General features: G+C 36.8%; 19 protein-coding genes and 1 non-coding gene across 44 annotated transcripts; 11 read left to right on the forward strand and 9 right to left on the reverse strand.

Annotated features, from left to right (window-relative positions):
* Positions 1–233: 233 nt before the first annotated feature.
* On the forward strand, positions 234–1,826 carry LOC140788435 (noroxomaritidine synthase-like). The gene has a single exon (XM_073137681.1). The coding sequence runs from the start codon at positions 234–236 to the stop codon at positions 1,824–1,826; it is 1,593 nt and encodes a 530-aa protein (XP_072993782.1).
* Positions 1,827–2,874: 1,048 nt separating this feature from the next.
* On the forward strand, positions 2,875–8,362 carry LOC140788020 (uncharacterized). Its single transcript, XM_073137101.1, has 5 exons — positions 2,875–3,224; positions 4,728–4,862; positions 7,068–7,205; positions 7,355–7,441; positions 7,682–8,362. Coding segments are annotated over exons 1-5 (597 nt in total). The 5' UTR covers positions 2,875–3,223; the 3' UTR covers positions 7,918–8,362.
* Positions 8,363–9,194: 832 nt separating this feature from the next.
* On the reverse strand, positions 9,195–11,327 carry LOC140788267 (large ribosomal subunit protein eL37x). Its single transcript, XM_073137450.1, has 4 exons — positions 11,058–11,327; positions 10,830–10,965; positions 9,837–9,938; positions 9,195–9,479 (listed from the first exon to the last, which is right to left on the reverse strand). The coding sequence occupies exons 1-4, from the start codon at positions 11,058–11,060 to the stop codon at positions 9,433–9,435; spliced, it is 288 nt and encodes a 95-aa protein (XP_072993551.1). The 5' UTR covers positions 11,061–11,327; the 3' UTR covers positions 9,195–9,432.
* A 6-nt stretch (positions 11,328–11,333) lies between these two features.
* LOC140788266 (nicotinamide/nicotinic acid mononucleotide adenylyltransferase) lies at positions 11,334–18,399 on the forward strand. The gene is made up of 9 exons (XM_073137449.1): positions 11,334–11,467; positions 11,923–11,996; positions 12,928–13,013; positions 13,937–14,020; positions 16,303–16,387; positions 16,732–16,811; positions 16,956–17,057; positions 17,170–17,228; positions 18,139–18,399. The coding sequence occupies exons 1-9, from the start codon at positions 11,379–11,381 to the stop codon at positions 18,242–18,244; spliced, it is 765 nt and encodes a 254-aa protein (XP_072993550.1). The 5' UTR covers positions 11,334–11,378; the 3' UTR covers positions 18,245–18,399.
* A 636-nt stretch (positions 18,400–19,035) lies between these two features.
* Positions 19,036–21,238, reverse strand: LOC140788264 (uncharacterized). The gene is given in 4 exon segments (XM_073137447.1): positions 19,036–19,209; positions 19,283–19,760; positions 20,362–20,795; positions 20,798–21,238. Coding segments are annotated over 3 exon segments (1,215 nt in total). The 5' UTR covers positions 21,137–21,238; the 3' UTR covers positions 19,036–19,209; positions 19,283–19,318.
* Positions 21,239–21,524: 286 nt separating this feature from the next.
* On the reverse strand, positions 21,525–24,256 carry LOC140788265 (large ribosomal subunit protein uL14). The gene is made up of 4 exons (XM_073137448.1): positions 24,112–24,256; positions 23,165–23,449; positions 22,525–22,566; positions 21,525–21,757 (listed from the first exon to the last, which is right to left on the reverse strand). The coding sequence occupies exons 1-4, from the start codon at positions 24,122–24,124 to the stop codon at positions 21,675–21,677; spliced, it is 423 nt and encodes a 140-aa protein (XP_072993549.1). The 5' UTR covers positions 24,125–24,256; the 3' UTR covers positions 21,525–21,674.
* A 7,722-nt stretch (positions 24,257–31,978) lies between these two features.
* Positions 31,979–38,135, forward strand: LOC140788165 (protein PHOSPHATE STARVATION RESPONSE 2-like). The gene is made up of 8 exons (XM_073137308.1): positions 31,979–32,158; positions 33,568–34,288; positions 34,664–34,874; positions 34,984–35,060; positions 35,139–35,178; positions 35,763–35,820; positions 36,185–36,254; positions 37,386–38,135. The coding sequence occupies exons 2-8, from the start codon at positions 33,662–33,664 to the stop codon at positions 37,716–37,718; spliced, it is 1,416 nt and encodes a 471-aa protein (XP_072993409.1). The 5' UTR covers positions 31,979–32,158; positions 33,568–33,661; the 3' UTR covers positions 37,719–38,135.
* A 979-nt stretch (positions 38,136–39,114) lies between these two features.
* On the reverse strand, positions 39,115–40,147 carry LOC140788054 (protein PROTON GRADIENT REGULATION 5, chloroplastic). The gene is made up of 2 exons (XM_073137160.1): positions 39,629–40,147; positions 39,115–39,417 (listed from the first exon to the last, which is right to left on the reverse strand). The coding sequence occupies exons 1-2, from the start codon at positions 39,890–39,892 to the stop codon at positions 39,313–39,315; spliced, it is 369 nt and encodes a 122-aa protein (XP_072993261.1). The 5' UTR covers positions 39,893–40,147; the 3' UTR covers positions 39,115–39,312.
* Positions 40,148–40,912: 765 nt separating this feature from the next.
* Positions 40,913–82,103, reverse strand: LOC140788051 (uncharacterized). 10 transcript variants are annotated; one of them, XR_012108952.1, is made up of 25 exons: positions 81,863–82,085; positions 80,455–80,672; positions 75,369–75,474; positions 75,156–75,257; positions 74,373–74,432; positions 74,167–74,245; positions 69,436–69,583; positions 68,082–68,205; positions 67,761–67,941; positions 66,581–66,609; positions 65,925–66,073; positions 49,806–49,908; positions 49,555–49,650; positions 49,414–49,472; positions 49,159–49,282; positions 46,429–46,491; positions 46,283–46,342; positions 46,008–46,169; positions 45,694–45,767; positions 45,521–45,614; positions 44,276–44,412; positions 44,078–44,158; positions 43,373–43,478; positions 41,837–42,168; positions 40,913–41,323 (listed from the first exon to the last, which is right to left on the reverse strand). XR_012108952.1 is itself a non-coding variant. In XM_073137148.1 (24 exons), the coding sequence occupies exons 1-24, from the start codon at positions 82,040–82,042 to the stop codon at positions 41,255–41,257; spliced, it is 2,604 nt and encodes an 867-aa protein (XP_072993249.1). In that variant the 5' UTR covers positions 82,043–82,083; the 3' UTR covers positions 40,913–41,254. The 10 variants fall into 10 exon arrangements, 8 of the variants coding, with proteins under 8 accessions (XP_072993249.1, XP_072993254.1, XP_072993250.1 ...); XM_073137148.1 differs by lacking the exon at positions 41,837–42,168 and having other exon boundaries at positions 81,863–82,083; XM_073137153.1 differs by lacking the exon at positions 41,837–42,168 and having other exon boundaries at positions 68,082–68,165; positions 81,863–82,069.
* A 2,903-nt stretch (positions 82,104–85,006) lies between these two features.
* On the reverse strand, positions 85,007–110,314 carry LOC140788053 (uncharacterized). 3 transcript variants are annotated; one of them, XM_073137157.1, is made up of 24 exons: positions 109,959–110,314; positions 107,311–107,528; positions 105,931–106,036; positions 105,710–105,811; positions 105,070–105,129; positions 104,865–104,943; positions 100,047–100,194; positions 98,522–98,645; positions 98,200–98,380; positions 97,319–97,347; positions 96,993–97,141; positions 96,688–96,790; positions 96,440–96,535; positions 96,304–96,359; positions 96,049–96,172; positions 94,585–94,647; positions 94,432–94,491; positions 94,171–94,332; positions 93,946–94,019; positions 93,775–93,868; positions 91,826–91,962; positions 91,622–91,702; positions 90,938–91,043; positions 85,007–85,713 (listed from the first exon to the last, which is right to left on the reverse strand). In XM_073137157.1, exons 1-24 carry the CDS (start codon positions 110,130–110,132, stop codon positions 85,645–85,647), a joined length of 2,595 nt encoding a protein of 864 aa, XP_072993258.1. In that variant the 5' UTR covers positions 110,133–110,314; the 3' UTR covers positions 85,007–85,644. The 3 variants fall into 3 exon arrangements, with proteins under 3 accessions (XP_072993258.1, XP_072993259.1, XP_072993260.1); XM_073137158.1 differs by lacking the exons at positions 107,311–107,528; positions 109,959–110,314 and adding an exon at positions 106,536–106,699; XM_073137159.1 differs by lacking the exons at positions 105,931–106,036; positions 107,311–107,528; positions 109,959–110,314 and adding an exon at positions 106,536–106,700.
* Positions 110,315–116,126: 5,812 nt separating this feature from the next.
* Positions 116,127–120,356, forward strand: LOC140789730 (uncharacterized). The gene is made up of 3 exons (XM_073139534.1): positions 116,127–116,834; positions 119,786–119,809; positions 119,893–120,356. The coding sequence occupies exons 1-3, from the start codon at positions 116,602–116,604 to the stop codon at positions 119,966–119,968; spliced, it is 333 nt and encodes a 110-aa protein (XP_072995635.1). The 5' UTR covers positions 116,127–116,601; the 3' UTR covers positions 119,969–120,356.
* Positions 120,357–121,097: 741 nt separating this feature from the next.
* LOC140789728 (protein unc-13 homolog) lies at positions 121,098–125,916 on the forward strand. 2 transcript variants are annotated; one of them, XM_073139531.1, is made up of 5 exons: positions 121,098–121,627; positions 122,608–123,498; positions 123,825–124,283; positions 124,389–124,575; positions 124,688–125,916. In XM_073139531.1, exons 1-5 carry the CDS (start codon positions 121,193–121,195, stop codon positions 125,713–125,715), a joined length of 3,000 nt encoding a protein of 999 aa, XP_072995632.1. In that variant the 5' UTR covers positions 121,098–121,192; the 3' UTR covers positions 125,716–125,916. The 2 variants fall into 2 exon arrangements, with proteins under 2 accessions (XP_072995632.1, XP_072995634.1); XM_073139533.1 differs by lacking the exon at positions 121,098–121,627 and adding an exon at positions 122,261–122,344.
* Positions 125,917–126,278: 362 nt separating this feature from the next.
* LOC140788707 (phospholipid--sterol O-acyltransferase) lies at positions 126,279–138,303 on the forward strand. 4 transcript variants are annotated; one of them, XR_012109078.1, is made up of 17 exons: positions 126,279–126,609; positions 126,871–127,006; positions 127,721–127,865; positions 131,080–131,249; positions 131,345–131,421; positions 132,481–132,694; positions 132,776–132,950; positions 133,045–133,144; positions 134,062–134,156; positions 135,309–135,360; positions 135,484–135,555; positions 136,031–136,199; positions 137,240–137,344; positions 137,431–137,515; positions 137,596–137,678; positions 137,835–137,883; positions 137,991–138,303. XR_012109078.1 is itself a non-coding variant. In XM_073138104.1 (16 exons), the coding sequence occupies exons 1-15, from the start codon at positions 126,337–126,339 to the stop codon at positions 137,675–137,677; spliced, it is 1,950 nt and encodes a 649-aa protein (XP_072994205.1). In that variant the 5' UTR covers positions 126,279–126,336; the 3' UTR covers position 137,678; positions 137,835–138,303. The 4 variants fall into 4 exon arrangements, 2 of the variants coding, with proteins under 2 accessions (XP_072994205.1, XP_072994204.1); XR_012109077.1 differs by having other exon boundaries at positions 126,280–126,609; positions 137,787–137,883; positions 137,991–138,231; XM_073138104.1 differs by having other exon boundaries at positions 137,835–138,303.
* Positions 138,304–139,781: 1,478 nt separating this feature from the next.
* LOC140788708 (cyclin-dependent kinase inhibitor 5-like) lies at positions 139,782–143,361 on the reverse strand. The gene is made up of 3 exons (XM_073138105.1): positions 142,729–143,361; positions 140,531–140,734; positions 139,782–140,265 (listed from the first exon to the last, which is right to left on the reverse strand). Exons 1-3 carry the CDS (start codon positions 143,190–143,192, stop codon positions 140,196–140,198), a joined length of 738 nt encoding a protein of 245 aa, XP_072994206.1. The 5' UTR covers positions 143,193–143,361; the 3' UTR covers positions 139,782–140,195.
* A 7,545-nt stretch (positions 143,362–150,906) lies between these two features.
* Positions 150,907–166,714, forward strand: LOC140789055 (transcriptional corepressor LEUNIG_HOMOLOG-like). Of its 4 annotated transcripts, none has more exons than XM_073138653.1 (18): positions 150,907–151,058; positions 151,252–151,349; positions 151,451–151,548; positions 152,754–152,863; positions 152,962–153,260; positions 153,351–153,426; positions 153,545–153,656; positions 154,459–154,508; positions 154,595–154,867; positions 155,954–156,034; positions 156,187–156,414; positions 156,516–156,654; positions 156,724–156,833; positions 157,350–157,499; positions 159,350–159,505; positions 159,590–159,706; positions 159,848–160,045; positions 166,253–166,714. In XM_073138653.1, the coding sequence occupies exons 2-18, from the start codon at positions 151,318–151,320 to the stop codon at positions 166,394–166,396; spliced, it is 2,373 nt and encodes a 790-aa protein (XP_072994754.1). In that variant the 5' UTR covers positions 150,907–151,058; positions 151,252–151,317; the 3' UTR covers positions 166,397–166,714. The 4 variants fall into 4 exon arrangements, with proteins under 4 accessions (XP_072994754.1, XP_072994753.1, XP_072994755.1 ...); XM_073138652.1 differs by having other exon boundaries at positions 150,909–151,042; XM_073138654.1 differs by having other exon boundaries at positions 150,918–151,042; positions 151,257–151,349.
* Positions 166,715–176,464: 9,750 nt separating this feature from the next.
* LOC140788189 (3-ketoacyl-CoA synthase 12-like) lies at positions 176,465–178,230 on the reverse strand. The gene has a single exon (XM_073137353.1). The coding sequence runs from the start codon at positions 178,037–178,039 to the stop codon at positions 176,645–176,647; it is 1,395 nt and encodes a 464-aa protein (XP_072993454.1). The 5' UTR covers positions 178,040–178,230; the 3' UTR covers positions 176,465–176,644.
* Positions 178,231–186,528: 8,298 nt separating this feature from the next.
* Positions 186,529–192,707, forward strand: LOC140788036 (phosphopantetheine adenylyltransferase 1-like). Its single transcript, XM_073137127.1, is given in 7 exon segments — positions 186,529–186,746; positions 186,810–186,881; positions 186,956–187,015; positions 191,657–191,751; positions 192,055–192,075; positions 192,077–192,119; positions 192,303–192,707. Coding segments are annotated over 7 exon segments (546 nt in total). The 5' UTR covers positions 186,529–186,626; the 3' UTR covers positions 192,438–192,707.
* Positions 192,708–192,826: 119 nt separating this feature from the next.
* TRNAM-CAU (transfer RNA methionine (anticodon CAU)) lies at positions 192,827–192,913 on the forward strand. The gene is given in 2 exon segments: positions 192,827–192,864; positions 192,878–192,913. It is a non-coding gene; the product is annotated as a tRNA-Met (tRNA).
* A 2,405-nt stretch (positions 192,914–195,318) lies between these two features.
* LOC140789742 (uncharacterized) lies at positions 195,319–197,076 on the reverse strand. Its single transcript, XM_073139548.1, has one exon. The coding sequence runs from the start codon at positions 196,943–196,945 to the stop codon at positions 195,566–195,568; it is 1,380 nt and encodes a 459-aa protein (XP_072995649.1). The 5' UTR covers positions 196,946–197,076; the 3' UTR covers positions 195,319–195,565.
* A 10,861-nt stretch (positions 197,077–207,937) lies between these two features.
* On the forward strand, positions 207,938–212,332 carry LOC140789963 (uncharacterized). Of its 7 annotated transcripts, none has more exons than XM_073139893.1 (10): positions 207,938–208,159; positions 208,246–208,362; positions 208,430–208,690; positions 209,485–209,864; positions 210,273–210,522; positions 210,640–210,805; positions 210,891–210,993; positions 211,248–211,376; positions 211,441–211,656; positions 211,739–212,332. In XM_073139893.1, the coding sequence occupies exons 3-10, from the start codon at positions 208,465–208,467 to the stop codon at positions 212,015–212,017; spliced, it is 1,749 nt and encodes a 582-aa protein (XP_072995994.1). In that variant the 5' UTR covers positions 207,938–208,159; positions 208,246–208,362; positions 208,430–208,464; the 3' UTR covers positions 212,018–212,332. The 7 variants fall into 7 exon arrangements, with proteins under 7 accessions (XP_072995994.1, XP_072995993.1, XP_072995992.1 ...); XM_073139892.1 differs by having other exon boundaries at positions 208,258–208,362; XM_073139891.1 differs by having other exon boundaries at positions 208,246–208,690.
* Positions 212,333–218,783: the final 6,451 nt, after the last annotated feature.

Genomic DNA, 218,783 nt, shown 5'->3' on the forward strand with positions numbered 1-218,783 from the left:
ATTTGATGATAGGATGCTTTACTGAATATATCTTCAATCTAATTAGCTCGTACTGCTGTCATTAATACATGTACAATAGGAACTTCTAGAGGGAGGGTGTACACGTGTCAAATCGGAGCATCTCATGCAATATGCATGCATGCCCCGCCACCTAACTACAAGTATAAATGGCAAGCTAGCGCATATAATATTTCACTCTAAACAATATTACTCCCCTCCCAAGACACCTTACAATGCCTTCACTTAATGGTTTACTTCCCCTACCAATTTCCACTCTACCAAACACCTACCTTGCAATGTTCATCTCACTCATGGCTCCATTGCTTCTCATTTTGGTCCTCTTCCACCGTGTGACCAAGCGAAGCGTAAATCCGGTGAACTGGCCCTTTCTCGGCATGCTCCCCGGCTTAGTCGCGAACACGCCACACCTCCACCACTGGACCACCAACCTCGCTGCCAACAACGACGGCAACTGCGAATTCAAGGGTCCCTGGCTCTCCGGCATGAACATCTTCTTCACTGCCGATCCGGTGAACACGAACCACATCTTTAGCCTGAACAGGCAAAACTATGTCAAGGGCTCAAAGATCACCGACATATTTGATATCCTCGGCAACGGCCTTATCACCGCCAACGACGATTCCTGGCTGCATCAGCGGCGGCGTGCCCACACGCTCATTAGCTCTAATAATTTCCGGGTCTTTCTGGCCGCCTCCGCCCGCAAGAAAGTCGAGGAGGGGCTCCTACCCTTGTTGAACCACGCGGCGTCGACGGGGAAGGCCGTTGACCTGCAAGACGTATTCCTGAGGTATACCTTCGACGTGTCTTGCGTTTCCCTCTTTGGCGTCGACACGAATTGCCTCTCGCTGGGGTTACCGACGATAGCATTTGCTGCGGCGACGGATGACGTCACCGAGGGGCTACTCTACCGTCACTTTCTTCCCATGAAATGGTGGAAGCTGCTGAGGTGGCTGAGAGTGGGGAAGGAGAAGAAGTTTGCTGCCGCTTGGCAAGTCCTTGACGAATTCATTTACCAACAGATATCAAAGAAGAAAGAAGAGATAAAAAGAAAAGAGTATAATAAAGAACCCTCCCCCACCTTTGATTTGTTATCGTCATATATTGAGGATCCCATGGAGGCGAAGATGACGTCGGACTACGACACGTTCCTCCGCGACACAGTAATAAATAATATCGTCGCAGGCAGGGACACATCCGCCAGCAGCCTCACATGGTTCATCTATATGCTAACGAAGCATCGAGACGTGGAAGCAAAGATCCTAGATGAGCTCCGAGCAATCGCTCCATCGACTGATGCTTTAAATGATGATCAGCTTGTTAGCTTCGACGTGAAGGACCTCAACAAGCTTGTCTACTTATCGGCTGCCATCTACGAGAGCCTTCGGTTATTTCCGCCGGTCCCATTCAACCATAGGACTGCAAAGTATTCCGACGAGCTGCCGAGTGGGCACAGAGTGCAGCCTGGGGCGCTGATAATTGCTTCCGTATATGCGATGGGAAGGATGGAGAAGGTGTGGGGGAAGGACTGCAATGAGTTTAAACCGGAGCGGTGGATAACGGAGGGCGGCACGGTGCGGCACGAGGCAACCTATAAGTTTTCGGTGTTCAGCACCGGGCCAAGGATGTGCGTAGGGAAAGACACCGCATTGACGATGGTAAAGATCGCGGCGGCCGCCTTGGTCTACAACTTTGAGGTGGAGATGGTGGAGGGGCACGTCGTGGAGCCGAAGTTGTCGGTTCTTCTAGCGATGAAGAACGGGTTGAAGGTTAAGGTGAAAACGAGGAAAGTACATGGCCGCTGTTGATTGAAGCTAGTTATCCAAGTTATGAATAATGGTTGCAGAATATTAATATAGCTTGCTAGCTACTTAAGCGTTTGTATCACTTAGTGATCATATATGTTTTATTTGTGGATATACTGCATTTAGATATATGCAGCTTGAAAACCATATATATATATATATTTATTCGTCTGCAGATCACAATGACAGTGTTAAATTCTAAAATATAAAAATCAAAGGTTTTTTTATTAGTCGGTAATTTTCGCATAGTTTAGTAGGGCAACGATAGTGATCATGATAACAATATATCGACAATAATTAGTAACAATGGGCATGATAACAACTTTGGAATGAGAAATAATGATTGCCAGCTAGCTATTCGTCAGGTGGGTTTTGGAGGGTAAAAGTCGTCGTCGGTCAATGTGATGTGTTGACATGGCGAATAAGAATAAGAACTATTCGTGGGGGCATGAGTGGATGATATAATAACACTTAGTTTAATTTACTCCCCCTTGAGTGAAAGCCATACATATGTGAAGGTGCCAATGGAAACGGGCTTCAGAGAGCCATTTCATTGAGGGCGAGATAGAATGGGCGGGGTGCGGGCACAAGAGGTCTGGTGTCCGAGCTACTTGGTCAGATAAGGACTACGGAATGACTGAGATGGAATAGAGAAAGAACGAGAAAGCGCTGTAGGGATACAGTGTGAAAACTTTTAAATAATTTATTTTGGAGCATTTGAATCAAATTTTTTTTTAAAATAGTAAAAATTAAGTTATTGTGCATATTTGTATGTTGTATTAATTATATATATTTTAGTATAAAAAGATGTGTATTTAGAATAAAAGATAAATATATTTAATTTCAAGAGCTTAAATTTACTATTATTTAAAATCTAAGCTTTTTTTTTTCCCTGCAAATAACCTCTGATTTTTATAATAATTTCCCATATTATGGGATGCAAACCGTCTTATGTCTCACTCCACCAATTAGTTTCTGCTTTAAATTTTATTATTATCAAATTATATACCAAATACCGTCAATGCCTTGCCATCGCCATTGGTTATCATTTGCTTTAAAATTTTGAAAACTATCCGTTTGTTCCTCTTTTCCCTTGCTAGAAGCATTAAGCTTCATCTAAAGGAAGGAAGAAAGAAAAAAGAAAAGAAAAAGAGAAGGCGGAGGGAAGACCATTTCCCTTCGTGTTGAGGCGAAAGGAAGGGGAGAAAACAAAACCTCAATGATTCGATTCTTCCCCACTTTGGTGGGCCTCTCGCTTTGGTTGGACTCTTCATGCCATCACCAGCTTCCTTCCGCTGCTTTGCCTCTTCTTCTCCTCCATACAATTTGACTTTGAACGAGGACATGCGCACAGTCCGTGAAATAGAGGAGGTTCTAAGAGCTCCGAAATCGATCCGAACAGTAAGTCTGAATCATCTTCTTCTTTTTTGTTCCTTTTTTCGTTTGTCCGCAAATTCGGTTGTGGGTCTGTTTTGTTATGTGGGTATTTGTTATTTTTGAGGATGGAAAAGCATGATAGTTAGATGTGGATTGAGTATGGGAGGATCCATGGAAGTACGATTTGGAGACAAGTTAGTAATAGTTGGCTCTATCTTTCTGGCGATCGGTTCTTTTCTGGTAGTTTGAAGTATGAGAAGTTTAAGAGCATGTCATGTAACATCCCCTCTTCGAGTTTTGGAGATATTTTACCTCATATTTGGTGAAAAAGTAAAAAAGACTTTTGGTTTATAAGAGTTTTGGAGGTATTTAACTCGTATTTGATGAGGAAACAAGCTCTATTAGCTGTATGAAAAAAAAGGGCATTTCTTTGGATAGAATTTTAATGGATGAATTTTTTGTCATTTACACTCGTCGCGAATTTTGCATGATAAGTTGCTATCTTTCTCTCTCTTTCTCTCAAAAGAAAAAAATAAATAAAAACAAAATTTGCTTTGCTGAAATCTTGATTTGTTTCCTGAAGCCCAGGGCCGTAATATAAGAAGAACAAATTTTTAACTCCACCATGTATGTCTAAGATTAGATTATGCAAGAAAGTGACTTTACAAAGTAAAGCTTGATATCCCTTAATTCGACATGTATTTGCCATTTACGGCAGCATATAAAGGCACGGTATTGTAGCTTTTCTGGAGATTATTCTCTACGGAGAGTATGAACAAAATTTATTTACACAATTTGTTAAAACATAGTTGTCATAAAAGGTCGTTATATAAGAAAACTGTTGATAGAGAAGTCATGCACTATGCTTGCTGGCTCATAAACATATCAGGTCCTGTGACATTCATACAATCATTTGTGCTTTTGAGAAGATGGATTCTTGCCCTTTGTTTGTTTGAAAGAGTCAAGGTTTGGAGCTTCTAAGTTTCCAATTTGCTGGGCTCTTTCATTAAATATATCTGCATTTTCAACCGCATAATCATTGCATAACATGAGATGATATAACTTAAGATGTGCTATCAGAAAGTCTTTCATCTGAATGTTGGAGCAACTTTCTCCCAATCCAAAAAGTTAACCAGGAGTTGTACTCCATGAATTTACTATTACACTGTTCTTATTTTGTTTATGACAGCTATTCCTTTATCAGTATTTCTTCTTCTTTTTAAAAAAGAATTTGATCTTAGATATGAAAAGTGTTTTCTCAACATTTCAATTGGTTCTAGTTTATGAATTAGGTACTTAGTTAATCAAGTTGTTTGGTATGTTTCATGCGCAACCATCCAACACATTGGGTAGACATATTTGAGTTGCTTCTGCCTGGTGTAAAAGAACAATATTATTTGATTCTTTGTGGCTTCAGTTTATAATCTTCACCTATCAAAAGGCAACATAGCTTTATTTTGTAATTCAACGCTCCTATGCTGATATACTGAAACTGATATTTCAAGTTACTTATTTGATTCTTGATAGTGTATCCTCAAGTAAAGGTGAGAGAACATGAAGACACAGTTACATTACATGAAGAGGAAACATCGTTTCTAATAAGAGTCACTGAATCTCTTTCTTTAGAAGGCCATTCATCCACAAGAACTCCAACTAACAGTGGTAAATAAATTTCTTTGACTTGAAGTGCAGCAATCTTTAGCATGATTTTGAATTTTATTTATAGCCTTTCAGATTTTTATGAGATGTCCCTTATTTTAGTGACTTTTCTTCAGTGTTACCTTTTTATTGCAATAAATCAAGTCTTGATGTTTGTGTTTCTATGCCATGGAGAGGATTGGACCAACACACCTTTTACAAGTTCTATATATTCACCTAGAGCATGATATAATGACATTGAGGAAATATTTCTGTTGACCACTTTTATGAATTTCACTTTGTTCACATAAAAGAATACTTAGAGGAGCCTCTTAAGTCAATTCAGTTTTATGAATTTTCACTTCGTTGATCTAAAACAAGATAATGATAATTCCAGCTATTTCCAGGATTTTTTTTTTGGTTGATTCAACTTTATAAGTTCCAATGTATTAAAAAGCGGTTGCGGATTGCGGGTGGTCACCCCCACCTTCTAGCACCTAGGTGGAAGATAGGCGCTAAGGTGGTGTAGTATTTTAATAAAAAATAAAAAATAATTATATATGAACATGTAATAATTTTTAATATAGATAAAAATTGATACTAAGATTGCAAGTAGTTAAAAATTTAGAATTATAACTAATATTTTTTTTCTCCTTTAACGATTACTGAGATTCTAGAAAACTAGAAAATTAAAAAATCCCCATACTACCCTTCAGTACTACTCTCAAATGCCAATTTGTATCTGTTTGTAGTAGGGGTAAACTTAGAAACATAGGAAAAAAAAAGCTTGAAAAAGAGAGAAGTTGAAAGAGCGAGAGATCTGCATCTCGATGCTCAATGTCATTGGAGAGGGAGAGAAGGCCTTCTGCTGCTGCTGTTCATGTCGCTGCCGCTGCTGCTCGTGTTGCCATTGCCGCTAGTGCTGCCGTTGCCCCTGCGGCAAGGGCTTACAGATGTTGTCGTTGCCGCTCGTGTTGCCATTGCCGCTAGTGCTGCCGTTGCCCCTGCGGCAAGGGCTTACAGATGTTGTTGTTGCCGCTCGTGCTGCCATTGCGGCAAGGGCTTGCCGACGCTGTCGCTCGTCTTGCCGCTGCGGTAAGGGCTTGCCGTCGCTTGCTAGCGTTGCCGCTCGAGAGAGGAGGATCGAGGGAGATGGATTTAGGGCAGAATAGGAGGATTGAGTGAGAGAGGAGACTGATCATAATATTTTTTTCTTAAGTTAGCCAGAACTCGACCCGACCCATGTCTATCGACCCGACCTGTGTCTACCAACAAGGCGGGCCACTAGGTGCCAAAGTGGCCCTTCCCGAGCTCCAATGCGGGCTGCCTGCTTTTGGCAGGCTTCATTGCTACTTTGCGAGGCGGCTGGTGCGCCGCCCTGCCATGGCGGCCGCCATTACTGCTTTTCAAAACAGTGATAAATTCTCTTGCCGAATTAAAATTTATATCAAAAAAATATGCTTGCAAGAGAGTTACATAATACATTTCTATGGTATATAAAGTTGAACACAAAATAGTATAATACTGGATTAGAGAATGAAAAACCTTTCATTGCTGAAGCTGAAACTTTGAGATGGACCCTACTCAGCATACGAGCACAAGTTATCAAACTTCGTCATCAAGTCAGATTAGCAACTCTTAATCAATGTGTTGTTACAAAAGTCTAATTACCCTTGACACTGGAGACATCTGTTTGTGGACATTTTGCCTTGTAAGAATTCTACAAATTTCTTCTCTCTCCCATTGTTATAGGCAGGTTAATCAAATTGCTAATAGATTAGCCAACCTAAGGAGAGTTTTGCTTTTCTCTACTTTTTGTGTTGGCTCAATGCATGGGAATCTGGATGTTCTACCGTATAGCGAGGTTTTATGAATCCATGTGGATACCTAAGGCTCCTTGTGTCTGGTTTTGAGGTAATGAATGTTGTAGAATTGTAAAGTTGGAGTCAGAGATTTAAATTCTTTCTTCTATGAAAAAATTAAGGTTGCTTCTTCTTTATTTCAAATGATTCTGCTTAAGCTCCATCTAGATCTTGTTTTTCGTTAAAGAACTACATGCTTAAATTTGAGAAGTAGAAGTAGTAGGCATTTTTTTTTTCATTGCAAGACAACTTGATCGTTCATATTTCCATAAGAACACAGTGCTAATTCATGGATCTTTAATCAAGTATCACTAAATGATCTTATAAGCGTTCGATCTAACCTCGCCGCTACCTTTTTATCTTTCAGGAAGGAGTTCTAAAAGTTGTCCTGTTTCAAAATTTGCGAAAGATAGAAATTCTGAGAATCATCCGCCTTTGACATACGCAAAAGATTCCAAGTCCTTTACTAAGAGTTCGCCATTATGTCTTACATCTCCATCTAAAGGTTTGATAGTGTACCAAATGAAAATGCTAAAGTGTCTGTTACACTTCAAGAGGGATGGTTAAATAGTATGCCAAATAAACAATGCTACAGTAGCTTTTACACTTCGAAAGGGATGTCAGCCACATAATCCTCAAAATTTTCTATTGCAGGAAGCACTTCCAGGGTCGGTGAAGACAACAGAACCAACAACAGATCTAGCTTGGTTTCACGGCCTCGAGCTGTGTTGTCAAGTCCAGGTGCTCTTTCATCTCATAAAATGTTAAAACTTTCAAATATAGAATTAAGTTCTATAGATGCATTGATGGAAAACCTACCTAGTCATGTTAAATTGATCATAATGTTAAATGTATTAATATTGCCAGTATTGTTGCTTTTCCTTGACTGAAAGCTGCCAACCGCGAGCCTTAGTTTTGTTATGTTTTTCTCCCTGCACTTTCATTTTCATATGGCTGGAGCTGACAGATTGAATGCTACAGACAATGATGATCTAATTGGAAACCAGAATCTACAACTTGAGGAGAAAAATGTGCAACAAATGAAACAGAGCGCAAATCAACAATCACAAAAGAAGAGCACTAATCGAAATTCCCAATACCTAAGAAAGACCTCTCACAAGCATGCTAGAGCTGAAAGTCCTCTCAGAAGATCAAAACCTCCAGCAGAAAATCATAGCAGCAGTAATAAAAAGCTTCCTCCAGTCTGCACTAAGTGAGGAATCATGAAGAGGTTAAGCTAGCATTCCGGGGAAATGCAGTATGGATTCCATAGATTTTATGCATCCACCTGCCATTTTTGGACCCTTATACTTAGCTTGCCTTCATCCACACGGAGCTGCAGTTTGCACCTGTGGATTTGCTCCAAGAATACTTCTGGAGAAGTCCTTGTCTTCTAAACCACATTTTTCTTGGCATTGATGCTTTGGCCTATCTATAGCTTGATTCATGTACAGTACCCAATTGAGATATTTGTGTCAAATTATATCTGAATAAGCTAGTGTATGGGGATTACAGCAGAAAGATGTATATTCCAGCAGCCCAGATATCATGCTGCATGCTGTTTTCATCTATGATGTGCAAAATTCTGAAGATGTTGCCATTATATTCCATTTTACAGAAATTTTTAAATAAAATCCCTCCTCGTGGTGTTCACTCTCTACACATACCAGATACAATTCTTGTGTAGTTTTTGGGCTCTGATGCAGAGATTAAAAAAAAAAAAATGCGACCGACAACATTGGTGAGCTATGTAACATTCAATCATGTACATTGAAAAGGTAAATTCTATAACGAGACCTTCAAAATGTTAAAGCCACTCAGTTAAAGCCACTCGATCAAGCTCGGCTTGAAAATAAGCTAACCCAAGCTTAATCTTCAAATAAGCTCGAAAATAATTTTGAGCCAAGATTGATCATGAGACTCGTGATAATATAATGTATTTAATGCTTTCTATATTATACTATACTTTTATTATTTCTAAATTTATTTAAATTGATTGTTTTGTATTCTGACCTTGTAGTGTTAAATTCTGAATTCTAATTTTATCATCTATTTTCTAAATACATAGATATATCTATTTTTATAATATTTATAATTTTAAAATATGTTTTATTTTAAATTTGATTCAACTCTAAATTAAACTCAATTTAATTTAAACTTGGTCGGACTTAAAATTTAACTTGAGTTGATTAAAACTTAAAATTACTTATTGATCAACTCATTTAACTCGTTTAAATTTAAGCTTACCTCAAGCTTAGATTGATTACAAATCTAAGCTTGAGCTTAGCTTGACTACAAATCTAGGCTCGAAATTATTTTCTCAAGCTCGGCTAGATTACACCCCAAGGTGCAGGCGTACTGATCTGGGATAAAACCAATGTCAGCATCAGATAGCCAATAGCACGCTTTAAGGCTCGGACAGACATAAACCGGAGAAGATAGTATGGTCATGTTAAATGCAAGGGAGGCCCCCTCATATACTAACCCGCACGACTCAACCAAGCAAATGAAACATTTTTGCCCAGCACACTTGAGAATACAATGCATTGTCAAATAACAGGGAGGGTTATAGTTCTGCATTGGAATCTTTCATAATCTGTTGGATAAATAATACTCAAAAGTTGCATTGAACTTGACCAATAACAAAACAAAATTTGCGCTTCTTCCACCTAACTTAGCAAGACAAAACCTAGACAATAAACCAAAGCATATTCTTGATTCATGAAACAAGCTCAACTTGAAGCAGCAGCAGCTCTTTTCCTCGGAGCAGCCTCAGTTCCTGAAAGAGAGCAAAATTGAGGAAGGTGATCAGAAGTCAATATCACACTTTCTCAATTCCAGGATTTTCCTACGCATGAATAGAATGAGAAAAATCAACACTAATAACTGATAGTTGATTCTGATAAACATTGGCATGGCATTTCTCTGGTCCAAATAAAAAAAAAGAAGCTGGCTAACAAAATCTAATAGCTGGAAAATTCCTTGGCAAATAAAATAGCAATAAATCAACACAGAAATGCTAATAACAATTAATGTTGAGCACTGTTGATATAACAATAAAACATGAACTTGTCATGAAGGACTAAACATGTTTTAATCCTTAGACACACTTACTGGACAAAGAAATAAACAATACCTTCTCTGAAGTTGCTCTTGAATCTTCGAGGCACATGACGAAGATACCTCATCCTTCCAGTGCCAGTAGTCTTCCTCCTAATGGCCTTCACACTCCAGTTATCTGTTTCATAATTTAAATACGGTAAGAGGATGCCCATAAAGTTATACATATAAACCACTGTAGGAAGCTAAGATAACAAATATCAACCAGAAGAACTGACAGCAGATGATATTGTGTCATAAAATGCATTCGGCTCAATGTTACACATTCCTGTACAATTTACAATATATAGTAGAACAAGCATATAGAACATGAACAAGTTGAACTAGATCAACTAGATGCAGAAAGGAAAGAAGATGGAACAACACAGACACTGTGCTTGCCCTATGGAGAAGTCAATTAGTTTACAGAACTTTAACTGATGCAAATTCATGGAATAGTTTCATACTCAAAAGGAAGGAATAATCATGGAGTTGCCATTTCATAAATTTCATGGAGTAGCAAACAATCATTCTTATCATTATACATGTATGGGCTTGCTAAAATCAATCTCTGAACGCATGCATTGGTATGACACCTTGACTAACTTCATGCATTAGAAGATGATGATTTCAAGGTTTCTGAATTTTTCATTTTCATGTGCAAACAAAAGATCTCTCCTTCCTTTTTTATTTTAGTAAACTATACCCAACAACCAGAGTCTTCTAACGAAATCAATCCAAAACACTGCAACTTAATTGCCCTAGCAAAATAACACAGGATCTAAATCCACGAGACGATATCATTGCCAAATACACAAGAAAAGTAAATCTACCCACCAAAATGATACATAATCAAATGTTCAGGTATTCAATTCCATCATACTTGACTGTTAGACCACAAAGTTAATAGCTTTATCCAAAAGTAGCAAAAGAACCAAATCAAACAACTTTTACTTGACCAAAAGATTGAAGCTTGAAAAGATGTAAACAACGAGGAAGGAGATCGAGAGGACGGATAAATCCAACTTACACTTGCGGATACGAGCAGCAGGGTAGCCGCAGGAAGAGCAGGTACTCTTCTGGAGATGAAAGCTCCTCCGCCCGCACCTCACGCAAAGGGTGTGGGTCTTGTTCCTCCGCTTCCCAAAGCTTCCTGTGCCCTTTCCCTGCCACGAGTCAACGAGATCGCAATTAGGGTTACGGTTTTCGAAGCGAGATAAGAATCCATCCGAGAACACAAGATTAGGGCTTCGTTTACCATCTCTGTCAGGCGCTCTCTTCTCGCTCGTAAGAAACCCTAGAACGAGAGTTATTATAGCGGACTCCTCGCAGACTTCTTTTAATTAATAAACTGCCCGCTCTGATTGGCACATGCAAAGCACGTGCATTTACTTCTTCGGAGATAGTCGATCGCCTACATGCTCAGGTGCTGGAATTTGCTGCGGCTAAATCAAATCTTTGTTCGCTTTCCCTCTCTCCGACTTTCGTCGATCTCCTTTGCAATCAAATCTCTAATCTCATCGCGTCTTGTCTTTTTCTCTTCCTCTCTCCTTACGAATTATCTCTCTACGATCTAGGCATGGATGCGGAGGCGGATGTCGCTCTTCCAATGGATAAGCTTTCCCTTGAGTTGCTTCAAGAATCCAGCTCCTTCGAATCCCTAAGCAGGTGCGATTAATTTTGTTGCACAAGTCGCAATTCTCATCTCCTATGGGTCTCGGAGTATACATCGCTGGTGGTTCGCTACTATCCTATCCTTAAAATTTGCTAGAAAAAGAAATTATATTGGCGATGATGATGCCACATAGAGAAATAGCTAATGATTGGTAAATGATGCGGTTGCTAGACAGAGAGGCCTTGCTTCATAGTGTCAGTAGAGTTCTATATAATATATTGATTTGTGGCGAGTTTTAGTAGTTTTAAGGAAAAAAGTTCAAGAACATGTATTACTCTTTGTACTCGTGCATAGTTCTTGGATTTTCTAATTAGACCCTGCAATTTATATAGTGCATATGAAAATGTATAATTGTTTATCATCGTGGGGAAAAAAAATTATGTTTGCTGCTCCTTTTGTTTTGCTAACTAGCAGTCTTAATTTGTCCGTTTTTGTTTCCTGATTCCAGGGATCGTGACTTTGTTGTGTTGGTATCAACGGGAAGTTTTAATCCTCCAACATATATGCACTTGCGCATGTTTGGTATGTTCTTTTACCACATTATGTTTTTAAAGAATATGTAGAATGACTTGACACCGTCATTATTTAGACTTTAGTCGTACAGAATCTTCTATCTACTGGATAGTAAGAATGGGTACTTCTTTCTAAGAAGGAAAGATATATTGCGATTACAAAATGCTCAACTAACATCAGAGGCAAAAAACTACGCATCACCGGGAAAGAGCCTTCCCAAGCACATTCAAAACCTGATAAGCAACCCATATTGGCATGCCAATCTACAACTTAATTGGCTTCCCGGTATACATGAGCAATTTTACATTTAGAAAAGTGTCATATAAGGTAAAGAAACTGGATACCTCTGGGGAATCTAGACTAGACATATGTTCACATCTTAGTTAAGATAAATGATTGTGTTTTCTATTCTTCCAATATGATAATCCCATAAGGAATCCATGCGTGTCTGTACATTGATTCTATAGCTATAGTAATCACAGTAATAGCTACAATTGTAGCACATCTTTCTGGACTATCATAGTCTTTAGATGATCTTATGTCTGTATGTTGATTCCTAGAGTAATAGGTTACTCATAGGTCTCATGCAATGTGTACATGTAGTCTGTTTCCATTGAAATTATCCTTCACTTTGAATTCCTGTGAATAAGGTTTTATCACATAATCTCATTTTTCTTCCCTATTTTATACAAAATTGTGCTTCTTAATTATAACATTAAGTTTCAGTTTATTGATTGACAATGTGATACTGATATTAACATCTGTTAGCATCTCCCAACAGCTTTTGCTGTCTATGGCATTACGGCGCCCTTTTTATTGGATACCAAATTCTTGAAGTTATATATTGGATATTGCTCAAAGCAAATATATGTCTCTTTATGCATTTTTTTTCCTATTATGGAACCATATGGTAAATTTTCATTAAATTTCTTCTTATTAGAGTTGGCAAAAGATGCATTAAAAGCACAAGGTTATTTTGTCCTAGGAGGCTATATGTCGCCTGTGAATGATGCATATAAGAAAAAGGTATGTAACCTTCTATAGAACTCTATTAAGAGTATTTGGATAACAAGATGCATTTTCTTAAATTTCAAGTCATCTTTTTTTAGCCAATGGCATGTTATGTAATAATACAAGCTTTATTAGTGATGACATCATCTTCTGGTTGCATAGATTCTTCATGTAACCTGAAATTAACCATGGAAATATGTGTTTATGCATATCTTGTGAGCCAGGTAGCCAACTACCCAACCAGAAGAAAAGGCATTTTCTCTTTTGGTCATAATGAGACTAAAAGGATTACATGTTTATCTTTTGCAGAATCTTGGTTAGGTAAAACATGAAATCTCAAATAAGAGGAGCCCTGTGGGATCCACATATAGGATTTTTTGTTCTCTAACTTTAGTTATCATCTCAGCCGAATCTTTATCCTGCTAAAATATGCCCCTTACTTCTTATGACCTGTGCTCTCTGAATTCTTGTTATAGTCAGACATCAGTACAATAGATTACATTCTGTCCTGAAAACTATGTATTTGTTTTACTACGAACTTGGCATCTCTTTATTAACATGCTAATAGAGAGGAGGCTTTGATGGTTAATTAGCTTATGCTGTTCTCTTGCCATGATGAAATGGTGTTGCCACATGATGCGTCACCCTCATCAAGCAGTTCCCACTTCACAGGCCAGCACATGTAATGAGCACTGCTTGCTTATATTTGAATCAAACCAAAAGGATGATCAGTTTGATATATTCCTATTATGTCGAATGAACATATATTCTTTGGGCATAATGTACTATCTGGTCACTAGAATGTAGTTACAAAAGAATATACTATGGTGAATATAGAGTTTTGTAACATTTGTGACGCCTTTATGTTGAATGAAATGGCATATTATAAACTTGCATCGTTGCAGATCTAATCTCAATCTAGCATATAATCTTTTTAGGACCTTTTACCAGCCATTCATCGAGTTCAATTATGTGAACTAGCTTGCAGAAGCTCTTCGTTTGTGATGGTAGATCCTTGGGAGGTAATTAAAAAGTCTTTTCTCTTCAAATTTTGTATTCTTCAGTTTATTGGTACAAAGTTTTCTCATTTGATTTCATTTGGATGTCCTCCTTGGCTATTTTATTCTCTTTACATTTTGAAAGCCTCCTTTTGTAGTTTCTATGTTGCCCTGGTATGTTGTGCCAAATCAAACATTTCAAGATAGTTATAATAGTCTCACAGTTTTTGATAGCTTTATAGAAGAAATATATTGGAATACCTACGAAGGATCCATGAAAGACATGCTTTTGAATAATTCTCTTCCAATTGAAAGTTTGTTTGTTTTTTTTTCTAATTGGTAATAGAACTATTATGTTATGGCAGTATGGCTAATGTTATAAAATGGGTGTGGCACGTGCATAGTGTCAAGGGTTTCATAGCACTTGGCTGATGGCAGATGCCATGGCAAGTGACATGAGCTCAAGGCAGATCTTTTAATTTATCGAGGTGCTTCACATACTGTTACTAAAAGAGAAACTGATAGATAAACAAGAAATATTTATCAAAGAAATTGTGTCAATTGCGGTGATAGGTTATGGAGAGTCTGGATACAGGTTTTTGGGTCATGATATATGTAGGAGAGGGATGAAAGCATGGGTGATGGGAGGGGCAGCAAAAGAAGGGGAAGGAGAGAGGGAGGGAGATATGTTAGATGGATGTCTACATGTGTGACATTAATCTGTTGAAAGCATCCTAGTGAACTTGTGTAGAATTCTTCAGAATTTAGATCTGTTAAGTATCTTCTTAGACTTGAGAAATTCAAGTTTTAGTTAATTTGTAACCACATTTTCCAAGTCGAGCAATGTTTTCAGCACTTATTTCTGCTACATTGGCTTGCAAGATGACTCTACTTGCCAAACCAACCTCAAAGATTCTGCAGCAGTCTTTTTGTCATCAATTTCTTTTTCTTCTTTAAAGGATTTTGACAATATTTTCTGGAGAATTGATATCAGTGAGATCCGATGGTAAAAATATTACCAATTAAATTAAGAGCTTTATAATTTTATTTCTCTCAAGCTATTTCTATATATTTGCAATATTTTGTGGAGAATTGATATCAGTGAGAGCTGATAGTGAAAATATTATCTAATAGCTTTATAATTTTATCTCTCTCAAGCTAGTTCTGTATTTTTTACAAGAAAATAGTTTGATGATTATGTTGGAACATCCTAATGATGGACATTCCTATTTCAGATGTGTTTGACCTTATTTTCTTGTTAGATCTTGTTATTGATGTAGAGGTGTAATCTAGCCGAGCTTGAGCGAGCTGGCTTACCTCAGCTCAGCTCAAAACTAATAGAACTTCATCTCAAGCTTGAGACGAGCTCAATAATTCTAGCCTTAACCAATTGTGAACAGCCTTAACTAGTTGTGCTACTAGAAAGTTATACAACTGTTTTTGTCTCTCTCTCTCTCTATATATATATAATATCATGTCACGCATTAAATGTCGAGCATATCCAAGCCAAGCTTGAGCTAGCTGTCTCTAGCTTTGCTCAGTCGATTAAATTTTTAAGCTAAAAAATCCAGTTCAACTCAGCTCATTTAGAGCTTGAGCCAAGCTCACAGGTTTCATAAGCCAATAAGCTTTTTTGAAAGCCCTAATCTTAACACATTCAACCTTACCTAGATGTTGGATTGTTCTTTTCATCAGTAATTCTTCGTCACTAGGAAGCGTGGCAGAATGAGAGAATCCTTAGCCATCATTTCAAATAAGTAGCTTGTTTGGTTATTTTTCCTTAAAGAGTTTAATAAGAAGAAAACTTCTGTCCTACTGTTCACTATGTGATTGGATACCTTACTGTTGGTCATTTGTCTTCCCTACGCACATAGCAGAAGATGCCTTACTGTTGGTTATTTAAGCTTTCATTGCTGAAAATGCTAGAGGTCTTGTGCTTGGACCAAAGATGACTTACAGATGGTCATACTTTCAACTCATCTGGTTATTACTTTAGGTCCAACTTCCTTATGATTGAGACATTATGCTATTTAATGCCAGAGTAGGAAAAAACCTGTATTATCCTGGAAATAGATGAACAAATTATGTCAGACATTCTTAGGGCATACTTCAAAAGTGCCACTTAATGAAAGAGAAACTACCAAGTTTTGGTCGAAAGTTAGATTTGTTCCTGTTGCTTTTAAATCTAGTTGATGCCTCTTATTCTAGATTTCCAGTACGTTCTACATATATGATAAGAGTTGCTAGTTTCATACCTTTATTGCATTTGACTATTAATCAGTTTTTTTATTATTTTTCTATTGTAGGCAAGGCAAAGCAGCTTTCAACGCAGCTTGATTGTTTTAACTAGAATTCAGAATTATTTGTGTAAGAATGGCTTGATTAGCAAAGGTAGGTGAACAAATCTGGTATGCTTGTACTGATTTCTTCGAAAATTGTTATTTTCATTTTATCCTTCATGGTGGATTCACTCTGCTCATCCTCAGCTAAATAAAAGTTTATCCAGAAAAAGAAAAATTGACATGGTTCAAGTTGTGAGGTGATAAACATAATGCTGACTTATCAATTGATAATTTGATACTGTTGGTAGTTATGCACCAAGCTTGGTGATTAAGTTTATTGGTGAGTCTATCAGTACATTGGTTTGCTTATACTATGAATCTTTGTATGTTAGTTCCATATTCCTGTTATTTATTCAGTTGAGAGAACTGCAACATTGTCTCTGTTTATTGTAGAGTCACTCAGAGTAATGCTGTTATGTGGTTCTGATCTGCTTGAATCTTTCAGCATCCCTGGAGTCTGGATCCCCGATCAGGTATCTATTTATTGCCACTTCGTGATGTAGATCTATAGAAACAAAAAAAGATATAAAAGTCTGTTGTGAATACTGTCCAATCAGTTAGATATTAACTTGTTGGTACATGAAAAGAAAATACTAAAGATCCAAATTGCCTTCCAGGTTAGAACTATATGCAAGGACTTTGGTGTTGTCTGTATACACAGAGAAGGGAAGGATATTGAGAAACTAGTATCCAGTAATCAAATATTGCATGAAAATAAGGTACACAATTTTAGGTGACAAGTTCTGATTGTTGTGATTGGTTCTTCATTCCAATAGTTAATTATAAGTTCCAAAATGTGTCCTTTGACATTTTGTTTGCCACTTATTTCAGAGTAACATTATATCGGTAGATGAGATAGTGCCCAATGAAATCAGTTCAACAAAAGTGAGGTACTGGTTCTATTTTGTATGGAAATTTCTACTTAACACAATTCTGGTACTGGAAATTCCTACTCTCGGACTACAGTCATTGTTCCTAGACTTAGCAACAAATTGTGATATGGTTTATCTCATATGTAGAACCCTTGCTGAAAAGCAAGGAACATCAAGTTATGTATGATTTTTTTTAAAACTTCTGCCATTGAGTGGAGATGCTTCAGGTTCAAATTTTGAAAGAATCATCAGCTGATTCTGTTACCTCTAGGTACTTACTGCACTACTCTCGAAGGGTTGAAAAAAATTACAGGAAATGGTGTGAATGAAGTTGAATGTTCTATATAAATAGTTTACAAACATCTCTATTAAATGGATGTATCACCTTGAACAATTATTTTGTCGGTTTTATACGAACGTAGTAGCAATTAACTTCGATATGTCTGGCCTAAAATGAAACTCTTGCTTTTGGCATGTACCTTGGCCAATAAGATAGTCTCATTTACAAAATTTGGTACTTGCACTGGAGAAGATTATAGAGTTGTCACTGATCAAACTTGAACCTTATAGGTTGCTTCATTAGGCTATGCAGGAGGATGTTAGCTATGCTCTCCATTAGCCTAATTTAATTGTATTTTGTTTTTGTTTTAGTGGAGAAATCCAATTTACCTGCATTTACAGCATCCTAACTTGTTTACCAGACCACATATGAATGGAAATTGAGAAGTTGATGTAGTTATTATAGCCGAAGTTTGAACCTTGATTGGTTGCTTTATTAAGCTATGTAAAACGATGGTATGCAAATCAAACCATGCTGCGCTCTTTCTATGTAAGATGTGGATGTTTCTGTCGGACATTTATATTTGGAGTTCCTCTGATCCTTGTAATCTTGCACGTGAAGCTCACATCCCTTGTCTTCAAATTTCAGGGAATGCGTTAGGAAAGGTCTCTCTATAAAATATCTGACCACAGATGAAGTCATTGACTACATCAAAGATCAACAATTATACTTGGAAGCTGGAGAAAATAAGTGATTCTAAATCAAACCTAAATTAATGAAATCGCCTCAAAAGTGCAGTCACAAATGTTAATCTCTATAATTTTAATATTCATGTTTGTACAATTGCTGATTGCAATACATGTAATAATATTCTGTTTAATTCCATAGGTGATTGCTATAAATTCTCAAGCCCGCATTGCATCAGCTCGATGGTGGCTTAGTATGGTCCCATTTAGAACAGAATAACCATTCTAAGTTGTGCCACGAGTATGCTTATATAAGGCATGAGTAACGGGAACTTTGGGCTCTTTCTAGGGTTTCTGAAGAAGTTTTAAGCAACATGGGCAAATGACAAGCAAGTAGACGAAATTAGCCAGCTGAGATCTTCTGACTGGTCTGCAATAATGGATGGAAGAAGAATGCCCAATGTTTCTATTAATAAGACAAAAGCTCTCATTGCAGATTGCTACCTCAAGGACTCTAGATCTGATCAAATCTCCAACAAAGGCCTAGATGAACAATTCCTCAGGAAAACTTTCACCATACGGATTCACCGGAAACGCGAGAACAAGCCTTGAGTTTTGAGAAGAGGTCACTGCTTGCTACTGGTTCTAGAATCAAAATCCTGATTCACACCTCCAGGATGGGAAGCTGAAATGGACTCTCTGTTACGAATTCTCATTGCTTATGAATATGTGGCTATAGAACTACTAAAATCCAACCTGCAACTGTAATATTATCATCAAATTTTCACATTGTAGCTCTATACCTTCAATTTACATCCATCTGCACATACTAACAAGCAAGTAAATTGGGCATAAGTAATTGTACTTAGGAGTAAGTAAGTTGATATAACTACATAGATTGAATCAACTACACAGGTAATTAATTACCTTACGCTCCCAAAAAGTTGCACCAACTATTTACACCAACTCCTAGGGCTTATCTTACCGTCAATAGTTTTCATGTGCCAAATAAGCTACTGCCACAGGTTTATAACTGCAAGAAGAAAAATATAGACTTCATCTTCAAGTGCTTGGAGCAAAAATAGCTAGAGATATGGCGTACCTACCAGTAAGTATCCATGTCCTCCAAAATATTTTAGCATTTATGAAGCTTGTAACTGGAGACACTTAGTATCAGAGGACATTGATTCTCTGTTATGTGGTTTTGAAAGGAATTCATGCTCACAGTCAGAAGGCATCACAGGTCGAATACCACTGGGATTTAGAGGGAATAATATCTGATAATACCCATCCATTATGGCTTCAAAATTGCATGTCTCTGCTACCTTTGGAATCTGATATATGTCACACGTATATGCAAAAAGATTGCGATACTCAAGCAGCTTCTTCTTAGAGCATTTGAAGAGGACATTGTATACAAGATCAAAGCGAATCAATGTTGTAAACAAGCACACATCAGCCAGGGTCAGTGTGTCCCCACATAGGTACCGAGAAGTAGATAGATGAATCTCCAGCTGATCTAATGTAGCGAATAATTCATTAACAGCAGCATCATATGCCCCTTGGCTCTGTGCAAATCCACATCTGCGACATGGAGGCTTAGTAATCTTAATACGGAAAACACATTCGAATGAACCACAGTTAGCTATATATAGGCAAAGAGAAGAGCAGTAGTAAATGACGTCTCAATATGATTAGACAAATATGATTCTCATGAAAGTAACTTCTAAAATTAACAATTCAGTAGCTATTTTTCTTCTCAATTTTCTTCCAAGCAAGTTGCCCTAAAGATAGGTGAAATAGTTGTGCTAGTGCAAAAACCATATTTAAAGTATACTACTTCATAAGCAGCCCTTTTAAGTAGGGATTTGTTTGGGTAATCTCTGCTCCTTACCTACAGCTAGTTGTGTATCCTTCATTACACAATATTAGCTTACACAAGCAAAAGGCCTACTCATGACATGTTATCCTACTTTCTCTACTTAAATGAAATACCAGACTTTAAAAGGGACACCTTTTCTATGATATTGTAAGAGAAGACAAGGTAAAATCACAATGGAGACATCAGAGTTAATGAACTAAGAAGAACCAAAGATTTAAGCAATTCCCAAATTTCTTTTAAGATTGTTCTTTCTCAAGAATATCATGAAGTAAGTAGCCAGATTGAGAAGATAGCATCACTTACCTATACACCCCATTATTGATAGCTGGATAGATGAGTCGATTCCATTCCTCGATCTCTCCCTTCAACTCCGGCGGCGAGAGATCCGGCCCGGATCCGTCGCCAAACGAGTTGAAGAACGCGATAATCCCGTAGCTCTCGTTGCACGCCACCTCTTTCCGCTCCTCATCCCAAAGCATCGGCACCGTCGACCTCCCATCGTAACCCCCTCTTCTTAACCCATACACCTCCCTCAGCGTCCGCCGCCCGTTTGCCCTATCCGGCCCAGGTGCCAGATCTCCGCCGTCGGATCCTCGCCGGAACTCCCAGGAGCCGTGGGGTCCGGGCGCGGCTATCGAGACGGGAATGAGGGATTCGAGGTTCTTAAGGGCGCGGACGATGAGGGCGCGGTGGGCCCAGGGGCAAGGGAGGGCGGCGTAGAGGTGAAGGGTGTTAGAGTTCCGGGGGCGGAGGTAGAGGTCGGGGACGGAGGGAAAGGGGCTCGGGGGCGGGAGTAGGAACCGGAGGTAGGGTCGGAGGGGGCCAGCTGGCGCATCATGAGGTGCCACGTGGCGGACCAGGTGGATCGGACGGCGGAGACGAGGGGCTGGGGAGGGAGGGCACGGCCCCAGAGGAGGCGGCCGATGGCGGTAAGAGGGTCGGCGGAGGACATCGTGGGGATGAGTTGGCGGCGACGGAGGCGGCGGCGGTGGTGGCGGTGGAGGACGATGGTGGACGGAGAGAGGGTGGGAGGGGATATGGATCGAACGGACGACGACGTCCAGACGTTAGTAGCCATGGAGAAATCTCTTCACTCGATAACACTCTCTCTCGATGATAACAAGACTCTTCTCTGGGCTAAAATGAGACTATACGAAGATTCAAAATTAACAAAGATTCTGGACCAAAATGAATAGGAAAACAAAATTGCTCGACGATATATTGAATGAAAGCAATTGCGAGATGACCAGTTTTAAGTGAAACAGACGTCAAGTGACGAGCTTATTTGATACCCTAAATTACCAGCATAATTACAACTCGCATGTTTAAGTCCCTGATTACAAGTTGACCAAAATAATTACAGCAACAAAGCCATGAAATAGAAGGAAATTAAATTATTAGTCATCAAAGTACCATATTTTAATGAAATTCATCAAACTTGGAACAAGCCAATGACAAGTCTAAGGTGTCTAACATTCAACAAAACTTTCACATTAATATATGTTTAATGAATTAAAACACAATCACAGCTTCACAGCATCCTGATGCTACAATCAAAGCAGAGTACAAAATTCACTTTCGACTCAGTTCCTGTAGAGATGCAGTAATCTGGGTCATTACACGATTGCATTTGCTGCACTAGCAATTCTAGGCCATAGATCAGCACATTCCTTTCCGATAGGTCCAGTGATTGCAGAGCCTGGAGTTAACAACATACTTCAGTGAGAATTACATCTTTAGCTACTTGTAGTGTAAAATGTCTGTTTAACTAAGGAGATACAACATTACTGATAGATAATTAAATTATCATTCCTCTACTAGTTATGAGAAGGGGCCTTTACAGGTAATTGTTGGTTGAAATGAATAAGAGATGAGGAATGCACTTAATTTTTCTTACGGACCTTTAGTCATGCATGTCATGTCTAAGAAAATTGTCACATGCATATAGAAGGCAGTAAGACATGCAACAGTTTCTCTTGATTTTAACACTACCAGAAACTGCCGCTTGTAGCTATTAATGGTTACTCTCTAACCCCACCTCCCCAACTACAATTACCATCTGAAATAGGCGAGTATGAAGCGTTATCACTGATGCATTTTCTTATCTTGTTCTACCAGAGAAAAAGAAAGAAGAGTATATATAAGAATCTGTAAGATCAGAGAGGCTCACTATAGAAGAAACAGAAGCTGATGATGACCTTTAATATTGAGAAATACATGATAAGAGTGGTTGCTATAGAAGAAAAAAAGGTGGATGGCCGTTAAGATTCTGAAATACATGATAAGAGGAGATGCGAGTAGTTTTATGACCATGAAAGAGAAAGTATTTTCAGATGAATGAGAGAATTCTACTGCAAACCAATCTTCAAAATGACCAACATTATCCACAGAATTTTGTAATGCCAAAGCTACAGGAAACTGTGTTTATTACAGTGTATAATAAGAAAGGTAGCTCAATTTATGTACCTTTCATTTCTCCCTTCGGATTTACAATAACTCCAGCATTGTCTGCAAAATAGGCATGCAAACAGCTTACTAGAAGAAACATATTGCTAAAAGTAATAGATGCTTGTAGAGATGCAACTAGAAAACAAATAAATAATTTCTGGTTTAGATCCTTCACTTCTGGAACAAAGTGGTCCCTGCAAAGACTAAATTAGCAGGAAGAACCACTAATGCCAAAGACAACCTGGCCAGGGCAGACATTTCCTCACATGAATAACCTCCTCCACAGGCAAATAACTGGTTGGGATTGACATGAGTTGAAAAAGTCCAACGAATACAAGTTTTCAATAAATTAATCTATTTGATTTATTAAGGCATAAACAAGTCCGCTATTAATTCGCTGTAGCAAGTTTAGCAAATTCTAAGAAAAATTCCCACTCAGAACTGGATAATACTATAAACAATAATCTGAACAATCATTCAAAGAAGTCCTTTTGGAGTTAAAAAAAATGAAAGCTTTCAAATATGAATCATCATATTATAAAGGCATTGCAATCAACTCGCTGCACTGAAACACTGAAACACAAGTTCACCGGAAAAGGAAATATGCTGCTTGCTAATCATCATTGAAATGGAACTCAGAGAGAGTTGAGAGCAATACCTTCAAAGTACATGTAGACACCATCCTTTCGGCGCCATGGTTTCCTCTGCCTCACAATGACGGCAGGCATGACCTTTTTCCTTAGATCAGGCTTTCCTTTCTTCACTGTGGCCATCACCATGTCACCAACACAAGCAGAGGGAAGCCGATTAAGACGACCTTTGATTCCCTTCACGGAGATTATGTACAGGTTCTTAGCACCAGTGTTGTCCGCACAGTTCACAGTCGCTGCCACTGGCAAACCGAGTGACATCCGGAACTTATTTCCAGCAGAACCTCCACGTCCTATAAACCAGAAAATTCAAATAAATGAACCAATTATACACTTCCTAATCAAAAGAGATATGACCAAATTATACACAAAGACATCAAAACGCAATAAACAGGAATAACCCATGATTCTAGCCTGATCCAATCTCAAGAAAACAAAATTAATAACATACAAGGAAAGAAATTTAAGGCAAGATCGCCACATAACTACCCAAACCAAAGAAGGAAAAGTTTAGTTGCATTTTTACCGCATATAACGTGAAAATTACAAATCAAAGAAAAGTTTAGGCAAATGAACATGGAATAGGAAAGATCAATGCTAGATAATTTCTTAGAAAACGATATGATATTTCAACTATTAGAATCAATTTCCACTAGACTGTAGGCAAAATTTCTGCCAGTTCTCACAATCATAAATATTTCAACCTCTACATATGGTTTTTACCACGGTGCAATATGGTCTCTTTCAAGTTGCAGAAATCTAAAACATAGCACTCATGAGATCAAGAGTAACAATGATTTATCAACAAAAATTGGTCTAACGAGATCGATCTCATCGCGTTTCATTAGTTCGAACATCCGTAAGTAAACCGCAAAAAATACCGCATTAAAACCCTACGAATCCGACATTGAAACCGACATAAGCCATTCACATGATTGGGAGAGAGATCCATTACCTCGCTTCGACATTTTGCAACAGAAAGCTTTGCGACGTCGCCCAAGCTCGGGGTTTGGAAGGCGGCCGAAATGTTATATACTACACTATCTAGGGCTTCTGGAGCTGCCGCATAGGAAATTACAACTAAATCCTCGAAACATTCTACCTATCTTAATTAAAGTATAATTGAAATAACTTTGCTAACAATGAACAGCTCTGACGTGGCAATAATCACAACAGTTTTTCTTTCAAAAAAAAAAAGAGGGAATATATTATAGAATCACAAGAAGGATTACTAGAAAAATAACCCATAACTTAAAGATTCTATCCTATTAAGTGATCTAATTAACAACCCGATTATTTTTTTTTCTATATATGAGTAATTTTATAATTATAAAAATTATGAGTTAGAGTACTTATTGTTGTCTATAACAGAATCCACTGCCCAAGAGGCCTTATTAGTTTCATTAACTATGTTGATAAGCAAAAGAGAGTATGACTCAATCCAGATATTGGTGATGTTTTTGTCTTTGAGGCTAAAAAATACTTTCCTCGTTGCCAAAACTTCAACAGTCAAAGTTGAATTATAAGGTTCCATGAAAAAGGCCTCATTAGCATGTGGTGGTGATTTCTAGCGAATGAGCTGATCAAAAGAGTTAGTTTTATATAATCGACATAAGGATCGGTTACTCATTTAATTCTCTTGAGAGATGTTTACATTAGTGCCAATATTTTGATAGCTGCTCAAACAAGGAGTTATTCTATGATCCTCAACTAGTTTGGACTGGATAGGATTCTACTACTATTCCCGCAGAATTAGATAACATATTGGTTTTTAATACTACAGGTTACTTGGGTGCTCTTAAAAAGGAGGCTACATAGGTGCTCTTAAAACAGAGGCTACTTGGTTTTTAATACTTCAGGCTACCGTTGCAGAGATATGAATAGAGAATATCATATTGATCTCCTTATCTTACTAGAGGCTGGTACTGACTGGGAAGCGGTCAAGCGAGTGGCTAGAGCCTTGAGTCGTTGTTGGAGCTAGTTTGTAGTTCCGGCGATAGGTGAGTACAGAGGTATTATTGTACTATAAAAGTCAAAGTTTGGCTGGGTGGAAGTGCTAGCTATATCTCATTATGCAGCCCAGTTAGAGGTTACTATCCAAGTTGGTCACATAAGTTTATTGTTAGCTATGTACTTAAGCAATGACCTGAATGCCCTATGTGATACGACTCGGTCGGATTGAATCTACTCATAGTATTAGATTTATTAGGATGAGCCTGTTTATCTAGTTTATGTTTGCTTGAAAGAATAAGGTCTTTTGCCAAGGGGGCGTTCGAACACGATCGTTCGAACGCTTGCACGTGTTCGTAATGACAAAGAACAATATTTTGCGCGTTCGAACACACTGTGGCAAAAATTGTTAATTTGTTAGGGTTTTAACTTAGTTGTTTGAATCCCTAGGATGAGCCTCTATAAATATATGAAGGAAACTTTAATTGAAGGAGGATCTTGGATAATTGAAGTTGGATTTTGCCTTTATCTCATTCTCAACTCTCTCTAGCCATTGCCGCCCTCTCCCACCTCCTTTCTTCCACCGCCCAAGTCTTTAGTCGGCTTTCTCTAACTCTTAGTCCCCATATTTTATAACAACTTCTACCCCTTCACACCAAGGAGTTAACCTAGCACTTATATTGAAGGGCTAACAAGCTATGGTTTACTTGACCTTTGACCACTATTCGATCGATATGTTGAGATCTAACCATCCAAATTCTACAATCTTAGATTTGTTAGAAAGTTCTTTCCAAGAATGACAACATATTCAAAATTCAAAAAGATTCATCGGTTAGATTGTTTGGAGATCCTTTCTAAAGTTACGAGCATAATCGAGTCCATAACTGTTTCAGATCGGATTAAGCTAGTTCGTAACACTATGAGACCTATGGGAGGAGCTTTCTGCCTTGGCTAGTTCGTAACACTATGAGACCCATACTATCAACATCGTATGGGTCATAGGAGGTGACTTCAATACTTTTATTTTTGTTCAAGATAAGAAAAGTTGTGGAATAGTGGAGCTGGGGCTTGAATATAGGGCTTTCAAGGACTTTGTTGAGGGTGATAGTTTATGTGATCTCGGTTACAAGGGTCTTTCCTTCACTTAGTGCAACAACCAAGTGGGAGCTAACCGAATATGGGTTCATTTTGGTCAGGTGTTGGCAAATTCTTTTAAGTTAAACCATTATCCTCACTACAAGGTTATCCACCTAGACAGACCGACATGTGATCACCTACAAGTTCTCTTCGTGGTGCAGAAGGTGCCTAGGGTGGTTCAGCTATTCAGCTTTGAGCTGCTCTAGCTCGAGTACAAGGAAAGTGAACGTGTGATGAAAGAGGTTTGGCATTGCAACCTGCATGGTAACCCCATGCAAGTTTTCATGCAGAAAGTCCACATCGTTCAAAGAGCCTTAAGACGGTGGCGCAAGAAAGATATTGGCTATCTAGAGGAGAACTTGGGAAGAAATAAGAAGAAAATTGTGGAGCTTAAGAGGATTGATACTTATGAGTTTTTGGACACTGGTGGCCTGCTAGTCTTGCGAAGTCTCTATAATCGAAAATTAGCCCTCAGTCGACAAATCAATATCAAATGGCTCCAAAGATCTTAGTTAAGCTGGGTGCAAAATGGAGATAAAAACTCCTAGTTCTTTCATTTGACAGCAACTATTCGTCAGCATTAAAATTCTAGTTCGGGATGTAGTGTCAAGACGACTAGGTGCAATCCCCAACAGAGGTGGAAGGGATGTTCATGGCCTTCTACGAACTACTTTGGGTATAGATAAGGAGATGATCACTGATTCATCAAAGTGGCTGTCATTACTGACTATCTCAGAGGAAAAGGGTCATGTGTTAATGGCTTCGGTGCTCCATGGTGAAACTATAGATGCTTTGCGAAGCCTTCCACGAGGCAAGGAGTCGGGTCTAGGCAATCCATTGGTGGAGGTTTACTTCTACTATTGGGATATCATGGGTGAGGCTTTTTCATGACATTCAGACTAGAACCGGTGGGATAATACTTTCATCACTCTCGTGCCTAAGAAAAATCATCCCACTAAGGTTCAAGATTACTGATCGATCATGCTTTGTAATGTGGCCTACAAGATCATTGCAAAGGTTCTAGTCAGTAGATTAAAAAAGTTACTTCTAAAGTTTGTCGGGCCAAAGTAAGCGACATTTATGTCGGGGGGAACCATTGTGGACGACATATTAACGGCACAAGAAATAACCCTTTTGATAGTTTTGGACAAACGAGGATTGTCAGTGTTGATGGTCAAGCTAGATATCAAGGTGTATGATCATATTAGCTGGGAAGCGGTGTTGGGAACACTCTATTGCATGGGCTTCCCTACTAGCCGGTACAATTGGATCCGAGCTTGCATTTCTTCTCATCATTTTGCCATCATCATCAATGGCAAACCTAGCCTCATGAGAAACTCAGACAAGATAATCCACTTTCACATTATATGTTTAACTTAGTACCTTAGTTGTTGCCGAGCATCCTCAATTAGAAGGTGAGAGGTGGAGAGCTTTAGGGCTTTTGAGTTGGTGGTACTCAGCACACACATTTACTATATGTTGATGAACTATTGGTCATAGCTCAAGCCACAAAGGACAATGCAAATTATGTGCTTGCATGTCTTAACCACTACTTAAAGCTGTCCAACCAGAAGGTGAATTTTTTGAAGTCCGCACTTTACTTACTGAGCTTAAGTTCTTTCGGCTCTCAACCCAGCTAAGTGCGTCCCTTGGACTACAAGTTTTTAGTCTATCAATTGTATACTTGAGAGTGCCCATCTCGTAATAAAGAATAAAAGTTAAGGAGTATAAGACAATAGTTGAAAGAGTGGAGAAAAAGCTTGCGGAGTGGAAAAGGAGTCTCTTGTCAAGGGTCAGAAGACATAGGCTTATCAATTCGACTCTTATGGTGAACCCAACATATTGGTTGGAGAGTACGTGGCTGCCAGACTCAATCTTGGATAATATTACCAAAATAGCGAGGGCTTTTCTTTGGGATAAGGGGAGAGGTCGAGATCTTCACCTTGTTAGTCAAGAGAGAAAGGGAGCCTAGAGATCAGGAATCTCCAACTTTGCTAGGACTGCATATCTTAGTAAGTTAGTCTTCAAAGTGCTCAACATGGCTAACATCTAACATGTTAATTGCAAAATATGGTCATTTAGATCCATGGGAACTAGGTGCACGTATGTCGAGATCATGGGTTTGGTGGGCTCTTAACTGCATAGCTGCCATGATACAGATTGAATATTGAAAGCTTATTGAAAATAGGTGCACCACGAGGGAGGCGTCGAAACCATAGATAGCACTGGTACCATGGAGTAGGCAACCTCACGTTATGCATATTGGAATGATGGATGAGAAACTAATGATATCTAATCTTTTGGCAAACCCTGGCATGGAGTGTGTGAGGTTAACTATGGTAGAGCTCTTTTAAGGAGGTTCATATAAATCATGTGATTAGGAAAGTAAATCGGGTTGCAGATTGGGCAACAAATCATGGGAAAGAGGTCTCTTCCTAGGTTGTACTAGAGCCATTGGATCCCCTGGGACCTGTGTAAACTCATTATTCAAGATTCTTCTACTCTATGATTGGGTAGAAGGTCCTTAAGCTGAATATAGCTTCTCTATTGAAAAAGAATAACAATACTTCAAGTTACCTAAGGTCTTGTAATTATATAACTAGCTATTCTCAGCTTTTAGTAATCGACGGAAAAAGGAAGAAAAAATACTGCTACTCTCTTCTTCAAAATATTATAAATTCATTGAACTCTTTCTTAACTACAACTTTATTAGTTAAATCTAATTAATTATAATTAAAAAAACTATTTGTTCATCCAGTAAATTGCTTAAAAATCTTTAATGCAAGAATGTTGTTTTAAAAATAAAATGCTACATGCCAATGCCTCTTCAGTCCCTTTAAATGTCGTTTGTCCTCATAAAATTTATAGGGTCCCAAACAAAATGGAATATGTGAATGAAAGCACTTGGGCCACATAATATATTTTAAGCACCAAGACTACCACCATTCCACCAAATGCAATGTTTTGGGTCTGCTTCTCAGGAGTTCAGAATATGATCCCTTTGGAAGATGCTCACTAACATGGCTAAGATACCATCTTTATATCTCACCCAATCCTTTTTCCACATAACTGGAGTTTTTGAATATTCTGAGTGTGCATACCAAATAATGTACCCGATTAGGTGATTTTCAAATTTATTCAACCCCCAGTAGGTTTTTGTCCACATAAATGTCACGTAATATTAAAATTGCAGCCTAAGTTAGTGATAATGCTTGATATAATTCATTTGCTCCCCATGTAAACTACTCAATTAGTTGAGATACTTCTACGACAATACTTTAATTTGCTATGGGTACTAATAATCGTTCAGAGTTAGCAATATTTCTTAAATAAAACCGTTGTTTCATAAGCGATTCTTCTTTGACTTACTTAGATAGTGCCCTTGTGGACTAAAAGTTTATCTAGTAACGTAAATAAATTTATAACTCATACAATATTTTGTGTGCTGATCTAAAATAGTCAAAAAATTTACATACAAAGTGATAAAATTGATGACCTAACCTGGTGGGTTGTTTTTCTTTTTATAAAAATGAGGAATCTGGTTGCTAGTCTAACTAGGAAATGAATGAGGTAGAGGTGAGTCACCATTGACAATTGACAGTCCTTTGCTATTCTCCTCTAGCTAATGGAAGGTTGACACACATGATATGCCAAATACTTCACAATGTCTTTTTGGTGCCCTTTGCTGCTTTAAGTTACTATAAACAGGCAAGTTTGTTCCCATTCTTAACAAGCTTAGGGGGGAGTAGAATGACAACTTTGAGTCTTGGGGGCAAAAGGAAGGTCCATGTAATGAATTGGTTAAAGAGATTTTACAAGGTAAAGAATGAAGCCATTCTTGCAAAGGTTAGACAAAGATCTCTGATGGTTTGGTGGAAGAGATCCATGACCATGAGAGGAATGGTGTGGAAGTTGAGGTCACAACTGAGACATGCAATGAGATCTCCAAGGAAGGGGCAGACAACAAGGTTTGGGTATGATCCTGAAAGCTACTTCCAGAACTTTGATGATGGCTGCCTCCATGATCATCTTGCTCGGTGTTCTTTTGCTTGATAACTCCCATTTGGAATTTAGGACACCCAACTTAGTTCTTAAAGATAATTGCACTGCTGGTCAATTTCATGTTGTGATTTTGGCTACAAGTTTGTGATATGGTATAGTAATTATCCTCTTCCTCTATTTGCGCCGAAAGAGTGTTTATACTTTAGTAATATTAATATTAGGCTTTTGAAAACTGAATACATCCATTTTCTACATTAAATGCATGCCTTCCTACAACGTAGTGGGCACAATTTTATGTAGTGGGTGTTGAAGTTTGACTCAAATTCAAATTTCAGCATTTTTCAGGTTTGCTACGCTAGTGCGTTCGAACAGGCTCTAGGGGCATTCGAACGCACTTACCTGAAAGCAATTATTTCCGCAGGCATTCAGACGGCCCATAGGCATTCAAACAAAAATTTGAACTCAGAGAGCAAACTTGATGTAGGTGTTCGTATGGGGCTCTGACGTTCGAACGCTAGTTTGCATTCTACATTAGAATTCCTAGGCGCGTTCGAATGCCCCGCGGAAATCCCCAACTTAGAACCAGCCCTATAAATTAAAATGTTTGGATTTTAGGGTTTAGTGTGGGCATTTTGCATAAGAGAAAAATTATAGGGGAGAGCCACCATTGTTTAGAGTGAGATTAGAGTTGTAAACATTTTCTATTTGGTAATTTGTATAGTGGATTGAAGATTGCTCTACCCGTGGACGTAGGTACATTGCCGAACCACGTAAATCTTGTCTCTCCCTATTTTCTCTTTGTGATTTGCATTTATTCGAAGTTCTTATATGTGATTAACTTAAGTATTAGAAGATCTCTACAACTAGCATCTTGAAATTAGAGTTCTCGTATTGGTATTAATATTAGCTTTGCTAATATTTGATTTGCCCAGTTTATTACTATTCCATTTGGATTTGTTAGAGGATGAAAGATTTTGCTTCCGCTTCCTTCACCCATTTGGTATTTAGCACAATAGTAGTTGCTTATAAGAGTACAATCTTATCACTACTTTTAAAAGAGCTTTTTAATGCAAATGTCTTGATTTTTCGTGTTCGTATTGAGTCTTAATTATAAACTATTTATATTTAAAAAGATTAACTAAGTTAGATTTATTCAATATATAAAAATATTTATGTTAGATAGTATAAACAATTATTCGAATTATAATCTGATTAATCCATTTAAATTCAACTCATTTATGGCCAGAATTATATTGTACTAATAAACAAAATTATTTAAAACCTTCCAGTTTGTGTCGAATATTGAGTCTTGTAAAATATTGCCGCATTTGCCTGATAATGATTTGCTTGAATTATAATTCTGCTTCGCTTTCATTTTGACCTCCACTAGGATTATAAAAGTAGTAATCTTTTAGATACTAAAATGTCGTAATACATACTCTTTGCCAACCGATAGTTTAGGATAACTTAAACATACTTGACTTGATTAATTATGTGATTAATGTTCATCATTTCTAGATTGCAACTTGGATCAAGGTAAGGGAACTTATCAAATATTAAGACTTATGAATTTAAATATGGAAACTGTCACTTGGAGTTCGAACAAGCCAATTATATATATATAATGCTACTTTTAAGTTTATCGAGTAGTCCAAGACTCCAAAAAGCTCACGGTTTGCAAATTGCTAGTTCTAATTTATATATATATAGACATAAGAAATAATGAAAGCTGTAAGCCTGTAAACCATTATAATAGTCTAGATACGTAGTCTTATTGGAGAATGAGATGGAATTCGAAGCCCGTCTCCTTCTTCTCATTTCGATCCTCGAAGAGCACGCCCTCGCCAAGCTCCCCCCTTTCTATCTCGCCGCCGTAGAAAAGAGTCTGAGCTCTCTGCGTGGATCGCTGGGAGGTAAGGGTAGGAATTGCGCAAGTTGATTTTGGCGCCATATTTGACTTCTCTTTGTTGTTTTTTTCGGTTTGGTGGGCGTTGAAGAGTCTCTGTTGGGTTTTTTTCGAGCGTTTTGGATGAGAATATGGAAGACCCTATTCGATTCTACCTCTTACTTTTCCTAAAAGGGAGGGTACTGTTTAATTGTCTGCGGCTTATAAGGTCAGGAATATAGGAGACTTGGCAACCGATTCCAGGAAAACTTTATTGGGTTTCTTTTGGTTGAATTGATGGAAGTCGTTAGTTCGGTTCGTGTCTTCTGTATTCTGGTGTTTCTTGGTGTCTCTAATCAACTTCGTTGTGATTCTATACACAATCCAACTTAAAATGATACTGATTCGTGGACTATGCTATCATCTTTGTCTCTCATGTGAAGCTACTCCACAGATCGAGAATGGGTATTTTTCCTTGGTTCAAGGATTTGGCAAAAAAATAATTCAAAATGATGAAAAATCGGTAGAAAGATGGGATTGGTGTCAAACTACAGTCATTTGCATCATATGTGCTGGGCCCTTTAGTTGTATCAATAAAGATCCTTATACAACAGCAGAAAACTGTACAATCTCTGATCTTCTGGTTTCTCAATGTTTATTTCAATAAAAATAATCAAATAACCTATAGTTTTTTTTTTTTTTTTTTGGTGAAGTTTAATATGCATGATCGTCAAAAGAATCCCTAGATGAAAAGGCATGGTGTCTGCATCTCTTTTGAATCAATGGAATTGGGAATCTGGGATATAAACAGAATATAATGAAATAGAGCCACTTTCACGTTTCCTATGAAATAGTGAAACAGAGCTGTTTTTCTAGGTTCTCAAATAAGTGCATCAGAACAAAAGGATGAATCAATGGTTTAGTGTATGTTATTTTCTTTCACATTTTCTATGCCATATGTCCACTTCTTTTTTGTTGAGTATAAATGTGGTTCTGCAATCATTAACTCATAATTGCCAAATTTTTTTTTTTACAGTCCATTGCAAATACGAGGTCTTTTATCTTAGTCGATTTAAGATAGTATTTTGATGAGTTCAGCTCATGTACTATTATTGCATGTTTCCTTTTTTTTTTTTTTAATTTGGCTGCTTTTCTCTGTTTAATTTGGTTACTGTTGTGTACCATGGACAAGGTTCTCTACATTTTTCCTTCCTTTTGTGCCAAAGTATTTTTATATTCTAGTTTCACACTTTCACTGTTGTAATTGGTGCTATATGTAAACCTGCATCCAATAAATATATGTCCTGATTATCTGAAGTGTATTAATGTCTCTAGACATATGACAGTCAATATAGGAAGCTGATGCTTTGTTTCATCTTTTCTGATCTTATATTCACTGAGAAATCTATTTTCTGATGTTTTTTTAATTATAAATAGGGGCGACCATGACGACTTGGAAGATGGGCAGAGACCACAGACATCTATTGGAAAGTGCCTATTTATGTGACAGATAATGGAGAAAGAGCTGTAGATGAAAGGATTGAGTTGCATTGTTTATCTACTCTTGTCAGTGCAGACAGCAATTATGAGACAATTCCATAATACCAGAATTTGCAGACTTATTTCCTCACCATTACCTGATCTACCTGTCCCTACTGAACAGAATTATCCCAAATTACAAAATTCTGAGCCAATCTTTGTGGAAAGAGAGCTGAGAAGTGATCTTGCAACACCATTTCACACTCCCTTCTTGTCCAATGATGTGGTCTATGAGCCTTCACTACAACCAGATTCAATGCTTGCTTCAGATCATCCCACTACTATATCACCTCATGATAAACTTCTTCTAGAGAATTCACATATTACAGAATCATCAAATTGTAATGCATCATTGCCATTTACACACTCGTTATACTCAGGAATACTCCAACCTCCAGTGAGTAAATATCTGATAGAATCTACTCAACTTACCTGGTGTCCAGAATCAATACATGGAATAGTTGATTATCCTATTGATGTGAATGCTGCCAATGAGCAAGGCCAAGGCAATCCTATTGTGAACTCTGATGACATCAATAAGCAAAAGGAATCAGATATGGCAGATATAATGAATCCAAATTGGGTTGAGGTTCTTAATAATACAAATATTGAATCTCAGGTATCCAATTTGCATATTAATGTTGAAATTTAATCTTGCTTTCATGCTATGTAAATTATTTGATAAATACAAAATGCCCCTTGTACATCTGCAACCTGTGATATGTTAACATAACTAAGAAAAAGAAATGTAATTGCTAATGAGAGATTATTCGTTGGTTTACAACTAAATATATCTTCGGATATAGTTAGGAGATCTTTTTGCTGACAAGAGATGCAATAGTCCATGATTGATCATGTAAATGATAACTAAGTTGCACTTCTAATGACAACAAATTATGACGGGAGAAGAAATTTCTTGCTAGTTTTAGTTAAGTACATGCTATTTAGTCTAAATTATGTGTTGTACTTGAATTTATATCTCCTTGTTTTGTAGGTGGTATATTCATCAAATCAAACATCTACAAACTATTCAATTCATCATCCAGAATCCCATCCATCACTTCCTTACCCATCTGGTGAACCTGATATCGTCAATAATCCCTCTTCTTCTGCAAATGCTGCTCCAGCCAAGCCAAGGATGCGCTGGACCCAGGAACTCCATGAATGCTTTATAGAAGCTATCAACCAGCTTGGTGGTAGTGAAAGTAGGTAAACAATTTATTCCTTTCTGATCCTTTATATTGGTTTACCATTTAGCTTTTTGCCAACTGGTGACATTTTGTGTCTTTAACTGATTCTTTCTTCTTTCTGAAGAAGCAACACCTAAAGGTATACTGAAGCTCATGAAAGTTGAGGGGTTGACCATATACCAAGTGAAAAGCCACCTGCAGGTCTATATCTTTTCCCTTTTAGGAAATTACATATGTTTGATATGTTTTTTTTACATAATCATCTTTTTCCTATTGTAGAAATATCGAACAACTCGACACAAGCCAGAATCATCTGAAGGTTCGTCATTCACATACCAGATTTTGAAAATTGTTTATTGATACATTATGGTGCCACTTTTACTTGTTGATATGCCTTGATAAATTATTGTTTTTTATCATTTCCTATTCAGAGTGCACATCTATCTAAAAGAGTGCAAATCATCAAAGTAAAGTAAATCTGTCTCCATGGAGTTTTCCTATACCTGATGTCAAGACCATGAGTCATATATGTCTCAAACTTACCCTGAATATGTTGGGTTTATGCATGCATTTTGAAAATTTTAGATGACCCTTTTGGACGCAAATAAACCTGCAAAAGGTCGAACAAAAATAGTTTAAAGTTAACGTTTAGACCTTTGAGCTTGGAGACTTGACCAACCCATACCAAGAAATTAGGTCTTGATAAGTCTTTATCTTGGACAATTGTACATGTGTCTGGATTGAGTCAAACCAGAGCACGACCCAACATGACCCACTTGCAGCCTGATCTATATGCTGAAAGCTAGTTCGTTTATAATTGTCTAACTATGTATTTTCCTCGAATTTGAAGGCTTCTTAGTGAAAAACTGTAATCTGATTCAATCTTTTGCTCTTCTCTGACAGGAACATCAGAAAAGATGATCAGTCAAAAGGAAGAAATGTCATATCTAGACATGAAAACGTGAGCTAATTTTACCTACTACCCTCTTAAGTATGCTAATAATCTATACATATCACTTGACTGCCTCCCACCAAATTTTGCCTGTAAAAGTGAGATCTTGGCTGTAGGTTAGCCTCCTGCACTTGGAAGGCACTTTTTAAGGAAAGGATAGTTTTGCAATTGGTTAAAGCGTCACATCCTGAGAAGGTGCAGATGTGCATGACCTGATGATAGGAGTAGATCAAATATATTCAACAAAAGCATTCTTCTGATGCTATTTTCTGCCTTGTTCTGTAACTCATGATCCAAAATAAATGGTTAATGAATAGCACACAGTGCTCCTGTAGAATTTCAATATTGAAATCTATCTCTCTTCCATTGGCAGAGGCATGGGGATCACCGAAGCATTAAGACTTCAGATGGAAGTCCAGAAGCAACTTCATGAACAGCTTGAGGTAATTTTAAATTTTAATTGTTCTTTCATGCAAAACGGAAATGCACATGCGAGCAGCAGCATATTTATTAGCACATGTTTATTCATCAAAACGAGATGCCTGTATGTTGACCTACAAATGAATACTTCTGCACAAGCCTTCACCAATTTACAATCTACAACACATTCAAGAGAGGGTGTTTGCTGATGCAAAAACCAACTGGATTTTACCTGCAGTCTCGTAAATGTAGCATGGTCAATATGTTCACTTTCATTACACTGATTTCTGAGGATCCTCCATTTTCGATACCCTAACTGTATCTGGCTTCTTCACCAACTGGTTTTGAGGTTGCAGTAACCAATTTTTATTCGTAAGAACTTGCCTCAGTATCTGCTTTCTAGGCACAGAGTACCAGTTCTTACTTCTGATCATTTCTGGACATGACTGATATGATGAATCATGGAACCAGCTACATTAGGATGAAATATATGATGAAATAAGCTAATTATGATGCTAAGAATAACAATTTTTTTGAGAATATAATTAACATCTATTGTGTATGGTACTTCCAGCAGTACCATACATGAGTATAATTAACATTCTTAGCATCATAATTAGATGATGATGTATATGACAATTTAAGAATAACAAATTTTCATCATATATTATATCCTAAGTATAATTAACATTCTTAGCATCAAAAATGATATAACAATTGTATTATATCAAAAATTGTATGCTAAGAATAACAATTTTTTTGAGAATATAATTAAAACTTTCCCATAGATATGGTACTGCTGGAAGTACCATACACAATAGATGTTAATTAGCTTCTATAAAGCATTCTTAGGAAGCATCATATATTCTCAAAAAAATTGTTATTCTTAGCATCATAATTAGATGAGTATGGTACTGCTAATTAACAATTTTTCCCATACAATTTTTTTATGGAAACATGAGTATGGTACTGCTGGAAGTAATTATGTTTACATCTATTGCTTCATGGTTTCATATTGTATTCTTTTTAATTTTCTCCTCATAGCCTTTATCACATATTGAGCAAGTATACTTCAGTGCCAATTGATTAGATCAAAGACCACATCTAAATATCTAAATAGTTTCTAATTAAAAATCTATGCTTACTCCTCACAGATTCAAAGAAAACTGCAGTTGCAAATAGACGAACATGGAAGGTTCATTCAGATGATCATTGAGAAGCAATGCAAGGACATCAACCCCTTGAAGGCTTCAGCCAATATTGAGGATTCCACCACCCAATTCTCAGACGTAATATATTCTATGGACAGTGAGGAAAGATTTCAACATAGCCATTCAGAAACAGGAAATAGCCCTCATAGTCCAGATTTAGCAGAAGACAACTCTCAACAACAAATTGGTGACAAGCAGAATATGCTCAAACCAAATAATGAATTCAAATGTTGTGTTGCCGGTGATTCTTATTCCTCGCCTCACTCATCCGTGTGAGTGATTGCACATACGCTTTTCACATAAACAGGATCTCAATATCAAGGTGAGAACTAATAAAGTCCTGTTACAACAGCAGAAGTTGCTATTGCATACTGGTGGTTGATGGGCTTTATTTTATTACTTTGGTCAAGAAAAGGTACTGGGATCAGAGGTCAATTTAGTTTCGCCATGATTTCTTGATTCCCAGCGTTAATTTATTGCTTCTGGAAACATAAAACTGGAAGATAGCCAGATAGGGGAGTTGTCAAGCAGAGTGAAGTATATTTATCTGAAGAAATTGCGACCTGCATCATATTGGGTTTAGATTTTTGCGTTCAACCACAGGAATGCCACAGAAAATAATTGAATATTTTAATTAAAGATGCCTGATGTCTTTTGACATGGTATTTAGTCAAGAACTTGTGCCCATTTTTATGTTGTGCTCTTTGTTCTGGTTGCCTTGTTTTAATCTCTTTCTGCAATCAGATCATCAGTTTCAGCGAAAAATCCATGTAGTTCTAATAGAAGATTGCTACTTTTTTGTTGTTTTGCTTGTAGCTCTAGATTTAGGTTCATAGTCAATTGGTTAATGATTAAAGATTATCTGCTTGAAGACAACCCAGCTGTAAAATTATCTCACCATACTTTGTCAACTCGATTAGCTGTAACAACTTTTAATACTCCAGTGTGCCGAAATTTTTCTGACCAAGATCCCAACAAAAAATGGGAACAAAATAAATAAATAAATAATAATATTTTTTTTATAATTTGCCCTCATTGTGGCTCATTTTTTTTTTTTTGAAAGGGTTAGCACAATTATTCAACTATATATTAAGAAGGACTAACCCTTTTGTCCGATTTATATAGAGTATGAGTTTGTGATAGATAAAAAGCAAGAGAAATGGGTTAGTTATTATCTTTTCAACTTCCTTATTTTAGATTTCACCTTATATGCACTTACGTAAATTTCCCTGAAATCAACATTTTTTGGGGCCAAAATAGGCCTTTTAGAAACTTATTTACCGATCGAAATTATTCAAGCCTCAAACTTGGTACCTAAATAGGCTTATATTTCATACAGATAAAAATATTAGGTTGTTTAGCATCTTCCTTTATTTTAAACCAAACTGCTAAACAGATTATCGCTTAATATGTGCTTAAGCGCTTAATAATCTACTAAAACTTCTAAACATAATTTTTTTTTTCTGCTGAAGCGCTTAATGAGGATGATGATTAAATAATTTTTGTTATTGGATTAGACCTCCTTTCGATCGAGGAAACTAATTCATCTAAAGTTTTGGGTATCCTAAATTAATTAGGACATGACCATCTTTTCATATGGCAAATAGAAGCTCATAGAGAGCGAACAAAAGTCCCAATAGATGATGCACAAGGGATGTTATGATCAACAGAATTAAAAGCAAATCTGCCACTCCCCAGGAGATTATTAAGGATGATATTAAGAAATGGCCAATTCCTACATTCATAGGATTGCTTGTTTACATCAATCCTCATAAGCCCAAGAAATGCACATATACACATCCTCCTGTTCTCAAGCAGGACTTAACAGTAAGACAAGACTCATGGAGCAATAGATCAGCTGTTGAAATGTTCATGCAAGGAATCCCAGCTTTTCGCCGTTCTTCTTCGCCAAGCGGATCAATCCTTGTCTTTGCTTTGAGTCAGCTCCTATAGTTTTGCAGAACTCCGTGATCACCTGCATGCAATGCGCCAGATAACACCCATCTATGTTTTCTTAACGTGACATTAGATCAAATCACAGGTTTCATCTCGTCAAAATTCAATTATTCTCTACTGCTGCTCAAACTTTATCGTTTTTTTTTTTAAACTCATAGAATGGAATTTGATTAAAGGAATACTCCAGTAAGATTCTAATATAATTTTTGTATTTCTTTTCTTTTTTATACCTGGGAGTGAAGAGCTATTGCCTTCCCACGTAGCTGATTGAATCGCTTCCGGCCAATCAAATTCCGCGCTACGACGACGATGGGGGCAAAGAGCCCTTTGCCCTCGTTCACGTTGCCCATCCTCGGCCGCGACCGGATCGGCCGCGCGTGGGCGGCGCGTGCGGGGACCGACACGACCAGCACGCTGCGGTCTTCGCCGGCGAGCGAAGTGGTGCAGCTCGCGTGGAGGGAGGAGGGGAGCGCTGCAGAGAGAGAGGTGGCCATATATGAAAGAGAGAAAAGAAGCCACTCAAGATGTTTTGGCGAGGTGGAATTTTAGCAAGGGGGGAGAAGCGAAGGGTTGTTAATTTCTTAAAACCATGAAGGTTTTGGAGAGATGGAGAGGTGTATGTTTGAGAGCCTTAAAAGTTGGGAGGGAGAAGGGAAGCCACACATTGGAAATCTGGATGGGTTGATGTGGTGAGTTTTAGAGGCGTCTACCGATTGGCCCAGATTGTCTTTGTCAGCAGCAGCTCTGAGGGGGATGCACTTAGACCTCCGCATTCTTCTGCACATAAGACTAAGCGTGAGTTTGATCACTTAAAAGTAGAGTTCAATAAAATAAAATTATGTTTTATATGTAAGATAATCACTTCTTTTATATAGATGCATTTAGTTTTCAGAATAGGGATGATAAATACTTTGGTCTATTATTTGAGATAGATGTCTGAATCATGAGGTTTTGTTAAAAAAAAAAAAAAGCTTTAACCAGATGTGATAGCGCCACAGTAAAGTCGAAGGAATGAAAAGTATATCCTAAGAAAAGATTGTGGTCAATTAGTTATCTAACATAGTAGGAGAGTGATTCTTTCTTTGAGGTCATAAGGAAAAGGTTGCACATCTAACCATGTATTTATTATCTGCCCACTTGCTGTATATTACTACGTGAGAGGTGTTAATGCATGATTTACATTGCTCTTCTTCCTTTTTTTAATTTTTGGTGTGAAAAGTATGCATGATTTACATTGTTGATCAATTATCTTACAGCTCAAACTTTTGGAACCTGTTTACCTCATTGCATCAAATGTAGGGCACTTCCTTCCACACAATGACAGAGCATTTCCTTGCATCAAATGCTTGTCTTTACTAAACATGTCCACCTCATTCTCCAGAGGTCCATCTTTTCTAATTTTACTTTAGCAGGAAGTATTATACTTGAAGCTTCAAGCCACTACTCTGACTACGTTCAGAAAATTAAGCATGATGATGTTATATATACAACTCATTCAATTCAATAAACTCAAATAGAATGTAAATGACTGGTGACTTCCATAAAATGCTTCCAACAAGACCTTTGTTTAAAAAGTAAATAAAAATTGCAAAGATTCATTTACTCTACTGTTTTTCCAAGCTCAAACTGCCAATTGAATGTCACTGCTGGGCATCTTCCATGGAAGAATCTCCTGAAAAGGAAAAACATATGTACGTGCATTGAAAATATTACACTTCTATCTCTTGAAATATTTTTTGTCAAAGGGGAAAAATGTCATCAACACCAACAGATTCCTAAAAGTCGTAGAGAATGGATGTGGAGACACCACTAATGGTGAGAAGCCTTCCCATATGAAAGATACACAAAAGCAGCAATTAGGCCGATGGAAAACCCTCGTATGGATCACCGAAGGCCTTTAGGTTACCAGGACGGGAAAGTACCATCTGCATTAGTCAGCAAAAACATTAGTCCTAGTGCAATCAGAAGACTGTTGACTGAAACTCCAAAATGTTTTGATTATCATAATTAAGAATTATTGAAGTATTGTGTATATTAAAACAAAGTTACACACCATAAAATTTACATCAAATTGAGCTCAGGGTATATCAAATGGATCATGATCAAACAAGTGGACAGAAAAGATCATAGCAAATTGATATTGAATGTCTCCAACCACATGTAAAGCAAACACTACTGCTGAATGTGGTACCTCGATTAATTACGACAAAGGAAGTACAGGATTTCTTCATTTAGAATGGAAAATGTGCTGAATGTAAAGAAGGACGACAAACCAAAATTAATTTTATCAGTTCAATTCAACTATCTACTGGATGTTTTATTGGTAGCGTCAAATTGGATTTTATACAAGATTATACCAATGAAAAATAAAGCCAATTTAGATGATTCTTCTGTTCTAGAATACCCATATTATGATGTGTCTGGAAAGCTTGACATACTCATACTAATGGTGTCGCTGTGTCCTGAATCTCCTGATGAAACACCCAGATATGAATGCCACCTCAAGACTCAGACGATTGCATAACTTGTAGCCTTTTCTTCATAGCAATCTAATTGCAACAATAATAATCGGATGATAAGTTAACTCCTGAATTGTGGAGTTTTGGAGTATATTCAAAGGGGGAATGAGACTTGGGTGGCAAAGCTTGGCAAATACAACACTAGTATGATATTCTTTTCACTCATATACTTAACATATTAACATCATACAACTGCCGCATCAGTGCAAACCCATTCCCAGTGAAATATCATACATCCTATTTGCAGATTCCTGAAAGGAAAAATACAAATAGTTAACTATGATAGTCTTCTTAGACAAATTGTACTGCCAAAAATGAATCGTTTGACATAGCATCGATGCAAAAGCAAGATGACAAGGTAGAGAGTCGTCAATTGGTTTTGTTGTCTTATTTGTCATGTCTAGGTGGATTTAATTTCTTCAAGGATTTCTTTTTTCTAATTTGTCAATTATCTATAATACTTCTATGTATTCTCGTCTTTTGTAGTAGGATCTTATTTATGTGGGTAAGGTCTCTTCTTAGCTTAATCAATATAGGAGTTTGAGTCTGTTAAAGTTTCTCACACCCCTTAGTTGGGAAACAGGATGGAGGTCTCCGGACCGGTAAAGATGAATATGGCTTTGTTTTCATGAAAAGAAAAAATGATTGTCTTCTTTTCCTGCTTCCTTTAAACCTATTCATCTAAGTGAAGATATAGATTGTTGTGAGGTTGAATCTCCAATCTGATTACGGCAAGCTAGAATGAGTTTCATAGCAATCTACTTTCCCTAAGCTATTCATCTAATTTTCTTTCTATTTTCTTCTCTCCTATTCTTTTCCATTCTGTTTTCACAGCAGTCCTTATTTCCTGCAAAAGAGCCCTTACATGATATTTATGCTCTCTAAACCTATATTCCAAAAGCCCAAGAACCCTAATTCCTAAAACCTGGTCTTTGATTGCTACATCTAAAACCTAAACCTAAATCAAACCCTAGTTGAAATGTAAATCTTCTCAAATCTATATGCAATTAGATCTAAAATCTGTTGTTGCCTGTTGGGCATCCTTTGGTACCAGATTGCTAGCTTTCTTTTTCCCTTTCCATTTTGTTTTCTAGTGTGGGAAATTTAGGCCAGATCAAATTTCTTTGTTCAGGTTCAACAGTCACCACAGAAATAGTTTGTCCAGGTCACCTCTTGATGTCTGTCTCTTTGCATGCTTAAAACCCTCTGAATCGTCTTTGTTCGGCTTCTATTTATGCTATGCCATTCTAAATATCTTTGCTGATCTAAGTCTTCCTTACACCTATCCTACATCAAATGGTACCACTGCATATCATCCTACATCAGGTATCCAATAAGAAACCTGACGAAAAATAATGAGAAGATGGCTCCACAAAGAACTTACAAGTTGCAATCCCTTGGTGCTAAAGAACATTGAAGAGTAAATGGAGCATGATGTTAGTCTTCTAATTATACCTGATAATCACCAAGCGTTCGCGACTTGAAGCCAGCTGCACAATATTGGAAATAATACTCCCATGTGCGGATGAACTTCTCATCAAAACCCAAGGACAGAATGTCACTGAAAACCAAAGTGTCATTTTGCATTATAACTAGATATGTGCGATTTAAACTCATTTTGCCAGGAATAAAAAGAATAGATATACTAATGAATAGCATCATGGTAAAAATAAAAAATACAATCACTATTTGAGGAGAATTAAAAAAAAAATTGAAAGAAACGAATTCTATACGAATCCATGTTTTGCTCAAACTTACAAAATGCAAAACCACATAATTGTGCTTTATCAAAACAAATCCTCTTTATACCCATAACTTCACCTTCCCTTTCTACTAAAATCTCATACACAAACTGTTGTTTTACCACAAGAAGAGCCTCTCAAAGAACTACTGTGCAACTTTTTTATAATTGAAACAGAAACTTTAACCAGAAAGGGGACATAGTTAATATAACGACAATTCAAAGTTCTTGTTGCAAATGAAATTATTTAATTTAGAAAGAAAAGGGAGAGATTAGGTTATAGGTGAACCATAACGACATCTAAAATTCAAGGGTCCCTGACATCATTTGACATGGTATTCTTATATCAGAAAAATCAGGTGCCCCCATCCAGCCCAGAAAGTTAATTATTTCATATGCAAAAGGAGGCCAATACATACTGTTTCCTTGCCATAAAGTTGCTCCTCCAACATCTCAATGTTTGATAATAATGGATGCCAATATTTTCTAGGTGCTCTACACTGCAATGAAGAGAATATATCAATGATTACATGAAAGTTTAGGACATAAATTGAAGTATAGACATGTGATGCCATCAAGATAGTGTAGTGTGTTACAATCTTGAGATTAATGGTTACCAGAATCTAGAAGCCTTGGACATGGCTGATGTTGAACGGCTTAAAGAAGGAAGACATCCTCCTGGGAATATGAATTCCCTTATGAAGTCAGAGCTCCTTCTATATTCATCATATCTTTCATCCGGAATTGAGATGAACTGCATTCATGTCAACCAGAAGTTAGATGATTGAATACTTTAAAAGGTCTAATATCATGGGATGACAGTTTATGAATACAAGCAAATAAATTTATACGCAAGCAAGCCATCAGAAATGCACAGAAGACAACTTCAAGATAAGTCTTTTCTTCTTTCATTTTGTAATTTCTGGCTACTTTCCCATGTTGAGAATATCAAATCATATCCTTATAGCTCTTTTCACACTTTCTGATCTTGAAACTAGCTTGTTAGAACAGCAGCCTTCAGTCTCACATATGTCTTTTCAGTTGTCATATTACACAATCTAGACTTGTAATAGAAGGAAACTGCACGAGGTTGCACATATGTGAAAAAGCTAACAACCATAAGAGATAGACTGCTGAGCAGGTTATTGTTGACAAGTCAATGAAATTTGATTCTCGGGGCTCAGGACATGTTGCATTGACAGAAGCGGTTAACCAATTAACTGATAAAAGGAAAACGATGCACCCTTATTGCTGGGCTATGAGATGCATTCTGTTGATAAAATTTACGCGTGCAGATGTTTTAAGGCATGAGATGCTTATGATGCATCCATAAATTAATACTGTTTGCCTTCAAATGAAAAGAAAACATGGCTTTGCAGAATACTAAAATCTTAAAAAAATAATAAAATGAATATTTACTGAGAGGAGTTTCTATAGTTAATGATTTATTATCCAACTTGTGGCCATAAAACTTCAAGGCTTGTCAGATCTAACTTACTATAGCACGTGAGTATTACACTCCCAAATCAATTGCCTTGTAGATGGCTGACCTATTGCTTGTAAAATAAAGATTAAGCTCCCACTGAAATTTAAGTGATCTCACAAGGACACTTCTGCAACCATATTAGGAATTTAGGATTTGCAATAATTTCACAGAAGGAAATGGATCAAGAAAAGTTTATGTGTATACATCCCACGCACACTAAGAATTTAGATAACTAGTCAACTCCCATAATTTCTATATATAAAGATGAAATGATCATTGACTTACATAACATTTATCTCAAAGGAGAAACATAGCTAAAATCCAGACAACTAATGATGTCAAATCTGAATTAGGAAAACACAGAATTAACAATTACCTGGAGAACAAATAAACCATCCTCAGACATAAGAGACTCACAACAGCCAAAGAATTCTTCCATGTATTCATGACCAACTCCTTCAAGCATCTCACTGAAAGAAAAGCAATGTCAGGAAAGAAATTCCACCTTTCTGCTGGTAGGGATCTTTTGAAGATAAAAATAACCAGTACCAAGATATAATCCTGTCGTATTTGTGGGAACTTGGCAGTTCACGGTAGTCACATAGCAGGAGTGTTATGTGGTTCTGACAAGAAAACTCATAAGATAAATGTTCAAACAGATTTTACTCTACCATTGAGACTGAAATTTAAAAATAAATAAAAACCATAAATTAACCAGTGGAATGAGGAGTCACAGCTTTAATCTTATGGTACTTACTATGATTATGATCTCATATTGAAACAAGAGAAAAAGAGACTAATTGTTGAAAGAATGATTTTGGTCAATTCATAACTGAAATTCCAAAAAATGTTGAAGATATAACTTCTAAACCAGCTTCTTTCACTTTTCTTTTAGTAAACTTGAGTTGTTCTTCTGATAAGGAAACTCCCGTGTATTTGCATCCAGTTTGCTTCACAACCTCTATTGCTAGACTTCCCCAGCCACAACCAATCTCAAGAACTTCATGTTTGCCTTCAATTCTGGCCTTGATGATTTAAAGGAGAATAATATTATAAGACCAAAGTAGTCAAAGATGAGCCTAGGGAAAACTAAAAATATAACAATAAAGAAACCAGATATTATGGTTAAGAGCTTTACCTTCTCAATTAGAAGAGAAATTTTCCGTATCTGCGCAACTTTTAAGTCTTCATTCTCCATCTGTCAGTTGATATGTGAATGGTAATCAGATCCTTCTGCAGAAAACCTCAAAATAGTTGTGATGACAGTGAAACTTGAGTACCAACCTTAAAAATTGCACATGAGTATGTCATTGTCTCATCCAAAAATAAAGAGAAGAAATCATTGCTCTACAGAAAATAGAACTTGTCAGCTCTTGTAATAAATAAATAAGAACGATAAGAGAGCACAAGTAGAATTAAGAAAATGTCAAAAGTGTTACTAATTTCATAATTCAAGTCAATATGAAATAAATTATTAAAGGAATTTAGAACTCAAATGCAACAAGACTTCTAATAGTTCTGTAAGGAACATAATGGCTAATTTATAATAATAATGGGCTGAATTTAAGGGCTTACAAGTTTTTACAGAAATTCAAAAACCTCTAAAACACCTATATTTTCCTTTGCCTATGGAAAAATATAACAACATTAAACCATTTACTACTTATCTTTCTTAGGTTTCTTTTTTCTTCTCTCTTCCTCTATATTTTATTTTAATTGGATTATAGTAGTGCGATTCTTACAGAGAAATATTGAAGAACTGGTTGACTGGCAACGCAAGAATAACATTCTGAGTTGTACATTGAAAAAAAATAAGCGAGTAAACCGTACATAAAGGGTGTCATTTTCCTTTAGACAGGCCAGAGTTCCTAACATTTTTTTTTATTTTATTTATACAAAAACTAAATTTACTTTGTCGCATAAATATTATTTGCTAAATTCAGAATTAAGCTAACTGCTCTAAAAGAAAGTAATGCCCCTGTGCAAGGTTTGAAAAAAAAATCAGTACGACAAGAATAAGTGCAAGATGCAAAATTAGTACATCAACAGGGGTAATTAAATCTTCTTATTTGAACATATTATCAAATATTATGTTGCTAGTTTAAAAGGGTAGGATACAAATTTATTTGCATCCGACAAGATTTAATACTCTTGTATTTATTGGATTGGTTCTCAACTCAAATCCCAGTTTGACTCGTTAACCAAATCCAGTCATAAAAAAGAAAATTCTGAGAGAGATACTTCTTATTTAACCAATTCATTTACTTCTAGCCATTTTCTTAACCAAATACCGCTTAGACTAGAAGTAAGGTTTTTTTTTTTGGCTCAGAAGACTCACATAATGGCAAGAATAAGTATAAGATTATAAATTTAGTACATCTATAAGGGTAATTAAATCTTTCATTGGAACATATTAACAAATATTTATTTTTATTATGATGTTGGTTTAAACGGGTTGGATACAAATTTATTTGTATCTGACAAAATTTAATACTCTTGTATTTAAGGATTGGTTCTCATTCCTCAATTCAAATCCCACTTGACCCGTTAAATAGAGGAATAGAGAGAATAGAAAACTAAGGGAGAGAAGTACTTCTTTCTTAATCAATTCATTTACCATGTGTTTCTTCTTTCTCATGTCAAAAAGAAAGATTGAAAATATAAGGTGAGCGAATCTTATTATGGACAAACTGTATCTTCTTATCTATATTTGCTGATAAAGCAATTCTATCAAGAGAAACTAAGAATATACCAAGTGCTTCCCAATTACAAAGTGATAGCTGGATAATCATTTCATACTTCAAAGAAATCTCTAGAAAGCAATACAAGATACACAATGGTAACTTCCTCACTTCAATATATTTCCTCAGGTAATAGATCAAAGGAAGCAGATAGCTATATAAAGTTATAAACTGACCTAATTCTTCACTACTTCCTACTATAATGCTCGACAAAGGGAACTAATAAAAACTTTTCAAGTTTTACGAGAAATGTTTGGTTAAAGCAATTTAATTTACAAATATTTTACATTGCTTTCATGGTTTAAATTTGTAGCTGAAATGATCTCCACCTGTCATAATATGGCATTTGCATGTAAGACATTCATGTAAAAGAAATTGCTACGAAGATCAAGCAATCATCAACTATGCTGCTAGCAATATATCTTAACCAGAACTAATTGATGCAAAATTAAAGAGAATTCAAGAGAAAATGGTTCGAAGCCTAGGACCAGAAAATTACTACAGACTAAGCATTACAGAGTGATGTGTTTCCCATTTCCTGATTCTGGAAGTCCTAGATTAGGCCATAATTCCACATCATCTCACAGTCTAAACTAGCCCAATATTTTGGGTAAGGTGTTTGTTATGCTCTTCTCAGTTTACCGTATATTAGAAGTTAGCAAGGATTTCTCCAAGCTACATATTGTGAACATGAGCGGCACATATCTTGGAGATTCAGATACAATACCATAAGAGTATTCATCTAGCAAAACCAAGCCCTTATGGGTACATCCTTAACTGCTATGATCCCATGGGAGTTTACAAGGAACACAACAGGAAAGAATAATATGCGAGATAGTAAACACAAGCATAACTATCTCCAGAGGTCCAGATATTTCCCCTGCCCTGCATTAGATCATAAGAATGACCAGAAGGTGAGTATGTGTCTCTATTGGTATTTCCCAGCTCCTGCATGTATTAAAAAAAAACAAAAGAATACATGAAAAATCGCAGCAAAGATTAAGCATAGTTTACATACTTGTCCAGTTTCTGCATTAAAGCATCTAAATAATGTCACAATTAGTGAGATGAAATCTTCTCCAATAATAGAAAGTGTGCTGAATAAATTAATGATTTAACAATATAGTAACTCAGTGCCCTAGGTTGTGAACTGGCAATTAGATAAACTTAGAGCTTAGACAATTAATCACAGCAGTGAAAAAGGAGACTAAAGAATGACCAGGTTGAAATATATAACATGCCATTGCACATTTGTGATATTTCCTAGACTGACCAGATCATAATGTTGAGAGATATTTCGACGAGCTTGTGTCAAAGTATTTTGCCTTGACATGTGGCGGTAAAAATACTTAGCAGATGCAATTCCAGCTGTTAAAAGAAATGGTGTCCACCAACCCCTGACCATTCCAAAAGGAAAAGGTCAATTATTAATTGTTAGAATTTCCCCCTCCAACATGCAAATGCTTTCATATATACATGCACGCCCTCACTCATATATACAGCAGCAAAAAGTAAGAGAAGGAGAAACCTTTTATTTAAAAAAGTGCTCCTCGAAGCCTTCTTCAGATCCCTATTAGCAATAAGAATCTGCAGGAACAAGTGGTACTTAGACTAAAAATAATCACCATTGCAATTCACTTCAGTTACAAACTTGTTAATTTTCTTTTACCAGAAGAAGATCAACAAGACCTTCCTGCTCATCGACAAAGGAAAAGTACCCGTTTATATATGCATCTGCTAGGCCTAGATCAGCTTCTGCAGCAATCTGCAGAAGAAGAAAAAGTAAGATAAAGTTATTAGTATTTGTAATAGTATAGAGAGAACATGCCAACAGTTAACTGAAAATTGCTGTCTATTTGTGTTTAGTCAACACCTAAAGGAGAATAATTGAGAAAATAAGGTTTGGGTAGTTAGCAGAACCTTCCAGTAGAATAAGGGACTGTGCACTCTCAAAACAGACTTTATGCAGCATTTCTTACTGGTTCGTCCAAAATTGAAAATAGTACCCCCATCTTCTAGCAACCTGAACATAAGTTTATGTCAGCAGGAAATATTAGCATCATGTATCATAGCATCTCTATGATTATGATCCCTTTTGGTGTGTCTTGACTCGAGAGAGAACCATGCAAAAACCAACAGATATAATTGCAATAAGACGCAGAGGACTGGGGACAAAACTTTTTAGGTCTTTCAAAGATTTTAGTGGATTTGGCTAGAGATGAGAAGGGAAAAGGGAAGTTTCTTTTTAACAAGATGTAAGTGCAATGCAATCAAAGAAGGTCGTTCGAATGGCCTTGCAAAACATTTCGTCATTCAGGAGTGTGGAAGATGTTCAAATGGCCTCAGGTGAATCGTTGATTTGCTACAGGAGTTTGAACAACCCTAGGGGTTTTCGACCTCCCCAACGAACTTGCTGTGACCTGAAGGCTTATCTAGTAAGGTAATTATACCTTTCAACTCTTCTAGGTTAAAGATCATCATACCATAAAGAAAATGCAGAGGTAAAAGTCTGTCGCACAGATCCAAAGATGGGCTTTTGGTAGGTATCTTGCCCATGACCAAAGAGGTCATGGGTTCAACTCCAACCCCAAACAATATTGTGAAAAAATTGTTTGGTGGTTGATAGTTTGATAGCTTAGCTTGATTCAGTTGATGGCTCGGTAATACGGTAGCTTGGAGGACAGTTTGGCAACACAATGGCTTAGAGCAGGTCTCGGCGGCGTTTGGTTCAAAGCAATTGTTTGACGACGCATATGGCTTGAAGTCTAAATAAGGTAGCTAAAAGCTCGGTGAAACCTTAGTGCCTCTGTTTCTAAGGAGAGTTGCCATTTGTCTAGCCTATATCTAGCCTTCGGGTTCATGAATGATCAAAAAAAAATATTTTGAATTCATCTCTCCCTTTGGTATCTTCTCTATCAAACTTTATTCCCTTTTGTCCTAAATTTTATGAGGGGATTATCTTGCTCTAGGATAATTTATTTTTCACTTCTTGTTGGATGCTAAATTTTGTTTCAGAGTGAAATTATTATTGACTCCATCTGTACTCTGTTATATTATTATGGATCCTTTAGGCGTCTCTGCCCATGGATATAGGCAACAAGCTGAACCACAAAAATTGTTCTTGTTTCTGTTGCTTGTGTTTAGTTTGTTTAAGCCCAGGTTATTCTTGTCGAGATCTCACGATCATCGATTCGGATCACTATGCTTCTAGAATATGACAAACCTCCCTCAATGTCCAAACCAACCCGTCATGCAACTTGATAGGATGGTACTAATGCTGATCAAGGAGCAAGATAGCCCATTTCTTCAAATACTCTGTTATATTATAGTGGATCTTCTAGTCGTATCTGCCCACAGATGTAGGCTATAAGCCGAACTGCAAAAATTGTTATTGTCTCTATTGTTGGTATTTGGTTTGCTTGAAGCCTAGGTTATTCTTGTTGAGATCTCCATCTTATGATCGTCAATTTGGACTCTGCATGCATAATGTTCATCACAACAAACTGGTATCAGATTGATGAGTACGACGAAGTTTGACGTGGAGAAGTTCAATGGACATAATAATTTTGGCATGTGGCATCTGAAGATACGAGCACTTTTGAGGCAACAAGGATTGGCAAAGGTTTTGGACAACATAGTACTGAGGACTATGCCAGATGAAGAGGCTTAGAATTGTACAGGTAAGCTCACAACGTGATTTTGTTATCTTTCTCAGACAAGGTGTAACAGGAGGTAGTGAATGAGGAGACAGCCTTCGAATTATTGAGAAAACTTGAAGCTCTCTACGTTATGACCCAAATTCAGAATCATGACTGACCCTTCTATCTCTTTCCCGCTAAAGGAAGAACTTTTAATCTCAACCCATTAAGAGCTTTTAAACCGTACTTCGTCTCCAACCTCGGTTAGGAAACGCAAGAGAGAAAGAGAGGTCATTGGCGGCGAGTTGATCACCGATGGTGGAAGCTCCTCTTTTTCTCCTTCTCTTTTCCTCTCCCTCACTTTCTCCTGATGAAACTCTATTTAGATGGAATGGTTGGCAAGTATTGCGGCATATGCTGTACCACAGGCACAACAATCCTTGAGCAAGGCACCAGACAGTTAGGCACACTCTGCAACTTGCTAAACAGATAAACCAGACTCTCATGGAAAGAGCTCGCTATATGCTCTCAACTGTCGAGTTGTCAAAGGACCTCTGGGCTGAAGCAATCAACACACTGCTTCCCTAATACAACAATTGAGAACAAGACTCTTCTTGAGATATACTACGGTGCTCCCACTGTTTATTCAAATCTTAAGAGTATTTGGTTGTCATGTTTACTATCATGTTATATCGACAGCAAAGGAGAAGGGTGCTGACAAACTAGTGGAGTTGAATTGGGGCTACTCAAATGGTGTGATCCAGCGTTCCAAATCAGCCAGCTTTAGAAGAACACAACTCTAGTTTCCAATCGGGTAATCATGAGCAGAATGAGTGTGGCAGTTGGCAGGCTAATAAGGCAGATTATGGCACTGTATCTATATGGATATGCAAACTAGGTACCGTTCACTCTAACATTGGTAGAAGAGATTGAAGTGCAGGAATCGTCCACCTATAGAGAGGACATTATAGGATCAGAGTATACAAAGTGGATTCTTGTGATGAACAAGGCGATCAAGTTGCTAAAAGGCTCGAATATAGGTTATAAATGGGTCTTCAAAAGGAACGAAGGGGATCCTAGGATTGAAAATGCACGATACAAGGTACAATAAGTCGCTAAAGGCTATAACAAAAGAAATCGACTTCAATGAAATCTTCTCTCCTATTGTGAAACATAGCTTTATACATGCCTATTACGGTCGCCCTCGAGGAAGTTGATTGTCTATCCGATTTGTTAATCTGGACAGAACTCACACGGAACTTGCGAAAGTAATAGGGATCGATCCAATTGTTAGAATAATCTGAGATTTGGATTTATTGTTCCTCTTGAAGTTAGGAATCCAACACAACAGGAATCTTATCGATTGGGCTAGTAGATCAAAAATTATGAACGAAACAATGACGAAAGATCAGGAGGTAGCGGGATGGACGTGGATTATATGGTTAGAGTTATGGGAGATAATAATGGCTATGGTGGATGGGTTAGTACCTTGAACAAGATGAAGTGAGAGAAAAGAGCTTCATAGTATGGCTGGTTGCTGGAGTGAGGAGGGAGAAGTGACAAAGAATTAACCTCAGCTGTAGACGAGCTCAGGCTGGATACCAAGGGGGAGGAAGGAGGAGAGAGAAGTTGGCTCAAGCCTAGATGCAAAACAAGTTCCAATAATTAATAATTCTAAGTTGGCTACTTTTTCACATATTTGGAGGCTAGCCAATAATCCAAAAACCTTAAATAAATCCTATTATGGTATAACTTATCCATCGCGCTTTTGAATGCCTCTCGATCGCGTTCGAACTCCCAAAAAATAGAGCTCTAGATGTTGAACACAATCAGGCGTTCAAGCGACCAAAAACTATGCTCTATATGTGCGAACACAAATTAGGTGTTCGAATGCCGCATTCAAACACTTTCCACTTGCGTTCGAACGCACCTGCCAAAAGTCATCTTATTTTCCTAAATAATGAGCCAAACTAATATTTGCAGTGTATAAAAGTGATAGCTTTATGATTAGGCATAACTACTCTAGGAGTAGCTATGAAAGCTATGTGTACTATAGGTGACTGCTAGATGACTCCTACATCTATTTGCTTCTTTAAGTTGATGACATGCTCATAGTAGCAAAGGACAAGTCAGAGATTGAGAAATTAAATACCAAGTTGAGTGCTGCGTTTGAGATAAAAGACTTGGGCACAATGAAGAAAATCTTAGGTATGGAGATTCAGAGGGATCGCAAGGTGGAAAGCTATATTTGTCATAGAAGAAGCATATTGATCACATGTTTGACTGTTATGAGATGACAAATGAGAAGCCCATGAGTATTCCTGTCACGACCCGAAATCGGAATCATAACCAGCCATATACCTCAATACACTTGAAATACATTAAGCCTTACTAATATTTTCTAAGTACACAATGATAAGAATTAATAAAAAAAATTGATTTATATAATTTAACCCAATAATAATGAAAATAACTAATGTCATCAATGTTGAGATGACGCTCGAGTCTTTTCCTCATGGCTGATCCAATTATGATCATTAGGAGATATCACTATGTGATACATGCACCTTGTCTCTTCTACTAACCATTGAGAGAGATTAGAGTCACCTCATAAAGTTTTTCAATCTAACTTGGGACAATTCTCTAATCTCGCCAGAGTCACCTTAGAGAGTCACCCCAATAATCTAAAATAAGACTTTCCCATGGACTTTCAGTTAGACTTAAATCATAACGGAAAGTCACAATTGATCTATACTGCGATTGTTCTCTAAGTCATACCAAATACTAGTTATGCTTTTCCCCACTAAAATTTACAATTTGCATGAAGTACGGCAATATACTGAATTATATATTTTGCACATAGAATTATAATAATTAAATTGTACAAAAAAAATATAATAAACAAATTTGTACACAGAGAATTACGTGGTCCGATAAAAGGCACAGAATATAATATGAATAAATATGTGAGTAAACCCACTCATCTATAACTAAAAATCACCACATTTAATAATAAATAATAATAATAATTTAAATTAAATAATATCATATTTTCTAAAAATTTAAAGCGAAATAAATAGCTAAAATGAGTTGATTTAAACCCATTGGATTGGGGTGCCGCAGCCCACATCAATCTATTAATTGGGCTAGGCCAAGGCTCAACCAAATCACAATGGACGCCTAGCCCAGCCCTCCATGAAACTAGTTCGGGTCGAGTTTTTGAATCTGAAATCCAAACCCAAAACCGAAGCCACAAAATGAATAAAAGGATTCTCCCTCGTGGTGATCGTCGCGAGGAAGAGAAGGAGAGAGTCCACCTGCGACCACCGTTGTTGACAGTCCATCGACCACATCCCAAGCTCCCTGACACTCTCGCGACCACACAGACTACACGAGGTGGAGAAGAAGCCGTCGTTGACAACTAGTAGCTCGACTCCATGGCCGACAGCCATGGAATTGTCTTCTACCACATACCGAGCCACGAGGCTCTAAGGAAACACGCCTACGACATGAGACCAACGACACAAAGCTCCGGCACACAAGCAGCAGCGACCCGAAGTCGACTGGCTCAACAACAACGCTTCACCCCAAAAAATAGGTAGTTCTATTCTAACTTATTAAACTTTAATTAATTATGAGAGATGGGAGAGGACTGACTAGCGAGTCGTTGAGTGGTCTTCGATCACTCCGGCAATGCTCCGGCGCTTCGATTCGACGGTGGGTGCTCCGACAAGGAGAGAGAGAGGAGAGAGAACGGCATAGAATTAGCTTTTTGATTTATAGGGTGGGTTTTCGAATCTTTATTTGGGATTGGACTCAGATTCGGAATGGCCTAAATCTCGCGGCCACTCCTCTCTTTGCATAAAACTGCAAAGGAGAAGGAAGGGGAGGGGGTGCATGTGTGACCCTCTTTTTTCTGTTCTTACAATTCCTCTTGCAGCTCAGCTTAGGCTTTCAGTGGAACAATCACAACAAACTAAAGCAGAGAAAGAGTATATGACGTGGATCCCTTATTCAAACATTGTTAGCAACGTAATATATGCCATGGTCTATACCTATCCAGATATATCATAGGCGGTTAGTGTTGGTAGTCGTTACATGACAAATTCAGGCAAGGTGCATTAGTAAGCAGTGAAATGTATTCTTAGGTACCTGCTGGGGGCATTAGATGGTAATTTGGTGTTTGATAAGGACAGTGATTTGAGACTTACACATGTTGGTTATGTTGACTCAGTCTTTGCAAGTGATTTGGACAGGTAGAGGTTTGGCAACTTATTGTTTTAGCTGAAAACAATGCTATAAGCTACAATTTATTTAACTATTACTGAGGCATAATATATGGGAACAATGGAGGCAGTCAAAGATGCAACTTGATTGAAGAGTTAGGTTGTATCAAGATGTCATGACAACATTTTGTAATAATCAAAGTGCAATCAATTTGACGAAAAACATTATATATCATGACAAGACGAAGCACATTGATATTTGGTATAATTTCATCCAAGAGGTTACGACAGAGGGTCATGGATTCTCGTTTCGCCAATAGGTCGTCACATGGCATAGAGAATGCCAGCAGCATTCTCAGAAAAGTTAGAGCCTTCCGACAAGGAATATCTTTTGCCATAGAGATGCCGAAGAAGATGAAACCTTGTTGAAGCCTTCCATAGTTACAAGGAGATGTTGGAGGAATGTCCATTAATAGGTTTTCAATCCCATGCTGGCATGGAGAAGATGAGTTTAGCAAATCGTAGAGCATAAAAATATGTTACATAAGTCATAATCCATTAACAACTAAGTAAAATGACGAAACTTAAGTTGGATTTGCTAACCCCTGTTTCTTTTGAGTTCAAGGGGGTCCCTGAACTTGGTTAGGGACTCCTAACCAAGTTCAGTAACCAAACACCTTTTTAACATTTTTCTCTTAATCAAGTTCAGCTCCTAATAAATAAAATAAGAATAAAATAAAATTTCTAGTATAAAATCAAATTGATTCCAATTTTACCCTTGACCTGATTTAAATCTATCACTTTCATGTCTTACTAATGTTCTTTCTTCTCTCTCCCTCCCTTCTCTCCTCTCTTCCAAAAAATATATAATATTTTATTATAAATGAGCTCTTGTTTTACCATGACTCAAAGAAAATAACCCTAGAAAAAATATTCGTATACATAGGTGAAAAAACATTACTATTTAATATAATTTACTTATAGATTTAATATGGGTTTAAAATGGCCAACTTCCATTTATATTTTATAAATTTAAAAATATTATTTTAGTACTATTTGCATGACACATACTAAATTAAAAAGTAATATTTTCACTTTTTCATGCCACATCAAAGTAATAATTATACCCTTATTTCAAATCTTCCCTCGTCTATCTATAGTTTCCCTTCAAAATATATACATTTCCCTCCACTTCATCTTTTTTTAATTTACTAAGTCCACAATAATTTATAGAGTAGTTGCAAGCTTGTGAACTTTTAAGCCCACAATAACTCACTTTGTTTTTAATAAAAGTTTGTAGTACGAACAACTTTTAAAAAAATAATATAGCCTTACACGTGGGTCAGATGAGAAGGTTAGATCCAAGGTTCATCGGATCGGCCGATAACGATGCAGGCCCCATCCTAGTCAAATGACTGGGATTGGCCAGGATCGGCAAGTTTTAATTAAACTGGGCAAGATCCATCATGGATCTAACTCGGATCAGACCCGGGACATCAATTATTGATGTCCCCATGCTCTTTTTTTTCTCTCTTTACTCTTTTCTTCTCACTCTTCCTTTTTCTCTCTTTCACTCATTTCTCATTTTCTTCTCTCTCACTTTCTAATGGAGAGATCTAGCTCCAACAAACTCCGACGAACTCTAACGAACTACAGTTCATCAAGTATTCATTGCTTTGAACCATCACATAATCCGTATGCTAATTATTATCCTCTTCAGTGTCCGACACAAAATTCATATATTGATTATTATCCTCCTCAGAGACAACAAGATTCATTTGATATGAATTGTATAATGCAATCACTCTTTGGAGCACTAAACCCTAGATATTATTATTTATAAACTTATGGTAATTATGATAATGACGACCACAAGGATTTACGAGAGCCAGCTCGGTATTCATCGAAGTTTTGATTTTTAGGCAAGTTAGTACTTTTGTTTATATTTTAGGGTTCATATGTGAATAATTATTATTTTCTTTTTTTTCTCATGTTTTGTAAATTTTTAGAAATTTTCTACCATTTTAGATAATATTTAGAATTTTAAGTAATGAAAAAAATTTGATCCAATCTGACCAATACATATCGTTTTTCGAAAGACCAATTCCAATCTAGATTTTTCGAACCTTGGTTAGAACCCATTAGCTGTGTTAGATGAGAAGGTTAGAACCCATTAATTGGGTTATAACCCATTAGCTGGGTTAGATAAGAAGGTTAGAACTTATTAGCTGGGTTAGAACCTATAAGCTAGGTTAGGTGAGTAGGTTAGAACCCATTAGCGAGGTTATAACCTATAAGAACTAAAATAAATAAATAAAATGAAGAGGGCGCACATGCACTGCATGTGCAACCCCCCTCGTTCTCCCTCAATGATACGCGCGGGGTGGTCGCGAGTTTTACAGCTGAATCCAAATTGAAATCAAAATTCGATCTCTCTATAAATAAAAACTCTAATTTCACCTTCTTCCCTATCTGCCGCATCTCTCTCTCTTCCCTTCTCTCATCTTCTTCTTTTATTTACCGTCGGAAGGCTCGGAACCACTTGTGGGAGCAGACCACTAGAGTAATCAGGGTCCACCACTCTTCTCTCTGGTTAGTCATCTCCCACCCCTCAAATTTAATTAAAGTCTAATAGGTTAGATTATAAATAGCTAAGATGGTGTTCGGGGGTTCGTCGACGAAATACGCCAGTCGGCAATTTCAGGTTGTTGTCGCTCTGTCACCGAAAGCTTCGTATCATTGACCTCGAGCTGTAGGTGCCTTCTTTTGGAGTCATTATGGCTCGGATTGCCGTCGACTATGTTTGGAGTCATTCACACCGCCAGTCACCATGGTCTATCCATCATCTCCTCTTCCAAGTCATTGAGGCGGCGAGGGAGACATTGGTATAGTTACGAACTACTGGTGATCTTCCTCCACCATCGACAATGGATTCATCGAGGATGGTGAGCTCGAGTTAAACCGAGCTCGCTCCTTTCTTTTATTTGTGGATTCAGGTTTAGATTTGGGATCCAACCTGACCCGAATGATTAGTTCAAGGGCTGCAGGCAATCCATGAAGAATTGTGGGTTGGGTCTTAAGCCCAAATCACTCTTCGGGGTTTTGGTGGGCTGCGGGCTAATCACAGCCCAACCCATGAAATTTGAGTTTTGGGCCATGGACCCATTCCATGAATTGGCTTGAATGGACTACAAGCCAATTGTAGTCTTTTCATCTACACTCAGGTGAGTAGGTTCGCTCACATATTTATTCATCTTGTACTTCATGCTTTTTATCAAATCACATATTTCTCTGTGTGCAAATTAAATATCATAATTCTGTATGCAATTTAGTTATTATATTTTTGTGTGCAAATAAATGACTTAGTGCATTGTTATACCTCATGAAAAATAACAATTTTAATAACCAAGAATATTAGTGGAGAAACATAATTGATATTTGGTATGACTTAGAGAACAAGCCTAGCATAGATCGCTTGTGATTTTTTGTGGTGACTCAAGTTTAGAAGAAAGTCTTATTTTAGATTACTACGATTACTTTCTTAAGTGACTCTGGTGGAGTTAAGAAACAGTCCCAGATTAAATCAAAAGACCTCCTGCGGTGATTCTAATTTCTCTTATGTAACACCCGTGTATAAAAAAAAAAATTAGCGCACGCGCCAAGAGCGTGCACTCTACTGCTAGCGCACGCGCCAACTGTTTCTCCTTCTCCCCCACCTCTCGCAATTAGTTGCAAGAGGTGGGAGAGAAGTGCACCGGAATGGAGCTAACTCCACTCCGCTCCCCTCCCCTCCTCATCCCAATTTAAATCTCTTTCCCCTCGAGTTTTTCTACTTTTTGCAACATCTCTCTCTCGCTCTTCCACCCCTTTCCCTCTTCTCCTCCGAGCCGCCGAAGCCTTCGTCGCGGACAGCGAGTCACCGGAGCGCCGTCAGCCAACCAAAACCCCCTCATCTCAATCTTCGGGTTAGCCTCCATCTCCTCTTTAGTTTAATTTAAATATTGCCTAGTTAATCATGATTAATTATGAGTTTATTTATTACTACCTTCACCGGAGAAATTCGCCGGCCGGCGACCTTGGGTAGACTACCCACCGGTCCGAGGAGTTTCCCGCTTTCAGCCCCTTGCCGTGGATACCCACGGGGTGCGAGGGAGACGATGCCATGTCGCCTCCCGCCGCCAGGTTATTGGGTCACAAGCGGCCACCACCAGCGGTGGTGGCCTCGCTCCTCAGCCTCGATTAACTCATCTCTTCACTTGGAAGAGATGGGTACTCGGGATGAGGGCTTCGAGCCCACCTTTCACTGAACTGGGAAGCACCACGGCCGCTGGCCATGGAGTTCCTCAATTCTCACCCACCGGCCACACTGGCCGGTGGTTCAAAACTCTCCCGCACCTCGCCGACTTAGGGAGGAGTTGTTGGAGCTGGGCTGCCGGCGACGGGAATCACCGGCAGCAGCCCCGCTCTAAGAAGATTGAACTGTGTGGGGGTTGATCAAACCCCCACCAGTTGTGTTGGCTACGGGCGTGGGCCGCTTCGAGCCCACCTTTCACTGAACTGGGAAGCACCACGGCCACCGGCCATGGAGTTCCTCAATTCTCACCCACCGGCCACACTGGTCGGTGGTTCAAAACTCTCCCGCACCTCGCCGACTTAGGGAGGAGTTGTTGGAGCTGGGCTGCCGGCGACGGGAATCACCGGCAGCAGCCCCGCTCTAAGAAGATTGAACTGTGTGGGGGTTGATCAAACCCCCACCAGTTGTGTTGGCTACGGGGTGGGCCGCAGCCCACGCCCGTAGCCAACAGTGGACTGGGCCCGTGAGCCCGGTCCACCCAACTTATGTAGACTACGGGGTGGGCCGCGGCCCACGCCCATAGCTAGCGGTGGGCTGGGCTTGTGAGCCCAGTCCACTCGACCCCTTTGGGTTACAGTGTGGGTCGCAGCCCACACTCGTAACTAGGGGTGGATTGGGCTCAGCCCAGTCCACCCCAAAATTCTATGTGGCTATTTTGGTGGGCTCAAGCCTAGCCCACCCGATATCTGGGCAACTACAGTGTGGGCCGAGGCCCACACCTGTAGCTAGCCACCTTTTGGCCTAGTGGACTGTGGGTAGGCCCACAGCCCACTTCCTCAGCATAATGCTGATTGGGCCTTGAGCCCCGCCTAGCCTGTGAACTCTTGAGCCCAGTCCACCACCTCTAGTCTAGTGGGCTGCAGGTAGGTTAGTAGCCCACTTTCTCACCTAAGCAATGCTGGGCCTTGAGCCCAGCCCAAAATTTGGACCATAGACTAATTATTATTAGTCTTTTATTTTCCTAATTTTTGTTAGCTACATTTATTGTATTTATTTTATTTTCTCAACCATGTTATTAATAAAATTAGGATCAATACATAATTAAAATAGGTATTTGAATTTATTAGTCTTTTCAATTATCTTCGACACTTGCAAATGTGAGCGGCTCTAATTTTACCATAAATGACCATTTTTAAATTAATACAAAATAATATATTCAGACCTAGAGAATCAAACTTAATATACAACAAGGTAGTTAGTCATATAAGTTCATCTCTCTTATGTTTATTTTATCTATAAATTATTAGACTCATTACTGTGCGGGGAGGATCTCGAAATTTAGGAGGAGTCGACTGATTAGGAGAGTGAGACGGATTCCAGAGATATCCCAGGCAAGTAGAATCCTATATTAGTCTACGAATAATGTATACTTATGTCATTTCGTACCTACATTAATTACATGCCATTTCCTACTTGCAATAATTACATGTTATTTCTTATTTGTATTAATTACATGTCAACTCTTACCTGCATTATTTACTACTTATTGTACATGTATGATAGGATCCATGTATTGTTTATAGTACATTGTACCTTGATGATCATGATATAATAAATAATAGAAGTCATGGCACCACGTGCACGTATCATTGTTAGACAAGTCCCAACTAGGCAGTGCCCCCTCTCTCACTCAACATGGGGTTAAGGGTAGAGTGTATTATATAGTATTATATTAGCGGTCTACACCTGAGATCGTTAGCTGGTGGAGCATTCAGGTGATTACATTGCCCTAGTTAGAGACTAGTCTAGTATGATATTAATAAGGATGATTAAGAGATAGGGTTATAGTTCTAGTATGATATTATATAGTATTATATTAGCGGTCTACACCTGAGGTCGTTAGCTGGTGGAGCATTCAGGTGATTACACTGCCCTAGTTGGAGACTAGTCTAGTATGATATTAATAAGGATGATTGAGAGGTAGGATTATAGTTCTAGCGGTACCCGAGGACGCAGGGTCAGGGTGTCTATCGAGCTGTGCGCTCTTAACCGCCGTATGCAATGATTCTGCTCTGTGCGATGATTCAGCTATAAGTAATGAATCTGCTGTGTGCGATGATTTACTAGAACGGTGTTGATGGGCCTACGACTGGAGTTCTTAGTCTGATGGCCACAGACAACCAGTCATATGCAGCGTCGCCAGGCATGTATGGGCGATAATACCGCTAGATGACTAGTCCCCTTCGATGCTATGTTGCTTTGTGAGACATGTCATTGTACTGTACACATTTCCTAAATATGTTTATGGATTTGCATTTCTACTTACCATCCAATACAATATTCATAGATTACTATTGGGTTATACTTGCTGAGCCCCGTGCTCACCACCATTTTGGTGAAAATATTTCAGAGTTAATTATGGAGGACACGAACATCGAGGAGTAGCAGATTCATTTCCCTATTTAGCATTATTTATTCTATTATTTATAATTGGACTTAGCCCCTGCGAGGGTTTTTATGTTTAAAATTTGTGTATAGACTTATATTCCTAGAGGCTTGTTGAGGCCTGTGATAATGGTAACTTTGAATTATTGTTGGATTATTGTGGTATTTCTAGACTTTTTCAGATACTTTGTGAGAATATTACACTGATAGGTCACATGAGAATCACGTGAAACTTTACATGTGAGAAACACGTGACTTTTGGAAGTGGGTGTTTCATCTTAATAGTTAGTGAAAGAGACAGGGTGAGTTTATCACTACCTTCTAATGACCCTTAGGGAAAGAGACGGGATATGTTTATCACATAGTGACACATTCTAGTGACCCTAATCGGATCAGATATGAGGAAAAGACTCGAATGCCATCTCGATGCAACTTCTAGTTGATATAGATCCATATGGCATAGAGCCGATTGAGACATATGACATTAATATTGAAATAAATTCAGCATATTGGCACGAAGTATATTATGAGTTATGATTTACTTTATTATTACCTATGTTGTTATTATTAATGTTGTTATAAACATGCTTAGTGAAATTGTCATTTCACATCCCTGAACATAGATTTATTTAAAGTTATCAATTTTAGATTTATTCAATTTTTGAGTATATTTTATTCACTAAGCTATAATTGGCTCATGAGATCCCTCTTCTAATACTTTAGGTACTGGTCAACGTGGCGACTAAGTGGGATGCACCTGGACCCCACCTCTATTTAGAATTTCCCATTGTTATATTTCAATTCTATTCATCTTTATATTCTAAACTATCTGCTAATTTACTTTAATTGAAGATATATTAGTGGTAACATTAGTCTTTTTTACTTATATATTTATTGGAGTTAGGTATTCATATTAAATTCTTATCATTATGGACTTAGAATAATTTTTTTTAAAAGCTTTGTATATCTCAAGTGTATTGAGATACATGGTCAATCATAATTCCTATTTCGGGACATGATATGATCCATTAACTGAGTTAGATAAGGAGGCTAGAACCTATTAGCCGGATTATAACCCATTAGCTGGGCTATAACCCATTAGCTAAGGTTAGATAAAAGAATTAAAACCCATTAGCTGGGTTAGGCTGTCTCTTGTCTTCCATTTGCGGGCTTACTCATCAAGCACATTATTATTATGTTCCATTTGAGGGCTTACAACAAGGCACCAATGGCAATTGCGGGATTAAAGTTGCATGCCCACACTCTTTAGTACATAACGAGAGGGTAAGGTAGGTTGCTGGCTTATAGATGCAAGCCCGCAAACCATTTGAGATATGCACTTAGAACCGCAAATGGCCATTACGCCTTCATGAAAGTAAAAGGATATTTTCGTCCATAAAATTTACATATCATTTATTTCTCTCTAAAATCCAACACTTGTTTCATTTATTTTACATCACATCACAAATAATAAATACACTCTTAGTCTAGTTCAGAACCAAACACCACATTAAATCTAGTTTAAGGTACCTAAATCAAGACTAAGAAATTGGGTCAGCTAATCTAATTCAGAGCTTAGCTTCAAACCAAACAAGATCCTCAAAAATAAGTAAGATCCACTATAAATAAACATCCACATCTTCTCCACTTCTCTTCTCAAGCCATTTTTCCTATGCCCAAACACCACATTAAATCTAGTTTAAGGTACCTAAATCAAGACTAAGAAATTGGGTCAGCTAAACTAATTCAGAGCTTAGCTTCAAACCAAACAAGATCCTCAAAAATAAGTAAGATCCACTATAAATAAACATCCACATCTTCTCCACTTCTCTTCTCAAGCCATTTTTCCTATGCAAACCCTAGCATCTACCAACGGCTACGGCGGATCTGAGATGGAGCAGTGGTGCTGCAGAGCTCCTAGAAAAACTTCCTGCTTTGTTTCTTCTTCTCCATTTCGCTCTCCCTCTCTTTCATCTTCTCTCATTTTCTTTTTCCTATCTCTTTCTTCTTACAGTCGTGCTGACCATGTCATATGTCGGCACAGCATGGGTTGTGCCAATGGCACGACAGTCCTTTGTAGAGGATAACATCATAATCAGCAAAATTCACACATCAAAAAACACAGCAGACATGTTAACCAAATTGGTCACTACTCACAAGTTCAAGCATTGTTTAGACTTAATAGATATTTGCAAGACATGGTAGCTCTACAGGGTTTCGCGGATATGGCAATTGTATAGTGCAACCAGAGTATTAGTGGCATGTTGACTTGAGTGCAAGTCAAGGAGGAGATTTGTAAGTGGCATGCACTCAAATCAACAAAACATTCCGTAGTTCCGGCATACGAAAGACATTCAAACTACCCAAGAGGTCGGGTGATTTGCCATGAGTGTTCAAATGGCCCTAAGGGCATTCAAACATCTCAACTGTCCTGCTATGACTTGAAGGCCTATTTTGAAGGAGTATTTATGTCTTTCAATCTTTTCTAGGATTAAAGATCATCATGTCATCACAAAAGAGGACACAGAGGTAAAAAGTTGTTGCATGGATCTGAGGAGAGGCTTTAAGATTGGATTCATCTCTGCATTTGATATCTTTTCTACCAAAATCTTATTCCTTCTTATTCTAAATATTGTGAGAGGATTATTTTGCTCTAAGATAGCGTGTTCTTTTGTTGGATGCTATCTTTTGTATTAGAATGAGATTATTGTTGATTTGAGATTGAGTTTGAGTAATTTTCTTCTTTTGTACTCTATTATGTGGATCATCTAGTCATCTCTGCCCGTGGATGTAGGCTATAAGTCATACCACGTAAATTGTTCTTGTTTCTACTGCTTGTATTTGATTTGCTTTGCAGCCTGAGTCATTCTTGTTGAGATTTCTATATCAAAATTGTCGATTTGGATCGCTCCGCTTACGCATACAGGTAGTGTTTGTCACAACAAAAGATATATAAGATTTTCCTGCCATATTTAAGTTATAACTAAATGCACACTTAGATCATATGAGGGGATTCATGCATCAAATAGTTTACATCATTTAACTATGTGAGATTCAATGATCTCAAACTATTAGAGTATCAATTAGAATTGTTAAAGAATATATAGAACACCTGAAAGGGTCTGACCTAGATTGTGACTATTATCATGACATATAATATGGGATACATGACATTGTTAGTTTTTACTAGTAAAGATATGTTTAACAAGTTCTCGTTCTTCTAATTCCAATAGGCAGGAGGTAATTACAACTGCAGTATCAGATCATTTGAAGATAGTGATGCATCAGATAATTTGATTAGTGTCACTACATAAGGTAAAAGGATCCAGACCTATCAGCTTGCTCATATATACAAGAGAACACATAAATGACAGACTTATACTGTTGTGATTTGCATGCACAGAATAACAGAGATATCTTGTAACAACCAACTTACGTTAGAGTACCATCTATGATATACTGTTGAAGAAATCTAGTTACTAGAAGTCGTGCTCCTGTTTCCATCAATGAAGGTACCATATGTTTTCGGTTCTCAAGAAGAATAGGGTCCTTTCCAAGAACAGCACCTGCCGCAGCTTTTCCAGCCTGCATAATATCTTAGAGTTCATTTTATGTAATTCTGCATGGTAGAGTATGACATAGATAGTTAAATAAAAAGGAAATTTCTTAAAAACACCTACTTTTTTTCTTTATTATCACTCACAAACTACCATATAGATATTTATCATTTAATCCTTACTTTTTGCATTTAAAGTCTCAATTAAATGTAACCTACCAACACTTGAAAGGAATAGAAAATATTCAGATACTTTTGAAAACAAATATTTTAGATACCTAAAATATCTCTCGTTTGACCTGCTTACTACTGTCTGTTGAGAGAACCTTAGGGTGTTTTTGAGGTAAAAGTAAAACGTAAGGATCAAATTATAAATATCTATATGGTAGGGGTATGAATAATAATAAAAGCAAAATGTAGGGTGTTTTTGATAATTTCCCTAGATAAAAAGACAGCAGGAGTAAAACGCAAGACACTATTTTATGAGAAATCCATTGATCTGTGTAACAATGAAAACAAACATGGTATGATGTTACCTTGAGTCCATCCTCATGGAAGCCATAACCTGTAAACAACAGCATAAATGGACTTTATACTTCAGGTCCCCTTTCAAGTAACATACTTACAGGCAATATACTTACATGGCATTAGTGCAACTCAAAATGCTTTTGCTATGCAATCAGGTCCCCTTTAATTGGCTAAATCAAAGAGGAAAAGAAACATAAAAGTGCTGCATCATTCTACTGTATCTATTGTATTCCCTTCTTGGGTGACTCAATTGTCCTTCTCTATCTCCCTCTTAATGTTAGGGAAGAATTTGGCGGCTATTTGGTAAGGCTTAGTAGTTTAGGTGATATGATATAAAGGACTCTACCCTGGCATTAGTTCTGTTTTTGATATTGAAGAAAAAGGATATTGGTTACTTTATATTCTTCTTCCTCTCTTACTTCCTCTTCTCTTCCAATGTCTCTCATGTAACCACTTTGCACCAGATATTTAGAGTTGCTGATGACACACTGCAAAGTCGTTACATGAGAGATTAAAAGAGAAGTGGTTACATGAGAGAATACTGTGTCATCAGCAACTCTGAAGTATGCTTGACAGGGGACCTGAGTTGACACACTCTTTCAAGTGCCAACTCTGCATGAAACTAATTTGGATGAAGTTGTTAGCCTCTCTCAAGTTTATATGCAGTTTGTCATTTGCAACCATCCAGGCCTTGAACTACTCAAACTTATTTCCTTCATATCTGCAGATAGAGCACAACTTTCATCCACGCTGTTTTACCATCCATTCTTTTATAATGTCATGAATATCATAGAGGCAATGTGTCTAGAAAGAAGTCAACCAAGCAAAAGTTCATGAAAATAAAATAGAAGAATGCTATATAATAATGGACAAAGACAATAACCGAGGAATCAATGATGAATACGAGGAAGGCATTTAATTTGAGGATCCAGCCTATTAAAGATAGGCAGCTAGGTACAACATCTCAAATTTCTACAAATAAAGATTTATGGGTTTTAAAGTTCTCCATCTGTGCAGTTCAGATACCTGATTTTTGGCCTTTACCTACATCAACTTAGTACCTTGTTCTCAACTAAAATGGCCTTTATATCAACTGAGCACTGTTGGTGCACAAACTGTTTATGTACTATCTATTTTATCTCCATTGATGTTAGAAAAGGGGCCAAAATTTAAAGAAAATGCAATTACCTTGATATTCCCCACAAAACCATATGCCTCTCTTGCCTTGAATATGGCCCAGCTCAACAGAAGCTTTTGAGGCTGCAACTGACGGAACAGGGTGGCTGGTTGTCCATTTAAGTATGGTGTGAATAGGAATACAAGGAGGATTCAGTGTCACAAGAAAAGGCAGATTGGTAGAACCAAGATTCTGCAAATCAACATTAATTATGAGATAACTTTAGGTGAGATAAAATGGGTATGCGAGAAAGACAAAAAAAACATTTAACATAGTGATTAGGTCAAAATAAATAATTTATGAGAAAGTACCTAACAAATTGCATCACATACCTGAAGCACATTGAGCCAGAAAGTAATGCAAATACCATTACTCGTAGCTTCGCAAAAATTACAGGCACTCCATACAGATGGATTCTGTGGCATAAGATTTTTGTCGTGGTGGAGATATATATCTCTGCCAATTGAGGATGTCAATGTAAATATAAGTTTCACTTTCATCTGATCAACATTTGGTACAATTCATAATAACTAAACATTAAAAGGAATTCTGTTTTTAATCAAAGCTAGAAGTTGTAAAGGAGAATATAAATTTGATATTCATAAGAAACATAACCTAATATGTTCAAATGACTAGCGGTTACACTAATTACGAATATACTGACTCAAGACGGCTTAATTAACAGTGGAATCACCGATATATGATATATCTATATTAATATGAGGTTAACAACTTGATAAGTTTTGAAGAACCAGAACCTGTAAAGTGTAAACAAAATACTATATAACTATATATGATTCCTGAATTATGTTCTCTCGGCAATACTAAATGCAACAACTTTTGAAAAAAAACTGACTCTGCATCTCCAAATCTCTGCTATAACTAAAAATTTGAAGTTTGTCTCTGAGTTGCATGCAGTGGAATAATTTTCTATATAGTGAACAGTTGTCCTTACCTAAATCTTTACTAAAACTACTGAATATTGCAGCTCTTGCTATAAGGTTTCACATTGGTGAACTATCGCCAAGATATATCTGGACGTGGATGAAAGCAAGAAGTGAAAAATATAAAATCCAAACTAGAAGTCCTTACCATAGAGAACACACATCAGAACGTTTACATGTCTATGTAGTTTTGCAAACTGGTTGCCAATACAAAGGTGTGTTCTATTTCCTTTCTAACATAATTTATTTTCCTTTTGGACAAGAAGCTCTAAATAGAGGTAAAGTGATTGAAAAACTTTATATGGTTTCAAATAATTAAAGTTCAATGGGAAAGAATAGAGATTCCAGATGTTGCTGCATGGTGCACGCTTGACAATTTCATATCCATAACAAATCTGCTAATCTTGATTTCTTATGTAGTTGGCTCAGCATAATTCACAGGAGAAGTCCTAGTATTAATCAGAGAAGGTAGACATGTTAACATAGAAAAAAAATAACAACTGTTTTATATATTTATTCTCATCAAATGCTTTATATATTTCTATTAACACTTTCAATGTTTATCACAATTCATGCTTCTAATAGCTAGATCAGATTAATGAATATAAAGTCACAAGCTGTTCTTCTAAAGTCTAATATCCCAGAAGGTACTGCCAAACTTCATTAAATGATAATTCTGTTGTAAGTGTATGATGTCCGTAGATCAAAGCAATATTGGAAAATATCAAAATAATCAAGGTACCTGTATGCATATTGAAAAGCACCAAGTAGTTTCAATTCCTCGTATGTTGCTTGAGTTCCTAGAATCTTTAAAGCATTCGGTGCATGGACACTTATTATGCATCTATCATATGTCTCTTCTAAATTGTCTGCAGTTAGCAGGCGGCAACCTGCCATAGTCTATTATTTCAGCAAAAGTCATCTAAAAGACTAAAACAGGGGGCATTAGAGTTATCATAAAAGAGAAGCAATTTATTCTGAATTTGTTAATCACATTTCTTCAATGAGATGATAACATGAATTATGGCATAACTTATATATTAGACTTGGTATTTTTGAGTAGGGTGTAAACGAGCCGAGCCTGAGTGTGCCAGCTCTAGCTCAGGCTCGGCCCGAAATTAATTTCAAGCCCTCTAAAAACGGCGAGGCGGCGGCTTGCCGAAGGAGGAGGAGAGGCGGCGGCTTGTCGAAGGAGGAGGAGGAGGCGGCGGCTTGTTGAAGGAGGAGGAGGAGGCGACGGCTTGCCAAGGCAGGAAATGAGGAGGATGAGGAGGCTGACGAAGAGGAGAAGGCTACGGTGGCTTGTCGATGGAGACGAGGAGGCCGGATGAGGATGTGAAGGAGGAGGAGGAGGAGGAGACGGTGGGGGTAACGATTTGCAGAAGAAAAAAGAGACTGATAGAGGAGAAAGAGGCCGAAGGAAAACGAGGAGGCCGAAGGAAGAGGAGGACGTCGGAGGAGGATGAGGAGGCCGGCGGAGAGGAGGATGTAGCGGCTTGTCAATGGAGGACGAGGAGGCCAAATGAGGAGGTGAAGGAGGAGGAGGAGAAGGAGGAGGCAGAGGAGGAGGAGGACTAGAAGGCAGTGGAGGAGGAAGATGAGGAGGCCGACGTCGAGGTCAAGGCTAAGCCAACGAAGGAGGAGGATGAAGAGGAAATAGGAGATTGGGCATTAGGTGTTGGGTTTGCTGGGAGTTTTTTATTAGATTTAGGGTTAGGATTAGATAGAGATATAGTATAATAATAGCCATTGAATCAAAGATATAATAGTTATAAATATATTTATATATAATATATTACTAAATATTATATTTAAACCGAGCCTGAGCAAGCTGGCACCAGCTCAGGCTCAGCTCAAAATTCAAATTGAGCCTTAAAATAATACTCAGGCTCAGCTCAGCTCAAGCCAAATCGAGCCGAGCCCGAGCTTCAGCCAAGTCGAGCTCGGGCCGTTCGTTTATTTTGTCACCCCTACTTTTGAGCTATAGATAACTAGTTACTAGATTTACTTATTAGACTGATGTTAATAGACAAGACTTTGACTGTGTAACACCCATGTTAAAAATAAATAAATAAAAATATTAAAATAAAAAATAAAAAATTTGGCGCATGCGCTAACTTCTTCCTCCTCCCCCACCTCTCGCAGTTAGTTGCGAGAGGTGGGAGAGAAGTGCGCCGGAGTGGAGCTAACTCCACTCCGCTTCCCTCTCCGCCTCATCTCTATTTAAACCACATCACCTCTCCCTTTCAAGCTTTTCTACTTTTCACAATTCCTCTTTCTCGCTCTTCCTTCCTCTCTTTTCTCTTCCGAGCCGCCAAAGACCTCGTCGCGGACAGCGGATCACTGGAGCGCCGTCAGCCAACCAAAACCCCCTCATCTCAATCTTCGGGTTAGCCTCCATCTCCCCTTTAGTTTAATTTGAATATTGCCTAGTAAATCATGACTAATTATGAGTATATTCATTACTACCTTTGCCGGAGAAATTCGTCGGCCGACGACTTCGGGTCGACTACCCACTGGTCCGGGGAGTTTCCCCGTTTTAGCCCCTTGCCGTGGGTACCCAATTTGGGTACCCACGGGGCGCGAGGGAGGCGATGCCATGTTGCCTCCCACCGCCGGGTTACTGGGTCACAACCGGCTACCACCGGTGGTGGTGACCTCGCTCGTCAGCCTCGATTAACTCATCTCTTCACATGGAAAAGATGGGTACTCGGGATGAGGGCTTCGAGCTCATCTTTCACTGAACTAAGAAGCTCCATGGCCGCCGACCATGGAGTTCCTCAATTCTCACCCACCGGTCACACTGGCCGGTGGTTCAAAACTCTCATACAACCCAAGTCGACCTCGTCGACTTTGGGGAGCTGTTGGAGCTGGGCTACCGGTGACGGGGATCACCAACAGCAGCCCCGCTCTGAGAAGATATGAACTATGTGGGGGTTGATCAAACCCCCACCAGTTGTGTTGGCTATGGGGTGGACCGCAACCCACGCCCATAGCCAACGTGGACTGGGCCCGTGAGCCCAGTCCACCCGACTTCTGTAGACTACGGGGTGGGCCGCAGCCCACACCCATAGCCAGCGGTGGACTGGGCTTGTGAGCCCAGTCCACCCGACCTCTGTGGGTTACAATGTGGGCCGCAGCCCACACTCTTAACTAGGGGTGGATTGGGCTATTTCTGTGTGGTTAATATGGTGGACTGGGCTCTTAGGCCCAGCCCACCCGATTCTGGGCAGCTACAGTGTGTGCCAAGGCCCACACCTGTAGGTAGCCTATCTTTTGGCCTAGTGGACTGTGGGTAGGCTCACAGCCCACTTCCTCGCAATAATGCTAACTGGGCCTTGAGCCCAGCCCAGCCTGTGAACCCTTGAGCCCAGCCCAAACATATGGACTATAGACTAATCATTATTAGTCTTTTATTTTTCTTTAACTTTTGTTAGCTACATTTCTTTTATTTATTTTATTTTCTCAACTATGTTATTAATAAAATTAGGAACAATACATAATTAAAATAGGCATTTGAATTTATTAATCTTTTCAATTATCTTCGACACTTGCAAATGTGAATGACTCTAATTTTACCATAAATGACCGTTTTAAATTAATACAAAATAATATATTAATAGAAAAGGATAAATACAAAACCAAGTCAACTACTCGGACCTAGAAAAGCAAACTTAATTTATACAACAACATAGTTAATTCTATAAGTTCATCATTCTTATATTTATTTTATCTATAAATTATTAAACCCATTACTGTGCGGGGAGGATCTCGAAATTCAGGAGGAGTCGACTGATTAGGAGAGAGAGACGGATTCCAGAGATATCCCAGGCAAGTAGAATCCTATATTAGTCTACGAATAATGTATACTTATGTCATTTCGTACCTACATTAATTACATGCCATTTCTTACTTGCAATAATTACATGTTATTTCTTATTTGTATTAATTACATGTCAATTCTTACTTGCATTATTTACTACTTATTGCACATGTATGATAGGCTCCATGTATTGTTTATAGTACATTATACCTTGATGATCATGATATAATAAATAATAGAAGTCATGGCATCGTGCACGTATCATTGTTAGACAAGTCCCAACTAGGCAGTGCCCCCCTCACTCACTCAACCTAGGGTTAAGGGTAGAGTGTATTATATAGTATTATATTAGCGGTCTATACCTGAGGTCGTTAGCTGGTGGAGCATTCAGGTGATTACACTGCCCTAGTTGGAGACTAGTCTAGTATGATATTAGTAAGGATGATTGAGAGGTAGGGTTATAGTTCTAGCGGTACCCGAGGAAGCAGGGCCAGGGCGTCTATCGAGCTGTGCGCTCTTAACCGCCGTATGCAATGATTCTGCTCTGTGCGATGATTCAGCTATAAGTAATGAATCTGCTGTGTGCGATGATTTACTAGAGTGGTGTTGATGGGCCTACGATTGGAGTCCTTAGTCTGATGGCCACAGACAACCGGTCATATGCAGCGTCGCTAGGCATATATGGGTGATAATACCGCTAGATGACTAGTCCCCTTTGATGCTATGTTGCTTTGTGAGACATGTCATTAGTGAATCGGTTTCTATGTAGATATTTATGTAATTAAGTTATGATGATGAAAGTTATTAAAAGTTGTACTGTACACATTTCCTTGATATGTTTATGGATTTACATTTCTATTTATCATGCAATACAATATTCATAGATTACTATTGGGTTATACTTGCTGGGCCCTATGCTCACCACCATTTTGGTGGAAATATTTCAGAGTTAATTATGGAGGACACCGACATCGAGGAGTAGCAGATTCATTTCCCTATTTAGCATTGTTTATTCCATTATTTCTAGTTAGACTTAACCCCTATGAGGGTTTTTATGTTTAAAATTTGTGTATGGACTTATATTCCTAGAGGCTTGTTGAGGCCTGTGATAATGGTAACTTTGAATTATTGTTGGATTATTGTAGTATTTATAGACTTTTCTAGATACTTTGTGAGAATATTTCACTGACAAGTCACGTGAGAATCACATGGAACTTTACATGTGAGGAACACGTGATTTTTGTAAGTGGGTGTTTCAGACTGTGATCCAGATAGGAACATATATTCTAGATATTGGACCCTTGATTACTCACTCTGTTGATGGGAGAAAGACATATCTTTATTGAGCATTGTATGTGACTTCATACCCCAAATTTTAACTCAGAAATTGCATGCCTGAATTAACCAGATTAGAATACCTTATCTTCCCCATCATTTCAGAGTCTCTATAATTAAGAGAATATAGATGATCTGTTCTAAGCAGTCAAGAGAGGGTAGATAACAGGTACCATTAACCATATATTTTCTATTATCTTAGCAACATTGTCTAATAATTTTTACTTGAAGATAATCTGAACCATGAAGAGAATGAAATAACCAATAACATAACAAGAAAGTAATGATGACAGATTACCAGAACAGACAACCTACCTCCACTAATACTTGAGACAGACTTCACTGCACAGCTGGTTCTAATTTGACAATTCATGTTCTTCAATTCTTCCCTTACCTAACAGCACTCGTATAGATCATTACCAGTAGAACAAAATTATAACTCAAAAAGATTAGAAGCATCTCTACTTCATTAATCAATACTGCCACCATTAAGTGAGTGCACAAACCAAAGTAAAATCTACCTTATTGACATAGCAATGTGAACGGCACTTGACAGTAAGCCATTGAGGACGGCCAAAGAGCTGAAGCAAGCAAACATAACATATCAGAATGTGTTTACAGGGAAAGAAGATTAAAAGTTTTAAGTGTTAATGATGAAAAATAACAATCTTACAATTAACACACCAACTATTCTAAAAGCTTAAGCTATTAGATATTGATAGTTTTTATATTTTATATTTTAATACTCCCTTACCCTTGAGTTTGAGACATTTTGAGAGACCTAAAAAGTAGAGTTGAATTAAATAAGCTGAAGTTTTTTATTTTTAAATAACTAATGAGGCTAGTAAGTTCCGAACTCAAGACCTCTTGACCTCTTCTCTATTTTATGGTGGAAAGATTGATTATATTTTCTGTAGTGGCCTATTTAACATTTATACTTGAATGAGGGCACTATAATAATGAAAAAATACAATAAGGACCAATCCTAATTGATACTGAAAAAATTACATCAAATATGAGAGGGTATGGTACGAAATAAGAGATATTAACATAATGCGCTACGAATGAGTAATATTCTCAAAATAATATCTTGATAAGAGAATATCCCAAGTCCTAACATTATGATAATACTTACCATAATCTAGACGATTATGGTATATTTTTACCATATATTCTGACACAGCATTGTAACAACAGAAATCCAGACGTAAGCAAAAACCTTAGGTCGCTCAACTTTCAGTCAGAAATGGAAAAATCTCATGGAAAGAACTTGATAGCATCTTTTGAGGGAGATTCCACAATACCTGAAGAAGGTAATGATTACGGAAGCATGAAAGGACAGTAAAAGCTGAGAAGCTCATCGCTCCTTCTGAAGAGCAGGACCATATAGAAGCACAGAGAGGCACCTGCAGGGTTTCATGAATGATCAACAACATACGCAGTGAAGTTCTTTGCCTCTTGTATCAATTTATAAAGATTGTAGGATTTCATGAGGTCAAATGCTACAGTAATCTCACAAGATAAGCCTTTTGAAATAACTCAGAGTATCCATGTGACCTAACGAAGTGCTCCAGAGTCTCGACATGATCCAGATCAGGATTGTCCTCATGCTCCTCCAGGTATCTTCCATAGGAAAATAATGCGTAAATTTATCGAAAAGAGAAGAACCAATTACAGAAATAAATGCAGATAATGTCAATTTCAAACATCTAATAATATAATTACACGGAGGCATTCTACTCAAACTTGTGGCATTTATAGCATCTATAAAAGAAAACTAAATCGAGAACATGGTCGTCTTCACAAAATTGCACACGACATCTTAAACTCGATGAACCTACTAAATTCCAAAATTGTGAAAGACATGGCCGTTAAATCCACGAGCATAATCGACTCAATTCTTGGAGAAGCACATGAGATTGCAAGCCATAAAGGTCAAGAACGGATGGATCGAGGAAAGGAAAGGGAAGGAGACGATAAAGAACCGGAAAACCAACGAATTTTAGGGACTTTTACCGTGATCTCGTTTGAAGAAGAGCGATGGGAAAGGAGGATGGCAAATATGGATGCGAGCGCGCTCGATTCCCTCGTCGTCGAGAGATAGACCCTCCATTGCCCACATTGAAGAAGTTGACGGGACTTTAAACTCCTCTGCTGATATTTATATGGCTTTTTTTCCGAGGGATAATTACACCCAGATCGAACTACTGGCCATTTTCATTTAATTCTGCTCTCTCTTTCCTCTAAAATAAGAGTAAATTAGTCCCTAAAAAGCCTAAATTTAATCACCTGACACTCACATATTATTTTTTAAAATAAATAAAATTGTCTATATAAAATTTGAATAATAGTTCACTATCAATCCGACCTCATAATCTGACTCTTAAGGGTCGTAAACTCACCTAACTTGTTTATCGAGTTGTGTTCAAATTTATACCACTGACTCGTTCTGACTCGTTTAAGTATGCACGTTGGGTTGAGTCAATCTGCCAACCCAACAAATATATATATAAAACCTTAAATCCTAATAACTCACTCACCATTCTCCTACAATCGCCTCCTAATCTCCATTCGAACCCATCCCATTCTTCCTCACACAACTGCCTCCTACTCCCACTCTTCCTCACACTGCCATCACTCTCATCAAATCTTCTGTCCGCCCCTCTCCTTTCCCACTGCTTCTTCTCCTCTATTGACGAACCCCTCCTCAACCCTATAACGCCTTCGTCCAGCACGAGCACGAGCACGCACCCACAGGGCACACGCGACGCATGTGACAGGTCGGGCAGGGCCCGTCACGCACAGATAGTCTCCTGTGAACATATAATCATGACATCATCAAATAAAACCTGCTAACCTATCCATGATCACATAATCCATCACCAAATAAATCATACTATTAATCAAATAAACTTGTTAACATATGAATATCACAGTCCACAATAATATACATTAGACCACTACATAATATGGTAGGACCTACACAGGCTACAACAAACCATCAAGATACAACTAAAATAACTAATACAAGAGTACACTATGATTCGACCTGTAATATCCAAATCATCATCTAATACAAAAGAGTACAAATATCAAATGCTAGTACAACTCAATATCTGGTTAAACTATCATCTATACCGTCTCGCATCTATAGCTCACCTCATCATCGTTCTAAAATATCTTCTCAAGATATCTCAAGTTGCTATCACGTATCACATATCTGAGAGGGTTAGAAAATAAATAAAGAGAGTCATGAGCAAAAGGCTCAGTGAATAGACCTTATCTCGAATTAGTGATGTCAAACAGAGAGTAAATTATGTACAAAATAATATGAATCAGAAAGAGCATCATGTCATGAATGAATATATGAATATTCCTCAATAATACATAAAATAGATAATATGTCATGTCATAACTGATAAAATATATAATCCTCGACATTGTAGAAATAAATCTCTATTATATAAATAAATAGATAACTCTGTCTCAAATATGACACATGATGCATGCCGACCATGACCATGCTATGATATCAATTGCAACCATATACGATGTATAGTAACCACTTAATAATCAAGTAATCAGATGATAATGAAATCATATGCATTTCTCAACATCACAATCATCACCGACATCTCGGTATAATATCATCATACTAGACCACTGTGCACAATCAATACCCGGTACCCGATCTCAACATTACGTCTGAAGGCTCAGAGCATACTCCGCCACCCGCAAGAGTATCTTAAATATAACCATACCCTGCCACCCGCTATGGTATCAACATTCATCTAGACCAGGCACCCACATAGTTGATAGAAACCTCGTGAGGATAAATCGCCACATATGCCCTGGCGAACGACATATGTCCGAATGTCTGCTGTGCACACAGACTAACGACCTCAGACGTAAGGCCAACAGGATCGCGACTATGTCGAGCAATCAATCATCTCCAGGCACGCCCTAACCCTCGCGCCCACTCGGGTATCCTCACGCTTTTTATCAACTATCCTATCAATCACATTTCATGTTTTCCTTCTAAATGATAGATCATATGCATATATCCAGTACGATAATAAGTCAATTTATAATAGGAATTTAGGTGGAATAAGAATCAAGAAAAAATGATGCAATGTAGTCTCTAACTGTATCGTCAACACATGCATACTTATGCTAATTTATTATATGCATACTCATGTTAAAGATCAACTCGGTATACAATCATAACAGTAGAATCATCTCCAATTATCTCTATATATATCAATAATGTGCTCATATTCTAGATCAGCATAATCAAATGCATGATAAAATATGCTCGACTGTAATCATCTCTAGATAAAATCATATAATCATGCTGAAGGCCAAAACATGCATATACATAATATATAATATAACCTAACTTGAGAAAGGCGTCTAGGAGATAAGACTACTCACAGTCTGATCAGAAAACACTAACCACGCATCTCTCACGTCCGTCAGTTAACCGAGTGACACTCATTGCTAGCAAGGTCCACGGGGTCTCAAATAAGGAATTCGGGATCTGAAAATATTTAAGTAATATGATATTAGTCGTTTATCTAATTAGAATAATTCAATTAGAATATAAAGATTTATTAAGTTTATAATCACTTCTCTTTATTTTTTATTACATAACTAGGTCTATATTATAGATACAATTCAAATACTATAATTATATTATTATCATAAAATGTTAATTATAATGTAACGAGAAAAAGTCTGTTTTCTTTTATATGAGAGTATTTCTAAATATATAATTATAAAATAAAATAAAATAAAATAAAAGGCTAAATAACTATAAGTATAGACAAGGTCTAATTATAATTAATTTTATAATTCATACACTATCTTGATTAATTAGGGACAATGCAGTTTTTTTTACTCGACAAAATAATAAATAAATAACTAAATAAGCTTAGTATTTTATTTGTTGCAGAATAATGATAAAATTAATAGAAATACTTAAAAAATATATATATGATGAAGGTATTAGAATATAAATCTAATAATTATAATTTACAAATCAATCTATTAATCTAATAGATATATAAATAAATAAATAAATAAATATAAGTATTACCTATATTTATACCTAATTAATCATTAATTATAAAAATTAGCATTAATAAAATTATATTGAAGAATATATAATATTATTAAAATAGTTAATGTCTAAATACTCTATTTGCATTAATTAAGAAGAAAAATACCTAAATAAATAACATAAATAAAATAATTAATTAATAAATTAATTAACTCTGCCATTAGTGTTGGGCTCGGCCCAGCACTATGAAGAGAGGAGGAGGAGCTGAGGAAGAAAGAAAGAAAGAAAGAAAGAAAGAAAGAAGAAGAAAAAGAAGAAGAAGAGGAGAAGAGGAAGAGAAGAAAGAGAGAAGATGAGGGAGGAGGTTGCGGACCCGAGCCGGCGGGGAGGTCACCGGCCGCTACTGGCCAGCCAGCGGCCGGCCTCTCGCCGACGACTCGACTCCGAAGAGCCCGAGCTCAGCCGAGAGAGAGAGAGAGAGAGAGAGAGAGAGAGAGAGAAAGGAAGAGCTTCTCACTGGCGGCGGTGGCTTCGGGAAGGTGGCGGCGGGCCGACGTCGGCAACGAGGAGAAGAGAGTGGAGAGAGAGTGGAGTGAGAGAGAGAGAGATTTAAAGAGAGAAAGGGAAGGCGGTGGGGGGGGTCTTGGCGGTGGCTGTGGCGGCGCTGGGGCCTGCCGCGGCTAGCTGGCCGCAGCCGGTTGGTTGCGGCGACGCGACGGGATGCGTGGCACCCCCTCCCCATGCTGCCCCACTGCATGGGCACGAGGCCGGCCACAGTGTGGCCGACCACATCGTGCCCATGCAAAGATTTTTTTTTTTAAGGTTGGGATTTTACAAACCCCTTCCAGCTTTTGTTCTTGATTAATAAAAATATCCTTGACAAATGTTTTTGTAGCTGTTCATCTTTCGTTAATCCAAGAATTTCACTTCTAACTATAAAATATGAATGCCCCCCGATTATCCCTCTTAATCATTACATTGATCCCGAAGGCCAATACAATAGGATCGAAATCCTGTGATGTTATCCCATGCTAATGTTTATAGAGCATGAGCTTGTTTGAAGCACTCTAATTTCTTCAAAGTAACGGCATCGAAGGCATGATTAGGCTAGTTAAGGACAAGAGCGCATCGTCTGCAGAAAGGACGAGGAGGCTAGCTTACACCAAATAGGCGGATTGACCTACCCAGCCAAATCCAACTACGAGCCTTTTAATTGCAATAACTTAAATATACGCTTTTGGAGCTGGAACTACTGCGCGGCTGCTAACACCGATCAATATGTCACAAAAAAGGGGTTATATATAAAAATAGATCATTATCCATGTATTTGTTAAAATGTCATATTTAGCCTTAAAATATTAGGACACTTTCAAAAATGCCAATAACAAAAAAAACTCCTAAAACATGCATATCTACTCGCATATTCTTTGCAATATCATTTGATATTAAAGTATCATTTTTGACCATCTAGTTACCAACTTAGTTAATTTAGATACAACTCAAGCATAAAGCACTACATATTAGGAATCACGACTACTTACTTAAGAACATCTTCCTTGAACTTAGTGATCTCTCTCAGCATTCGCCAAAAGTATGGATTAAATGCATTTCTTTTTTGGGCAAACAAGCTCGCCAAGCCATTGCAGCTGCCCCATTCACAACCCTTTCCCCCATCCAAGCTCACAGAGAATGACATGTCCGATTTCTCCATCTCAACCCCTAACTTCTCAAAGAACTCCATTAAGTTAGGGCATGTTACCTGAGAAAATTAACAAGTCAACGTACATTGATGTTAAATGATGTTAAAAGGCATAATATACATCATTGGTCCTATGACCGTTCTAAAACTATTTTAATTATGCACACAAGATTCCTAATCCTACCTAATTAGTAACGATTTCCTCTGTAACGGCTCCTAATTAATTATCTTTTAGGAACCTATTATAAATCAGTCTAATCACTATGTTAATCTAATCCAACGGTAAAATATACAAGTCCTTTTTAAATTCCCCATAAAATTTCGTTAGTAATCTCAATTTGAATCCATGCTCTTTCTCTCTCTCAATTGTCTCAATTTAAAAAATAAACATGGGTGAAAAACTATCCGACCTGATTCGCATCGATTTCGGATAAAAAATTCTTATCCGATTCGACTAGAATTTTTGAAAGAAAACTCGGATACGGATTCGGATACTGGTCGGATGTAATTTTCGGATTCAGATACGGATATCAGATATTCGTTTATTCACATTTTTTTTAATGATTTACAGTTTTAGTTTGCTTATTTAAATAGTGAATATTGATATTGTTACTAATAATGTGTTAATATTATTTGTAGAGATTATTTTTTTCTAATTTTATATTTATTTGACATATAAAAAAATTAGTTTTTATGAAACTCTTAAGATTTTTGTGTTAGTTATGTCTAAATAAAATAATATAATTCGTTTAAAATTCAATCAACATCCGTTTAAGATCCGATCCTTTATCCAAAAATTATATGTATCCGTTTAGTTAGGATATAGTTTTAATATCCGTATCCGAATTAAAAATATGAATCCGGATGTAGATTGAGTACTATCATATTAATATGGATTCATTTTCACCCCTAACTAGCACTTAGAATGGCAAAATCATTTATACATATTACTATGATCTATAATATAAACTTTTTCCTATTATAGCATCTTATTTTAAGCTTTTAAAATTTGTTCTTTACAGTCATTTTTATCGAAATTATATTATATAATTTTTTTGAAATTAAAGAAGTTTTTTCAATATGTAAATTAACAAAAAGTTGCACTATATTTGGCGGTACTGTATCTCTCTAGATCTCACAAATAAAGGGGAACCAGAAAGAGATTCTGAGTGAGAGAGAGAGAGAGAGAGAGAGAGAGAGAGAGAGAGAGAGAGAGAGAGAGAGAGAAGAAAGAGCTATAAAGAACTTACACGGTTGAAGAGCATGAAGGCGAGATCAACGTCGACGTCGACGCCGTCGACGGAGACAGTCATGGCATGGCCACCCAAGTAGTCCTCCTTCTCATAGAGCACTACATTAACCCCACCCTTAGCTAGCTCGTAAGCTGCTACTAAACCATTAATCCCTCCTCCTATCACTGCAACCTTCATCTCTCCTCTCCTAATCCTAGCCACTCTTCTTTCTCTATACTATTATCCTTAGGTAAGACCTCTAGATATATAAACAGGGAGAGGAGTAGAGACAGTACTATTTTAACCCCGGGAAAAAAAAAGAGGCAGAGAGGCACGTACCCTTTCCCCTATGTGCCGTCCAATCTGCTACTTTATTCTTTGAATCAAGTTCCTATAATTTTCCAAAGGATTTTGTTGAAGACTTTCTTGCTGCTCGCTTGATCTCGACCCGTTGACAATCAAATGCTCTTCGTAAATTTATTTACCTAAATAAATTGCTCTTCAAATTTATTACGGAATAGAATGTGTATTTTAGACACCTCACTCGTCTCCTCATAGTCCACGCAAAATTACGTAAATGAGAAAATTATTTCTTAATTTTATATTTATCCATCAATTAGAATTAAAAATAAACTAGTTGTTGAGACCAGTGTACTATTGCTCTCTCTTTCTTTCTTTTTCTTTAGGTTAGATATGAACCGAATACTTTCCTTAGATACAGAGTTATTTAAGCTCCACCAAATATTTAGCTAATATAGTAAACGCCATCCAAACTTGCTCCAAGCCGTCGCACTGCTGAGTTGCTTCTTCAAATCAACCGTATTGTCAAGCCGTTGAGCCAAACCATCAAATCAGTAAATAATTTCTTCATAATATTATTTGAGATCGGAGCTTATAACCTTCTCGTTCGTGAGAAAAATAACTATTAACTTCACTATATTTGATTGATTTTGCACCATCCACTCTAGTGGGTCATATGATTGTAGATGATGTGTTGAGAATATATATCTTTCTGGATGGCAAATAGATATGACACCATCCACTCTAGTGGGTCATATGATTGTAGATGATGTGTTAAGAATATATATCTTTCTAGTAAATCTGGAAGATGGCAAATAGATATGATGTGTGGAGACCTAATTTGGTCAATACTCTCTGATTTATCTTCTCTCTTTAGTAAACACCAAACCTCAACTTCGCTTTCGCTTCTACTTTTCCCAACAAAGATTTTGGCATCTCTTGGAAAATAAAACGTTTGGCATGCCTTAGTGTCTCGTACTTCAAATTTAATACTAAAATAAGTTTATTTTAATGTAGTTATTCGTAAAATATTAATAAGTTTAATATTTTGCTTTTAAATGTAAATGCCATTTTTTTTTCTTCTAGGAGACGCTGGATTGGCATATTTTATCTGTAAAAGATTAGAAAACTTTTTAAATTAAAATTAGAGGAGCTATCGTTCCTTTTTATGATTCTTAGCAAGGTTAGCTAGGAGGAATCTTTCTATCCTGTAGGACTTTTCACGTCAAATAATTAAACACAGAGTTATGATGATCAATTTTTTTTTACCTATATTTTTTTACATTCATTTCTTTTTCATCTTTGTAACAAAATATTGTATGTCTAAATTAGACTATTAATTCAAAAGATTTTAAAACAGAACAAGTATGGATTGAATCGGACCCCAAATATTTCTTTGTAGAGAAAATTTATTTAGTAGTTTAATAACTTGATTGCTTAACTCAACGAGCTCAGCTTAATTGATGGCTCGGCAGTACAATTTGCTTTGAGGAGCAACTCGGTCGCAATCACTTAGAATAATGTCTCGGAGGCGTTTAATTCGGTGCACAATGCACATAGTTTAAAATATAAACTAGACGGTTTATATATTGGCTAAACCCAAGTGCATATTTATATTGAGAGAGTTGGCTCTTTCTTCAACACATATCTAATCTTTAGGCTTTTGTATCGATAAAAAAGATATTGAACAATTTAGCATTTTTAACAATAAAATATTTAACTGTGTATTTTATGTGAGAAATATAGAATCATCTTTTCTTAGCACAACGCTGAACTTTTCAATATTTTTTTAGTACAAACGCTGAAAAGATTAACGTTTTATTTATAATATAAAACGTTACACTCATTTAAAAATAAAATACTGAATTTATTAGTATTTTACTAATAGCTACACTAAAATAAACTTCTTTTAGTATTAAGTTTATGGTGTGATCTATTTCAGTAAAAATAAAATGTAAAAAGATTGGTTAGTTTGGTCAAAAACTCTGTCTAAATGCCCAAAACAATCAATAGAAGTGCTTACTCCTACTGACTACCAATGATGATCTCCTTCACCAAACATTTTAACCATGTATATAAGTTACTTCGAAACTTAAATAAGAAGTTGTCAAAGCATTGATCAAGACAGCGACTTGGCCAGTGAATTATATGAAAATTTTAAATTTGCTAAGAAAATTGCCAAAATTTTTAGTTCATTTAAATCGTTAAAATTGAAAATGACATTTGAGAATTTCACCTCTAAGAACTCATAAATTTTTTCATTAAATTTGTAGCCCATGTAACGCTTGAATTTAAAGATATTGGTGGAAGATTGAAATTGGAAAGGACTAAATAAGCTTTTAAATGCATTTAAAATACTACCAATTAGAGTTCATATAAAAAAAAATTTAAATATATTTTACCCACCTATACTTATGCCCAAAATCATTTTACCCTCATATACGTTAAAAAGTCTCAAATAAGTATTTATACTATGACTAAAGTGAAACCATTAATTTTTCTGTTAAACTTAACTGAATGACGCCAAAATAACTAAAATGCACATATTATTTTTGTTAAAAAAACATAGAAATTTTAAGATAATGCAGCTAAAATTATCAAAATAGTAATAGTACTCAAATAAATTTAATAGAAAAACAAACAACCTCATTTTAACCTCATTTTAACCATAAGGACCGATTTTAGACTTTTTGAAGTACAGATAGTAAAATAATTTTGGGTATATGTACAAAGAGATAAAATCCATTTAATTACTATGATCATCAGTTATAACTTTTAACTGCGGTGTTTTAATCTTGTGATGCAGACTGTATTTGCATTTAAAAAAAAAAATTGGCTTTTACTTCATCACATACAAATTGATGACAATGAAACACACAAAAGTCCTTTTTTTCCTATAGATATTCAACTTGATAACTTTGGCCTCCTCAATTCTAGCTATATCACTAACCTGCACAAAACTACCTGGGAGTGTTTAAACATGGTATACGTTGTTGACCAACTACCGTAAACTGCTTAAGTTTTTGTAACATGTCTACCTCTTTGCAGGTAAGACCAGTTCATTTACCTGCATCAAATGCTTGTGCCTTCTCCCCTTTCACTTGTAATGCCAGTTCCTTACATACAACTCAATAAATTCAATGAGCAATATAAGCTAGAACCTGTTTAATTTTATCCGTTTAAAGTAAAATAAAAGTAAAGAAGAATTAAATTGTTGTGAAGGTTTATTTTGCTCTACTGTTTCTCCAAGCATTCCGTTTCAGTGGATTCCTCGAACTTCCAATTAAATGTCACCACTGGGCACAGGATCTGTTATTGTGCTGCATGCTCTTGCATGGAGCATCGCAAGTATTGTACTTCCATCTATTGAAGAAAATTTGCCCTCCTAAGGGAAAAAATGGCGTCAAAACCGACATACTCTAAGAAGTTGTAGAGAATAGATGTGGAGACACCACGGATTGCAAGAAGCATTTCCAGGTGAAAGATATACAAGGACACCATTAGGCTGATGGAAAACCCTCATATGGGTCGCTGAAGGCCTTTAGGTTACCGGGACGTGAAAATACCATCTGCATTAGTCAGTAAAAACATTAATTCCTAGTGCAATGAGAAGATGGCTGCTGACTGAAACTCCAAAAGGTTTTTGCATATAATAAATAAGAGATATTGAAGAAGTATTGTTGTATATTAAAAACAAAGTTGCACATCATAAAATTTACAACAATTTGGGCAAAAGGTATATCAAATAGATCGTGATCAGACAAGTAAATAAAAAAGATTACAGCAAATGGATAATGCATCTGTCTCCAACCACATGCAATGCAAACACTGCTGCCAAAGGATGAGGACGAACCAAGATCAATTTATTTATCAGTGAAATTCAACCGGATGTTTCATTGGAAGCATCAAATTGGATGATGGGGACACCACTTTTCATCATGTTTATTCTCATAAGCACAAAAGGGCTGCACCCGTGGCCCTTTAGCTTAACGAGGATTATGACTAGTCACCTTCTAGGACTATTTTCGTCTTTTGTCTTTTACTTTATTTTGCCTATATAAAGACTTGTAATCATCTTTTATAGGTTAATAAATATTTTGAGAGCTTTTGCCTATTGAGTGTTTATTGGTGGATTCCAACGTCGATGGATTCCGACACCCCGATTGGTGGATTCCACGGGTTTGATTATTTCTTCCTACTTTTTCTTCTCAACTCTACAATCAAAACGTTGTCCTGCATCATTGAATTTTCTATAAGATTATCCAAATGAAACATCAATCCAGTTTAGAAGATTCTTCGGTTCTAGAATATCGATATTATCATGTGTTTGGAAAGAATGGCATACTGATTTCTTGCTATATATGAAGACACCTGAATTAGATGATTGCATAACTTGTAGCCTTTTCTTCACAATGGTCTAATTGCAACAATGATAATTGGATAATAAGTTACCACCTGAATTGTGGAGTTTTGGAGTATATTCTGGAAAGGCGGAATGAGATTTGGGTGGTGAAGCTATGCAAATACAACATACCACAACACTGGTATGTTCTTTTTTCACTCATAGTTTCCTGAAAAAGAAAATTTGAAATACTTCTCTACGGTAGTCTTCTTAGACAAATTGTATTGCCAAAATGGATCGGTTTCAATCAAAACTTTCAGCACATGGCATCGATGAGGAGATGGATGACCCACACAAACTTTCAAGGTAGAGAGTCGTCAATTGGTTTTGTTGTCTTATTGGTCATGTCTAGGTGGATTTAAGTTCTTTTTTCCTAATTTGTCATTTATTTATATTCCTTATATGTAATTTTGTCTTCTGTAGTTAAATCTGATTTATGTGGGTGAGGTTTTAAATTCAAAATACAAGTTAGTTTCTGTTAGTTTTCCTCACTTTGTTATTAGAAAACAGGATTGAAGTATCTGGTAAAGATGAATATGGCTTTGTTTTCATGAAAAGAAAGAGATTTTCTTCTTCTTCTACTTCCTTTAAGTGAACTTATAGATTGTTGTGAGATTGAATCTCTAAATGTCATTCCATTTTTTTCAAGTGTGGGAAATATAGACCAGATCTAATCTCTTCATTGATCAAAATATGCAGGTGTTTGAGATAATACCGTTAAATGACGCGACGCTCAATTAAATTTAACTGAAAAACTATTATGTCTCACTTTAGTACAAAAAATGTTTTGATACTTTTTGAAATACAAAGGGATAAAATGATTTTGGCCATAAATGCATAACGGTAAAATATATTTAACCATAAATAATATATAGAAGACATTACCATCAGATTTAAAATATTTTAAGACCCTTCTGCCACATGTAACCTCTTTTTCTCTCCGTCTAGACACAAATTAGAACTGCCTTCCCCTCCTAACATCTAAATATCCGCAGCTAACTTCCTCTTTCTTTCCTTCTCAAAGGCCCCAACAGAATCTACCACATGACCACCACCTCATAATGATCCTAATTCTCATATATAACCAGCTCTATGGTGCTCGTTCGATGAGATGATATAATTTCTTTAAACCATCCATTATGCATCACCAACAATCTTACAAATCTAGAAGCCTTATAAGGAAGTCAATAATTGTTTTATTTTCTAATATTGTCAATGATAAAATGTGGTAACTTAAGTTTCCTGTTGTTGGTAAATGAGTTCAATAAAAATCAAATTTTTCTAGGAAAGAGATTCACATATTTACAGCAACCAGTAGAATAAATATGGAAGCCTATATTTCAGACATCAAGAGATTCACCTCTTGATGTCTCTTTGTGTAACACCCGTAAACTTTAAAAAAAAAAAAAATCCCCGACTCACCCGCCGAGCGCATGCGTCACAGATGCCTACCCCCCGTCCTCTCTTCTCCTTTCTTCTTCTTCCTTTTCCCTTGCTGTGCACGCCACCTTCCCCACCTCCATTAATCCCCCTTTTCTCCCCACCGCCCATTTCTTCTCCACCTTGCTACCTCTCTCCCTCTCCTTTCTCTCGGGTTCCTGACGCCGGAGCCGACGAAGCCCCAAAGCCGACGAAGCGCCGGGGTCGACAAAGCCCCAAAGCCGACGAAGCCGAGAGCGGATCGCGGTAAGCCTCAACCTCATCGTTTAGTTTCGGTAGCTAGCCCCCCTCCCTCTCACGATTGTCCTCGGCGGCCGACGACCCCGCGTCCGGCCGCCGGTCCGAGGGCTCCGGTGGAAGGAGAGAAACCCTCCCTAGTCAGGCTTCAGGCCCTTGATGAAGGGAGGAAGGACCCCCCATGGCCGCTGGCCATGGAGCGCAGCCCGCCGCCGTCAGGCCCTCCTCCCCTCTTTCTTTTCTTCCCCTCTACTTACCCTTCTCGGCCTTGCGCTACGCCGCAGCCTCGTTGACTGTGCCGATGGCCTCGGGGCTGCGTCGCCGACGCTGCGGCCTTGTGGATCTTCCCTCCCCTCCCTCTGTCTCCTTTCCTTGGAAGGGAAGGACGTGCGAGGGGTGGGGGCTGTTTAACCCCCACCCACACCCTTGTTGGGCTGTAGCTTAGACCGCAGCCCACGAGGCTTGTGGGCCGCAGTCTAGACCACAACCCATAAGGCTATATGGGCTCCAGTCTAGACCGCAGCCCATGAGCCCATAAGGCTAAATGTGCTGCAGTTCAGACCGTAGCCCATGAACCCGCAAGGCCTGTGGGCTGCAGTTCAAACTGCAGCCCACGAGCTATTTCCTCCTTACCTACTGAGTTGGGCTTGGGCCCAACCCAATACCCCCCAGCCTAGCCCATTTGGGGTCATTTGGACCTTATAACCTTGTTTACCTACTTTTACTTTATTAATTAGCCTAACCATCCCCGTAATGACCATTTATTATCATGTGAATTTTAGGATAATATAGAACTCACCCTATGAGACCTTGACTCATGTATATGCCTAAACATAAATTATCTAATAAGATAATTTATTCTATTAGTTTACTGATCTTACGTATAGCCTTATTTGCGTGAATTAATAGGATTTACACTACGCGAGGAGGATTTTGGGATTCCGGAGGAGCCGGCTAGCTGAGGAGATTTAGTGTACTGTGGAGACCCCAGGCGAATAAAGTTTATACAAGTCTAAAATAATGTAGTTAAATTATTATACCTTTCATGTCACTGTAGAAAATGTCGATATTAATCCATGCATCTAGTGTACCATGATATATCTTGACGTGCAATTATTGATAACTTATTCATCATGATATTATGAGAATGTTAGTGTTAGCATATACATTAGTGTAACGATGTTCTACATGTATCCTGTATGATAAACTCTGGCATAAATATTTATTGTGAATATAAAATATAACGATTATGATAACTATGACATAACTTATACACTCACCGACACTACACCACTTTCACCTATCATTAGTAGTCAAATTCTAACTAGGCAATGCCCCTACTCACTCAGCCCAGGGTTAAGGGTAGAATGTATTTTATATGATTATACTATTAGCGGCCTACACCTGAGGTCGGGAGCCTGTGTGGCGTTCAGGTAATTATACTGCATAGTCATGACTATATTATAATGATAGAAGAACGTGATTGTGAGGCGGGGATATATCTCTAGCGGTACCCGACGACGCAGGGTCAGGGCGTCCGTTGATGAGCCGAGGGCTCCCGATTCTCCCGCTGAGGGCGGTGATGATTTAGAGAGAGTGAGATATGGGCTTACGACCGGGGTCCTTAGTCTGATAGCCACAGACAACTGGTCACATGTAGTGTCGCCAGACACGTGTAGGTGGCATTACCGCTAGATGTATATATATCCCCCTCGATGTATAAGATGATGGATGGTTATGTGATGGATGATTTTCTTGAGGGTATTTACCCTGTGTGGTGAATAGCTCGGTGAGCTATGATAAGTATGATTAATGTCTCGGTGGGCATGAGATGACTAAATTACTCTTTTATTGCTATGCATAATATGTAAACACTATGATTGGGATTTGTATGAAATTGTATCAAGCATGATATCTGTGTTGACTCATCTTGATACGTTTAGTAACTAGCATGTTCCAGAATAGTGACGTAAAATCTTTATTGATTGCATTAATCTAGTAACTCATAAGTCATTTCAATAAGCATATTGTTATTGCTAGCAATTATAGGCATGCATTGGATATGCACATGTGATTTCATTGTTAAAACTGTATGGATTTTACTCGCTGGGCTGTGAGCTCACCACCTCTTGGTGGCATTATTTCAGAGCTAGGGGACGCAGGTGCAGGTAGCGAAGAGTAGCTGCCTTTCTATTTCAGTATGTCTATTAGTTGTATTGAGCCCCTGCGAGGGCGTTATGATTGACGATGTATTTTGGACTTTAGCATTATATTTTGGATGTGTATCTAGAAGGCTTGTTGTGGCTTGTGGAACTTGTATCCGGACTCTTATGGTTGAGTTTATTTATGGTGAATTTGTGTTGTTGTGTGCCTTGTGAAATCCTAGTACTAACAGGTCATGTGATGCACTGCGTGGGGAGATTTACCCACGCGATTTACACGTGTATTTGGAGGTTTGGATGTTTTACTTTGCATGCAAACTCTACCAAGTACTAATAACACCCACCTAAACCTTATATTTCAGAGTAAAAAACAAAGTAACTAAAACCCTCTGAATCATCTTTGTTTGGATCTTATTTTTGCTATCTATTTGCTGTTAAAGAAACCTGATGAAAATAATGAGAAGATGGTCCCACAAAAAAAATTACAAGTTGAAACCACTTCATGCTAAAGAGAATTGAATAGTAAATGGAGCATGATGTTAATCTTAGTACCTGATAATTTCCCAGTGTTCGTGACTTAAAGCCAGCTGCACAATATAGGAAATAATACTCCCATGTGCGGATAAACTTTTCATCAAAACCCAGGGCCAGAATGTCACTGAAAACCAGAGTAACTTTGCATTACAACTAGTAATAAAGTCTAACCTCAGTTTACCAGGAAAAAAGGAATAGATTTAGTAAAGAATAGCATCACAGTAGAAATACAATCATTATTCACAGACAATAAGTAAAATGAAAGAAATGAATGAATTCTATATAGTTTGTATGTTTGGATTCATCTCTGTAACCCATGTTTTGCTAGACCTTACAAAAAATGCAAAACCGAGTTACTTTGTTTTATCAAAACTAATCCTCTCCATACCAATGAATAAAACCTGATATACACAAACTGATTTTTACCACAGCCTGTCAAAGAACTAGTGTGCAATTCTTAAAGAATTGAACAGAAATGGAACACAGTTAATATATCAGCAATTAAAATTTCTTGTTGCAAATAAAATTATTTAATTTAAGAGGAAAAAAGGTTGGAATAGTTTATAGGTGAACCATAATAGCATCTGGAGTTCAAGGGACTGTGCCATCATTTGACATGGAATTCTTATATCAGAAATCTCAAGTGATAAATCCAGATCAGAAAGTTAATTATGTCATATGCAAAAGGAGGCAAATACATACTGTTTTTTTGCCATAAAATCGCTCCTCCAACATCTCAATGTTTGATAATAATGGATGCCAATATTTTCTAGGTGCTCTACACTGCAATTTGGAGAATATATCAGATTATCAATGATTACATGAAGGTTTAGGACATCAATTGAAGAAAAGACGTGCTATTCCATCCAAATAATATAGTATTACAAACTTGAGATTAATGGTTACCAGAATCTAGAAGCCTTGGACATCGCAGATGTTAAACGGCTTAAAGAAGGAAGACATCCTCCTGGGAATATGTATTCCTTTATGAAGTCAGAGCTCCTTCTATATTCATCATATCTTTCATCTGGAATTGAGATGAACTGCATTCATGTCAACCAGAAGTTAGACCGTCGAAAATACTTTAAAGGTCTACTATCATGGACCAGTAATCGACAATTTATGAAAACATGTAAATAAAGTTTCGCATAAGCAAGCCATCAGAAATGCTTAGAAGACTACTTTCAAAGATATGTCTTCTTTTGTTTTGTAAATTATGTCAACTTTTCCATGTTGAGCATATTAAACTCTACCATCGCACTTTCTAATCTTGAAACTAGCTTGTTAAAGCAGCAGTCTTCAGCCTCAGATATATGTCTTTTCAGTTGTCATATTACAACAATCTAAACTTGTAAAAGAAGGAAACTGCAAAAGGTTGCACATATGTGCAAAAGCTCCAAACATGAGATAGAGTGCTGAAGCAGGTTATTATTGACATGATCAATGAAATTTGATTCTCAGGGCATGTTCCGTTGAAAGAAGTAGTTAACCTACAGACAAAGTTTCAAGTATCGAGATCAAGATCTAAATTAGCCATCTGAAAAAACAATATATATCCGCAGTATCATCCGTTCGTATTGGCCTATGTTTTAAAATCATTTTTAAAATACAAAAAAATAGTAAAAGTTTTAGAAAAAATAATATATGATATAAATATAAATTATTCATATATGAAATCTAAAAAATAAAAATAGTATTTTCTTAATCGCAATCTCTCTCCCCTCTCATACAAATATTTTTTTTCCAATTCTCTCTCCCGCTAACTTTCTCTCTCCCACTAACTCTCTTTCCCACTAACTCTCCCACTAATTGTCTCTTCCATCTCCTCATCTCTATTCTCACTCTCCCTCTCCAAAAAGAACTCCGAACCCAACCTCTCCCTTCTCTCCCACGCACTCTCACCTTCCTCTCCTACTCACACTCTCTCCTAAGCAAGCTTCTCCAATATAGTTCCGGCCTACATCAACGTCTGGCGAACTCTTCCAACGTAGATCCAGCTCCGGCAACCTCTCCAATGTGCTCTTCACTCTCTTCTCTCTCTTTCTCTCTTTCTTTCTTGCTATCCACCCTCTCTTTCTCCCTTTCTTTCTTGCTATGCTCCCTCTCTCTCCTTTTCTCTCTACCGATTCATTTGTTTTGGCCATTTTTGGCCAAAACTTGGTCGATCCGGTGATATCCCACCGAAATTAGTCAACAGACTAGTTTCAGGGTAGGATTAGAATCGGCCAAAAGCCCAAAACTGGGTTCCATGATACTAACCAATAAATAGATAATGATGCACACTTATTGTTGGGCTAAGAAATGCATTGTTTTGATAAAATTTATGCCAGCGTGTTAAGGTATGACATGCTTATGATGCATCCCTAAATTAAATAATTTTTGCATGGAAAGAAAGCATGGCTCTGTGGAATATTCAACTGGAGAAAGTTCCTACAGTAAATGAATTACTATCCAACTTATGGCCATAAAATTACCTTCAATATATCCTCGGATCTAACTTACAGTAGCATTGTGACTATTACACTCCCGACCACAGGCCATTAGTAATTGCAGACAGCTGATATATTGCTTGTAAAATAAAGATTAAATACGTCTCTCCCATTGAAATTTAAGGGATCTAACAAGGACACTTACTGGAACGATATTTGAATTTGCAATATTTCACAGAAGGAAATGGATCAAGAATCCACGCAGCGTAAAAACTTAGATGACTAGTCAACTCCCATAATTTCCATATATAAAGATACAATGATTGGTGATTTACATAATGATTCTCCCAAAGAAGAAACACAGCTAAAATCTGAATAACTAATGATGCTACAACATAATTAGGAAAATACAGCATTAACAATTACCTGGAGAACAAATACACCATCCTCAGACATAAGAGACTCACAACAGCCAAAGAATTCTTCCATGTATTCATGACCAACTCCTTCGATCATCTCACTGCAAGAAAAGCAACATCAGCAAAGAAGTTCCATCTTTCTGCAGGTAAGGGATCTTTTGAAGATTGTAGTCAGTACCAAGATATAATCCTGTCATATTTGTGGGAACCTGGTAGTTCGCGGTAATCACATAGCAGGAATGTTATGCGGTCCTGAGAAGAGAACTTTGTAAGTTAAATGTTCAAACTGATCCTACTCTACTGTTGAGATTTAAATTTATAAAATGAATATACTGATGCTATTTGATAAAAGCCATAAAGTGACCATTGGAACAAAAATTCCAAAGAAAGCTGAAGAAAAAACCTCTAAACCAGCTTCTTTCACTTTTCTTTTAGCAAACTTGAGTTGCTCTTCGGATAAGGAAATTCCCGTATATTTGCATCCAGTTTGCTTCACAACCTCTATTGCTAGACTTCCCCAACCACAACCAATCTCTAGAACTTCATGCTTGCCTTCAATTCTAGCCTTGATGATTTAAATGAAAATAACATAATAAGAATTAAGTAGTCAAAAGATGAGAGTAGGGACCAAAAAAAAAACAACAAAAATGATTAAGAGCTTTACTTTGTCAATTAGGAGAGAAATTTTCCGTATCTGCGCAGCTTTCAAGTCTTCATTCTCCATCTGTCAGGTGATATGTGAATGCTATTCAGATCCTTCTGCAGAAAGGCTCATAATAATTGTGATGACAGTGAAACTTAAGTACAAAGTGCAAACCTTAAAAATTGCACATGAGTATGTCATCGTCTCATCCAAAAATAAAGAGAAGAAATCATTGCTCTGTAACCAAAATATATCTAGTCAGCTTCTGTATTTATGTAATAAGAATGAAAAGTTAGCACAACTTACATCGAGAAAATGTCAAAAGACAGAAAAACTTAGGAGAGCGAATCTTGTTATGGACAAAATGTATCTTCTTATCAAAATTTGCTCGCAGAGCAATTCTACCAAGAGAAACTATGGATCTATCTAGTGCTTTCCAATTACAAATTGACAGCTGGAGAATCTTTTGATATTTCAAAAACAAATATCTCCAAAAAGCAATATAAGATACAGAAATGGTAACTTCATCACTTCATATATGTCCTCGGGTAGTAGATCAGGAAACAGAGATATTCTTAGTTCTTCACTTCCTCCTACTATTAAGCTTGACAAAGTGAACTGATTAAAAACTTTTCACATTTCACATGAAGTGTCTGGTAAAAGCAATTTAGTTTACAAAGATTTTACATTAATTTTATGGTTTAGGTTTGCAACTGATAAAATTAGTTTACAAAGATTTCTAGCTGTCAATATGTCATAGTATGGCATTGACATCTAAAGACATCCATGTAAAAGAAATTGCTATAAAGATTAAGCAATCATCAACTACACTGCAAGCAGTATATATTAACAATAAACAATCGATATAAAATTCAAGAGAATGTCTAAAAAGGAAATTTGCCCATTCAAGAGAAAATGGCTAGAATCAGAAAATTTGTGCGGCTATGTTCGCTTTCCATCTTCTAATTTTGTGAGTCCTAGATTAGGCTATATTTCTACATCATCCCACGGTTTTAAACTTGCCCAATGCTTTGGGTGAGGTGTTTGTTATATTTCTTTCAATTTACCTAATATTAGAAGTCAGCAAGGATTTCCTCCAAGCTAAACATCGTGAAAATGAGAGGCACAGATCTTGGATTCAATATCATAAGAGGTATTGATTCAGCAAAAGCAATAAAATTACTATTTCCAGAGGTCCAGATATTTCTCCTTCCCTGCATTTATTACAAAATATTTATAGAATTGTATCACAAGAAAGACCAAGATGTAAGTACATGTCTCAAATGGTATTTCCCAGCCCCTGCACATATAATGAAAAAAATATATACAAAAATTTGTAACAAAGCTTAATATGCATATTTTGCATTGTAATTATGTATCCCACTGGTACTCCAACTTCAAAGATCAACTTGATAGTGTCACAATTATGGAGATCAAATCTTCTCCGACAACAGAAAGGGTGCTGATTATATGAATGATTTAACTATATACTAAATCAGTGTCCTAGGCTGTGCCTGGTAATTAGATAAACCCAGTGCTTGGACAATAATCACTGTGGTGCAAAAGAAACTAAAGAATGATCAGGTTGAAATATATAACATGCAATTGCACATTTGATATGATATTTCCTAGACTGACCAGATCATAATGTTGAGAGATATTTCGACGAGCTTGTGTCAAAGTATTTTGCCTTGAAATGTGGCGGAAAAAGTACTTAGCAGATGCAATTCCAGCTGTTAAAAGCAATGGTGTCCACCAACCCCTGATCATTCCAAAAGGAAAAAGTCGATTATTAGTTATGAGAGATTTCCCCCTCCCACATGCAAATGCTCGCACATATACATGCACATCCTCGCTCATGTGTACAGCAGCAAAAAGTAAGAGAGGATAAACCTTTTATTCACAAAGCTGCTTGAAGCCTTTTTCAGATCCCTATTAGCAATAAGAATCTGCAGGAACAAGTGAGGCTTAGACTAAAAATTCACCATTGCAATTCTCTATGGTTACAAGCTTGTTGATTTTCCTTTACCAGAAGAAGATCAACAAGACCTTCTTGCTCATCAACAAAGGAAAAATATCCATTTATGTATGCATCTGCTAGGCCTAGATCAGCTTCTGCAGCAATCTGCAGAAAAACAAATTAAAATAATGGTATGTAATATTTGGAATAATGTAGAAAAAGAACAAGCCATTAGCTGAAAATTACTGTCTATTTGTATTTACTCAACACCTAAAGGAGAATAATTGAGAAAATAAAGCTTAAGTAGTTAAAAGAACCTTCCAGTAGAACAAGGGACTGTGCACTCTCAAAACAGATTTTAGGCCACATTTCTTGCTGGTTCGTCCAAAACTGAAAATAGTACCCCCATCTTCTAGCAACCTGCACATAAGTATACGTCAGCATGAAATATTAGTATTACCTATCATAGTATCTCTATAATTGTGATCCCTCTTGGTGTGTCTTGATTCCAGAGAGAAAGATGCCTTGCACAGAGCACCTGACAGGGACTGGCTGGCCTAGACCGTCACAATTTTCATGACAGAGAATATCAGATACATATTTCTTGCAACATTTCACTTACGTTACAGTACCATCTGAGATATATTGTTCAAGAAATCGTGTTACTAGAAGTCGTGCTCCTGTTTCCATCAGCGAAGGCACCATATGTTTTTGATTCTCAAGAATAATGGATCTTTTTCCAAGCACATCACTTGCGGCAGCTTTTCCAGCCTGCATGAAATCTGAGAGTTCATTTTGCGTCCAATTCTGTAGTCTGAGTGTTACATTTTGAGACAGATAGTTAAATATGAACAGAAGATAAAAATAAAACACAAAAAGCTATTTTCATGAGAAAATTTCTGATGTGCATAACAATTAACGACTACCACAACCACAGTATGATGTTACCTTGAGTCCATCCTCATGGAAGCCATAACCTGTAAAAAAAGGCTTAATTAGAGTTTATACTTCATATCATGCAGAAAATTAAATAACAAATATTAGATCTTTCAAGTATAAAAGTTTCTTTCTGGAATATCTATTGTTGATGGGCTTCATTGCCCTCATACAGGTATTTTTATCTTTCTGTTAAATCTTTTTCCAAGAGTTTCCTTGACTTTCTCTCCTCCTCTTCCTATATTTTTCACAAATTACCACTTTTCACCTTCATGTTCAGAATTACTGCTGGCACACTATTCTCAAGAAATTATTCTCTCACCTGCTCACTGGAAGTCTTTCAATTTCATCTCCTCTCTCTCTCTTTTATAAAATATGGAATAAAAACAGACCTAGTTCCAGTTTATCCGATCTATAAACACTGACAATAACATTCAGAATGTAATGATGAACACCAAATTCAATACAGAAGTCTAAATAAGTCCTAGAATTGAGTGACTACTTCTCCCCTTCTCCGTCCTACATCTGTCTTGAGCTTCATCATTAGGGTCACATCATGGGTAGCTAAATCTGCAGGACGGTAATCTCATTGGTTCATCCTAGATCCAATATAATTGTCAGGTCCTCATAAGCGCAACAACATCTTGTTTGCAAACATCCAAGCCATGACCTACTAAAACCTGTCTGCTTCATATTGTTCGCAAACAATATAATTCCTTTATTTTTCTAGACCTTATACCACAATGTGGTCCTAGAATTTCCAAGAAAATTTACCAAATAAGAAGATATAATAACATGAATATCATACAATAAAGGCAGTCTCTCAAGAAAGAGTACAATCAAGCAGATATGAAATTACCTTCTCACAATTTCAAAAAAAAAAAGAAGCTTACCTTGATATGCCCCACAAAACCATATTCCTCTCTTGCCCTGAATATGATTCAACTCAAGAGAAGCTTTTGAGGCTGCAACTGATGGAACAGGGTGGCTAGTAGTCCATTTAAGTAGCATATGTTTAGGAATAGAAGGAGGATTCAGTGTCACAAGAAAAGGCAGACCAGTAGAGCCAAGATTCTGTGAATCAACATGAATAATGAGATAATATTTAATGTGCAAAAGGAGTAATTATTATAAAACAAAGATGAAAATTATTGCATAGAGTTATGTTCAATCGATGGATTATGAGAAAGTATTTAAAGAAATTGCATCACATACCTGAAGCACATTGAGCCAGTAAGTAAGACATACGCCATTAGTTGTAGCCCCAAGAAAATTCCACGCACTCCATGCAGATGGATTCCGTGGCATTAGATTTTTGTCACGATGGAGATATATATCACTGCTCATTCAATGCAAACAGAAATTCTTCGAGTCAATATTCAAATGTTGAAAGATTAAAGGAAAGTTCGCTTAAAAAACTGAAAAACTGTGGTGGCAAATATAGTTTACAAAACCAAAAAAAAAAAACATATCCTCCTATGCCATATAACTAGTTTTTAACCCTCACACCAAATTAGAATCAACAGACTCCAAGATTTCTTACTTGATAGCGGTTCCACAGATACATATATGAGGTTATTTCAAATTCAACTCTGATAACATCTGTCCTACTACTTCTGGTAAACCAAGTATAGGTGTCTCTGAGTAATGTTTCTCTCAGAAATACTAGATGCGACAATACTTGGAATTGGAAATTCCTTTTGCATTTCCAGAAGTTCAGAAGTTATGCTGTCACTAAAATGTTGAAGTTTCTCTACATGCAGCAAGCAGAACTTCTATCCGGGCAGCAGTTCTCTTAGATAAATCCTAAGTATAATTAAGATTTTACATTGGTGATCTATTGCCAAAATGTGGAAGAAGATGAAGCCAAGATGGAAAAGAGGAACATTGATAATAGAAATTAGAAGGCCTTGCCATAGATCACCTTAGAACTCTTATGCATCAAAATATGTTTGCACTTTGCAGACTGGTTGCTGAGACAAAGCCTTAATCTATTTGATATTTTGATCTCTATATTAGCATTCTCCTTTTTCACTTTTTTTTTTGACAAGAAGCTCTATCTATCTACAGTATAGGTGTCTGAAAGAAACTTCGTTCTTTCGGATAATATTAGATGAATAGAACAAAGTCAAATTATCTGATTTGAAGAATATAATTCCAGACTAGTTACTTACTAAATGGTGCATGGTTGTGCTATTCTACTCAAGGTGACAATTGTATATCAAAAACAGATCTGCGGATCTTGGTGCTTGATTACTTATGGAACTGCTTTAACATCAAGTCGTCAACTAAATTGCACAGTGTGAATACCTTAATAAAGAAGTAACCAGACTGAAAATAAAGGACCAACTTAAAAAAATGACATATTATTCATGTAAACTACATCACACAGGGTGAGCACCTTAACTGAGAGTTTAGATAGACAGGATAAGGACCAACTCATGACAATGGCATTATACCTCTGAGAGACAAATAAAGTTGAAAGTTTTGATCATCCTTTCATTAGTTGTAAGTTGTAACTGCTTATATATTTCTATAAACACCATCAATGCTTGTTGTAGGACAAAATTAAGCTCCTAATAAAATATTTGTAAATCACATTGATTAATATAAGTTCCTTGGCACAGAAAAATAGCGGTTGATGTTTTAAATCCCAGAAGTTATTCCTTTAAAAATGAATCAATTTTGAAATGCATGATGTAGACAGATCCAGGCAATGTAAAAAAAAAAGTCAAAGTACCTGTATATGTATTGAAAAGCACCGAGTATTTTCAACTCCTCATATGTTGCTTGACTTCCTAGAACCTTTATAGCATCAGGTGCATGGACACTTATTATGCAACCATCATATGTCTCTTCTGAATTGTCTATGGCTTGCACACAGCATCCTGCCATAAGCTATTATGTGAGGAAAAGCACATCTAATATTGAGACAGCTGAGTTATTGCAAAAGAGATGCAGCTTGTTCTGAAATTATCAAGCCTTTCAACTAGACTGCCATGTGAAGTGGCATATTACTAGAATCTTAGAATCTGTAACTTTAAGTTGCAGAAACTAGCTTACTTATCACAATGTTGATAGACAAGATCCCACTGTAATCCAGATAGAGCACATATCCCATAAATGTAATTATCAAACCCTTGGTTAATTAATGTGTTGATGAGATAAAGAGATCGTTTTAAATCTTTTTACATGGGCTGCATACCCTAAATCTTTACAGCAGTAACTCTCAGAAATTGCAAATCAGGATTGGTCAGAGGAAAGGAACAGTTCCTTCTTTATTTTGTTTTCTTATATATTTAATTTGTATTTTTATAGAATGTTAACTCATCAATTATTCTAAAAGTAAATTGTTACGGACCAATTAGAGTCAATTTGCAACAAGGAAATCTAGGCTTCAGTTAGGGTGAATGATGGTTGATGGAGAAGATGGAAGGTGGTGGATCTCGGTTGTAAGAGGGATGACGGCGGTGGTGACGGTGGAGGAAGAAGGTAGAGTACCGTGGAGAGAGTAAATGGGTGGTGGTGGTTGTGGTGAAGAGAGATTAATGTGCTTTTACTTTTAAAATAAATTTAAGGCTAAAATAATTTTTCAATATTTATTTGGTTAAACAAAGGAGCTCAAACCCATTTTATATAGAGATCGGCTACAATGAGTCCCGCTATGACCAGCCTTAAGGCTTTACACTAGTAGAATTAGAATTTTGTCTTAAAAGCTCATATGACTTAATTGGCTTTGATTTAAAGGCTTACTTAACCTAACTAAACTTGCCTTAAGAGCTTAAACTTAATTAGACTTGTCTTAAGGGCTTACATAACTTAGCTAGACTTGTCTTAAGGACTTACATCATGAATTAATTAAAAGATAAATAGATTTAATCCATCGAGCCCAATGTCCCTGTGAAATGATCAAACCAGACCCATTTCGCATTAATCCACCACGTTTTTGACCACTATGTCCTCAAGATATCTATAATTGTTTCAAAACCTTTCATCGCTCTGGAATCATTTCGTCCAACACCCGAACCAAGTCCAAGAGCACAAAACTTGCAAAGGAGGTATAGCTTGGCCAAGTCTAGCTCAATGCAGCCCGTTGATTGGTGCTCGACCAATTAGTCCAGAGCTAGAACTAGACCCTCTCGTAATCCAATGCAGACTCAAGTCTAGTCTAAGCCTTGCACTCGGGCTGATCGGTTTGGGTTTTGGCACATCGAGGACCAATGTATGTGCGTCCAGACTTGGAAGTGAAATGACTGGACTATCAATAACCTTGGTGAATTATGTTATGACCTGATCTCAGCTACTGGTTTGCATTCGTGAGCAGGAAAGCAGTCCGAGCAGTCAGACAAGAATATTTATCAGATATTCTCTCATAGCCAAAAAATTATGAATCTAGATGGGTTCGTTCCCAATATCTTTCTTTTTTATCTATATTTTTGGTATTTACTCCCTTCGTAGATTCAGACTATAGCTAGGGTGAAAATGGGCAAAGTTATAGTGGAGGTGTTGATGACGGGTGGTGGCGCTGAAGGTGGAGATGGAGTGGACGTGGGTTTCCGGTATGTTTGCACAAAGTGCAGCAAGGTGAAGAAAGATGAGGGAGAAGATGGTCGATATCTCAAGGATGGAGGGTTCGATAGTCGAAGGTGGATAGGGATAACCTGCGAGGCGAAGACAAGGTGGCGCGTAGCTAGGGTTTGAGCGAGGAGGAAGAAGCTTCAGATTAAAGGAGAGAAAATAGGTTAACTCGATGATTCCTTTGATAATTCCATAATGAGGTTGCCTTCCACTTATTTAGAGGCTAACCTAGCAACCAAACAACTAAGAAAATAATCATAATACAATCATTCTCGCTAACGGGTGTTCAAATGGCCTTGCTAGGCATTCGAACGGTCAAAACAGGATCTCTGACTTTGCGAACGCGATGCAGACGTTCGAATGCCCCAGTCGGAAAAGCTTATTCATCAAAACATCCTTAATTTAAGTTGCACTCCACATTATATATTGAAGGCTAACCTATTACTCAAACCATAATAAGTCTAATGTTAAACTGACTCGACTAACATAAGTTGAAAATAACTTAAATGAAGTGTTGAAATTAATTCTCTATCTAGATAAGTGACTCAAGTCATAAACCTAAAATTCACGAAATGATCCGGTATGACCCAAATCACATTATTTCATCATGCTTCCGCTCACTTTGTCCTTAAATTTATGGGTGGATTAAACGCTTCATCAATCTTGCCCGACTCAAGTGCAGGTGGATTGGGCGGCTCCGCTGGTCTAACTCGAGTCCTCTAATACCTCTTGGACTCAAGCTCAACCACCTTTGGGTCCTTCAAGCAAACTTCCCTCAACTCTAAAATTGGAGGAAGGAAAGGGAAACCAAAACTCCAAAAAAGACCAAGTCTACCGAGTTGGTTTGACGTGAGCTTGACTTAGACTAATCCTGGGCCAGCTAAAAATGGGTTGCATGCATCCAAGGTCTACTGGAGCTCGTCCAAGGTGAGGAGGTGGCCAACCAAAATGGGGAATACCTTGGCAAGGGTTTGACCAAGGATCAGCCCAGTTGTAGATTTGGGCAAGGTTCGAAGGCAAGGAACGACCCGACGAGTCGATAGGTGTCTACGCAGCCTTGGCTGGACTAGTTGTACTAGAGGTGTGCCCAAAGTTTTTTTTTTGTGAAAGAGGGTCCATAGACCGTGGTGTGCCCAAAGCTTGGAGAAGGACATTTGAGGTTAGTATATGGCTGCTCTAGGTGAGGGATAACCTGAAAAGAATCGAACCAAATCTCAACTTTAGTCTCAAGCTGATCGAGGCCTGATTGCACGAAAGCTAGCTCGATTTGTGGGCACGCATACATGGAGACGTCGACATAGATCTCCTCCTCGGTCTCCTTCATAACCTCATCCATTTTACCCTTTGGTAATCCTCTATATTCTTCAAACTTTGAATGAGGTGGTGGTGGAGGTTTTGGATCTTCAAAATAGGATTGTTGAGGCACCACATCATCGAAGTCCTCCCCCTGCCGAAATTGTCCACCAGTAGCTTAGGTGGAGGCCTGTGCAGTTCAACACCCATTCCGTGTCGCCTTGCTAATGGAGTGGGCAGCAGAGGTTCTCTTAATGGAGGAGTGGGCTTCTTAGGTCCTCCATCATGTGGTGGTGGGGGTGGAGGATTCTAGTTGTGAAAGGGAGCATCTTTCGATTCAGGATTTCCGATGTGAACGGGGGCATTGTTGCCACCAGGTTTTGTTGTGCGCCTATGAAGTGTGTCGTGGCCTCCGTGGATGCTTTCATGGCCCTTCGTGACTCCATCAACAGAGCCATCACCTTGACAAGATCTGAATTCCTTGGCAAAAAAAAAGGAAAAGCAACCGTTGGTGAGTTAGGGATTGGCTTAGATCAAATCGGCTCGAATCAGTCCAGATCGATCTGAACGTCTCTGCTGCTTCCTCTTCAGTTGAGGTGCCTTCGAGGGGTCTCGAGGATCTAGATGTTGGCATGGTGTCCGAGGAACGGTAGTTCTAATACCACTTGTTATGACCCAATCACGGCTACCTAACCAAGCTCGTGTGCAGAAAGGCAATCCACATAATCGGAGAAAAATATTCGCCCGATATTCTATTATAGCCAGAAAATTACGAAATCAAATGAGTTCGATCCGTAACTTCCTGATCTACCTTTTTTATATTTATGCCCTTCGCAAATTCAGACTGTAGCTACGGCAAAATACGATAGAGTTATGGTGGTTGTGTTAGTGATGGGTGGTGTAATAATGGTGGGGATAGGGCAGATGTGGATTTCGGATAAGATTTGCACAAGTTGCAGTAGGGTGAAGGAAAAGGAAAGTGAAGATGGTCGATATCCCAAGAAGGAGGGAGGGTCCAACAGACGAAGGAAGCTAGGAATAATCGATGTCAAGGTGGCATGCAGCGAGGATGGAAAAGCTTCAGATTAGAGAGGAGAAGATAAGTTAACTCAATGATTCATCCGATAATTCGATAATCTCCTAATGAGGCTGCGTTCCATATATTTAGATGCTAGCCTAACAACCAAACAACTAATGAAAATAGATCTAGTACAAGCATTTTCGCCGCCGGCATTAGAACGGGCAAAACAGCTCTTCTGTTTTTGCAGAAGTTTTCCAGGTGTCCAGACGACACGTTCTAAGCCCACAAATGATTCGTAGATTACAGATTTTAAAGGTTGTAAATTACATCAGGGGCCAACATCCCACATCAGCTTCATTCTTTGCTGGTCTAGCCTAATGGCCCTATTGAATGTGTTGGACTGTAGCAAAAGCCTATTTCTGTATGTACCCATCTTTCGGAAGTCCCTGTACTTACATCATTTCCATCAATTGTTTCTAATAAGCCAGGAGAGTGAGGACAACAGCTACCACTTAAGAACAGACACAATGCAACAATTTCTGTTAGGATACTATCATTGCTTGATAATCTTTATTATTTGAAGATCTTTTGAAACATGAATAAAATGAAATAACCAACAAACTTAAAAGAAAGAAATGATACAGATTACTAGAAGAGATAACCTACCTCCACTAATACTTGAGACTGACGTCACAGCACAGCTGGTTTTAATTTGACAACACATGTTCTCCAATTCTTCTCTTACCTACTAGTACGTGTATCAATCATTATCAGTAGAACAAAAGTATATAAAATTGACAAGAACAGGAGTATTCTCTACTTCATTAATCAAGAGGACACTTTTAAGTGAAAAAACCAAAGTGAAATCTACCTTATTAACGTAGCAATGTGAACGGTTCTTAACAGTAAGCCATTGAGGACGACCAAAGAGCTGAAACAAATCCGTAAGGTGAAGGAGATGCAATTGAGTGATAGTAGCAAAGAATGAAAATGTAGTTTTATAACAACAGAAATCCAGACAAAAGCCAAAACTCTTAAACGTCCTACCTCCAAAAAAGTCAAAGAGAATGAAAGAAAAAGGAGAACACTCACCGACCACCAATGCCAAATGAAAAAACTGAGTAATCAAGCTTCCTTAGTTCCTAGGATAAGTAGTGATTGTTGTAACACAGACAGACAATGTTTGTTCTTCTTTTCAACTACAGAAAAACTTTCTCCATCTTGCTAGCAGTATAATACACATATATGCTGAATGTCAGTTCCAAGTTCCAGCTCTCTTCCTAGCGTAGTTATGAGTTCAGTAAAGATAAGTATGTAGCATAACGCGAGTAGGTTTAAACCAAATAAGTTTTCTTATCCTGTATCACATCTAACTACAGCAGTTCTTCACCAGTGATAGAGACGAACCCTCTCCACTACCCCTAACTCCTAACCCACCTACCACACTCACGAACCCAACCCAACAATCAAAGACAAATTTACATAGCATTTTCAAAAGAAATTCAAGAGACCTGAAGAAGGTGATGATTGCGGCAGAATGAAAGCACAGAGAAAGCTGAGAAGCTCATCACTCGTGATGAAGGACAGGACCATATAGAACCACAGATGGGAACCTGCATGGTTTCATGGATGATCAATGGTCATAGACAGAAATTTTCTGCCCAAACCAAAATAAGTATAAAAGAATAAAAATTGTAGGATTTCATGATATCAAATGCTACAGAAATCTCACAAGATAAGCCTTTTGAAATAACTCAGAATATTCATGCGATTTAATGAAATGCCCCAAAGTCTCGCTGCGATCCAGATCAGGATTGTTTTCATGCTCCTCAAGGTATCTTCAATAATAGCAAGATAATAAATCAATTTCTATAAAAGAGAAGAAGAAAGCGTAGTACTTCAATACTTTTATACATTATTAAAAATATATAGTACTATCATGAAAACGAGAATAAAGACTATTAGAGATCATTAACATTGTAATATGAACAATTAGACAAGATTGCAGAACTTATAACATCTACAGAGACAATCAAATGCAGAAGAAGTACTCTTTCCCAACTTGCAAATCAGATACGACCTACGCATATTCTTGAACAATTACGAACCTGGTGATCCGGAGTTCAAGAAAGCTTCTTGTTTTGATCAAATCGTTCTGGAGAAACCTTTTTTTTTCCTTTTAGTTTCGAAATTCCACATTCAAGAAACAAACCAATTGAATTCTCCAAACCCAGACGAGATTATGATCGAGAGAACTTAAGAAGCAAAAGATCGAGAGAAAGGGAAGGCGAGAAGATGATAAATAACCAGAAATCCTACAAGTTTTGGCCTTTTTACCGTAATCTTGTACGATTGAAAGTGCTAAGAAAAGGGAGGCGGTGGAGATGAAAGAAACGAGGTCGATTCCCTCCTCGCTAAGAACAGGAGACGATTGAAGAAAGCAACGGCCATATGGATTTGGCTCCTCCTCCATTACATTGGAGTTCGAAGCCCTCGGGGTTTATGGTATGGTTTTAAATCTTCCCTGCTATTAAATAAAAGGAGTTTTGCGAATAACACCCTATATTTTAACTATTTTATAATTTACATTTCGTCTTTAAAAGTTTTATAATCCGACTCGTTTTTTTTCATCGCTATAATATATAAATTAATTATTTAGTTTTATTTTTTTCTTTTTTTTCTTTTCTCGATGAGAAAATGTATAAAAAATATGGTGGGAATATTTTAATAATTTAATCAGTGTTAATTAGTTAAAATAATATCAGGATGTTAAATAAAAAATTATAAGAAATCAGATTATAAAATCTTCATAGACGAAGTGGAAATTATAAAATAGATAAAATACATGATGTTATTTGTAAAAATCTATTAATAAAATGAATGTTATTAGCAAAGTATTTGCCCCGTCGTTCATTGTTGTTCCATTATTTATCCCTTTTTGGGCTAATTCGAAAACAAATGGAGGGATTTTTAGAAAGCTCAAAAGAAAAGAAGGATTGAATCAGAAAAATTACAACATACATTAAAAAAAATTTAAAAAAAAAAGATATATATATATATATATCCCGAATTAATGCAAGCATAAATATGTGAAGATATATATATGACTTACTTAACAACATCTTGTTTGAACTTTAAAATCTCTCGGATCATATGCCAGAAGTAGGGATTGATTGCATTGCTTTTTTGGGCAAACAAGCTCGCCAAGCCATTGCGGCTGCCCCATTCACAACCCTTGCCCTCATCCAAGCTCACAGAGAAGGACATGTCTGATATCTCCATCTCAACCCCTAGCCTCTCAAAGAACTCCATCATGTTAGGGTATGTTACCTGAAATTAAAAGAATTAAAAAGAAGAATAGAGATAAAAGAGTGTTTCTTTGAGTCCATTAATTGAAAATTAAGGCCAGTTTAAGAATGTGTGCCAAAAGAATATGATTCAATATGACAATAAAAACTTTGTTCATCTTAGTCCCAGTTTAAGTTTTTAGATTAAATAGTTATTTAATGGAGTATACAATTACAAGCTTGATATTGTTAGAGATCTAGAGTCTAAATTTCGTTTATATTTATTTAATTATTATTTTGTCATTATCCACTACTAAGATTGTGTAGAGAGTTCCTGTGACATATTATTTGAGAATAATTGGCCTCATATTGTCCAATTCACGACTTAGTCCATAAGTTTATAAGCAGATGTGTAATTGATCAATTAATAATTTTAAGTCTTAATTAATTCGTGCCAAATTCTGAGCTGGATCAAACTTGAATCAAACTTAAAACAAGGCCTACTTTTAAATATATAAACTAATTGAATCAAAATTTAGAAACTTTATAAGATCATAGTACATAATAATCCACTTAAGTAAATCTTAAAATATAGCAAAATTATAGTATAGTATAAAAGATATTGCTCATATTACATATACATTATAATTATTTCGAACCTTATCAAACTTATTTTATCGTAAATTATTTTCAAGCATATTTTAAAGATCAAGCGCGCCCGAGTTTAACGGTGCCAGTTTGATTATTTTGATAGCCCTATTTATAAGTTGTTAAAAGAATGAGCTCCATCCTTATACAAACATGACATGATGAGCCACCAAATCCTCTCCTAGCTAGTTTCAAGTGTGAAATGTGAAAGTTGCTTTACTTAGATTAAAGGAAAAGTTTTGACAAAATCTCCACCAAGATAATGTTGATGGAGAAATTTCCATTCGACCTCCTTAATTAATGAGACAATCTGCTGAGAAGATCCCTTTTGGAAAGAAGCTCTCTTTAATCTTCATGCACTCATTTGAGACATCTTGGTCCTACCTATCTATGGCATAACTGAGACATATCATCTACTGAGAAGAGTACACCCAACAACAGCTTCTTATTTTACTATGGGCCCATGAGATAAAAAGGATTTACTACATCCATTTTTTTATATACATCTCCTAACAAAATTCTTAGTTCAGAAAGCCTCAAATAATTACTTCTTTTTTTTCTTAGTTGAGGAATCTATATAAATATTTATCTTAGCTCAGAGATTCTATGTGGATAATAAAGAAGTTGGGAGGAATAAGTATATTTGTACCAAATAAATAGAAAAAGAGTATCAAAATGAGGAAAAATGACAATTAAACTTTGGATAAGAGAGCACCCTAATTACCATTTTATATTGCTCCAGGTAGCCCTAAGGGTGAGTGGTTTGCTTTATTAGGGGAGATATTGGTCACAACTTTTGGGAGGAGTAATTGCTTGCTAATTAGGTCTACATTTTTTTTTTCAAACCAACGACTGGAATAATTTAGAAAAATTAGGTTTAATTTATGAGGAAAAATAAATAAATCTTATGTATGTGATAAAAACTATAGTCATCATAGACCTCCTACAACATTCTTACTATTTAAACTCTAACTAATGACATTTTAATCATAATCTAAAAATGACTCATCTTAGTAGTCAGATCCCATCAGTCAATCAAGAGAACTAAACTTGTATAGTTTGGACTGATTATGATTTATTTTCTTGGAGAGCTTATCCTTTTCCAGTTTAATAAAAAGATTTATCTACGGGTTTATGATAAATAAAATAAAAAAAAATTGATAAAAATATCAATTCGACCGATGTATTATGGGTTTAATCATCAAAAATATCTTGAGTTAAATTTAACCTAACAACTTCTTCGGACCAAGGAATGAAGAATGTTTCACTAATTTTAAAATTAAAAACACATCCAGAGTCTTGCCAATTTTTTTTCTTCTTTTTGACTTGATAGAGAGAGTATTTTTGGTTATTTTACACTTGCAGTTGAGTTATAATAATGTATATGATTACCTTTAGTTAAAAAAAACTAATATTAGAGTATTTTTTATGATTAAATCTAAAATGAAGAAGTAGAATGATAAATATCTATAAGTCCGAATGCAAACAATAACAAAGTAAAATTTGGGATAGTTTTGATCAATTTCTCAACAAAAAATAGATAAAATAAAATAAAATAAAATAAAGATGACCCAAGTACCCAACTCATTAATAAATCTTCAGCTCTATATTTTGTGTTCACGTGAACAAAACCAAAAAAGAAACAGAGACAAAGGTGAATTTAATTCAAGCAACCGTTGGGCAATGGCTAGTTGGCTACCACCACCTAAATACCACAGATGACCACAAAGATATCTAGAGAATGAGAGAGATATATATGGAGATCTAGAGAGAAGAAGAAGAAGAAGAAGAAGAAGAAGAAGAAGAAGAGCAGGTAAACACTTACACGGTTGAAGACCATGAAGCCGAGATCGACGTCGACGCCGTCGATGGAGACGGTCTTGGAATGGCCACCCAAGTAGTCCTCCTTCTCGTAGAGCACAACATTAACCCCACCTTTAGCTAAGTCATAAGCTGCTACTAAACCACTAATCCCTCCTCCTACCACTGCAACCCTCATCTCTCTTTCTCTCTTTCTCTCTTTCTCTCTTTCTCTCTCTATAGAATGGTAGCTAGTAGTTAGGGTAAACTGCAATGGAGAGTGTGAAGCGAGAGAGAAGAGGAGAGAAAAGGGCAAAGGAGTAGGCGAGGATAGCGGAATGGAGAGCCGAGAGCTTCCCGGGCATGGGCGTTTTAAAAGGATAAGATGGCTTCAATAAACAATATCTTTAAAAATTCTGTTGACTTAATATAAATACGACTTTGGGTGACGTGGTGGTATCTTAGCTGAGGACTCGAGAGAGATACCATCATGGCTACGATGATGCCACGTCACTCAACTATATTAAGCTATTTGTTAAGATATATTTGCATATGTGGGCTTAATCTAGCCATGTTTAAAGAGTAAATTACATTTCTACCCCTGATCATTGCATTCTGATATTTAGTAAAAATTTTCATATCCTAGCATGCTAAGTAAACTTTTAATCACAAGAAGAGAGCTAATTAATGTTTAGTTCAATACTGATATTAAATTATATCTTATGTGACATAAAATTAATAATAAAAATATTTAGAGAATAGTGAATTTGTATGTAGAATTAGTGATGTTTTATACCAAACGAAAGAATACCATTGATTGGATGTATAGTAGTACTAATAATGTATATTTGTATAAAATTATACAAATATGAACTTCAATACTCTAAATATCTGTATTAAGATAAATGTAGACATACAAATATATGATAGTGCGGAAATATATACATGCAATGCATGACAGTGCGAACATATAGCTATATAATGTATAACCGTGCGGATATATAATTATATAATGCGTGATAGACATACATATAGACATATAATACATTATACTGTAAATATATAGTCAAATAATATATGATAATACAGATATATAGCTATACAATACAATGGATAATAATACGTACCCATTGAATGCTTGGCAGAATAAGGTGGTGCAAACTTGTTCTTTATATTAGGTTGAAGTACATATATTTATGTAATATGATTGTTTTAAAAAAAAGATGGGGGGGCATAATCTTAATTATAACCGAAGTGATGTGTAAATAAATAACGTGAGAGGTAATATAGTAATTATGAGTATTTATTAAATTAATTTTAAAAGTCGAATGGAATAAGATGAGAGAAAACAGTATACAGTAATAAGCTAAGCTATTATTTAAGTATTACAGCAAAATAAAAGAAAATTATTTAGATGAGGGACTGCCGAGTGTACCTGACGTATTTAGTTGCTCTGATGCGCTGGCAGAGGACACGATCTTAGCTGTCGGGGTCCAGTTCCACAGTCTAGATCTCGGTGAATAGTGGAAAGTGGTAAAAAGTAGCAAGTTCTTTCTACTAGTTAAGTCAACTTGTAATTTTTCTTTACACGTTTATTTTATTTTAAAACTTAAACATAAAACTAGATATATTTAAGAACTGCTGATCTATTGACTTATCTAAAAATTTTAAATCCTAAAAAATGAGCTTTTTGCGAACAATTTATTATAACTTTGCAACCTTATACCGCGATCTCCTCCGAGTTTGAGTTTTCGGACAAACTAACCGTTGTCAAATATTTATTTTACGTGTTCGATGCACTTTATTATTTGAATATGAGATTATGTGTATTTAGAAACTATCGACCACTTCCAAATATTAGTTTTTGACGTATCAAATATAAATCTCTACTGTTTGTTAGAAATATTTAAAATTATTATTGTATATTTAGAAGTTGCTGAACTGTTACTTATACAGAGAGATTTCTATTTTTTAGAGAATTTGAGTCACTGACTTATATTTAAAAATATACATAATCTCATATTTAAGTTTCAAAATAAATTAGATATGTAAAAACAATTAGGCAGACTTAAAATAATCAAAAACTCTAGTTCCTCCCTCCATATTATAAAAAAATAAGTTACAAAATTATCTCAATGTGGTTACAAGAGTAGAATTCAGAAGAAGCGAGCTTATAAAGCGATAATTATAGTCTACTTCACTAGCAGAAGAAGCTGTGATTGCTAACAACCTAGATTCATTCGCGATTGTTAAGCGAGTTTGTAGGGAGTGGGCTGACCCTTCTATGATTTAATTAGAAGTTTAATTTTAGACATATGGAGGTAATTGTTAATTTACATTTTTTTTAAAAAAAATTCTATTCATTTACCGTTAGATTTACTATGTTATGAGTGATGATTGATTAAACTCTAAAGCCAAAATGTTACTGTCTCGTTTTTGGATTTAGCACTTGATCTGAATCCAACATGGAGTACGTTGCCAAAAGAAAAGGTCTGTTCTTGGACCACCAGTCATGGACACTAAGCCTTGAATTAAGATTTACATGCAGTACTTTTACTATTTATGAATCGAGCATTATATTTTAGTAAATATGTAAAAAAAATTAAAATATTCTGCTGTTAAATATGTTAACTAAACTTAACTAAATATATAAGTTAAATATACTATAAAAATACTCTCAACTAAATTATACTTCCATTAACTTAACTCAAGTTAGAATACCGACTCCAACTTATATCCTATCTCAGAATATGAAAAAGCCCTATGTGAGATTGTTATTGCTGGTGTCTCTCTCTCCCTCTCTCTCTTTGATAGATCTCTGGCTAGCTGTACTTCTCTAAAGAGGTGAAGGTTAGTGATTGATGTGCTAATATCTTCCATTATGTTAGCCTTAAAGTTTTTGTGAATAAGAAGGTTAATTGTCTTCCATCTTGATATGTCTTTATAATGAGCTGGCGTCCATTAAAAATTCTCATTTAGGATAAGTATTGTTTTAATTTGATAGGATTTGATCTTATTATTTAGTTCATATAAAGAATAGGGCATCTCGGTTGTTGGCAATAATAATCTGATTCCATAAGTCACAACCAATATGATCTAATAAATAAAATGAATTTAATAAATTATATGATATGAAATTTTGTATAGTCAAGTCTAGCGTTTAACACTATTTACTTAGGGCAAATTCTACCGATTACCTATAGAATAGTGAACGTCGATCTTCTAGGATACAATCATTATCTTACACTAGAAAAGAAGTCGTTCTTCGAATACCATGTCAAGCATGAACTGTGCAGAACTCTCTCTTCAAATACAGACAAAAGACTCAACGTATAAATGAAATGAATAAATTTGTGATTAACAAATGCAGACTGACAAACTATTTATAGTAGTAAATAGGCACGATGAAGGGATTCGACGAACCAAACCAGATCCAAACTTATATTAGATAAAAAAAAAGAAATTTGGACTTGACCCATGTGTGCAAACCAAACCGAGCCGAGCCGGACGGTGCATGTGTGTGAGTTAATTTACATAGTACTTTTTACCTATAAAATAGGTACCAATTTTGATTCCAAAGTCCGTAAGAAGTTTGACACTTATATAGTATACTAATATTTCTCAACTATTAAATATGACACTAAACTCACTTCTCTTTATTTTCCATCGTCATGAAACCAATTTTCATTCGCCTATTTTCATAGATTTAATTTTTTTTTTGTTTCTTATATAAACTAGGTATATTTTTTCGAACTCATTGGATAAATATGTGCCTTTCCAAACTATTTATAGAGAGGTAATTAAAAAAGTTCCCAATGATTATTTTTTTGTCTCAAGATTTTTAATAGAGTTAATAGTTTAAAAATTCACATACTTTTATGTAAATTTTAAAAAAAAGAAAATTATAGTTTATCTCATCCAATTTGACTTAGTTCACACTTAATCTCTCTATGGTTTAGACCAAATTACAAGTGTTAAATTTTCTATCAAAAATAATATTGTGTCATTAGCGCTAATTTTGTCAGCTTTGAAAAAATTATAATACAACTAAACTCCATATCATCTTGAAACTAGACTATATTTCTATGAAAATAACAATTATTTTTTTCTAAAAAAATTCTTGACTCCTTTTTTTTACCCGTCTAAATTGACTCATTCTTTTTATTATAAGTCTAGTATTTTATAACTCACGTTTCATGTTAGTATAATAATTATTTATTAGGTCAAAAGTGTAATATAACCGACTTTTAGGTCCAACCATTAGAATAAGTAATGTGGTCCTAACTCTCCAACGAAAAAGGCTAGAAGTCGAAACGATCACATGTAAGTAAAAATTGAAACATGTTTTTCTTATGAAAATGAATTGCATTGAGTATGATATGTTTGAAGTTGACATATTTTGGCTCCAGAAGGTTGCCTCAGTTGTCAAATATAATTATTAGTAAGAACTGACTCTTCTAGTTCAAAATTATCATATATATAAGATCACCTTTTCATAATGAAATATTGTTATTTAAGGGACAATGGCATCTAGCGGCCCGGCATAATGACACCTAGATAACTATTACTCATTTTGACCTCCTTAATTATATAAATCTTCGAAATGACTATTCTATTAGTTATCGACTAGATTTTTTTTGTCAGAAATTGTCATGTGCTTAAATTTGGGCTCTCTAGAGACCATTTTAAGCTTACTTTAGATGAAATGAAAGAAAGAAAAAAGAGTTGAGGGTAAGATTATCATGTTTTTTTTTATTAATACGATAACGAGGGCATGAGATATTATATTTTTTTTTTCGAGGAAAGAGATATTAGATAGTTGAGGATCAAAAAGTTATAAAAAAAGCTCGGCTCATCTCCAGCTCGATGACGCTCGATAGCTCAATAGGCGTAATAGGCTTATTGGACTGAGCCTGATACACATAATAAAATAAGTTCTGAAAGCTAAATAATTAAAACGTATAAATCCTAAATTATAAAATTATCACATGCAGTAATACAAATAATAAATTATTAACAGAAAAAGCCTAATTACTCTGTGTGAATATATTATAATATATTATATTGAGCCTAATTGAGCTGAGCTTGACCTCAAGTATGGTTTTCAGCCTAAAAGATTAGTTCGGTTGGACTCATTTAGAACTAAATGAGCTCGAGCCGAACTTGTTTACGAGCACTACATCATAACATGTTATAAAAAAATATATCTTAAAGTCAAAACTGTGTCGGTGATGGAATTAGGTATCATTAACAAAATCAAACGGTCCAAAATAGGCGGCACAGGACGAAGCAAAAGCAACATAGGATGTGTATCTTAGTGTTACTAGCACCAAAATATATTTAATGGTTAGATCGCGACGAAACCTTAATATATATATATATATATATATATATATATTTGTCCTAAGGCCTGATATCCTGCATTTTTTATTGTAATACTTACTATTATAATTAAGCGAGAGGTTTGTACCCAAGTACGGTCACATTATTTATGTTCTTAATTTAGAGTTTCTGACCAAACTAGCACTCTTATATATTTTATTTTCCTAAATAGATTACCCCCCCTCCTCAAACTTAATAATAAAATAGGTCAGTGACAATATAGCCATAGATAAAATATTGATAAATTTAGTATTTTGCTTTTAAATAAAAATACTGAAATGTTTATTTTATAAGACACTCTAACACTTGAGGATTTAATGTTTTATTTGAAAGAACCTAAAACAAAAAATTTAAAGTAAATTTAGAGGAGTTATGGTCATTTTTTGTGATTCTAAATATAGTTAGTTTTGGAGAATCGTTATATTTTTTCGAACTTATAAAACTCTTTTATATCTTCGCAATCATATATTTTATAACTAAAATAAATTACCAAGGACAAAATTAGGATGCTATAAATTTTTTTTATCTTTCATATTTAGTATTTAAAATAATAAAATGTTAAACTTTTTTAGCGTTGATCATATCAGCATCTTACCGAGTAGAAGCTGGCCAAGTTAGGGGCAGATAAAATGTTTAACAATTTAGTATTTTATTTAAAACTACAGTGAAATAGACTCCCTTTTTTTTTTATTAAGAGGCGTGAGCTATTTTGGTACAAAATAAATTTTTTTAAAATCTGGTGTAATTTGATTAAAAAAACTCCTCAATTTGTGTATTAAGCTGTTTGGCTACTTCTCCCACCAAATGCTTGTATTTTTTATTACAAGTGGCTTGAGTCTTGACTCCCGCCTCTCTTTTCTTCTTTCCAGCTTTCCTCCCTCAGAAAAGTTGGTATTTTTAATCGAATCGACTCCTCCTTTGATTCCTTATTCTTATGTTGCATTCCGTCTGCTTCTACTTCGAATTCTTTATTTTGTGAATTCTTTTTCTCGCTTTTTAGTTGTTTTAAGTCGTCTGGTTTACAGTTTCTAATTACAAAAGTTTTAATTTTCTTTTTTTGATATTTAGAGGGAACACAATTCTCATATTGATTTAACGTTTGTTTCTTCGTTTGGGTTATTCGAGTTTAGAGATGGGAAGAAGTTTGATCGAGAAATGGGTAAATTTTCGGTTAATTTTATTGGGTTGGCGGTGGATTTGAGTAATTTTTTTCTTGCATTAGGGTTTTCAGATTCAACTGGCATAGAAATTTTCTTTTTGTCCTTGGTGGATAGAATAAGTCGCAGATGAGTCTAGATACTGCTGGTAGAGAGATGAATTTGAGTGTCTGTAATGGAAGCAAGTATGATTCTTCCGTGGATTCGAATGAGGTAAAAGAGGGCGGAGAGACGAATTCCCTTCTGTTGTCGGCCGTGGATGGAAGGTCAGAGAGGATGCGAAAGAAGAATGCAAAGCGGAAAGTCCAGTGGAATGATGACAGTGGCAATAAACTTGTGGAGGTCTTGGAGTTCCAGCCAAGGTAGTGTTTCTACTGAAATTAATCTCTTCCTTATTTTGTTATACCTCTACAGGTGTAGCAATATGCTATATGGGTTTATTGAACGGAAATAATTATGATAAGAACTTAATTTTCTGAATTATAATTTGCTAAAGGTAAAATTTTAGTTTTAGTTATATAATTGGTAAGATATTCTCTTATTATTTTTCTCCTGTAGTTTTGTGAAAGTTGCATCCCTTGTAGGAGAAGAGGTGCCTTGTTGCCCGCTGCGAATCCTTTTACTTGTGCAATATCTCTGTAATCTTGTTAATCCTAGCTAGATCTGAGAAACTTTTGTCATAGGATCACAAATGTCGTAATTTTGACTGCTGAAATTTAGGGATCTCTTCTAGATAAGATTAAATTAAGCTTTAAAATAATTCAAGCAACTAAAATGCTCCAATTTCAATCTTTGAACATTAGAACACAACTGCGACTTAGTTTCCCTCAATGAGTTATTACACCCAAAGTTCAGAGTGTCATTCAGAGGATTTCACGTGCTGTGATGATAAGTCCTGCCACCATGCACCCTAGTGTTACTGGTTAGAATAAAAAAGAAGCATCCAACAAGGGTAAGACCGATTTTTATCTGCCTTTCTAAGCCTCGTGCTAGGACAATTCATTTCAGAAGTCACTTCTAGCTAAGTCAGTGCTTTGTCTATGATTGTTGCAGTGGGTTTGGTAGTATTGGGTTCAATTTGGCAGATGGAAAATTTTCACATGCTTCTGAGATAACCAAGAAAAGAGAATCAAGCTTGAAAACATGTCTTTACGTGGGTGCTTAAAACTGATAGTGTAGATTACTTCAGCTTTTTTGTTGTACTTTCTTTTCTTCTGATTTTCAGGCTGAAGCTTGGTAAATAATATGTAAGAAGCAATAAGTTAATATAAGAGCAAACTAAAGTACATTCCTAGACATTTTTAGATAGTCTATGTCATGTCGCTGTTGCAAGGTTACGTAAGAGATACATATGGCATTAGATACAGTAAATATACACCGTAGGCATTATTGGACGTATACTTCTTTGTATACTTATTTTAATTTCTAATATATATGTTAAGGAGCTCATTGAAGTCGTAAGTATATTTCTTGCAAGGTGGTCAAGCTTAAATTGGGACAAAACAGACTTTAAATAATTTCACAATCTGAGCATGTCAGATTATCTGAAACCAATTAATTTCAGCTGAATAATTTAAGGAGGCCAAGGCTTCCAAACTCATCAAAATACAAAATGTAGAAATCTGTTATTCTATTTTGACCGGAAAAAAGTCTCCAATGATTTGAGCAAATTTCTGATCAAACTTACTATCTTGATTAGCTAGTTAGATAATTTCAGCTTTCTAAGATGTTTAGGTTCTAATTAAATAACATTTCAAATTTCTGTTAGCTTCTTGTACAACAAGTATTACATTAGAATCCTATATGTCAGATCTCAGAACTTTGTCTTCTTGTAACCCTAGGTGAAATTTTTTTCTTTAGATTTGTGTTGTGCAACATATACTATTTCAAATTTGTTGGTCAAACATAGTTCAGCATTTACATTTAACATTCCCATTAAATTGGTTATCTGTGAAGAGAAAAGTTACCCAATATGAGAAGGCTTCTTTCAGAGGGTTGAGAAGTTGCATTTAGATGCTAAATTGGCAACCCTTTTAAGAGTCACTGCCAAATTTTGAGTTGACAGTTTTTTGGAAAAGGAGGCCTCCCGTAAACTGAAAGGATTAGTTGGGTAGTAGGAAGATCGAACTTATATATGGAACTTTAAGAACTTATACAATCAAAAGTTCCTCACTTTCTTGATGGTTGTCATGAGGAAACAGTGTAAATGAAGAGGTAAGCTGATAACCAGATGGCTTATCCTGGTGGTCCTGTTGAATTATTAAGAAGGTGCTTTCCAAGAATTTGACTCAGCTACCAATTTGTGGTTTCCCCGCAAAAAAATAAAATAAAAATAAAAATAGAAAAAATGGGAAGAAGGGAATAAAAAGAAGTGAGACATTGTTTTAGTATAGGCAATACTTTACTTACCTGAAGTGAAGGTGTTGGTCCCTAAACTAGAAGGCAGTCTGGGCCGTCTGGCACTAGGAAAACCAAATACAGAAATGAATAACCAATAGAAATTATAGTCTTTATTAATGATCCCTATCTACTACTAATAAGGAAGAATGTAGTGACTGGTGTGTGCACATGTTATGCAGTTGGCAATATCTTTATTTCATAATCTCACAGTTGATTCAGCAGCAAGGCTATCATAACTAGAACTAGAGTGCACCTATTTTGACAAAAGAATTTCCCCTAGTTGCATATATGTTTTACAACAATACAGTACTTGGCTTTAATTTGTCTTTTTCATAGTCAACCTTTTTAAAATCACTCGAATGACTGTAACAATGTATATTTTAATCCTAAAAGGACCACAGTGACTATGTTCTTTTTGGCCCATTTTGACAGTAGCCCTCTATATCTAAAAGCTTCTCTCTTCTTTTTACCCTTTATAATGGTTTCCATATGTTTTTAGTGTTACGTAATGCTAACTCCACCTTCGCCCCCCAAAATTGCCCACTGCTTTCTCTGGAAAGAATTTTGCCATCATGCGCTACGTAATTTGCTTGTAACTCAAAGTTCACTCATGAGAGATGATATGCAAACTTGACACATAAAATAAGATATATCATATTTATGAACCTTGTTGTGATTTATTTGACGAATAAGATGGAAAGGAAGGATTTTGTGGAAAATAACACTTTTTCTCTGTCTAATATGTTGTATATTTACTTTCCCAATCTTGATGACATGATGTTAGCTTTTATATGATGGAAACAAACTATTTAACAGAGTACTGATACTGAATTACTCAAACTCAGGTGCCACGTTCATCTATTTATTGTTTATTAATCAATTTTATTCTTTTCTTTCTCTTTGTTGTCAACAGTGACTCGAGCGACTCTGAGGATGAGTATGCAGATTTTTGTCTCTGTACTACTATGTAGATTGCTCACATATATGTATCATTCTAATTGGAGATGATTATTGCAACAGCTCTAGCACCGAGTTCTCGATTTGGGGTCATGCAATTGTTAGTTGTGCATTACTTTGCTGTTGCCTGGGAGTCTGAAGCTCTCTTTGCAAAATCATTCATCAGTCAGAATACTTTCATCGAGAATTGTTTGATTAAGTTACACGCTGATACTCGGAGATAGCATGTCAGTTTGACAGTTCAGTTAAGTTCAACATTGAGGCTAAAGTCGTCCACAGCTCTTGCTATTCTGAAAAGTTTAGGTCATCATCAATTTTTTGCCTCAGTGATTTATTCTGGGGTGGCTGAAGATAGATGCAGACACATGTAGAAATTTTTTTTTTTTCAAAAATTTTGGAGAAAATCTGACATATGAGAATGTTGTGATGTATGTTTCCTTGAAAAGTTCAGATTGTATTTTACTGTATCCGTGTATGACTCTTTTTTTCACTAGAAAGAAATTGTAATGCATATCTATTTACTGTCAGGATGTTTCTAGAAAAAAAATGCATTGATTGGATTAGCTGGGGCTTTTACAATTTAATCATATCTATTTTTTTAATTTAATATATAAAATTACAGTGGAATACATGTAATTTATATACACAGTGCACGCCTGCGTTTAAATTAAAAAATAAATATAATTAAATTATAAATTTTTTAGAATAGTCACATGTTATCAGCTTGAAAGTTATTTTGTGTGCTATATTTGAGCCGTTCTCACTGAAATCGGCATCCCATCATCCCACGAGAAACTCTCCTGTCATAAAGTAATATATATATATATATATATAAGTTATTTCATAGAGTTCAATTAAAAATAAAAGAAAGCACTAATTGCACTTATTTGTATATAGAACCATTATTTATTTTTGTGATACTTTGACTCTAACTATTAATATATTTCACTTTTGGGCGGTATTCATTAACATAAAATATTAAATAACTATTTTATTCTCAATTTATTTTTCTTTCATTCTTAAAAATAAAGGTAAATAAATGATTTCAAAAGTTTCTAAGATTATGTAACTTGTATATTTTTAATAAAATATTTTAATGGATATTCTACGTAGTTAATATGCCCTGAAAAAAAATTAAAATAGGTTCTACGTAAAAATAGGCAAATAGCCGCTCAACTCCCGGAGACCAGGACAGGATTCTATTCGTCTTCGCTGTACTTATTCCCAAATAACCAATCTACTATCCAAAATTTAATCTACCTCTCTCTCCTCGTCTCCAACGTCCAATGCCTATGCCTATCAATAGTATCCATTACTCACCCCACCCATCGCCCTCCCCCGAACCCAACCCTGTTCGCCGACTATGGGGCCCCGCCCCTCGTCCTCGTCCTTGGCCGACGACCCAGCGGCGGATGCGCCGGAGCTACTCCAATGGCCATTCGGGAAGCTCGACGGGCTTGACCGCGACGAACTGCGGGAGATGGCGTACGAAGTCTTCTTCACCTCGTGCCGCTCCGCCCCGGGTTTCGGAGGAAGGTCGCCACTCTCGTACATCGCGGCGGAGGGGGAGGGGGGAGGAGGAGGAGGAGGAGGAGGGCTGGGGTTTCCGGGGGTGACGAGTCGAGTGAAGAGGGTTTTGGGGTTGAGGAGGAGGAAAGCGGGGCCGCCGTTGATGAGGGCGGGGAAGCTGAAGCATAGGCCGATGACGCCGGCGGAGATCATGCGGCATCAAATGGGGGTTACGGAGGTGAGCGATAGCCGGCTCAGGAAGACCCTCATGAGGGCCATCGTCACTCAGGTAAACTTTTAACACCTGTTTGGATGGAGAGGTCAGAGGATAGGAGAGAAGAGGGGTGAAGGTCATCAAAGAAAAGAAAGTAATTTTTTCTTGTTTAAGATTTAACTTTAAAGAGAGAAAGGAAGATAACAAAAAAAAAAAAGTCAACTTTTTATCTGTCCAAAAGTCGAAAGAGAAAGGATAGAATCTTTATATATTAAAAATTATTTTTCTAGTTAACATTTTGACATTATATCAAATTTAAAAAGTAATAATTAAATAATAGGTAAATAATATTTTTATTTATTTTAAAGAGTAATTTTCTAGATATTATAGCTTGTGCCAATTTATATATTAGATAAAATGTATTTAAACTAAAATAGAATAGACGTATTTTTCTCTTCTCTCGATTACATTCAAATAAGATTAGATAGAGTTATATTCTATTTTCGTCTCTTCTCCTCATTCCTCTCCTATTCTCTCTCTGTTTGGCTTTGTTCTTTTTGCCCTGTAGTTGTTTGATCAAATTACTGTGAGAGACAAAAGAGCCCTCTGTTTATTTTGTTGCTTGATGCCATACGAAAGGGAATGATATTTCTGCTAATACTCACATTCTGTATTTGAGTGAATCCATGCCATGGTGGTTGACTTTTATTGCACAAGAGTAGTATGAAGTTACCTATTGCTCTGCAATATGCTCTGAAGTTAACAAATTGTAGACTTTATTCAGTTTACAAGGTGATTTTAATATCTTTGCCAACTCGATCATTAGGTATCTTTCTTGCTATTAATTTTGCATTTCAATCGAGGTTGCTCTTTATTTGCTAGAAATGTTGCTAGATCAATGGCAATTGTCCTTTTCTTCTCAAAAATAAGAAGGATAGGACATCCACCTCTTCCATTAAAAGGGAAGAAGGAAGAGAATCTGGACGCTCTGTTCTTAGATTGAAGATAGGCATAGTTTTGCTAGTGCACTAATGCTATATGTCTATCCTTATTAGATGGGAAGACGAGCTGAGACAATCATCCTCCCCCTAGAGCTACTCTTCCAATTGAAACCTTCCGAATTCGCGGACTTACGTGAATACCACCTATGGCAATGGCGCCAGCTCAAGATCTTAGAAGCAGGCCTAATCTTGCACCCATTGCTGCCATTGGATCGACTGGAGGCTGCTGCACTTTGTTTCCGTGAGATCATGAAATCCAGCGAGCTCAAGCCTATCGACACAAGCAAGAACTCTGTGACCATGCACACCCTATGCAACTGCGTGATTGCCTTGGCTTGGCGCAATCCCAATGGTTCTCCACAAGTGTTTCATTGGGCTGATGGTTTCCCCCTCAACATGTATCTCTACCTATCCCTCCTCCATGCCATCTTTGATCTCAGGGATGAGACTGTGGTGCTAGATGAGGTTGACAACCTGCTTGAATTGATGAAGAGGACCTGGACCACCTTAGGGATTAACAAGATGATCCACAATGTGTGTTTCAGTTGGATCTTCTTTGAGCAATATGTTGTGACTGAGCAAGTGGAACCAGATCTAATATGTGCGACCTTGACAATGCTTTTTGAGGTTGGCAGTGATGCAAAGAAGGCTGGTCGGGAGTCCGGTTATGTAAGGGTTTTGTCTGCAGCATTAGCTTCGATGCAGGCATGGGCTGAGAAAAAGCTGTTGGATTATCATGGAGTGTTTCAGAAAGGCACCACAGGGATGATGGAGAATGTGCTGTCTTTGGCTCTTTCTACTGCAAAAATACTTGGCGAATATGTTTCAACTTCCGGAGGTGCAGCAGTCCTTTCTGAGCATGATCATGGAACTCTCAGCAATTCATTGTCCAGAAATCATGTTGATCAGTACATCAGATCCTCTATAAGGAATGCTTTCTCTAAGGTGAGTAACGAGATTATTGGAGAATACTCGTCAGTTCCCCTCTTTCTAACTTTCCAGCATGATGTGGATATATGATAACTGCGTGATATGCAAAATAGGTTCGTCTAAACTCCAGTATGAAGCTAAAGCAGCATACTGCACAAAGTATGCATTGATACTGTTATTTTGCTTCATTTTTCATACATTTTGTAGTCAGGATCCATCTACTCATTTAACCTGATAAGGCAATATGTACAGGCTTGTATGTCTTTCTTGAAATCTTTAATATTCCGTAGCAGTTCTTGTATGGAATTTCAATTAAGTTATATCTGCCAAGGTGATGACAGATCTATGAGAACGGGAGCATGCATGCTGATAGCATGATCCTAGAAGTAGACTTCCATCCAAGTGAGATCTTGTGTCTTGCCAAAAAGACCGAGGATTTGGCGATAGCCGAGAAGGAAATATACAGCTCCATATTAAAGAAGTGGCACCCGGCCCCAACTGCAGTGGCAGTAGTGACCCTTCACAAGTGCTTCAGCGTCATGCTGAAGCAATACAGTGCGAAGATATCAGGCCCGACCACTGAGTCAGTCTGTGTTCTGCAAGCAGTGGGAAAGCTTGAGAAGGTGCTGGTCCAGATGGCGGTCGAGGACTCGGTTGATTGTGAGGATGGTGGGAAGGGGATTATTAAGGAGATGATCCCCTACGATGTAGAATCCATTATTCTGAATCTAATAAAGAGCTGGATGAATGAAAGGCTCAGGATCGGAAGGGTGTGTGTTGATAGAGCTAAAGAGACAGAGGTAAGCTGGAAGCAATTCTCACTCATTATTATGCTAATGGAGGCAATGCAGTCTACCGATTGATGTTAATCTTTGTAATATTTTTGTAATTCGATTCTATTACAGAATTGGGACCCCAAATCGAAGACCAAGCCATACGCTCGGTCTGCGGTTAATCTGATGAAGCTGGCCACGGTGACGGTAGACGAGCTCTTTCAGATTCAAATGGAAGTCCGGGAAGAACTCGTTCAAGACCTGACCGTTGGAATTGATAGCCTCATTCGGGATTATGCTTCTTTCGTCGAATCATGTGGTTAAAATCCTCTCAACTCTACTATTCATGTCACCATCTTAAGAGTTCATAACTCTTTCATATATACTGTGAGCTTGCTATCTAACAGTTTGAGCTTTTATTTTGATCTTAGGAACGAAGCAGAGGTACATTCCAACGCTGCCGCCATTGACGAGGTGCAACCTGGACTCAAAGCTCCTTCAGATATGGAAGAAGGCGGCGCCGCTGTGCCAGGCTGGCATTGACATCACCGGCGAAGGCGCAAGAAAACCAAAGGTCATCTTCCGCAGGTTCATCAAAGCCAAGGAGGAGACCCACCGATCTCGGCCCTGCACTAGCCGAGGCACGCAACGCCTCTACGTCCGTCTCAATACTCTCCACTACCTCCTCGCACTCCTTCACTCCATCGACAAGTCCCTCTCCTTCTTCTCCCGCACTAATAGCAGCCCCTCCCCGTCCCCGGGCCACCTCAGCCCTTACAATCCTGCTCCCCGCCGTCCTGTCGTGCAAACCCACTTCAACCAGGGTCGCACTGCCCTCCAAGCCGCCACCCTCCGCATCGCCGAGCTCGGCGCCTACCGCCTTATCTTTCTCGACTCTGCCCACACCTTCTACGACTACCTTTACGTGGGCACCGTCTCCACTGCCCGCATAGGTCCGACTCTATGTACATTGAAGCAAAACTTAACTCTTCTCCTCCGCGTTCTAACCGACCGAGCCCAACCCCTCGCCGTATGTGAGGTGATGAAGGCCTCCTTTGAGGCGTTCCTCATGGTGCTTCTCGCCGGAGGAAGCTTGCGCGCGTTTGCGAGGGGCGACCACGCGGCTGTGGCAGAGGACTTCGCGAGTTTAAAGCAGGTCTTTTGCAGCTGTGGAGAAGGGCTGGTGACGGAGGAGGTGGTGGAAAGTGGGGCGGCGACGGCTGCGGTGGAAGGGGTGGTGGGGCTCATGGCAATGCCGACGGAGAAGCTGGTGGAGGATTTTACGGTGATGGCGTGCGAGGCGAGCGGGATTGGAGGGCGGAAGATCCCGATGCCGCCGACTACTGGGAGGTGGAGCCCAGCGGACCCGAACACAGTCCTCCGGGTGCTGTGCCACCGGGACGATGAGGTGGCCAACCGGTTCTTGAAGAAGACTTACGAGCTGCCTAAGAGGAGATGATAGACTCATGATGCATGGATTTTAGAAATTTGAGGAGTTGCACGTAGAGTTTTGAGATTTTTTCTTTTTTTTTCAAATGATTGTTAAAGGATTTACTAATGAGATTTGGTTTTTTTTTTTATGTGATGATAGATAAAATTTTGTTAATGATCTTGTTACCTGTTGGGAATTTATTACATATGTTGGTAACGATAAGATAAATCTAAGATTTTACTATTACCAATTCGTGTATTTACTAGCTGATGTGGTCTAGTCTAAGACATCTAATCTGGCTGGATTCAATTGGCCTTTATTAGAGGCTTAATGACTTGGCTCGAATCGATTTGACCAATCGAAGAAAGCCAGGTGTACTTAATCGGGAGAGGACCAACACCAATTACTTCAACTCTTCTAGATTGCTAACTCGCTCACTGTCTGTGGTCCAAGGTCTATGGAGCCCCTAGTCTCCGCAAAAAGTCCCGATCGATTCCTATCCGCCCGATCCCCTTTCCGCGGTCGAGATCTCCCTGAGAACTTACCTCCCGCTTCCCCTAATCAAACGCCCCCTCGCCCATATCTCTCATTCTCCGCTCCCTATTTAGTCTAGAGTGAGACGACAAGAGAGAGAAGAGATCGATACCGATGGCGCGAGGAGGAGAAGCCAGTGGGTTCATGGCGCGGTCTCCTCACTCGCACAGCGTTGCGTCGGTCCTTCTCCTCGTCTTCCTCCTTGGAGCGGCGGAGGGATCGGCGTCGTCGTCGGGGAGTGGCGGGGAGCTCTACTCGTCGAAGTTGTCGGGGATCATCATACCGGGTTTCGCGTCGACGCAGCTGAGGGCGTGGTCGGTGCTCGACTGCCCTTACTCCCCTTTCGACTTCAACCCTCTCGATTCCGTCTGGCTCGATACCACCAAGGTATACCCCCCAAACCTCTTGCTGATATTGACGTCTTGATGAACGCGTTTGATTTAATCCAAGTTTTTAGGCATCGGTTTCTGTCCTCTTAGTGTCGATCTTTTGTCTTTGTAATGTACTACGATGGGAGTTAAAAGGATTATATTCTGGACGAAAAGTATTCGCTATTGATGTTATGTGTTAATTATACACTTAAATTATGGTTCTGGTGTCCTATAGGGTTTAAATATGTTTTTTATTTTCTAAATTTGTCTTTTGCAGCTTTTTTCTGCGGTAAACTGTTGGCTTAAATGCATGATGTTGGACCCTTACAATCAGACGGACCATCCCGAGTGCAAGTCGAGGCCTGAGAGTGGTCTTTCGGCTATAACGGAACTAGATCCTGGTTATATAACAGGTATTTTTTCTGATAACTTTTAGCTTTGCTCAAAGTCCGATCACATTGTCTCTTTGCATACGAAGATACTAGTCTTCTGTATACTCGATTTCTTCAGTCTTTTGGCTATGTGAGAAACATGTATATTAAATTGCATGATGAGTAATGTGTTGGAAACTGAAGGTTTAATTTAGTAAGGTGATACCTGTTACCCTGAACAAGGCATCCTAGGTGCTTGCCACAGGTATCGTCTTGTTAAAGTAGCTTTCACTAATATACCATTTGTTTATGCATATTTGACATCTGCAACTGGAACAAAATTATATCCATATATTGTGCATGCATAAGTACCTTCGGACAACAAACAAACATGTGGAGGTGCACAGGCACCCATTTGATGTATCTCTGGAATAGTCGAATAGAAGTACCTGCATTTTATGTATTCTTTGATATATGGACTTATGGAATTATTCACTGTCCTTTTAAGTCATCTGTATAGATGCCTGAGCCACTGTTTATTGCACTTCAAGTAATCACCTTAATGTTATAGTATTGGTCAGCGGAGAACTGTTTAGTATGTATGGCAAGAGATTCAGTTGATAACTTGATATATAGGCATAGTCTATGTGCCATGTTACAAATACTTGCTAGTTGCTACAAGACATACCTGGTATGCACCGTGCCAGATTTTCAGACTTCTAAACTGATTTATTCTGTTTGACCAATATTTGCTAGGTCCTCTTTCTTCAGTATGGAAAGAATGGCTCAAATGGTGCGTTGAATTTGGTATTGAAGCTAACGCAATTATTGCTGTTCCATATGATTGGAGGCTATCTGCATCAATGCTTGAGGAGAGAGACCTTTATTTTCACAAACTAAAGTGCGTCATTCTCAGTCCTTGTTGCTTTCATATTAAGCAATTTCTAAGTACTAATCAATGTTCTTGCGATGGTTATATTTTCTTCTTGCAGCAGTTCTAACATCTTTAAGTCTTCATACTTTATCAGTATTCTTTTAAATATCCCTGGACTCCTTATGTTACTATGCTGACATTATAACTACCATCATGGTATTGAAAAGTGGTTTTAGCGGCCACCTGACAAACACACTAGTGCCCTTATTATGCGGTTGAACCGTGTAACTGGGCTTTGGCGTCCGATTTGGTGCTTGGCAGGTTGATTTGGCATTAGCTAAAAAAAAAAAAACTCACTTGCCCTAAAACCTCTCCTCTCTCGATCCTTCCCTCTCGAGCTCTCTCCTCTCTTAACGGTGGATGATGAATGGTATGCGACGTGAAGGTTGGGCTCGTGCAGTGGTGTGGAGGTCAGGCTCATGCAACGGCATGGTGTGGAGATCCCCTTCTAGGGTTTCCCATCGCCTTCTCTCGCTAAAATGGAAGTGAGGTGTTGGCAAAGTTGGGAATTTATGGCATTGGTAAGGAAGGGAAAGAGAGAGTCGAGGAAGAGGATGTAGTTTTGCGAGAGCTCTGTGGATTTCCTATCACCTTCTCCACTTCAAATTGAGAAACGGGGAATTTTAGAGAAGCACGTAATCTCACTACATAATAAGAAAGGCCATTTTGCAGTTGAGATTTGGTTTATTTGAAATTGAAGCTTAGAAATGATGTACGCCATTGGATTGGCTATAACTTAGACCAAGCATTAAGCTATTAGAAAGAGACACGAGTTATTTAGGTATAACTCAAATTGTTTGCAAGAAACCAAACTAGACCTCATCAACTTATTTACCTATATGGTCCATCTCCAAACTTATTTACCTAAATGGTCCAGCTCCTAAACTTATATTTGTCTGACAAAGTATTTTTGAGAACAGATTAGTCATGGCCGTTTGGTTTTATCAATAGCAATCCTAGTAAGTGGCTATCCACTACTTATTATCTCTTACAATATGCTAGATAACTGCAGTCTGTGTTGTTGGCTTGCTGCCATCATATCTATCTCACTTCTTATAGATTCAAAGTAAACTACAAGGGTATTTGAGTGCATGAGGCTCCAGTCATTCCTAGACTGTTACGGAGAGCAAATATATTTATTCTAACCTCTATTGCTAGAGAGGTTGTAACTAGTTTAGGTAGTTTTACGTGGATACTTTTGTGCTGTTTATTTTGTTAATCCAGAAAGAAAAAGAAAAGACTTATATGGCTCCTCTCCAACTAGTTATTAAAGTAAATGTAACCTTTTTCCATTAGTATAGGAGTTATTGAAAAAACTATGTTTGCAAGTTGTTGAATTTGTATGCATATAGATGCAAAAGCAATGAAATTCTAGGGGGGGTGAAAATAGATGCAATTTACATTTTATTTTCTTAGGTTGACACACCAATAAGCATCTTTTGAAGGAGTATTTATTGGAAAACCTTTTTTGTTAGTATTTTATGCAAATATTGCCATGCAGATATCTTGTTGGCACATCCCAAGTTCCCAATATGCCGGTGGCATCAACCTTTTTTGTTAGTGTTTATGCAAGGATTGCTATGCAGCTACCTTGTTGGTACACCTCAACATGCTAATGGCATGCGCTGACATGCCTCTAATATATCTTTTATGGTTTTTAACTTTTTATATATGTTTTTAGTTTAATTAAAGCCTACATTAAAGTCTTTGATCCTTAGATAATATTGTGAATGACCTATTTTACTGAAGATATAATAATTGTTAAGTAAAAACATGATTCAACACATAATATAATTGAGCACATTTATTAATTGCAATAGTTCAATAATTAAAAATCAAAACCTACTTAAATGTAGAACGATAAGGAGGATCAAATATATCATTTGTACGGTACAAGAATACCACGAGAATGTGTATCAAATATTGTTGATAATCCTGAAAACTCATCTTTTGATACTTTGATAGTAATGCTCGTTGTAACGTCTTATATACTCTTCATATATATTTAGGCTTTGCAATTCTCGTATAACATAATATGCATATTGAACATTCATGGAAACAACCAACATTGGGATCAAGGATTTCTTTGCTATTGGCACATGTCGACCGCCAGCCGGCACAACACGTACCGCGACACACCCCATGCCAATGTGGCGTTCTGACACTACATTAAGAAATTGCCAAAAATCAGCGAGTAGAGAGGAATATAGAGAGGGAGAGAAAACATTTACCAAATTGCCATATCGTGGCTGTCGAACCATCATCGAAGTGACATTGCAAAACCTTAGCTGTTGGCACTCTTCTTATGGGTAAGAGAAGGGAAGGCTTTAAGACATTCCTTATATTCCTTAATGGTTCTAACTTGAATAAAAGATCAGCTATAAATGGGTTCGAATCTGACTTAATTTATGCTGAAATTTTAGCTAATAATTGTAAAATCTGGGTTCTAATCTACTTATATATGAAATTAATCTAACATGTTTCTATACCAATTTTGATATAATTTGAGTAAATTTGACATTAATTTTGATTATTTTGAGATTTGGGGGAAATCAGATTTTCCCTTTGATTCCTACATTTAAAGAGTATTTTTCATAGATTTCTAGCACCAAAATGCTAGATTTATGTAGAAAGTCCTTTACAAATGATAGATTTATTAAAAGTAAGCTAGAGCTATCATTTATACACCCCAAATTGATTTTTAAAGTGTAAATGAAGGCAATACTTAAGATAATGAAAGAGAAATTTATTTGTGATGGGATTTGAAGAAGAAATCTTAAATTCCATTGTAATCTCCTGTCATTCTCCTCTATTTCTTTTTCTCTCACTTTGACTTTTTTATCATAAAGGGTGACTGTCAAGGAGACCTATTTGACTAACCCTTATTGGGTTTTGGGGGGGCACACATTGTGTGCCACTTGATATTCGACCTGTGTTGGGTGGCACGAGTTAGCACATAGCCATGCCACTGCGGCATGCATCCGTGCCGACCAGCGAGTTGGCCGTTTCCTTATTGGCATGGGGCATGGTCGGCATGGCCATTTTTGGTTTTATGGATATGTCCTGAATATTGCAAAACTCTGATACATCTATTTTGACTCTTGTTGTTGGGAAATTTATTATTTTGCTTATTGTAACAGTTTTGTGCTCTATGTTGATCCCTATGTTCATTATGCTATAGGTTGACTTTTGAAACTGCACTTAAACTTCGTGGAGGACCTTCTTTGGTGTTTGCCCATTCAATGGGGAACAATGTCTTCCGCTACTTCCTAGAATGGCTGAAACTTGAAATTGCTCCAAAGCACTATATCCAATGGCTTGATGACCACATACATGCTTATTTTGCAGTCGGTATATGCATCCTAATCATTTGTAGGTTGTTTACATGAATACGGAGCTGTCTAGTATGGTAATTTTATGTTTTTTCCTGGATGTTTTAACTTCAGCTGCCCCACTTCTTGGCTCTACTGAATCAATCAGAGCCATCCTTTCTGGAGCTACATTTGGTCTTCCAGTTGCTGAGGTCATTCTTTCACTTTTTTCTTAAGTTTCCTTCTTTTGTTACTAGTATTACCATCTAGATTTTTTTCTCGATGCAATTCTTTTGTGAACATTGTAATCAGCAAAATGTTTTTGAGGACTTTCATGTTGCATCTTTGAAGGGAGTTAAAATTTCTATTGGACAATGTAAATTTTAACTCCCTGTCACTTAACAAAGAACTAGACTGGAAGTACTATGAGTCCAACAGATGCACCAGCTGGACTAATGTAGGGTGGATTCCAGAAGCTTTCTTCTTCCTTTCCTACTCTAGTTCTTTATTGTCCTTCTCTCATGTTCTAATCTCTTTTGTTTTCATATATTGCCACATACACATTTCCATCTGTATGAAACCTCAGTCTCCAGGCTGCATCAGAGGCAGTGATTAAGCATGTCATTCGTCAAGTGATATTGTTTTACTTCTGCTTTTTTTCTTAATCAGATGTGCTCCTCTATTGTTCTAGTTCGGACTAGTTGCTGATTCTTGGCCATATTTTCTGTATTGGGAAGAATGCTCCTGATGGCCACTTAGTGACTAGACTAAACTGCTGAATCATGATAAGGCCAAACAAGTAATACTAGAGGACCTTGTATATTGTAATTTGTGAATGCTATAAGATAAACTGATTCTCTTGTAAGTATCGGTTCTAATATTTCTTTTACTGTTTTACCATGCCTGATGAGTTGCGAAGATAAAATTGTATGACATTTCAGCTGCTAGCCTGCTACAGAAGCTGCCAGCCCCTTATTTTCTAGTAGTTAATGTTAATTCTTCGACTCTCTTTTTCTTCTTTTTTCCTTTTTCCACTTGCCATGTAACTTTTATATTTGGAAGCAAAAAGAGCATACTATTGCTACACCTCTCTGAAGGATAACTTTCTCCTTAGTCTTACCAATTGAGCAATGTAACTAATGAGCTCAGTTACACTTCCTGCTGTCCTTCTTGGAAATTGAAAACTATAAAGACTTTTGACCATTCTATCCAGATGCATTAGTTGTAATATAATGCTGTACTTACTTGCTTGAAGCTGTATTTGCTTTCAGGGAACAGCCAGATTGATGTATAATTCGTTTGGGTCTTCTTTATGGTTAATGCCATTCTCAAAATACTGCAAAGCAGATAATGCCTACTGGAAACACTTTTTTGAGGGAAGGGGAAGTCAGCAGCATACCCTCCATTGTGATCAAAGGGAATTTCATTCAAATTACTCTGGATGGCCCACTGATATCATAAGCATTGAGGTTCCTACTGTTAGAGGTCTATTCTGAAGTCCTCTTTTTCCTTGTAAAAGTAATATCATGAGTTGTGTTAGGGCTCTTTAGTGTCTTGTTCTTGCAGGTTTTGATGCCTATCCCACAATATCTGAAATAACTCAGAATATATCCTCTGGCATTGAATGCGGAAGGCCTATTCTGTTGTCCTTTTCTGCTAGAGAAGTTTCAGATGGTACTTTCTTCAAAGCAATAGAAGACTATGACCCAGACAGCAAAAGGCTTAAATATATTCTTGAGAAGTGAGTCTACGACTGTAAAACACGCATCAATAATCTTATGTGCATCCTGTACCACATAGAGCATGTTGTTTTATATTAATTGCACGATCCTCAGGTACTATCAAGGTGATCCAGTATTGAATCCTCTTACTGCTTGGGATAGACCTCCACTGAAGAACATATTCTGTATATATGGGATTGACTCAAAGACTGAGGTCGTTTCTTAAATTCATAGTCATCATGAGCAAAATATTATGCTAACTTTTCACGGTCCCTAGATTTGGTCCATAATTATTACATCGTTAATTATTTTCGTAACTGATCTATTCCAAACTAATGTTGGCTGGTCATCTGTGCAAATGGTCGTTTCACTATTCTAATGCATTTGAAACTCATACATACATCAACTCTTTCTTAATTCCTGAATCTATTAATGTGGTGAATTGAGTGCACTTTTTCTGTTCATGCCCTCATGATATTGCTACATAATTTTTGTGATTGCTATTGTAACATCCAAACTTCATGTGCATGAGCAACATATTTGTATTTTTCAAGTCTCACTGACACTGACTATTTGTTTTTCTTCAGCTGTTATAAAACATCAAATGTAGACAATATAGGCAACCTCCTCAGTAATGAGGGCAAGGCTGCTTATGTCTTTCCTTCCCATAATCCACATTGTTGGGTTCGTTTACTTGGACATCCTTTCTTGAGTTAATAACACTATAGTGCCTTAAAAATCTGAAATAGTTTCTTACATGAGAAAATACAGTAAATTAGATCATTTCTTTGCTTCCATACTCATTTAGAATTTTCTAGCAGTTATCACAATATGATACTTATAATGTGAGACAAATGGACTCAAAATTTGCATGCAGGAGTAGTATTGTCATGGTTTGCTGTCAACCATTTTGATAATAAATAACATGACAGCAGCCAAGCTGTTGAATGGAACATGGCAATTGTATGAGAAAGGCGAACAATTGCTCCTACTTATAGTTGCCAAATTTTATGATTAAATTGATCTGTTCTGACAGAGATTTACTTTCTTCCAGCAATATTGCTTCTGAAATGTTCTTGATGTACTCAACAGTTTGTTCTAATGAGTAATCCTACATATTTCATGAAACAGGTTGGCTACTATTTCGCACCTAGTGGCAAGCCATTTCCTGATAACTGGATTATAACTGATGTAATTTATGAATCTGAAGGAACCTTACTCTCAAGGTAGGTATCGTGGTAGTTTTGCTTATATTTGTGTGACGAATTGACGACAATAAGTTCAATATAAATAATAGAATGTATGTGTTGTATTCTGTGTTCATGGGATCTCCAACCCTGACACATACTTATAGGTGGCAAGTCTTTTTCAAAGATTAATTGAAACTTGTATCTCTGGGGATCAATGTAACATTATTGTGTCTACTTTTTTTCTTTGCTATGCCACTTTCTTTTCTTTTTTTCCTGAGAATAGTGAAAAATTGCTATTCAGTATTGCTTGAACATCTTAAAGTTATTGTCTAGAATTCTAGATCTTCATATATGTAAAGACAATAAGGATACAAGTTTACTTGTGGAAGAGTTTGACATATTGTGATTTTCATGTGCTTAAGAAACTCAGTTTGTGAGCCTTCTGTACTGTAATGATAGGATTAGGCAATCCCATTCTCAGCAAGTAACTAATAGAAAGGAACCTTCACCAATCTCAAAGTTTCCTTACATTGAGCTTTGAATTTTAAATTGATCTATCCTTTTATTTTGCCTTGATAAATCCTTATTTTCTGGACATCATTTCCACAAAAGGCTGATGTCAATCTTTACCGGCAGATTTTATGCCTTCATGTTGTTCTTGATGAAGACCTTGGCCAAACTGGACCAATAAATCTTTGTTTCTTTTTTGTCACCTCGAGGTCCCAAACTAGCCTTAATCATCTTTTTCCTCCACCAATATTATCATCACCACAACTATCAAAATCATAATACATGTTACACACCCATCATCACTAGTAGTAGTCAAAATATTGGGGAGGGATATGGACTTGAGCATCTTGTATTGGAAAAAAAAGAAGCTTGAATTAAGCATACGATATGTATCTCTCTGCAGCACAGTACATTTTTGCCATGTTGTTTCTGACTGTGTCTCTCCTCATTATCTGGTCACTTTGAATTGATGGACAACACCCATCAGAAATAATACTACAATCATGCATTTGCTACGTTTATGTTGCTTTTGTTAGTTATATCGTAGTAGTTTATATATTCAAATTTAAGGCTTTAAGTTATATAAGAATATGCATCATTACTATGTCTACACTAATGAATTGATGTCCTTTGTTTCTTTCTAATCTTGGAATGATTACCTGAACATCTTCTTGCCAGATCTGGGAATTCTGTTACTGGAAATCCTGGAGCTTCAAGCGGGGATGGAACCGTATGTACGAGATATGACCTTTCTTTCTTGAAGTGCAGATGCTTCTGTTCTTCAATTTTATTTTAAAGATATAACTATAATGTGCTTGACATCCTCATCCATCAGTACGCTCGTATGTAACAGGTAGCGTACAATTCTCTTTCATGGTGCAAGACCTGGCTTGGACCTAAAGTAAACATAACAAGGGCTCCGCAGGTATCATTTTCTATGGCCTTTCTTGGCTTTGTTGTCTTAAACTGAAATTTCTGATTACCGACCTTCTGTTTCTGCCAAAAGTTGTGAAGTAGGGTTGAGACAACTAGAGATGCCCTTAAAAACATAAGATCTAAAATACAGATCTAGCTTTGTGGAATGCAAAGATAATTCAAAAGTTTCAAATCTTAGTAATCATACTATTTTAAGCTATTCACTTTGGGATTTTCGTTTCTCAAGGTCATATATTGTCTTTCCTGCATATGCACACCAGATTACTACTCTCCTACTTTTATTCCTTGGTTCTCTGACATATAAGTGAAGTCTTCCTAGAGTTCTAATTTAAACCTTGAAATTATGTGATGTATTGGCTGTATGAGACTGCTTTTATCTTTTTTCTTTTTTTGAAGTTTTCTGCTAGAGTAGCAGGTTTTTCTGCATGCAAAGCTATGGCTTTATCTTTTGTTTGGTAGTGCAGTCTGAGCATGATGGATCTGATGTACAAATAAACTTGAATGTTGAACACCACCAAGACACAGATATACTTCCTAACATGACAAGGGCTCCCCGTGTTAAATACATTACTTACTATGAAGATTCTGAAAGTATTCCAGGGAGGAGGACAGCAGTTTGGGAACTTGATAAAGGTGCAGTATTTACCAAACCTTTGGTCGTCCTCCATTATATAAAGTATATTCTCTTATTTTACCGCCATGCTGTAGATTGCCTCTTTCTCTCATAAACTCAATCTTTGATGGCCTTTTGGCAGGCATTTTCAGTCTCAGATCCCTGTATTCTAGGTATATGGTTTGAGCAGAAATGGTGAAATTGGGCTAGTGCGGAAATGTTGTGACAAAAAATAACTTACTGGAAGTCCATTCAGATAATGTGGATATAAAAAAGCACCAGTTGGTGTATTGTTTCTACAAGCAGTCAGTTGAAATACTAAGTTCTAGTGTTTGCATCAGTGGGTTTCTTGTAGAGAAACCTCAAAGGAGTAGCATTTTCTGCCACTAACTAATTTTGGCTCTGGGCTTTTAACCATAAAAATCAAGATGGTGTTTGTGAAAACTCGTGCATCAGGAAAATTACACAGTTGTCTAGGAAGAAAAATCACAGTGACAAAAATCTTTGATCACTTCTTGGCGGGCACGAAATTTCATCCTATCATCTTATGCCATCTTGTAAATTTATTTCCTACAAGAAGCATCAAGTGGTCACCTTTTCATCTAGCCTCTCATGTGATACCTGATTTCAGCTGAACCATAAAGTCAGTGTCAAAATGCAGTACACATGTATTGTATTCAGCACCTGTTCACCTAGTTTAGATAATAGCAATTTTATTAACAATGATAAAAAAAAATAAAGTTAAATATCTAGAAAAAAATCACAGCAATTGAAAATATTTGATTGCACATCGGCTCCCTAGAGTAAAAAAGTATCTGAGTTAGGTTTAACCTATACTACCCTGTGGACTATTAAACATTTTCTGATCAAAAGTTTGTGTAAATGTTGTGCAGAACTTGTTTTTGAAGTTACTATGATGCTACCGTTGTTACTTTGGTTCAATTGTTGCACAGAACTTGGTTTTGAAATTACTCTGATTCTATAATTGTACAATTTTGGTTTAATTGTGTTCCTGCACTACATATGAGTTGTGTGCTAAAACTGGCATTTCCTTCATTAGGAAACCACCGAAACATTGTAAGGTCCCCTGTTCTGATGCGTGAATTGTGGCTTCAAATGTGGCATGATATACATCCTGATGCAAAATCAAAATTTGTGACAAAAGGTACTTCGATTGTACTTCTTTTTGTTAGAAGATGCATGCACTTTGTGATTTGTGTTCCTAAGTCAATAACAGAGGCTTGTAAACAGCACGGCGTGGTCCTTTGAGAAATGTGGATTGCTATTGGGATTATGGAAAAGCTCGGTGTGCCTGGCCGGAACACTGTGAATATAGGTTTTATACCTTGCCGTTGTTTCCTTTTCTGCTTCCTCTTCACATGAAGAAAAAGAGTTTCAATGTTAATGCCAATCCAGGTACGCATTTGGTGATGTTCACCTTGGACAGAGCTGCAGACTGAAGAACTCTTCTGCTGATCTCCTCTTACAATACTTGTAAAGTAAGATACTTTTTCTTGTTACATCTATCTCATATTTTCTTTTCCTTAATATTTTGTGGGATTTATGCACATTTTATCACTAGCTGCTTTAAAATTGTTTGGCTGCAGATGATTTTGTTGTAACCAATCTTTTTTCTTGCTGGCTCTTCATAAAAGACTGGAAGTTCCCATTCGACTAACTGAAGAATCATACCAACAGTACAAGGTAATAACTAAGGCAAGGGATGTGGAAAGCCTTCGTTTGTGTATATACCTCGTGATTAAGAAAGACTCATTTGCTTTATCTGCCATTCTTTGAGGTTACACGTTCAGGTGTGCAGCTATCATCTCTGCCATCTTTAACCAAACAAACTTATGACCGATTCCCAGCTAATCAAAACAAGGATAATACATTTCCATATCACTATGGTTTATACTCCAAACACTTTTGGCATGGATGAGCAATTGTGTACCCTCAATAAGGGGTATGCATGTACAAATAAGACTGGGAGAGATTCCTATAGTTCATGTAACATGCTTCAACTGGGTTAGATTGAATCACTCATTTTAAACATATGTGCATATTGTATAGCAGAGAAGTTCACACTATATAATTCTCAATTCAGCTATAGCTCTTTGATTCAAACAGTACTGAGGTTATTACTTTTTATTTATTTATTTTGTGGGTTCCTTTCTCCTGATATGTGCGTTCATGCATGATCATGATAAGCTCAAAATGCTTTTGGGTGCTTTCAGGAAAATTTGGTTGTCATTGCGGGTCAATTGGACTCCATTGCGTATTAGTACCTTATATTACAGAACATGCTATCTGTGAATATACAAAGGGGACTCTTCTGTAGATTTAATATTATAGAATTTTTAAAATTAGTAGCACTTCCAAATTATTTGCAAATCTATGTTTTTTCTCGTTGTCATTTGCCACCTCATTCATTTAGGCCACATCATCTCTCTTCTCTCCACCTCTCCCCATCTCTTTTCTCCTTTTTCTCCCCTCTCCTCAGTCCCCTTTTCTGTCTCAGTAAACTCTCTTCCTCCCCTTCTTTTCCTATTCCAAAACCATACCTACCTGCCTCCCCTCCTTCCCTTTCTCATTCCACTACCACCACCACCACCACCTTCCTCCTCCGTCGCATCTGATCATACCGTCGGCCGGTGTCGCCATTCCTCCGCCGCTTCAATTATGCCGTCGCTCTCCATAAAGACATGGTGATGACAGTAATTAGCTTGAGTTTAGGGAGAAGGGGATTATTAGGTGTGATTTTAGAGGGGAAAGGGAAGAGGAGGAATTGGTCGGTGGGTGGCGAGGAGTGGGAGAAGATGTGGATGGGGTGAGAGAGAATCAGATCACAGAAGTGATGGTTTTGATTGAATGGGATAGAATAGAGTAAGGGAGGGAAGGAGAAGGGGTGAGAGGGAGAGAGAACTGAGGTAGATGATGATGCGGCAAAAATAGATGAGGCGGCAAATGATTAGGAAAGAGAAAACTTGGATATGTAAATAGTAAGTGTTAATATTCTTAAATTTTATATTAAAATAATATTAAATTGAAGAACCAAGCTACGAATAGCACAGCAATTAAGAAAAGCTGATGGGATGATGCTCAAACGGTTGACGTTTGAAGGGTCAAACTTTGTTTATTTTTTTTTGAGGGAGAGAAGTTGGCTATCCAAAAGATGAGAGGGGCTCTGTAAGCCAATGCAAAGTTGTCAAAAATTGACCTCCCAATAGTTAAAAAGTCAACTGGCAATCTAAGATTAGGTGGCCCATCACATCACTAGCCAAACTGTGTTTGGTGAGACCCTTTGTGATTGATCTTACAGTTGCAATTGAGGAAGCTAGTTACTATGAGCTTGTCTGCGTTCATCCTTCTTCCCGATGAAAGAGGATGGACCCGTTAGAATTTGAATCTCAGTGGCACATATTTAATTTGAACATAATTAAGTTTCCACTTATCCATTAGGACAAATATATAACACAGTGCAAATAGCCAAGTCAACAATCACATCCACCAGAGTTTTGAGGAACATCATCAAAAGCAGTATAGCAAGTAGGACAGTAGGTTCAACCTGACAAATGTGAGAATGCCTGCTGGGATAGAAGACAGGAAACAAAGGGTCATCTTTATTCAAAAGAAGAGATTGACTGTCCTCGGCACCTGTATACACAAGATACAAAATAAGGTAAGCCCCACTATGTACCCCCAACAACCCAAATGAAGTCACATACATACATGCCAGTTCAAAGAGAAACTAAGGACTCGATTGATCCCTATCGGATCAGACAGGGCAGGGAAGGGAAGGGAAGGGAAGATTATGTTAGACAGGCTTTGGACTAATGGTTTCTAAGTTGTAGGTCAACCAATCAGTTCCAGATGTAACAGAGAGGATTAGGCATTAACACTAGATTTGGCTTTTTGTTCGCCAACTTGCAGAAAGAGAGGGGTGGCAAAAGAACCACCACGCCGCGCTATCCAATGAAAAGCATGCACAAGCATAATTAACAAGAGCACCCCTGGCTCTAGGACTCCAATTTCACCCATTCATAGCGGCCAGGAAGAGGTTGTTCATTCACAGGATCAAAGTTGTACCTGGCATATCAAGAAGGAAAAATTAAAAAGTCGTAATGTAAATAAAAGAAGCATAACTTGATTAATAATCCTTGCTAGCTCGTCCAGGTAAAAACCTAGACACTAAAAGCTTGTTGATTACCCTAGAAAACTATATCCTACAAAATATGGCAAACTGTCTAATATGATGAGCAGGCTTCAGCAATAACCCCTTCATCGGCTAGTTTGATATTGCCCTCCGAGGTAATTATGCAATAAGGAAGAGAGAGGAAAAATGAATATATACTTCTCTTTGAAATCGTTTTGTTGCTGTTTCTCAGGCTTTGCGAAGAGGTCTTCAATATCTTGTGTAGAGGGAGTTCTTTGGGTTAATCTGGTTGACCGCCTCCTATTGGTGGTGATAGACTTTGTACGTCTCGTTGAAGAACCAGGAACCTCTATAGTTTCTGGATCCCTTGTCAAACTACATGGAGTGTTTTCTCTTGTGTTTCTGCACAATGTATCAGAACATTAAACTTCCTGAATATATTCTTACTAACTTTATCAGAAAAAACTTGTACAAACTTTTTTGAGATGTCTCTCAACACAATTTGAAGAATGTCAGTCATGAAACTAAACAAAGTACTTCGCAGAGTAGCTGCATATATTGCTTGTGAGGAAGGATATCATAATGAGTTAATGACTACCCAATCTAATATGCAATTTAAGAAGCAGTCGACAAAGTTGACCATTATCCATATCCGACAATCAGAGTAGGACCTGCAAGCTATAGCAGGCTCTCTTAAAGTAAGTTTATTGTAAACGTGTTACATCACCCTTGACATCGTTAGTATCACAATCAGAAATCTGTGTCAAAAATCCACCTAAAAGTTCAGCGGCACCTTGCTTGTACATGATCATCTACCGATGCCTTCCACTACGAAAAAGGAAGAATGTCAGCATCATGAGTCCATGATCAAAATCAATAGTTGAGCTAAAGACACAACAACTACCGTCACGACTACAGCGAAATAGAGTGCAAGTACTCTGAAATAGATCTAATGGTCAGTGAGACATCTTTAATGTAGATTCATCATCTTGTAATACTTCTTCTCTGACTTCTTATAGAAAAACATGATATCTACAGGTCCCACACAAATTGTGTCATTAGAGATATGCCTTTCTAGTTAGTTCATTATCCAAATCCACATGATCATCCCTAATCCAGATAATGATGTCGGTGAACTTATATAGGACAAAGAATAAAAATTTGGTATATATCAGAGATGATCATGTTTAAGCATTAAACCATGTGATATCTATTAGTTAGAAGATTCCAGTGCACGAGTCTCCAGCCAATGCTAAGTCTGGGGAGACAATGAACCTGCAGCTTTACATGTTTCGTAGCTCAAATCCATTGGCCCTTCAGCACAAGGAGGTAAGCCTTACCAGCCCATAAAGTGAGTCCTTTGTGCAGAATTTCATTAAACTACTTTGACCTCTAACATGAAGATGGAAAGAAGGGGCAATCCTGTTCATGTAGTCACAGACATGGCAAACCCAGTAGTTGCAGGCATAAATGGCCATCAAAGCCAGGCCCCCTCAGCTACCATTTACAGAAACAGAGCAGAATTCTCATATCATATTGCATCTTTTCTCTTAACTAGTAAATTTATTTCCGAAGGTGACAACTGCAACACAAAAGAAACATGTGTGGTACCCATGATGGAGAAGTCAGCTAGAAGAATCAAATGGCAGTGAAAGAAGCAAAAAATGGAAACACAGAGGAAAGTTATAAAGACTACATAAGAGGGCAAAGAATAATGGGCAATGTATATATCCAGAGAAAGAGAGAGTGTGTGTGTGTGTTAAAGTTAAACTCACTGTATCTAAACAAGATATAAGGAGAAACAAATAAAGAGTGGGAGGGATAAATAGAATTATCCAAAAAGAACCCCCTTTCCTATCCTCAACCACAAAAAAGAAGAGGCCTACTTTAGCACATCAACATAGAAATATACTATAAATTAAACATAGAGCAGTGATCTAGCACAGCCCAAAGCATGCATAAAGGGAAGCGGACATACCCGAGAAAACCTGAAAAAAGATATGGAGATCCCAAAATAACGCGAGAAAGTTTAAAACAATCATTAAAAAAACCCACAAAATCCCTTTTAGAGCCTACGAAACGAAAAGGGGAAATAGATTAAAGGCAAATCAAGAATACAGAAATTAATCCACAACAAAGATCACAACTTTTGCAAAAGCGGGGATCTCGAAGACAAAAAATTTTGCATTCTAAACCCTAAATCTTCAGCTTAAGCATCAAAGAGAGAAGTAGCACCAAGACCTTTTCGAGCGATCAAAATAGAGCCATAAAATCCAGCTAAAACAACCAAAAAGACGAAGAATTTTTTTTTTTTTTTCAACATTAAGCCAGGAACAAGACTTAGACGGATCACAGGAATTAACCTAATTTCAACAAATAAAAAGGACTAAACTCACCTTCCACCTTCGAGCTCCACTGCATTATCCCCAAACGACACCTCGTCCCCACCACCAACCTTAGGCGAAGCCTCCACAACCGTCTCCTCCGCCCCCTTCCCCTCCTTCCTCGAGCTGCATCCCTCCATCGGCATCGACCCCGCCGAACCCAAACTCCTACCCTCTTCCTTCACCTTCCGTAGTTCGCTCTCCGCCTCGGGACTCGAACCTAAACTAGGGTTAACGCTCGCCTTACCCCTCGGCGTCTCCCGCCGGACCTTAGCCGGCGCGGAGAAGCGCTTCTCGAGGCGGCGGCTGCGGAGCTCGAGGTAGGAGAAGGCGGAGACGTCGACGGCGACGGCTTTCTGGAGACGCTGCAGAGCTAGGGTTTTGGCCCTGGTTCGGACCCCGAGCGAGGCCTGTTGGCTTACCTCCATGACTCCCACTTCCCCAGTTACCTTCCCCTTCTTCAAGAACTTACCCATCTCGAACACCACTACAAGATTCTTCTCCCAGAAGGGAGTACTCGAAGGGAAGAGATCGAAGAGAGAGAGAGAGATGAGGGAATAGTGAGGTAAGAAAGAGAGAGGGTTGGGTGGGGGAGTGAGTGTAGAGGAGGGGATTTGTAAGGTGGGGTGGAGGAAAGAGGCAGACCAGGGGAAATGAAGGATGTACTTTCATGTTTTCAACCCACAAAGGGTAAATTTGGTAAACTAATAATAATAATAATAATAATACTATAACTCTGTTTAATTTTAAATTACCTTATAGTTATGCCTAGGGTTCGGCAACTTAATTATATTTAATTTTTATATTTATAATAATAAATTTTAATGAGAGTAAACTCTTGAACACAATGAATAAATCATAATGTACTTGCGAAAAATAGAACACTGAATGTTAGGGTGAAAAACTTAACATAAGCGAGGAGAGGAGAGGAGAAAGAAATAATAGTAATTTGGTCTCGAGCTTCTATATTTACCTATTTATGTAACATATCATGTGGTAGGTCACAACTTTAGTCTAATAAAATATGCATCGACTATAGTTTCCGATGCTAAATCAAAAAAATTAAATTACAAAAATCCCTAGTTTTGAGACTTGTAATCTTAGATAATTATTCTATAATACTATATCTTTTATTCTATAATTATATATTTAAATGGAAGTGCATTGCGATAATTAGATAATAACTGAGATTTGAGACTTGTAATCTTAGATTAAAAAAAAGATAAAAAGGTTGAAAGTGTATTTTGTTTTAGATTTGAAGAGCAAGATATATAAATAAAGTGGTCTCAGATTAGAAATGAAATCTTAAAACTGTGCATCAGGATAAAGAAGTGAATAAAATTAGGGAATAACTTTTATCGTTTATCCTTTCCAACAGCCATCTCCTATATCTTTCTGACTCTCTTTTTTGAGTATAGTAGATGTGGTAAGAGGATAAGAGAAAGAAAGATAGAGAGAAACTGACAATAAAGAGTTGAACTGATCAAAGGCATATAATGTTGTCTCTGAAATATAGGGGAGGGGGAGAGAAAGGCATGCAGTCACAGGATGACATAGAATGGAGTGCTTGCTTATAACATGCATCCTTTCTTTCTTTTTACTCTCTTTTCTCTCAACAAACTTTATAATTTACATTTGCTCTTATTAACATTCGGCTCCTCTAATAAATATAATAGAATAAATAATAATTGCACTTTTGTATCTAATGAATATAATAGAATATATATGTAATATTTAAAATGTGATGAAATTTTAGCACCACAAAAAGCAAGCATCTGAAGCACACGTGAGGTAGCTACCTCTCCATCAAGGTGTGATTATATATATATATATATATATATATATAGTGATATTTAAAATTGATATCACATGCTAATGCTCCGAGTTTTTGACTAAATTAGTCATATTCCAATTTATTTTTATTAAAATAAATTACTTATTAAATTTATTACTAAATGAGATCTAATTTACTATAATTATAATAAAAATATTGAATTAATTAATGTTTTATCTTTAAGCAAAAAATGCTAATTAGTTCAGTAATTTTGTCTGATTTTAAAATGCTAAACTGATCAACGTTTTGTGTATATAAATCACTTTAACTTAATCTTTCAGCTAAAAAATAAAATTTGCCTAGCGATAAAAACACTAAACTAATTAGCATTTTTGTTAGAGCTACGACGAATTAGACTCTATTTCCGTAAAAAAAAATTTAAAAAGAGATCTAGTTTGGTAAAAAAAAAAAAAAAACTCCCACGCCGGATATTAAATTGCATGCTATCTGATTAATTATTGTGTTGATGAGTTTGATGGAACTCTTTCTTTGTCTTCTTCGTCAAGAATGGCAAATCTCTCAGGTGTACTGTTTCCACTGTTCCTCAGCATCATCTTCTTCTCTCTTACTCTTTTATATATATATATATATATATTATTTATTTATTTATTTATTCTAATACAACTCCTTAGATAACTTAAAAGAAACTCTAATATAAACTATTTAGGACTCTTTCAAAAATAATGATACTATTCACAACTACAGTACCTGACTGCACAGTAATCGATGCCACAGTGATATTCTACAGTAATTTAGAAAACAAAAGAACCAGGCCTAAAAACTATATAAAATTTAGTAGATTTTTGTAGCATATTTACACCTATATAAAAAATATAGTTATCTAAAAACTTAACTTTTAGAGTAATTAGTGGGTTTAAATCAAAACATGCCCATTTTGCTTAAAAATAAAAATGTTGCAGAAGTAAAAGCTTGTGTTAGAATATAAAATCTAAAAAATATTGTTTTCTAATAGCTTGAGCTTTTTAAAGTATTCGATGAGTTAACATAAATTTTATATTCATCTTTTCTCGTTCATTAGAAGTAAGGATAATTTTAAAATAGGTATTCGTATTTATTATTCTAAAAATAAAAATTTTATTATAAAAAAATTAATTTTTTATTCACTTGTATTATATAATAAAGATATAATAATTATATTTGATGTGATATAAATTGAAAAAAGAAGAAGAAAATAATATCTCTTTCTTTTCATAAAATAACAATAAATACTCATTGATTTGATATAAAAGAAATTGGTGAGACAAATATTAAGAGTAAATTAATAATTATGTTAATGTGTTATGTAAGATATAATTTTAATCCATAATATTTGTATTCTAGAATACAATTATTATAATGGTTAGCTGTTCTTCTCAAATAAGAGATGGTATTTCATAATAATAAAAAGTTATTCCTGCATCTAGCACTTCTTAAACACATCATGTGTTTAAATGCATCTCAAGATCTTCAAACTCTCATCCCAAGAATAAACTAAATGAGTTTATTATAATCTCAAAATGTATGAAAGATTATTGTCCACCTCCAAATTAATAACCTTCATATGATTCTTATGCGCAGATACTTGCAATTATTGAGGAATCTCTGGTGAAAACCTCTAAATCCAAAACAAGAGCTTTCATCCATCCAAACACCTTCTCTATTTTTGTCCTTCTTCTCTTCCTCCTCCTCCCCCTTTCACTTTTTCACTAAAATTTTTACTCTAATAAAAGAGCTTTTTTCACTAGCTAACTTTGTTTTCTCTTCTCTCTCTCTCTCTCTGTGTTATTTCCATCAGGATAGTAAAATCATCTTAAATAACTTGTACTTGAGAATGATAAATTGTTTTAAATAAATAAGAAAACATATTAAAAATTAGCCACTATGATCATAGAACGCTGCGTTAGAGTTGGAGACTAAAAATTAGAATAGCTCAGCTGAAAACCATCATCCCATGTATACCTTATATGGCTGGATCCTACTAAATTAGCAAATTAGTCAGCAATACGATTGGCTTTCCTAAAAATGTGATAAAAATTATAAGTTAGAATATTGATATCATCAATAATAGTCCACGGACCAATAAAGATAATCAAACTCATTCGCACATTAGTGACGCATTTATTTGAGAGACCGAGAATGATAAATATATGGACATTACAAGAGGAAAAGAAAAATTCATTTTAATGATAGTCTAATTATACACTTTTTTTTTATTAAACAGTTAAGCACTCTTCTTCTCACTAACATCTACTATCTTTATGTGACTTTTATACTTCAAAATAGAAAATCTTACACTTTTGTGAGTTTATCCTAGCTTAAGTATAGCCATACACATTTGGGTCATTTTACAACTATTCTTATAACTGCACCTACGATCAATAGCAACTACATGTCCCTGTATAAGTATTACATACGTGTCTCTGTGTTCTATATATTGAATAGTACGAGTAGCACTCTTCACTCTTCGATAATTAAATTAGATAACTGGATCAAATATCTCGTCTGAATCTAGGAAGACGATAATTTCAACACAAATAAGAGCTAAACTTAATCACATATCAATCCACATGTGAAGATGTATATCAAGCTTCATCCTCTATTTTTCTCTTCTATTTCTCCTTTCTTACTGTCGTAGCCGATGTATAATAAGCTTCATCCTCTCCTTTTCTCTTCTATTTCTCATTTCTTACTGTCATTTCTCCTTGTATTTCAAAACCAGTATGGCAGTATCAATAAAACTTAGAGAATTGGCATCTTCAATGAGTAAATTGACATTTCAATGTTCTCCAAAAGTATGTAGCTAATCTTGTCACCAGCAAATGATGCAGCTAAAGGGGACTGACATGCACCGATCTTAGATAATTACTACTTCAAATGATATGATCTTATTTATAAACCTTCTAGTATGCTCTAGAGTAACTTATGTTAGGTTTTTAGTGTTGGCAATTGTGTATAAAATATTTTAAGTATTTTTATACATGTACATAAGCATTTATACAAGTCTAGAAAGTATTTAGTTTGAAAATTGCAAGATCAAAGGAGAAAAGTTTTCAAGTTCACATCGCGTTCACAACGCGTTCGCACAGACAGTAAATGGTACTTTTAAGTGCATTCGAACGCAAACGATAGCGTTCGCACAGACAGAGAACAACGTTCACAAGCGCGTTTGAATGTGAGCGCAGATGTTCACACAGACAGAGAATGGCGTTCACAAGCGCGTTCGAATGCGAGCACAGACGTTCGCACAGATAGTGAGTGCTGTTTCTGCACGCGTTCGAACACACCCTGCTATGTTCATAGCGTGTTCACACATTCAGAGGAGTGTACTTGCCCATTCGAACGCAACCTGTGAAAATCAAGCCGCCGCGTTCGAACTCACTTGGGCCCGTTCGAACGCACCTGAGATCAAGTCAAGCTGTTCGAAGGCAATCGGGCCGCGTTCGAATGCACCTACGAAGTTTGCAATTTTTGGACTTTCGTGAGTTTGGATAAAACTTAAATTTGGCTCTATCTTGGAGATCATATATAAGTATTGTGATGCGCTAACTCTAGGGTGGTTGGTGAAGCAATTTGAAGGAGAACTCTTGAGGCTACATCATTTCTTCAACCAACAAGGTCCTACTCTTCTACAAAACTGAATCTTTCGTCTTAAGGGCTATCCAGATGAAAGATCAATCTCGAGGGCTACTGAGGTTGGATATCAATCACGAGAAGCGGCGAATCGTGGGTTCTAGCGAGCAAGACTGAAAGGAACAAAGTCGTGGGGATCGACGAGTTGTTTTGTGAGTCAGACTTGTAACTGCTACTATTTTAGTGATTGGTTTTGATCCGAATTTGAATCTGTGGTTTTTTTCCATTTTGAGTTTTTCACGTTAAAATCTTAGCGTCTATCTTTGCTTTTATTTTTTAATATTTTTTCTGCTTTTTACTTAAGTAAAAAAGTGATATCATTGCCTAGGGTTTAAATACATACGTGTGTCTAAGTGTTCTTTCAACTTAGAAGATAAATTATCAAATATACATAGTTTTATTATTTTAGGAGAAGGCGAAATTGTAAATTTTTTTAAATAACATTTTATTTTCATGGTCCCATGCTTCATCAAGCAACTACATATTTTTGTGCATAATTATGTTACTAGGCATATTGGAGTTGTAGCCTATGGAAATGAGTACTACTTCGGAGAAGGTTCTTTATCGTAGTAATATACAGAGCGAGCTAAATCTTACTTGTGTTTTGATTTATTTATTAGACTTTTCGAACTATTACTATTTTCTGTATACACTTCTTGAACTTTCTTTTTACCACATATACTGTTTGATCTCCTTTTTTTTTTTTTTCAATTTAGAGGTCTATAGAGTTAACTTTTTTGTCTTAGTTTAAGGAGATATATATTAATATTTTTCTTAGTTTAGGAGGTGTATATGGGTAATAAAAATGTTCATTGAGTATGGGGTGAAAGATAATAATAGTTCAAGAGGGAGTCTAAGTGGAATTATTTCTTATTTATATTTTGACCTTAAATTTTTACTACTCATTTATTAAATAAGTGAGTTGATCTTGAAGAGTTATTTGTAATCAACCAACTTTTGTAAAGTTGGTAGATACTTCTCCTATGCAGTGGCTTAGAGGAGCAGCTATGTGAAAAGATAGTTATTTGTAAATGATGTCGTAACTTGAATATAAATATTTTTCAATGACCAACATGTAGGACTGTCAAGGGCTCGTGAGGCTCGGCTCGAGCTCTAAATGAGCCGAGCTGGGCTAACAAAATAGGCTCAAAAGGATTATCGAGCGGAGTCGAGACAACATCGGCTTGCTCAAAGCTTGATTTGATTAAGCTCGTATATTATATATATAACATGTTTAGAACTATCGCATCTAAGATCCAACGGGTAGTATGATGTATATATAAATAAAAACCTTACCTCTCTAATAGCCCTCCACTTTCTCAGCCAAAACCCACTGCCGAAATCCATCTCATCTTCACCACCAAACCCATCTCCATTCTCCACCGAAACCCACTTCATCTCCAAGCTCCCATTAGTTTCTTCCCCACTCTACTCCAATCGGTGTCTCCCCATCTATGTTTGCTTCGATCCAGGTCGTTGAGTTTGCGTCGCGCGACGTCATCTCCAAACTCTCTCAGCTTCTCAAAAGTATTTCGCGCCACTGGTAATGGGAAGGAGTTCGCCTCAGTGAGGGTTTAGTAACTGATGATGGTTGTGAGGTTCTGGTGCTGGAGCTTGGCGAGAATCTCCACCTCGCTATAAACTCGATGATCTTCTTCTCACGGTAGACGCACTTGATTGCAACGTGCCGATCGCTAGGAAGTTTCCCCAAATAGACCTTGCTAGCGCCGCCTTGTCCTAGGACGAAGCGCTCATCATAGCAGTTGGTTGTTTGCTTGAGCTCCAACTCGGTATAGATGTAGAGGTCGTCGATGGGGAGCGGTGTCATTGATGGATGTAGCTCCGACCTATTATAGATGTAGCTACGACTAATTCTTGATCAATGTTATCAGCAGATCACGATGGATTACTTACGAGCTATCGAGCTAGAGAAGAGTTGAGCTTAGGTGAGCTTTTCTAGCTCGAATTAAGCTCGAGCCAAAAAAAAAAATATCTCTCGAGCCGAGCCGAGCTAGGCCTAGCTTGCTCAAGCTCCACTAATTTACCCCAACCAGCATGTCAATTTGATATTATGAAATACATTTAATTAAAAATTCATAATGCAAAAAGATAACAACCTTTGATTAGTAGAAATATTTTAAGTTTTAAAAAGGAAATCAAGTAAATCTTTTGCCCCTCCGCATAACGAGCCATGCCATCATCCATCACCGTTCTTTAGATCGGCTGACCCATCGCTACCGTTGATAGGATGACGTCCTTCGTTATTCCTTAACGGCTCCCCAAACCCAGGTAGCCATTTCGGATGTCAAAGTCCACGCGTCGCCTATTTCAACCAGGGGACGTTATACAGCAGGAGATCTCCACCCTACGTTTAGCGGAGCTTTCTTCTGTTGCAAGACCAAGATCACGCTTGTGACCCTCCAATGAGGCATCGCCACGTTATACACTTTTTTCGTTCGTCGTTTGATTGTCTACGGATTTTCTCCATCTCCGAGTGTGTGAAGCAGTAGAATCGTGTATTATTTAGGCTTTTTTGCAATTAAAAAAGGGCAGGTTTCCAACCGTATAAATTTCGTTCATCGAGGTTGCTGCCGATCCGATGATAATCAAGAGCACCAAGCCGTACGCATCCGAGGCTGGGTAGCTTCGTAGCGCAACGAAGCTCCGAAGCTCCGAAGCTGGCGGTTTGGTGTTCCGAAAAACCGGAACGGGATCTCGAAATCCGTCTCCTCGCTTCCTTTTTCACTCCCCCGAGTCGGTGCGAGCGAGAGTTACTCTCTCTCTCTCTCCCTCGATAACGCTCGATTCCTCTTCGAAGACGATACGCACGAGTGCGATCGAGAGAATGGTGGCGAATTTGAGGTGGTTCCAAGTCGAAGCAAGTGATTTCGACTCGATTTCGTCTAGAATTTCTTATTTTTGCTTTTGATCTCAGTTTGATCGAATCATTCGTGCTAAATTGTTTCGAGGAGAACTTGAGATCGCTAATGTAGATTACGATCTTACCGTCACGGAGGATTTCCTTTTAGTAATCGAGATATTGTCTAACGTAATGTATCTCTCTAATGTAGCGAAGAAATGATGCTGTAAGAGGTGGTAAGATCGGGCTTTGATCAAAGTTTATTGGACCAAGTATCATGGCGCAGAGTAATTGGGAAGCGGATAAGATGTGACTGCCGTGCTATTTTATAAATTTGTTACTTTTCCTAATATTGATGGATATGAGAATCTTTCCTTATTGAGATTGAGATGTCTCTTTTCGAATTTTAGGCTCGATGTTTATATATATGACTATTTGATTAAGAGGAATCTACAAGCCACTGCGAAGGCCTTCATGACCGAAGGAAATGTTGCAGCTGATCCAGTAGGTAATAGAGTTTCTCTTTTACTATTCTGGTTTTATTTTTCTCGTTTCTTTTTCAATTTATCTGAAGCAGTGAATTGGCTCCTGAGAAAAATCTTATGAATTCTAGAAGTGACTAATTAAAGAGTCATCAGAGTAACTTTTAGAGCATAGATTGTAGAAATTTAGTTTTAGATGCCCTTTCTAATCAAGATTTAAATATCATAAAGTTTTTCTTTCTTTAAAGGACTCATGGCGTTTAAAGTTACAATATGCAGTGTCCATCGTCAGCACATCTAAGGGTGCAGTATTTGTTGATTATGGTGTTTGGTTGGGAATTGGGACAAAATGGATAATGCAGAAGTTATTTTGATCATATTGGCTAAACTTTTTCTAATTGAAGGATTGCCAGGTTGAGCATAATGGAGTATGCTGCTCAGCATGTATCATGCCAATTGGTTCTTGAGACGGCACAGGGCTCTATTAAGGCATGCATACAAATCCTTCTTTCATTCCTTTTCGAAGAAAAGAAGGCAAAGAGTCATAGAGAGATGAAGCGTGAGAGGAGAGGGAGCTGAATAGTCCATTTCATTTGCCATTTCATACAAGGAATTTGCTGGAGTAAAAAAAAAAGGAAACAAGGGATCAAGATAGAAGACGACACTATCCATCTCGAATTAGGATTTTAGGTTTGGTTTGTTTTCTATCCAATATCAAGCCAGTTGATAACTAAGTTTGAATTAGGCTTAATTAGGTTTATTAGGTTAAGCACTGTTCATATTCTGCATTGAGTGCATTCGTTATTGATGGGAGGGAGGAAGGGATGTGTGGTTCCCATGCCATGTTGCTAGGTACCTACTGCTTTCTCACTTTAGACCTAGTACTATTAGTTACAAAGCTTTCAAGAGGATTTGGATCACACAATTGACAATCCCATCTTTATATCACCGGTTTCTAAGGTAGTGGGTGAATGAACTGAAGCGCTACTCTCACAGCTGTGCCATGATACTACACTGCACGATGCATAAGCATCGCCCCATGCTTATGCAAGAACATGCTAAACACTTACTTACGTCCATGCTTGAATCAGACAATGCAATATTGCCTGACTAAGAATACTAAATACTCCCTCACTCATTACTCGTTCCTTTAGAAAGAAATCTTCTCATTTGGAGCCTTGGACATTAAGATAATTAAGGCAGTGATGTAACTAATAGTTTTACTTACCAGCAATTGATGCTCCTGGGGGATTTCTCTTTGAATGGTGGTCTGTTTTTTGGGACATATTCATTGCGAGGACGAATGAAAAGCATTCCGAGTATGCAGCAGCATATATAGAGGTAGTTTCAAGACTGTTACAAACTTACAATATCATATCCCACTTATTTCTTCTGTTCTTTTTATTGTAATTCCATATGAAGTTCTTATTGAACTTCAGACACAACAAATGAAAGCAAGGGAGCACCAACAACAATTACAAATTCAGCAATTGCAACTGATACAGCAACGACAAGCTCACCTACAGCGAAATAATGGTACTCATCCTACTCTTGGAGGTCCCATAAATGCCATAAACTCTGATGGAATTATGGGGACTTCAACGGCTAGTGTTTTGGCTACCAAGATGTATGAGGAGCGGTTGAAACAACCGAATTCGATGGATTCTGAGGTATCCTCGCAGCTTCTTGATGCAAACAGGTTTGCTCTTCTCAAGTCGGCAGCAACAAATCATCCAGGGTTAAGTCTTTTTTATCAATCCTATTATCAACTCATCATAATTCTAGGATATTTTCTTAGCGCTTAATAGATTGCCCCTTTGCAACACAGGCACTTAGTCCAAGGTGTTCCAGGCAATGTGTCCACAACATTGCAGCAAATTCAGGCGCGGAATCAGCAGGCCTCTGTAATTTATTACACTACATTTTTTTATTGTTGTTTCCTGTTTTTTCTTTTTATGTTTGCATGCTAGGTTAACAAAATTAACTATTAAGTTAATTCTTTTAATTTCATAATTTCACCAGGATATTAAGAGTGAGGGTAACTTGGGTGTATCTCAAAGATCTTTGTCCATGGATCCATCATCAATATATGGGCAGGGAATTATGCAGCCAAAATCTGGATTAGCTGGTGTGGGTAAGTTAATTTCATAAATAATAAATTGGAAAGAGCTATTTACCTCTTCTACTTAAGGCGTACTTCTCCATTTCTGAATTTTGTTTTGCATTCCATGTCCCCTCATACTCGCAAGAAAAGGAAAAGAAAGAAATCAAGAATCATTCATAAAAATATCACTACCCTTGCACAATAATGTTAAATGTCTTACCCATTAAATAATTCATTTATGGAAGCAATTTTATGAATATATTCAATTATTTGGCATATCTGGCATTCAAGAATATAAAGTTGAAATCAAGAGTCACTTTTCTCATAAAAGCTTATCTCATGTTAATAATTCTTTGAGAGACTGAAACTTGTAATTTTATGATTGCAACAATTAGGAAATGAAAGATGAAAGAGGCAACTCCTCCCTTAAAAAGTTACTCCCCGCCACCCTAATTATTCTTTCATTTTTTTCCTTTTTGTTTCTGTTTCTGTTTCTGTTTTTTTTTATTTGGCTAGGCAAGTGGTTTTTCATTCCAATTATGAGTACCTAGTTCATCTCTACTGTTCTACTACATACACTCAATCAGGTGTTGTGTTGTTACTCAGCTTTCTTTTGCTTCCTCACCATGTCTGACACTCATGTATAACAATAATAGTAATGAAATGCAACAATTTATCTAATAATGAACTAATAAGCTGTAAACCAACCTGGAATTTTCTATTGACATCAGACAAAGTGAAACCAAATAATGCTGGAAAGATCCATTACTTTTTGCTGTATCAATTTTGGTGTTCTGTTAAATTCATCTCTGAATTGTCTTAATTTCGACAGGATTGAACCAAGGTGTCAGTGGTCTTCCATTGAAGGGTTGGCCATTAACTGTAAGTTTCGTACAAGCTTACTTAGTTCTTCTAGTTTGCTGATTAATCTGTCACTTACTGTGTTCAACTTCTCTGTTATCTTACAGGGAATTGATCAGCTGCGCCCAAACTTAGGCTCACAAATTCAGAGGCCATTTTTATCCACGCAATCCCAGATTCAGCTTATGTCACCACAACAGCAGCAGCAACTCTTAACACAGGCCCACGCCCAAGGAAATCTCGTTAACTCACCTAATTTTGCAGATATGGATCCTCGAAGATTTAGAGCATTACCCCGGGGTAGCTTGAATGGCAAGGATGGTCAAGCTGCTGTAACTGATGGATCAATAGGTTCCCCAATTCAGTCAAGTTCACCAAAGGTCAGATATGATAGAGCTGAATATCTTATGAGTTATAGTTTTGTAAGCAATTACACGGTTACATATTCATTGGTCCTTTCTTGTGAGATAATTTTGCCCCTGTTATTACAGCAGGTAATAGGTTAGCAATCATCGATACTATTTTGAGTGGATTTTTTTAGTTATTTAATTTCTTTATGTAATTACGTGTAGCTTCTGTAGTTCATTGCTGTCTAAACATGGCGTAATTTTCTATTCCTGCCTTGGATATTGATCAATTGAATTGGAGGATAGGCCCAATGATTATAGGAAACAAGTATTGTAAAAGTCGATTAAAGAACTTCTGGAATTCAGTATAATTGATGGTTATATTTGAACATGAAGATAGATAGGTAGATAGATAGATACGCCATAGATGCTAACAAATAAATCTTTGCACTTTTAAGTAACGTAGCCTTTTAAGATTTTCACGACTTTGCTTGTTGTTGGAACTTTTGGAAGTCACAGTAGAGTATGGTTCATTATCATTGTGACCAGTAGGCACTTCATGTCTGTTGACACAAAGCTGGGTCTTAGGCTTATTTGTTGTGCAAGTATGTATCAAATACTAGTTGAAGAGTGCTACATTGTGGTGGCCAGCCCTATCTATGATGTAGACTCTGGCAAACATATTTAAGTTTGTGCTGAGTAATGACTTTGATTATTGACTTTTATTTTGCTATTTGATATCCGCTGCATAGATTCTTCTGTTCTATCCCTGTATGAAGACTTGGGACATTTATTCTATCCAGCTCATTTATATGTATCTGAATGAATTTTCATTAAAATGTAGATAATTTCTTGTATTTAGTAAAACACAAAGTCACCAAGCATGTTGAGTATATAAATTTTCATAGATTTAGCATTTTTAAATAATGTTATTTCCTGTATAATTTAAATGGCTGGTGGCTTTCTGGATTGGATGAAGACATCTTGTGGTTTTCCTAGAAATTGCAAGTCCTGTGGTTAATAAATTTTTCTTCTCACATTTTATTGCAGATCCTTCAAATTTTTTTTTTTACTTAATTATGTACTTGCTTCTCTCACTTGTTTCAAATATGGTTGTAGGTTTCCCAGATGCAGCAATCTTCTGCTCAGCAACCACAGGAACAGCTCCAGCAGCAGCAGCAGCAGCTGCAAATGCAACAGGTACATATCCCAACTTTGTTTCAGTAAAATCTGTTGAAATCAATGGTCTCCTACATTGTCTGAAACTCTTGAAACAGTTTTTCTTCGTCAATTTGTCCTTTCAAACTTATAGTTAGTTCTTATTTCTGAGAGTTGATTGTTATTATCTCAAGAACAATAGGAAAAGGAAACAACCTTCATCATCAGGAGCTGCAAACAGTACTGGTACTGGAAATACTGTTGGTCCTTCCACCAACTCTCCCCCATCAACTCCATCTACCCACACAACTGGTGAAGGAGTAGCATTGCCTGGAAACTTGCATCATGTCAACAGTATGCAAAAAAATTTAATGATCTACGGCGCAGATGGGACTGGACTTGCTTCATCTTCAAATCAACTGGTGACCCTGTTCTCTCTACCCTTTGAGCTATTTAGTGGAAGCAGCATTGGAATTGCATTATGTTCCATGTTGTCTTATGCTAGCTTTCTTTCTAAATACAGGACGATCTGGACCACTTTGGCGATGTTGCTTCTTTGGACGATAATGTAGAATCATTTTTATCCCAGGATGATGGAGATGCAAGAGACATTTTTGCTGCATTAAAGACAACTGCGGAGCACCTTCCCGGACATTCAAAAGGTAACATTGGATGTAATTCTACTAATTATCTTACACAATGCCAATAAACACATATATATCTCTTCTCAGGTTTTGCCTTCAGTGAGGTTGGCTCTATTCGTACAAGTAATAGCAAAGTTGTATGCTGCCACTTCTCTTCAGATGGGAAGTTACTGGCTAGTGCTGGGCATGAAAAGAAGGTATTGTTGACAACTTTTATAACAAGAAGTTGATTAAATAACATGATAATGCTAGTGCTCAGCACAATGCAGCAGTAATACTTCCAGTGTGGTGCTCTAACAATCTATTTATTATTTTATATTACCAAATGTTCACTGCATATCATGGGACGTAAAAGCTTAGTTTTGAGTTCCAACAAAACTTGAAAGAAAGGTTTATTTCTTGTGAGACATAGTGTGTAAGGTAAAGGAACATTAATGGAGGTGCTGTTGGCTTCTCAACTGGGTGGATAGGTTCTCAATGTTACAAATTTATAGATACTGTTGGTTGTGTGGTGCATGGGCTTTATCACATGAAAGTTTGTGCGAATGCTTCTTCTGAAGGTGCAGTGGTATTTCCCAATGATTTAACTGCCTGTGCCTAGTCTTCTTGGTATTTCTCCATAGAAAATATCTCCCACCGAAACTTACTTTGATCTTGCAGTATCTAATAACAAAACATTTGGTTAGCTTATTGACTTGCCTTCTATTCTTTAGGCTATCCTTTGGAACATGGACAACTTGAGAACAGAGAGCACTCCAGAAGAACATGCTGATATAATTACAGACATCCGTTTCAGGCGAAATTCAACTCAACTGGCAACATCTTCTTTTGATACAACAGTGAAATTATGGAATGCAGCAGAGGTAATAGATCTATCTCCTTTTATCTCTTTACAACTGTCCGTGGCTGTTTCATGGATCTATCCGTGGTAGTAATAGTATGTTGAAATTTTTTCTGTTTAGTCACATGCCCTCTTTTGCTTGTAATCTGTACTCTAGTATATTATATGCAGGAATTAAACTGTTATTTTCTTCTCTGCACACAATAGAAATGTAAATTATCTACAAAGTCATTGCCTAAAATACTATAACTTTTCACATTGTGTCTCAAGCTTTCCTATTTATTGCTCAGCTGTGCAAATATTTTTCCTAGAAAGAGAAATTTAGATACAGTTGCTAGAGTTCATTGTACTTATATTTTGAGGAATACCATAATAATACTAACTTACGAATCAATACTTTTTAAGCTAAACAGTGCTTCTTGGGAGGGATAGTATATACAGCCTTAACTTCATTTTAAATAAGTTGTTTCCAAGACTAGTACTAATGACTTCTTGGATGAAAGGACCAAGATTTGCCATCAGATCAAGTGATGCCCTATTAAATCATGTTATCAGCTACTTCACAATTTTGATCTTTTATAACAAATATTTTTCTTTAGTTTGAACATATCATATATATTAGTAATGCCAGATCCTTCAATACTGAACTCCTGGGAACCGTATCTGAAACTTCATGTTCCATCACTGCAAAAGTTAATAAGTTATGGACTATGTAGTGGCATGATAATTGAGAAACCATTGACAGATTAAGAGGTTACTATCTTGGCCTATCTCTGGTAGATCTCTCTAAGTTTATCTTGATAACTACATCTATCGACCACTTTCTGTAATCTTGCTAGGAGTGGTCCCGCTTTATCTAAAGGAACTGCTTTCTGATGTCTGATTTAATGCTATATATATATATAGGAATGAGATATGTAATTTAAAATAAAGATGACTTACCAGTATACTTTTGAGCATGCATTTTTCCTTTCAAATCTGATTGCCACTTGAAACTGTAACAATCCTTAAGATCTATGGACTGTAAATGTGGTTCACATATGCCTATTGAAATCCATGAGAGCAGTTGGTGGATAGTTTCGAACTTGATCTAAACTGCCTAAGTATCTAAAAGAAATATTGTATAAGAGTTTCCAAGTTCAAATCCCAGCAGTATCGGTGTCCAGACACCATTAAGTCCTCACTTCTCTTTTTAAAAAGAAATAGCTCACTGGATTTAGGAACATGTTTAAAATGGCCTAATTTGCATAATAATACATTGGTGGGATGCATAAATCTGCAATTTCAGGATACACAGAAATTTGTTTCATGAGTCTGTCTTGATCAATGCCATTCCATGTTATGAGGAACCCCTGAAAGTAATCATCTTTTTGGACTGATGATTGCGATTTTTCCATGAATAATATTTTTTTTAAATTTTAAATGAGCACAAGTGAATTGAAAATTTGGGGGAGGTATGTACCATATGGCGGGGCAGATCTGTCAAATGGTGTGCAAACTTTGTTTTGTTAAAACCTATAAGAATCTTTTTCCATGATGAGAATCAAGTATAGGATCTACAGTTTCATGCTAGGCAGTTCCTACTGGAATTAACATCTCTCTCTCTCTCTCGCGCGCGCGCGCACGCAGGCATGCATACTCTTTTTCTTACTTGCACATACAGGTATGCTTGTAAGTATGTAAGCTTGTGCAGAAATGCATGTGCATTTGCACACAAATGTTTTAAACTTGTAGACTTTGTATCCTCAGAGGTTGTATGAGACAGTTTATATCTTAGCCTCCAGACCTATTTCTGACCTAATTTTTGGACATTGTGCATTCTGGCCATACTACTGAGATGTTTATTGGACAAATATCTGACTTGTTTTGCAGCCTGCCTACTGTTTGCACACGTTTACTGGACATAGCTCCCATGTTACTTCACTTGATTTTCATCCAAAGAAGACAGATCTTTTCTGTTCTTGTGATAGCAATGGTGAAATTCGGTTTTGGAGTGTAAGCCAGTTTTCATGTTCACATGTTTCCAAGGTTAGTTTGAGTTGATTAGTATTCTCAATTTTGTGGCATTTGAGATGTGTTTGTATACTCGATACTTGACTATCATAATAACAGGGTGGTACAGCACAAGTTAGGTTTCAACCCAACATTGGACAGCTTCTGGCAGCAGCAGCAGAAAATGTGGTGTCCATCTTTGATGTTGATGCAGACAGGAAAAAACATACGTTACAGGTTCTTATAGTAAAACATAAATAATGTTTGTGATAATATCTTAATAGAAAAGATTCACTTGCCAAAATTTTTTCATCAGATAAACCCACATTTTTTAATAACCTTTAATTGTTCTAAATATCTATTTATCTTTGTTTGCAGGGTCACACCATGGAAATACAGTCTATTTGCTGGGACAACAGTGGGGAGTACCTGGCATCTGTTAGCCAGGATTTGGTTAAGGTCTGGTCATTATCAACAGGAGAGTGCATCCATGAACTAAGATCTAGCGGGAACAAGTTCCATTCGTGTGTCTTTCATCCAAACTATACGAGTCTCTTGGTTATTGGAGGTTATCAGGTAATCTTGACTTCTTCATTTGTAGGTCCCAAGATAGGTTCATAAAGCAATTTTAATGTTTTGAATTCAAGATCACCTATCTATCAAATATTTCATTGTCCTTCGCATTCTGTCATTCTCCTCCCTTTGCATTCTGTCATTCTTCTCTCTTTGAAACCTGGTCCTTTTTTCGCATCATTTTTCTAATTGTTTGATGAGATTCAAACTGCTTTGATACCAAATTGATATGATCTCAATAGCTCTGATACCACTAATGAAGTGACTCGACGAAGGATCACAACCAAATTGGCCTTAGACAACAATTAGGATTTCTTCAGTTGTTGTCTGAATTCGGTGCGCATTGGCCTGGCGGGTGGACGGGCTCAGGCTGGTGCTCAAGCTGGTCCCGACTTTGAAGGTGGTGCGCATGAGAATTGTGCGGTGTAGACAGAAGCAGTGTTGAGATGCTAGATTTGCTGATTTGGCTTATGGTTGCATACAAGGTCTTAAATGGCGCGTCTAGGAATTGAGGGAGGCTAATTGGTGATAGTTGGACTAAATGTAGGGCTATAGAAGGGCTTAGCTAGGTGATATGAAGATATAGGGTTTGGATAATATAGATGGATAGCTAGGATTAATGCAAATGATGGTGAAAGATGGTAGGGTCAAAGGAATGATGTGACCAGAGATAGAGGCTGGTCTGGTCGTAGGGTGGAGCTGGAGGTGGTAGGATGGCCGAGTAGGGTAGTAGAGGTGGCTTACCAAGAATGGTGGTGGTAGCTTACAGATTAGATAGGTGGCCAACAACTACGATTGACTGATAGCGGTGGTGGTAGTGGGCATGGACGAGAACTCTATAGGAGATAAAGACAGATAATGCAAAGAGAGACGTTGAGGGAGAAGTTTGAGACGAAAAGAGACAATTAGGGAAAAGAGACAGAGAGAGAGAGATAGAGAAAGAGTAATTTATCTTATCTAATCGATCTTCCGTACCTCTCTTGGATTGGATCACAATTCCTTCATAGATAGAATTCAAACTTGAATAAAGCCTGAATACCAAAAATGTAGATCACAATGTTATCGAATCAATCTCTCTGGTCTCATATGAATACTTGCTAATTATTTTCCCAAAACTGCATATTTTGTATTTCCGGCAATAAGACTCAAGCTAATTCGGGTGGTTGAACCGACCCATGCATAGGCCCACTCACGTAAATTTACTGTATGTAAGAACCAAATCCTGCTTGTCCATCGTGGCTGTAGGTTTAAGGGATGCCCTTCACATTTGCAGCTATCCATGGTGATTTCCAAGCTAGTCGTAGCTCCCAAAGCTTCTCCTTTATTACCATTGGCTGTGTTGAAGACTTTCTCACAAGAAAATGTGTACAAGTTGCCTTTATCATGGTTGGATGTTGTAGTCAGGTCCTACAATGAGAATGTAACTTGGACCTATGGGTTTTGGGCCTTAAGTGAAGGAAGTAAGTGAACTCGGCTAGACAAGGCTAAGGGTAAGTAAAAAATAAGGCTTGTGAGCGCATGAACTTAGTGAGTGCACGCAACCAGAGATCTCAAGCTAGAATTGAATCATACTAAGATAAGGGTATACCCGATCTAGGGCTCTTTGATATCAATGCTTGCAACCCAATGCAAGGGTGCTCTCTTCCAGGCTAGGTCGGCCAAAAAGGGTGCTTGGATTTGGACTGGACATGGTGTGCATCAAATTTGGCAGGTACACACTAGCTAGGCTAACCCAGTGTTGCAGGTGGCTGGCTGTAATAAGGGCAACCCTAGGATGGGTCGTAAAAGAGCTCGGCTTAGAGAAGATGGCAAGCAAGGCTCGGATGCGACCGGTGCTCTCGAGACTAAAAGGTTTGGGTGCAAAGGTGCATACAGCGGATGTCACATGGGTGGACTCAATTCTAGAAAGGACTTAGAGCACCACTCAACTAAAGGGAGATGATGGGCAGAGCGTGGACACCACTAGTAAACTCGGTAGGCTATATATGCGCTCAGTTGGACTTAGATGATCTCAAGGGGTGGGCAACTCATGGAGGATGCTAGGATTTGGCCCGGCAAAGCCCTAATACATGAAGAGACTGGAGAAATGTGTTCAGGGCTTAGACCAAACTGCAAACCAAGATGGGTTCGTTCAAGGTTTGGTCTAGGGCGTGCACGCAAGTTGATCGAAAGTGGGTGATTCGAGATCTGAATGTTGGCCTTTGGGAATAGTGAGGATCCTAGTAAGAGTTGGACTATATGTCACGACCCGAAATAGGAATCATGATCGGTCATGCACCTCAATATGCTTGAGATACACAAAACCTTATTAATACTTCTTAAGTGTACAATAGCAAAAATAAATAAATTAAGAAGATCTACTTTATTAAATTTAAACTAATTGCAATAATTATAAAACAATGTCATTGTTTTTGAATCTCTAAACGAAATAAATTTAACTTCTAATCTAAAGCATAAAATTCAAAAGAGCGAAAAAGTAAATAGGTGGATCCTAAGTGGAGGTGGAGTCTGGGTACGTCTCACTCAGTCGCCACACTGACTATTACCTGAGATAGATAAATAAAAAAAAATCTATGAGTCAACAACTATAGCTCAGTGAGTGGAATCCACTCGAAAACCAAATAAATTAAAAAAAAAACTAAAATCAACAATATAAATAATAATTTGCAATAGGCATGCTTTTTAAATAATAACAATAATAACAATAGAGAGTCACAACTTGTATCATTGCACAGTTTTAACATATTAACATCTTTCCAATATTTATACTGTCATATGTCTCAATGGGTTTAAACCCTGTGGATCCAAATCAACTAGAAGTCACCTCGAGATGACGCTCGAGACTTTTCTTCATAGCTGATCCGGTTATGGTCATCAGATGGTATCACTATGTGATCAACACACTCTGTCTTTTCCACTAATCATTGAGAAAAGTTAGAGTCACCTAGGAAATTTCTCACTCATCCTAGGACTGTTCTCTAACCGATCATTTATACCGGGACTGTTATCTAAGTCATATCAATACTAGTCTCATTTTTTTTTCACTAAAATTTAATATTTGCATAAGGTATGGCGATGCACTGAGTATAATGATTAAATGCACACAGAAAATATAACAATTAAATTTGTAGGTAAGGATGAAATAAATAATTTTTGCACACAGAAAATTACATGGTTTGACAAAGGTATGAAATATAATAAAATAAATATGTGAGTGAACCCACTCACCTGAGTCTAGGCAAGACAACCGAAATCTCAAATCTTTAGCTCACGTACTAAAAATCACCACCAAAGAGTCACGTGGTGGTCTCCGATGGCTCCGGCGGCACTCTGGCAGGCCGATTCCACGGCGTGACTCCGACAGTAAAAAAGAAGTAAGCGAAGGAGGAGAGGAAGAAGAGAGGAGGCTGAGGGGGATTAAGGAGAGAAAAAAAAATAGGGTTTAATTTATAGAGCAAAGATCCAAATCTAAGTTAGATTTGGATTTGGCGAGATTTTCTGCGATTGCCTCGTCGCGTGCCGGAGAGGGAGAGGGGAAGGGGTTGCACGTGCAGAGCACGTGCACCCTTCTCTCTCAACCCTTTTTTTATATATTATAATTATTTTCGGTTCTTACAACTATTCCCAACAAAAAGAAATTTCGTCCTCGAAATTAAAATTAGTTTAATAAAGGATAAAGTAATACCATAATAGTGCTATGAAGATTGAGAAAATAGCTCCGGATGCTTCTCCCTCATTTCATCTTCACGCTCCCAAGTTGCTTCTTCCGGCTTGTGGTTTTGCCATAAAATCTTCACAAAACAAAGAGATTACTCTATTGCGAAGAGTTCTTTGCTGAGTCTCTAGATTTGGAATCGGTGAAATTTTCTGCGATTGCCTCGTCGCGTGCCGGAGAGGGAGAGGGGAGGGGGTTGCACGTGCAGAGCACGTGCACCCTCCTCTCTCAACCCATTTTTTTTATATTATTATTATTTTCGGTTCTTACACTAGGGCTCGGCTCGGGTCTGAGCTTTGGTGTGTCTTGGCTTGAAGGTGGTGTCCCTAGCGAGGGGTGGGCCAACCTAGAAATAGAAAGGCCTTAGAGAAGTCGAACCAAGGCTCGGCCTAGTTATGCTAGCAGGCCAAGGTCAAATGTCGCTATGAACCCTCAGGTTTGGTTTGGACACATGTACACGCTAATCGACTGAGCTTTAGGCTGGTCAATTGAGACTTTGGCGTATTTCGTGGTGTGGGTTGCGCATCCAAAAAAGTTAGGTGGTTGATTAGAATGGGAAGAAGCCTAGGAATGATTAGTTTATGGATCAGCCTAAGTGTGGCCTTGGTCAAGGCCCTAGACGCAAGGAATGATTTAACTGACTGGTGGGTATGCACATGAGCTAAGCTGGATTGACTAGATGAGGGGTGGGTTTGAGGTGAGGATGTGACCAACCAGTATGGGTATATGTTGATGAACCAGGAAAAGATTAATGGCGACTTGGGTGTTGCGGTGGTGGGCATGCCAAGAAAATATGGCTTTGATACTAAAATGATGAGATCCAAACTGCTCTGGTATCAATTAATATAACTCTAGGTCAGGATTCTCTCAAAAGATGTGATGCGACCAGAGATGAAGGCTAGTTGTGGAGTGGAGCTGGAGTTGGTAGGATGGCCAAGTAGGGTAGTGGAGGTGACTCGATAAGAGAAGATGGTAGCGACTATGATTGGTCGACAGTGGTGGTGGCAGATAGAGACGTGGCTAAGGTAAAGAGATGTACAAAGAGAAGCTAGAGACAAAAAGAGATAGTTAAGGCAAAGAGATATAGGGAGATAGAAGAAAAGATTTAAATATTCAATGCATGTCTAATATATAAGCTATAAGATCCTATTTATAAGAAATACAATAAAGAGTCCCAAGCTAACTAAAAACACATAAGAAATAAACTAATAAGCTAATCTAACTAGTCTTTCATATATTTCTCGGATTGGATCACAGTTCTACCCTAGATAGAGATCGAATATGAACAAAGTCTAGATATTTACTGATTATTTTTCTAGAACTACACATACTCTTTCCTACATTTTAGGAACTCAGGCTAATTCGGACTTGGACTCAATTCAAATTTGTCCCGTTTATGTGTGAGTTCCTACAATTAAGAGACTTGGGCTAATTCGGATTTGGACTCAATTCAGACTTCGATTGTATTATCATTCACTTTCATGTTGAATATTAACAACTTCAGAAGACTACAATTATGTTTTAGAAGATGGAAATCTTATATGTGATATACTGTTACTCTTGTTGCTTTGCTCCATCTTCTGCTCAAGATGAGTAAATAATGCTGATATACAGCTCAAGCATCGAATGTGGAATTTAAGTTAATCCTATCCAAGAACTTGGATACTGAGCCATAATGTTTTAAAAAACAACTTGTTTTCCTTTTCTCTCTCATCTTCATGTTTTGTCAAGTACTGATTCAAAGGTCAAATTTGGTATAAAAATATATTAGATTAACTTTATATGAACTGATTTGGACCCATATTTTACAATTGTTAGCTAAAATTTCAGAAAAATTAGAATTATTAATTTTCCCCAAAATATTTCACTAAAAAATATGCTATTCTTTTAAATAAAAAAATTAGGAAAATTATAAAGCTAAAATAAAATTGGTAAATTATATTAATGAATGTGCTCAATTATATTATATGTTGAATTATTTTCTACTTGACTATTATTATATTTCAAATAAAATAGGTCATTTATAATATTATTTAGAAATAATTCTACTTAGACTTTCTGAACTAATACCATTTTCTGTATATACTCTGAATTTTTTTTTGTCACATACATTCCTGATCTAAAATGCTTCTCAATTTAGAGGTCTATATAGTTATTTTTTTTAGTTTAAGAGGGTATATATAAATATTTTTTTTAGTTTAGGGGATATATGTAGGCAACAAAAAAGTTCAGAGAGTATATGTGTAATCCAGTAATAGTTTAGGGGGTCTAAGTAAAATAATTCATATTATTTAAGAATGAAAGACTTTAGTGTAGAATTTAATTCATATCTCTAAGTCAAAAACATGTATAAAGACCAGAAAATATATACTAGTGACATGCCTATAGGTTGTCAGCATGACAATCCTTGCTTGTGTGCCATTGGATTCATTTGCCATGACGGATCTACTTTAGAATTCATATGCTCGTTATTTCTTGACGTTTCAACGATGCAGTCTTTGGAGCTATGGAACATGGTTGAGAACCAAAGGATCACAGTTCAGGCACACGATGGTTTAATTGCAGCATTGGCACAATCACCGGTCACAGGAATGGTGGCCTCTGCCAGCCACGACAAGTCTGTTAAATTATGGAAATAACCTTTAATCTGTTATGAGAATCCTGGGAATGCTGCAGTGGAGGCAATCTCTAACAAAGCTATACAAAGGGAAGGCATCCATTGCGTATTATCTGGTGTGTTTAAAACCAATAAAAAAGAAGTTCGGTGTTACCAGTGGGGGATTGTGATAACTGTACTTACCTTTCACGGGATGGTATTGTTTTATTGTAATATAGGGGCTGAAATCAGATGCCAGTTTCTTTTTTACAGTTTATATTTTTGTCAATTACAACATATAAATCACTGTTAATTGGAACTCTCCTTGTTTTTTTGTTGTGAAAATAGTTTCAATTGGAACTTGCTGCTGTTTTTTTGTCTTGATGTAAGGAGTCTTTTCATGTGGATCGTTTAGTTGGTAACAAGTATCACTAGCAGGACTTTGGTATCATCGTAAATTGTTTTGCGGAGGAAGAGGAGTTTGGAAAGCAGTTACAACTCACAACTAGGAATCAAATGTCAAATGTTTGCAGCTTTAAAATTACACCTAGAAATCAAATGGTTACAGGTACTCCTTCCACTTGTATCGTTTTTTCCCTCACTTGATTGCACACATAGTTCACATATATGGTACAAACTAATGTTTATTATTATAAATTTTAAAAAATAAATATAGTTAAATTGTAAAATCCCCCCCGCAATTTAATAAACTAATTACAAGTGAGAAACGAAAAAAGAAGAAGAAAAGAACATGGAAGGCGATATCAATGCGCCATTTCTTTCTACAGCACGAGTTGTCAAACGTGAAAAAGAAATCCAATTCTCTCTTTCTTCTCTCCTCATTTCATAACGGGTCAAGATCACCCCAGTGGAGATCCCGACCCGCCTCGCGTCGGCGCGGGAGGACTCGCATTCTGAAGCCACCGAGCCAGCTGCGTGGGGTTGACCACGCCAGGTACGTGGGCCCCGCCGCCCCTTAATAGATACGCCACGTCCGCGTACGGTAGCGGCTCCTTTACCGAACCGGGCTTAACCGCCGGCTGGGACCGGACCAATGGCCGGCCGAGGAGGGTCCCACGAGTGAGGAACTCGTGGGCCAGGTAACCGGCTAGGAGCCGGTTCCCGCAGTCAGTAGCCGGTGACGCCGCGCCTGAGCCGTCCCCATCCTTCCGCTTCCTAGTCCCCGTCGCGCGAGCCCCACTCATCTCCCGCCACGTCAACGCGGGATAGGGAAAGAAAACGGTAAATAGCTCCAAGGGGGAAGGCGTAAAGTAGGAAATGAGAAATACAAAGTCGTGGGATCGGGTGTTTGGGGATCCAGTTCGATCGCCGTAATCCTGAGATACGTCCGACGGTTGTTGTATGTACGGAATCCCCCGCTGGAAATCCGGCAGAGCAATTGCCAATTGGGATGTATAATAGAAGAGTTGGAGAGAGAGAGAGAGAGAGAGGCAGGATTTGTGAGAAGTAGATGGCATATATAGATGCGGGGAGAGAGTCAAATGACCAAACTAACCTTTCAATTTTTATTTTATTTTTATAAGCCCTAATGAATAAGTGGGTCGGAAGTCAGCTCTCTCTCTCTCTTATATATAGTTTAGACAATTAGACTAATATTGAAAATTAACTCCTACAATAATTTTTTTTATTGTGTTTCATTCTCACTAATTCTATGTGACCAATCATTAAATATTTAAAATAATGTCCTAGTAATAATAGAAGTAGAAATTAAACGTGATATCATATAATTAGTAATCATAAGATTAAAACATGATTACACATCTCATTATTGTCGGTGATGCTTGCATCTCTTCCTTCCATGATTAAGAGTTATAAAACATTTACCCTTTATACTTATATAAGTAGGGTTTAATTAGTTAGGTGGATCCGAATAGAGCCGACTTTAAAAATCTTAGGTGGACTTCGTTCCTATAAAATTAATTAGGTATCGTCCACGTGCCGGTAGCTAACTAATTAGAAAAGATTATTAACTTAATAAGATAAAATAAACGATGGGGCTCCTCGAATTTGAATCCATGACTTGTGTCACGTTAAAAATATAGGACTATGATCAATCTAGTCTTTTCTTATGTTTTTATATATATAACATTTCGAACCCTTTTTAGTGTCCCTTATAAATAAATATTAGGGTTTAATTACACTTAATTCGCATCAACTATTACTATATATTTTTCGCAGGTACATAAAATTCTTAGTTCAGAGTGTCCATATAAATATTTTATTTTTATTAGTTAGAGAGTCTATATGAATATTTTTTTTTTAGTTTGATAAGAAAATTGTTTAAAGACTGTAAATAGAAAATTATAATACGTCAGAAAGACTGAGTATAATTATCTTTAAATATTATTTACTAATGTATTGTACGTTTATCCTAATTAGTTTTCTTATTAAATTTCTATGTAATACTTTCTAGAGTCAATTATTATTAGTTCCTATGAATTATCTTCTATACTTTTTATACAAATACTATTGCAGGCGAGGAGGAATCAAAACTATAGGTTGGGACTTCTTATATTCAGTAATAGTGTATAATATATATTATAGGAATTATAGATTTCATAATTGTGGCTTTGTGTTAAAAAGGGTAGTTTAGTCATTTCAAATTATAGATTCCATAATTGTGGCTGTAGTTTAGTCATTTCAAACTATAGATTCCATCATTGTGGCTGTGTTAAAAAGGGTAGTTTAGTCATTTCAAATTATAGATATTGGAAGAGAGACAAACAAGTGAAACAAGATAAGGTGGGGGGAGGTGAAAGCTACATGCATTTGAGAATAGTGCAGGGTTTAATGGGTAAATTAAATACGAGGGTGATGACGACCGGCTACGATAGAGCCACGTGTCCAGGGTAAAATTTGGATTTCTAGTTATGGGACGGTGCTAATATTCCGATTTTTATTCATAACTTGGATAAAGTTATTCTTGCCACGTCACACTACCTTATCGCCGTATCAGTATAAAATTAGAGGAGCCCTAGCTTTTAGGTTCAATTGGTCATTATTGCCTTCTCACATGATATTGAAATAAGAAGAAGATTTCTCTTAACTGTTTTAATTAATTTGGTCAAAATTTAAACACTTATAGTGCTCTTAAATTTTTATTTATAACACTTAACCCTCTTATAAATTTTGACCTTCATATAATTAATTAGTTCCGTATAAAAGAATCTAAATGCCCTTTCTAGTTTCACTAATATATGAGTTTTACTTCTTTTGCACAAATCTTATTTATTTCTAATTTATACGAATTACAAACATCTCAAAGAAAGAGAGAGAGAAAATAAAGGCGCAAATGTGTTAGTCCTGTAAAAAAATTTCTCGCTATAATTCTTAGATTAAAATATCAATTGTAATATAAAAAAAAGAAGAAAAAAATAGGTTTATGTACGAGGCATGTGCTAGGCCTTACCCTTACAAACACCCCACTCTTTGCTTATTTTTACTTTTTCATTTCTTCTCCCGCAACCATATTTCCCCTTTTTCCTTTTCATGTCGCTAAAGCATTGAAGCTAACTGATGTCATTTGATCGCTTGAGGAGTCTCCTCCTCCTCCATCTATTTACTATTATTCTCCTCCTCCTCCGTCCATTTACAATTATTCTAATTGTCCATAATGTTGTTCACTCATTTCTTTTGTTTCCGCCATTGTCAACTAAATTTGTCGGCTAGCGATCTTGTGTCTCCTTCTCATTGGCCCAAAAAATTCTCCTTTCGATGTTCTCATGCCGCGGAGAACCTTCATGGGTGCTCTAGGCTTTTGGTAGAGTTTGCACCTCATAACCTCTTGTCACCGGCTTCTCGACATACTTCCAGTCATCATCATCGACTTCGATTACTCCTCTATAGTCTATTATATTTGTTATCTCATGAATATTCTTTAGGCATTTTTTGATGAGGCTGTTGTAGCCTAGCTGTCAATTTTGGCATCCTCTATGGCTATTGATCATGGAGGGGGTGTCTCACCGTCGACCACACTAGCTGACTTCTTGTCTCGTATAATCTTCCCCGTCCCTTTTTAGGTATGTTGGCGTGTTTGACCTTGACAACCTATGGTAGTGGTCACCAATAGCCACCTCCATCTTCTCTCCTACTATGTCTACCTGGAGGACAAAGACTGAGAGAGTAAGGAGGGTGTTTAGGGTTGCATGAGCCTTAGGGCTCATAGCATCCTAGCCTTGGGCCCAATTCGATTTCCTTTGGGTTGGAGTCGGTTAGGCTTAATTTGGGCTAGGGTTACAGCCTTGCCTAAGTTGTTTGTGGGTTAAGCTGCGACCCAACCCACATAATAGCCTAGGTTAGGTTTAGGTTGGGCCTTGGGCCTTGGGCCTTGGGCCTTGGGCTTAGCATACTGTTTTCGGCTCGAATTGGCCTGAGTGAGTTTGGTTGATTTCTATTTCTTTACTTTATTTTATTTTTAGTCATTTTGTCTAGTTTAGTTATGTCAACTTGAGCTATTAAATATTAGTTCTTTTGTAATAATAATTATAAGTCATCGAATGGTATTTTGTTTCCACGAAAGTGGATAAAAGTGTACCTTTATTAATTATTTAGTACATTTCTATTGAATCGTAAAAGTGCATATTTGCTTGTCTTTTTTGTTCACCATACTTTGGTAGGATATTTTTCAAATTAGTAGATAATTTCGAGTTTGTGAAGGAGTTTTATTACCGTTTAGTTATTTATCTATCCATATAAATTAAATTATATGGTTGTAGCCTCTACACGGGTTACTATAGGTGAATTACATAAATAAATAAATATATATATATATTGAGGGTTGTCGCAGGTTGCGCTATTTAAGTTATTTTATTTTGTTTGAGATATTTATAAAATTTTAGTTTTTATCTGATAAACTAGGTATAAATATTGACCAATAAGTCACATGCAGATGAGAGACTTGTGTTTAGTAGCAGGTATTTTACTAATGATATAATTACATATTATAAACAAAAAGTTTAGGGGAGCACTTTGAATTTTGGCCAAATTATAGTGATTTTTCCTAGAAAAACATGGTAATTCGTAAGACATTCACTTCATGATACATTATTTGTTAAAATATGAAATATGTAAAGAAGAATATATATATAGAAAATAAGTGAAATTAATAATTAGTAAGACTACATATAGTATGGTGAGTATATTTAGCATTCATATCACCAGTATCCTGGAAGGAATACAGTAAATCAATGATGATACTAAACGAAGGAAAAAAAAGATCTGAGGATAGCCATAAAGATTTGCCTCAGTATCTATAATATGGGACTATAAAATTGGATGAATTAATGCAAGAAATATCACCATACGTCTTTGCAACGATCGATGGCTCTCACTATCAAGCCTTTCGTTTTGGTTCTCATCTCCATTGCACTTCTGCTCTCAATTTCTCAAGCAGGTAAATAACCTTGCTTTTAGTCTCTCTTGTCATTGCTGATCTAGTCTTTTGTTTCTCACTCTATATGTAAAATATCATAGTTTCACTATATAGAAACCATACATATTGATCGTACACATCTAATAGCTTCGATCCTATTCGCTCAAATACTACGACCTCCTAGTATTTCTTCGGACTAACTAATTGTTCTGCAATGCTTCAAGAATAAACTAAGTTTCACCCAAAAAGGCAAAAGAAGAGAAGAGAACTATTTTTAAGAAAGAATGGAGGAGAAAGGGAGCTAAAAACTAAAATTTTCTCTCCCTTTTTCTCTCCTTTACTTTCTCTTTGGCATGTATCTAAACAAAGAGGAATCCTTTTCTCTTTTATTATCTTTCTCTCCATCCAAACGTATAGCAGTAGTGTGACATATCCTTTTCTCTTTCTTTCTTTCTGTGTGCAGACATCAAGACCCAACACACTCACTGTGAGACATTGCCACACTGCACCAACGATACCTGCACGAGGTTATGTTTTGAGGAAGGGATTCCTGTCAAAGGTTTCTGCAACTACAGCGGGGGGGAGTATCTCAACTGCTGCTGCCGCCTTCTTTAGATGATTTATTTACATACTCATGCATGCTCGTGCTAGCTAGATGTTTAGCTTAAACTTTCATCTCATAATTGTATCAAGGAAGCTAATGATGCTAATCGTTTAATAAAAGTGGGAGATCAAGCATTTACCTCCCTCATTATGTGGTTAACTAGCACTACTCTTGAATAAAATCACTTGAATTCTTCTTCTTCTTTTTTGCTGTTGTTGATGAGAGTAACGAGAATTTATGTCGTAGTTAAATGGATGTGGATTGTGAGAATACTCGTATAATGAGTTCTTTTAATCATCTAAGTTTAAATTCCATTGCCTAATTTTTGTTTACACTTGAGACTTCTCATATTCTATACGCAATATATTAACAATTTTATGTGATACAATTGTAACTTGATCTAATTTTAGAGTTAATCAAATCTTATTCAATTTAAACTCTAATCAAGTTTTATTTAATTTAAGCTTAAATCAAACTTGATCACACTGGCTTGAATCTATAATAATCTTTTTAGGTAACTTAACCATGTCCTAATTAAAACAATGTCATTGAAACTTGAATCGAAAAACACTCATACAATAAGAGTCCTTTTAACCATTCAAGCACTCTTCTGTTGGCTCTTGCTTGTCATCGTTTCATCCCATCCTAATTTTTTTTTAATACTCAATTAAATATGCATTCATTAGAGAATATTTGACTGTTTCGATCTGCCAAATGCCATAGCCTGTGAGAAAAAAATAAGCCAGGTGCGACAAATAATAAGGAAGTATGTCATTATAGATTCATAGAAATCCGAAACAATAACAAACAATTAAGGTTAAGGCAATCACACAGAATATATACTCAAATAGAAGGAAATCTTCTATAGTTATAAAGAATCAATCTGGCAAATAAGAAGAAAGTACAGTGCTAAACTAAGCTACATTTTGAAGAATCTATTTATTGTTGTAAACTTACTAAGATTTGATCTGATCTGATCTTTTTGGGAGCCTATAAATATGCATCCCGAGGGACTAAGCAATGCAAGTTCATGCAAAATGGCTCATCTCCTAAGAAGCCTCAAGCCCATTCTTTTCATTGCATTCCTCCTCATTGCCTCTTTCCTTTCATCTTCTCAAGCAGGTACTTCTCTATCACTTGCATGGCCTTTTTTATATTGTTAGAATAGAAGTGATAAAAAAAAAAGAATAATTTTTTTGATAGCTTAAGATTTTAGACTAATCAGTGAGTCAACATAGAATCAAAGCAAAGCAGGAAGTCTTTAACCAAGTAAAAGAAACAGCATTCTTTTTATGTTTTTATAATCATTAACATCCTTTGATACCAAAGAAAATAGGATTAAATTGAATATATATGTTTTCTCTAGCAAATAGAGACTATAAAATTTTCTCTTTTTATATATATATATTTGCAGAAGTGCATTTGGATGGTGGTGACTGCTGCTGCCCTCTCTCATGACTTCACTCATCGATTTATACATATATAACCTTTGAGGCCTCTATTTCGATCTTATTCTAACAATTTTGATGACCCACTTTTAGATCTTGTTACATCTTGTATCAGTAATATTATTAGTAATAAAGATAGCCTCTCTCTCTCTCTCTCTAATATATATATATATATATATATATATATATATATATATATAAGTTGAGCAAATATATAGGTGTTGTACACTAGAGAATAACTCGTGAATTAATTGAGAATAGAATAGATTGGAACCACATATAATCATATTTGTCGGCTAATTAATTATCACCTTCTAGACTGGCAGAAAATAACTATTTGTAGAATTAATACCCACTAGTGGTTGAGTTAGATTCATCTTGATATCATATTTTTGTTTCCTAAAAGTCACATGTAATACTAATTCATATATTCACGGCTTCGATCACACTAAAAAATAACAATGAAGAACAGATGAGGCATAGAATTTAAGCGAGTAGGATCAAATTCTGGACCTATTGGCACCGAAATTCCTTAATGAAATCCATAATGCTCTGGAGAACCAACTTCTTGCCTAACATAAAGAGAACAGGTAAAAATTGGTTGGCACAATTAAATGAAAGACATCCAATTGGACACAATAAGGTACGAAATAGTTAACATTTAACTAGACAAATTGCAGCAAAGTGGGTCAGTGATTTTATCTTGGTATAACCAAAACTCTGACCCAAGTTTGCTCTTTTAAATCCTAAATTTTACTTGGAAGTACAACTCTATATTTATGATTCAGGTGGTAGAAAACAAGGGCCCTCTACTGAGAGAGTTTCTAGTCTTGACTCTTAATTTCCAATGGTATGATCCTTATGGAAGGTAAGTTTTTTTCCTGATTATTATATATTTAATCTTCTAGCTAGTCCCTTCAAAAAGTAACAATGTTGTTGATGACTAAAATCAGAGTGTAATACATGAAAAGATGGTAGATTATTAAAGTTTTATTTACTTAATGAGTGGCCCGATTAACAAATACTCTTTTCTGTGGATTGGTTCAATTATGTGTCATTAATTATGGTCCATAAGTAGTGATGCAACTACATTTGGATTAAACTATATCTGGACCATGGCAAACCCCTAGGTAATTAATTGATCTAAATTACCAGTTTGCATTCGCCCTTCATCAACTAATTACTTAGATTAGTTAGGCATGTAATATTCCAGCATGCAACTTCATTGTGTGCATGTGATGCCCACATGGTTGCCAACATGGGCCATGCAATAGTATTACCAAACACACCATTATCATCATTGATGAGCCTCATCATCTATCGATCATAACATGCATGCATGCCGAGTTGATGTGTTCAAGCACGTCCACTGTATGGATTAACAGTAATCCGAAGACTTCACAGAAATCATTTTTATGAAGTGTATGTTAACTCACCGGTTACTCTAAAAATTTAAAAAGATGAGCATAACAGGATTTTAACGTATGACCTCTGACTCTGATACTCTATTAACTCACCGATTATTCTAAAAGCATAAGCTATTAGAAAATAATTAGTAGACTCCTGCAACAAAATGCTAAGGCATGCATGGTAGCATGCATTTACATCATCAGGAAATAGTGGCATGCATGAGGTGAGGTCCATGCATGATGCATGCGGTCCAGTGGGTCTATGGTAGTAATTGAGGTCCACGTAATATTTATGTCGATGGGTCAAGTTGCATGGAATTTCTGTACCCATGTCATCCACTGTTAAACTTTATTAAATTTAAATTTCTATACCCTTTCAAAACTTCCTGGTTTTAATTTGCATGAATAATCTTTCGATCAGGGTGTAATTCTTGATAACTATATGTTAAAATAGGAACCATTTAATAGATGAAAAGATATAATGCCCTTAATTGAGAGTATAGAAAAAGGAATAAGGATTTCGGAGGTATATGCGAGAAGGGTATACCCATAAATTAAAGAGTTTAGGTGTTCATGCAACTATACAAGTACTTGTATATGGAATAAAGAGAAGTGAAAAAACTAAGTTGAAGTTAAAGTAGCAGAATGCATGACCCAACTACTTACCTCCCATGGTTCTTGAGGTCTTGTGGTCCAAAGAAAAAGAAAGATTAAACAATCTCAGGAGATGCTATAGTAATATTCTTGCAAAAATTATTACTCTTCTACCTGCCTGTATATAGTTTTGAAATTATGTATCAAAAATAATATATTACTGTCACATAATTAAGAACCATGTACATCATTGAATGTTAGATTCTATGACTGAAAAAATTAATTTAATTAGTATATTTAACTCGCTACTTAGACAACGATTTATGTAGTAATATATCTTAAAAGGAGTTTCTTTTCGTGAAAGCGATTTAGTACCTTGACAGACAATTATGTAGGTCCTAATTTAGGAACAAGCCATGCAATGTAGAAAGCGAAATTTTCCAACCTATCACTATGAAATTAATGCGCACATACCAAAAAAAATAAATAATAAAATATAGACATGTTAATGCATAAGAACCCCATAATTGTGGAAAATATATATTTGAAGCTTTAAAAGAAATCATTGCTAATTAACGCCAATAATCGGTTTGGTTGTCTGTCATCGTTGCCATTACTTTACATAGGACTCTAATTAATTGTTAATTTGTATGCACTCATGGTGGGAAAAAAAAATAGATATAATTAAAAGCATTCTTTTCTCGAGTGAGAGTACATATGAAATATTTCGATTGAGTAGTCAAAGAAAAGAAGAAGAAAGAAAGAAGATAAAAAGGAAAAAGAAAAAAGAAAAAAGAAAGACAATAGTACAAGCATTTAACACACATAAGATAAAGATAATTAACTAGTCGATCATAGTTGGCAATGGCCTGTCTCCATTCTCGTCATTGATCCATCCATACTTCTCCATGAACGGGTTGACTAAGCTTTGCGGGGGATATTCTTGGATGCAATCCTCCCAAACTCCACCCTCATCCAAATCCTTAGTGACTTCCCACATGCAGCTATTGCACTTAAACCCAGCTCCGAAGCTTATCATGAGCACCCTATCCTTCTTCCTCAATCTCTTCTTTGCCTCCATGTACCCGAGCACGTACCATAGGCTACTTGCCGACGTGTTTCCCCACCGGTGCAACGTCATCCTCGCCGGCTCGAGGTCGTACTTCGACAGCCCCAAGCTCCTCCCCACCGCATCGATCACTGCAGACCCCCCGGTGTGGAGGCAGAAGTGGTCGACCCCGGTCTTGAAGTTTATCCGCGGCGCCGCCGAGGCTTCCAGCTTGGACTCCTTCGATGGCGCGAGCTTTAGCTTGACGCTGCGGACTGTGTAGAGGAGGAGCTCTCTTACCGGGAGCACGCGCGGCGCGAGACGCTGGAGGTTCTCGGAGAAGGCGCGGACGGCGGCTTTGGGGAGGCTCTTGCTGAGGTGGAAGCCGACGCGGCCGGCGTCGTCCTCGCGCTGGATGGCGCAGCTGTAGGCGTCGTCGTTGGCACCGATGTGGGTGCGGATGAGGCATTTGAGCCTCATCTTGGCGCGGTGGCGGAGGGAGGGGTTGTTGGTGAGGAGCATCACGCAGCCGCCGGACCGAAAGAGGCAGTTGCCGAGCATCATCGACTTGTCGTCGCCGGAGTACCAGTTCGGGCTTATCGACTCGGACGTGACCACCAGAGCAAGCGACTTGGCGTGCGACTTGAACGCGTTCTTGACGAGGTCGACGGCGATGAGGCTAGCGCTGCAACCCATGCCGGAGAGGTTGTAGACATTGACGTCCTCCCGCATCCTGTACCGGTTCACGATTCTCGAGGCCAGCGACGGGGAAGGGGAGAACATGGAAATGTTGACCACCAGCATGTCGATGTCCGAGGGGGCGAAGCCCGACTTGCTGAACATCTCGTCGAGCGTCGGGAAGTAGAAGGAGTCCATCTCCGACATGTTGTCGTCGTGCGTCGGGCACTCCTCCCGACCGTCGATGATACTCTTGGGGCCGTACGTCTCCTCGCCGATCCCGGAGTTGACGATGACTTTGAGGAGGAACTTGTACTCCGAGAGGCCTAGCGTCTTGTTACGCTGGATGATCTGGCCACAGAGCTTGGTCGAGAGCTTGCGGTCGTCGGTCGGCTTGAAGCAGACGTAGTCGAGGAGGTAGCAGCAGTCGCTGCGGCGGCGGGCGAGGGCTTTCCATAAGAGGATGAAAGAATAGAGAAGTAGGAATGAAGATAGAGTTGATATTATCTCCATTTGATAAAGAAGTCGGATCAGGTGGAAAGCTACTACTACTACTGCTGCTGCTGCTACTAAATCTAAAAGTAACTTTGATATAGATGTATGTAAGATAAGTTGGAATGAGGGGGAGAGAGAGAGAGAGAGAGTATTTGAAGGGGGTGGGAGAAGAGGAGGTGTTTAAATGCAATCTCTATCACGTCTAACTGCCAACTAACTTAATTTAGGTCACGTAGAAGGGTGGATTTGTTTTGAGTCATGTTGAAGAGCTGGAAAGAGCGTAAGGTGTGTAAAAGAAGATTAGGGGAGGGAGAGAGAGAGAGAGAGAGAGAGAGAGAGAGAGACGAAGCTATGAGTTGTCCATTTGGCCCAACAACCAACCACCAGCCAAGAAATTTAGGGTCGACCAACTTGATGTCCAAGGGGGGTAAAAGAAAGAGAGTTGGGTCCCAGTCCTCACATAAGGATTAGACCGACATATAAAATATAATATATATATATATATATATATATATGTGTGTGTGTGTGTGTGTGAGTAAATATTTAGGTCAACTAGAGTTTGAGCTAAATGTTTACCTATATGTACTAATCTCTCTGGTTAGTTATTATGTTCTTTCTTATTTGAAAACATTGTTTTGGAAAGTTAATTGTTATATTATACTTTCTTTTCCTTTTGTTTTAATTGATATTAACCTACGCAGTAAGTGAGCTAGATAACATGGGCTAATCTTTGTTTATCTTTGACTTGTGGGTCTACAGTGGTGTTCGTAGAACTTTATAATTATTGCACTTTCTATATTTTCTTAGCACATTTCTGTACAGTAATTTTGAACTTTGAATATTAGGTTCAAATTCTTACGATAATAAATTGCGTTGAGAATGGCAGGATTGACTTATATATTGTAGCCTGTTTTAATAAAAGAGTTAATTCGTTTAATTGTTCAACCTAATTGTTAGAAATAGTTGACCTCATTGGCCAATCTTTAGCCTACCAATTCATAAATTATTCAAAAAATAATAATAATAATTAAGGAGCTTCCAAACTCAAGTAGTCTTCCACTAAAAACTCTCTTTTTTTTTCCCTATATATTACATTCTTACTCGATCACAAAGGCTCAATGTTATAAAGAAAGCTAGGTTTTCCTTTCCCTCGTTAAATTTGCAGTTAAAAAGTTTATCTACTCATACCACTCATGCCATTGAATGAATCGTTATCCACAATACCCCAATGCTATCTCCACAATCTTCCATTCAAGTAGACATATGCTGCCAGAAACTTCATCTTTATCGTCTTATATATTGACTCTTTCTAATATATATGAAACTATAATACTAGTAAGTCAAATTAGATAGGCTTCCCTGTAGACACTGCTATACTATAGATCTTCCAGGAACGTGCATGGGAATTGAATGACTCCAATAAAATACGAGTTTATTCGACATCACAACAAACTAATGGGAACGGTTAACGGATGGGGAGATGGTCAAACAACGTTCGCTTTGGTGATGAATGCTTGAAGGAGTTAGTAAGCTCAAAGGGAGTAAATAAGATGTCCACCAAAATTTATTGCAAGTCAACGACACATTTCGCTATGGTGATATAGACTTCCATTTAATCTATTATTTTCCAAGAGCTGGATATTTAACTATATATATGATCTACAGTCAGTCCGAGCCCATTATTGACGACTAATTTATAAAACATTAATTATTATAAGTCCTTTTCCGTAGAAAAAAGAGTGAGAGAAATTTATTTGCCGTTCAGATGAGGAGTTGCCAACTTTTGAGTTAGGTCGTCGGCCAGTTCATGAAAAGCTAGAGTCGTGCTGGCCAATCCGAAAGCAATCACACAATGTGCACAAATAAGAAGGAACTCTTTTTTCTCTCAAACTTGCATTATTGACTTATTTTCTATTGTTTCTAAGCCACACCTTATCTTTAATTTATCTAAAGTGTGCAAAAGAAAAGTGAACAATTTTCGTTTACTTTTACAATTTATTAATTTTCTTTTTAAAGATCGTAACGATATTCCTAGGATAATAAGATTAAATATATTTTACCCTCGGTGTACTTTGAATAAAATTCATTTTATTCTCTTAAATTTTGTTTTATATCACTATGCCTTCTTAAGCTCTGAGTGAGACAGTTTGGCAATCGAGCGTGAGTTAGTGTGGTGCTCACATGATGACCTCGATCTATGTGATAGGCCAACCTTAGCTTGTGCATGCCGTCAGGCTAAACTTGAGCCAATGTGTAGGTTGGGTCTAGCTCGAGTTAAGCCTAATATAGGTGTTTTAGCCCTTTAATTAATTTATTAATGAATTATTATAAGTTTGGTGGTACTTTAATATTTTGCCAAATATCTCCCTAGAGTGGAATAAACTATAGAGCGAACTGAGTTTAGAGTGAGGCCTCTTTATCACGAGATAATTAAAGCGATTTAAGGCAAATATACTATATTTCCTTGCTTGTTGTTGGTGTACATGTAGTGCTAAATTATAAATCAGAATACCTTACATATTACATAATAGAGTTTACCTAGATGACTACACATACTAGTTCAATATAATAGTTGGCATTGCTATGCTTGCTCATGTATGACAATAAATATTACTTCACGATAATATTATTTTCGATTATGTTAGTGGATCGCTGTGTTAATATTTAGTTTACGTAATAGTATGTTGTTGGCACACGTGCACTACAACGAGGGATATGATATCTATTTTTCAATAGTCCATAACATCTCGCCAATTAGAATAAAAGTTAAATAATTATATTATAATATTATATATATTAGGGCTTACGTTATGAGGTCCTCGCCTATAAATATAAAACAAACTAGCAAGCCATTCGTCCAACTTAGACAAGCGATTAATACTGATAGAAAGGAGTCAAATCCTATAGGGTATTAAAATAAAAAAGATATTAGGGTAGGATGATGTAAACTTAATAATATCTAATGAGTGCAGGGTGAGGAAACCCTTTATTAAGCCCAGTAGCTCTATTGTTGCTTGTGCCAACGCGCTACATGTAGTGTTTTTTATGATGGGCTATGGCAAAAGTCTCTTGTCTGCGATAGCGAACAATTAGTCAATTATTCGTTGGGTGATAGGTAAGTATTTCTTGAGTCATTTTATGTGGACGAGTACAGAAGATGTCAGTGGGCTTAGTGTCAATGAGTTCACATGTTAGTGGTAGAGAGAGTTTCGCATGTGCTTGAGTTTAACCTTGCTAGCTAATATATTTGTGCACATGTCTTATTATCATAATAATAATAATATGATATTTATGTATTCATGCATTTATCATGCATGTTAGGTGCGCTTATATACATATATTTTATTATATCAATAATAGTATCACTTGCTGAGTGCTAGACTTATTTATATATAATACATGATGCAAATTGACTGTAGTTATGGCAGTAGCTAGGCATTAAACCTCTTTTATTACTTATCAGTACTTTGTAATGTTGTAAAGGGGCATATTTTTTTTCCATAGTGGTATCTTCTTTCTTTTTAGTATATACTCTTTTATTTGAAGATTTTATCCCCTTTTGTACTATCCATAAATTTATTATAATTTGCAATCTCTTTCGTTGCTTTTGTTATTTTGGTTATATTTACGTAGGTCTCTCGTGTGGGGCACGTGCCGAATTCGAGGCGATGTTTGGTTCGTAGAGGCAAACCTAGCTTGCGATAAAAAATAAAAAATGTCAACCCTAAAATAACTGTTTATATAACTCTGTAGAACAATGTTAACAGAAGTTAAATTAAAATTTAAAGCAGTGCATCCAATATGTTTTCCAAACTGTTGAAATGATCATTTACGAAAGTGTTATCATAAAGAAGCGAAGTATGAGTATTGGAATACAGTTAGTAAGACCTACCACCAAAAAGTGCTACTCTGTATATTTAATTAAGATAAGCAAGCAACTTCTTATGTGCATATCAATCAACCTCACCGTAGGCTTTGCATAAATTCCCAAGGCCATGATCGATCATCGATCTCAGGGTGATCAATGATCAATAATATTAATGGATCGAGCTGTGTCTAGAGAGATGCACATGGTGAAGTCCCTTTCCGTGATTCACTGGCTCCACGAGGCTTTGTCGAGATTCACGTAAATTAATTTCGAACAAACTTTTTGCTCCAATATATATATATATATATATATATATATATATATATATATATATATATATATATATATATGCAATGATTATCGATCTAGTTGTTCACATCATCTACAAGTGATACCAGTCTTGGTGTAGTTAATAATCTCGAATAAATCTAGATTGGTGTTGAGTTGATCGTATTAATATGGGCCGTCTTAATTAATTGGCTTTGGCTTTATCTTTAGATTAAATTGCCTGCATTGAATCAAGAGAACCTTTTGGGTTCGACTTCGTACATGTGGTTGGTAGTGCAATGTCATTTGCTTTCATTTTTTATCGTCTCTAAGAAATAATATCAGTGAAATTTAATCTAGTGATTGTTGACGAAATTAGGGTTGTCAAAATAATCGAGCAATGCAGAGCCTAGGTCGAGCTCAAATTAATTAAGGGAGTCGAGCCTGAATAATAAAATGGTCTCCTTAGTTGTTGTATACAAATATGTTGAGTGTGCGATTGGCCTTAGTTTTGGTAAAATTACAATTGCTCCTATTCCTCTATTTAAAGAGTTTTTCTCACCGTTATTGGCATTTCTCTCCTCTCCTCTCCTCTCTCCCTAGCTCGAGTAGCTAGGGGATGGGAGCAGTGCCTCTCCCTCTTTGAGGGTTTTCCTAGCTTTGGTCTCCTGATCCTAGCTCGAGTAGCTAGGGGATGGGAGCAGTGCCTCTCCCTCTTTGAGGGTTTTCCTAGCTTTGGTCTCCTGATCCTAGCTTGAGTAGCTAGGGGATGGGAGCAGTGCCTCTCCTTCTTTGAGGGTTTTCCTAGCTTTGGTCTCCTCTCTTCCTACCATCTTCTCCTCTATACTTCTTCCATTCATTCTAGCTGATCCACCATTATATTTCTCTCCCCTCCTCTGCGTCATCAACTCCTTTTCCACCTTTCTCCCCCTCTTCGTCGCCCTTTTCGTCGACAGTCTTGGCTATGACAGTCGTTGCTGCTTTCCTCACCACTGCTATCAAGAGGCATATCAGTCCTAGCCGAGAACCAAGACTTTTCCTTCCGCCATGTCTCCTTGTCAAATCTCCCCATATCGGCGGCCCACTGTGCTCCTCCAGGTCATCAGAGTTAGTGTCTGGCTGGTGCTTTCCTATAAACTTGTCGTGGCTTAAGCTCTAGCTAGGCTAGGGTCATTGGTGCCGACTTGGGCTTTGGGTTACATTTGGTCTACCTTAGGGAGGGTTAGGTCTCGCTCTGCTCGAGTCGGTTTGGCTTGACTAGGTTGAATTCCCCGTTAGCCCATACTTCTCTCTCTTATGCTAAATATAATAAAAATTAGAAAAATAAAATGCTTTTATTTATAAATTTTCCTCCAACGGTCCTAGTAATCTTTGATTGAGGGAGGAGCTCGAGCCAGCTCAATTATTTTGATAGCCCTAACTATAGCCAATCACTTGGGCCAAGTTGGGTTCGGGCTAAGCTAGAATATTATAGTGATTATCGCCTACTAGCCCATGAGATATCGAGCTTGGGCTGAGCGTAATGGGCTGAGTCTAAAATATATTATAATTTATTAGGTTAAGCATAATGGGTCTTTATGAAGATATTTTAGTTATTTTTCATATGAATATGCTTATATATTGATATCTTGTTTACCAAATATTCGATGTGGGACTAAACCATGGGAATAAGCATGTTTCAGGAGCCGGGCTACGAACGTGAGTAGAGGGGCGAGCTTTTGAGCTATGCCGCCCATCACCATCTCGAGCTCGAGCCGACTTAGCTCGGTTAAAACTAGGCGTGTTCTTACCGAACTTGGGCAGGTCGGACCTAATGATAATCTCTAGTCATTAGTATGCAATTTATTGTTGAAAGTGAGCCTAAGGAAAATCTTCACCTTAGAAGGGATAAAGAGCTTCCAAATTGTGGCCGTAGAAGAGGATCTCAACCCTCGATCAATCAAAATTGAATAGATTTGGAGCTATCGATGCCATTTAGCAAAGAATTTCTAAGTCACAGAATCTGGGCAAAGAGGAACGAGAAAATAAATAGACAATTCTCTCTGAACAAGAGGAGGGCACTTGTCTTAGTAATCTTGGTTGGGTAACATAGCAAAGGGCACCATTTTGATCGCCAAAAGAGAAAGCCCAAGGAAAAGATCTAAAGAGCGATAGATGCCATATATACCATCGGTCAAACTAGAAAGAAGTCTACTTAGTGTTCCATAACCAAACGCCATAAACGATAAAGAATCATATAAATAAATAAAAAGTCAAAAAATGCAACTAATGGAGAAACGAATAATAAAACCCATGGTCCATGGGACATAAAAAAACGGAGGTCATTTATGCACGAGGAAAAAACTTTAGATGAATTTAAAGTTGAGAAATGTGATTCCATTGAAATAAAGGGTCATGATTCATGCATGCTTGTATGTTATCGCATCCAGTGTACTGCATGCGTGACCACAAATATTATAGACTTGCACGTGCTAACTAACAAGTTCAGAAGTACTTGTGAGAATTTCTTTTTTTTTAAATTTTTAAAATTTTTAATTTTTATGGGGGATAAATAAGTTGCTAGACCATTTATAAAATAATTTTCTTTTTTACCAAATTAGCCTTCCTCTGAACTAGAAGAATAAGTAAAATACTAAACTGATCAACATTTTACTTAGAAGATGGATGGCTATAGATTAAGCTGATGATCTTACCGGTATTTTTATTAACTTCTTATTAAATATAAATATTAATTAGAAAAATAGCCCTTCGTCGATAACCACGATGAGGTCAGCGTGTTACGGACGGGTTGATGACATGGATGCTGAGTCGGCAAAAATAGATCCCTTTTGATATTATGTCTAAGGGTGGTCATTTTGGTAAATGATATTTGTTAGAGGGCTAGTTTGGTCAAAAACTCATTTATATGATGCTGGTCACGGTCACGCGATGCTTACAATTCGACCGCACCCGTTCACGGATATTGATGCACGAGTATAATTACATGCTCTATAAAGGATGATGTCATTAATGAGTTTTTTTTATATATAAAAAAAGTTGAGGAATTTTCAAATGACCCTATATATAATTATTTTTATTTATATTTTGTGACACTGATGGTGGCACAAAAAATATCATCTAATTAATAGAAGACTAATCTCAGCATAATTAATTTAAACTAAATAATATTAGATATTTTAGTTTTGCAAGATACCTAAGGTGCACTTATCTTACTTTCTTATTTCATTTTAACTCATACAATATCATCTAAACTGCCATTACAAAATATAAATTTCAATAATATTTCTTTTTCTCTCAAATGCGTCTTTAGTAAATTTGGTTAGCGCAGAGTTAGATAAGAAAGTATCTCACAGGTATATTTGTATTTTTATTATTAAGAGTTAAATAAACTATAGTTTAGAATTAAGGATAGTAGTAGAGATTAACGACCATGTAAAAGTATATAACTATTAAGTTTACAAATAATTTACATAATTATTAACTCAAATTTCACTTTTTATATAAGCATATAAGTATCAAGTTTCATTTTTTAGCTTTTGACCTCAAGTCATTACTCTATTTTTTGGGGTAAAGAAATCTTTGCTAACTCAATTCATATACCTTCCTCACTCAACTTGGTTTAGTTTAAAAGTGGTTATTCACTTTTATTGAGATAGAACACGAATAATAATTACTTTTTCTTGTGTAAAATAATTATTAGTACGAAATTGGCGTTCGTTCATTGTTTCAGAAGTAAGACGTGAATAATGAATTGATCTTATAGAGATAGTGTTAAATGCTAGACTCAGCTTGTATGATATTATGTAATTTGTAAATTTTTATAATTTTTTTTATTAGCATTATTAGTTTGAAGTTTTAGGCGTGCCGATAACAATTTTTCATATAATTACACTTAATTTTATTTTTAATTATCATAATTATCACTACATGCTTTAAAATATTATAATTACCACGGAATATTTTTACTCTCTTAAAATTACCATTATAGTTAGTTTTTAACAATATATTTCTAACATATTATTACTAAAGTTAACAAACACATTTAAATAACTAAAACACCTTTCTTTCTTAAAAGTTTTGTGGGTAACATATTCATTAATTATTTTTATCTCACATAAAAAAATATTTTTCGTTGTATCATGATGTTAGGTAAATATTGAATAATCTGTAAATCATTTAAAATAATTTATACCAAGGAAAAATAGCCTTTTCTAATATAATTTAGGTATTAATTATGATTAGTTAAATTTAAATAAGGAATAGATACTTTTAAATTAACACAGTAATTTCAGTGATAATTATGATATTTGAAGAATGTCACGGTAATTATTATATTGTGAAAGGTTTTAGTGGGAATTATGTACAAATCCGCTATAGTTAAAACCGGAGTCAAGAAACATTTTAACTGGACCCAAATTTTTTCACTCCTCTCAGAGCTCAATTCCTCGGTCTCTTCTCTTCTAAAATCGGATGGGCATCGATGAATTGGTCGCCAAACCGGAAATTGGATCCGATCCGCATTCCCATCGTTCGGTGGTGCTCGGAGGAACCTTCGATCGCCTCCAGGATGGCCACCGACGACTCCTCAAAGTTGGGTTTCTTTGCTTGATTTCTCTTAATATTTTTTTTTTCTTCTTTGGATTGCTTCCGTAGGCATCGGCGGATCTGGCGAGGGATAGAATCGTGGTGGGGGTTTGCACAGGGCCGATGCTGGTGAATAAGGAGGTGTGCAAATCTTTTGAAATTATTATATTATTTTTGAATCAATTCTCTTTTTTATTGTTTTAGTTTGTATGCAGCTAGCTCACTTAATCGAGCCAGTGGAGGAAAGGATGAAGTCTATAGAGGATTTCATCAAGGTGAATTCGCCTTGTTATGGTATCTCTTCTTGTTTCTCTTGTGATTAGTTTTATATTTTTTAATGGTTAATCGATTTTTATGAGAGAAAAAAAAAGAGCCTTTGGTAGAACCACTTATTCGAGCGCATCATAAACTTCTAAATAAAGAGAGATAATTATGCAATGTCTTTTTTTTTTCCTTTTGAATTACCGAGAATTATTATACTGGAAGGCAATTGATGATAAGGAAAAGAGGTCTTAAAAGTGAGTAGGGTATCTCTTCTAATTACTAATGTGGGACAGACTAATAAATAGCCCCTTGGATTGAGGTTTCACTTTCAAAGTACTCTAAGAGCATTAAAAAAGTGTTTGTTGTCATTCACTTAAATAGATTAATTTATCAGATAGAGAAAACCAATCTTCACTTTTTATGTCTAGCATTTGCCATATACTGTTGCCGACACATACTGGAGACCGAGACGTGGATTTTCTAATTGGAAGATGAGAAGAAGTTTATGAAGACAAATCATAAGTTGTCACTCCAAATTTCAGCCATTGTAGTATGCTAGTAAGGTGAGATTTTTTTACTGTAATCTAATAGTATATTCAATACCAACAAACCTTAATTTTCCTATATATGAAACATTCTCTTTTCAGTATTTGAAATGGTCAAACTTTGTTTAGGTCAATGTTGCCAACTCACCCATTAAATAAGGAACCCATGCAATAAGTTATTGGTTGAAAGGACAAGGATGAAAGGGTGAAAACAAAGGAAAGATAATCAAATCTGTTAATGAGATTTATATAGTGGAACTCTTTTTTTTCTTCAGATTCGTGGAGATGCAGTTGAGCAACTTAAGGTTATAGGAAAGGACACTGTTTGGTGGGACAGCAAAGTTGGATTCTTTGGTGGTTCATATCAAATTACCATTTGCTTGTGAAGCCCCAAGTTCTTTATCCCTTCAAACTATTTGTAGGAAGACCTGATCTCTCCAACACTTCATTATGTGATAGATATCAACGTCTGACTTAAGTTGCTTATACACCTACTCTTATATGGAAATTGTATAATGAAATAGGCATTCTATTGTACTGTTACCTTCAAGGTTCAGCCATAGCTGATTTCAATCTTGGCTTAGCTAGTTTCGGCTAAGGTTTCGGCCAAAATGCTTAGCTGGTTTCGATTAGGGTTTCGGCTGTTTTCCGATTCGTTTCGGAAACGGTTGATCGTGACCGAAACTGGTGGAAACGGGTCGGATCTGACCCGAGGGACATCAAAAATTGATGTCCCCCCACCCACCTGCCTCTCTTTCTCCTTTTTCTCTATCTCTCTCTCTTCTCTCTCTTTCTCTTTTTTCTCCCTCTTTCTCTCTTTTTTTTTCTCTCTTTCTCATCGGTCTCTTTCTCACTGGTGACTGAGTAGATCTTCGATGACCTCGACCTCCGGCGACATTCTACGACGAAGATCCGATGACCTCGACCTCTAGTGACCTCGGGCGAGTTTTTTTTCAGTTTTTAATTCCTTTCTTACTCCTTTTTTTTAATTGCACACCTGCTGTTCACCACAACTGCAGCAGCAGAGTGCTCCTGTTGCACACCTATTGCTAGTGTTGCTGCTGCGCACCTGTTGTTACTGAGAACTTGAGTCTAAGAGAGACAGAGGGTGGAAATTGGAAATAAGTAAAAAAAACAGAAAAAAATTTGATTTTATTTTCGTAAATTTTAAATTATTTTATATTTTATTTTGATTTTGTGTATGTTTTTTAGTTATAGAGTTATAATATCAATGGCTTCAAAAGATAAGTTGTATGATACTATTGGGCAAGATAAAAGACGTGTTAAATACAACTGGTGTAAAAAGAAAATAAGTGTGGTGTCAACCGTTTGAAAGAGCATTTAGCTAGAAGGCAAGGAAATGTAGCAATTTGCACTCAAGTGTCCTTGGAAGTTAGAAAGCAGATGTTAGCTCATCTAATTAGCAAACAAAAGGATAAACAATCTACACAACAGAGATAGTCAATAGTTTATGAAGAATTGATACATAATTTTGTACACATTGATGATGTTAGTAGTGAACAAAATGTAGAGGATGAGGAGGACAATGAAAGAGAACAAAAATATGCAGGAAGAGATAAGAAGAAGCACCAGTGATAACTTTCAGATATCTAAATTAGTTAATATACATGGAGAGAGAGAATATAGGGGTAGCAGTTCTACCCTTAGGACTCTCGGTGTTACAGCAGAGTCTAAAAATATTGGATCAATCGATACATATCTTAAAAAAAAATGGGTCATACACAGATTTTCATCAAGACAGCTCTCAAAGGAATTAAAAATGCAAAGAAGCATATTGGTAGGGCTATCTCTAAATTTCTCTTCTATAACCATATTCCTTTCAAATGTAGGTGATAATCCTTATTATCACGTTATGGTGGATGCTATACAATCAGTAGGGCCTAGTGTTCTGTCTTCAAGTTCAAATGATATTGCTATTAAATATCTTGGTTTAGAGCTAGATGAGCTTCATACTTATATTGAGATATTTAAATGGTATTGGAATGAATTTAGTTGTACACTGATGTGTGATGGATAGAGTACACAAAACAGAAGAAATATAATTAATTTCTTAGTGTACTCGAGCATGGGGATAATATTTCTGAATTCTGTGAATGCAACTACTCATTTCAAAAATGCAAATTATATTTACCAGTTGATGGATGAGGTGGTATAAGAAATCGATGAAAAAAAAGTAGTCAAAGTGGTTATTGATAATGGAGCTAATTATAAAGCTGTTGGAATTGACATAGTCATATATAAAGATCAGATATTGACAAATTTTATATATAATCATAGTTGGATTCTTAATTTATTTAGGCAGATGATTGGTGGTAGGGAGATCATCAGACCCGGCATTATTAAATTTGTCACTCATTTTTTAGCCTTGGAAAACATCATACGCTACAAGGATGATATTATGCGAATGTTTACATCACATGAGTGGTTTATAAAAATTAAGAATATAAAACATAAAGATAAATCTTTATGTGAAACTTTGAAAAATATAACTCTTGAAAATATATTTTGGGATGTTTTTACAATTGCCACCGCAGTATTTGAGCCTCTTGTCAAAATATTACGACTTGTAGACAGTGATGACAAGTCTGAGATATGTTTCTTATATGAGGCAATGGACATAGCAAAATAATTAATCAAAAAAAAATGTGGGCCAAAGTTATAGGAAGTGGTGGAAGATGATCAATTTTAAATTGAATAGACAACTACATTGAGGACACGCTGTTAGTAGGCATGCTTTTAAGTTTTAAGTTTTAATTTATTAATTTATTTTTATTTATAAATATTTAAAAATTTGAATGCTTATAAATTTTAAATTTTTACAGAGTATTTTCTTAATCGAATATTTTAGTTTTCTACAAATGTCAATAATAATAGTGAAGTCTTATTGAGAATTAGAAAGGTAATCAGCAGGCTTGAGCTTGATATTCATAAACAAATCCTTTACGATGAAGAAGTGAGTTATAATTTTAGAATTGATTCAAGAGATTGCTAATGCTAGCTAGTAAACTTGCCGTGGATGTTAAAGACTTCTATCATATTACCAAAAGGAGGTATGATAGGACTTCATGGTTTAACTAGATAGTTTTAGTCCCTTGGTATGGTCAGCATAGTCTTTGGCTCCTTGCGTTCCAAAGAAACTTATTGTCAAGTATGAGGAATTATGGATCGAGTTTACTTTATGAAAGCATGAAAGGCCAGCCTTTTGGAGAAAGGCGTATTTCATTCGTATGTATTGTATAATTTTTATATTCTTGTTGTAGTGCATTACTGATCATGCGGTTGGTGATGATGGATTTGGATAGTTATGGCTATGAAATAAAGACGCAATAACTAAGTGGCTGAGGTTGTTATTGGGGCATCCAAAGTTCTGTTGGTTCATATGAATGGCTCATTTATTTAGTTGAAAATAATCATTGATTCATTTTTATTTGTGTAATGCTGAAATGTTTGAGTCTCTGTTTTTATTGCTATGTTTTGATCATTACTTTGTGCAAACTGCATATCTGTTCCATGATTCTTAATTTTAATGGTCCATCTATTGTGGTCCATGGAATAAAATGGTCCATCTATTGTGGTCCATGGGCTACTAGAATTAAGCCTGTGCAACACCTCTTTCCTAGAAATCCAGGCTGTTCCTAGTGCATCACAATTCTCTGCTATGAAATTTATTTATATAACTGGGTGGCTCAGATATCTAATGACCCAGGTCGGTGAGACGTGGAATCACCATCTATGAGAAATTCAAATAAGGAATGATAAGTTTGTGGTTCTACACTGATTCTTCAATAATTTTCTAGCATTCAATAATTAAAGTGCTTCGGTGCAGTCTTTTCTATTTGTGTCTATTATCTATTTGGATATCAAATGCACATTTCCTCAGAGGTGCTATAGTTAATAGAAGAATTTGTTTCTTACTAATCCTATATCAATGTTATGCAAGTTTTTTTGCATTCATAGTTGCAATTTTATTAGCTTTCCACAAACTCAAATGGTGGGTCTTAAAGCTTATGTAGTCTACACTCTGCATTAAAGCTCATATTGTTTAAGGCAATTGTCTTATTTGGTCATTCTCACAATAAAATGCAGTCTATCAAACCACAATTGACAGTACAAGTGGAGCCCATCACGGATCCATATGGCCCATCCATCATTGATGGCAAGTTGGAGGCCATTGTTGTCAGGTAACTTCTGAATGGTCTGTTTAGTATTTACAACAACTCAACCTTCTATTTCTGTTGCCAAATAAGTGCCATTCGTTTCATAGTTTATATATATAAGAATGTTTGTTAGGAAATTTTTGTCATGCTACCTAATTGAATTTGCATGATAATACATTTTCATGAGAAGTACAGGACTAATTGAACTCAAGTGCCATTGAAAATAAAAGTCAAGCGCCAGTAATCTTTTTTATCAGAAATATATGAAGATCACTATATTTATCAGGTACTGTATTTGAATGTCAATGTATTAATACTTTCGTGCAGCAAAGAGACCTTAAGTGGCGGATGTAAATAAGAAAAGAGCTGAAAAAGGTCTGCCTTTGCTGAAGGTGTGTGGCCCTTGGCTTTTCCCTACTTTCTTCAACTTCTTCCACTCCTCTTACTGAATTTGCTACTCAATCCTGTAAACTACATTGTTATCTGTGAAGATTTCTCTTTGTTATTGTTTATTCTAGTATGAAGTTGCACGAGCTTGAGCATCCCAACTGATTTGGGTGCTGAATCTCTTACAGGTTGAGGTTGTTGATCTTCTTTCTGGAGATAATAGTGGGGAGAAGCTAAGTTCGTCCAGGCTGAGGAGGCTAGAGGCTGAGATATCTCAATCGGAAGCGCCTACGAAAGCCATGATCCAGGACAGAATAGATTAATTTGAGTACATGGCCTCCATGACTCGAGCCGGACATGAACCAAGAGTAGTTCGTTGTTTGAAGCTGGCTTCCTCTTCTTGGCAACCTCCTACCAGGACAAGCTTGGTTCTTTACCTTCTGAACAATGCCTTGTTCCATGAGCAAATAAATTGATCCTCTCTTGTTCCTTTTCGTCCTCTAACTTTGAAGAGCCATTCCTTTTAAGAGTTATCTTCCAAGATTCTGCATGGTGTGCACATTCTATACTATATTTTCTATCTCTTGCATCAATGTACTCCTCCTCTCGTGTAAGTTATGGTTGCAGCTTTCTCACTGTCTGGTTTGTGAGTTACTAAGCATATAATTATTTATTTATATTTATAAATTTTATTATTTCTAACAACAACATCGGGGTGGTGGCGCAGTTGGCTAGCGCGTAGGTCTCATAGCTAAAGCGAGTGATCCTGAGGTCGAGAGTTCGAGCCTCTCTCACCCCATCGTTTTTTGAGTCTTTAAGTCTTTTTTTATTATTATATTTTAAGTCTTGTTTTGTTATTTTGCAATTAGATACTAATTTTTCGACTATAATGATGCCTATATTTCTTTTCTCCTACGTTTGTGGGAAGAAAAAAGAAAACACCTTAAAAAAGGGTAGATTTTGTCATATATCTGCGAACGTAAAAAAAAAAAAATATATATATATATATACTGTAGATTTTTTTATAATAATACTGGAACATAGGAGGTGATATGAAAAAAGACCGCATACCTTTTCTCCTTATCTATCGCTCAACTCTATGATTCCTAGTGTTTTTTATAATATTTTATTACCAATTTCTTAGATCATTACCACTATATTTATGCTTTTAAACTCACACGTTTATATGTAGGCTTTTATACCTGGATTTACAGATATAATTCTCTATTTCATGATAAGTACTACCCTAAGCTAAAAAAAATGCAAGATTAGTATAAAATAGCAACTAAAATTACAACTAGACCCATCAACTATGGTCCAATATCATTTAGACCCCTTTTAAAAAATTGTGACACTACGACTCAAAACTATTCAATTGATTTAAAATGCTTCTACTATTAGTTTGCCATTTGCTTCTTGGTCTGAATTTGACATTCGAATTTATATGACCAAATTTTTACCTCATTTGTGTCAAAATTATCTCAAATCTTTCTCTCCTTATTTCCAATAATTACATTTCACTTTCTCAATTCCAAGCTTACTCTTAAGTTCTATGGTGATATTGCTTCCAATTTCTCCTCTCCTTCACAACCTCTATTTTTTTTATGTTATATTATTTTTATTTATAACTAGTATTGCTCTCTCCTAATCTTTATCAAACTCCATTTCTCCTACAGCCTACATATGTATATCGGTTGAGAGCAATTTTATAAAATTTAAAAAAAAAATTGTTAATGATGTGACCCTTTATAGAGATTATAATAATATATAGGGTCTTGGCGTTACATTTATTTATTTATTTATTTTATATGTTTTTAAGGTATAAGTGATATTGGGTCATAATTCAGTCTAAATAATAATTTAGCCAAAAGAAAATGCCACACTCACATCACGTATAGATATCTCTATCACTCACCTCGCATCCCTAGAACCAGATAGGAAACAATCTTCTCCCAGTCTCCCCTCCTCTGAGAGCAAGAGAAGTACCCGTAAGGGCGAGAGCTCGCCAAGAGCATTTGGAGATCGGCGCACGGAAACCCCTCAGCCCTCATTGCATGCAAACGAGCTCGCCTACGCAAAGAAGTCCTCTTCGTCCGAATCAGGGTTTCAGGAACAAGCGGAAAAGGGCCACAAGCGCGATCGTCGCATTGCTACGGAGAGGTGAGTATTGCTTCTCGCATTCGTCTTTATTCGAGATCAATATTTTTATTGGTCATCGAATTGGGGGTTTTCTTTTTTCTTTTCTTTTTTTTTTTTTTTGCTTCCCAGGCGGGCTAGTGCTGCTGAGTTGAAGAAAGATGCCGGAGATGTTGTTGGATTACGAGGTGATTAGCTTAATTGTAATTTGCTTGCTATCATATATCCATTTCATAATTTGGTTGACTATTAAGAGATAGAAAGGTCTATTAGGGGTCAACATAGAAATTATATTTCTCCATTTGTTGGTGGACTAATTATAGAGCGATTGATGTGGGGAAATGAAATGGCTTGGAGAAGTAAAGATATCCAATTGTTTGTATATATATATATATATATATGTCAACTATCATGTAGTTGTCTTGGGAGTTTGATTGATAAGGATGAGAACATCATTGTGGAGGTGGGAGGAAAAAGGTTTCAAGTCTTTTTTTTGTAGATTATGTTTGGTGGAGGGAAAAGGATCTGAAGGTATCTTTCAAACCAACAAATTTGGACTAGTAGTAAGGTACGTAGAAAAAGGGTTTAACAATGACGGTTACTTCGATGCTATGTTCCCTAGTCATTACGTAATATAATTATAACATACCACTTTGGTGATTGTGATGGCTAATGCTCATAATGGATTCATGATCTACTTGAATCGATTGATGGATTGGATTCTTTTCTCTTAGCCCACTCTTCTATTCCAGAAACCAAACTCAGGATTCAGTCTTGTATATACTAAGGTTTGTGTTGGTCCTGTCCTTTTACTTGCTGCATAGGCATAGCTGCATCCAGTCAATAATCTCTCTTGAAAAGCTATAAGCTAATCTGGTTTTGATAGTATCCTGGAATAAATACGAGTCCTCAAAAAGTATTACGCATTTAGTTTAGGATTCAAATTTAAACCACTTAGAACAACTGAAATATACGTCTGTCTACATTTGAATTCAAATAATGAATAAAAAAGAGAAAGGAAATAGAGACCATATCACATTCACATCGAGAAGAAAGGAAACATGACGCTTTTCTTCCACCAAATATAAACTCATCTCCATCATGTTCATAATATGTATTTACACCTACCAACACAAGACTACTAGCAAGAATATAAAACCAACTTACACGAAAAAGAAAAGAAAAGAAAAAAGATATAAAACCATGGACACGAGAGGATATAAAAAAAAAATTAAAAAAAAAAAGAGGAAAGGGGGAAGAGGAAGAATAGGATAGGAGATGTTTTCTTACCGAGCTGCGGATAACGAGGAACTACTCAAGAGACCTGTGATGGTTTCGCGGGCTTCGCGGACTCGGTTGTGCTGAGACCAACGCTCGAGACAGTCTGGTACGCTGGGATAGCGCCGGTGTAGTAAACCGGCCGCCCGGTGTTATCGTACGCCACCTGCGACGCGTACGCCGGGTTGGAATCCGCCCCCTGCGCCGCCGCACGCGGCGGAGCAGCGCCTGGCGCCGCCGCGTATATTGGAACAGAGTCGCGGTAGACGTCAGCCGGGTGTAGGCTCTGCATCGGCGTGTAGAAGCCGTGCGCCGACGGAGGGTAGACGCCGTGCGAGGCATGGATCAGGTACACCGGCTGGTCTCCGCCGGCGACGGAGGCGTACCTGCCGGGGACGACGCTCCTCGGCACCGGGAGGTAGCCCGTCGGCGCAGGCGCAGGCGCTGGAGGGGGGGGCTTCTCCTGGACCCTGGAGAAGTAGTATTCCGGAGGATGGTACGTCCTAGTAAGGGCTTCTTCCTTGCCGTTCCTCTGCATTGCTGGTTGCGACTGCGGGTTATCTGCGATCTGAATCTTCTGGAGCTCCTGGATCTGGCTCTGCAAGACAGCAGGCGAGACAACGGGGGACGGATCCCCTCCGATCTGCCGCTCCTCCTTCGCCGGGCCCTCCACTGAGAAGGTCTCAAGTACAGCCGGTGGATCCGGAACCGGATCCTTCACTTTCACCGCCGGGGGCGGCACGAAGCCCTTGTCCAACCCGAAGAGGTAATCGGGACTCGACGGCATGTTTCCGGCACGCGGCGGCGGCGCTGCGGTGATGACCTCGTTCTGCGGCGGTGGCGGCGGCGGCGGCGACGCAGCGGTGGAGACCTCGATCTGCGGCGGCTGCGGGACGGAGTTGAGCGCGTCGACGAACCACTGGCGATTGGTTCTCGACTCGAGTAGCGCGGCGGACGGCGGCGGGGGGCTGACCGGAAAGAGGAAGACGCGGAGGCGGGGAGAGGATCTTACGGTGGAGCGGTGGTGGTGGAGGCGATCGAACTCGAGCATCATGTGCTCGAGGTCCTCATCATTCGTGACGGAGACGAGGGCGTCAAGTTCCTCCCCCGGGAGCTGGTACTTGACGCACACATCATCCGCACCGGCGATTGAGGCGACCTTGGCTTGGAAGGCGGAAAACCGCGTGGATCGATCGATGAACAGGATCTTGGTCTCGCCGTTGACGTAGGCGAACTGGTTGTCGCTGGGGCGCAGCTGGATCCTCCCGCCGTAGCTTATCATGAGCTTGATCCTCGCAGCGGCCGGCACCGGCGGCTCGTCCCACGAGACGACGGCGTTCTCGCCTTCGATCTCCCGGTATCGGGGGGAAGAGTCGCCGGAATCCGGGTACGAGGAGGCGTTAGAGTAGTTCTCCATTGATTCCTCTCCCGATCTAGGGTTAGGGTTTTGGAGATGAAATGGGGGGACGGAAGAAGTAGGATTATAGCCGGGAATTTAGAGGGGGGAATTGGTTAGGGAGGAGGCATTGACTGGGATTCTGGAGCCGGCTGACGCATGCCTCGATATTTTCGCAGTGACAAGTGGAACGAGTCGAGGTGGACCCCTCCGAGGTGGACCCCACCGATACCATATCAATTAACAGTCAACAGACACCCACACCCACACCCACACCCACACCCACACCCAGGAATTATAACTTACACGTATAATAAGAAAAAGGGAATTCCCGCCGCTGGATGCTTATCGGGACCACCGATAAGTTGGAGCAAGACGAAGGAAACGCCGAATAAATTACACCTCTTTCAGATAAAACTTATTAGCAAAACCCTCTTACAACTAATCGAATGGTATCCTTTGTTTTTTAGTTAGTCTAAGTATCATTATCCTGCAAATTATTTATCCAGGTGTTATATGTAACTTTTTTTGCATCAATTTTCGGGATATTCATCATAGGCAGCAGGGCCATGTGCGTGCCAGCGGTTAGTTAGCAGGAGGAGTCGTCTGTGGGAAGTTAGTTGTGGGTGGAGGGAATGCAGAAGCGGGAGAAAGTTAATGCCGAGGTTGATTTGGTAATAGAAAATAAAATTGGTTTAATTAGTATAATTAATTTACTTAATCCCGGGAGACAGCTCGTAATTAATTATGACGTTCAAGGAAAAGGTGGTGACACCGCCGTTATTAGCTGTTTACCACTCTTAAATAAACAAGATTTATTATTCAAGCCAAAGCTCTGGGACCAACCTGCATGCTACTTGACAGCTTGGAACTTTACTCATGTGCCATGTCGGTAATATTCCAATGTCTAAAAAAGAAAAAAAAAATTTGAGAAAATTAATAATTTACCGGTGTCCCACTAAATATCGATGCCGTTAGGATTTGACCTCGGCCATCCTCATACAAAATAAGCTTCTTTAACTAACTGAGTTAATTCTATATAAAATAATATTATACTTAAATTAGGTAATTAGATATTATAATTTTTAATTATATTGATTTTTTTATTTAGCTTACTGTAGGTTGTAAGGCTGAACCTCCTTTGGTTATTAGGTATTTTTAATTTGACTAAATTTTTTTAAAAAGAAAAATCCTCTCATCTCTTCACCGTCCATTTATTTTTCGCTCAATTTTCTCACACAATTTTATCACCTATCTCATCTCTTCAACCACCCACCCTCTCTTTTTTATTTTCTTAAAAAAGATCCATGACTAAATCTTTACAAATTGAAATCAAAATACAATCAAAGTTCAAGAGCGGATTGACCTCGTCCTTGTGAATCCAGTTTGAAACCACAAATTTGACTAGTTTGTTAGCAACGGTGTTGTGTTGTTACAACTGTTGGTAAACAAATCCTTAAAAAAAAGTTTTAGAGATCCGCCTAGATCATTCGTCAGTAATGAGAGCTATATGCCAATCGACCTTATCTATGCGGCTATTTTTTTTACTGCTCTAACAAGTTTTTAACAACAACTAAATATTCAAATTCTTCTATTTTCTATACTAGTTTCCAAGCCTTTTTAATAGTCAGAGAGAGAGAGAGAGAGAGAGAGATTGCCTCCACTTGCAGAGGAGTTAGAGCAATATTCTAAAAAAAAACCATGCATTCACCTTCTCATTACATACTTATAAATACACATTTTATATCTACAATAAATTAGAACATTTTTATGTAAATTTATATATATCAAATCAAGTTAATTTTTCATTCTCTTTTGTACTTAATCTTTAACTTTATATCACATCAAAATAATTATCATACCACTATTACAGATATAAGTAAATATTAGAACACATTATTCTAGGAGCAAGAATCTAGAATAGCTACTCTAAATTGTTCTCTTAATCTCAAAACAAATGAGGCCTTAATTAGAGAGAGATAGTACCCCCAAGTAAACTGTGGTAATACTTGGGGCTATTTTGATATATACAAGAGTTAAAGTACTTAACTTCAAGCTTAATCTTATGCTTACTAGGTCAATTTTGTCCTGTTGTTCTAGTCATTAGACTTGTCGAGACTCTTATGGGGTAGATTCTTTATTATGTTAATGCTCAGGTTAGTCTAATAACTCTTTGTAATTAAGCGACTAGAGAACATAATAATGCCATTAGCTAATGGGCACATACCTTCATCATTAATCTATAGGAAGGAGTGCAATGAGACCATGCATATATATATTTGTGGGCATCTCATTATCTATGTCTAGCTAGCAAGCATAAGGCATGCACCTTCAATTGAGAGGGAAACGATCATAATTATAACTTGCAATGCTACTCTTCGAAATAACTACTTAGCACTATAACACGTACGATTCCAAACTATTGTATTCTAATTTTCATATAGATTCAACACATTGATCTTTTAAACTATGAAAATCTTTTGAAATATCTCTTTTGTTAGTTATCCCATTAAAAATGACATGCGAAAAATATATAATTAATGTCGGGCCTTCTTTTACTATTATTTTAGAGAAAAGAGAGAAGAAAAATATGTCGTTTAAATAATCATTTAATATTTTTCGTTACTATAGTTACCACGATAAGAGGTATTCCACCGTTTTAGGGGGGCACAATTACTTATCTTTATTCTAAATTTTAACATTTACTATTATTTTAGAGGAAAGAGAGAAGAAATTTGACGGTAAAATAATCGTTTGATATTTTCTGTTAAAATTGTTAAGAGGGTAAGAGGTGTTTAATTTTTTTTTTATACTAAAAAAAAGATGATGAGTGCATACGAAAATGGGAAATAGTTAATTTTAACCTTTAAAACTGCCTCTTTTATTAGCAACTGTAACTTAAATATATTGGACATGTAAAATAAATATTTTAGAGGGCTAGTTTAGTAAAAGGTTAAAAAAAATAGTCAATACATTGCCATGTAAAAACAAAATTGGCATATATCTTTTAGCGAAATTATTATTTACATCCTACATTTTTACTATTTATAATTAAATCTTATAATTTAGCGAATAAGTACAAAAAAATATACTGCAGTTAAACCTGTTAGTCAAACTTAACCATACCTCCAAGTCCATTTTAATTATTTTAAAAATAAAATATTTCTATTTAATATAATATTTTTACTGTGTTAACTCAAATCTAGTTACTAAATTATAACAATTAATTTAATAAATCATAATTTTATTAAAAAGGAAGGCGTTACATGCAAAGTTTTCATTAAAACTAAAATAAAAAACAGAGGAGGACACATTACATACCTTTCCATTATTTCTGTCTCCCTGCATGGTGGAGGTATGCGGGTCTACCGTCTCTCTCTCTCTCTCTCTCTCTCTCTCTCTCTCTCCCTCTTTATTATTTAGTATTTACTACTACTTTACTGAGGATCGATCGAGTGACAGACAGCTTCACGAGCGAAGCAGCAGGCAGGAGGAGTGGAGTGGAGTGGAGTGGAGTGGAGGCATCCATCCCCACATATATATATATATATATATATATATATGCTGGGCCACACTCTTATATTTCTTTTGTTCGCCCACCAACTTTACGGTGACTGACTGCAGACAAAAGCTGTGCCTTTCTTTTGTTGATCTATGTTTTTTTTTTTCCTTTTGGCCTTTGAGCTTCCCTTTGTTCTCACATCACTCACCATCTGTGTTACACTCTAACTATTTTTAATCAAGGTTGACGGATGACTTTGAATAGATTTGGGTGTAGTATATATGATCGAGCTTAGAGGTCGACTAGCTCTACGATAGTTCTTTAATAATATTCATGGAGAGCTAGCTAGCTAGCTGAGGAAACTACTAAAGAAAGAAGACGAAGTCTATCGAAGAAAAGAAGGCACAGGGAGCTGTCAAGAAACTGTATCAACGACAGTGGAAGGTGAGCAGGCAATCAACCAATCATACATTTTGGCAGTCTCCCATGGTAAAAGGAAAGAGGGGGATGAATCCTACTCAAAATTGCTACTGGGTCAAAGAATTTATCTTATTCATATACATGAGTATAAATCTAAGTTGTTTGTTTTCTCTCTCCCTTGGAGCACTGGCGTTCGAACGGGACCTCGAGCATTCAAATGATCTCCTGGAATAGTGTTTGATCGAATTCGGTTTGAAATGATACTTGAGACTTATAGCATGCACCCAATCATTAGGGTATATTAGTGAGAAGTGAAAGAAGAAAAGTTGCTACATAGAATCCAAAGAGGAGGAGCTTTTGAGTTCTATCTCTATTTGGGTATATTTTATACTAAATCTTTTACTCCTTTCCATTTGTCGTGTAGTAGTGTGTGAGAGATTGGTTACTCTTGAGGCAGTTTGTTTTTCTACTTGGAGCCACATGTTTTATAAGACTGGATTATTCTGGATTTTAGATTTGGAGCTTGAGGGTATCATCTCCATCTTATTATGCTCACTCCTCTGTTATTAGGGACACAAGGTTGAATTAAAATTAATTTGAGTCCAATTAATATAGTATAAAAATAATTTTAATTTGAGCCAATTTTAAGATCGAGCTTCAACAAGTTCAAGTTCTTGAATAAGTTGGAACTAATATTTGATTCAATTGTGAAAGAATAAGAACTAATATAGTAATATTATGAGCCTTTAGATTTTGATTTAAAATGTTCAGATTAGTCATATATATTATATAATATTAAGTATTGATTATTAATTTTGAGTATTATTGGTATAAATAGGTTCATGATCGAGTTTGGCTTAAGATTAATTTCGACCTTGTTTTACACATCAAGCTTGAATTAGCTACTCTCTAGCCGAGCTTAATCAAGCCTTAGTGAGAGGAACTCGAGCCGTCCGATTATTTTGACAACATTATACATAAAGCCTTTATCCAAACTCTTTATCCATGTTTAGTTAAGAGTCTTTGTCAAATTGGAGTCTATCTCTCGTGTAGAGTGTAGAGCGGAAAGAATAATCTGATTCAAACGGTCACAAAATCTGATCCATAGAACTTGATTTAATTTCTCACAAGTAAACGTTAACAATAGACTTAATATAATTTCCTAGTAACTAATGACTTCACAACTTCAAGTCTAATTTTTACAATATCTAGCTAACACTAAATAAGTTTAACTTGATTCCCTAGTAACTAATGAAGTCTAATGTTATAATATCTAGCTAACACTGTCCAAGGAACAGATGGTCTAATTCATGATAATTAAAAGATATCATCAGACATAACACTAGATTAATTTTTAATAACTACATGCATTATTTATTTACCAGTTCTACATGCATACAGGTACCAACTCATACTTTCCACAGATAATTATTTGTTCAACCACAAGCTTAATTTTGTCCTTATTAAGCCAAAGTTTCACTCTCTCTCTCTCCTCTCTCTCTCTCTCTCTCTCTCTCTCTCTCTCTCTCTGTATAGAATATTCAACAAAGCAACTTATTTAATAAATTTATATAGTTATTAGGCTAAATTATAGTTAGACCTCCTGAACAATATCACTTATAAAGAACAAAAATTGATATCAAAACATCACAATGGCCAAGAAGTTGATTTTATAAAATTATCCTATGCCAATATGCACATTTAGGCTGTCAGAAAAGAGAGAGAATTTGATAGAGATTGGGAGAGAGAAATTAGGTAAGATTAAGAGGAAGAGGGGAAATTGAAAGCAATATCAGTATAGAACTCAGGATTGGGAGGAAAATGTTAGGGAAATGATTAATAAAAATTGAAAGGGTATAAATATCTTAGTATAAATTTGGAGAGTCCTTCAACATGTATCATTTACAAATCAATTTCGGATGGAAAACCAAATAGCAGGCTAACATAAGGGGTCATTTTTAAACATTTAAAATAGTTAAGGTGATATTAGTGTCACAATGTTATTCTTTTTTTTTAATATTCCAGTAGGTATAAATGGTATTGGGTCATAGACTCATAGTTGAGAAGGTTTAGGAGTAATTTAGCCAAGTTATTAGAACTATGTTAAGCTATTAGGCTCTTAAATGGGGAGCTCTTTGACAGTCACATTTGCCTCTGCATGTCTTTGTTCTATAAGCAATAACTTTCTCTACTGGCATAGCAAATTCTGCTGCTTAATTTTGAACTCCTGATAACAAACTATGGCTGGTAACTGATCTCTTAACAAGACTTCTGAGATCACATTCCTCTGTTTACTTTTATTATCTTCATATTAGTGAACAAATTTTGAAGGACTAGTTGCTCCAGGGAAAAGAGCCAAAAGATTAGCGAAATCGAGCTTGTTACGCAGGTTAGAAGATCTTTTAAAATATGTAGATCATCACATAATATAACATGAAAGACTTCAGATACCTGCAATCAAACTCACTTATGACTTACAATCATGGACATCATAGAGCTCCCTAGAAAGCAAAACAGTTGATCATCTACATTCAACTCTGTGATGATGACCAGTGTACAGCATACTTAAGAGAAAGAAAGAAAAAGAACAGAGAAAAGCTCATATCTGACAAACATACAACTATGACAAGCGATCGAAATGCAATATTTATCGATCCTAATGGGAAGATACTGATAAGATTAGGATGTCAACAATATGGTGGTGATGGCATCAAATCTACCTGTTGGATATAGGATTTAGGCCATTAGGAACTTCATGTTTGCTGTCACTGAACTGAGAAGTAGAGTTGCAAATCTGTGGATCCAGCTTCATATTTCGAGTTGCGGAAGAGGAAAGAAGACGCCGCATTGAATTGCTAGACAACCTGAGCTTGTTTGTCTGCTGACTTAATGAGAATAAAATGAGGCAGAGAAGAAGCATACATAGTACTAAATCTGATCTTCCAATGCATTGATCTCTTGCCATGCAGATGCAGTGGACTACAAATTTGTAGCAAGAAGTAAGAAGTAAAAGGTGGCCTAAGAAGTATAAGCACATATATATTGTTACAAGAAAGGACTAAATTTTTAAACTTGGGTGCAAAAATATGACAAGGAAGTAAAGATTAATTAGTACCCTTTCTATCCACTTTTTTGAAGTAGATAATTACTTTAAGATGCTTAATAGAATGACTGGATAATTTATGGAACAAATTTAAAGTTGAAAACTCTACTCCAACAGGACAAAGCTGAACCAAATAGAATCTCTGCTTCAAAGTGCAAATAAAAGTGAACTCAATCTCCTTTTAACTCATGATAAAGGCCTACCCAACCCACTTAAGATTGCCAATGTGTCATAAATTTGCTATGATTGTAAATGGATAATATGCATATACCTGTTTGTAAAACTAGCATGATTCTAGGATCAAAACTATTTTTGATCCTAGAGGTCAACAAATGGATAATAGAGTGATGTAGTCATATAGATTTGTCTAGGGAAAGAAAATAACATAAGTTGTCTACAGTCAACTCTGAGAATTTAGAGAGGATCTCCTTCAGATCATCTTTTCTTTTCATTCTCTTTCTGTCAAAGAATCTTTCCTTTATCCTTTTTTTCTTTGTTATTTATTCATTCTGGCACTCTTCAAATCAATATCAATTCTGAGCTTATGTAGTGATTCTTAACAGCAGTAACTTTCACTAAAGAGCGAAACTTTTGCTAGGTTGATGGTTAGTAAAGAGACGAGTGTTTTTTTACTTTGTGGGGCATTCTATGTAGAAAAAGATGATAGAAGAGACTAAGCATGCTATCTTCTCCAAAGACATAAAAGTAACTGATCTTATTTGAAGTCTTCTCTATCTAAATCATCTCTAGAAATTCCAAAGGTTGTCTCCATCTTGGGGTGAAAAATGAAAAAGAAATCTACTTCTTATGTCAAAAAGTAGCTTTATCACTATGATTTCTCAGTAGATTTCTTGGCGTCTGTTTAAAGGGCACTGAAATTACTTTGAGAATGTCAGTTTAAGAATTAACTAAGATTGGAACTGCTTTAGTGTTCTGATTGTTATTAATATATTCTTGTGTGTATAATGCAAAACGAGTATTAGATTCTTTACTCCATGATGGCCACCATAACTCTATGGCTCTAAAAGCTTAAGCTTATTTAGAGACAACAATTATTTTAATATTGAACACTTTTGGAATTAATTAACATTGATGGTCAAATTATACTCAAAGAAGCATCTTAAAATCAAGAGCCTTTTTAGCTGGTTATTGATGATTAGGAACTTTGATTCTACTTTTATTATTATTTTTCTTCAAAAGCTAAAAGGTAAACTATAAGCTCAACAAAAGGTTAATCTTGTTTAGATATAGATGCACTTCAGCTCCACCAACTTTTGGCCAACATACTAAGCCGTCTAATATAAATTTCAAGCTACGTACGTCACCGAACTAATCCAAATTAAACGTCATCAAGACATTGCTCTAAATTGCCACACACTATCGAGACATTAATTAAACCAAGTCGAGCCACTAAGCCAAGCCACTAGATTACTAAGTAAATTTATCCATAATAATTACTTGAGTTTGGAGTCAACCTTGTAACCTTCTTAATTATAGGGAAGGTAATTTTATTAAAGTTGGTTAGTTTGATTCTATTTATTTATTTTGGCTGGTTTGATTCTATTTTCAAGACAACAAAATGATGAAGAAATACTTCAATGTTTTTCAGACAGTTAGGCATTTGGGTTTTAGTTGATTTGATTTTAATGATCCAACATATTGGTAATCAATCACTGAAAGCTATCAAAGTGATAAACAATTAGAAAAAATTGCCCTACAAATACCAGATGATCATCGAGCAAGTCGGGCTGGGCTTTTCGGATAGACCAACCTTAAGTATTTGTTCTTAGCCCATCTCATTAATAACTTAGGCCAGGCTAGGTTCAGGCCGAGTTAAAATATTATAGTATGCTATGCTCGCTAGCCCCTGAGATATCTAAGTATATGCCAAGCATGGCAAGTCATATTTAAAAAATAATATATCTTATTGGGCTAAACAAAATGGGCATCACTGAAAATATTGTAGTTGATTTTCATAGAAACATAGTTGGCATCTATTCAGAGACTAAAACGAAATAAGCGAGCTGGGCCACGGGCAAACGTAGTAGATTGGGTTGAGTAAGCCAAGGCTTAGCTCACGATGTTTATTACCATCTCGAACTCGAGTCGAATGATAGGCGGATCAGGACAAGGATTTTTTTTTTTTTATCTTTATCATTTCTCACAATACATTACTTTAGTTTACACCCTATATTTTTGTATAATCTGTTTATAGCCTAAATTTATTATCTAAATATGAGTGACACATGTAACATAAATAAATAAAATATAGGGTCTAAAGCGCAACAAACAGCTATTTAGTTAACAAATGAGAATTACAAATAGCGGCCTACATTTTTTTACTATATTATAAATTAAGCTATGTCTTTTCATTAATTAATTACAAATAAATCTCTCTATTTATTATACTCCTATTGTCGAATTTATACCCCTATTTCCACTAACAATCTTCTCCTGCCCAAGCTAAGTATAAATGATAAAGTTATAAATAGCTGCCTACATTTTTATTTACTATACTTAAAAAAGTGTTGAGGCATACCGTACTATTTGATAGATATTAATAACTTAACGTGACCATCAAGTTAATTTAATTATAAAACTAAATTAAGCCATCAAAATAAGTTGAAGATAAACTTAAGCACTAGTTCTCAATAAAATAGGATCAAATTAAGTTCTAAAATACTCAATTCTCGTTCAAACATCAAATTGAGGGATTTGGATAAGCAGCGGCTGGGTGAATCAGGTTTAATTTTAAGGGGGGTGGTAGTTTATAATTTTATATTAATAAGTTGGGTAGACTTGACCCAATCTGTATACTTAAATTAAGTTAAAATAGTTTATTAGTATAAATCTAAACACGATCTGATTATTAATCGGGTTATGAAGATTAACCTATTTACGGTGTTGATTATTCAGTAATCCAGTAGTAGTTATTTACGGTCATAAAAAACCTTCTTGGGATAATTTTGCATTTAATGAAAGAAGGAGGATAACTTTGGTATCTGATAAAAAAAGAAAGTGGATTAATTCAAAGCAAAATGCTGAGAGATCTTGGAATGGAGAGCATTAATTGAGAAGGAAAGATATTAATTAACCTAATAATAAAGGTGACTTCCTAAATTTTTTCTATGAAGGATAACGGTTACAAAATGCTCTAAGGTCTTGTTTGGAAGTTGGGCACTAGATTGCTAACCTTATTTCTTAGTCTTGATTTAAATACCTCAGAACTAGTTTTGTGGGCTTCTAAGACTTATTTCTAAGCTTATGCATATACGTCTGCAACTATTGCTAACGTAGGCTTACATATTATTATTATTACTATATATTTTCTTAAAAAATATAGGTTAATATTTTATTTGAAATAATAATATAGTTTTAATGTGAGGCTATAACTAATTACTCTATATTGAACTCATGAATATAAAATATATATATATATATATATATAATATCAAACTACCTAATAAACCACTCGGACCTCAGGCGAGCTCTCCAATTTGGCTTTGTAAATTTTTTTTCAAATCCGCCTCCTATCTCGCAACCGTCGCAATCAAACCCATCTACAACGCTAGGAGTTCCGGCTTCCAGCTGGCGACTTTTCTAAGATACGATAATTCTACGTCCAAGCCGTAATCGGACGGCTCAGATTCATCCTCTTCAAAGAATGACTAGATAAATGCCCTATGAATAACCGCCACATCATCACCAAGCAAAAGGATTTTATTTCATCCTCTCAAAAAAAAGAAAAAACCAAACTAGTCTTTCTAATGATGATGGTTTCACTTTGCTTCTCCCCTACTTAATTACTTCACTTTATTAGGTTATTAGGGAAAAAAAGTTATAATTTTAGTCATTAATAATATTCTAATGGGCCAGCCATTTCTCAGGTGCCTAAGCATCCTCAAGCCATATAAATATTCCACCATATAGTTATTGAAATATCTAGGAGTTAAGGAATAAGATTCATAAACTAATATGAAGGCCAGTAGTAGACTCTGTTGTGGGACCTGGATAGGTACAAGAATAAGTTCTGGCTCCAAAGCCAAGCTAATGCCAGTTGCCAATCTCCCCCTACTTCTCTCTGCCATCTTCTTGTTCTCTTCTGCTGCTCTTTCGACTTTTGCAACTGACTGACACAAAGATTTGAACTGCGCAGAGGATGCAAACCATCTCATGAACTCCTTTGAGTCCCACTTCTCCCCCCTCCAAAGTACAAATCTTTGTCTTATTTGCCAGTTGCATGCAAAGACTTTGATTCTTTGTACTAGCCTTCAAAGGGTTTTAGAAAGGATTTAGTCTTTGTTTCAGGTTGTTTCTTTTTTCTCTGGTGAATTCCATGAGATGGGTACTGAAGGATGCAACCATCATGTGATGATGCGTTTGGAAAGAAATGAAAAGGACCAACCTGCACAGGTAGTGGTGTACAAATTCCTTGTTGAAGTCTGTTATGTTCATCAGTTGGGTGTTTTTTGGGAAGCAGATGGTTTAAAAGAGACGTGACTGAATTGAAGAGTGATGGAATCGACGACACGGAAGAGCCTTGAAAGGATTATCTCTCAGAAAGCCTTGCAGATGAGCAGCTCCACTACTTGTAAGATTTGGGTGTTGGGTTTCTTCTCTGGTGTTTGCATTACATATCTCTTTCTTGTGGCTTTCTCTTCCTTCCCAATTTCGGCGCCGCGATTGGTGTACTCGAGGTCTCAGAGAGCAAGTTTGCAGAATTCAAGGTTACCTGATTCTGGTATGAGTCATGTATACTACTCATATTTCCTGGCTATGAATTTTAGGTTAATTTTAACTTTTACTCTTTCTGGTTATGAAGCCTCTGCCTTCATTATTCTTTATCTGGAAGCAAAGAAATGTGTAACTTTTTGGTCTTCACACATAATTTTATCTGAATAATTTTTTATTCAGCCTTCGGTCTTGTTTGCTCTTGGAAACAATTAGAGTCTTTTCTTTTGATTCCGCTATCTTATCAATTAGAGTCTTGGTTCTGCCTGGATGTTGAAGTGAGGCCTTATGCCTTAGCAAACTTGGGAAAAAAGATGAATTCTAGGAAGATAGTAGATTTCATACTGCCATAACTATCTGGTTCTTGATGATTGGGGTTAATCCTGGTGAATATGGATTTATGGATGTCATATTCGGACATAATTGGTGCGGTAAGGCTTGCCCGTCGCATGATGCCTCTTTTTATATTTGGACCTAATAGTGCAAAATTGCTTTGGTTCCTCCCATGAATGTCAACCTATATGGACCGGCGGATGGTGGTTTTAATTGAATCATCCAACAAATTAAGAGACAGGGGCTTGTTAATTTGATTCTTGTCAGCTTAGAAATTCTGAGCGTTGGCAAAATGCTGCAAGTGAATATTATATTGGAATGTGGCATTTGTTTTAGCTTCTACATCCACTAGTTAACTTCTCTCTAAAAAGTACTCTACTATTTAGAAACTGCGTATACTTTTGGACTAGATGTTATTTTCCACTTGAGTGCCTTTTCACGATTTTGATCAGAAGACACTTCTAAATGCAGAGTGTCATACAGACGGCGACTTTATTGTACAACAAAAGTTGGGAATTGCTAAGAATGGGCAGCTGAGTGATCAGGAGAAGATCATGAATCTTTACGCTACTTGGAGTAATTTACTTGGAGCAAAAGATGCTGCAAATGAAGCTCCCCTGGGAGGAATTCAGAATTCAAGAGTACCACAAGCTCCTCATGTTGAGAATTGTAAATTAAATGTCGAAAGAAACTGGCATTTTGACAGTCGTGGTGGCAATGGAAGTTTTCCTGCTTGGACATTATGGAGAGGATTGTTGGGACTTGAGTTATTTAAACATGCATCATCAAAACGGCCAGAGCATATGCAGTTTGCACACCTTGAAGAGTTCGAAGGTGCTTATCCTCCTTGGGTATGTGAACATATCAGCATATGTTATGGTAGAATTTCTTAAAAAATGTTAATTTTCTGTAAGCTTTTATTGTTTATCAGAATTTATGCTTTTTTTCTGATGAAGGGGGGATGATCTTCAAGGGCATTACAATTATCAGGGAGACTGTATTCTTAAGATTTTGCGGTTCTCTTATAAAAGTCATGATTGCTGAAATTTTGATCAGTCCTCAATTCTTTTATTTTGATTGAATGCCTCTCTTTTTGTGAACAGTTATTCGACAGAACATATTATACCATCCTCTGGTCTTAAATAACACACGAAAAGTATTTAGATTTGGTACTTTGATCAGCCCTGGGTTGATATTTTCATTCTGAAAATTTTCCATATTATCTTAAAGTGATTTTTTTTTACATTGAAAACTGTCAGGTAGTAGGATCAGATGAGAACAACTATCCTTTAACTAGGCAAGTACAGAGAGATATATGGATTCACCAACATCCACAGGACTGCAACCATCCTAGCTTACGATTTCTGGTTGCTGATTGGGAGAAGCTACCAGGATTTGGCATGGGGGCTCAATTCGCAGGAATGACTGGGCTGCTCGCCATTGCAATAAATGAAAAACGCATTCTTGTTACAAACTATTACAATCGGGCTGATCATGGTGGCTGCCAAGGTAGCAAATCTATGATAAAAGATATATTTGATTTGCTTTAGAAAATTATCAGCTTGACCAGTAAAATAATCAAAATGAAAGTATAGACATTAAGAAACCTCAAGAATTATTTGACAGGTTCATCATGGTCTCACTGGTCTTGCTACTTTTTCTCTGAAACATCTCTTGCGTGCCGCGAGCGTGCCTTTGAGCTTATGAGTAGCCCAGAAGCTTGGAGGGATGGAATAATAACAGTGAAGGAGAACTATACCTCAAAACAATTATGGGCTGGACGAATACCGAGGTATCTTATCAGTTTGTTTCTTTTAATAACTCTGTACACCGATGTGGCATGAAATTGAGCTTTCTTGCAATGTCCCAATATCCAGAGTATGGGGTGAGCCATGGAGTTATTTGCAACCCACAACTGACATAGATGGGAGTTTACTTATGCATCATCGTAAGATGGACCGGAGATGGTGGCGAGCACAGGTTGTTAGGCCTTCCTTCGTCAGAACTCAGAAGGATCTTGCTCATCTTTGTTTATGATTTTGCCTCTTCATTGCTATTATTTCTCTATTGAAACAATGATGTTAGTTAGAATAACACCATTAATTTTAGTCAGTCTAGCCATATTAATTTGTCTTTCAGCTAGTTTGGTGTATCCTATCTTCAATTCCTAATGATCCTGTATTCTTTTGTACTTGTTACTTTGAAGTTCATATGTAATCTGAAACCTTTTTCAGGCTATACGATATTTAATGAGGTTTCAAACTGAGTACACATGCAATCTGTTAAACGAGGCTCGACATGCTGCATTTGGTCTGCAATCTGCAAAACTTGTTATTGAAAACCTTCCTGCAGATTTGCCAAAGGTGTGCAACTTATAGTTTATTGAATGCTTTTTGTGGATTTAATCATGAGGTTCTGCTTTTTTAGGTCACTGCTAATAGACCACAGCCTGATATCGAACGCTTTGTGTGGTCGGATTATAAACCATGGATGCCAAGGCCTCTCCTTAGCATGCATGTGAGAATGGGGGACAAAGCTTGTGAAATGAAGGTAGTCGGTTTCGCAAACTACATGGATTTGGCAGACCGCATCAAAGAGCGCTTTCCAACCCTTCAAAACATATGGCTCTCGACAGAAATGATGGCATGCCATTTCCTTTTATTTATCTTACCGATCTTAATCTTAGTGCTTATGAGGATCATCACACATCACAATTTGCATGCAGGAAGTAATTGAGAAAACTAGATTATATCCTCATTGGAACTTCTATTACACAAATGTAACACGGCAAGCTGGAAACATGACAATGGCCACGTACGAGGCAAGCCTTGGTCGCGAGATTAGCACAAATTATCCCCTCGTCAACTTCTTAATGGCTACCGAAGCTGATTTCTTCGTTGGAGCTTTGGGGTCAACATGGTGCTATCTCATAGACGGTATGCGAAACACCGGAGGCAAGGTAATGGCTGGGTATCTAAGTGTCAACAAGGATCGCTTTTGGTGACATTGGTTATCTTGAAACCTTCCTGGATCTCCGAAGTACATAGAATTAAGTATATAATCTCCATGTATATATATATATATATATATATATATATATAGAGAGAGAGAGAGAGAGAGAGAGAGAGAGAGAGAGAGAGAGCAATCTGATTGTTGCTTTACTAATTCTTGATCTCCTGCAGCGACATTACTTCTGTGCATATGATTGTTAGGAGAGGTGAAAATTCTAAATTAGGATTGTACTGTGTTGTTTTCCAGTATGATCTTTAATATGTGCTTCAGAGAGAACAAAAGAATTAATATTGTTGCAGTGATGAAACAGTGGATTAATGCTTGAGAACGTAATCAGGATTCAATTGGTCAAGTGAGAAATAGCAATAATGCAAACACGTCTGTTGGTGTTGGAGTGGCCATCATTATGTTGGAACTCATAGTTGCAACTTGTTTCTGGTTATTATGAGGAAAGCTTCTTTGCCAAAATAGTACCTATAACAATGGCATATCAACTTTCTGAGTGCCGAGATGATGTATGTTTGATAGAGCTACTCTTGGTAAGAGTCTAGGTTTACTGCAACTTAAGCTTTGATACCAATTGTTAAAAGAGATATAAGAGGTTTAAGTTGATTGTTATACTTGTAATAGTCTATTCGTTTTCTTTATAGATCGTGATGAAAAATCCATCAAATATGAATCTAAATATGAACAAAAGAAATCAAACTCATAACCTCTGTACCGTAGTGATCTATGATGTAACCCCTCCTAAGAAATAGATGTATATTATTTGCGCACACACACACACACACACACACAAAGGATGAGGTCATCCAAGTGTTACGTCCCTATCTATCTATGATCATTTGTGTATCCACTTGAAAGCATGCAGTAGTGGGCATGAGTTAAAAGTTATTACTCTGCAATGCAGCTTGTTCCCCACTCTGTAATGATATCTTTCCATGGCGGAATCCCCTCCTCTTCTTTTTTTTTTTGCTTAGGTTTAGAGTACCTATGAGTTAGAAAACTGAAATAATAAGTTCTTATTAGGAGGGTGTAAACAAGCCGAGCTTGAGTGAGCCGGCTCTAGCCCGAACTTGACTCGAAATTATTCTCAAGCTTTTAACCTGGCTCGAGCTCTGCTCAGTTCTAATCGAGCCGAGCCCGAGTACTCGTTTATTTTAACAACCCTAGTTACTGTAAGTCCAGCTCAAATAATACAAATTAGTACTCGACAAATTGGCTCTGTGAGCTGATATATTAGGATATGTGGGAAAATATGTTACAAATTAAAGCTCGACATAGATTTGGCAGGTCATAATCGTCCTTAAAATTAAATACAAGTGACTATTGTTTGACGAAGAGTATAAGAGAAATAAGATACATAATTGGCGTGCTGACGTGTACATGAACAGCCGCCGAAGCTGACAATTTGAGCGTGCTTAACAGTGCACAGAGCTGTTCGGCACTGCATACACAACACGTGGACGAAAGACACTAAAGTTTAGGATCAAGTTCGGTGGTTTTTCTCCAACTCGAGGGTTTGGCTAAAGGTGTTTGACGAAATGCTGCACTGAGACACTTGCGTTCTCCAGGGAATACACACGACAAAGGTCACCGCCACCGTGCTTTCTTTCTTCCAGGATCAGCAGCTAATCCGAACAGTATAAGTTGCCCAGGTTGGTCTGAAAGGATTGCCATCAATGTCGGTCCACCACCGTATGAGATTCTTCTCAATGTCAATTCCTACTTCTTAATTACTATTATATTACCATCACAAGAATGTTTGTATGTCATTGTGGGGGCATGCAAAGTGATCTCACCGCATTCTTTTTTTTTTTCTGTCAAGAAAAAAAAAATTCTTGCTACATTCGGAAAGAATTGGTTGTCCACTGCTGCAAGATGACCTCAAATTGCAAAGGGACAAAAAAAATTTTTAACCATTGAAGGGTCATAAGGCTAAATATGGGTCGGACTAAGAGTCAACCCTTCTTAGATATAAAGGCACTAAGACTTCATCAAATTTTAGCTAATATACCAAGCTGTCTAATTTAGAATTCAAGCTGTGTGTGTCGCAAAACTAAATGTCGTTAAGACATTGCTCCAAGTTATCACGCTGTTAAACTGCTCCTCTAATCATATCGTCGAGCCATCAATCGAATTAAGTCATTAAGTCAAGCCACTACCAACCATTAAATAATTTTCTCTATAATAATTGTTTGGAGTTGGAGTTAATTTTATAACCTCTTTGGTCATGGAGAAGATACTTATCAAAGACAAACTAGCACCTTAGGGATCCGTGGCTGTTATTTGAGTTATTATTAAGGGATTATAAGATATAGTAAGTTTTAGGGAAATTTACTAAGAACCGTTAAGAACACCCTGTGGTTGCTTTTTGACTTTATTATTGTTAACACCCGGATATATTGTTTGACTCCTATAGTTTTTTTTTTTTAAATGATTCTGAGTTAACTTAAACGTTATAATAATTGATGGAATCAAGAATATTTTTATTAATATTTACAATTTGACTCTAAAATTGGTTATTTCACCATAACAGTTAGAGATCATAATAACTATATTTCAGAATATAAATACTATTTATCAAAATTATATTTTATACCATAGACCAATGTAATTACCAATTTGCCATTGATATGACTAGAATCTCTTAAATATATTAATATAATATATTTCTCAACTTTTATCTCTTTAAAACTTGTTATCATATATCTCTCTCACAAACATCTTATCATAATTTATTATTTTTTTATTTTTTATTTTAAAATAAATAAATAAAACTCAACTTAAACAGCATAAATGTCAATAATTTAATATTTCATATAAATGAAGACATTTTAAAGTTTTATTCGTATTAAATATTAATTTAATTGTATATACATAACTATAAATATAAATATTACAAAATTATTAATAATATAGTATTTAATTGATATAATATATTTTTATAAATAACCTTATTATTAAAATAATTTGTATATGTACTAGTAACATCAAAAATAGAATACTAATAAACTAATATTTACTCAAAGATAATAATATATTTACTAATATAATATTATTAATAATCTCGTGTTTTAAGCTAAAACAAAATTGTATTTTCCACATAGAATAAAATTTTATTCTTTTTTATTATAAAATATAATAATATTTAGAAAAATATTTGTATGGTATAAAAAATACCATAGGATTACATAAGTATCGCACTGCATGTGTATTTTATACCTATCGGCCTAGCTGTGTATACCAAGTTAACTATATTCCATACATAAATATAACATTGTATAAGTACAGTTTTACATGTGCATTGCATACATATCGGCCTAGCTATACATATCGAGCTAACTATATTATATAAAAAACTGCATAAGTACTGCCTTGCAAGCGTATTACATAACTATCGGCCTAGCTGTGCATATCGAGCAACTAACTACGTTGCATATATAAATACATATTGGCCTAGTTGTGTATACTGAGTTTTAACTATATTGCATATATAAATATAATATTGCATAAGTATCGTCTTATATGTGTATTGCATGCACTGCATATATAAAATATTTTATTTTATTTATTATCTATTGCAGGCTTGCAGCTATTACTTTATATCAAATTAAAGAGTATTTTAATAATTTTTTTATTACTTTCACTTTATATCACATCAAATATAATTATTACATTCTTCTTCTAGAATACAAATAAATATAGAAATATTTATTCCTAAAATGAATCTCTCATTTTAGTTATAACAAATTAGACTTTGTTATTCATATTCCACTCCATTCTACATGCGAACATAGCCTTATATTTGTTATCTAAAATCTAATTGATATTATTTTTATCTAATTTTCTATAACTTTATCTCTAATGAGTATATTTAAATTTAACTTGTGATTTGTTAAATACAATGAAAAATATAGCAATTGTATTTTAGTCCGTACCACAGAGAAATAAATACTTATGTTAAAAGTATATAAGGGTTTTATGCAATTGAGCCAACTATTGTGTTAATTTGCATGAAAAAAATACTAAGAAGAAACCAATTTCCTTTTCCAATTTAAAAGACAAAAGTTGTGGTTCTTCCATTGCACCATCTACTTATAATAGATTGATATAGCAAATAGAAAGCAAACTTTCAAGTAAAAGTTAGAAGAGAAAGCACACCAAATCCTTCTGGAGTCATCCACATCAATGCTGTAAGTGACCATTTGAAGATAATAAGATCATAAACCCAAAGATTTCCCACTAAGGAAGAAAAATACGTCATCATCCAATCAAATTGAATGGCTCTTCGACGTTGAGGTGTGTTAAAGCTTAGTATTTATTTACTTCGCCATTAATCTCGAGTGCGTGATGTCTAAATATCAATTACAAAAGCAGGATTATATTTTATAGGCATAAAACCTCAACAGTTACTGGTAAAAACTTGTGGAAAGGATGGTTGTTAAGAACTTTATAGGGATAAGCTTTAAAAATAAGCAAAACCATAACTAAAAGGCTAATGATATGCACAAGTAACCGAAGTTACATTGCAATCTGAACAAACCCACTTCAAACCCAGAGCCTGCATGCATAGCAAACAGCCAAAGATCAATTCACCAATGGCCTCCCATCATTAAACAATTAATCACTAATCCTATATCATATTGCAAAATTAAGAAAAGTATTAGGGATACATGTCCTACGAAGGTTATGAGTTTAAACTTTTGAGTTGGTTGTGGTCCATTCTAAGGATTGATCTATTGTACAAACCTAACTTATCTAACTTATGATTAGCGATTAAACAAAAAAGAAAGAAGGAAAAAAAAAAAGCTACAAGGAGGAAGTCATAGTGGAGCATCCTTTTTGACTCTCTCCTTAAAAGAAACCAATGAGGAGATGACCAGGTAAAAAGGATGAGCCATTTCCAATGTGTACAAGAACCTCTGATCTCTGTGAAAGCAAAGTGGACACTCATGAGAAAGCAACAACCAACCAAAGGAATTCTTTGGTGGAAGAGTTAATTAACATCAGCAAAAGTACTTAAAATATGTTTGAGTTTTAGAGGTCATAGCAGCCAATGGCACATGACTTACAACTAGTTGCCTTAGTATAGTGGGAGGAGCACAAGAAGGAAGGGTTGAGTGGTGACCTTGTTCTCAGGAGAGTAAATCCCACTAACTCTCTGGTATTCTTCTGTCTTTGGTGATCCACACTGTATGCAAGTACTAGAGAATAGTCTTGATTAGCCTTTGTGTGGCTATTCTATATTCTAAAATATTAGGGTGATTAGAGTGTATCATAATATGAGGTGTTGGTGGATCACACATGTGGGCTTTGTTCCTCAAGAGAGCTTTCCATTCCAGTTTATCAAATTAAGTATGGCGAAGTGCAGAGTAATTTCAGAAGGGAGGTGATGCTGATTCAGCCATTTCAGAAGTTGTTGTCATTTTCGGGTGCTTTGGCTGGTTGTATTTGGAGGGGTTGCATTGTATATACAATGTATCTACCTAGATTGGAAACTATTATTTGATTAGTGTATTATTAAGAATAATATGCATTAATTATAGTATTTCTAGATACTAAGGAAGGCTCATATATATGATCATGTCTACCCACTGTATTGCATTACTAGAAATTAGGAAATAAAAATAAGCTAACGAGATTTGAACCATGACATCAAAATAAACACACACAAAAAAACACGTTGATATCATATTAGATAATCAGTTGATCTAAGAACTTAAATTATTAAGTAACATACAAATAATATATAACATTCTTTAACATCCATCATCTAAAGATGGATCAAAGTAGCTTGAGCAAATGTTTCTCTCTCTCTCTCTCTCTCTAGCCTAGGTAGATAGTATTTAAAATAAATATTCAACCAAAAAATAACAATATACTTCGATTTCTAAACCCTAAATCCTAAACCTTATACATATGTATGTATACAATAGCATATGTTAAGAAATACCTGATTTATATCTTATTAGATGTAATAGCTAAGAAAACCAATTAATGAGAAGAATAAATTTGGGATTTGTCCATTTTGGATTGGTACTAGAGACCTTCATTCAGACTTGCAGTTCATGTACCTCGTGCTATAAGCACTCCTCTTTTTACCAATTATGAACCCTATTTCTTTTCTCCCTACTCACTCTCTCTCTCTCTCTCTCTCTCTCTCTCTCTCTCTCTCTCTCTCTATATATATATATATATATATATATATAATCATAGTAGAATGTAGAGATTCCCTTTATTAGTGGGTAGATATATATAGATAAGTCATTTTAAGATCTTCATTCATAAAGTTTGGAACATTTCACTTGGAAAATTTGGTCGGATGGACACTTTCAGTACAATGTTTGACTAAGTTTTCGTGTTTATATAAATTTTGTAAGTCTTGGTGATTAGTGTTACTACATTTGGAATATTGTACCTGAAAGTATCAGTATGACATGAAGATAGTACTACAAGAAATGTTTGAATTAATATTTCTTTCCTTCTTTCTTTCAAGATTGTGATTATTATATGAGTCGAATCATGCAGAATCTCATCCGAGTTGCTTGGGGTTAAAAGTTCTGGTGGTATAGAAAATTAAAATGTTTAGAGAGGTTAAATAATTTTTATTTACACTAATAACACTTTTTATGATAAAATATACGAGCTTCCTCGTTGTAATCCAATGGAGAGGCCATGGTATGAAAAAAAAAAAAAGCTAAGGGAGGTAAAGTAATATGTTTAGATCATAAACATATTATAAATTTGGTCACCGT

The sequence above is a fragment of the Typha latifolia genome, chromosome 5 (genome assembly GCF_019914945.1).
Source record: "Typha latifolia isolate L0001 chromosome 5, TyphaL0001v2, whole genome shotgun sequence".
Taxonomy (NCBI): Eukaryota; Viridiplantae; Streptophyta; class Magnoliopsida; order Poales; family Typhaceae; genus Typha; species Typha latifolia.

Excerpts from the sequence above, each read along its gene's own strand:
- LOC140788165 (XM_073137308.1), top strand. The coding sequence starts at position 33,662 with ATGAAAGGATTGAGTTGCATTGTTTATCTACTCTTGTCAGTGCAGACA. Across the intron at positions 34,875-34,983 it reads CCAGCTTGGTGGTAGTGAAA|AAGCAACACCTAAAGGTATA; the intron begins GTAGGTAAACAA and ends TTCTTTCTGAAG. Across the intron at positions 35,061-35,138 it reads AAGTGAAAAGCCACCTGCAG|AAATATCGAACAACTCGACA; the intron begins GTCTATATCTTT and ends TTCCTATTGTAG.
- LOC140788707 (XM_073138104.1), top strand. The coding sequence starts at position 126,337 with ATGGCGCGAGGAGGAGAAGCCAGTGGGTTCATGGCGCGGTCTCCTCAC. Across the intron at positions 132,951-133,044 it reads CTTAAATATATTCTTGAGAA|GTACTATCAAGGTGATCCAG; the intron begins GTGAGTCTACGA and ends CACGATCCTCAG. Across the intron at positions 136,200-137,239 it reads AGTTTGGGAACTTGATAAAG|GAAACCACCGAAACATTGTA; the intron begins GTGCAGTATTTA and ends TTCCTTCATTAG.
- LOC140788051 (XM_073137148.1), bottom strand. The coding sequence starts at position 82,042 with ATGAAGGTTGCAGTGATAGGAGGAGGGATTAATGGTTTAGTAGCAGCT. Across the intron at positions 49,651-49,805 it reads GTCCCTTATTCTACTGGAAG|ATTGCTGCAGAAGCTGATCT; the intron begins GTTCTGCTAACT and ends CTTCTTCTGCAG. Across the intron at positions 45,768-46,007 it reads TGAAAGAAGCTGGTTTAGAA|AACCACATAACACTCCTGCT; the intron begins GTTATATCTTCA and ends TTTTCTTGTCAG.
- LOC140789730 (XM_073139534.1), top strand. The coding sequence starts at position 116,602 with ATGAGTCTAGATACTGCTGGTAGAGAGATGAATTTGAGTGTCTGTAAT. Across the intron at positions 116,835-119,785 it reads GTCTTGGAGTTCCAGCCAAG|TGACTCGAGCGACTCTGAGG; the intron begins GTAGTGTTTCTA and ends TGTTGTCAACAG. Across the intron at positions 119,810-119,892 it reads TCGAGCGACTCTGAGGATGA|CTCTAGCACCGAGTTCTCGA; the intron begins GTATGCAGATTT and ends TTATTGCAACAG.
- LOC140789055 (XM_073138653.1), top strand. The coding sequence starts at position 151,318 with ATGGCGCAGAGTAATTGGGAAGCGGATAAGAT. Across the intron at positions 153,261-153,350 it reads GCAGCAACAAATCATCCAGG|GCACTTAGTCCAAGGTGTTC; the intron begins GTTAAGTCTTTT and ends TTTGCAACACAG. Across the intron at positions 156,035-156,186 it reads AGCAGCTGCAAATGCAACAG|AACAATAGGAAAAGGAAACA; the intron begins GTACATATCCCA and ends TATTATCTCAAG.
- LOC140788054 (XM_073137160.1), bottom strand. The coding sequence starts at position 39,892 with ATGGCCACCTCTCTCTCTGCAGCGCTCCCCTCCTCCCTCCACGCGAGC. Across the intron at positions 39,418-39,628 it reads CAATAGCTCTTCACTCCCAG|GTGATCACGGAGTTCTGCAA; the intron begins GTATAAAAAAGA and ends CATTGCATGCAG.
- LOC140788708 (XM_073138105.1), bottom strand. The coding sequence starts at position 143,192 with ATGGGTAAGTTCTTGAAGAAGGGGAAGGTAACTGGGGAAGTGGGAGTC. Across the intron at positions 140,735-142,728 it reads GTGGAGCTCGAAGGTGGAAG|AAACACAAGAGAAAACACTC; the intron begins GTGAGTTTAGTC and ends TACATTGTGCAG. Across the intron at positions 140,266-140,530 it reads CAAAACGATTTCAAAGAGAA|GTACAACTTTGATCCTGTGA; the intron begins GTATATATTCAT and ends TTGATATGCCAG.
- LOC140788189 (XM_073137353.1), bottom strand. The coding sequence starts at position 178,039 with ATGGAGATAATATCAACTCTATCTTCATTCCTACTTCTCTATTCTTTC.
- LOC140789963 (XM_073139891.1), top strand. The coding sequence starts at position 208,465 with ATGGAATCGACGACACGGAAGAGCCTTGAAAGGATTATCTCTCAGAAA. Across the intron at positions 209,865-210,272 it reads AAGGTGCTTATCCTCCTTGG|GTAGTAGGATCAGATGAGAA; the intron begins GTATGTGAACAT and ends GAAAACTGTCAG. Across the intron at positions 211,377-211,440 it reads TTCCTGCAGATTTGCCAAAG|GTCACTGCTAATAGACCACA; the intron begins GTGTGCAACTTA and ends CTGCTTTTTTAG.
- LOC140788265 (XM_073137448.1), bottom strand. Across the intron at positions 22,567-23,164 it reads TGTCTACATGTACTTTGAAG|ACAATGCTGGAGTTATTGTA; the intron begins GTATTGCTCTCA and ends CCTATTTTGCAG. Across the intron at positions 21,758-22,524 it reads TCCGAAGGGAGAAATGAAAG|GCTCTGCAATCACTGGACCT; the intron begins GTACATAAATTG and ends TGTTAACTCCAG.
- LOC140788020 (XM_073137101.1), top strand. Across the intron at positions 4,863-7,067 it reads AAGAACTCCAACTAACAGTG|GAAGGAGTTCTAAAAGTTGT; the intron begins GTAAATAAATTT and ends TTTATCTTTCAG. Across the intron at positions 7,206-7,354 it reads TCTTACATCTCCATCTAAAG|GAAGCACTTCCAGGGTCGGT; the intron begins GTTTGATAGTGT and ends TTTCTATTGCAG.
- LOC140788435 (XM_073137681.1), top strand. The coding sequence starts at position 234 with ATGCCTTCACTTAATGGTTTACTTCCCCTACCAATTTCCACTCTACCA.
- LOC140789742 (XM_073139548.1), bottom strand. The coding sequence starts at position 196,945 with ATGGAGAACTACTCTAACGCCTCCTCGTACCCGGATTCCGGCGACTCT.
- LOC140788267 (XM_073137450.1), bottom strand. Across the intron at positions 9,939-10,829 it reads TGCTGCTCGTATCCGCAAGT|ATAACTGGAGTGTGAAGGCC; the intron begins GTAAGTTGGATT and ends ATTATGAAACAG. Across the intron at positions 9,480-9,836 it reads CAAGAGCAACTTCAGAGAAG|GAACTGAGGCTGCTCCGAGG; the intron begins GTATTGTTTATT and ends GCTCTCTTTCAG.
- LOC140788266 (XM_073137449.1), top strand. The coding sequence starts at position 11,379 with ATGGATGCGGAGGCGGATGTCGCTCTTCCAATGGATAAGCTTTCCCTT. Across the intron at positions 11,997-12,927 it reads TATGCACTTGCGCATGTTTG|AGTTGGCAAAAGATGCATTA; the intron begins GTATGTTCTTTT and ends TCTTCTTATTAG. Across the intron at positions 17,058-17,169 it reads AAATATTGCATGAAAATAAG|AGTAACATTATATCGGTAGA; the intron begins GTACACAATTTT and ends CACTTATTTCAG.
- LOC140789728 (XM_073139531.1), top strand. The coding sequence starts at position 121,193 with ATGGGGCCCCGCCCCTCGTCCTCGTCCTTGGCCGACGACCCAGCGGCG. Across the intron at positions 121,628-122,607 it reads TGAGGGCCATCGTCACTCAG|ATGGGAAGACGAGCTGAGAC; the intron begins GTAAACTTTTAA and ends TATCCTTATTAG. Across the intron at positions 124,576-124,687 it reads TTCTTTCGTCGAATCATGTG|GAACGAAGCAGAGGTACATT; the intron begins GTTAAAATCCTC and ends TTTTGATCTTAG.
- LOC140788053 (XM_073137157.1), bottom strand. The coding sequence starts at position 110,132 with ATGAGGGTTGCAGTGGTAGGAGGAGGGATTAGTGGTTTAGTAGCAGCT. Across the intron at positions 98,381-98,521 it reads ACTGGCTCAATGTGCTTCAG|AATCTTGGCTCTACTGGTCT; the intron begins GTATGTGATGCA and ends GTTGATTCACAG. Across the intron at positions 97,142-97,318 it reads TCCATGAGGATGGACTCAAG|GCTGGAAAAGCTGCCGCAAG; the intron begins GTAACATCATAC and ends GATTTCATGCAG.